Raw genomic sequence first — 288,358 nt, 5'->3', positions numbered from 1 at the left:
TTACTTAAGGACTGATATACTCAGTAGTGTGAAGCTCTTAGCCTGTTTCCCATTAAATGTCTGTCTCAGATTTCTTCATATGCACAGATGCATTAGTTTTGATATTGCTTCCTTCCTTTGTAGCTCCCCTTAGTACTAGAGACAAAGGAGTATGGTAATGGAAGAACATGTTGACAGACTGAACCTCTGGATGTAAACCTGCATAAAAATCTTACGGCAATATTCAGCTGGAAACATAGAGCTTGCATAACTAAGTGAAACCTCACTTGAAGCTGGAGAAAGAGAAATGTCACAGTGTTGTGGTTTCACCCCAGCCAGCCACATGCTCATCCCCCACTAGTGGAGAGAGAATCAGAAAGGCAAAGGTGGGAAAACTTTTGAGTTGAGATAAAAATGGTTAAATAGGGAAAACAAAATCCATGTACACAAACACAGCAAAAAAAAAAAAAAAGTTATTTCACTGCTTCCCATGGCAGGCAGGTGTTCAGCCATCATTGGGAGAGCAGGGCCCCATCATGTGTAACACTTGTTTGGGAGGACATATGTTCCCCCCTTTTTGTTTCTTCCCTCCAGCCTTATGTGCTGAGCATGAAGGCCTGGAGATCCCTTTGGTCCCTTTAGACAGGGATCACCTGTCCCAGCTGTCTCCTTCCAACCTCCCATGCACCCCCAACTTCCTTGTCAGTGGAAGTACAAACAGTAGAAAGGGCCTTGGCTTTTTGTGTAATCCCTGCTCAGCAATAACAAAAATATTTCTGTGTTATTAACCCTGTTTTCAGACCAAATTCAAAACACAGCCTCACACCAGTCACTGTGAAGGAAAGGAAATTAACTCAGCTGAAACCAGTGCACACATTCATAGAAGTCAGCATAGACTGACACAGAAGTACATACAGTGCTGGTTGGTATTAGCAAGAAGTGTTACTCATTGGGTACTTGAAATTGTAAAAATTCTGAAAATTACTTGCAAGAATTAATTAATTTATTCTTCATTGGAATTCTTTATGGAAGGGAAAAATGTTTGTTTGATTTTCTTTTGCAATTTCAAAAGAACTCCTCACCCCTTGGCTAAAAAGAACCCCAAACTCACTTTTAGATTCTTTAGGACCAAAAGTATCTGAAAAAATTTTATGAATTACACTTTCTTGAAGGAGATGGATAGAAGAGGTAGAAGAGATAGAAATATCAATTTTTTCCCTGAAATGTTCTACTTTACCTTCTTTTCACCTACATCTGTTTCTGAACTCATGACTTTTGAAGGCTTCTGCGGTGCTTGACTTTATTTTCTAATCTGAAGACTGAATTTTTCTGCCCAATTTCTCTACACAGTGAGTAGTTGTGCCTCTTCCCTTCAGACAGTCACAAAGTCCACATTCAGGGTTCTAGATAGCTAGAACAGCCTACTGGCTGTATTGACATCATATTTAAACTAGACATTTTGTGTTTTTGCTTGTATGAACAAACTTTGTTGTCATGAGAAAGAAATTAAAACAAAGACTGACTGTGCTTAAGCTCTGTTTCTTCACCTGCTAAATTTCATTGTTTAGTTACATAAATACAGGACTATCTTTTTAGTGGACATTATGTGTCCTGTCACGGCTCCTTTGACCTTCACGCTGCTAGAAGAAAAAAAACTTTGCTTCAGATTTTCCAAATCTGACTATTAGTGTATTCTTTTCCTCTGTTAAATTGCATCTTGCAAGTTTTCTTCTTCAAGCAGCTTTTCAGCTTGTGAGAGGTTGCATTTCTTTTGCCACTGAAGAAGAGAATATCTAGTATCCTCTTGATTTTTTCGTGTGGAAAGTAGTTCTTCAGATATTTCAGTGTAAAAAGTAAAGTCTCACCCACTTTATCTTTCATTGTTGTTGTTATGGTAACAACTGGATGAGCTAGTGTGTGCTAAGAAGGACTTGAAGGTGTTTTGATTTCCTATTATGTTTGATTTTGTTGTATGAAGCCTTTGTGTGCAGGAAGGCAGAAGGGTGTCAGTACACTTCTTTCAGCAAGAGTACCATTGGCAAGATGGAACTATTAATTTTGGTAATGCTACCAATGTTACTTATTGAATGTACTTCATTGTAGTAAATACAAAACTCTTCCCTCATCTGCCAGTGAATCAAAATGCAGGCAATTGTATGCTGTTGGCAAATTGGCCTTTCAGCTCATCCCAAACCATGGAAATTAAATCCAAAGTGTGCAGATGGTAATGTGTAATCTCCAAGGCCTGTTATAAAGCTAGATAAAACTGCTAGCTGAACATGCCTATGTTCACTTATCCTCAGAGGAGCTTCAGCTGGTATGTGAAATTCATGATGCCTTGCTGTTATTCCAGGATTCAGAACACCTAGTCTTTAAAAGGTTAAAGAGTATGTTGGTGAAATATGCAAGGAGTGTAATGAAGAAAGCAAAGCTGTCCTGGTCTGTGCTGCTTATATTGAAAGTACACAGCAAAGGCTGCACTGAGTCCTGTGTTGCTTTTTGGGCTATGCAGTATCAAAAATGCATGCCTACCCTCTGAGACTTCAGCTTTTATTTTTGATATCCCATTCCTTCTCTGTATAGTTGTTTTGGTTCTTTGATCTTGCTGTACTTAACAGAGCAATAGTCTGTTCAATTTCACATATAGAGTTAGAAATGCCATTCTAAACTGAACTAATGACTGGCTAAACCTGTAAAATGTCTCTGTATCTGAAAATACAGCTAATACTGACAAAGAAAAGTTAAAGAATTTAAAAGAAGGTTTTTCAACAGTCTACAAAAAATGTATGGATTGTGTAATTGAAATACATTTATTTTCCCAATCAAGTAGTTCGATACCTTGGATGATCGGGAATGGGATTTCATTTTATTAGAAATTAGGGGGCAAACAGCGGAGGCTAGCAAAGTACTGTTCTCATTCTTCAATTTTCATATTTCTAGGATACTATTTCAACAAAATAAAAGAAGACAGAAGGAGAACACATATAGCTACACACCTGTAGCATTGTGTGTTTTAAGATATTTATACAAGTTTTGTTCTAAAGTTGGTTTTTATAAGTTGAAATTCCATCAAGGTGATCGATCCCCGATCCCCTGGTACTTCCCTTTATGTCCTTATAAGTTTATCTCCTCCCTCCTGGTGTCCAGTTTCCCTGTCCATCATTGTAACCACCGCCCCCCCCCCCCCCCCCCCCCCTTTATTTCGAGAATCTTCTATGTCAGTTATCCCTTACTTATGATTTTCCTCCTGAGCCTTTTCCCTCCCTTATGCAGTACTTATTGGTTCAGTTGTGTCCCTTGCTCCTCCCCTGGGCTTCGCTCATTGGTTCCCTCGTGTCTCCTTCTGTCACGCTCATCCCCTTTATCAGTGCCTCCCCGAAAGATCGTTTTCTGACACCTTCACTAGTCCTGCTGGGGAAATAAAGTGCCTTGGCATTCCACACGAGTGTCCGCTCTCTCCTTCCTTTGCCTCAGAGCTTTGTAGCCACGCTCTTGACTGTGTCACCCACGCCACAGAAGGCGCCACTACCCGGGGTTCTTGCGAAGAACCTGGGATTGGCAGAACCGGTGGTCTTCTCCGGCCACACTCCGGGAGCGGCTAGCCGGCATTCATCCAGCTCCTGTGGTTGCAGGGCAGGCTACACACACCCTAAACCACAGGAACAATCTGAAAATTCCTAGGTTGCCCGAATCAGATGCCTAAGTGCTGTAACTTGGAGCATGTTGCCTTAGGTAAGGTTACAGGGTGGGGGGCTGTGCTTGTAAACATGCAGAGGAAACCACTGTTGCAAGAAGATGCAGAGATCCTGAAAGTCTGTTTGGCCCCATGCCTTGGTGCACTGTTGGGAAAGTACGGGGGCAAGAGGTTGGGCCACCTTGTGCACCAGTTACAGGGCTGCGCTTGTGCCGCATCTGAACTTCAACTTCCAGATGCTTCACCTTGTACCTCAAGTGATACAGGATTGAAAGAAGGCTGACATCCATGAAGGGATACTGGCAGGAGATTAGCTCATTTGGTCAGAACATGGTATTAATAACATCAAGGTTTGTGGATGCAATCCTTGTATATTTGATTACAAGCTGAACTTGAGGATCTTTGCAGGGTCCCTTTCAACTGAGAATATTTTGAGTCTGTATGTGAGATAAGAGGGTCCATGCTAGTTCCTGGGGAACCCACAAATGTGTATATGCACATAAATCTAGGAAGGGGGGGGGGTCTGTGTGTATGTATGTCTTTGTTTGGAAAGGTAAAATCTTCAGCTTCTCCAGAACACTTCTCTTTAATAAAGGGTATATATTCTGTTAGTACTTTGGTTATCAGTGCATGTTTGGAAATGCTTTTCTTCCTTCAAGGATGCTAGAGCAGCTTTGCAAGGGGCTTTCTTGTCTCATTCTGGAGGGACAGGAGAAGCTGAGTCTTTCAGCTGAAGGGACTCGTCCTGGGCAGAAGCAGCTCATGTTTTTCCTGGAGATGGCTCTCCTCTCAAACTCTCTTGTCAGGGTTAGAGGAGAGTGATTCCTAGCCATAGGCATTTCCCTGGGCAGCTGGGCTTGGTCCTGCCAGACAGCAAATGCCAAGGAACTGGCACTGGCTGGCTGCAGGTTCCATGGGGGAGTTCTCAAATGTCACCATGCTGCTCCATGGTGGTGACATTGCAGCCTGGAGCTTGTGTCCTGGCATGCTGCAGCAGCAAGAGGGGAAGATGACAAATAGTAGTTATCACTTTTCATTTCCTGAGCTGCAGGTGTTTGGACTCAGGAGCCGAGCAGTAAATCCAACTGCTGTGAAATGCTGTAGGCTGTATTAGGGCAGTGCAGAGTCCTGTTGTCTGTTAGAGATGTTGGCCAGGGATGAAGAGGGAAGGCTGCCGCATTAGGTCTCAAGTGCTCCACTGTGAAAGTCAACCGGTTGGGCACTTTTTACCCCTGCAGAAGTGTCCTTGTAATTTTTGCTGAAGTGGTGGCTTTGAAGGTCCTGCTTGAGAGCCTCCTGAGCCAGAGTTGTGATGGACAGGGCTTCAGGCAGCGCCCAGCCTGCTGGAGTGGTGGGGTGACTCTTGGCCTGGACTTCGGAGTATGCTGTATGGGGAAGTCAGGCTAGGAGGAGCATCTGGGATTTGGGCATACAGTGGCCCTGGCAGGGCCAGAGCAGAGGCTGCTGCCAGAATGGACGACCATGGGAAGCAGTGTGTGCCTGAAGGAGATCCCCAGAGCCTTGCAGAGCTGCTGTGCAGGTGTAGGAAGGTGTGAAGACTCAGCTATGATGTGCAATGTCTCCAATTCCTTCTCCTTTGAGCCTCACAAGAGTTCTATGATTGCAGTAGCATTCCTTTAGTCCTGTAATGCTCCAAGATTTCAGCCTCCCCATATCAGCTCTGTAGGAGCAACTGGAATTAAACCATAAGTGCATTTTGCAAACAATCCAGATGGGAGGAATGCAATGTTTGCCTCCAGTTTCTTTGCATGGGATTGATCCTATGTTTTGATTTTATATTTAAATTCAGAAAGCAAGTTGACAAAATCTGTTATGTCTTAGAAACATTCTAAATTAAGCACTCCCTACAGGAGAGCTCAGTTTGTTGAAATCATTTTGGACCATTCGCACATGCAGAAACACACCTGTACGCTCTTTGCCACAATCTTGAACTTTTTTTTCCTGACAGCTGCTACTTCATGAACAAGTCCTAATGCTGTATTGAAACTTATTACTTCATAATGAGAATATAATTTCAATAACCATATTAAGCCTCAGTAGCTCTGAACTGATCTGCCAATGATATTGCATCTGTATTATATTATTTAATAATTCTGTGCAGTGTCTGTTTGGCTGCAGAGAATTTTCAAATACTTTTCCCAAATTAGTGTTGTAACAACAGACTCTTCAATAAAGTGATTTTAAAATTTATTTTTTATGCTAGATTTTGGAATGAAGCTAAAGATACCACAAGAAAGTGAAGATGAAAAGTTGGGTTCCAAAACGGGAGAGCTGCAGTTTGTTGCAAAAATAGGAAGTAATCATTCCCTTGCCTTGATGAAGCACCAGTTGAATTAATCTTGATCATGATATTCAAGTGCTTTCAAAACTGCAGTTGCCACAAAACCTGAGATGGGGAAAAAAGCCTGTCATCTTCACAGCATGTGTTATATCTCTTTATCGAGTAGCACAATACTCAATTAGCAGATACTGAGAAATGAAAGACCTGAATAGTAGTAGCTTCACTGTCTTGCCTTCTGGGGAGGCAGTCTCTCCAGGAGTGGTATGTATTCCTTCTTCAGTGTTTGCAGGCTGATTCCTTGACTGCTGCTTCACTAGAGCAAATCATAGGCAACTGAGGTGTGAAAGCTTTCTTTTTGTACCTTAGAAGTGTCTGAAATCAGAACTGCATAAACCATTTTATTTCTGAATAATTACTGCAAAGTAATAACAATACTACTACTACTACTACTACTACTAATATCTTGACCCTGAAAATATAAGTAGTAAGTGGTATTGCAGGTTTTTAGGAATCATTTACTGTGGTGACATGGTATATCTTCCTATTCTGCAATGGCTTTCAGTTACATGAAAGGATCTGTTCTGTGGAGTCAGCTTTATATGTAGACATAGGAACTTGAAGAATTTGGTGATCTTTTCAAAAATTAAACTTGGAGGATATAATTTTACTGATCGGATGGAGCTGCAGTGAGACTTAAGTTGATTTCATTTGCAACACATATTCAAGAAAAGAAAAGATACTGAATGAAAACTCTGAAAAGGCATGTACGCTTCACAAAAGAGCTACAACTTGGCAGATAGTGGGTTTGATCCATTTCTGAAGGTAGATAGTGCCTGAAACTGTAGAGATGATTTGAGGATGTGGAATACTACAGTCCATGAAACTCTAGTGTATAAACACATGGAGATCTAAGCTGTTGTCCAGAAAAAAATTGTACTGGGCCTTACAATTATCCAAAGAGACACACCTTTACTTAAAGAGTGGATAAAGCTCACATCAGTACTTACATTTGCAAACCTTAGCAGAGTGTACCTAGTATGGGAGAAGATCAGGGACTCCAATACAACTGTCATAAGATTACTCTTAAATGTAACGAGACTTCCTCAGGCTTAAGGTAGTGTGCAATATACTGAATTTTTAACATTTTTGTTTGTTTGTTTTGGGTTTCAGTTGGTTGGTTTTTGTTTTAATATCAGGTGTGCATTGTCCAGCGTCCTGACAGAACAGTAGTTTTAGTAATACTATGGGAATCCACTGACTCAAAAGAAAAGTTTATTTGCTTTCAGAGAACAATTTTATAACCTGTGAGGCAAGCAGGACTTAACTCTTATGATCAGGTAGGGAATTGAGACAGATGTTACATGAAAAAGCCCTAGGCAAGATAACACCTGTTACTAGATAAATATGTAAATGTGCCTGACAACTTTGAGAGAACACTTGTAAGACACAGCCTGAGAACATCTGCCTCTGGTAAAGAACTACTCAGCCAGGGCAGTAACAGAAGCCAAAGTACAAAAGCTAAAATCTAGGTGCCTTCAGTTCTTTAAAAAAAGCCCAAACACAAACCAAACCTAACTCCCAAAATAAACCAGCAGAAAATCTCAGTAACTAGAATGGATTCTCCAAGAAATAAATACTGCAAGAGTATGGGAGAAGGCCATAGAATCCTCATTATGCGTGGAATAAAACTTGTCCAATTTCCATTTCTTGCAAAGGAGAAATAATTGTGAGAAGAGAGCTTAATTATATTTTTTTGGTTTAGGAAACTTCTTTCAACTTCCAGGACAAAATGGGGGTAGAGGACAAAGGACAGAAACACACAACCATTTCTGTTGTGAAACATTTTTTCCAAAGCAGGTTGTTTTGTTTAAAAAACTGTTGGATGCTTGAAAGGTGCCACTTGATTTGACTTGAGCATAAGCATAGAATCTGCAGGGTCTGGGGTTCCTTGCAATCATGCTGCACTGAAATATTTTCCTCTGGCAGCAGTAGTGCTGTTCACTGTGATCTTGCCCTCAGTTGTTCAAGTATAATTAATGAATTTAGTCTGTTTGGATATATTCATTTGAAATAGTTTGAGGTTGGGATAAAAATGCAGGTTCATTGCATAGTTTCTAACATGCAACAGAGGCTTATGCCATAAAGTAGCATTAGGGGGTAGGTGAATTATAACGAAGCACTCTTAAAAGATGAATACTGCAGTTTGGGAATACTGCAGTTTCCAGCAAGATATAGCACAAGCACATCTTCATGTGTAAGCGGACAGTGTCTCAGAGGGTGCTTTTCCTACTGTATTTTGAACAGTCAGTATGCTTGAACAGTATACTGAATAGCAGTGAAGTTAACAAGAAAATTGTAATAAACGTTTGGAGTATGAGATCAAAGCTTTCAAAGGCTTGTGGAGACTGAATGATTTGTAGACAGGAGTATTTGGTGACTGATGTAGAGAAGAGAGGTCTTAAAACTAAGACAGATGAAACTTGTCCTTGAGAACTTAATTTTCATTGCACAAAATCTTACGAAAATTTTTATAGGTCACTCAAGCCAAACTCCTGCAAACAAACCAAAGAGAACGACCCAAAAACCAGAGCTCCAAGCCAAAGCCCTAATTAATTATTTGCCTGTTACTTCTAACCTGAGTATCCAGTTCACATACATGCTGAGATTTCACAATTAAACTATAATGAAGGAAATTCTGTCCCAAGGACTTGAAAAATCACATTGTACTGACTTGAAAAAGCTTGTAATCATGTTAACTTTGACTTCCATGCTTTCATTTATCATCAGTAAAAGCAAGGGAATCATAATGCTCCTTTACCTTGTGGAGTGTTTGGAGGAGACCACTAAGACAATGTGATGGGTGACAAACAGTCACCCACCTCGAGTTTCACACAGAAATTAGGAGGCCACAGCATCACAGAATACTGTATTGGAAGGGACCTATGAGGATCATCAAGTCCCACTTCTGGCCCATTCAGGGATTCACAGCTCCTTGGTGTTTTTAGCACTAGGGTTTAACAAGCTGAGCTGATCTCAGGACCATTATTCAGAATAAAATGTGAGGAATATACTAAAATTTAAGTCTATGCTGAGTAATAAGAGCAACATTATACTGCTAAGTACTTTCTATTCAATGAGCATCAGCATCCCAAGCTTAGATGATTGTCTTGTAGAAAGAAACCTGATTGTGTAATCAAGGCTACTGCTGCTCACAAGCTGGAGAAAACTTGTCCACCTGGGCCTCTTTGGTTCTATCACAACTGATATAAACAAAGACCTGAACAAGTATGGGGAGCTGGAAGAATATTTTCTTTCGCCAAGTCTTAAATCCTCCTTAGTAAAGACTAAGATAAGGGGATCCAACTGTTGTGGGTATTTTTGCCTAAAGGTGCTTTAAAAGGCTCTTCTAGAAGACAGAGGAACCCCTGGGAGACTGCAGCAGTCTCTCTGGGATGGAAAAGTGTGTGCACCCAGTATGCCAAAAGGAAGAGAACTCAAATTCTGAGTGCAGTTATTCTTCCCTGCAAGAGAGAAGAGAGATAATGAAATAGCGAGGAGGTGCTGATATTTCTGTCTGCCTAACCTGACTGTAAGAATGTCATATTAGCCCACAGTCTTCCAAACTTACATATGAATTATAGGAAAGTCTCTAGACAATATGTCTTTCTGTGTTATTTCTCTGAATGAGGAAAGGCAGCAGTAAAGATACCTGAAGAAAAAGGATGCATGGTGATCCCAAGGAGGGATTCTGGGTGTCTAACACAGATTGATGTGGTCGCTGGAGCCCTCCAGGTGCTATGTCATATATTAGGACCATTACCTACACTGATGCTACAGCTTTTTGAGGGTATTTTCTTTATATGATTTATTCCTTCTGAGATTGCAGTTCAGTGAATGAGAACCATATATGAGCAAGATTATGCTGATATCTACTTGGCAGTTTATTCTGCACTATAGAAAAATCAAAGGGTTTTGCAAGACAGCAAGCGCCTTGAAACATTTGTAAGGATGAAGGAAACAGGCATCATGCAATTCAGTTGTCTTTAGGGTGCTGCTAACCCCTACTGGTAGCAGAAATTTAGTTTTACTGTTGCCTGTGGCTCAGAAGCTGTTATATTAGGTTGTTTATGTTGTCATTTTTCACATGCTTTAATATCTACTTATAACTTTGAAATTATAGCCTGAAATGCAGTGAGGGATTTTACTGTAACTTAATACAGTTTCACATGAAATTTTTGAAAATCTATGATAGCTCTGAAGTCCAAGGGAAAAATTCTGTTATATAGTTAATTCAAAATGGATTTATGATTTCTTAAAAACCACCAAAGCCGTAACATCCAGCCAACCTTCCCTTAAAATGTGGAAGAAAATAGTCTTAAAGCAAGAGTAAGTAATGGCAACCATATTATCTACATAACTACGTAAGAACTCAATGGACTTCTTTTCTGAAACTTTTAATTGCTTTCAGTTTAAAGAAAGGAATGTAAACACTGAATTCCAGCTTGATTCTGACCACTATTACAGGAAATTTGGCCTAGAGCTCAACTTTCTTACAAGAAAACACAGTTTCTGCTCTTAGAGTTGATCAGCCACCTTCATTATTCCTCCATTTTGTTTTGGAGAACAAAATATTTTGGGTATAGGGAATTTTAATTTTTTTTAATATTTGGTCCGCTTACTTAGCCAAAGAAATGAGGGAACCTGAAATTTCCCCCAGATCACTGTATAATCTACTGCTGCATTTCTGGTATCACATTTGAATATTCTGCCTAAGTGAAAAATACCACCTTGGGCAATACATAGTATTCTAGCAAAGATAATGGCCTGGCATGAGACAGCATTGTTGTGCTTCATGTGATGTGTAGATTTAAGACACTGAAGACTGATCAGGTGTCTTCTGTTCTGTAATCTTGTCCTCCAGTGCCAAAGTTCACAAATGTTAACATGGAACTGGGTCATGTCCTTCCTTTTTATGATTCAGCTCCAGAAAACAGAGGTAATATCCAATTTGCAAAGAATATGTGCCATAGATTGGCAGTCTACTGAGATTTAAAAGTTAGCAAAACACAGTTTGAATGGAGAAGTCACTGGGAATCAGAAAGGAAAAGAGGACTCCCTGCAGTATGAGACATTTTATTTGTTGTGGTGCTTTTGACCCTGACTAGATACCAGGTTCCCACATGCAGCTCTATCACTCCTCTCCTCAGTTGAACAAGGCAGAGAAAAAGTAATAAAAGGCTTGTGGGTTCAGATTAAGAACAAGGAGATACCACTCAGCATGCTGTCACAGGCAAAAGCAACTTACTTGAGGAAATTAATATAAGTTCTTGCCAAGCAAGTCAGTAGAGTAATGAGAAATAAAAACTAAATTGTAAAACACCTCCTCCACAATACTCCCTTCTTCCTGGGCTTAATTTTAATCTCAATTATCTCTACCTTTTCCCCTGCGGTGGTGCAGAGGTATAGGAAATGGAAACTGCAATTCATCACAGTTGTCTCTGCTGCTCCTTCCTCTGCAGGGGAGTGAGTGTACTCCTCACATGTTTCCCCTCCTCTGCTCTGGGGTCCCTCCCACAGCAGGACCTATGAACCTCCATGAACTTTTCCAATGTGGGTCCTTCCTACAGGCTGCAGTTCTACATTAACTGCTCCAGTGTGGGTCCCTTTCCACATGGTGAAGTCCTTCAGGAACAGATTGATCCACTGTCTGACAGGCCCTGCCAGCACACCTGCTCCAGCATGAACTCCTCTCCGCATGGGACCACCGGTGCTGCCAGGACCCTGTTCTGGTGCAGGTTTCCCATGGGCTCGCAACCTCTTTAGACATGTAACTGCTCTGACTTGGGCTTCTCCAGGGGCTGCAGATGGATCTCTGCTCCACCATGAACTTCCCTGGGCTGCTGGGGCACAGCCTGACTCGCCACAGTCTTGGGGAGTCTCTGCTCTGTCCCGTGAAGCATCTCCTCCCACTCCTGCACTGACCTTGGTGGCTGCAAGATTGTTTCTCTCACATATTCTCAGCTGTCTTTCCCAGCTGCTACTGAGGGACATTTTTCACCTATTTTTTACTACATTATTGCAGGGATGTTACCATTGCAGCTGTAGGACTTGGCCTTGGCCAGTGGTGCAGTGACAATAGTTGTCTTGTAGCAAGCTGGAACCAGTTTTGTTGGGTATGTGTGGAGCTCCTGACAGCCTCTCACAGAAACCACCCCTGTACAGTCCTGCTACCAAAACCTTGCCATGGCAACCAAACAAAATGTAATTAAAATAATTCACATAACACTTTCTATAGGACAGATACTCACCTCTACTCCCAATTCCAACTCTTTTTACTTGGTTATTTAATTTTGGATTTAATTAGAGGATAAATGTGATCCTCTTAGTACCTGTCTGCCATAGAGAAGTGCCCAGCCTGCTGTCAAATTGGAATGGTTCTCAGTGCTGTCTTGCATTTCTAAAAGTCTGGCATGTTAAGCCTTTTTTGTTGGCATTTAAGCAGAGCTTTAAATGTCTAGGACCACTATTTTCTGTTGACAGCGGCATCCGTTTATTCTGATGTACATTTGGGTTTTTTTAGCTCCTTCTTCATCCTTCTAGACTGAGTATTCCAAGCCTTTGATTATTCTTACTGCTTTTTCCAGCCGGTTCACATCTATCTTGAGTGAGTGTTCAGAACTGGGCATGACTCTAGCTGAAGGCAACTCTCAGTCACTTAAATGAATGAAGAAGTTCACATGGTTGACAAAACCTATTCCAATTATGCATTTCCTCTTGGATCTCAAAATACACTGGTTAACTCCTAGATCTCTTTCTGCAGCTCCAGTATGCATAGAGCTATGCATATGCTCCAGCTATGTTTTCCTGTTGCTGTGAATGGATTACCTCTAAATGTAGAACTTTGCATTTGCTGTTTTTGAGCAGTGCCTAATTTCTGTTGCAGCCAGTAAGAATTCAGTAGACTATGATTTGGAATTCTAGCTCTGATCCTTATTGACATTACCTGTAATAAATTTGGTTACCATACCTATTGTTTCTTTCATCTGAGTTGGTAAAGAAATACGGAATAGTTTTGGGCTTGGGATAGACTCTTGTAAAACCTCACTCTGTACCCTGATCTGGCTTGTTGATAACCTGCTGATACTTCTGCTATTTAGCTTGTCCTAAAAGCAAGTTAAGTTCTCTTAACTTGCTTTTTGAATTTTTACAAGAAAATAATCTGGAAGGTTTTGTAATTAAAGATTAAAGTCAAGGTGTTAGCACTTGCTTTACTCCCCTTTAAGGAGGATCTGTGCCCTGAAAGGAAGAGAAGTGCAAATATTTGGTGCTATTTGTACCTCTGTGGTGTTTGAGCTTTGTTTTTTTTGTTTTTTTTTTTAGGAATCAGAGGTAAGCTCTTAGGGCTCAGATTCCTAAATCCTACCCTTTCTTTTCCCCTGTTTAAAAGTTGTCACCAAGTGATTTTTCTGCTCTCTTGTCAGTTTTCAGAGCTTGTCCAGGTTTTTAATGAAATCTGAAGCATAACTTCTGACTTGTTCTTGAGTTGCTTCCTGTTGCCTTTTGCAAACACTTGTTTTAGGACTGAAAGGTGGGCCAATGAGCTGCCCATTGCTGGCAAGGAGGCAGGTTCTCAGATTGAGTGCTGTTAGGTTGGCTCCACCATTCACGGAGGCACTGGCCTCAGTCTGTGCAATAGTGTATTTCAGCTGCACTGCCAGCTTCAAAACATCCAACATGCTCTTTGCCCTGCTGGAGTTTTTACCTTTCTGTCACTTGGATTGGTCATGTTAAACGTTTCCCCAAGTGAGGAAGGAGGCAAACTGGTATTGAATATGTCAGTCACTGAGAACTGCGAAGTGGTGCTTCCTCTTCACTGTGTGTAAAGCCAGCTCTTTTGGTGCTTGTCTTTGTGTTGAAATACTTACCCAATAAGTTTAATTTATCCTTAAATCTTCGAAGGATGCCCTTTCTATATTTTATTCTCTTTTTGTCTTTTTTAAATTACTAGTAGTAATAAAGAATAATATAAGCTAATTTCTACTCAGGGTTCTCTTTTTGAAACCACTGAAAAACTGGAGCAACCAGTCAGTGTTTGCCAAGCCTTACTCGTCTTTCCACTGAACTGTGATGACTTGCACCCATGCCCTTTAAAGGTCACCAGCTCTACTCATTCCCTTTTCTTATCTAGACATCCGTCCCACTAGAGCTCAGCAACCCTGCTGTAAAGTTATAGAAGTGTGCTTACCTGAAGGCTATTGATTTTTTCCCATGCTTTCCTTCCTAAGAATCAGAAATGTTATTTTTATTTTTATCTTCATCTGAGTTGCTTTCCACCTTTATTCTCTGTCACTCCCAAACAGAGTTTCTGTATCATATTTGTATTTAAATGCCCCCCCTTTTTTTGAGAAGACCTAGTATATGTCCTGCTCTGTTCTACAGTTAAACATGGAAATTGCACACTATCATCATATTTGTGCCTGGGTGACACTGCTAGTGGTCACAGAAAGCACTGTGAACTCTGACCTTGCCAGCCAAATTAATATTAATTTTTTTTCTGTGTCATTTTTTTGGTTTTGGCTTCTGTTATTTAGCACTTTGCAGGTTACTTGGCCTGAGCAGAGGTTACTTGGCCTGTTCCATAATTAGGATGAAAGCAAGTATGCATATTTGAGATATTATAAAGCTAAAATTTTTATTGATTTTTTTTTCTAAAAAGAGGAGGTATATTATTCTAGATTTCACATCCAGCAGGTATCAAGTCGTAATCTATATAGCAGCATTCTATACCACTGTGTTTATTCTCCACATAATATGAATACAATTGTCCTTTCATTCTTTCAGGGCCCAATGTCAAATCTGTTTGTAACAGAGTATTAAAGAATATTGCACTGGAAAAAGAAAATATATGACTGAATTATTTCCTTGTTTTTGTAAAAAGTGTTTAAAAGTGTCTTGTTATTACTGTGGAATAAGAAGGGCAGAAAAACAGATATTCATGTTTCCTGCAAATTCCACACAAGCAATGAAAAAGAAAAAAAGGAGTATTCAGCTATTCACTTCTTCATGATTTTCAATTTAGCAGCTGGTATCAAGTGCAAGACTATAATTTGCAGAGTTTGGAAGGCCTGGTGCTCTGCCAGACCCAGATGTGGTTAGCCTGTCAATATGGCTATGGAAGTCAGAATGTCTGGGAAAAAAAATATTAAAACGTGAGTAACAGAAGCTCCTCTGACCTTGCTGTCTTCTACATAGCAAACCTATTGATATAAATTAAAGACAGCACTGTCTTTTAATATAAACAGGATATATAGAGATATAAATATATTTATATATATATAAAAATATACATATTTATCTGACTACATGAAAAAATGGTGCTGCATTTGATTTGTATCAGCGATTTTACTCTTTTTACATAGGGTCTGGATACAAAGCTATCTTAAAAAACGCTACAGGTGTTAGAATTCAGAGAGAATGCTTATTTTATAGAAACACGTCCTTCTAATAGCTTTCCTTTTTTGGATTTTTAAATTTCTTGTGAAACCCTAGGAATATCTTTACATGAAAATGCTGTAAGCAAAAACGTATTGAAATCTGTAATGTTATTCATTTGTGCAGCAATGGAGGCAAGGTGGGAAGGGAGGAATCAAGGAATGGACATTGGAGTATTTTGTGTATTATGCATGAATATGTTTGTGCATTACGTTCATGTTTGTGTCAAGGAGTGCTTCTGTGGCTTCTGGCAACCATAATCTCAAACCCCTGTAAAATACAGGAAGAAATCTGGAAATTGCTAGAGTAGCAAAGTGTGTACATATGTTAATATGTTAAATTCATATTAATTTGAGCAATGGCTTTTGTAAGGCATAACTAGAAAATGTCAGGACACACAGTGAGGAAGAAGCAAAAGCACAGAAAATAGGCTGACTGAAGTGCTGATGTGTGTTTTTCTTTAGCAGTGTATTGGCTTTTCCCCTGCCTTCTCTAATACTGTGTTTTGTCATGTCTGCTGACTGCCAAGATATATATTAAGCAAAGCAGGGAAAATATGGAAGTGGCTCAGTTGAACCTATCAATAAGCTGTTAGTGGCTTTAGCAGATGTAGGGATTATTTTTTTCCCCCATTCATCTAGATCAAATAAAACTCTAATATATTTTCTAGTCATCATGAAGCGTGCCTGGAAACTCACTGCATTTCGAGACATAAGCAGATTTTTTCTAACTTGCTAGAAACTTTTTTTTAGTTAAAAGATCTTTGAGTTGCTGTTACCAAGGGTTACCTATGAGAGTTTATTTCAGTTCTTGTTTGTTTCTCTAGTTGTTCATTTTGCTTCATTTTAGCAAGCAAGTAGTAGTTGAAAGTGTTACGGTGGTGCAGTTGGGATAACATGAGCTTGCTTTCTTTTAACACTTAGCCTACATGACAGTTGTCTCTCAATCTGTTCACTCTTAATCACCTGCTTCACACAGAGAAACAGCAGAAAGTTACATACTGCTTTGTACATGAGCATGCATGGGTGTGAAACCCACATTCTCACTTCTAACATGCAGCCACTTTTTGTCTTTGAGCAAAAGCAACCTGTTGAACATCTATGATTCTTTCTTCCACTTCATTGTTTTGCCAATTGCTCTCCATAACTGAATGAGGATATGAACACGCACATCGAGTTTTTTGGCTGTTCAGACTCTTCATTTCAAAATAGCTAGGTACATACAAATTTCCTTCCCTCATATTTTTAAAATAGACATTGAGGGTGTTTGCATGGGGATATGTTTGTCTGTATCTGTCAATGAGAACTGAATTACAGAGTGGGTTGCTCACTTCAAAAGATAATAGATACACTAAGGTGATAAGTTTACGGACCTTTTGCCTAGGCAGTGGTTTCTTACACCATTTGTGCTAGAAGGCTAGGAAATGACAAATGTTTTGGTTGATCTTTTAATAAAAATGCTGTCCAGTTTAGTGGAAATGAATACAATTGTTCTGTGAGCTGAAAAAATTTGTAAGTCCACAAGCTGATGATACTGTGAGTCAAATCTTAAACCACTTAAGGAGAAGATTGTTGCTTTTTCTTTTGAGCTTCATGTAGTCAGCCTTTCACCTCCATCTTGTCACTTAAATAGCTTGTCATTTAAATGCTGCCCTAAAATTCAAAGTTTTGGTGTTTCTGTATTGATACAATAGAGGTCACAGCAGTGTGAGCAGCCCTGTCTTAACAGAACCTTTTAGAACGGGTGATCAGTAAGTCACTCTGGGCTCTGGTTCCTAAGAGGAATTTGCTTTGAAGGAAAAGGGACATCCATTTCCAAAGCAATCAGATTAAACTGTTCCAGTTTATACTGTGCTTGAAATTTGAAAAGCAAGATAGCCAATCTTCCTAAATTTATAGGCCACATGTCAAAACTGGCCATTTGCCATGGACTAGTGACACAGGCGTAACAGGTTGCTCAAAGCTGTTTTTAGCTTCAACTCTGGGGCCACCTCACAAAAGGGAGACAGCAATTGTTGCTTCCTTTCCTGGTGGGCCTTTCTCTTGCATATACTGCCCAGGTGTCAGAGCTGGGTGTGCTGGTGCCAGTCCTGGGAGCCTGGTTTTCTTGCTTCTAAGACTGAGTTTGCCCAGCTCGGATAGCCCTTTGGCTCTGTTAAGTAGCCCTTGCCCTTCTTGACATCTTTTCTGGTGTTTTGGAAGAGGAACAGTAAAATGGGGAAATTAGTGATGATACAGACTGAAGTTACCTATTGTTTAAGTGTTGATGTTAGTAGAACCTGATGTGGAAAATATAAGTAAATCTTACTCTAGAGGTCTAGGTTTTTTTTTTTTTTCTTTATTTTGTTGTTTATTATAATGGTTGTATTTAGATTCTTTTTTTGACCTGCTTTTGCAAGCATTCTGCTTGGTAACTTAGTTTACTACTTACTTATCAAAAAAGATAGAATACCTGCTACTGTGTAGGAGAGCATCAGCGTGAAGTTCAAGGAGAAGGTGAGAAGTTGCAGCTGTGCAATTGCACACTTTTGGGCTGTGCTGATGATCTAGTGTGCGTCCTGTGTGACAATGTGAAGTTACAATGTTTGTGCTGAAGGAGAGAGTACAAGTTGTTCAGAACATCAGGATACCCTTATGGCATCTTCCTTCTGAAAGCTGCCACTAAAAAGCGTGGACAGCTTGGGACAGCAGTGCTTGTAGGTGGTCCATAGACACTGAAAGTGGCCCTGTGTGACTTCTCAGCTCACAAGCAGGAGGCTTTGATTTATGAAAAAGACTGAAATACAAATGGAAACAAATTCATGTAGTGAAATGGTCTGAACTTTGGCCCTCTTCATTCTTCATGCAGTGCATTAGTTTCTCATGTAAAAGATACTGTGCTGGTGTCCAGGTTAATAGAGGAGATGACCAAATTCATTGAGTGATTATCCCATCATGAGCTAACTTTAAGTTAGTTATTTATGATAATCAAGATTTCTTGCTCACTTTGATGAAGTTATTGCTAAGCTTTTTTGTTGTTTTTTGTGCCTGCCATGGGAAAAGTGGAAATAGGAAACATAGTTTAGATTTTCCTTGTTTTCTGGATGGATGCTAATTATTTCTTTCTCTGGTGTTGGTTGTTTTAAGTATTTGAATCTGTCTGATGCTGACAGTCAACTAGTGACAGGATTAAATCCTGAGAAGTCAAACAAATATTCTGTAAAATCTGGTAGCCCTTAGACCTTTAAACAGAGGGTGCCTGGTGTCCCCTTACTAGATTTTCATTTGTCTGTTCTGCCTTTGGTGTTATTAAAAAGCAGGAGCTTACCTGAACCACCTTCGTATCAGGCAGTCATTCAGAGAGTACCTCGTCTGATCATACCGAGAGACAAAGCCACCCTGCCTCTTGCTGGCATGGTAGAGGTGAAGAGAGTAGTCTGTAGTAAATGCTTCGTAAGGGCTAATGGACATTGTCTGATCTTGGAAGAAAGTATTCTTTTTTTTAAGATAAATCTAATAATTGGATTTTTAGACAGTCAGGTTAATAAAATTGCTCTTTTGTCCTGTGAATGAGGAAAAAAAAAAAAAAAAAGGAGTAAACAGCCTAACAGCCTTTGTATCTTCTTTCCTCGAAGAATAGAGATGGTTTCTATAATGAGAGAAGCAAAGTGAAATTCAAGCCAAAGGAAAGTGACATGCTGCAATATATGCTCAGTCTTTTCAGTGTTGTTCTCTCTTGTGATAAAAGGGTCCAGATCATACAAAAATTTGAATAAGCAGTAAGGGAGAAGGCTTGGTCATGCAAATTAGCTGCTATATTATTCTAAAATTATTTCAGCTGTGTGGACTGTAGAAAATTTGTTCTTCACCTAAAGCAGCCTCATGACCTGCAATGACTAGGATTTGAATATTATAATCTGGATTTACTTAACAAGATAATTAAATATTTAAAGTCAGTTAAATAGAGGGTAGGATGGATTATCTCTCAACATTTGCAGATTTCTGCCCTTCTATTTGTATGCATGGCTGAACGTTCTTAAATTTTTTGCTACAGCTCTTTCAGATTTCATACCTGAGCTTCTGCTATAACAATTAGGACTGTGAAGAGCTTTATCTTGTCCTAGAACTGAGGGAAAAGAAATTATGAAATGCTGAATAAGATGAAATGGGTTTAGTATTCATTGCACTGTAGAAAAGCACTCATAAAAGTTAATTAAGCTCAGGAAAAAGACAGCAAGATAATTAAGATTAGGCCTAATTTTACATGGCAGGAATTCTGTGGTGTTTTCCAAGGGACATCATGTAGAGAAACTCTAGGCTTTTAGTCAGATTCTCAAAAGATTGTTACAGATGATGTTAAACAGCAAGACAGAGTAATGTGATGAGGCATATGTTTTCTTTTATGTTGCTTTAAAAGTAAAATTCTGCCATAAACCTAAACAAGGACTAAATACACAGTTTGTTATTACTGGTAGTGAGGTGTCTGAGGGAATCTGTTGCTGGAAACCAATAATTATTAACACAAAAATCCTGGATTCATTTGTTGCTTCCTCCGCCAGACTAAAGTCTGCCATGCTGTACTACGTCTATTATGTTCTAGAAAATGATGAGAAGGATCTTTTGTTTAAATCAGGCATGAAGCAAGTAAATGTGATCACTTTTCACAGTGATCACTTTCTTCCCATTGTGCACGTTAGATATAATCTGTAGTATTCCATCTGCTGGCAGCGTAGCTTCCTAATACTGTTAGATGAAGAAAATCCATACAAAACCTAATTACCATCTTATCCACTTCAAATTTTTATTACTAGGTGCACTAGAAAACTTAGAAATGAAAATGAGGAATAAATTACATGGAACTGTGGATTCTGTTATTTTTCTTTTATTTTAGTGCTTCTACTAATTGAGTGTGGAGCAAATTAGTCTAATTTCTTATTAAGCTCAAATCAATTGTTTAGACACCAGTGCTGTATTCTGTATACCTAGTCTCATGCACCAGAACTGTCAAAACTTTCTGTATTCTAGGTAATTGATTCCCAGAAATGTTTTACAGTTTCTTAAATATTTTTCATCCAGTAAAATTTGATTATATTGATTCTGTGTTTTCTTATGTAATTTAATGCCTTGGTTTTTGTGGTTCTTTTTTCTTTTTTGTTGTATTTATGTTCCCTCCCTAGGGAAACTAAGTAAGCTGATGGAAACTGTGGGGATTTTTTTGTTGATTTTTAAAAATTCCAAGATTATCTATAGCTGTATGTACTAGAAAATATTTTCCCTCGTATCTGTTCAGAGAGTAGCAACAAAAGTTCAAATAAACATATAAAAATTCATTTTTTAAAATCAACTGGAACACATAAGAAATTAAAAATGTAATGACGTGATGAGGAATAATGAGTAGGTTTAATACATGGTGCATGCACGTCAAACAGATAGGAAAAACTTAATAACCCTCAGACAGATTAAATCCTCTCTGTGATGCCAGTATTGTGTCATGGATGTAGATTACAATCAAATAATGTAACACATCTGCATGTCTTTCTCACATCTCTAATATGAAAGTTTCATCGTACAGCTTTGAATGGCAGCCTATGTTCCTGGATTCATGGTTGCATGTAACTTTTACCTGTCATCCTAAAAATATTTTTAGTTGCCAGTCTTTAGGGAGAACCTTGAAAACATCACTGAAAAGATTTCTTGAAAGAAGGAAGTGGGTTTTGGGCCAAAGGCATCCATCTGCCCTTTCTGTAAAGGGGATTTATAATAAAGATGGGGATAGACTTTTTAATAGGGCCTGTGGCATTAAGACCAGGGGTAATGGCTTTAAACTGAAATAGTTTAAAGTTCAGACTCTATGTAAGGAAAACATTTTTCAATGAGACAAAGCACTTCTTAAAGAACCCAAGCCTCAATTAATTTTAACTTGTAAAATAAAAAGTTCTACCAGCAAAATCTCTGAAATTAATTTGGTGTTTCACAAGTCAGGGCCATAATTTTTACAGAATTAACTACATACTTCAGATAAAACAAGTGGACTTAAGTATTAAAAAAGGAACAAACTGCTGTGCTGGATAAGCTTCTCCACAAAACAGTCTTCATATGCTGACATCAGTGGATAGAACAACACAAGCCTCTGTGCTTACTCAGTGCTTTGAAATCCTGCTAAAAGCGTCGGATCCTTTGTTTCAGTAAATTCCACCGTTTTTAAAGTTCACTTTTTTTAACCTCCCTCCTTGCTTTGGACTGGTTGTAAGTAGACTAGTTTGAAGGTGTAGTGTGATTTTTTTGTAGCAGCTATGTTGAAAGGCAAAACGTGTTTGCCTTCAAGGAGGAGTTGGATCTGATGATCCTTAGGAGTCCCTTCACCTCGGGTTATTCTATGATTCTCTGATTCAGGAGTAGTGCTCCTAAGGCAAATGTGCTCACTTCTGAAGTGCAAAATGAGTGTAAACCTAGCTGAGCACTTCTGGTTTTTATATATGTCCTTCAAGTGCTTATTTTAAGGTCATTTGTACGTGCACACTGCATGCCCTTTTTGTTTGGTTGCTGATTATTGTAATATCTTTTTTATTCTCTTAACGGAACACAGCTAGATGAAGCTACGGTGCCTTGCGTACATTTATTATATTAAAATTTTTGTATTGTATTATAGTAAAATTTGTGTTGCCATCACCATGCTCATTCTTTTAAACTCAGCAATAAACCTCACCCCAATATTTGGCAACAAAACTTTTCTATGAACCTGAAAACATTTTCCTTTTATTGTAACATTGAATGAAGTTTGTGAGTTATTTGAAGTTAGACTTTTTTTTAATAGCATTTTTCCTTACATTTTTTAAAATTTGTTTTGTTGAGTTTTGTTTGTTTGTTTGTTTGGGTTTTTTGGTGTATATATAGTGTTTTTGAGGATGTCTAAATTGATGCTAGCTACTTAGTAGTGCAGATGTTTTTTCTGGGTTGCTGATTCTTGTTGTATTTAATGGCTGCATATGTTCATAATGAGTGGTTATATTTATAGTTTTGAAATAACATGTACCCATTCACTTAACCTGAAACCTAAACAAATCATACTCCATAAAGTTTTCTGTTTCATATATGCAGCCCATTTCCAGAACATAATTTATCTTCGGAATTTTTTCTTTTCCTCATGGGATCCTGGAAGGTTTTTATTACCATTTTGATCCACACTCTATTACAGAAGCACAGAATGGGTCAGGGTGTGAGAGACCACAGTGAATCATGTGGTCCAACCTCCTCCTCAGGCAGGACCACCCACAGAACATGCGCCGGACTGTGTCCAGAGAGTTCTTGTATTTCTCTGGTGAGAGTCCACAATCTCTCTGGACAGTATGTCTGACTCGGATTTTGTGTCCTTCTGCATATATCCATGCTTGTGTCTTGGGAGTGAATGTTTTACTGTGACTTTGTAACTCAAACTTCATTGTAGTTATTTTTTTTAAGGCTGGCTTGTCACATTTATTTGCTTCATGCAGCTGTTAAAAGGTTAAAATTCTAGCTGCTGATTCAAAAGCTTTGGCTTTTGGCTGGCTGTGGTGCTGTGATAGAGTGATGTGACTGAATTCCTGGATATGGGGTGTAAACATGCTGCTAGCAAACAGCCATCTGTTGTCAAAACCACTCAGTTTCTAAAGTGTTGCAAACACTTGTCTTGGGTTTATGCTGAACATCTACAGGTCACCATCTTTCTTGAAATCTGAATGAAGCCTCTGTTGTAGTGTTTGGAGTACTTTTGCTGTGGTGGTGATAAGGATTGTCATGATCAGCCTTGCTCTCAGGCAGAGTGTGTGTGTTGCAGTCACAGCAGAAATAACACAGGGAACATACATGTTCATACATGTTCATCCCAGTTCAGTCTTTGCTGCTAAGGTAGTGGCTTGTGGTTAATATAATTTCTTTATGTCCAAGGCTGGGCCACATCGCTTGGTGTTGCCTTGCTCCTGCCCCAAGAGTGAGTAACATGAATTGGTTTCTGAGTGCTCTGCGTGCCTACACTCTTTCAAATCACATTGAAATCCGATCAGCAATGTTTTATCATAGCATGCTGGGCAGATCCCTACTGATTTCATATTTGGACTTAGTAGGTTGCAAGTTAAGAAGGAGTTATGTGTTTAATGAAAGCAGATTTGTATTTCTGTTTCACTCATTTGCTGTGCTATTCTGGCATGCAGAGCCTTGACAAGTCTGTCAGTCAATGAAGTACTCCATTTCCTTCTCCCTGAAACTGGGAATGCTCTCAATTTCCAAGAAACATTTGGCTTTTGCTGTTTTTGCTGTGTTTCCTGGAATGTGTCACAATTTTATGTTGCATATCTTTGGTCATGTTTGGCAAATATCTGTAGTAGACTTGACTTAAAATCAAATCCAGCCAGAGCTGGTTGGCTATTGCTAATCAGCTTAAAATAATTTCACAAAGGATGCTGTATCTCAAGGACTTCAATGCTTTAATATACAGAGACACATTTTGCACTTGATGATCTTAGATACTTCAGAACATTCAGTAGCTCACCCCTCTTAGAATATTTGATGTGAATAGTCACAGAGTATTAGTTTGTGTTTAATAATCTTTATTTTTGTTTTGCTTTCTTTTTTGTTCTCTCTGAAGAGATGGAACTACTTCAGTTCATTTGCTTTATCTCTGTTTTCTGTTTTCCCAGGTGGTGCAGATCCTCTTGGCCTGCTGTAAAACCATTTTAGATCTAAAATGATAGTTTTAGGTAAAAAGTGTAATGTTCATCTCTGGCACTGTTTACTGTGCAAACCTTGGGAAGTGAGAACATTACATGTACAGACCATTACCAGAAGATTCCTTTGGAGCACTCTTTTGTGACTGGAGCACTCTTTTATGATTGGAATCTATCTTAAAAATGTGTGTTCTTAACCTTTCAAACACTGACTAATGTGTCCATGACTGTCATTCCCCTTTTTCTGAATATTTATTTGACACAAATGACTTAACAGAAATTACCCATAGTTCCTCTTCTTTTTCTGTTTGTTTTTTCCATTACCCTCATATCACAAAAAGAATCAGTGGTCTGGATGCTGTATTGCTCAGTGTTTTTATCTGGTTTAGTGTGCTTATTGGCAGGATGCTCTGGTCCTGTAAATCTGTCATAACAATCTCTACCACCTTTGCAGAGATCCCCATGGATACTCTGGGTCCTGGCAGAATGTGCTGAGTGCTGGTGGCTTTGCCTGAATATCTGTTCATGTATCATATGGTTTATGTCCTTGTCCTACCTAAAATTTTAGCATCCTCACCAGAATTTTGCAAAGGATCTGCATTATCCTAATGCTGCACATGTAAGACTGAATAATTTTATCTTTCCTCCCCTCTTTTGTAGCTCTTTTTTAAGCTTCATAGTTTTACTCATGCCCCACTGACTGCTTGGCATTCAGCTAACTCTGCCTACAAATGCCTTTTCTTTGCATCTGATACCAGTCTGAATTCTAGAAACCATTTCTTTGTACTATTTTGCATTGCATTGCAGTCATAAAGTGCAGAAACTTTTCTCTCAGATGCTGTTTTGCTTTCAGAGCATGTGATTTTTTTCCTTTGCTGCAAGCTTTAGCACACTGATGCAGCTGTCATGTGGCCCAGTAGGCAGGGCATTTTTCATGTTCTTTACACCAGCTCAAGACATTATTTTTGTTCATCTCTCTAATTTTGCATTTATGCATTTCTGTTTTACATAGCTTCTACTTTATTTTTGCTTTTGCTCTATGATTAATGCATGTCCTCTCCTGACGTGTTTCATGCTATAAAAAAATAGCTTTCAGCTTGTTTTGGAATAAAAAGTGTTCTTGGTACTCTAATAGTCTATGTACTTATCCCATGTCTGAGGCAGACCTTGTACTTATAAATATCTTTTAGTTTGCTTTCATTTTTCCCCCCAATTCAATGAAATACATTAATTTAATCTTCAGTATTTCAAACTGTTTAATCCACAGGACCTTTAAATTGTTTTCTTGGTGAAAACACTGCAACCCAGCTGTGTTCTCTTCTTGCTTCTTGTCTCAATACTCTCCTACTTGTAAAAATATGCAGGGTTATCTCTAATTTGTAAAATGTTGCTCAGCCTTCAAACATAAATGAAAAACCATCAAAGGTATTGTAACAATTGAGACCTTATTACTTTTCCCTTTTTCTTGTTTCTTTTTTTTTTCCTGGTAAAATCTTAACTTCATGCTTCCTATTGCAAAACTCCAAATTTTAACACATGAAACTTATGCTACCAGAAAATTGCAGTACTGGGTGTTTTTTCCTTTCCTATCTCAGGCACTAAAATTATTCTTAGGATTGTTTTTGTGGGTCAAGGTAGAGACCTCAGATGTCACGAACTTCCTCCAAATTGAAAACATTTCTGGTTTACTTGCATGTCTAACAAAGAAACAATATAGCTTAATGATGTGCTTGGGGGCTATTTTTAGGTAGAAAAACAAGTCTTATGGAGAAAGAGGCTGATACAGGCTTCAATTCCTGTATTAAATTCCTGAAATGAGAGGACTGTTCCAGTAAGAGTGTGCACTTTCCTGAGAATTAATTTGCGTGTGTTCATGTTTAAAAGCAGTTTGCTTGATAACTCTCTAATGTGTAATTAAAATAAAGATGAGGAAGTATATAAAGATCAGGAAGAAGTGTAAATTCAAACAGTGTCAACATATTTTTGTCTGGAGCTCAATAAACCTTTTATAGTATGTTACATTATATCATCAACTAATTGCTTGATTTCCAGCCTGAAGTTAAAAGTTGGAAGGAGCACTGCTGCCATTAAGGTTATTTTCTTCTCTGTGGCTGTATTTTCAAATTTTGAAGCAAAAATATAGAAATGTAAGTAATTCTTTTTATAAGAGTGAAGATGTACAAAACCCTGTCTTTTCTCTATGTCATTGACAAAATGTGGCTCGTTCATGTGGCCCACTTATTATGCATGATTATAACTCTGGTTAATTAAACTTGTAATTTTTCTATTATTTTTATTCTGAATGTCTAGCATTAGTGTTAGTAAAATGATGGCTTCAATGTGTGTGGCAATTTTTTAAGAAAAAAGAGTGCTATGGCAATATATATCACAGAAGACATTTAAGATGAGTTTCAGTAAGAAGGTATTCTCCTTCTAAGCTATATAAGATCACACTATTATAATGAAGCTTCCATATTTAAATATTGACAGTATGAATTTTCTTTTAAATAAATCTGTCCCTGCAGCATCTCTTTAGCTTTTGCAGTCATTTCCACTATGTGAAAATGTAACCAGGAGTGTGTTTTCTCTGAGATGTTGTCTTTTATGCAAATGACACCAGAAATTTCAGGCTGAAGCATGAATGTCTGCTGATTTATCTCCCACTGTGATGATTTATTAAATTGCAAAATGAAATGCATAATTGGTAATGAAAGTGACTCCATTTGAATAATAATTAAAACCTAAAACCTATATTTTCATCAGAGCTGGACAATTTATTCTCCCCAAGTCTAATATAACAAATCCATCTTTACTTCCTTGCTGGCTGGCACTTTGTTTGCATATGAAGCAAGAGTAATATTTGCTCTGCATATATATATATATATATGTGTGTATTTTACCACCTCACATTAAGGTGGTTATATGTGTTAGTAATTTAGATATGACAGATCCTGGAAACAGTTGCACTTATACTCAGACATACCTGAACCAAACAGGGTTATATGTGTTTATACGTGGAGAATTTGGGCCTAAATGTTTCGTGTAACTCGGTTTTAGTTCAGCAGAACTCAGCTGTGTGTAAAAGAAAGCACAGTTGAACACAGTTTGAGCTCAAAGTGATGTGTTTGACATGCTTGGAAAGTATAATGAGTTTCTGGGAAAAAATATTCCATAGAAATAAAACTTTTTTTCTCTGGAGATACCTGTTTAAATGTGTTTTTTGGTTGGTTTGTTTGATTTTTTTTAAATTAATAAGTACCTTTCTGATATTTGCCTTCTGGTTGGACTTGGTAGGTGGATCAGGAACTTAGTGATACGGGTTTTTGTGCTGAGTGATACTTGACTGCAGGATCCCAGGTGTGCAGGCAACCCAAGTATATCCATAGGCTGATGCTGCCAAGATTTCAGTGACCAACAATGCTTTGATGTTTACAAATCACAGAATCACAGAATTAACAAGGTTGGAAAAGACCTTTAAGATAATCTAGTCCAGCACTAGACCTTACAGTTCCTTATCAACTAAACCACCACACTGAGTGCTACATCCTGTCTTTTTTTAAATAGGTCCAGGGAAAGTCTCTCTACCACCTCCCTGGGCAGATGATTTCAGGGTGCAATTACTCTTTCACTGAAGAATTTTTTTCTATCTAACCTAAACTTCCTTTGGTGCATCTTGAGACTGTGTCCTCTGGTTCTGTCTGTTGCTTGGGTGAAGATATTGACCCCCACCTGGCTACAGCCACCTTTCAGAAGTTGTAGAGAGTGATAAGGTCACCCCTGAGTCTCCTTTTCTCCAGGCTTGACAATCCCAGCTCCCTCAGCCATTCCTCACAGGGCTTGTGTTCCCAGCCCCTCACCAGCCTTGTTGCTCTCCTCTGGACACGCTCAAGTGACTCAACGTCCTTCCCAAACAGAGGGCCCAGACCTGGACACAGCACTCAGGGTGTGCCCTCACCAGTGCTGAGTGCAGGGGAAGGATGACCTCCCTGCTCCTGCTGGCCACGCTGTTCCTGACACAGGCCAGGAGGCCCTTGGCCTTCTTGGCCCCCAGGGCACACTGCTGGCTCATGTCCAGCCGGCTGTCGAGCAGAAGCCCCAGGTCCCTTTCTGCCTGGGCACTGTCCAGCCACACCATCCTCAGTCTGTAGTGCTACAGGGGGTTATTGTGGCCAAAATGCAGGACTGGGCACTTGGACTTCATGTTGATGGACTCAGCCCATCTACCCTACCTGTCCAGCTCCCTCTGCAGAGCCCTCCTACCCTCCAGCAGATCCACACACGCTCCCAGCTTGGTGCCATCAGCAAATTTGCTGCTGGCGGACTCCATCCCCTCACCCAGATCACCAATGAAGGTGTTAAACAGGACCAGCCCCAGCACAGGCCCCTGAGGGACACCCCTCAGGGTGAGCAGCCACCAGCTGGATGCAGCACCGTTCACCACCACCCTCTGGGCCCGGCCATGCAGCCAATTCCTAACCCAGCAAAGAGTGCTCCTGTCCAAGCATGGGCTGCCAGCTTTTCCAGGAGTGTGCTGTGGGAGATGATGTCAAAGGCCTTGCTGATGTCCAGGCAGACACATTCACAGCCTTCCCTGCATCCACCAGGTTGGTCACCTGAGTAGTGAAGGGGGCTTTACACTAGATTTGTAAGGGAAGGGCACTGTCCATCCCAATCCTGCCTGTCAGGTGCTGACACCTGTAATGTATGCCCAGAGAATTGCAGGGGCATTCCAGATACTCCTGCTAGAGAGCTGGCTTTAACCAGAGCCTGGGGCCTGGCTGAAACACCTCTACATGAACACATGTATTATGGGGAACACACAAGAGGAGCTAGAGACATGTGGGTTGATCACTGGCGTCATGGAGACATGCTGGGAAGGCTCCTAAGACTAGAGCATTGGAATAGAAGGTTTTAGGCTTTTCAGGAAAGACGTGCTAGGGAGATGAGGAGGGGGTGTAGCGCGCATGTCAATGGAGAATATGGAACTCTGTCTGGGGAAGGATGAGGAGCCAGCTGTGATCCTGTGGGTCAAGATCAAGGAGAAGGCAGGGACAGAAGATATTGTGATGTGGATCTGCTGCAGACCACCTGATGGGGGGTTGTGTGGATGAAATGCTCTACAGGCAGACAGCACTGCTTCTGCCTGTAGAGCAGCTTCACGTTTGCAAACCCTGATCCTCATGGAGGTTTTCAATCACCTGGATTGTCTGTTGGAGGGACAAATGGCAGGGCACAACCAATCCCAAATTATATGGTCTTTAAGGTCCATTCCAACCACTTGACATTCTATGATTCTATAGTTTTGATCATAATTTGCCAAGATCCTGTGCACCTCAGAAGTTATTACAACTTCCAGTGAGGAGTCCTTTAGAAATAGAATATCAGTTTCAGACATTTATTGCAGGTTGAAGAACAAATTCTACAGAAAGATGGGATGTTAGGAGACGTCTGGAGACCTACAAGTATTATAGGTATCATTTCATTCATATTTCTAAACTGAAGTATAATAATAAGTCCAATAATAAGAAGTTTTCCATTAATAAGAAGGCTAAGGAAGATCTTAGAAGAAATACAGGCAGAAAGATAATCTTTGCGTGCTGTTGAAGCAATGCTGATTTAGCATGGATACATGAGCAGATACTAAATATAACTAGATTTTATGCAAATCAATAGTGCAGCAAATCAATGGTGCAGCACTCCAATGACAATTGAGAAGAGCTCATTCCCCTCCAAATAACACTTAATTCCAAATGCTGTTCTCTTATCAATGTAAACCAGCTGAGGTTTACATTGTACCCAGAAAAGCTGTCAAAAAACCCCACTGCATTACACTTCTAGCTACCATGTTACTTTTTTCTACCATTACATTTAGTTAAAAAGAAGTCACTGTGATTTATACAACTTCATTTGAATTGATAAAACATTTGTGTTGCAAAATAATAGGCACGAAAAGACAAATACAGGTCAGTTGTGAGTATATTGAGCATGGTATGCAGCTAAGGAATCATAAAACTGACAGGAAGTATTAATTATTGCTTGCTAATAAGAATCTTTAAATAACATCGCCTTAAGCTCATTCTTTGCTATGACATCAGTATTGCTGTACTACTTATGTTAAATGAAAGTCAGAATGTGTTATGTGTGGGACCTTTTGGGAATGCATCAGGTTGATTTGAAATTTTTTGGCAATATAAATAGGAATTTGCCTTCAATGACAGCATGAAAAATGGTCTGTGTCCTTTTGGAAAAGAGTAGCCTATTTTCCTAATGTTATTTAAACATATTCATTGACTAGAGTATGTTATTTTGGCAGTGAAATTTATTAATTGAGGAAATGAAAGGAAAATAAATATTTGGTGTCTGAAAGCCAGTTATCAGAAGAGAAGTAACACCTGAAAAAATTCACCTAAGTAATACATACACCAAGTCTAAATCTCCTAGGTGTTTTACAGTAAATAATAATTCAGCTGTAGTCACTATGGATATGCCTGCACCACCCCAGATTTAGTAATGACAAAATGTCATCTGTTTTTAACAGAAAGGTGCATTAAAGGAAAAGCACTATTAGAAAATATATCCTGGATGACATTCATGGCACCGGTAAACTGCATTAAGGCAGTGCAGTAATTAAAAATTCACTTCAGAGGAGCTTATTATTCCTTAATTCACAGTTACTCCATCTATCAAGGGTCTCCTGGACCCAGGCATTATGAAAACATGATGCCTCCATTACTTGCTAAATTTTTGACTTAAATCTTCAAAGGAGATGTAAAACTTGCCCAAACCATACAGATAAAAATAATGAATAAGAAAGACTGAAGAAGCATGTAGAATTCAAATAATTAGGCCACAGTGGATACTTTCAAAATATTAGCAGTTACGCCAATATAAAAGAAAATATCCTCATTAAGTTTTGTGCCAGGTTTTACAAAAATATTTAGTCAACCAGTCATTTCTAAAATTTTATTAGTAGTAGTGTGACTTAAGTGAACTGTTTCAAGAAAATCTGCATTCAATAACACTTATAATTCTGGAATTATGTGAACTAGAAAAAATGTGTATGTAAACTTAAATATTTCCTGGTGGGTGGATATTACAGGCTTAAAAAAAAAAAAAATATATATATTTATATTTCCCCCCTTGTGTTTATTTGGGTTAGTTTTGGTTTTCTTTCATTTGAACTGTAGACTTCCAGCATGGAAAGTATCCTCTGGGTTACTTTCACCTGGAGTGAAATCCACCTAGTTCACCACAGGGAACTGGGTTTTGGGCTGATATTTTCATAAATCCATCTAATTTAATCACATAATCTTTTACAACTAGAAACAGTCTGCTTAGGACTATCACTTTATATGTGTTTTTTAAGTGTATCACCTTTTGTTTGCATTGCATTGAACATGGTATGGAGGAAGGCTGCTTGTAAAAGATTGCACAGGAACCTTGTGGGACTGAGTCACTAGGCAGTAAAAAGGCATGGCCTTTCGTAGCTCTTCCAGAAGGCCTGATCTCCTCCTCTCCCCAGTCAAAAAAGAAATGGAAACAGTAAAGAAGATTGTCTTTAATAAGTGTAGTGGATAACATCACATGGAGTGTTACAAAGCTGCTCAGGCTTCAGTCTGCGGGAAGAAATTTTTCTCCCAAAGCTTTACTCAGAGATCCCAGAATAATGAAGGCTTTTAAGCCTAACGAGCTTTTTAGTCTCCCTTTGAAAAGGCTAAATTGTATTTATGCCTGTGAAATATCTGGTTTCTGTTTTAGTGCTATTAACATTCTGTTAGATAAGCAGAATTGAGTATAAATCAAGACAACTGATGTACTTTGCTAGGAGTGAAAGATGCCTATGAAAAAGGAAGGATTTAAACCTAGATCTCTAGTGATCTTAGGGATCTAAGTTATTAAGCAGTGGAAAGGATTTGCTTTACTAATGATTTAAAATTGCATAGATTTTACGTCTAATGAATTTGATGAATTAATCAGTAATCCAATGCTATTAATCTGTTAATGATGCCATTTCTTGGAATCATCTGTTATATACTATGATCTGGTATCCTGGTCGCATAGGGGTTGCCTTAAGAATCTCACTTGACAAGTCAGCAGCAGTGTAAATAGGTCCTGGGAGTCTGTGATCAGGAGATTCAAGTGCAGTGACCTAAATCTGTTTTTTTTTCATTTTGCTACTCTGTGTTTTTGTAGTGCTAACTTGACAAAAAATTATTATTACGACTTTTTTTTTTTCTCACCAAAATCATCCCACAGAAGGAACCCCTGAGGCTCAGATCAGGATGCAGCTCACTTATCTAAGAGAAAAAGGCCCTGTATGTTAACACAAGCTGGCCAGTGCACTTCCTTAATATTGTTACTCTTTGCTTTTATTCTTCTTCTCAAGGCCCACAAATACATCAGAAATGACGTGGCAGTGAAATATTAGGATTTTTCTCAGTGGTTATCTGAGTGACCATTTAAAGTGCAACACAACATCGTGACTGGAGCGTTTTACTTGCAATAAGAAACAAAGCAGCTAAAAGGAATATCTGCACTTACGTGGACATGTCTACATTTTACAGGCCCTTAAAACACATATTTCACACTAATTCAGATTACTATTTTGCCTATGACTCTTGCAGTTCTAGTTCACTATTGTTTTATTAAAGGTGCGTTGAAGGTCAACTGCCACTAACTATACTGTTACATATTGATTTAACAATTTGAATTAATGTAATTTTCTGTTGTTCTCCCTACTAAATGTACAGCAGCACTTCAGTGCCCCAGTCAATAAGATCAATAGCACTCACGTGAAGTTCAGGCTACGACTGTCGCTGGTTTGTTCTCCCTTTCTCCTTGCTCTCTTCTCACAGGGTCAGACAAGTTTTAGTAAATGTAAAATCTATGTTCCTGCTAATAGGCTGTGGGACTTCTCTTGATGGATGCATTCTGTGCACACCAGTTTCTCTGAAGCAGAATATTTCATGCCTCATACTGATTTTTTTTTAACCATGCTACTATTTCTCCTTTCATGAGAGAAAGAAAATCAAATGCTAAAGGCATTTTTTGTGCTTTCTCATCAGGCTTTCTGCAAGCCCTTGTTAACAATTATTTATACAAGTAGAATTTCATACTTGGTAATTTTTAAATAGCAAATCATTACTCAATAGCCCTTGCTAATCCTGATGTCAGAGCTAAAAGACCAATATATTAAGAGATAAATCTGACTAAGTTAAGCATGTGTTTAAACATTTGGTTAAATGGTTCAGAATTGATCTACTAGCAATCTGGAAAGCTATGCCTTAGTGGGAGTGAAAATATCTGGGCAGTTAAGCGCTAAGCACTTGGACAAAATAGCATTTAAAACACAATGTGCTTTGATGTTGCATGGAAAAGTGTGTGTGATTGTTCCTATTCCATGGACGGAACAAATGTGTCACAAGTGGAAGTCATAACTGGTATTCAGATAGCAAAATGATGGTAAGTTAGAATTGAGCATGTAAGCCCTGAGTCAGTGTCTCTATCAATAGTTTTCATGAAATGTCAGTGGTCTTATTTTCTTGCTGTCTCTTTTAAGCTAGTAGTATACAAATGTGCACAAATGGATGGATGGAAAGCATCTGTGAAAAAGAAAGAAACATGACAGCTAATGTCTTTTGACTAATTTTGAGAATAGAAGAGGATATCTATTAAATATGAAATTGATATTTGTGCTTCCATTCAACAGAAGAATGGCAGTAGCTGCAATAACCAAAAAAAAGGAAAAAAATATCTTGGCAAAAGAACCTCGCCTCTGCTTTCCTTCCTGAATTCACAGTGAGATGTAGACTGACATTGTGATGATCTTGTGCTGCCAGACTTTTCCTTGCATTCTCCTCCACATGCAGCATTGCTCTTCACACGTGTTCACTCACATGTAAAGAATGAACATGTGTGAAGGAGTGAACATGTGTTACAGGATGCCCTGCTTCTCCTTGAAGCATCAGTGGCTGGGTGTGATAAAGATAAGGTCACAGAGAGTCAGAAGGATTGATGCAGCTGCTGAAGCCATGTGCTTTACATGCACAACAAGAAAAGCAATACACTTCCTCACCCTTGCACTGTAAAGCTTAGAGAATGTAATTAGAGAACAATAGTTTAACCTGGGAAGGTACTAAATTAACCCAGATAAGCATGATAAACAGAATCAATTTTTTTTGTTCTGGCTCCAGATAATAGAATGAAGAGCATGGATCAAAGGTGAAAGCTGCACATCTTTCTGCACTGGCTGACCATCATGAAGGATATATTTTGAGAATTTGACTGTTCATGGCTTTCCTTATATATTTCCATGTGGTTCTGCATTCTGAAAACAGATGACAAGAAATAAGATAGAGAGGAAAAATAGTAGATGAGTGCCAACAGTTAAGGTATGTCTATGAACTTGAGAAAGCTAAAGGATGATAACTTTATATTAGAATTTATGATATCAGCAATTTACAAGTGTCTTCTGTAAATATCAAACTTGGAAGATACTTTTCTCTCAGAATGAAGACTAGTGTCTTTGTTAACAAAATGCTGTTGTCTTTGTGCTATCTGCCCATTCTCTCTGTCCATTTTGTTCCCTTTCAAAACCCTTTTAGCTGTATGGAATGTAACAGATTTAAAATGCCTCAGAGGATCTTTGTGCTGAATTGTTTCTTTTCTTATTTATTTTTTATAAATTATTCTTATTAAAAAACATCTTGTTCTTACAGTTAAATTTTCTTCTCTCTTATGTCTCTCCCCTGCTATTCCACCCTCTGTAAAATGACTGAGAAACACAATGATTAAAAATTCGCATCATGCCCATCTGCCTCTGTGCCCTGCACTTTGTCATCTGGCAGTTGGGTATCAAAGTAGCCTCATCAATGCTCTTTGAAAACTAAGCAGATTGGACATGCAATTTATATGTAAAACAATTACACTGTGTTAGCTTGCTTTTGGCAAGAATATCAGAGCTCATCTTGGAGATAGGAAACAAAAGCAGCACTTCATCTTCATAAATTTTAAATGAGGGGAGGTGTATGTATGTGAGAGAGCTGTCTGGCAGGAGATTTTCCCTACAATCTTTCTCTAACTAGTTCTTTTCTGTCTAAAATATGTCCTAGTGTGTTCTACCAGCATTGGCTGGAATAATATGTATTTTCATATAATGCAGGTAGTGCTAATGTTGTCACATTAGAGTTTCTTTCTAACAATTTCTTTGATATTCGTTTAAAACAGGCAGCTGTGCCTTGGTGACAAGCTTCAGAACTAAAACTAAAGAGGGTTAAAAGAGTTAATTTATGTTGTATAGACTCATTTTCAGCCAGACAAGTTTATTTTGTCATATTATCTGTGCAGAGCCTACTGTGCCGTGCTTTTAAACACTTCTAAGTGCTCATTCTCAGATCTTTATAAGCAGCATTCATGAAAGTCTGTCTGATAAGAACACCAAACTGAATGCCGTATTTTTTTCAAAACATCTATGCAAAACCCATCATATGTTGCTGTTTTCTAAAGTCCTTCAGGGTGTTTGAGAACAAGTGTGTGATGGAATGTACTGACTTTAGAGAAATTGCTTTTTAGGGAGTATCTAAGAGCAAGTTCAATTGTAATTATGCATTTTAGCATGGTGCGTTTTTTTTGTCTGAATGAGAGCCATAATCTGTCCTGCAGCACTTGTAATAAGTTCTGAACAATGTCAACAAGAAACTAACAATGTAAGTGTTTGCCCTCCCTAAGAAAGGTCTTTACTCTGAACTTTAATGCTTACCATAAACATCAAAAAATTCTGAGTGATATTAACCATGTGACTGAAACACAGTCTGAGTTGCAGCTTGCCAGCATTGTGCAGCTTTGTACTTGAAGTTTGGCAAATTTTTTTTGTTTAATGAGGGCAATATGTCTGCCTTAAAACTAAATATACAGCATTCCTCTACTTCATTAATTTTTTTTCTTCAATAAATAAAGTGCTTAATTTAATGTCACAATTATGGGATTTTTTTGTGTTTGTTTTTGTGCTTGTTTTTTCTACAATCAAAGGAATCTGAGTGTAGAAAAATCTTTAAAATAATATTTTTATGAATTCTAGCTTTAATCTAGTCAGTTTTATTGTAGTTTCCATCAGCAATTAAAAAGAATTTTTTCAAATTTGAACCAAGTATCTTGTCTATAAAAAATTCTACTCCTTGACCAGGACATTCCTGGAAATAGCTTTTATTTTAATGAGTGGAACAGAGCTGTTGAGTCAGCTCTGGATTCTTACTCATGTTTTTTACAGGAAAGATACAAAAGAATTAAGGTGGTGTGGGATGGAAAAGTTTTTTACTGTTTGTTGTTTCTTTGTTTTTTCCCCAAGTCTGCCAATTTGAAATAATATTGCAGTATCAGATATGGAAAGTGATGTGAAGTTTATACTTTACATTGAGATCTGAATTCTGGCAGTAAGCTTTTAGGGGCCAGTAAAGCAGCCCCTAAAATGAAAAGTAAACAGTAAAACTTCATTGTATATAAGTATAAAAAGTTTGCATCATTTCCACAATGGGCCTCCCTTGAGGAAGGCAGCAACCTCCAGCCAGAGGTGTAGTTTTTATGGTGCTCAGAACCTTTGGGTAACTTTGGGGATAGATTCATTACAATGATTTTTCTATGTTCTTTGAGGGAGACAGTCATAAAAATCAGCAGTGTTCTGACCAAGGATGTGAAATTTGATCCTCTCTGCCAGAAAGAATGGTGAGGGTTACCTAACTTACCACCTGTAATAGGCTGCTGATGTTGCCTGGGATTTCTCACTTCAAGCTGTTGATCCTCTCACAGCTTGCTTAACAGTATCAAGATAGCTCCAGTGTAACTCATGTAGTTTTTGCCATCCAGAAAATCTACTTTGGTGAATTTTGGGGTAAAGGAACAGTGAAGGTTTTTTGTTGTGTATAAAATTTTTAACAGCCATTGAAAAGCTTGTGATACTTCACTGGGTGGGGTGAGAACTTTAATCTGGATGATCAGATTGTCCCTTTCTCTGTAGTGAGTAATTACATGATTAATTGTGAAGCAGAAAAGAAGCAGCCAGAGAAATTTTCAGAGTGTCATTTAGAGTGCTCTAGGATGTTGTCCTCAGGAATTACAGCCCTGACTTCGCTGTAGAAGAATTAATCACTTTGCTATTTCTTTTAGCTATTGGTTTTTAGTAATTTGTAGGTGAAGTCTTCTCTTTTTTTCTCTTTGTTGTAGCTGCTCACAGTAGAACAATATAAAAGTCAAATGAAAAAATGTCATTTCTGTGGAAAAGAACCCAAAATTTTGTAAAGATGACAAAGTACTATGAAAATGGGCTAGAAGTAAGAAAATTATTTTTTGACTTATTAATTGTCACCAAGAAAGACACTGTACTGTTTGTTCATGAGAGATTTGTAAGGGCCAGCACTGGAGATGGAGGACCACATTCAGGCCCACCTCCACTCCTGTCCGCACAGAATCCTGCGCCTGAAATTAATCACCATGGTCAGTACTGTAACTATAACAGCATTCCTGGGTATTCCTGTGGATTGAGTGCAGTGTGAGGACTTAGGGAACATATTCAGAGACCAGATTCCCTAGGCAATGGCAGCTGTATGGTTTTGTCTGTACCCACAGGGTCTGTTAAGTGTGGGATGTTTTTCAGTGCTCCCTGACAGGTTAACAGTAAAGGCACCTGACTAAAATCCAAGTAAGAGCAGATTCCAGCTGATGCTGTAGCACAGTCTCTGCAAGCAGAAGCAATCCTGGCCCTGATCTGACAGAAGGCTGTGCTGTGGCTGTGTCAGCCTGCCAGCGACAAATGCATTTTATCACTTGGTAGTGAAGGAGGATTGCTGTCTGGCAGACCCTCACCTATCTGTTTCCAAAGCCATGCTAGGAAAGCTTTAGCTCTTGAACCATATAATATTGCTACCAGCAAGATTCAGTCCTCACTATTGGTGGCCGCATGTGCTTGGCAAGGTTGGTGGGCATGTGCAATCCAGCCTTGGTTTGCTTCAGAACTCCCCATATGGGGAAGGATGTAGCACTCCTGGCTCTTGTTCATTTCCAACAAACGAGCTGCAAATCCCTCTATTAGATGACACGAGAGAAGAGAAATAGTGCAAATGCAGTTCAAGTTAAATAGTTAAGTAATTCAAAGAAATCCCTTTTGAGATACTTATGGCTACTATCATCCACCTTTCTATTTTGATGCTGGCATATTCGAAGCTCCATAGCAAATTTTTGCATTTGTAAGTCGGGAAGGTCATAATTTTTAAACTGTTTTCATATGTGTCTGAACATCTAATTGAGCTGAAAAACAAAAATGTAGGAAGCAAAAAAAATGTATGCAACATAGATAATGAGTAGAGTTGTAAATATCTTACCCGAAGGGGAATGATCCAATAACTTAAGTAAATTATTTTGAGCTCATAGGAAAGCTCAGTTCACTACTAAATACCAAGCTGCTGATCTTAAATTTTCAAAAGGACATAGCTGTCACAGACATGTTGAAAGAGATCTCTTCTTTCTTTTAGAATTATGTAAAATTTAGTTGTAGTATTATAGTATGTATTGAATATTCTTGAATTTTGAAGTGAGAACCAAGGAATTTTAATTAGCAGAAAATCAAGAAAATTATATATGTTGGGCCCTAGGCATTAATTAAACACAATGTTAAAAGCTTTTTAAAAGAACAGGAATAGCACCGATGCCCAGTACAGGGACAGCATCTGCCTGGAATGGCTGCCAACCCTGAATGTTCAGGTGGTAATACACAGTTCTTGTGTGACAGCATTGCTCCTGGCAAGTGAATTATGAAAGCTGGTTCTAGTGATAGAAGCTGCTGGAAGTGGTAGCTTTGGCCTCCTGAACGGTCAGAATTTGGTGAACAGAAAGGGGTGACATAGAGGTGTCATTGCCTTTGCACTCCTTTGTCTCTTTTGGGCCTTTCAGGCTTGTTTTGATCAGAACTAAAATGTGTAGGTTTTGACCACCCCAGAACATAGTGTATTTTTCAGTTTTTTAAGTGAGCTTTTACCATCTTAATGAGTGAAACCAAACCTTCAAATTTGTATGCTTCTGTTATTCAGCTGTCTAAATTTAAATTTATTATATCAAGCTCATTTCTAATAGAAACTGTCAGGGATGTGATCAAAAGTCTTTTTAAGTTCAGCTTTTGTCCACTGTCACTGATCTGCAAATTTTTCTGTCAGAAGATGTTTGAAATGCTTTTCACATTGTCTGATTCCTGCCTGCCCCTTTGTGAAAGTCTATTTGATTAAAAAGCATTGCGCAATTCATCAAGGCTTCTGATCTTTTGGACTAGGTGCTGGTTGGTGTTTCTGCCACACATCCCTAAATGGGAGACTGAGTGGTAAGATATCTGTTTGAAGAAGGAGACTTGTCTATTTGTCAGAGGTCAAAAGGAAAAGTAATTTTTACTGTAACTAATAGCAAAGTGGTGTGCTTGAGATTCAAGAGAATAAAAAGGCTTCAAAGCATCTCTTCTTCTGCCACCCCCTTCCTATGCTAAAATTAAGAGTGCAGATTATACTGACCTTGCTTGGTGTATGTGTGTGGGTGAGTTCTGAAATCAATGTGAGATCATGGTGGACCAAATTTTTTGGACCAAGGATTTGTGTTCTGCAGTATGATGAACAGCTTTTGTCACCTTGTTAAAGGAAGGGTGTCTCAAATGGTGTGATTGTCACACACAGTGTGATGAGAACAAACCCCCTTTCCACATGCATGCCTCTGCTGAAGCTGGCAGTGTCTGAGCCGTGGCCAGAACTAGGTGTAGTGTTTATTCACCGCCATGGGCAGTTTAACAGGGTGTGTGACTGTAGCTGCATTTCTTTTGTGCCTGAGGTCACTCATATTTGCCAAAATGTACTGTGCCATTGGCCAGTGCAGTGCTGCTCACTGGCACTTGTCTGTGCCACAGGACACTGTGGGGGGAACTCTTCAGACCACCACGTGACTTGGATTGACAAACCAGTCCTTGAGAGGTAAAATTAGTGCAATCTGGATAGCCAAAGGAAACAAAAGCACAAAAACCAGCTGGCAATAAAGTTGTATCCAAAAATGAAGAAGACATGTTTAGGTGCCTTTTAGCTAAGACTAAGCACTGTAACTATTTCCTTAAGGCTATGTTAAGTTCTTACTCCCACAGTTCAGAGACTGAGTGCCATCTTCAAACAAAGATGACCCACAAGAATACTTGTGGATGATAATGCAGATTGAAATTCAATGGCTTGGGTGTTTTTGAGGTCTCAGTAGCTAGTAAGTTCAATTGGTGACTATAAAGAACACTTGATTTTTATTTTTTTTTTTCTTGTTTTCTGTTAACTGGTGGTAGAAGCTTTTAGGAAAGGATCTGTTCACTGCATTTTTATAGTGCTGGTACAATAAAGTTCTCACTTGGATCTTTAAGCATGTTATACATGAGAGCATGAGTTAATTTTTTTTAAAATATGACTCTTTAGGAAAGAGGTTGACATGGACATGATTTGTATTTAAATTTCATATTTGTATGCCCTCCTACAAAGCTGTAACAACTGCAGCTGTAGTCTGTGGGACAAAAGAGTTGTTGACTTCTCTGCTGTGCTTTTCACCATCTGCTTGTAGCAATGAAAATACACAAAATGATGGAATTTCATGTTTTTCAGATTAAAAAAAACTAACGAAATACTCATGAATCTTTTTTCCCAGTTTTAGTTAAGTTGCTGCATGAACTTTTCTTCTATATCTCCAATGAACATTGTCATGTAGGCTTTGTAAAAGTTTTCATTGATATTAGTATCAGGGGCCCTACTTATGGTTATACCAGCTTGGTGTATGATTAGGTTAGAAATAATAAATCTCTATGCATGTGAGTGGCACCTCATTCAGAGTTTTTGAGAAGCTATGATGTTCTGTACCACTGAGCCTTGCTTACAGTCATGTGAAAATGACATTCCTGTCCAGACACTGTGAAGCTTTCTAAAGCTGTATTCTAAATAGATGGTGGAAGACACTATAGAAGAAACATGTAGTAGGTGTCTTTCTCTGGTGTTTCTTTGGCATGAGTTAGATTTTAAGTGATTTAAAATTCTTTCTTAAAAAAACCCTGTTTTTCCTCATCCTGTGCATTTATTTCTTTTAAATGTCTTTGTTGCCACTCCATCTCCTATGATATGACTGTCTTGCAGATTATTTGATAAGAACCCAGTCATCTTTCTTTTTATGTTTCTTTTGCATTTTTTCTATATGCACATATGTGACTATGCCTTTTTACTTCATCTTCGGCAGATAATCTCTTGGATTTTCAAATGGACACAGATAGAGAATGGAGAGGAACTAAGACATCTCCATAATACTGTACACATGAATGCCTCTGCTGGTTGAAAATGAATCTTGGAGAAATAAAATTCACTCTTCCCTTACAGTTTTCCCATGAAAAATCCTGTGCTTTGGAGAAGAATATATTTCATTTTGCACAATGCAAAAAGCAACAGCTTGCTTCTCTTTTTCAGGTGAAGTACAGGGCAAACTGCTGCATGTAGGGTCTGCTAAAGTCAACTGCTCTGTGGAGTCAAAGTCCTGTATTTGACTGTTTCTCTGATTTAATGCTGCCCTCTCTGAAAGCATAATATAGATTTTAGTTTGGACCTAGTCACCAGTTTGAAGTTTGCCCTTTATTTTATACACCTGTCAAGTCTTCAGTGCTAGATTGATTTCTCCCTACACCAAAAGAACAGCAATGAGACCAAGTGCCAGTCAGTTTTCTTAATTAGGTTCCTTTTAAATGCTTGCTTGCACTCCTTACGGTGTCATTTCAAGCTGGATCTTGCACCCCTTGAGGTGGATCTGCCATTTTTAAAGGCTCATTTTTGCATTATTGTCTGTTTGAGCATTTGTTTTTTCATAGATTCCTCTTTTTCTAAAATGCCAAAATGCTTAAACAGCATATCAGTAAGCCGTAAAGTCATGAACAGAATTAAGAAATAGAGAGCCTGTTCTAGGATCATTTAAATGCTTGTGTTGCTGCTCTTCTGACATTACCCTGTCTGAGAGTGGCAGGACAGTGCATAGCACCTTCCATTATGTTTCATGGATCTAGGAATTACGGAAATTACAACTATGATTAAGAATTAAAGGGTAACAATGACATAATAGACATGTCTTCACTCCTTCCAGGAAGGCCTCTACTAGCACAAGGAGCATTGGCATTTATAGAGCCCTGCTGGTGCCCCTGTGCAATGCCTTTGTGTCACTTTGAGAGAAAAAAAAAGGAAACATGTTCAGGCAACTAAGACTTATGGTTAATGTTTCTCTACACTTTGCTATTTGATGTGATTGGTCTCTCTCCCATTCATAATTTATTTACAGAGGATTTTTGTGACCTTGAACATGAGATAAAATGTTGCTTCCTCTGGGATCTGTACCTGAGATTTTTTGACTTTTAAAGAAAATCTTTAATCAGAGAATTCCCTGAGAAACTTGTTGTCATAATTAAAAAAAAAAAAAAAACACAACAACAACAACAAAAAAAAACCCACAAAAAACAAACAACAAAAAACCCCCCAAAATACCCGCTTTTTTTCTTTTCATGCAGCATACTTCAGATTTTTTTCATTGTATTCCTCCTCTTGGGTTTAAGCTGGGAGAATAAAGCTGAGAAGAAAAATCAGGCTGAGAAGAAAAATCAGAAGTATTGCGCTTGGCATGTGTCAGTCCCTCTATAACACTACTTCCAAACATCACAAACAAAAACGTTCCCTCTTACCATAACTGGCTTTTTGATTAGGTCCACAAATTGCTGATTCAGAATATGCCTGAACTTATGGAATAATCGTATATACAGATGAATTGAGAATTATACCCATGGTGACTTAGTATTTAGACCTGCTCATCAGAAAGCAGAAGTGTGTCCATCTGAAGTTAATTTATTAACATAACTGGCAAAAAGTGAAGTGGTTCTGTTTCAGGAGAAAAGGCAGTGCCTGGACATACACAAAAGCTATGGTAGATAGAAGGTCAAAATGTGGCTGGATTAGCAAAGATCTACATTTGCAGTGGAAAGACCAAACATCAATCTCCTCACTTTTTCCTGGGCCCTAAAATGAGGTGTAAAGGATCTAAGTATTGCCATAGATGTCATAGGCAAAGAAGTAGCAAACGGATATTTCCCTTTTGGTTTGGTGGGATCCAAAATTTCCCTACAGCTCACAAGGAAGCTGCTGTGTTACCTTAATGTGGCCCGTATTGCATCCTGCAGAGTGGAGGCTAGAAATCTTTTGAGGAGCTTCCCTCTGACAGTATTTTTTCCCCCTAGTTGTGCTGCTTTTGTAGTGTTCCATGGTCCAGGCAAATCTGGCACGTAGCAGCAGTGTGCTTGTTCTCAGTGCCAGTTCTGTGGCCTCTGGACCCTAATTAATTATTTTGAGTTGCCTTTGTAACCTGCTGTTAAAATTCTAAAACAAATAAAATGGCAATGCAACTGAGCACCTTGTGTTCCTGCAGTGGCTTGACTTAAATTCCCTATGGATCTGACATAAGATATCAAGCTTCTAAGAACTGCTTGTGATATCTTTAAATCACGAGAGTGCATGGAAGGCTCTCCACTTGCTTTTCAGTATATTTATTTTCATATGATTTTAAATATATAGAAGGAATAAGAGTACTCTTCACAAGAACACCAGGGAAGCTTTTTTTACATGGGGTGGTATAAATAGATTTTGTTGTACCAGACCATAAAAGAAGCTCTCCATTTCCATCTTTAGAAGGTTCTGTAGCTTCAACTGATTCATTTCTCCAGGCATGACTCTTGTTCCTTAGCAAGAATTTGGTAAAAAAATTATTTCTTTACTATATTCTGCAGCTGTGATCAGCTGGAAGTAACCTGGGAATTTCTCTCCTAAGCTCATCCTGACTGCAATTGTTCCTTTCTCCTTCACTGCATTCACCCCTGCTCTTTTCAGTGTGTAGGGTGAAGACAATTGGTCCCTGCTGGTGTCCTAGCTAGTTGTCTGTCCAGAAAAATATCATATAATTGGTAGAAAAGCCATGTCTTTCCTTCAGAAGATTTCATTTGCATGAGTTTGATTATTTCTGAATTCTGGCATGCCGTCAAAATTAGCCGGAATTGCTCCAGTCTTACTGGGACACTTGTGGACATGAACCTAAAGCTTAATTTTACCTTAGAAATTACATCTCAAATGCTTTTTTGCATGACTTTACACATTTTTGTCACTTATTTTGAAAAGGGGGTTTTGTACTGTGTGCATGCATCTTCACAGTTGTTATCACTTTTGTGTACTGTTCTGTGGTTATAACAAATGATGCTGCAGGCTTGACAAGCTGTTGATATGGATTATTGACACTCATTTCTAGTGACTTATGTAGAGGCAAAACAATTAATGTCATGCTGGTTTTTTTTCTGTACAATGGCCTAATAATGTCAAGTTATGAGGTATACCAACATTGATTCTTTTAGGATTAGGGGAATAAAGCCCCAAAAGTGATTTCTTACTTTTCAAGTCACTTGCAATTGTTTTAGTGAAAAAACAACAATTACTTCCTTTCTCTTTTAACTGCAATTCTGATTCTAGAGATAGTGCTTTCTCTTTTCCATTCTCCTCTATGTAACTAAAACGCCAATGCAAAATATGTTTATTAGTTTAAAACTAGCAGAACTTTTTTCCACTTGTATGCACAACGCAACAGATGCGGCTGGAGCTTCTGACAGAGTGAGAGCGTAGAGCAGTTTCTTATAGTGGATGATAAGAACTATACACAAGAAAACACTTTTTAAAGGGATAGTGCCCATTTTTCTGTAATCCCTTATCTTCCCTATTGAGTATTCCAAGGTGGTCAGTCATGGCTGAGTGAAGTAGCCATCTTGTCTAGTTTTCCTTTTGTAAAGCACTAACACGCTCACAGAGTAATGGAAGCACTTCATCACCAGATGGCAATGTTGCATGAGCCTAACCCCTCCACCTCCTCACAGGGGTGTTGCAGGAGCAGTGGAAGGAAGTGGTACAATTTGTTTGGGAGAATGAGCAGCCATATTGCCAAAACTCTTTTATCTCCTTTAAAAGTACCTACAATGAAGGTCAAAAAGGATAATTTTCCACTTTTTCAAGTGCAGAGAAAATCTGGAAGGAAATTTGTATGAAATTCAGCCTTGAGTAAAAACATCAAGGACACCTTTCTTAAAGAAATATGTGCTTACACTTCTTTGTCCTATTTTTTTGCAATTGTTCTTTATAATAATTAACACCCAGAGACATTTCCAAGGTTACATTAACTTTACACAAGAATACTGCCAATCACAGTTCCCAGAAAGTAACAGAGAGATTTTGTTTTTTGTATTAATGGTTACTAAGGGTGTGAAATTACATTTTTTCCTAATTTTAAGGTGTCAGGTGACTGTATCTGTTGCAGCATTGCATAGTTTTTGTAAGCTTTGTTTTTATTTATCCTGAAATTAATTTATAATGTAATTCTGCTTACACAGGATTTCCCCCCAAAAAATTATTTGAACAGAAATCATAGTGTCAGGACATATTTTGTATCGTATGTTCCATTGAGTTCACAGCTGTTCTGTTTATTTGTATTACACATAACAAACACGTATTGCTTAATGTATGAATCGTAATGAATCTACTGTTAAGATTACGGTCAAGTAGCTTACTTCTAAAATTGCAATAATGAAAGTGGAAATCTAATTTATTGAAAGAGAACAGATATTAGATGAAGTCTAATTGGAAACACAAAGACAAAATTTAAGGTTTTCATAGCAGAGAAACATAATTTGATAGAGGCACACTTAATTGAACTCTACCTGCAAGTGCACAAAACATTCCTTTGTCTTTCCAGTAACTTTAATCTATGTCCAGATATAGTTGAAATACTCATAGTATTAGTAAATAGTTTCCTAGTTTTTTAAGCCATTTCTAAGTTGAAGAAAGCCTGCAGAATATGCTTAAATTGAAGACTGTGTAGATCACTAAACAATAAACTGAATAGAGCATATTATGTTCTGGAAGTAGTGAGGGTTTTGGCCCAATCAGTTTGTGCTTCCCCAAGACACTGACAATAGGTGTCTAGTTGCCCTTGGGTACACTTTTAATATAGCAGGTTATTCTGCCCATTGTTTTCCTGTATTGACTCCAGAGGAGAACTGGGATGATTTAGTGGCTTCATTAAGCCCTTAGACAGCGAGAATGAATCTGGGCCTAAAGCCGAACTACAGAATTAAGCCTCTTTGTTCTACACTGTTTTCCTCCTTCTTCATCTGTGGAAGGGAGAAAGAGAGCAAAGGCTGGTTATCAGCCATATTTCCAGTGGTCCCTCACTGGTAGTTTTGGGTGCCACCAGTGATGGATGTGTCTGTACCTTGAACTTCACATTTATCACCCAGGGTGAAAACCATAGGGCAAGGTTGGTAAGCAAATTGTCAGACACACTGCAGTGGTGATAAAGTCCTCTCTCAGTGGTTCTCTTGCTTTGCTCTTTCCAAGCAGGACTTTTCCTACAGGGAGTGGTAGTGGGAGGGATTTTCTTGGTTTTGCATACCCTATGAGGTGCTAGTGAGCTTATCTCTGCTGGTTTCTGTTTGCCTGGAACCACAGCATCCTTTGCAAGGTTTCTTTCTTTCAGAAAGGGAATCTTCTCACTGCCATGTCTCTCAAGGGTACATTTCAAGGGTCCGTTGGCAGCACATGACATCATTCAGCCTAGACAAGGAGGACTGAGATACTGGGAAACCTGATGTCAGAGGAGATGCTTGGGAGAACACAACTGTGCCTGGAGTGAGGGCTCAAGTGTGTATGGGCTGCTTTGATTACACATCACCGGGAGAGTCATGCCTTGAATGTTATTCCCTCTCTATTATGCTCTTGGTGAGGAAGTTCTTTAGAAAGCAAAATGTCATTGCAACTGTAAATTGACATGTTGTTGTAGAGTGGTTTGTTTATATGTTGGAGCTGGATAGGCAGTGCATATGTGCAAACATGGCAAGACGTTCCATTAGGATTGTGTTGCTCACTCAGGCTGACTCAGACCACCATGTCCAGACAACTGTACAATAAGGTGTCAAACTATTGTCACTGTGACAACACTGTTCCCTTCTAATTTCAAACTGGTAATTTTGACAGAACAAGAAGGACTGCATGTGAAAATAGCACCTTTAAAGACACATTTGGAATGACAAGATAAATTATAGCATTATTGCCTAATGAGTGGAAACAAAAATCCTCACAATTTCAGGTTCCAGCAAAATTGCTACTTTTTGAGGTATGGATATCAGACTTCAAGTGGATTTCACAAAATCTCCTCTAGATATCTAAATTAAAGCCTATTTCAAAGAAAATTCTTAATCCGCAATTTTCAGTAGGATTACTATCACAATGCACTCTTTAATTTTTTTTTTCTTTCCTTTTCTTTCTTTTTTTCTTTTTTTTTCTCTAAGGAAGTTACAAGCCTTGTGTTTTTTTTTTTTTTTTTTCCTGGAAGCAAAATATAAAGTGAGATAGTAAGACCAAAGAAATAATTTCCCTTTTCTGAAGAGTCAATGATATAGATTTAAATTCTCAAGTGGGGAAAACATTCTTCTCCCTAATCCCCCAGGCTCTACCATATTATATATTTTTTTCCCCACTGATAAATTAATTTCAACTGACATTTTATCAAGATTTACCTTGCTCAGTTTGAATTTCATGGAGGTCAATCATCTATATTTGGGTTCGGGTTTTTTTAAAGCTGAACAAGTTTTGAAGTGTGTTTGGTGATAATTAATAAAAGAGTTCTCATAAAAATAGATCCCAGCTTCTCTGGGACATAAAATGATTGAAAGATAGAATAATTTTTATTTTTAAAAAGAGTTAATAATTTCACAAGGCAGCATTTTAAGCTCTGAACAATGATGTGACCTAATTTAGTTTACCATCACAAAGCTGATGGAAAAGTAATGATTGCCATTTGTTGTGTGATGCCAATGAAACCCATTCTCAATTGGGAAGCCTCCTGTGTTGTCACAATAAAAACCCAGAAAAGGCTGATGCAGTGATCTAGAAGATAGCAGAATTTGCCTGTTTCTTTCAGAGCAAATGACTCTGTATTGACAGTCCAGCTGGAACTGGAAAACTCTCCTGTGTGGTTCTCTTGTGTGGTATTATGTGGTATCTTGTGCGGTAGCTGGTGGTATTTCTTAGCCTGGTGGCCAGAGTGGGATGCCTGGCTAACTTCACTGAGCTCTTACCTGTCTGTAGGAGCTGTTACTAACAGAGAACAAACATGATGATGGCAGTCCACACAGGGATCATGAAAACCTCACAGACCTGCTCCACAATTCTTCTTCCTCAATGTCACTAGTAGGAGTCCAGTGAGCGTTTGGCCTCAGTTTATTCTTCCTCCTATGGCTCAGGTGTGACTCCAGTCAAGCTGCACCTACAGAAATAAGCACCTAAAGAAAATCCTAAATCCTACATTTTTTATTATTGTTCTGCCCCATTTTTATAATCAGCACAAGCTAGGAATTTCCTACAGGTCACAAAGAGGTCAGTGGACATTCTCCAGTTTGGGTTGCAACACAGGGCTTACCTGTTGGTCTCTCTTTTTCATTCTGTGATTTTGCATTGAACTCTCATGCAATTAAGAAACTAAAGTACAATTTTGGTTTAAGAAAAGTAGAACAAAATTTGGCTCTTGACAATAACTGGCAGCAAAAGAGAAACTTGAAGGCCTGATTTGTTTCTCATCAACATGAGAAGATATGTCATGCAAATTATGGGCTGTGGTAGGAGTGTCTGCATACTCTAAAACCTAATTTTAGAATAAAAAAGAGGTTTTTTTACTAGAGACATTTTATGAAATGTGCTGCAGCTACTGAGATAATTCCTTTGAGATAAAAAGTTTAAGAACCCCAGGTTTTGAGAATTCATGTTTACAGCCCATTTGAAAATTTTGAGTTGCATTTCTAGAAGGTTGCAACTGTCCCATTCAAAGAACATAGAATTTCCTCAGAGGTTAGACAATGTCTCTTGCTCAATTTCAGTGTCTGAGAAACACCAATCCCTAATCTTTTCTCTCCCTAGAATTCTCTAGGGTATGTGCCACTGCCCGTTACATCTTTTAATTAATGTGATAATTCCTGTACATGAAGTTTTATACCTATTCAGTCAGCTTATGCTGGGAAGCCTGATGTTCTGTATTTGTTGAAAACATAGATAAGACAATTTTGCTTGCTATGTTAATTGTGTTAGGTCTGGATGAAGCTTACTGTCCATTCTTCAGCACAGGCAGTTAGACCTGATATTTACTGCCACCAGGTCCTTTGCAGGAGATGTCTCCTCCCCCCGTTTACACTTTGTAAACTCCACCACATTTTTTTCCATGCAAGCTGACCATTGTTACTGCTTTAAGTTAGAACTATTCTGTTTCTTTTAACAGACAAACCAGTTAGCAGTACAAATAATTGCACATAAATATAGATAAGGTATTCAGTGTTTTTTTAAAAAACAAAATAGGTTTCTTTTCTTTCTCTACACAGGCATTCTAGGGGTAAAATCTTGGTCTGGGTAGAAGGAATAAAGCATGAAGAGCAACACATAAAACAGCTCATAAGACTTCTGAAAACACTCTCTTAAAACTTAATTGCCTAGTTTTGATGGTACACATATGAGCTGGATTTTGTCATAGAACTATTCCTGTGCTTCCTTGGACAAAGACTTCCTTTCCTGTCATCTGTAACGTCTGTTACTGCTTGTTCTTGAAAGTGTACTGGCTTTAAGAATTTTATGAGAAAAAGCAAACCTTTTGGTTTTAAAATTTTTCAGCTACTGACCGTCTATTGTCCAGGTGCTGTTTTGCCCAACACAATGTGTCAATCAGGTTAAAAGAGGAATTCAGAACAAATAGACTTCATGCATGAGTCATAGGCGCCAATCCAGAACTGTAGTTTTATTAAGATAAGGTAGAAAGGGATATGCTAAGAGGCTACTTATGTTCAGTGGTTTCAGGAAGCATTTCTATGTTTGGGTTTTAATTTAATGTGCAGAATAATAAAATTTGTGGTAAACAGTTATTGTATGCTCCCCTAGAACTGTCAGAGAAGGGGAGATTTCATAATTTCAGTTAGGATGTGGAGATTTACAGCACCCAGTGTTCTGTGAAGTAGTTTCCTTCTTGTTCTTATTCTTTATTGTCATCCCTGCCATCTTAACCAAATACTTTGATCACTTCAGAAGTGCAGGTGTTGACATTTTTCCTGTGCTTTAGGGACTCTGAAATGCCTTGAGATATTGGTTCATTTGGTATGAGACTTTCACATGATTAATGGTTATCATATCCAGTACTTGATGTTTTCATCCATGTCTTCTGCAGTCTCAGCTGCTTTTCATGTGAGTGTGTTGGTTTCTTTTCCACTGCTGGTTTGTGGTGTGCCTGTACTTACCCCCCCTTACCCCTGGTGCCAGGGGAGCTATCAGGTGCGGGCCAGGGGAGCTGTCAAGTGCTATCAGCTCTGCTGGGGCATGGCTGCCAGTCTCTGATGCTGCAGTTTCCTTGTAGTCTGCACATCACAAGAACGGTACCTAGGTACTCATCTGCTCACTATTGGAGTCCTTCAGCATCCTGTCTAAAAAATTATGAAAGTATAATAGTTAATTGCTTGGTATCTAGCCTTAAGAGCAACAGCTGGGCCCCTAGTGAAAAAAAAATGGATACAAAAGGCTAAAGAAGATCAGAAAAGAATTGTTCAAGTTACTGCATCAGGGTACTGGCTGCTCAGGTACACTGTATCCAAGGATCTCAGAAACCAAAGAAGGCTTAGCAAGTTCTGAAATAGGCAACTATGAATCAATCAAATGAAAGAGGAGAATTCTCGGGTTTTACTGAATTTAGTAAAAAAGAAAAGAACTTCTAAAGCACCTTCTTATAACTGAATACAGAAATAAGCTTCAATGTTTCCTTATGCTTACTTGAAATGTAAACAGAGATATTCCTCTAAATTCTCTGGTCTTATTTTAAAAATTAAGTACAACCTCTTGCTCCCTTACACCCAACATAATTTGAACTCAAATGTTTGAGTAACATTGATAATGCTGGAATTTTTCAAAATAAGTATAAAACCTCTTGCAGTGATCCTTATAGGCTACTGGACAAGAATGAATTTATGTAAACACAGGGAGAAGCCATGTCTGCACTTTGACCTACTAATTAAGTAAAGATCAAGAAGCAAGATGTAAGAAGAAAAAGTAGATGATCATAAATTTTCTTCAGATAAGACAGCAAAATCAAGTATATTTATTCAAGACAGCTAATGAAAAAAAATCTTGCATGTGAGCTCATAAGTGAAACAATGTGGGTACTAACAGGAGAAGCTGAAAACCTTAATACACAGTCACAAATGTATTTTCTATAGTATTATGTGTTTTGTGGCATTACTTATTACTGGAATGCTAGTATTCCTGTGTATACTTTGCTCAGGCAGAAAAAAGTGTGATTTTGAACATGAGGAAGACAATATGCTTGCCCTGAGGTTTTGCGTATACGTGGAGTTAAACTTGTTCAAAGTCTATGATACAAAATGCAGACTTATATGGTAGAAGTATGGGTGATAATTTATGTCAAAAAGATGTAGAACACACCAGGTGAAAAACAGTGCTCATGGAAGATTGTAACAAATCCAAGTGAAGACCCAGACTGTCCAATAGAATACAGGAACTGACTGGTGAAAACTCTCTTTTGCTAAAGAACAAATAGAGAGGGGAAATCAAGGATGACACTGTCTGAGGTTTTGAACTGAAAATGATTGAAACTGAAATAAGATTTTTTGATCTTTGGGAAGAGAAGAAGAAACAAAAAAACCCCAAACATTATGGACTTCCAGAAAACAGACTTCAGTTAGCTCTCAGAATTGTTACTTAAGGTTACACTGGAAGAAAACTGCATAGAATAGCACAGCTAGGTAGAGTAAATAAGCTGAAGTCATGGCAGCGAGTGACTAAACATGCAAAATAGCCAAGTTTGCAAAAAAAATGCAAATTTGGTTATTTAGTTGACTGAGAAGTATAATATGAATATGTAGTAACAAAGTTGAAAGTCAAGGTATGAAATGAGGTTAAGTAGCAGAAAATGTCAGGGGTAAAAGGATAGCATTTTAAAATGAGTTAATTATAAGTTCCACAGGCAGAAGGAAATTGAAAGAAAAAGAAAACCCTTTCCAATCATCACATGATATATATAAGCCTTGTTACATTTAGTCTTCACAAAAAGATCACTCAGGAGCAGATGGTAACACAATACTGATGACAAAGGTTTCAGGCTGAACATTGGAAAAGACAGATAAGAGATCACTTAGATAAATTAGATGTTTTAAAATTGGTTAAATAAACTTCATAGTAGTATGCTTAGTGATGTTGCCTAAGCAATTTCAGAAGGGTTGGAATTTGCCTTTGGGAAATGGTGGAGGACTGCTGTGCAACAGGAGCACTAGAAAACTGGCAAGCATAGTGCCTGGTACTAACTTTTATGTGGAAAAGGGAGATACAGGAAACATGGACTAATGAGCTAGTTCAATTCCAAGACTTTGAGGCTTTGAGAAATAATAAGGAAGAGTGTAATAACTAGGCTGGATTTACTGAGAACAACGTCAAAACAAGTTATAAAGTTAACAAATTATATGTGAAAAGACGTTTGGATAGGGAAGATACAATAAATGCTACCAGCTTTTGACGTTGGTTAATATAGTAGCCTAAAAGGGTGAAAAAAATGAAACACTGTTTCAATTAAAGATATTGTTGAGGCGAATAGCAAGACTTAGAGAATATGTTGAAATGGGTATGTGTACCTTTCATGATTCCTTAAAGGGTCTAAGGCTCTTCAGATTTTAAGGCAAATTAAAAACTCTTATTTACATTTAGAGATGACCAACTGCAGGGGGAAAAATACTATAACATGATCTGGGGAAAAATTAGGATGAAACTCGAGAAGACAAGCTAACATGTTGACAGAGTAACTCCACAGGTACAAAGTGTGTGCTGTTAAGGAAAATTTGGTTATTATCTCATGTAAGAGAAACATGAATGGGTGACAATATTGCTTCCTGAGTAACATGTGTGATCTTGTACCAAAGGAACATCTGGGTCTGGGCATGTAATCACAAATAAATTGAGGTGAATCCAGAAAAGGACAGTGTGTGAGCAAGTGTGATCTGTGAGAAAGAGCTGAGAGTTCTGTAAATGTTTATCTCCAAGAAAAGGTTAGTAAAGCACTGGGAGCCAATTACTGATATAATTAGAAGGGTGCTTGCGAAAAGGAAAAGAATGGCTTGTTCTGCCTTCTGTGGAGAGTTCTAATGAGCTCAGATTGCAAGATGGAAAAAGGTCAAGGCAGAAATCAGCAAAAAATGTTTCCAGTGGCAATGCCACTGAAACATTGGAGTACACGGCATGGGTGAAATTGTGGATTTTGCATTTCTGGTGATCCTTCTGTTCATTTTGATAGATGCATTGTCTGGTATATTTTATCCACAGAAGAATGAGTAAAACCTTCTTCATTCTGTTATTTTAAAATTTTCTGCGGAACAACTTGTCTGTATACCTACCATGCAGCGCAAGTGACTACTAATTTCAGCTGGATTTTGGGTTGAAGCAACCACTTCTGAGCATTTAAATAATTCTTCTTGAAATTTTATCCTAAAAAAAAAAAAAAAATCTGTGGAACTAAAATTATCTTATGTGACTTTGTCTTATTTGAAAAAGTTTCACAGATGTTTAAAGATTTTTTTGAAATCCACAAAGCAAGTAACCTAATAGAGGTTGCTTAGAGAAACACGCAAAACTTCAAATGCATGGAAAAATCAAGAAATAGGTAGTTCCACAGAGCTCAATTTTAGGGCCAGTGCTCATTAGTATATTTTATAAATGATCTGACTGCTGGAATTAAATGTACATTAAGTTAGCTTGATTATGATTTTGAATTAGGTAAATTCAGAATCATAATCAAACTAACTTAATGTACATTTGAAGGAGCTGTGGACTTCCTTGATGATAGAGGGGATCTTGTAGAGAGAAGAGTTCTGAACCCAAAGAATGGTCAGTCACTAGAACAGTCTATCCAGGGAGGTGATCAGAGGTCTCACTGAGTTGAAGGAGCAGCTGGATGATCCTTTTATGGTTTAATTTTAAGTAGCCCTGTGAAGAGGAGGGAGTTGGACTTGCTGGCCCTTATGAGTCTCTTCCAATTTGAGATATTTTGTGGTTCTACAATCCGGTATAAATGACCATCTGGACAGTGTTAAGTATGTTGTATGAACCTTTCTGAGAGTGGGAAACAAAAAGCACTAACAACTATTGCCAATAACAATAGTAATGTTTTTCTGTACATATACAATAGAGACTATATTGGGCCTTTGTTTTCTTCCAGCTGAATTTAGTCCTAATTAAAATTCTCTGTTTAATATGAAAGTCAATAAGTATGACATGTAGGGATTACCCAAGGAAATCAAAACAAAACTTGAAAAAAACTGCCTTCATATTGAATTAACATGAAGTTTAGCAGCAATTTTTTCCTAAATTATATTGATTTTTGCTATATTTGAATTTTTTAAAAAACGTATATCCCGTGCTGCTAACTGTTAATTCATGCTAATTAGAAAGACTGTAAAATCATGCTTTCTGTGATCTGCTGACTAACATTGGTGTAGATTCTGGAAACATTGTAGATCAGTCCTGGAGTTTATAAGCAGTCCCACTAAATATAATGAATTTTCATGCTGGCTAAGGATCACAGTTTCTGGCGTATTTAACTTGTATTTAGTTAATTTTATTACATTTTATAACCTAAAGATTTTAATCTATACCTAGTAATTTTATTACTGCAATTATCTGAACATATGTTCTTAGCATAAATTTACAAAACTTTTGGAATGCTGTGTATGTCTGGAAAATTGAGAAAATCAAAGTTGCAGCAGACAACAAATTGTGGAATTCCAGTCAATTTCTATCTCAGAGATAAATAGGAACCCTGCATGCAATCCTGACATTATTGAGAGCTTGGAGTTATAAGAGAAAATAAAGGGGGGGGCTTTTCTCTGCTAATTATTAGCATGGAAATAAAACATTTGTACTGCAGATTCTCCCTCCTTAAGGTAGGCAGGGTCCGTAAAACACCTGCAGACAACAGGCTGAAAATTGCTGGGTGATGGACCACTACCTGTTACTGCTCTTCCATGGTGGAGATGAAGTGGCAGCATGTAGTGCGAGGGTGACCACAAATGCCTTCAAGGGTCTTGGGGCAGTGGGTAAGGGAATCTGGGGCACAAATCATATTCTCCTCTATTCTTCCAGTAGAAGACAGCAACGTTGGAAGAAACAGACAGATTGAGCATATGGCCCCAGTGCAAAGAGCTTGGGTTCTTTGACAGCAGAAAGGCTTATGCAGTGCCAGCATGCTGACATCAGATGTTTCTCAATGAAGGAGGAGCCATTTTGCTTGGTGAAACTAGTATCTCACTTGCAGAGCTAGTTGGGATACAGGAGCAATGGACACCTTTGTGCTAGCAAGGTGTCTCTGCTGCTGATTCTGAAGTCACAGAGTGCTGACCACACTGAGACAAGTGTGCTGAGACACAGTTGCAGTCTTACAGAAATGAGCCAGGGAGGTAAGGAGAGCCAACAGGGAAACACCAGAGAAGGATCTGACAGGAAGTACATGGTGTACCTGTAGGAAGAAAACATGGCCAGTTGCCCAGCTGAAGTGCATCTACAGCAGTGCATGCAGTGTTGGCAACAAACAGGAGGATCTGGAAGCCACCATGCTGCTGGAAAGCTGTGTCCTAGCTGCAATTGCTGAAGCCTGGTTGGGATGAATCCCCTGACTGGAGTGCAGCTTTCAAAGGCTGGAGGCTGTTCAGGAGGCACAGGGGGAAAAGGAGGGATGGAGGGCCCTCTGTATCAAGAGGTTCATTGAGTGTGATGAGCCATCTCTGAAGAACAACCTGTGAATGGAAGAACAACAGTGACCAGGTAAAAGCCTGTGGGTAAGAAACAGAGACTGAGGCAACAAAGGGAATCATGTGGTTGGTGTCACTACAGGTCTCTGACCAAGAGTAGCCTATTGATGAGACCGTCTTGCTCCAGCTACAAGGATGATAACACTCATAGGCTCTTGTCCTACTGGGAGAGTTCAGACATCCTAGTGTCTGCTGGAGAAATAGCAGAGCAAACTGTAGGCAGTCCAGGAAACTCCTGGAATGCATGGAAAATAACTTTTTGACTCACAGGAAGGGCTAATACAGAGCCCCGTGGAGGGGTTGTGTTACTCAGTCTGTTGGTTACCAACACAGGTGAGTTAATCAGGGTTATCAAAATGGGAGGCATCCTGGGCGGTAGTGATCCTGCCCTGGTGGAGTTCACAGTCCTGAGGGATATGGGTGGTAAGGAGCAGCACAGGGAGGGCATTGACCTGTTGAAACAAGTCCAGAGGAAAGCTGCCAAGTTCATAAGAGGCATGGAGCAAGTCTCCAATAGGAAAGGATGAGCTGAGATTGGTGGGAAAAGAGAAAGCTTTGAGGTACCTAATTGCAGCCTCCCAGTACCTGAAAGGAACCTACAGGAGAGCTGGAGAGGGGCTTTTTGCAAGGGCATGTAGTGACAGAACTAGGGGGTAACTAAAAGACAGTAGAATTAGATTAGATATTGTATCATCGATGTTAAGGAAAATTCCCAGTCTGACCATTCGTGTGCCTCTCTTGGCAGTCACACTCTCAAGGCCAGCAACTGTCATTGATGGGACCAAAGCCCCTTCACAGTGAGTGGCTTCAGATGTGTTCCTCAGCTGGGAGGGTGGTGAGGCACTGCAACAGGCTCAGAAAAGCTGTGGATATCCCATCCCTGTAAGTGTTTAAGGCCAGATTGGATAGGCCTTTGAGAAACTTGGTCTAGTGGAATGTGTTCTTGTACACTGCAGGGAGGTTGAAACAGGATGATGTTTAAAGTCCATTGCAACCCAAACCATTCCGGGATTTAATGATTTTATGATAGTTCAAGACATATTTACAGGCAGAAAACAGGTTGGAGAGGCTGGAGAGGCTTTCTTTGTGGTGCTGCGTTTATCAGAGTATTCCATCTCTGTAAATTATGATGCTCAGCTGATATTCAATGTCTTTTTCTAACCCAAACATAAGCTGCTTGACTGACAAAGAAAAAGATATGAAGAGCTGTATCTACAGATATGCTTTGACAAGTACTATATCAAAATGCTTTTCTTGAGGTTCTGACAATTTTAGTCAAGATCAGGTTACAAGAGAAACAAATATCACAAATTAATTTATCTTAAGCTCCTATATTTAGCAGAAATGTCCTGCATCATTAGAAATGCTAGCATGAAGAAAAAAGTACCATGTCCCCAGATTAACTAGGACACCTGAAATGGTAAAATGGTATGGAAATTAGGTTTTTGTGAAAAGGTCTTCAGCTTTTTCTGAATATTGGAGAATTTTCAGTTAAGTAGGAATCTTGTACCTTAAGAAACATATTGTGCAAACAGTAAGAATCAAATTTTGATAACCTTTGACAAAATGGAAGATAGAAAGCCTGGAATTTGTAGTGCTTTCCTATTATCTCAGCCACTCAATAAAAAGTGTGCTTTCATCAAGTTTCATACAGTTCAATATTTTCATTTCAGGTTGGTATCACACTTGTGACCTGAAATACTTGGAAAGCCCTGTAATGTCTAGAGAATGCCTTTTAAAATGGACAGGTGTCAGCACTTTGAGAAACAGTTCCATCCATTACCTGGATATGGTTCTTCTCCTTCGATCTAGATGAGAAGGCTGTGGAAGGCCATTTGAGATGGTATGGCAGCCCTGAAGGAAGCTGTAACCCTCTACAAAGGACAATTTATCAGCAGCACCAGGATTAGGCACTTTGGGTACCCAGGCTTAGGAGCTTGCAGTGCATGGCAGCTGTGGAAATTCAATTTCTGTTAAATAGGGCCATTATTGAGTAACAAAAGAACCACGTGCTTCAGTTAATATTAACAGCAGAACTCCAACACGGTGCTTAGAGATGCAAAAGTCATGGTAGATTAAAGCTCATCTAATTCAAAGTAAAATTTATTGCAACCTGATTGTAACATTGGTAGTAAATCCTGCACAATTTCTTCTCTGAGTGGTGGGAAGTATAAATTCTGGCAGGCAATGTATATCTGGGACTCTGTCCATTTCCTGTAAAAAATGCAAACTGTTTCTCTGATTGTGACATGACAGATTATTGAAATTGCTTAGCAGAAGATCTCTTGAATATTCATAGCCTGCAAGGTACTGTGTAAGACAGACACTCACAGTTAACAAAATTAAAACATTATAATAAGTTTACCAAGAGATATGATCTTACCTCTTTAAATAAAAAAGCAAATACAGGCTTGTGCTTGATTATGGAAAGAAAGATTTTTTAAAAGTATGAAAATTTAATATTACATACTATCAAAGCAGTCATTAAAGTAATATGGAGCTCAGATCTCCAGTGCAAAATTTGGAAATGGGTTGTCAGTGGATAAAATCATCTACCATACCTTCTTTGAATATTTATATACCAATTTTTAATGTATGTAAATGTGGATCAGACTTAACTCTTGCATTATTGTGGAATCACAGAATCTTTAGGGTGTCATGGTTCGACAGTGGCCCAACGCCAGGCACCCACGGGAGTTGCTTGCTCACCCTCCCCTGCCACAGCTGGGCAGAGGACAGAAAAGGAAAAAAAGTTAACAAAGGATTTCTGAGTTGAGAGAAGGACCAGCAAAAAACATTTTAAGGGTAAAAGTGGCTCAACTTGAAGTTGCAAAGTGAAATTTATGACTATAACAGAATCAGAGGAGGATAATCAGAAGTAAAATAAGCCCGTAAACACCTTTTTCCCCCTAGCCCCTCCCTCTTCCCCACCGACAGCACAGGGAGACAGGGCATGGGGGTTTTGGTCAGTTCATCACCGAGATTTTCTTCAACTTCTCTGGGAGAGGAGTCCTACCCCTGTCAGCCGTGGGGTCCCTCCTATGGGGGACAGTTCTCCATGAACTTCTCCAGCATGGGTCTGCTCTCACAGACAGCAGCCACACTGCGCCTGCTGCAGCATGAACTCCCCCCTTGGGCAGACGTCCTCCCAAAACTGCTGCAGCATGGCTCACTTTCCATGGGGTGAAGTCCTCCAAGGACAGGCTGCTCCAGCCCGGAACAAGGGCCCTCTCCACCAGTTCTCCTGCTGGATCACAGCCTCTCCAGACATCCACCTGCTCTGGCATGGGCACCTCCCCCACGGGCTGTGGGGGGATCTCTGCATCCCCCATGGATCCCCACAGGCTGTGGGTGGATCTCTGCATCCCCCATGGATCCCCATGGGCTGTGGGTGGATCTCTGCATCCCCCATGGATCCCCACAGGCTGTGGGTGGATCTCTGCATCCCCCATGGATCCCCATGGGCTGTGGGTGGATCTCTGCATCCCCCATGGATCCCCACAGGCTGTGGGTGGATCTCTGCATCCCCCATGGATCCCCACAGGCTGTGGGTGGATCTCTGCATCCCCCATGGATCCCCACAGGCTGTGGGTGGATCTCTGCATCCCCCATGGATCCCCACAGGCTGTGGGTGGATCTCTGCATCTCCCGTGGATCCCCATGGCTGTGGGTGGATCTCTGCATCCCCCGTGGATCCCCACAGGCTGTGGGTGGATCTCTGCATCTGCATCCCCTGCGGATCCCCATGGGCTGCAGGTGGATCTCTGCATCCCCCATGGATCCCCATGGGCTGCAGGTGGATCTCTGCATCCCCCATGGATCCCCATGGGCTGCAGGTGGATCTCTGCATCTCCCGTGGATCCCCATGGGCTGTGGGTGGATCTCTGCATCCCCCATGGATCCCCATGGGCTGTGGGTGGATCTCTGCATCTCCTGTGGATCCCCATGGGCTGTGGGTGGATCTCTGCATCCCCTGTGGATCCCCACGGGCTGGGAGTGGATCTCTGCATCCCCTGTGGATCCCCACGGGCTGTGGGTGGATCTCTGCATCCCCTGTGGATCCCCACGGGCTGCAGGGGAACAGCTGCTTCACCATGGTCTGACCACAGCCTGCAGAGGAATCTCAGCTCTGGTGCCTGGAGCACTTCATGCCCCTCCTTCTGACCTTGGTGTCTCACTGTTGTTTCCTTCACATGTTCTCACCTGTCATGATCTGTCCTTATGAATGCGTTTTGTGATGGTTTGTGGATTGATCTCAGGGTGCAGAAAACTGACACAGCACAGGAGATTTGCAGTAATAATCAAAACAAGTGCACCTTTGTTGAATGACCATAGCAAAATGCGATAGAGGGATTAAGGCAGAGAAAAAGATAGAGAAAGAGAGAGAGAAGGGAGAAAGAAAGAGGGGGGTATAGCTACCAAATGTAGAGACGAAGTCCTTTGGTCCAGTCCAGTCGAGGATCCTTCTGTTACATCAGGGAGATCTCAGAGGCGCAGTTCATCTGGACCCCAATTATACTCTTTTTCTATGGGGGAAGTGGGATGGATTTTGCAACTGAAACAAAGGTAGTTTATTTTATCTTCAGGGGGGAAGAATAAGGGTACACACAGTCCAAGCTTGGCAGCAGGCAAGAACCATTGTTTTTGTGGTCCAGTGGTCACACGTGCAGGCAAACATCTCGCTTTGGTCAGCTTGCCTCCCCACACTGAAACCGGGTTGGGGTTTTCAGTCCCAGTCCTTGGAGGGAGGAGAGGGGCCTTTTCACATAGGGATTTAATGTCTCGGTCTCTTGATGACGAGGCTTCTTACATCTCTACTTGTCTGTCATGGTGGTTGTAAAACAGGTGAGGGTCTTCTGTGGGAGACCACCTGAACTTAGGAGAAGTTCAGCCAGGCTGAGAGGTGGGACAGCTTCTATTACCGCGCCTCAGTGGGTCGCAGCTGGTGATAGAGAGTCGGTGAATCTTGTTTCTTGAATCAGAAGGCTTGATTTATTAAGATATTATATATAATACATTATGACTATACTAATAGAATATAGAGAGAGGTTTGCAGAGCTGCTAGGCTAGGCTAAGAATAGATAGAAAGAATCTACAACAAAGTTGTGTTCAAGGACTCAGTCCCCTGGCTTGCACTGGTGATTGGCCCTTAATTATAAACATAGGAAATGAGCCAATCAAGGTGTCCCTGTTGCATTCCCCAGCAGCTGATAAAAATTGTTTACCTTGTCTTCTGAGGCCTCTGGCCTCCAGAAGATGCAGAAATCCGAAAGAAAGGATTTCTGTGGAGAAATGTCTGCGACAAGCTTCCAAGACTATTGTTGTAAAAAAGGCACGGTGCCCCCTTCTCACTGGGCTCAGTGTAGCATACAGCAAACAACACCTGTGGAAACAGTAAGCTAGCACTGTGCTCTCAAGTCTCAGGCATATGACTTTCCCCTACAAGATCAGCAGACAGGAGGGGTCTTGTTTCTTCAGTGGTCCCCAAATGACATCCCCCATGGATCCCCACAGGCTGCAAATGACAATTGTGAGGCAGATGAGGGATATTTCGGACAGACTTTCACACCTCCTCCTCCTCTTCTCTGACTAGAAGCAAAACCATGTGACTTTGTTTTGATTTTCTTCTTAAATATGTCATCACAGAGGCATACCAGCCTCTCTCATTGGCCCAGTTTTGGCCAGCAGCATGTCCATCATCAGAGCCATCAGAGATTGGCTCTGCAGGACACTGTGGAAGCTTCCAGCAGCTTCTTACAAGAGCCATCTTTGTGGCCCCCTGCTACCAAAAACTGCTACCAAAAACTAGACTGTGCTGAAACAATAAATAGGGTTAGAAGCAAGCTCTGGAGATCATCCAGTCCAATTCCCCCTGACAAGGCAGGGTCACCTACAGCAGCTTACACAAGAATGAATCCAGCTGAGTTTTGAACGTCTCCAGTGAGGGAAGCTCCATAACCACCCTGGGCAGCCTGTTCCAGTGCTCTGCCACCCTCAATGTGCAGGCACTTATCTCACTGTGAAATTGCAGTCAGGCCTTGTAAGTGGGGAAAATCAGAGTGGTGTTTGTTTTTTGTTTCATTAGGAAAATCTGCACTGACCTTAAGGGACTCAGTTCTGACAAAAATAGCCATTTTCTTTATGTTGAGGAAAAGTTATCCAGCTCACCTCTCATTCAGGAGATTTCAGTTAGCACTTTGGTGCCTTCTGTAGTCTCTTCAGATATTATTTAGTACACCAGGAAGGTTTTGCATCTGAAAACAATGGATCCTCCTTCTGAGAAAGATAATCCAGAAAGAGCTGGAGTTTTGGGATTTTTCCTGGATGTGGCTTTTATAATGGGGTCTAGAATTGTTACAAACTAATGTCTACATCCAGGTGTCACATTTTGCTAACTGGATTAGGACCACTGAGATGAGAGAACTTCCAGTGGAAACCATATGCCATGGTTTCACCCCAGGAAGGCCCTTGCTCACTCTTCTGCCAGTGTACCTGGGGAAAGAATGGATAGGGCAAAAGCTGGAAAACTCCTGAGTTGTGATATAGACAGTTTAATAAGGAAGACAGTATCCGTGTGCATAACCAAAGCAAAACAAGAAGTTATTTCACCACTTCCCATGGGTAGGCAGATGTTCAGCCATCTCCAGGAGAGCAGGGCCCCATCTTTTGTAGCTCCTATTTGAGAAGACAAAAGCCATCACTCCAAATGCTGCACCTTTTCTCCACCTTCGCCCTCAGCCTTATGTCCTGAGCATGGTGTCACAGGGTCTGCAAATCCCTTTGGTCAGTTTGGGTCACCTGTCCCAGCTGTGTCTCCTCCCAGCCTCTCATGAACCCCCAACTTCTCACCAGTGGCAGCACAAACAGCAGAAAAGGCCTTGGCTCTGTGTAAGCCCTGCTGAGCAACAACAAAAACATCTCTGTGTTGTCAACCCTGTGTTCAGCACAAATCTAAAACACAGCCATAAAGAAAATTATCTATACCGCAGACAAATCCAGCACATTATACTTCTGGTGTGGAAATAAAAGTTGAATTTAGTTTTGAATGCTGTGCCTTGGGTACAAAATAGACTAGGAGAACTGATTGAGTCACTTTTACTACAGAACTGCAGGTTTCTGTTGGAAAAATGCTTTTTTGACACTCTGCTGTCTTTTATTAAGAATTTTAGTGTTTCGTGTAATAGAAGTAATGAATTTATGTAATAAAGTTATAACAAATCCTTTTTTTTTAAAGGAATTTCCTGACTTATGTTTAAGTAACTAGGTGCTATTCATCAATCTAGGAATTATAATGCCACTTATTTTAACAAATGTTAAGGAAGAATTTTATAATATTTGTTAGAAACAGGTACAGTGTCTGAAGCCTCACTAATTTTTAGAAAATTTACATAATTCAACATAACGACAGATAGCAACAAAAGACAATTTAATAATCAGCCTGTGGGAAGACAGTATGATGGCTGTGATGTTACAAAGAGCTGAGTTCCTATTGCTTTTACCTCAGGTCAGTAATTTATAGGGGTGAGAAGTATTAACTTCATAAAACTGTGTTTCTTAAGAAAAAAGATGGTGACCAAAACCAGGGAAGAGTGATATGCCTCAGTGTAAATCCATGGGACAGAAATGTTTTGATGCTGTCTGTAATTCTGGACCTGTGTGCAAAAAGACTAAGCTAGAAGGAAAAAAACAGATGATCATGGGTAGACAGTATCTGCCTAAGGGGTTACTAGAAAAACAAGATCTCTTTAGTCTGGGGAAAAATAGAGAAGGGTATACTAGGAGGGACCTGCAAGGTCCTTCATGCCTCTTGGAGAAATGGAAGAAGACTTTGCCTAACCTTTGAGATCCCAAGGACTGGTAAAGCAAACAACGCAACCGAGGTGGTCTCCTGCTTACCCTCTCCAACAGGCATTCATCACATAAATTAAGATTTGGAAATCCTTGCCATGGGCACTGTGACTTACAGGCATCCATGAAGCAGCTGCACTGCTTGATAGGAGAGTAAAAAAACACCAGGCTATTAAATAAAAAGACAGGCATCCCCAAGATACAGATTGCTGAAAACTGAAACCTGTTGTTTTTACTAAGAATGCAGTAGAATTTGGATATACAATGTAGTTGTGTCTACTTGCTCAAAACAAAAAAGTTGATGAGGTTTTCACTTTAATAATTTGAAAACTGAATTCAGTAAAGATATTTCTCTTTTTGCTTTCATTCAATATCCATTATTTTCTTATTTTTTCCTTATTCTCACTATTTCTTCAATTCTTTGACAGCTCTAGAGATAGGTCCAAAACTGGAAGTGCCTTTGGAACTCTGTTGGCCATTCTGGTTTTCAGTCAATCCACATGATCAGTTAAGGTGCCTTTGATGTCTCTTTCAGACATTTTAAGAGGTGATACTATCATTCTCTCCCTGTTTTGTTCATTAGTCTTTAAGATCTACCTCCATGGCTAACTGCTTTGTACTCAGATTTTTTTTGTAACCTTTTTTTTTACTAAACAAAGGAAATGACTTTTGCTATAAGTTGAGTGTGTGGAGCAGTCATGTCTTAGGAGCATAGAACAATAAGGGACCCTGATAATTAGATAAAATTATTTTCTAAACACTGCAGTGAAATGTGTTTATCAAAGATATCCCAAATTTACAGCTGAAAAATGATGAAGACATACAGCTTTCAGTGTTTCCAAGGTATATAGTCTTCTGGAGGTGCAGATATGTATGTGTTGAAGTTTTAAAAAATGCTAGCTTTCATCCTTGTACAATATTGAAAGTAAGCGATATGCAAGGACCTTTTGAAAGATCTGCAAACATGACTGGATGTTTTAACAAGTGCCTACCACCTCATGGCTCCAAAAGGCACAGCTCCAGATCAAGCAAGAAATCTTTCAGAGTACCAGGAATTGAAGCCTTCAGCATATAGCTGTGGCATTAGCTGGAAACCCATATTTCCTTCTCTTTGATAATCACAGTTTGAATCCAGTTTTAATGAAGGTGCAGGATTACAGTTATTTTATCTTAGCTGGTTAGTTAATTCCTGGTTGACAACACATTTTCTAATACCAGAGTAATAACTTCAGCACATATAGGAACTGTAATCGTGCCAAGACATCCTGTCAGACTTCATAGAAACCACACAGGAGTTAAATAGGACTGTGTGCAAGGCCAGACTAGCAAGTAGAAGCCAGATAAAACATTTGAGCATTCAGATTTGATTAAAGGGCATGGAATTGGCAGCATCCTTGATCTCTCAGCAGAGAATTACATTGTGAAGAGGTGAAGCAGCACCATAATATAATATAATTTAATGTGGATGAGCTGATATTTCATTAGCAGCCAATGATTTGGAAGAATGTTTTCAACACATTTTGAATATGTTATATATTAAATCCATATAACTAACAGTGCTTAACTAGGTCTGAATGATGGTTACAGCATCTGTCATTGACAGATTTCAAAATGACTGTCTTGGAAAAAGAAAGAAAGAAAAATGAGATGTCTCGGCAATTTGACTAAAATTGGCTAAGAAAGTTGTTTTGACTGGTGACTTCAACATGTGAAATTCTGTAATACTGGGGCTGGTTTTGGAAAGCAGGAAAACAGTTATTTGCTGATTTTTTCAGGGTTCGAACACTTTATTTCTAGTTAATAAGTTATGAATAATAGAGAGTTTCTTTTTTAAATGTGAGGCTGTTTTAGTTATTTTCGTTCTTGTAGACTAAGTCTTTGCATTCAGGGGAGTATGGCCTTCAGAATTTTGATAAATTGTAGTGTTCAACCCATCAAATATCAAGAAAACAAGAGTTTGGGTAGGGCTCCAAAATTTGGCGGGTTTGAACAGGAGATCTTGTAGGTGGTTTATGTATTTCATAAAATGTTCTGGATTTTTGCTTGGTTTTCAGTTAACCTAGGAGATTCTATAACTATCCTTCTCTTTCTTCACACCCCCTCCGCCTTCCTCTTTCCTTCCTCATTTTCTCCCTTTCTCTCTTTTTCTCCTTTCTGATGAATGTTGACATTGTGGTGGCCTTAAACTGGGCTGTTTCATGCAGTACATTTTAAACATTTTGAAGGAACTCCTTAAAATTACTCACTTCTTTTTATAACCAGGACACTTAGATACTAAAATCGGTGGGTCCACATTCTCCTTGATGTCCAAGATTTAGTGCTTTTTGTTTTGTTTTGTTTCTTAAAATTAAGCAAATACATTGTCTATCATCAGGCCTGTTTTAAGTTTGTGTGATCTTCCAGAATACATTTTGTGGGCAGTCAGGAGTGCTGCTGTGTCTCCTGCAGACACCATCCTAATGTAAAGCTAACTGCCTCCAGGGAGCTTAGCTGTAACATTACAAGGCAAAGCACAGGCTTGCTCTTGTTCCCTCTGCCAGGAGAACATGTCTTCAGCTCACTTTTTTGGCCAGCTGTTAATATTTTCCTGGTACAACTGTCAATGAACTGGTTTGAGGTTAGCAATGACATGCTAGCCTGAGTGATGACACCCTACCACTGGTATGAACATCCTAAAATAAAGTGTACACCAAATTTTTCCTGGAGAACCCAGTATGTTTCTGTTGAGTGCTTTCTGGGTGAACTGATGCAGTGTACCTCCTAGCAAACAAGACACATGATGATGATAACACATAACACTAGATAGTGTTAAAGTAATTAGTGGCAGTGGGTTGTCTTCGATAATAGTGACTCTTGTAGAACATTTTTACTGCATTATGAAAAGCTTTCAATATAATTTTTTATGCCTTTGGAGATTCAAGAAAAAGAAATTACAAGCTGGTAGTATTCATGGTTTAGCTCTTTTGTGCCTTAGAGGTAACTCATCAAACGAAAGTCAACAAATGGTTTACAAAGTATGGTTAGAAACAGATTCTGTTCTTGTTCTATGCTCAGCTCTGGGCCAGTCTCTTTACATTAATCTGATAACACTGATTCAATCCATACAGAGAACAAAGCCAGCTGGTTGGATTTCTCTTGTGAACATGATTCAGCATTTGTGAGCTGATACAGACCAAATGATCAATTGAAATGCTTGTAGCAAAAGTGCTGTCCTCTTTTATATAACTTCGATATATCTGAGTTTGAATGTAAGCTTTACAGTTTTCATAAATATGTTTTCAAGAAAATATGTTGTTTTGACAATGCAAACTCCAGATGTGTTTTCATCGTCCAGATCTCCTGCCACTCCTTAAATAAAATATGCAGAGGTTCTAAACAGGAGAACACTATTTAAAATACAATTGCAGTTTATGAAAATGTTAATGTTGGGGGGTTTTTTGTGTTCTCTTACCCCCATTATTTCTTTATAAGAAAAATGGCAAAATTGTGATGAAACTATTACTTTTCTTCATAATTCTCTTAGAAGTTAGTAGTAGCTCTTCATTTCTAGTTACCAGGGTGGTTTTATTTGCTAATGTCACTTTTACTTGTAGCATCCAAAGTACTTATGAACCTGCTTTGGTACTTCAGAACATTTAACCTGTTTAGTTGAAGAGGAATCAGGTAACATTTTTAACCATTTTGAGTCAGAAACATCTCTCTTGGATGTCTTTCCTGTAACGAGCTGTGCACACTGACTGCCATTTCATTTCTCCCACTCAACAAAACTAGCTTTAACAGATTTTGGGCTTGAATACCATTGTGCTTTCCTAAAAATGAAATTTTTCTTGTATTGAGTGTGACGCACTTGAAGGAAAGTCTTTCTTGAATATACACTAGGAGATTATATGAATAGTGAATATAACCAATATGATTTTTGGAATTCTTTTATAGATGGCTCTTTAAAGAAAAAAGTAATTTAGAAAAACTTCTTAGATCTCAAATTCCTTGTGAAGTCATGTTAGAGCTCTGTCTATTGATTTGCTATAACTAAAGGTGTGCATTTTTATTTAAAGCCTTTTATTTACTAATTTTAAAGAACTATTTTATTCTTCAATATATTTTCTTTCAACCAGAATCTCTCAGTGGAGTTGAAAGTAACTTCACAGCATGACTGTGACAGAAACTAACTAGCCCAAAGGCCAGAGTCCCAGATGAGTGGGAGGGAAATTGAGGTCATCCCCTTAATCTTCACGGCAAGAGTTAAACTGCCACATTGCTGTATATTATTTAAATTCTCTTTGTACGTAAATCTGAAAGAAAATATGCTGTCTCAGCTGCAACTGCTTAACATGTGTTAGCGTTTGATCATTTTTTTAGTCATAGCACTTTTAACAAATGCAGAGTTTGATGCCCACTTTGAGGTGAAAAAGGTACAGAGGTCATTCCCTACGGAAGAGTCCTGAGGAGTGAAGAATATCTGAGTAGACCTTTCCACACTCCCTTCTGTTGCCAAATTCCTGCTGCTCTGTGACTCCTGTGCCATGCATGCAGGAAAACTGCTGTACTCACGGGGAACCTGTCCTCCTTCTGTGGTAGAGAACTGAGCCGGATTTGTTTTCAGTCTTTGGTGTTTTTACTTCAGAGGAAGCAGTAGAGGCGGACATGGAGCTGTAGATCCTTCATCTAAATTGGTGTCTATTTTAATCAACTTGTTGAATTCCTCATTGAATTTGCTTTTCTTATATGTATTCTTTCATGTTATTAGACTTCTGTATTCCTTCCACTGTCCACTTTTACTCTCATTGCAGAAGTTTTACGTGTCTTTTTCCCAGTAAAAAGTGGCTGTTCAGAAGCCTTTGAGCTTGTCATCACAGATTTAAAAGGAAAAATTTACTGGCTTGTTTTTGCTTTACTCTTTGGCATTGTCCTTATGCAGCTGGTTTCTGCAGATGTTTTCTGAACAGAGCTAGAAACCTTGCAAATATCATCAGAGTTACAAGTTTCTACTTTGCTTAGAGCTGCAGCACACAAGATGCATGTGTCCTTTGCAAGATCTGGCTGCACTCCTTGCCTTAAATATAACCTTCACCTCACTGTAAGTATATGTTTTCTCACAGCAGTAGAGTGTATCTGTATCAGTAGTAAATGTGTATCTGTTATTGATGCTGGAATCGCCTTTCTAATGTAAAAACCATGGTTTCAAATAAGCTGTATGTTCCATTCACAGACTAAACACGCTCTTCTAATTACCTTTGTATAATTTTATACTGCATTGATTTGCACCCGAACTTCTCATTAACTTTTTTTTTTCATTTTAATTCTTCTTTACCCTCTGCATCCTTTTGTTGTTATTCCTTGTTGTCTATCTCCTTCCTCAGCTTTCTCTATTTAATTCCCTTTAAATGAAGAACACTTCTGCACATGCAAATCTTCCATGTGTCCTTTCTTTGTCTGACTCCAAGAGTTTCCATCTTCTGTAAAGCATTTTTTGTACACCGCATCTGCCAAGGGCTTTACCTTTTGAGCTTTTGAAGGAAAATATGTTAGAAAAACAGAAATGCTCCTGACAATCACCCTTTATTCTGTTACTCCTGTTCCTTTGTTAGTGGCTGATTAGGATATAGGGAACAGAGGTCATTTATTCAGTAGCTGGTATCTATGTAGGCAACCTTGTACATATTTCTAAGCATTGTAAAGCAAATAGTGGAAAGTGGAGTTTGGTTCTTGTCTGTGAAGGACTCTACTGGCTGGAGTATGCATCCTAAGGGGAAGGGGGTTGGAGGGGAGTCTCTGTATCACCAAATCCTGTATGGTGTAAAATCCCCAAAAGTTAGAGCATTTGTTTTTCATTATTTGGGTTTTGTTTTAAAATAGTGAGACTCTTGCTAGTGATGACAGGCCATATCTCCTAGCTTTAGAACAGAACTATTTTACCACTGGTGGTCCATTAAAAAAAATGTAGTGGGAAACCAGCCTAGAGCCCATTGCTTCCCTTACCTTTCAAAGATTCTTACCTTTGGGGTAGAGTGTTTGACCTAAATTTTAGAGGAAAGGAAAGGCATTTAAAATACTGACTTGAAAATGTCCCAGGAAAGAACAAAGACGCCACTGGTGGAAGTGGAACATTCTGGCAGCTTCAGTCTTTGATCCCGCATGTAGAGAAGCCAATGCTACCTTCAGAAATCAATTCGTTCTTCAATCTGACTGCTCTTATAAATTAACAAGAGAGAGAGAATGACATTAGATTTGTTACTAATTATGTCTGGATTGTTTTCTACTTTTATAATACAGCAGGTACCTTGAAAAATTCTTTTATAATACAGCAGGTACCTTGAAAAATTATTAAGAAATATCTAGTGTTTTTTTTATTGGTTAAATATTTTCTTACGTAAAAATACATTATTTTCATAGAGGAGAGTATGGAAGGGGGATAACATGAAACAAGCAAGGAAAAGGATGACACAAGTCTGCTTTATATTCCTTTATTTTGTGAAACTGCTCCTAAGTGAGATGCTGCAAGGATGCTGTATCTCAATGGCACCAGTTGTATCAGAGATTGTGATGTTCCCAGTGTGCAGAGAACTCTGCTCAGAATAGCTATGTTAGATTTCTTGAGCTATTCCATATGGGGTTTGCCTGATTGGGATTTTGTAATTTGTAAAAATGGTATTTTAAATTGCTTTCTTTACTTCTAGTAACATGGATTTTAAGAGGGTGCTTACAACTAGTCTAGGATTTGATATGACAGATATTTATATTTAATGCAGAGCAAAACACAAAATACACGTAACCTTTATTCAGTTGCATTGTAAATGTATTCTACTTTCTTTCAACTGAAGTGAATTACATTAATAACTTGTTATTGTTAAAATGTCAAGAGTATTTTCTTTCTCTTTGAATTATCATTTCTATACTCAGGGTATTGAGTTTTGCTTATTGCTCCTGACATGGAAAGGAAGAAATGTAATCTTACGTGAAACGTTCAGACTTCTCCTGAATAGGTAGGTTATTTCTTTTAGATTAGCTCAAGTAATAGTTACAGAGCTGACATACGGAATGTGGAAGGAGACAGGAACCAGACAATGCACTGAAACTGAAACGTTTCCTCGTTTAAAGACAGGCTCCCTGGGACTAATAGAGTGATGAGCACAACATGTCAGGCATTGCTCTATGTGGCACTTCTTTTTATTTTCACCAAGCTGATTTTGAGTATGTAGCTTTTATTTTACTGTGGCATTATCAAAATAATTTACATTCACCTTGCAGAGTTGAAGTATACCTGTTTGGGGATGAAATCAGAGAAGTTCAGGAAGAAAAAATGAACCACAAGGAGTTTTGAATTTCACTCCATCTCTGCAGCTGAAGAAGAATATTTTCTGTAAAGTATCTGGTTAATCAGATAGACCTTGAATAGTTCTCCCCTCTCACCACTTCAAAAACAGGTCATTCTGCCTCTTAAAGGAAAACTACATTATGGGAAATATGTTCATCCACTGTCAGTCTAGAAGGGTTGAGGACTGTGTGTGGATTTTCTCACCTAACTTAAAAAGTAAACAGAAATGTGAAGTTAAATCTTTGAATAATGATATTGTTCTTAATCAAAAATATATGAGATACTCCTTCTAATGTCTTTAGTCCTGCAAGCCAAAACAAACTCAAATGGCTGTCTTTATCACAAACTCTTTTTGTTTCAAAGATGGATGTAAGGTTTCACTTTAAATTATTGTCCTTCCTTCTTTCCAGCTTCATAGAAAAAAATACAGCTTTATATTTCATCAACAAGGACATCCTGGATACAATGCTGGCAATTTTCATTCCAGTAGAGTTGGTTTAAGCTGATGTGTATATTTTTACATTCTCCTTTTCTAATTAATTTAAGTTTCACACCAGCTGCTGCTGATTAGTTTATAAAACTATTGGTGAAAGAGCAAGGTTTAGGATAACTTTTTACCGTGCATTTTTCTTTAAAGTAAACATTTGGCCCAAGCGTATTAGTAATATTATTGTTTTCCAGATGGAGTGTTTTGTTTAAATATTTATTACCTGTTTTTATAAATGTATTAAATTAAAGCACAATGTACTACACCTGGGTCATGGCAATCCCAACACACCCTCTGGCTGGATGTGGACGGGACTGAGAGCAGCCCTGTGGGGAAAGACTTGGAGATGATGGCTGATGGAAAACTCAACATGACCCAGCCATGGGCACTCACAGCCCAGAAAGCCAAATGTGTCCTGGGCTGCATCCAAAGCAGCGTCCTGGGCAGCAGGAGAGGCAGGGGGACTCTGCCCCTCCACTCTGCTCTGCTGAGAGCCCCCCCGGAACCCTGCACCCAGCTCTGAGGGCCCAGCACGGGAAGGACATGGACCTGTTGGAACAGGGCCAGAGGAGGCCCCAAAGCTGCTCAGAGGGTTGGAGCACATCCCCCACAGAGCCAGGCTGGGAAAGCTGGGGCTGTTCAGCCTGGAGAGGAGAAGGCTGTGTGGTGACCTCACAGCAACCTCCCAGTAGCAGGAAGGGGTGCCCAGGGCAGGTGGAGAAGGACTCTTCACCAGGATCTGTAATCATAGGACAAAGAATAATGGGTACTAATTGAAAGAGGCTAGATATTAGGAAGAAATTCTTCACTGTGAGGGTGGTGAGGCACTGGAACAGGTTGTCCAGAATGTTGTGGATGTGCCAGCCCTGGCAGTGCTCAAAGGAGGTTGGATAAGGCTTTAAAATCAGCCTGTTCTAGTGGGAGATATCCCTGCCCTTCACAGTGCAGGTTGGGGTTACATGACCTTTATGGTCCCTTCCAACTCTTAACATTCCATAGTTTTGGCAATGAAAGGAATGTAAAAGAAAATCTTAGTTTTAGTATCTAGATCCTGCAGTGATGCCAGAAATTTTCATGTGCTGTCTTATTTATGAGAAGTTTGCATATACTTTAACACTACTGTGTGATACCTTTTGTGACTTTGAATTCTGAAGAAATATCTTGTTTTTGTCCTGTCTAATGTCAATCTCAGCTTTATCATTTATATGACCTTATAGCTTCAAAATTAAAACTATAAATGGGAATACCAGTGAGAGCAGGGGAAAGCACCACTCAAACCTCATGCTAACCCACCCACAGAGCAAAACAAGCAAACAAACAAAAAAGGAAATGAAAAAGATATATTTTATTTTAAAATCACTGTCATGTATTGTTCTATCCCAGAAAAGGAGGTTAGAATAAAACCTGGGTTTTCATATTGCAGAGTCTGGGTGAAGTTGTGAGGGTTATCTCATTTGTGAACTTCCAGGCATGCTTTCTATTTCTTCAACAGAAATGCTAAAATATGAAATCAATTTACTTTGCAGAAAATTTATCCTGGCTGTCTGACATTTGCAAATTTTACTGGATTCAAGTGTGATGGAAAACATATTACAGAGAGTCACTGTTTTAAAATATTGTCCCTTGTCAATGAGAGATATTTTTTTAAAGTGTGCTCACAGTTTATCTCCCCTACCCAGCCCATGGACAGGAGTGAACTGAATATGTTTTGGAGACTGTTGTTCTTAGTGTGACTGAAAGGGATAATAAGAAGCATTTTACTAGTTCTTAAACCATATTCCAGAGAACAATTACTTGTCATTGTGTGTCTGGAAGAACAGCAACTGCTTCCATCATCTTGTCTTGTAATCCTGAAGCTACGTACAGTTCCACTTCTTAGTGCTGAGCCAGTTTCAACAACAAATTAGTCCTGAGCTTTGTGTTTCCCCAAGAGCCTCCCAAATGAATGGGCCAAGATGTTATTAACGGCATATTTATACTGTGTTTAAATCCTCTTTATAATGACATAATTTGAAGTTAAGGATTGTTAATGAGTTGGATTTTTTCCTAAGATCAAGTGCTTGCATGAATACAAACACAGAAAAATTCATCTTTCCACCCAATAAAAAACATTTTTTGAACTGAAGAATAAAAAGAAAACAAATAGGTATATTCCTAAAATGGTTTGTAAATAAAAACAAGCTTCCATCTATTATCTACTTAGAAGAACAATCCTCTTTTTTTATTGTGTTTATTCTTATTTAATGTCTTAGAAAAAATAATTTGCTTGTGGGATAGATAGAACTGCTGGAGGAAAATTCTTATTTAACCTGCCAGGAAATGTCTTAGTGAGTAGTTAGGCAGCCCAAAACAGTGCAATTTTGCTTTGTAAAAATGTATGTGTTTTGTAGAAATCAGTTTTGGAATGAACAGCTGTCTAGACATTTCACATATTAAATAGTAAAGAACTGAAGCCCTGGATTTATTTAATACAAATGCTTGAGTGGAAACTCTTGTGTTTTATATATGGGGCCAAGAACCGTAAAACCCTGGACTCTGGTCCCCTTTTTGATGCTGAGTGACCTTAATGATTCTTTGCACTTACATAGCACTTGGCAAACATTATTAATTTAAACTTCACAGAGTCCCCGTGAGGTACAGAGGTGTAATTACCTGACTTTTTCAAGTGTGAGAATTGAGACTTGTATAGGTTATGCTCTGCAATAAAACAAGTTGAGAAAGAGGATGGAAGCCCAGGTCGCTTGGCACTTACTCCTGCCCCTAATCTGCTGGAGTACTGCTGAAAGCCTCAGCTCCTTAGCCTAGCACATGGGGTTAATGCTGCTCTCCAGGCTGTAGATGCTCATGCTGAACTGTGTGCAGGGAGATAAGGAAGATACACATCTGTGGCATCTGTCTTCCAGAAGGTACCACTGACCAGCTTTGAATTCACAGGAAATTCCTTGTAGGCAAGGATGGGCAATTCTAGCCTAGAAGAAAGCAATGAAAAGATCTTTTATTTTTACAGATATTGAAAATCCAAGAGAGGCTGCCACAAATGTACTTGAAGTGGATACAGAGCAGGGCAGTAGATTGATTGCACAAGCAGGACCTGAGGCTGTCTTGGTTACTCACTTCAGGAGTCTGAGCCAGGCACTTGTCCTTTTTGAGCCTCAGATTTCTCTTTGCATGTTCTTAATTTTATTTTAAGCCATGCTGTGCTGCCAAAACATAAGCTTAGGAAATGTTGGATTTTAATGTGGTGTTTTATGGCTTTCAGATTACTCTGACTGAATTTCTAGTGCAGAAGTTTTTCCTAACTAAGGCTTTCACTTATTTGTTTGCTGTTCTAAGACAGGCGAAATTGCTGAAATAAGAGGACAAGATGACATGATGTGAATGTGTAACCTATTTTTATTGCTAGCATTTACATCTGGTGGAGGTGCCCATGGGTGGTCAGATTGCAGGAGGGGCAGCATAGGAACCCTATCTGAGCCTTCCAGCTCCTACATTGTGAGGTTTTCCATTCCTGAACTTCAATCAAAGGCACTGCGGAGCAGGAAGTAAGAGGAAATTTAAATTTACCTTTCTGACAGATACTGAGTGCCAGCCACAGAACAACAGGTGCAATGGTGCTTTTAATTTATCATAATCTATACCAACCTGCCAAAGTGGCCTTAGTGCACCATTCTAAAGTTTTGTGTCTTTTCCTTGTAATGTATGTGGGCTGCCTCTGGATCATGGTGTTTCCCCTACTCAAACAACATTTTGCTTTTTGTGGATAAATTTTACAATAAAAAAATATGCTACCCCTTTGCAGAATTCAATAAACCACTTCTGTTTATTTCTGTGATTTTTTGTTGTGGGTTTTTTTTCACCTTATATTTTTGGTTTTTTCTGTTGTTATGTTTTGTTTTGTTTTTCTCCCAATTAACAGTATTTCCTTTTGTAAAGGTGGTTTTATTTGCTATGCATCCCAACACTTCTTATATGTCACTTATTCATAATAATTTTGATATAGTGAATTATTTTTTATACAAGTGTGCATTTCTTTGTATTTTTCAGAGTCTTCTGTTCTCTTGGTTTTCCAGTAAATTATTATTTTCTCTGTATTACTTTACATGCTGTAATTGCTTTGTTATCTATAAAATAAAGGTAGGCTTAGTTTATTCCTTTCATCACTGCCAGAACCTCAGTGAATGAACTGCAGTTCCTCTCATTACCATAGCTTTGTTCTGCTTTGTTCTAGTGATAATTGCCCTTGTCATCCTCTTGTAACATTTGCTGTGAAAACTTGTGTTTAAAAACAGAGAGAAAGTAATAGGTGGTGTTGGAGAGAAATTAATTAGGCAGAATATTTTGCAAAATGAGTTGATAAAGAAATGTTTGTATTTCACATCATTAAATAACTGAGTCAGAATTGATTATGTAAACAGCAGCAGACATGGAGGAAAGGCTAAGCTGCTTTACTGCGGCAGATACAGGAAGATTATGGCTGAGACAAATTGCATTGTTGATTCACAGCGTACTTTTGGTCAAGTGAAGACAAATGAAAGTTTTCCAATGTCTGTCTTTAAACTTGGTTTTTTTTTTCTCTCTCTGGTGTCCTTTGCCTTTCTTTCTTACAGGCTAATCTCCCTGTTTTTACACTTAAGAGTTACTTTTGTAAGATGGTTATACTGCTTTTTAAACCATGTCTTTAAGACTCCCTTTCCCAAAGGCAAAGAAAGAAATGTAGTTTGCTCACAGTGACCAAATTAGTGAACAAGTATGAAGTTAAGGTCTGTTTTGTGCTGCTGGGGGGCTCACTAACACTGTCAAAAACAGTTTCTGGGATCTTGCAGCCACAAAATTTAGGTGAAGCCACTAAGACTTGAAATGGAATACCTTTTTTATGAGAAATGGGTGTGAAGTGACCAATAGAAAATACAAATAATAAAAATATAAATAAAATAAGAGATTCAGCTTCATTGATATGTATACATTGTTTCCCTACTTCTGGAATGTTTAGTCAAACTATAATTTTTTATAACATCCTTCAGTAAACACAGACTTCACTGCTCCTCATTCAGCATTATTTGTGTCCTGGGAGTCTTCCAAAGGAAACGAAAGATTTGGCAAGGCCTGGAAGCTTATACAGAAGACTGTTTATTGTAGGGGAGTTTGGAAGATAAACTTGTCATCAAGGAAACTAAGGTTACCAGGCGAAAATGAAAGATAATGTTACTATATAACACGATCCATGACGGAGATGTTCCAAAACATTGGAACCAGTCTGAGAAAATACCTGAGACAGAAGCCAGAGAGATAGTTGCAATGGGCATGTATTGCTGTGGTTCTGTGTCTCTAATGACATTGTGATGGAGCTACCCTGTGTCTGAGATGTAACTCTGCTCTTTAACACTTGGGTGTATTTTCTCTCAGCACTTTTAAATAAAACACAGATTAATGTATTTTTTAGGAGACCTGGTTGTGAAATCCAGTCCTTGCTTCAACACTTGTAAGTACAGTGGAATGGATACAGGTCCTCATTGTGAGCACAGCCACGGTGCAAATGTAGAGGTGATCTGTTCTTGGAGGACAACACAACAGTTTTTCAAAAGACTCACATCAGGCCATTGGTAGAGCAAGGGAATGTGCATTTGAAGATGTAAAAATTCTAGAGCCCACAGATGTAGTCCTGTCTCCAGCAGTGTTTCTAAGCCTATATCCATTACAGCAGAGAGCAGCAGCTGTTGTCACCACAGGGTGCTTGCTCAGTTCATATGGAGAGGCGTGGAAATCCACAGCACATTTTTTCATCTGGCTCCCTCCAATGGAAGGTATGCTCAAATGGAGAGAGATATTTAGTGATTGCATTAATCTGCTGAATACTGGGAGTTACATATTAATGGTGTACCATTGAACTGCACAAAAATCAAGCTGAAAAGTCAACCCTGTTGATTTTGAAGGCTGTTAATGTGTGTGGTATGTGATGCAGGAGAGGAAGGAAAGCACTCTCTGCTGTGAAACAGCTGCCAACTGCGCTCTGGTGCTCTGGAGCTGTGGTGTCTAGCCTGTGACCTAATTGCCATGAATAAAATGAATACATCTCAGTATTTTCATAATTTTAAAAGAGCCTTTGGTTAGATACACAAAGTCTCATTAAGTAAATGAGAATTAAGTAAATGACAGTGAACATCTACCTTTAAATTTTAAGGAATGGGTAAACTAATTGCAATTTACTGTTACAAAAGTACTCATTTTTTGCCAGATACATAATAAAAATACTCTGAATTAAATCAGAACATTTGACATTGATAAAGAAAAAAATGCAGAAAAACCTTGGAAAGACAGGGCAAAATATTGAATAAGTGAAATGGTTTCTCTGTATATAGTTCTGATTTAAGGTCTAAATAACTTACATATCAACTGAAGAAGGAAATGTTTTCTTCAGTTGATTATAAAAGCAATTGATTTTTTCCTAATAGGTTATATACCCTGGTATTTGTCACAGCAATGAGAACGCTCAACTGAGAAGCTTCTAAAGCCTGTTAATTAGGAATGGACTGGATACAGCCCTATGCATCTGCCCACAGTCTGTGAGAACCAGGCTAACAATATTCTCTCTGTAGATGGAGTTCGAGTCAAGTTAATGGTGTTTGTCTTTCTCTTTATTTTTATTTGCTCAGTCTGCTTCAGTTCTTTGGCACTTGTTAAAGAGCTATTGAAAATGTTGACCCAATACTCATATCAAAGTTTATTTTCTTTTCCCCCCCCTGTGTTTAAGCCTTACATCTCAATTCAGTGATGGTTTTTTTGTCAGAGGGGTAAATGCTTTTCATGTAAGAATCATTATATCCAGTAGGAATTCCTCATGCACATAAACATTTGATGAACCATTACCAGAGTGTGTTTGTGCAGGGAGACTACAGGATGTTTATGAGATCACAGATTTTACCTTCATATGCTTTAGCTTTCCATGTGTATCCTCTCTTGCTCTTTTATCTTCATGGGATACATTTTTTTCTCCTTCTCACTACTTTGCATTTTGTTTAACAGGAAGGAAAAAAAAGCAAGTTTGTTTATAATGAAGAAAGGTTTATGATGGAGATAGATGATGCAGATGAATAATACAGAAGTGAAAAATGGTCTGATCTCTCTGTTTTGATTTGTAGTCTTTGTGAATTACATACCTGTCCCCTATTAATGCTGATCTTCAAGAAGAAACTGCTACCAGTAGGAGTAATTTTTAATATGAAATGCAGTCTTCTTCAATTTTACTCCAAAAAGAAATGAACAAATTTTTTGACTCCCTCTAGAAGCTCCATTTTTATTTAAGAGAGACTGAATCTAATTATCACAGAATGTCTCTTGAACCACTTAAGGATATCAGTACAAGGGTATAGCAAGTAGTCCCTTGACCTGTAGGTAATAATTTCTAGCTGTGCTACTGTAATAGAATTGAGACTCTTCTGAAAACAAGGTGAGTATAAGTTCTATCAACTTGTTCAGCTTGCCAATGCAACAATTAGTACGAAAGAATTAAAATCACAGTTTGAACCAGGAATATTTCTGTCTTACCATCAAGTAAGTAGTCTGTTACCATAATTTAAAAGCATAATCGCATAAGTTATTCCTTCTCTAATGAGGTGAAAATACTGAAAAAAAATTCTGCAGTCTTGCCTTTAATGATATTGTTAATATCTAAAATGTTAGAAGATGAAGAATTAGGAAAAACCCTTTATTAAGCGTATAAGTCTGTGGAAAGCAAAAACATGTACATTTGTTAAAGGCATCAGAAGGAACAAATGTACTGCTGAGAAAAGCTGTTGTAGTCTTGTTGGCACCAGTCAACAATGTATTTCTGCTAAAGCTCTTTTCTGGACTTATAAAGATTCCCATATTTATCTTCATGGGACAATTGTATATCTTTCATGGTTTTATCACTTTTTTTGGTCTTGATGATAGGAAACATTTCTAAACTGACTTTGGATAGTGATTTATTTTTATTCATTATTTGCAATGTCTTTTTGAACGTACTTCTATTTTTCGTTTTTAGCTGTGGCATATTTGTTCCTTCAAGTCATCAAAGGTATTTGAATATGTGATCTGGGATAAATATGTCGTGGTATGGTCTCTTTCTATATCAGTTTTACTTTATTGTTATTAATTTTGCAATAAGTCTACTTTTGTGGTATTACTAGTATTATATAGTTATGCTATTTTGTAGCTTTAATTTTGATTAAAGCTGGACCCATGTCACCAAAATTTAATTTAAATTATTTTTTTAATATTGTTTGAAAATATTTTCCCCCTCTAACTATTCTTTTGCAGCCTTGAGAAATAGAGTGATTCTGTCTTCAGCTTTATAGAGGCGCATTTGAAGTTGCTATGGCTTAAATGTTAATTCCCCACCCCCACCAAGGATTTAGTATTTTAAAGAAGCAATTCAGCTTTTAAACTGAGCTATATTCCTCCCTGTGTTTCTGTGAAGGATTTCTCAATCCTTTTGCTTTATAATCTGAAGAAATAGCTAATGTATTCTCTTGCATCTCTTTCACCGATTCACCGATTATAAAAGTAATGCTGTGAGGCAAGAGTGTTTAGTTTTTGATTTATGCAAATAACTCAGTACATAAGTTAGAAGTTCCTTCCCTGATGGCTACATATTACCTTTAAATACGCTCCAGAGGACTGGGTTCATTGCAGCTGTATTTTTAAAGTCTAAAACTACTAAAGAACAATAGTTTTACTGGCACATAAAGCCATGAATGGCAAATGCTCAGAAAGTGAAAACTAGGAGCAGTAGTAGTAGCAGATCAGCTGAGAGAGAAAAGAAAGAAAGAAAAGAAAAACCTGTTCAGATGAGCAGGCTGTAATTTTATATCTAAGTATATCTATTGAAAAAATGGGGGTGTAACCAAAGGTGGAACAGAGGAATTACTGTAATATTTAGGTGGTTGCTAGTGAGTATGCTCTGTCTTTTCTGTAGCATTATCCAAAAAATATTCCTGAAATCACTGGGAAAAATATACCAAAGATTGTAGGTTATTTGCTAAAGCCAGCATCAATATCCAAGAAATTATCCATTCTTAAGCTGTTGTGAGAGATATTTTCTGAACCAAGGCAATAGAAAGAGCCATTTATAAGAATTCCTTCACTTTTAATTCTATGTTTGTAAGAAAAAAGTAGGAATCTTCACTAGTAGTAAAAGGTAATATTTAATTTGTCTGAGAGAAACAGTAAAGTCAATAAAGTTCTGGCTGAAAATTTGAGTAAAATAACTGAAATCTTTATTAACAATTACTAATAATTTTAAATATCTAGAGACTTCAGTGTCTGGAATTACTGAAGAATGTGGCAAGTCTCTTCTCAGCTCTCCTTTTTGTCCAGCACATAAAATCTGTCACAGACCAGAAGAATTGAAGTGATTTCCAAGTGCTTGGAAAGGTTAAACCAAAGGCTATGTAAATGGTTTCATTCTGATATGTCTACCTCCACAATTGATTCTCCTGAGAAATTATTTGTCCCCTGAAGTCCTTTAGCTTTGTTGACCTTCAGGGAGTAAAATACTTTCTTCAATGGCTTCTTGTGGTTGTGGTTTGAATATTAATATTATGCATAAGTCAGGCTTGCTCCCGTAAGGAAAGGCTACACTCTCCAGCTGTTTCTCAGCTGGGTAATGATGCTATACTCCAAGGTCCTGTTGCTTCACAGTGGTAGTAAAGGTGACATAAAATCACTGACAAAGGACTTGGCTGAGAGGCTTGGATGCTTTTGAGCAGAGTAATGATTCTCTGACTTGTATAATTTAGGCTTGGGATGATTTGAGTACTTTTACTCTGACTCTTGGAATCATTTTCTTTTTACAGAGTGCAATACAGTCACCCATTTTTTAAGGAAAAGATTTTTTCATATAGCATGAAGTGATGATATTGGTCATACATCATATATGGATGTCACTAGATACACTGAGTGAAATAGAGCTTGTATTTCTGTATGTGACCTGAAAAATTTATGTCAGAAGTAATGGGACTTGCTGAGAAATTTCGGAGAGATTGAGGAGGGTTTTCCCTGCTTGGTTTCCATTGGAAATTCACAGATATCAATGCTTTCCCATGTATTTCAGCAAACTAATGCAATGATGCAATCATATTAATTTGAACAATGTCTATTGAACTTGATTGATCTGTAAGTTGTTAGCTTCATCTGCAACATTTTTCTATTGATTTTTATGCTCCTTTTCACTGCCTCTCAAGGTGTTTTCAGTGTCTCTGCAGTATTTTCCCTTCTGCTGTTATGTATACAGCTCCCACCTGGTTAGCTAAACTGACAACAAGGTGTGGCTAAATATTTGCAGGGATGGCTGTTTTGTTACTCTGATCTTCCCAGCACCTGGGCTCTTTGTTCATGTATGTTTTACCTCAGGCTAACCTTGCTTTTGACATCTGTGGTTTTACAGGTCTGAATTTACTTACATTTGTTGGTACAAACTGGGCTATTGGCCCGACTTGAGGAATATTACTTTTGAGTATTTTGAGTGAATACAGAAAAACAACATGTTTCCAAAGAAGGAAAAAATATCTTTCAGAAAAATATTTCTCAGAAAAATATTCTGAAAAATGAGCAGTAAGTTTCTTGAAGAACACAGAATTTTACATTAAAAAAATAGGATTGTCTCCTGTTGGAATTTTTTTCTTTTTTTCTTTAAATATGACTATTTGTGCTAGCAAATGACATAAAGGGGTGATGAGGACCAGAGAGACAGATGGATTTGAACAGCAATGATGCTGAAAGGGTGAATATACAAATATCACAGTAAGGGAGAATTAATTAGCTATACAAAGCTGATGGGTACAGCTCTCCTTTTTGCCCAGCAGACCTCTCTAGGGCTGGAAATTAAGGACAAAATTCTAAATAACTAATTTGTGAAAGGAAGTTTAAATTTTTGTCTTTCTCCACAAAAACATTGCAGAGAATTGCAAAGCACAATGATTACTTTTCCAAGGACCCCTGACTGAGTATAAACAACCATATATCAGAGGCAAATTGTGAGGAGTGTAGGACTTCAAAGGTACTCCCTATCTGATTCCAAGCAGGGGAAGAAGTCCCTGTGTCTTGGTTTATTGGGAAATAAGAAAGAAATATGTTCATTCTTCCTCATTTCCAGGCTTCAGTTTTGAATTTATTTTGCTGAGGCAAAATGGGAGAAGCAAAAATGAGGAAAAGATTACACTCTTTGAGGTGATGATTCAAAGCAGGTGCTCCGTAATAGGAGCAGGAATGAATGGAAGGTTTGTAGGAAAGCTTTACTACAAGAACTTACCATTTATAGCCATTCAGCCCCAGGCCTAGCTCTTACTATGTTTTTCCAGGAGTTGAGATAATGTGACTCTGTGAAATGCTGCAAGGGAATCAGATTCAGTTTCAATAAATGTATTTAAAACACTTTTTGGCATATATCATTTTTATATCCCCTAGTAGAAACATGTAGAAAAATGGGGACAGATGTACTCTGCTCAGGTTTGTTCTAGACTTCAGTGGGTCATCCAGAGTGCAGGGAAAAAGTATTTAAGAAACTTGCATTCAGAAGGATGAACATCTACTGAAAATCATTGCTCTTATTTACAAATGAGATCGTTGTAATGTTAAATGATGTTTCTTTTTCCCTCTTTTTCTTTTCTTAGACCTGAAAGCCTCTGTGCTTACACTTTTACTTGTATGCAAAATTCTGAACCTAGAAGGATTTTCTTGAAAAAAGGCTGCTTGAGTAGAGGGAAATCAGATAACTAGCAGACAATTTCAAACAGTGATGGGAGGGATGGTAAGGTATTGCTTTGTAATTCCTTTATAAATGGCAATGTGGTTTACTGCACAACAGAAATACAGAGGAATACCTGGACTTGCAAGCATGCATAAGATTACAAAAAGGAGATAGTTTATAGTTTTTGCCACTGATCTACTGCATTTGGTCTGAATGTAGCTTTATATTTTAAATAGAGTGTAAAACTCTTGCTAATGACAAATCTGTTGGAGAATAACCTTTTGTATATATATATTGAAATAGAGATTTTGACTAAAGTGATTACCCCAATTTCTTTTTCATTTCTTTTCCTAGGTCAAAGCAAAAATGCTGTTTCCTACAGTAAGTGTTCTGCTTCCAATTTTCATGCTAAAGGCTGTACTAACTCTAGCCATCATCAGTAAAAAAAAATGGATCTGAGCATGCCTGTATTATTTCTGGGTAAAGTTCTCCTTCTTCAGTTAGATGTGAAGGCTACAAACACTGGATGAAAGATAAAATATTGAAGTTTCATTGACATATAGGGGGCAAAATTATGCCTTATCAATGTGGTAATTGTGTACTCTATTTGTCCATAAATTGCAGGAATTTCATGGGTTTCCACGAAAATACTAGAAGAGCTAGATCCAAGTGATTTTGGCTTTTGGCTTAGAGCTAGCTGGTTTTGGTTGTGGGTTGTTTTTGTTTTTGTTTTGTTTTGGTTTTTTTTTGTGGAGTATTTTGTGGATTTTTTTTTTTGTATGTTTTGGTTGGTTTTTTTGTAGAGTTAGAAGAAATACAAATACTGATATCACCTTTTACTTCTTCTACTCTTAACTGTTTGATCCATACACTTTTGAATGCAATATATATATATGTACGTGTTAGCTTTTCTTCATTCATCATCTTTCTGAATTTATTTGATAGTTTTTTTTTCACCTGAACTTTGGAGGTACTTATATTATAAACTTGTCACTGGCTAAAAGCCAGAATTTGTTTCAGATATTTTCAGTGTTCCTTTTTCTGATGGTGAATGGCAACAAATTGGAAATAATTAATATTGATGTTAAAGGAAAAAGCTGTTCTAATTTAATGAATTTTTTTACATAGAGAATAATTTCTCTTAAGAATAGCAATATAATTTTATGTTGCATACACATCTGTGGCAGTTTTGGAGGATTTTTGAATTTTATTTACCTAAAAAATTATGACCTATTTGAATGACTGATCTAACTAACAGAAGTGGTTGTCAATGTTAGAGAAATTGCTCCAGATTTTGAAGACGTGGTGTATTTTGTTTTGGAAGGTTAAAGTCATTAACTGTAAGTCTTTTTCAAATGATCCCACTTGAAGGACTGCCAAAATATAAAGAAGCATATGTTCATATGAATGAGGAAAGTAGAAGATAAAAGTGCATTATGTACATGCTCTGCAGGATTTAAAATAAGGTATGAAGGAATATTAGAGTATGCAGCTTAATGTGAAATATGCTCTAAGGCAGGTACAGAGATTAACAGAAATCCCAGGATTCTTTTCACCTGCACAAATCCTTCTAGAGGCATTGACATTGGTCTTCATTAATCTTTTTCTGTCATACTTAATAATGAGAAAAATAGTGTGTGAAATGACACCCCTTCCTCTCTAGACTTTCAGTGGAGGGCATGAAAGCAACTTCACTCTGCTTTTTGGAACTATTTTGCTTTTACGGAAGATGCCAAAGCAGGGAGTGTAGCTAGATGTGTATTTGTGGGTTGGAATTGTTTGTGATAGAGCTTAAATATTAAGGCTCACTCATTAGAAAGAATCTACAAACATTTTGATGTGTTAGAATCTAAAAACAAATGTTTCATGAAGATACCATGGTACTCAGGTGTAAGAATAAACTTTAATCAGGGCTTTTTATATCCTCTTCCATTCTGGTTTAATTCTCCTGCCCACAGCTCCAAACTTGCTTTCTCACAAACAGCCATCCAAATCACCTTTCTTCTTGAGTTTTTTTTCCACTTCTATTATGATTACATCCCAGACTGTGGTGCAGTACACTGATCCCAGCTGGGCAACTTAATACAAACTCAAAATCTAACCGCAGTCACGTGGAGGTCTGTCAGCAAATTCATCCAATGGATACACTTTGGGCTACAATGTGCAGATTTGAAACACATACTATTCATATTTTTATCTCAAACATCTTTCTGGAGAAGCAGGATAAACTGGTTATCTGTCAGGCCAAAAACCAGCTTTAGCATATCCTTTATTACCCCAAGTACCAATAAAAATTAAAGTGTCTGTTGATAACGTACACCTGGTTGGAAGCATTGAGCTTCATCTCTCTGCCAATTCACTTATGATTTGTAGAAGGAAGAGGGAATTCTTTTGCACTGTGTGTAAGGCTGTTGACGAAAACAGGCAATGAATGAATTGAAAACCAAACTCAGAATACCATATCCTCATGCAGCTCTTAAAATAGGAGTAAGAGACAAAGCAAGAATCAGTGGATAGAATCAGCATGCATTCTTCTTAGAATATTTTCATCTTGCTAATTTAGGTTAGTATTTAGATTCTCCAGTTGCTTGCATTTTCATTATACGAAGTCTTAAACTAATCTTCCTTAAAATTGCCTTGTCCAGAGATCATGTTGGAGGATGGCATGCCAAAACAACATGATAACTTTAATGATAAAGTGACTTAGATACTCATGTACAGACCTAAAATAATACATTTATAGCAAATCAAACTGGACTTAACTGTTTGGGTGCTTTGTTTTTGTTTGGTTGCTTGTTTTTTGTTTGGTTTTTTTAAAATTTTTAATTTTTTTTTTATTCTTTCCCCTATATATTTGAGCCCTAGTCTACATATGGGCAATAATTTTATGGGATTGGAGTTTTCAGCACATGGAAAGAAATTATCTACATGGTACAATGCCTCAGACAACCCACATCTCTGTGTCTGTTGAGACTCAGAGTATTTATGCAAAGTGCTGGAAATCTGTATCCATCAATATAAGATGTATCAATGATCAGTTTGATGAAAAGATGAGTAATTTTCTATACAGCTGGTCCATGCAAACCAAAATCAGTGACATTTCATTTCTAATGCAAATTAAGAATAAAATTCAGCTGCAAATTTTTACACCTGTTAAGCATGCCACAAATAGTAAGATTCAAAAATACCAATTTATAATAAATAAATGTAGGAGGGGATGATATAATGTACATATTTTCTGGGTTTTTTAAGGCCAATGAATGAGTTCTTAACTCATTATTTTATCATTGGGCATCAACACAATTTAGACACATTTGTTGTCTTGCTGCCACATACTGATTTTGTCTCAATAGAATAGCAGCCCAACAATAAATAGGTAATTTCAGTTTAGCTTTTCCTGCCGTATGTTATATATCTGCTTGTCTTAACATAATAATGACAAGTGACTTGGATATAATTCTAAAAACCCTTCCCTGTGCAGGTTGCTCAGAGTCCAGCTTTAGCTCAGCCTAAACAAGAATGTTTTCAGGAAAGGAGCCTGAATATATCTCTCTAGGCAACCTGTGCCAGTGTTTCACCACTCACAGTATTAATTATTTTTTCCTTTATTTCTAGACTCAATCTACCCTATTTTTGTTTAAAACTATTACTCGTGGTCCTTACTATAGGCCCTGCTAAATGTTTGTCCCCATCTTTCTTATAAACCCTCTTTGGGTACTGGAATGTGATATAAGCTCTCCCTAAAACTGCCTTCTCTCCAATCTTGACAGCCCCAACTCTTTCAGTCTTTTCTCATAGATGTGGTGTTCCGTCCCTTTAATCATCTTCAATGCATTTCACCTAAATATCTTAAGTCATTTGAACTTGTCCTTTCACTTTTCTATATGTATTTGATTTCTATTGTTTTTTTCTTGGTTGATTTGATAATCAGAATTTTCAATGGGCTAAATATGCCTCGTGCATTAAGCTTTTGTAGTATGGAGCAAATGTGGGGTTTCACCTTCCTGGAAATGAGATCTTGACAGTTGCAAATGAGAGTGTCTTGGAGCATGAAGTTTTCTTGTCTTCTGTATTCTGTGTTGAGACAAAGGCCTCCAGCTACCGATATCTGTCACACAGATGAGCTGACTTATGCAGTGAACAGTCAGGGGAATAAAATAATTGAATTCAGCTGCTAAGTTTTTCTAAATACTCCAGGTATTAGAAAAATCCAGGAATTCTTCCAAAGCTGCCTTGCCCATGTAGAAAACTGCAGTTTAGGTTTTTCTTTTCAAGTTTCAAGCTCATCCAGACCTGGCAGCTTGGCCTTTCTCTTGTTACAGAGAGAGAGAGTGAAAACCCTATGGAAGTGTGAGTTTTTCATCACTCTGCTTTTTGATCCTACAAGTACAGTCAATTAAATATTTTTTACCTGGTCTTTTCATAGCAGCACTGAAAAAAAAAGGGAATATACGTATATGTGAAAAAATAGGCAGTATCTTCTGTTTAGAATTCCACTCAGACTGATGTAAATACATCAATTCTGCCTGCCCAGTCTTCTCAATTTTCTTGTCTGTTTGATATAGTCTCACAGCAGAGTCTTTTTCACTCTTCAAACATCAAAATTTGGACCATAATATCTAGCATATGTCATTATTCTTTGGAATGTCCCTCTATTCCCACCCTCCTTCTTAATGGCTACTAAATGATAGATTTGGCATTTTTATGTACATAGGAAGCTTACAATAGGATCTCAGTTCTTTACTATTGGAAATTTAATTTACGTTACTTATAGATTTTCTATTACTAGTATTTATCTCTTGTAATGTTGACAAAATTTGAATTTATAAGAGTGAATAGAAAAGAAATCCAGCCAATTGTCAAGGAATCACTCTGGAGGCAGGTAAATATGAGACAGTTATGACTGGCTTGTACTGATTGATGGATTTCAAAACACTTTGCTTGTGCTGATGCAGTGATTCATTATTGTCTTCTGTTTGGACTTTACCTATAAAATTTTTACTCCTCCTATTAGTACTGGTGCTGGTTTTCAAGATGCAAATATCTGTCCTCTGGGAATGGGCTTAGACTTAGAGCTATCAAACAGCTGTCAGTTGAGAATCATTTCAGTCAGAAAATCTGTTCTACAGAAAGACCTTTAAAAAATATTGAAGTCTGGTTCTTTGAATTCAATTTCCAATACTGTAAGACTGGCCCATAAATACCAATCATGTATAATCTTGTTTTAGTTACAGATATTTCCACATTTGAGAAGCATTTATAGCAAAAAAAATGCCTTTTAACCAAACTAATTGGATTGAGGCAATGTGGTATTTTGAATTGCTGAAAAACAGAGAAAACCCGTCAATGTATGACTAGCAAAATGTTTCAGGAACTTTATTGTCTGATCTTTTTCTAATTTAAAAAATATTAACTCACATCATTCCATCAGAATAGTGTTCAAGGAAAGATATCTAAACCAAAGATGGGTTTGTAGACTATCCATTGAATTTGATTCTTAAAAAAATTATTAATGTTGTAGCCCTAATTTATATGACTCTCATAAATGAAGCTGAGGGAATACTTTCACTTATCTTTTGTTAGTGGAACTTCTTACAGATGCAGGCCTTCCACCTCCCCGCCCCCAAAAATAAAACAACCCAAACCAACCCAAACAACAAAAAACCAACCAAACAAACAAAAACTCCAAACCAAATAAATCCCAAATCAAACAAAAAACCCCTCAGGACTGAAGAAAAATTCAGGACTTTAAGTCACCTTTTGGCATGACATACTATGGTACTATTCTGCCCACCACCTCCTGTAAATTACTGAGCTGTCAGTCTTCCATGTTTCTGCCTGCGTAAAAATAATTATAATTGAATGAAATATGGGACAAGTGAAATGGCAGATTCCGTTCTCAGATTTACTGCAGTTTTGTACTAGGAAAACTGAATATTTTATTATCTGAATAGCATAAATGTGAGTTTTCTAGGTAGATTTTTAATGCACATGAAACCTCCTTAAAATGTCTAGGAAACACTGCATTTCCTCTTCACCAACACCCCACTCCTGGGCTACATCAGCAAAGCAGAACATTGCAGAGTATTCAGGAGAAGCGCTTGTCATGTGTGATCATTAGCCTCGTCTTGAGCAGCAAAAAGCAGAGTCCTCAAAACTTGTGAGAGTCTGATTAGATGTGTGGTAAAACTAATTTCACAGAGAAAGTAAATTCCCTGTGTCCAGCAGAGTGATGCTGAACAGACATAGTCGTGTCTTACTTCCATCAGTACTGAATTGTCCTTCAATATAAATATTAAACCAAAATGTTAGCAATAGAAGTTCCTTTGCTTTAATGTATAAAAATCATTGAATACATTTCCAAGCACTGGGATTGAATAAATTGATTATAAGGAATTTGCATTCTGAATTTTTCTTCCTTCATTATCAGTGACTGCTATCAACTATTAGTTTGTCTATTTCTTGCTGTTTTCAAGGGCAGTTGTCAGTGGAAACCATTTTTCCATGCAAAATGAGCAGGAATTGTGCTATATATCCTCAGCATCAGCTGCAATCTTCTTGTCTGTTAGCAACCATAAACAAGCAGGCTCTGAAATGTTTCTGTACAGTTTTCATAACTTAGGTCACGTGTTGATTAACTTCTGCAAATACATACCACTTATTTTTAGCATCTCATTTTTCAGTCTACAAAATTCAATGTGTGAGCATTGATGAGTTCTGATTTTTCATATATATTGCATTATTCTCCAAATAATGTGTAACAGGAATAACAGAGTTGATACACTGGAGAATCCGCTCTGTCATGGTTTGACCCCTGCCAGCAGGCAGCCAGGCAGCCAGTTGTTCATCCCTCACCAACAGAACTGGGGGAAGGCTAGAAGCTGGAACACCCCTGAGCTAAGAGATAGACAGTTTAACAGGGGAAACCAAATCCATGTACACAAGCAAAGCAAAGTAAAACAAGGAATTCATTCACTGCTCCCCACAGGCAGGCAGGTGTTCAGCCATCTCCAGGAGAGCAGGGCCCCATCATGTGCAGTGCTTATTTCAATAGACAAATGCCATGACTCCAAACATTCCCCCCTTTCTCTTTCTTCCCCCCAGCTTTATGTCCTGAGCATGATGTCACAGGGTCTGCAAATCCCTTTGGTCACTTTGGGTCACCTGTCCCCGCTGTGTCTCCTCCCAGCCTCTCATGAACCCCCAGCTTCTCACCAGTGGCAGCACAAACAGCAGAAAAGGCCTTGGCTCTGTGTAAGCCCTGCTGAGCAACAACAAAAACATCTCTGTGTTATCAACCCTGTGCTCAGCACAAATCCAAAATACAACTCCATTCTAGTGCCTGGGAAGAAAATTAACTCCACTTCAGCCAAATCCAGCACAACTGGGCATTGAAAAGTAGGTTTTAATCTAAAAGTACATATGTCAGTCTGCAGAACAAAGAGAATGATTCTGTAACTTTGCACTTGTAGAAAATAACTAAGTCCATAAATGTGATTGTAATAATTATTTGAAAATTGCTTGATTTTAACTAATAGCAAATTATGGGTTTTAGTTTACAGTGAAGTAACATTACAAAGTGTGGTCTGTGCCTCAAATGAAAATATTGAATGAAATTGTCAGTTTTTTGCATGGTTATAAAGGAAATAATTAATATTTGCAAACTTTATTTATCTGTTTTCTCCAAAGATTAGGATTTTTACTGATTCTACATATAAAACATTGTCTTTGAGTTTCAGAAGAAAGCCATAATAAAAAATGTTTAAGTAGGTGTTTTTTTTTTTGAAGATTGTTTAGAGAAAATTATTTACTTCAACTTTATTTTTGTTTTTGGAGACCCTTTGTTTTGGCTATACTGGGCTTGGATATACTGTCCATATTCTATGTAATTTCAGTTTCAGATGTTTTGATATTGGACAATTTTAGTGAAGAAATGTATACATTTAGTCTATGTTATATATTAAATGACACAAAACATGATGTAATCTTCTAGTTATTTTGAATTATGGTAACTTTTGGTACATGGTTTAGAGAGCAGAAGAGGAGACTGCAGCTTTTAAATACAAACAGAGGTTGCCTGTGTTCATGCTGCCTGGGAGGTTTGTGGAAATCTATATTTGGAATGTAAATTTTTGGGGGTAAGTCAAAGTCTGCCAAGAGCATTCCCCATTCAGGTGGGAGTTGATTCATAGTCTGGAATGTGGAGCCATAACACACAGTTGTTTGGATAGGCTGAATATTATTTTGCAACTGGTGCTTACAGCAAACTTTTAAAGGCCTAAAAGAGCACAAAGTGGCTAACCAGGGGAAAGCTGTTGAAAGCATGTGGGTTTTCCAGGGGCAAATTGCTGAAAACTCCTTAGTACCAACAATTCCACAAATGCTTATCTTAAAACCCTTTGTTGTCTGTATTGTCCCACCATGTTTTTGGGATAAAAAAGACTGCTGAAGTCCAGGACATACAGACCACAGTGAGACAGAGTCATAGAAATGGTTGCACAGTTGCATTAATACCACACAGAATTCCAAGAAAGCACTTGGAATTTCTCTGTCACAACGACTTGTACTGGAACTAGACATACTTTCTGGACCATATGGAAAGACAATTATTTTTTCTAGTCTGCCAGCCAATCTTTCTGGTAATGGAACATATTTCATGTTTTTTTAAATGCATTTCTATACTGCTGTGAAGGTAAGCCTGACTCTAGCAACAAATAAGAAATTACCACATTATGCTAATTTAGAAAAGAAGATGCAGAAAAAGATAGTTTCCAGTACGTATATATCCACTAGTCCACAAACATGATACTCTGAACAATGAGAAAAAAACAATATTATTTTATATCCCTAGCTATTTGAATCTAGATATCCTGATTCAGTAGGCTGACTTACTGTGTCAGCAAGTACAGGGCACCCACTAATAAAGGAGGAGAGAATGTCAGCTATGTTGGCAGGAAATGGCCAGTCATACAGCTGACAGCCAGTCTTGGCAAGGAATATATGTAATGGCTTGGTACTGCAAGCTGTTTGTAGTTAGCATTACCAAAGCTGCCAGCCAATTGCCTCATAAGGTCTGCTGACAGGCAGTAATCTAATCTGGCCTCCCATTTGTTCCTTGTTTTTATCTGCTAAACACAACTTCATCTTTCCCATGGTTGAATTGTATGCTATTTGAAATCTGATCTTTGTGTTCAATCTTGTGGACACGAGAATAGCAGAGGTGTTATAATCAAAATCATATAGAACTGGGCCTCTGGAAACAATTTTTCATGAAGATGTGCTCAGATTTCAAAATAAGCTTACTATAAAACAGGAAAGAAGTGTGGTTGCATTATTTTCCTCATATTTGTCCTGTTTCAAGTTGAAGCTTGAACATAGGGATTTTTCTCATCACAAGGAATTCTAAATAGGTATCAGGGATAGACTGGAAGGAGGATTGCAGGTACAGTGGGAAACAGATTCAAGGTTGTTGGCTTGATCAAAGCACAGAAATAAGCAGCATGTATTGTGCTCAAACAGGGTAACTTACCTGTAAAATAAGTGAGGTTGAATAAGATATGTTCAGATTTGCTGGCTTTATTTTATGTTATTAATTGAAAAGCTGTTGGCTTAAGATTCATCACTGAGGAGTTAATGAGCTCTTGCCTTGATTAATGGAATGTTATGTTCCTTGAGTTAATGTGCCTTGATTGACATGAAAACTATTATTTCAGATAGAAAAGTACTAATCTACTGTGTCTGTTCATATAAAGTCAGGGTGGCCTAGTGGGAAGGGTGCTAAATTGGTGACATTTCTTTGCTCCTCCAGAAGCTCCCTGTGTTATTGATGGCATATTTGACTAGGACTGGCTCAAGAAAAGTATTGAGTATCAAAAAGTGTTTCTAACAAATATTAACTGCCTCTGCCTAGCAATTAATTTCTCAAAGCAGCCAGTTTAGTAGAGCTGAGCCTAGAAACTGCCAGTATTTTCAGATGTGAATTTCCACTGACTAAGTGCTGCTGGCCCTGTGCTTGTACCCAGATGTGACTCGCTCTGGTCAGCACATAGCAGCTTGGCACTCATGGCAACATCCCGCTGGTATTCCAGACCAGGTGTTGCATTGTGTTGCATGCAAAGTGAAATGAGCCTGTCTGGTTAATTGTGCTTTCCTCTGGCCAAATGATGTTGGAGAGGAAGATGTCACCCCAGGATATGCAGGGTCATTTCTGTCCCATGGTGAAGCCAGCTGGCTCTGGGTTTTCTCTGTTGGCTTCCCTTTCCTCCAGTGTGGTGTTATGAGACCCACCCTGAAGTGCTCTTTGGAAACCTTGCTTGGGGCTATGCCTTCCTTCCACCCTGGTCTTCCTGCCTTTCTTTCCTAACAACATAAAATCAAGGGAAAGGAATGTTCTGTCTTACATGAGATTTTGTGAAAACAAATTGTGAAAAATTCATGTCTTTAGATGCCTGTTTGCCAAAATATGCCTTTCATTGTCTACATTCCTCTTTCATTGTCTACATTCCTCAAGGCTGGCAGCACGCTTCTTACTCTTGAAAGAACAGAGATGATAAAGGTGTTCAAGCTTGGGAATTGTTTTTTCTGTAGTGTCAGGGGGTTACTAAAAAATCTGAGACTGTTACCCAGAATCAGCAATTTTTAAAGCATTGCTGGTAGCACAGCTTATGACAAGGTTCTGTTTCCTGACCTGGAAATATTAAGAATCAATTGGGTGAAGCCTCTGGGCATCAAAGAAAAAGTCTTTTACTGACTGCACAAATCTTCAGAGATCAAAAATACATTTGCCAAAACCCCATTAATATGTGCCAAATTTAATCTCTAAAATAAATATTAAGAACAATTTATATATAAGAATATCGTTTACATATATCATATGTTATACACTTATATAACATTTTTATATTATCTATGTATCAAAACATAAATTATAAAATAACCTAATTTTAACAAGTAAAACAGAATGAAAATTTACCAGTATGAGTCATTGTCTGTTGCCAATCTATTACTATTTACTACTTAGTAAGAAAATATGCAACAATTTATTGCAAATAATAAACCAATACCCACTTTTATCCCCCTCTAATTATTTAGTGCCAGGTGTCACATGGACATTTAAGGATGTTCAGAATGAAATGCTGAGGAAGAAGGTGCAGTCAGCTCTAGATAAAATAAAGCTTTTCCACTCACTGATGGGAAAAGAAGTGGAACTGATGCTTGAGAGAGGGGAGAAAAAACGAGGCCAATGACGTGTGTTTTCATGGATTTACTAACTGTACTGTAAAATGTATAAGGACAGTCTCATCCAGAATAAAGAGGATTTTTTTATGCAAACTCCATTAGAAGTCTCCTGTTTTGCAACTTTCTTACACTAGCGGGAGAATAATTAGATGGGCAATTGACACAATACCATTTGATTTATTTTCTTGATTCATTTTTATTTCCTACAGCTTTTCTGTTTTTCTTCCTAATACAGGTGTTGTTTGATCTTTCTTGAAAGGACAAGATGTATCTCCCCGCTTCAATGAAATGCCTGAAATTTCTGTTGCACCTGCTGAAGTCTTTCCTTGCTGTCTCCCTATTCTAACAGAATCTCGAGAGAATCAGGCATTGATAAGGAGATTTGCCTGCAATAGACAGGGTTCCACTTTCTAGGAGTGTCTAGATAAATAGATAGAAATAAACAGAAACTTCTTTTGTATAATCTGAAACATATGTTCCCCTATAAGAATTATTTCTTTTCAGAATTCATCCCTCTTTTCTTAGCTCAAAGGGAAAAGCAGATGTCACCAGGCGCAAAAATCACTGAAGCCCAAATGAATTTGTCCAGATCACAGGTCTATTTTTCAAAGTACATCAGAAATTTGCAACAGTAAAATACCAGAAGAGGCAGCTAAGATGAAATATGGATATCAGTGTGTCCTTGTCCCTTTGTGCCTGTAGGGTTTTTTTTTCCAATCAATAAAAATATCAATGATAAAAAGTATGTGTTAGACTGGAGATATGTGGGGGTTTTTAATGGTTAAAGAAGCATTACAGGAACATATTGAGATTCTGTCAGTTTTCCTGGCTAATAAGGAATTCCAAATCAACACAGTTGTTTTGGCTTCATATTTGTAAACTCAAACCTTTTTGAAAAAGACGCCAGTATTCTCTCTTGAATGTACCATGTCTATGTATGACAACCAGGCAAATTGCACATAGAAAACGAGAGAAGGGGCAGAAAGGAAAGAAAGAAAGGTCTAAAATACAAAAAAAAATTGCATTGTTACTGAGTAGTGGTCTGTTTTGCATCTACTTAAATTTTTCTCAACTCATTTGAGGCTACAACAGCGATGAATTGTCATGATGTAAAACCCCAGTGGGGAAGACACTTTTGAGATGAAGTTTTTCAACAAACAGACTTGAAAAGGCACAGTCACATTGTTCTTCCCATACTTTGTGCTCATAGGAAAAAATTGGACCCTACATCATTCAAAGTGTAATTAATAATGAAAATTAAATATAAATTTCAAGGGAATAAGTTTCTCTTTGCCACTACATGAAAACCAGAATGGGTTGGATCTAAAGAGCATTGAATATTTCTTCCAAGTAGAGCAGGACAATGCTTATATTTGGGGCTTGATTGAAGTAAAATTTTATATGTGATCTTGTCCAGATTGTTAAATTTTTTGTTTTGATGATCATGATGATGATGATGATCGTAGAGTCATTCTCCAAAATGCCACTTCAAATACAGGCTCCAGTAGAAGGCAATAGGTCAAGGGTAATTACTTTAATTAGGAATATGCTGAAGGCGATTAATCTCTATTGATTACCCCAGGGATAGTGGAATTAATACTAGGGGCCACAAGCCATAATATATAATCTCATTGTTCTGAATTATTCTTTGCATAGCACTAATAACAGTCTTTTTTCTTAATTTCCATACAGGGAAGTGACTGCAAACTTTTATATACTTGTATTAAAATTTGTTTGGTTTTTTGTACAGGGATAGATTTGAATTTGATTTTTTGAGTGATCAAAGCACTCATTTGTCTCACCTTGAAAGTGAAAAACTGAATACTTGCAGGTTTTAGGCTTCTCAAATTCTAAAATGGCTAATCATTTTAAACAAGAACAGGGTGGGGAGAGAAGTTTTTGAAATAATTCAAATTGCAAAGCACATTGTGACAGACTATGATGATGAGCTTCAGAAAGCGATTCAAATAATTCCCCCGCCTCACAGTGTGATTTTTACCATTTGGCTATCTCTTTGTCCAGTCTTTGTTGCTAGCTTCCACACTGAGAGAGACGTTAGAGATTGAAGTCCTACTTTAAATCATGATCTCCTTCAACCTTATTGAAGCATATTATTTATAAATAAAGAATGAGTTGAGATGCCTGGAAGGAGGTTTAGGTTTTTCAAGATGAATCTAGTATGAGACAGAAGATTTTTTCATAGTTCCAGCAGAACATGAAATAAGAATTCAGAGCTGACTCAAAATTCTCTTTTAATGATGATATGAGATTGTTGAATTAAAACTTATTTATGTGCTATATTTAAACCTAACCTCCCTTCCCTTCCCTTCCCTTCCCTTCCCTTCCCTTCCCTTCCCTTCCCTTCCCTTCCCTTCCCTTCCCTTCCCTTCCCTTCCCTTCCCTTCCCTTCCCTTCCTTCCCTTCCCTTCCCTTCCCTTCCCTTCCTTCCCTTCCCTTCCCTTCCCTTCCTTCCCTTCCCTTCCCTTCCCACCCTTCCCTTCCCTTCCCTCCCTTCCCTTCCCTTCCCTCCTTCCCTTCCCTTCCCTTCCAGAACCTTACCTTCCCTTCCCTTCCCTTCCCTTCCCTTCCCTTCCCTTCCCTTCCCTTCCTCTTCCCTTCCCTTCCCTTCCCTTCCCTTCCCTTCCCTTCCCTTCCCTTCCTTCCCTTCCCTTCCCTTCCCTTCCCTTCCCTTCCCTTCCCTTCCCTTCCCTTCCCTTCCCTTCCCTTCCCTTCCCTTCCCTTCCCTTCCCTTCCCTTCCCTTCCCTTCCCTTCCCTTCCCTTCCCTTCCCTTCCCTTCCCTTCCCTTCCCTTCCCTTTCCAGAACCTTACCTTCCCTTCCCTTCCCTTCCCTTCCCTTCCCTTCCCTTCCCTTCCCTTCCCTTCCCTTCCCTTCCCTTCCCTTCCCTTCCCTTCCCTTCCCTTCCCTTCCCTTCCCTTCCCTTCCCTTCCCTTCCCTTCCCTTCCCTTCCCTTCCCTTCCCTTCCCTTCCCTTCCCTTCCCTTCCCTTCCCTTCCCTTCCCTTCCCTTCCCTTCCCTTCCCTTCCCTTCCCTTCCCTTCCCTTCCCTTCCCTTCCCTTCCCTTCCCTTCCCTTCCCTTCCCTTCCCTTCCCTTCCCTTCCCTTCCCTTCCCTTCCCTTCCCTTCCCTTCCCTTCCCTTCCCTTCCCTTCCCTTCCCTTCCCTTCCCTTCCCTTCCCTTCCCTTCCCTTCCCTTCCCTTCCCTTCCCTTCCCTTCCCTTCCCTTCCCTTCCCTTCCCTTCCCTTCCCTTCCCTTCCCTTCCCTTCCCTTCCCTTCCCTTCCCTTCCCTTCCCTCCCCTCCCCTCCCCTCCCCTCCCCTCCCCTCCCCTCCCCTCCCCTCCCCTCCCCTCCCCTCCCCTCCCCTCCCCTCCCCTCCCCTCCCCTCCCCTCCCGTTACCCTTACCCTTACCCTTACCCTTACCATTTGAATAGTGTAAAGAAGGAAATTTTGGAGAGCACAAATTGATCCCAAGTGTGAATAGGAAGCAAGATTAAGATATTTAAGATTTTACATGTGTATTTTATATATTATAAATCAGTTCAAATTGAAGAAAAAACCTGATTTGTATGCATTATTCCTTTCATGTTTGGAGTATTTTTTTTCTGACTTAGGCATTATAGTTCAACCATCTCCAGGACATTCTCACTTGTAACAGAATTTACATTTATTAGGTTCATCTTGACTTAACATCAAACTAGTACAGATGAATATACTGGAGACAGTGATAAAAACATAGTGCTCAGAACAAAGGACTGGTAAAATATTTATGGTGGATTGTATGTCATTGGAACTGAAGGTATTCCAAGGATACTTTTGATATCTTCCACTTGGAGTGTGTTTACTTTACACAGCAATAGCTTTATTTATTATACTCATTACTTATGATGATTAGATATGGGATTAGATTAGGATCCTATACAGCTGCCATGGGATAAATGAACACTTACATATGAATTTTTAAACTTTACTGGGAGGGAAAACCAGAGAATGTTTATTGTTGGTAAAGTAATTTAGAGTGGAACTGCATTGTACAGTATTGGTATCAATTTACCGATATTTTAAGTGTTTCTAATAAGACATTAACCTTGGAATTATTTCCTCAGAATATCACATAAGGTAAGCAGGCAGTAACAAGCAGTAACTGTTGCATCTGTTTCCATCACTAGCTATGAGTTTTGCTCTTTTAAAAGTTGATGTTTTGCATGGGAGTAAGTAAAGAGCTGCAAAATAAAAGTATTTTTCTTTAGTTTGCAAATGTCTGAAGGCAGTTCTCATTAGTTCTGGATTCTTTTGAATCTCCATCATTAGGAACATCTCAGAACTTTAACTCAGTCATTTGTGATAGAACATCAAACAATCAAATGGAAATACATGAAAAACACATGTTTATGAAAGCACCCACACGTGCAAAAAACTCCTTTAATGGTGCTCATCATCTCTCATGTCAATCCAAATTAAACTTACATTTTTAATGTATTTCCACTGTACTATCATATTCAAATCTGGTGGCAATAAATTGATCAAGAATAAAAATTTTAGTAAAGCAGTGTATTGAACATGACATACTCTATTAATTAGAAATTCAGTTTTTATTGACTTCAGTTTTCTGCTTTCTCTTTTTCCCCCAGCTGAAATTTGAGAAGGGCACTTTTGACCTTTCTTTTGTGCCCATTCAACACTTCTCTGTAAATTAGTTGCACATGTATATTTCTGTGTGCTTTTTGCATGTAGATGAAGGAATGTAAATGTGGGAGAGTTCTCTCATGTTTTCATGAGAATGGCGTTTTAGAAATGCAGCCTTGGTACAGGAAATATATTTGACTGCAAGCTGTTTGATTTATTTATATACAACTTGGAGAAAATGCTTTTAAAATCAGGGGTTGATTCTGTATTGAAAAACTGTGCAGAAAATACTGATAACTTTTTTTGTCCAATTTATTTTGGAAAGACTTGCTTATTTAGTTTATTCAGTCTTCTGTAAAGTATATCTTTTATTGTGCAGATAGGTGAGCAGGTAAGGGGCAATCTTTGCGTCATTTGCAAAATTTGAACCTGCATCCTGAAAATTCTTTGTCTTGCTCTTTTTCTTTCCCCTCTACAGTTTATTGAAAATATCCTTGGTTTTATCATCTAACTGAAGTTTACAACTGTAAGCTTGGAATCTGTGATTTGGACTCCTTTTGTGGGGATGTGGAAGTGCTGCAGGATCTGTGTTGTGCTGTTTTTCTCTCCCTTTGCTCTTCTCCTCCCAAATGTTTGGAAAGCAAGAATGCAGAGAGCTTTAAGACTTACTGTGATTTTGAACATCTCAAGCTCTATTGAAGCTTCCATGAAAATACAGCATGCCATTATTAGATTTTAGTTATTATAAAATGGTCTTCCCCCTTAGTTCACTTAAAGGCATTAAAAAAGTAATGTTTTAACCACAAAGTCAGGTAGTCAGATATTAGAAAAGACTAGTCTGAGTGTCACGTACACATACATTCTTATGTTTATTCAAATTTTTTGTGTTTTATAACAAGACCTTTTTCATATTTATGTGAAAAATTGTTGGTTTTTTGCATTAGAAACATTTTAAGAGTAGATGTTGCAGTTTGAGTACACAAAAACTTAATTAAAAATGCAGAATAGAAGAGCTAGCTGAAGTTTGAAATTCATTTTTAGACATAAAAGGTGCCATGTATATCCAGTACAGTTCTTTGTGGGATTAAATCAACACAAGATAGCGTGCTGTGTGTTCACTGATGGTAATAGAATGCTATTGCTTTCTGGATGTGTCTGTTTTATGTGAATCTGACTGCCAGACAGGAAGAAAATCCTGATGTATTCTCTGGATGTCTGTTTTATGTTAAGAAGAATTTAAAATATTAACTTAAACACAAAAATTAAAAACACAGAAATAAAACAGTTGAAAAAATAACTTTAATATGTTATAGAAATTTATTACTTTGTTTGATCATGCAAAATTTTAGGATTGATTTGCTTGCCAGGTCCAAAATATATTTAGCAATAAGGGAGAAACTAATTTGATTTGCACTAAGCTTTTTTGTGTTGTGTGAAACGGGAGATTTAGAATAGGATTCAAAGTGAATTTACTACCCTTTTTTTCTTTTTTTCCCCTCTTTTTATAAAATTCATTCTTTCAGAGGAAATAGATGAAATTTTCCCACAGGAAAAAAAAAGGTAGGGTTTTTTTTTTTTTTAAACATCAAAAGAGCCTCATTATATATTTTAAAAAGATTAAACAAAGACATTTTGCTTCTTTTGCAGCTGCTAATTCATCACACCTTATCTTTACACACAAGCTTTTACCATAAAAATAGTCATTTCCTTTATCCATCATGTCATATTTTAAGACATGCTAAAAATAAGACAATGAAAGGCAGGATATTGCCACAGTTGAAAACATCTTGTGTTTTCAACATTTGGATTATATTAACCTTGTGGTCTCCTTTCATTGCAAAAGTGTAATGCTGGTTTCCCTAACCTCAGAGCTGTGTTAGAAGAACTGCATCCAAGCTGGGTTACCAGAATAATGTAAATACTACTTCATGTCCTTGGAATTTCGTATTGCAATTGCTCTTACTTCATATGTCTACTTGCTTGGGCCCTTTTTTGCAATAGTGAGCACTGATTGGTTTGCACTAGAAAAGCCCCTGTGATTCACTCTGAACCACTTGTTGCTGTGCTATATACAAAAAGACAGCTTCAATTTTTTTTTTAAAAATATGGGTGCATGGTAGCAGAAACTTTTCAACTGCCTTATGTAAAATTCCTGAGACTAGCTGGATTGTTGTGAAACAAACTCCGAGTAGAAACATTTTGAATGCAGAAAGAAAACTTGCAGAAAAACAAGACTTTTTCCTTCTCCTTCTGCATACTGAAAATCATACTGAGTTGTGCTGGCTGTGGTTCTGTACCAGTAGAGGCGGCAAACACGTTGTGCATTTGGTTGCAGCCTGTATCAGCTTTGGATTTGCTGACAGTCATATCACAGAAATAATTTACTGCTTGCTGTCTGCTAGAGCTGCCTGTTGCACATCTCTGAAAGGCAACCAGAGCTTTCTTAGGCTTCATTAGACACAATGGAGGTTTGCACTTTAGTCTCTGACTCTCAAAGAATACTAAGGCTTCTCTGTGCATCCACTTATAAAAGAATTTTTGTTTGTGCTAATTTAACACAATGCTGTAGGTGACAGATACCTAAGTACACCTAAGAATTTGAATATTTTTTCCCAGTGCATCACTAGTATGGAGAGAATTTATGTCATCTCTGTGCAATTGTCCGTGGTGTTAGTAATGCCAAGGTCATGGGTTTGACCCCCATCATATGGGACATTCACTTAATAGTCAGACTCAATTATCCTTGTGGGTCCCTTCCAGCTCAGAGTATTCTATGATTCTGTGAATCTCTTTCAGGAAGGTTAGCTATGATTGCCTATGTCATGCGTCAAGAAGGAGTCCAAAATGTCCAAAATATCGTCCAGACCTCTGAACAAAAATATATTGATTGAGAAATATAGAAATAAATCATAGTGGTGAAGAATTGTAGAGCAAACAGAGCCTGTCTGACAGGTAAGTGCTGCAATAATTTGTTCAGCAGCAATCTTTAACAGAAAGAAAGAGACAGTGGATTAAAAATATTCTCTATGATACCACTCTAGAAAACTACATTAAAATTAAGCAATTAATTAATTGTGAAGCAATTTTCCCCCTTTTGCTTGATAATCTGACTTGTCATAAAAGTGGCAAGACTTTTATCAGACATTTATGAAACATTATGATCCACTGTCCTGCTTGAAGGAAAAGAGGTGAGACTAAAACTTGACTATGATCTGGAAGATGAATTAAGCACTCATTGCCTGATTTTTGTGGGAAACTAGAAAAGGAGAGAAAAATATCCCATCCTTTAAAGCTCTATAAAGTTTAGAGTATCTGAAATTATTTTGTATCATGCTTCACATATCACAAACATCAAAGAACTTGCTATATTGTAAAGCACTGCAGGTTACTCTGTAGCTCCTCATTTCAAGAGAAGCTATTCTTTAACAAGTTATTTACACTGTATTTAATGGCACACAATGCCTCATACAGGAGTAGACGCAAACAGCCAGAAAATTGTAAAAACACACTGAAGAGATACAGAATACTATAGAGATACTAAACAGAATTTGTTTTTTCTGTAATTAGGACTATGACACCTCTGGATGATGTTTGATTCCAACATATTATGGTGTGATAGATACATATTACTGTGATTTCTCTGGTGATGATCACTGTTGCTTTCTTGTCAGCTTTAATAGCAAAATAAGAGGACAGGCTAGATTGAAATGATTTATTCTCTCAGAACTTCATAGTCAAAACAGATTATCACAGTAACAGGTTAGACTTTCTCCTGTATGCACAACAGATTTTTCTCTTGGAACCATGTCATGCTTCATGGTGTTACTGATACTATGCTTTACAGAATGACTTTCTTGAGGTCACTTCCTCTGCCCTGCACTCTGTCTTCTGCCTCCTCCTCCTTTCTTCTATTAAACAAGAACAAATGTTATCCTGTATGTTCTCATCCCATTCTTGCTTAAAGAATCTTTTTTAATAGTTGAGCTAATACTCTAAGTGACCAGATGTTATCCTTCTTAATCTGTGAAATAGTTTATCTGGAAAATATAAGAATGTTCCCTGTGTTCACTGAAGGGGAAGAAAAGTATTGTTGGAAGATTGAGAGGAAAGTGCAGAATCTGGGAACAAACTATTTCACCTCACTCTTTTAGTTTTGAATTCTATTCATGTTATAGACCTTCTTTTCTGAAGTTTGTGGAATTTAGTTTCTTAAATTAATGCATATACTTACTGCATACATTACATAGAAGTAACTTTCTGTGATGATTTCTAGCTGCATCAGTGAAATAAAAATTGAGCCATGTTAAAGCAGTTTGTAAAGGAGGACTGTCTCTCATGGGAGGGATCCTGTCCTGGAGCAGGCGAAGAGTCTGATAAGTCGTATCACTTGAAAGAGGAAGAGCAGCAGCCCAAGGAGTCAGGGCAGGAACCCCCCTTCAGCCCATGGTGAAGTCCATGGTGAGACAGGCTGTCCTGGAGCTCACACATGTTGATGGGGGAGATTCTAATGGAAGTATCTTTTAACTGTTGTGTTTTGAGTTGGATATTATGAAAATGACTACAGCAGGAAACCCTTGCTGCAACCAGACTAAGAGAAAAGTTCTTTGCAATGTTGAATCCTCTATCCTGGTCCAAAGGGATCAGGGGTGATGCAATGAAGAATGTAATGGAAGCACATCTTGGTTGAAAGCCATGATTTGAGTTGCATGTTACAGGATTGTAACAGGAACAACCTGAGCCAGCGGAAGAGGTGCCTTACAAAAAGCGATGCAAATCACAGCAGAGACTTGTGGTGGCCTCAGTGCCAAGGAACTCCAACAAACACACCACGTCTCCCATCTTGAGAGACCCCTTTAACAGGTGGAGCCCAAAGTCATGGACTAAATGAGATCAAAAGACGTTTTGTGAACATTTGTGGATGTTTTACAGACATTTGCAGGGGTGTTCCATAGGTCCAAGGTAATGATATCTGTGTAAAATATTCAAGAACAGGAAGAGGGAGCACGGTTAATGATGGTGTATTGAATAGTGTCATCATAACATAAATTATATGGAATTGGGGTGAGATGAAATGATGGTTTTGTCTATGCAGAGTTATTTTTCTTCACAGTAGCTAGTACAGGGCTCTGTGTTGGACTTTTGCTGAAAGCAGCGTTGATTAAACAGGAATGTTTTCATTACTGCAGAGCAGGGCTTACACAGAGCCAAGGCTTTTTAGCTCCTCACCCAATCCACCAGTGACCAGGCTGGGAGTGCACGAGTTGCTGGGACAGGACACAGCCAGGACAGCTGATCACAGCTGACCAAAGGAATATTCCAGGCCATATGGTTCTTATGTAGCACAACAAACTGTGGGCACAAGCAAGAAGGAGAGGAGGGAGACATTTATAGTGATGGTGTTTGTCTATCCAAGTAAGTGCTGCACATGATGGGGCCCTGCTCTCCTGGAGATGGCTGAACACCTGCCTGCCTGTGGGAAGCAGTGAATTAATTCCTTGTTTTCCTTCACTTGTGTGTATAGTTTTTGCTTTTGCTTTTAAACTGACTTTATCTCAACTTTGGGCTTTCTCAGTTTTACTCTTCTGATCCTCTCTCCACGGAGGCAGATGGAATGAGCACCTGTGTGGTACTTGGTTGTTGGCTTGGGATAAATCAGGACGTGGGAAAAATATTTATTGCTGTGAATCTAAGACAGATGAAGGTGATTCCTGAATGCCTGGTAAAAGTACTGATGAGTTGCAAGAGGTACACTTCAGATACAGTCAAGCCTTACTTTAATGTTTCACTGTGGTTGTCTCGGTCCAGACTGTGACAGGGATGTTGCTTTTCAGGGGTCCCAACTTCAGTGGCTGCCAAGCCTCTTGACGATGATGAATAGGAGAGATGGGATTTGCCTAATACCTAAGATTAGGGTATTTAGAAGTTAGGCATCCCAACATTCAGCACTGTGGGCTCCTACTTCTGGAGGTTTCTGGAACATTAGTGAATTTATGTGCAACTCTGTAGACTGTGTATGACAGCAATTACTGTTCAAGATCAGATGGTTAAGTGGTAAAAAGAAATAGTTTGATCATGATAAACATTATATTGCAGCACAAACCACCTCTGAATCTGATCCCATTTAAACCACTCAAGATACATCTGTGCTTTAAAGTTCTTGAAAGATTATGATCTTGATTAATTTAATTACTTACCATTCAGCAGCTTACTTCTGCTTGTGGACAGAAGATATTTTGGTCTTTATTTATGCTATCATTTTTAATAGCAGCCATTTACCAATTTCAAACATGTTTACCTACAATTATACCCAGAGGGAAATATACCCAGTTAATTGCTATTAGTGTTTGCAATGCCTGATTAACTTCAATAATATGTTAGTAAGGCCATCATTTAATATTAGGATTGACATAAAGAAAGAAGAGTGGATGATATAATTTTAATAAAATCCTAATTATTTTCAAATGGAATGAAAGGACAGTGCGAGTAGTATTTATTAATTGTGTGCCTTCTGCGAGGAGAGACTAAATTCTACTTGATTTTCTACTTTTTGGTTTCATTTATCTCTGGACTAAAGGAGTACACAAAGTAAAGGTAGTAAACTAGTACACATAGTGCGTGTATGAATGGCTTGTAAATTTGGTTTGGTATGTGAAATGGGATGAAAAAGTATGTCATAGTGCCTAAGTAATTTTTTTGTGGGTTTATTTTCATAAAACATAATTATTCAGCTATTAATAGTTAGCAGGATTACTATGTTTATGTACTGGCATAAGGGAATTGTTAAATATTTTAACTGAACTTAAACTTTCCATGTAGAAATTAGTAAGAAGTAAGAACTAAGTGTAACTAAATGTAATGCATAGCAATATATTTTAATGTTATGCTACAATACTGGATTTGTTTCTGTGGTGGCTTGCCACAAAGGTAAAAAACACCTTTTCACTAAAAATTGGAAAATTTTGTGAACCATGAAGTAATTTAATTGAGTTGCAGGAAAGAAAAATACATTAGCTTTTCAATAATAAATTCAAAATTTTGTTCTATTTGGGAATAAAGGCTCCTCTAAAAAAAATCTATCACCCTCTGAGTATTGTATGTACTATATTGGTAATGTGGTCATTAAATGATTTTATTTTCTTGATTTTAGTGAAAAGTTTATACTGGAAAGCTAGTCTGGTAAATGCGCATGATCTGTAGGCCAGTATAAATCACTAAGCAGAGTCTGATAAATAATATTTTGTATGAACTTATCAGGTGAGATTCTGCAAACTTATAGGTCATATTTTTTCTTAAATTATATAAAGCCTCACACTGTGCCAAGTCAAAGTAACTTTCCTAGAAATAATGACTTTCTGTATGAAAATAAATCAGGACTTCATTTTCAGTCAGCACAATTTTGCACCCAGAAAAAGAAATTAAGCACAAATAAACAGTCACTTTTCCCCCTCCCCTTGATTAATGGGGTATCCTGACTGAACACACCACAAGACTTTTTTTTCAGTGAAATTTTGAAAGATTCAGTATTGTAAACCAGGACTGGGAATATGCATTCCTTTATGATATAAATCAGAGTGGCTTATTTGAAGGCACAGCTTCATTCATGTTGTAATGTCAAACCTGTTGATTCTGCAATTATACCGTAGTTTTAACTTCACTTGCAAGAATTAAAGCCCAGAAATTAGGTAATTGCTCTTTGCAGTGTTTCCTTACTTTAGGTGATGTGCTACCTCTGTGGCAGGAAGTGCTCTTCTGAGAATCAGTAAAATTGGTGTAGTTTTATGACTAGAATGGAAACATCTGATAATTAGTTCTCTATGTCTTAGAATTGATTCTGCTTTCTGATAGGGCCACAGCTGACAAACTGGCTGGCGATTTTGGATGGGAAGCCCAGTAACAATAAGCAGTCAGGGCAAAGACTTCTTAGAGCAGATGATTCCTTCACATCTGGCAGGCAACATATTGGCGGGGAGGAGAGCTAAGGTTGGTAGTACATCTTTTAGTACAGCAGAGAAAAGTTAATGCTACTTCAGACTGTTACCTTTCTTGGGTTAAATCTGCAGTGACATCTTTGCAGATAGGGCCATGTGAAAAAGTGTGGTGGTAATGAGCTCACCACCAAATACCTCATCAGACAATTCATGCAATTGGTATTTACAAAAATCAACAAGCATGATGATCAGTTCATAATGAACTTCTATTAAGGAGTCCACAGTCGCTTATCTTATGCTTGTCTCACAGTTCATGAAGAAACAGCATCTCAAAACCAGATGATCTCAGGATGCAAGAATCCTTCAGATGTTTCTAGAGTCCTCTTAAAACATGCTTGCATTAGAAAAAAATAGGAAATTAATTTCCAGTCCTTTTATATGAACAGGAATTCCCTGCAAAGGGAATTCTGTTACCCAAGTAAATGCACACTTGAGTGACTCAGACCAAATTAGCACCTATGAGGTTTCCTTTAAGTATATTTACTATAGTAACATCTCAAAAATCAGCTGTTTGAGTTTTTGTGTGAGATAAATCCACTTCTTTACATTTCCAAGTTATTTCTGATTCCAGCTCACTCACATACGTCTTATGTGAAATTTAGAAAGCATGTATCTATTACTTACCCTTTCTTCAGACTCCTTTGTTCTTTCCTCTCCTTCTGCCCCAGCATATAATACTCAAATATGTGCCTTTGGCTCATCCTACTTTTTTTTTCCAGTGCTAAAGAACTATTTTGATGAAACAGGAAAGCTGAATACCTGTACAATTTGCAATAACTCTATTTGCTAGAAGTATTTAAAGGAATTCAACTACAGCTTCTCACAGATTTTCTTTATTTCTGCTAGCTGATGTTTTCCAGGCTGCTTGCTGTATTAAAAACATGTGTTTGCAATGCTAGTAGTCTGCACTTTGTTCCAAGAAAACTGAAAACACATGTAAGAAAGATGACTTAGCATTCTGTAGCTTCTATGTGGAACAAAATGGTGAATGTTTGTGTGTGAGAATAGTATAAAAGTTAGTTCATGTGTTTATTTCATAGCAAGGAAATAGTTATTGAATATTTTCCATACCAACATAACGGCGTAACAAGTGTGTTGTGTTTAATTGACTGGAAGTCATTAAAAGTGCTTTGTGGCTGGTAGGAAGTTTTATTCTTAATTCAGCTGTTCCCCCATGCAGTCTCTTGTTAAGAGCACAATAATGCCCTCCAACTTTGTAGTCTGGAGCCACATGCCTAACTCCACTACCCTCAGAAGTAAAGCAAACAACTTTGGGGATCAGTGGGAGAGCAAATAATGTCTTACACTTTTCTCAGAATTTCTGTCGCAAATATGAAAAGATGAAAGCTGGTTTTGATGATTGCAAGCTGGTGGAATATCTTCACGTACAGAATAAACCATGTATTTTTAGTTACAAATCAGGGCCAGATTTTCCAGGGAATGCATGCAGACTGTATTCACCGAAAAAATGCATAGGTTCTTCTACTTCTTTAATGCTTTTTCTTTCTCTAAGCCACAGTCATATTTACAATGACTTGTAATATTTTGGAAAAAAAAGAGATGTGCACATGTGGGGAACAGAGAAAAGAAAATAAATTATTTCCATAGAAGTTATCAGAAATGAGAATACTCACAGTCAAACCAATACAAAAGCTTTCTACTAAAAAAGGTATATTTTATAATATAAGAAGGCAATATTTTTAAACTATGGTTTTTTTAGGCCTGCATTACTCCCTGCATGGACTTTTAGTCTTCCCTAAATCACTTTGAATATTTAAAAGATAATTCTAAATATAATTGCACAAACTGAATAGTCAGGCCTTTTGATAGCAGTCTATAAACACCAGTTCTTCCTTCCATAGGATTTGCATTATTCTCTTTCCCATAGGTTTGGGGTTTATTGATGTTAGTGTATCTATCCTACAGGTATATATTGTTTTACATATATTTTAGGAAATAACAAATTCTATTAGCTGCAAGGAAAAATTTCTTTAAAATTACCCTGCTAATTCAGGGTAATTTAAGTTTCATTTAGAAAACCCCAACTATCAAACAGTGAACTCCTGCTTTCTCCTCAGAATAATCCAAACTGCATCAACTCTCTGTCTGTCTCCTTTTTCCAGGTTGATTTAGTGTAGGCCCAGTTAAGCTACACTTCCATTGCAACACTGACATGTTCCTCAGTGAGTTCAGTTCTTCCTCTAATAGACACTGTCAATATCCCTTCACCCAGACTGACTGACAGCAGAGTATTTCCTTGGCAGTAAGGGGTGTAGGATCTTATTCCTCCAGCTGTGCTTCTCAACTGTAGGTTTACCAGTATGGGAGAGAGTGTACATAATTATAATTACAACCAAGCCATAAACTAAACCTTTCTGCTTTCATTAGCTAGGCCTTGGTTAAAGATGGAAATTTGAGTTCTGAATTGCCCCTCAAATTTGGATTTTTCTTTTACTCTCTGCCTTGTATAGATGGAGAAGTCCTCTGACCTCGAGTCATAAAAGGCCTATCGGAGGTGCACTCTAAGTTTTCTTTCATTACTTTCTTCTTCTCAGGGTGTCAGATACCTTGAACAAATCCTTGACTTCTCCTGACAACTGACAAGTGAATACTTAGGCAGGTTTCCTGTGACAGATGTGCTGTAGGCTTTAAAACACACAGGAGCTCCAAGCCCCACGTTTCATGATGCTGGAGTACAGCCTAGAATGGGTTCAGCTCCACACGACAAGGAGTATTCATCTGAACAGCATTTTTATTTTGGGAAAAACTTGGATAATTTTGTTTGACCAGCCTGACAAAAGCCTGTGTTAGGGGCTCTAACTCTGAGAAGTGAACATCAAAATTGGTCAGGGAAAAATGCCCACATGAGCAGCACAGTTCATATTTGGCAGCTGACATGCAGTACTAAAAGATATATGTATTAAGAAATTGTGGCCATCAAGAATTTTACACTTTATAATAAAATTAAAACCAATATAAACTAATTAAAACTATATAAACTAATTAAAACAAAAAAGTATAGGTTTTTAGTTTTAATTAGTTTATATAGTTTAAATAGCAATGGTGCAATTTCCATTTAATGTGCAATACGTATTTCATTGTTGAATGAAGCATTCTGATAGACTTTCATTGATGTTGCAGTGAACATCGCTGTAAATTATATACATTCCTGAAAAGTATTTTGTGAGAACAAAATTTGTTGTCTACTGGTTTTGAAGAAGTTGCATTAGTGAGCTGACTCACTGCAAGATCTGCGACATTGATGAAGCACTTACCTTGGGTGCAGTTCAGCAGCTGTGCAAAATTTTTTTGGTGAGTTCTGCCACTGAGAGGCCTGGTTGTAGAAGTCACTGTATAATCAAATTTTGGTTCAGGGGGTCAGAATAAATCCAGTCTGAGCTAAAATCTCAAAGAGAATATAGGGTAGATGCTGTGTGCTCATGTGAATCAGAAATTTTGTGGTAGATATTATAAAAGCAAAGGAAAAATAATTTGGATTACTTTTAGTAAAATAGTCCAAAGTATGTTTAACTTGAACCTGATTTTTCTGGAATTCACAGAGCCTTATAAGAACAGAGAGGCTGCCCAAGAATCATATGAATACAGAATGTAGCTATAATCAGACCACATATACGAAGGCAGGAGAATTAGTTCAAAGAGGAATGGGATGAAGTCACACAGGATGGAAGGATAGCCTGCTTGGGCTGTTCATATCTGAAATTCAAAACAGACTTGAGAGAAAAATGAATAAAGCAGAGATCACTGAACTTAAAGTGAACCTAAACAAATGAGATTCATATGTCTCTAAGAGCCAGCTGATGAAATCTTTAAATACATGAATATTCTTTTAAATGTAAGTGCAGCTGTGACTGCTTAGGAGCATGTGGTTTTGCTAGCTAGCAAGTACTTTGTGCAATGATTGATCTCTACAAATTAATTTGCTAAGAGAAACAAATAATGGAGTAAGTGTTCCCATTTCTCAGGACACAGTCAGTTTCTCCCTGTTGGCTGCTGTCTGAGTCCCTTTCTAATGAATCAGCACAAGGCTAAGGTTAGTGTTATAATTAGGTGATTAAAATCTTTGGCTGTTTAATTAAATATGACTTTGTGCAAATATTTTGTCACCAGGCTGTTGAAACTTGCTAGGTACACATTTTTGGAAAGAGCATGTAAACGTGGGAAATGATAGTCTTTGATCCTTGAGATTTTCTGTTCTTTGAAGTTTTTTTCTAAAGTCAATGCAATACAAGTGTTAATTTAATACAGCAGAGTGGAAAAATAATCTTACGTCGGGGAGTATTAACATACAAAACACCCTAGCTTTTCATGTGTCTCTTAAATTTAGTAAATCTCCCTATTCTAAAAAAAGCTCTCCTAGGAGATTTTTTTTTCTTAACTATTAGGAGCTCCACAGTAACCTTTTTTTTTTAATCTGTGTGCTTTAGCTTATTCTTCTTTCATTCTCCATTTTTTAACCTTTTAGTTCACTTTGAGTGGTATGTTTTATTCTATACTTAGAAAGATTATTGAAAGTATAAATACCTATTTGTTAAAAATTCCTTATATTTCTGATGACCACTCCTCTTTTCCTGAAGTTGCCTCTCTGAGACCTCTATTGCCATGATTCCAGAGCTTCTCATGCTGTTTTCAATGATCATTTTCAGAAATACTGTTATAAGTCTAGCAAATATTATTTCCAATGTGTGAAACATGGAAGCAAGACCTCTGAATGCAGGGTTCCAAAGTCCAAAGTCAGGAACCTCAGAGTTATTTCACAGTTGTTTTTTTTAAACTCTCCATGTTTGTGATATTAAATGCACTATGTAAATACTTGATTTTCCTAGAAATATTTCTCAACATCTCTTAATTATATATATGATAATACTCAAGTAGTTTTTTAACACTAGAAGTTTCTGGGGTATCTCTTGAGCATGGAGAGCTTTTTTTCAAGGGATATGTTTATTTAATCAGGATTTTGAAAATGCCTGTAGACTTTGCCTGTGGACTTGGGAGGAGGATGCAACGTAATCTTTTTCCTATTCTTTACTACTGTGTAAAGGGAATACCGAGTGCGCTCCATAATAAAGTGGTGTTAGGGAAAGAGATATTTCTATAGTTGTTTGCTCCAATTCAAATGTTAGAGGTTAATAGTTTGTGATGTGGGTAGAGCAGAGTTCAGCAAATGCATTGTTTAGATCTCAGGGGATCATTGTTTAGCTTTCAAGGGGATATGAAAAGTATGTTTTTCTGCCTAAAATTCCTCCATAATTCTAAATGAGTCTTTCAATCTTAACCTATGTCTTGCTGGAACAAAAATTAACTTACTCATAGCTTAGAACAAATAATTGACTGCTGTCTAATGTGATTCAGTGGGCTGCAGTACCAAAACAGATCTCCTTGCAGTTCTCTGTTCTGTCTTTCCAGCGCTCAAGTCTCTGTCTTCATGGCACAAGGCATCACACTTCTGTTTCAGGGAAAAATCTGCACTGCTGGGGGTAAAAGGATGTGATTTCCTAGATGTGTTTATCAAACCATGTCCAAGCAGCTGCATTTTAAGAAATGTGGCTCTCTAGAGCTAGTGGATGCACCTGTTTAATAGTCAGTCTTCAAAATAGGGTGTGATACATCCTTTTTTGCTTCAGAATAGTAGAATCTAAGTTTCAGTGTAAATATAATTGAGCTATTGTGAACAAGAGAGAACCTGCCTCTTTTATAGGAAGTTCCTTGTATTCATTCACTGAGTTTTTACTTCAGAAGGATTTTTTTTCCTGATGTAGCCAGATATACTTGAGTTTGCCCAATTTTACTATATGCTTATGACATTTTTTAAAAATTTCCTTCTGCTGAATGATGGTAAACAGTGTTATCACTATGTCCTGTAAACTGCATTTTCTATTCTTGCATCAAAATCGTGTCTGGATTTGAAACGGAACTCTTTACTCGTCAACAAATACCTGTTTCTTTTCTCTTAAAGAAAACAGATTAGTAAATTGACAGACAGAACATTTTGGCAGACACATTCTTCTAAATCTGATTAAATTGCTGTGTTTTGCCATGCGAGCATTACTAAAAGTGTTGTGTTTTCCGAGTGAGTGCATCAGTGTAATAAACTATCTTTATGCACTTTCCACATATTTTCATATGAAATGGTGATAAAAGGTGTGCAACTGAAGAAAAGGAGGGTTTGGAAACAAAAAAGGATGAAATAAGAAAGAGAGAGGGAGAAAAATCTTTAATTCACCAATTACTTGTACAGTCAGGAACATAGTGGTTAGGAATGCATGAAACATCTTTCAAAAAAGGTGTCCTTATAGCAAGGTTATTCCTTTCCTGAGATGTCTGACTTTCTGCTATACTGAAATGCTATGTTGCATCTGAATTAAGCTTTCCAAATGGAAACTCACTCACAGCTGGACATTTTCAAAAAAACATTTTATTTTAGACAAAGTATTATGTTTCTGAAGTAGAAAATTGCACAACCACTACCTGAATAGTTTTATTAACCTGGATTTAAAAATTGCTGACCTGGAGCATAGGCTTTTTTCAACCATATTGGTATCTGAACATTTACAAGAGAAGATTATGTTCACATTTAATGCTCCATCAAAAGATGTTTCAGTCTACTGACATTTACTATATATTTTAAGATAAAATTTTATTGATTACTGCTTGCATAATTAGGAGGCAGTGGGATCCTGATAATGTGGTGTTTCTGGTATACACAGGGACTGCATTAGCTTGGTTGGCATCTAGGAATTGGCTAGCAGGACGTGGCTGACTAAAATGCAATTATTTGAGGTAGGCTTTTTTTCCCCCTTGATTTCCAATTTTTTTTTTAACTTGGTGTATAAAAAGTTAGATGACATTAAGAGTGGGGTCATAAAAATTCATGCATCTAATTTTTGTGTTATTTTTAATGTCTCTTTATTTTTTGTTTCATCTATTGCACTTTTCACTTTTTTCTGGTGCTAGTGTGAGAATTTCCCCAAGATTCCCTTTCAGCTTCTTTAAGTTACCTACTCGGCATTAAATGCTTTAGACAGCTTTAATTTTAGCTCATATACTGTTTTTTAACAGTTTAATTGACTGAAATACTGAATGTTTTAAGAATTGAATGGATTTGATATAAAAGTCCTTCAACCATGACAGGGAAAGGGTGATTGGTTGGGTAAGAATGGATAATTGAAATTTGTTTCATTACTCTTCAAGCCTTTTGCAATGATAGTTTAGTGAAGTTCAAAAGGCAAAGCGCACAATTTTGTTTGTAAACTCAGGATTTTCCCTTTTCAGTAATCACCTTTCCCCCCCTAATATATCTGTTGTGTAAAGAAAAACACATAGTTTATTTGGGAGAAATAGAATAGAGATGGCCTCAAGAAGGTGTTTTCCAGATTTTAGGGGAGGAAGATAAAATTTCCTTCTCTGTGAAAGTAATGCCCTTAAATTACAGATTGTGAACCTGAAAAATAGTCAGATAATCTGACATGCAGAATTCTGATTTTTTATCCACTTGTAGTTGCGTACTACCATTTCAGATGCCCACAGTTTTCTGACACAACAGCACAGGGATAACATATAAGACACTGGAACTGTGAAGAAGAGTACTTTTCTCAAAGGCATTTGAAGGCTGATAAAATTATACTGGTATATCTGAAATGGCACCAAACATATATGATTGGTTTTAAAGGGATCTTCATATCTAACTTTTTATTAACCTACTGTCTTGGTCTTTTATTTTAATATTTTGATTGACAGGAAAGTTAATAGCTAGATGGCAGTAAAATTTTTGATGTTTATCCAGAAGCAGCTCTGTACTTTGGACCTCACTGTGGGAAAAAAAATGCCTGAGCCATGAGGGTTGACCACAAGCTTCCTTTGTGATCTTACCCACATCTAATCCTCTTTTCAAGAGGGACCTGCAGAAATTGTCTATATGGGGGTAGGTGGGGGTCTGGAAAGTTCTTTCAAAGGAAAGTTCTTTCTTTCCATTGACCTTAATCTCTTTTCATAACTCTTCCTTTGAATGCTATCTTATTAGGAACTCATTTGTATGTAGCAGAGGAAAATTATTGGAATATGTTTTATCCTTTCTTTAGAATTTTATATATATACATATATATATATGTGTGTGTGTGTGTGTGTGTGTGTATATATGTGTGTGTATATATTTGTATATATATGTATATATGTATATATATATAGAGTGGAAGTGTGTGATGATGGAGGCCCACAGCATCACCTGACTTTAACTGAACAGCGATTTGCTGCTCAGCAGAGATTGATAATCTCCTGGGATCCATACCAGCCAAAAGTGCTAAGGGTAGGAATAGGTAAGGAAGTGCTAATGCAGTACTAAATTAGATCCACTAAAATCTCATACATATCAGCAGGATATTTTAATGATTACTTTGGACTTGCAATTATATGAATGCAGACATTTAGGTTTTTCTTTTCTTCAGGTTGCACCTCAACAGATCAAGATTTTTCCTGCCCAGCATTTGAGCAAGAACAAGATTGCATTGGTTTGAAATAGATACTGCAAATGTAACCTTTGCTGGCAATGACAAGGCTTCTTTCCTGGAGATATTCTTGTTAGCTGTGCTTATCTGAATGTGTTAGCAGTTGACTCATGGAAAAATACTTATTGTTGGCTGCAAAGTAGTTTTAAAATTGAACATATAACTCCTAAGGATTTTCTGCCTAAAGGCAAAGGTCATAAATAGGTCTGTGAGCCCCGAAATCTCTTTTTACTGCCTCAGAATAGGAAGTCACAGAAATATTGATCTTGCATTTGCAGTCAGATTTCACTCTTTACAGAAATGAACTTAATTCCAGTTCAGAATCTCCCTATGATGTTACAGCATAACCAAACAAGTAATTAAAATAATGAATTGGGAGTGTTGCTGACTCTTCAGGCAGGATTAGATCATCTAACCGTGTAGCAGGTTGGAGAAAATAATGAAAGTGCTTTGGAATGGAAATCTGCATAAACATCCCGATTTACTAGGGACAAAGAAAACTCCTCTGGCAATTTAATTTAAGATACATCAATAGTCCTTGGTGTGTGGACAGGTATCATGTACTGATATCTCCAAGGATCTGCTTCATATCTCCAAAAAGGGGCTCTCAGCATAGGTTATAATTTCCTTGCACTTTCATTCTCTTCTGGATGAGTCTTGCATTCTCTGCTGCAATTACTCCAAAATACTTTATTTTTTCTGTAGTGAGCTGAATTTATAATAGACCCTGTGTCTAGTTGCATATGTGAAATAGTTTATGTTTCAATTTTTCAAGACTTCACTGTTTCTCACTTTAAAGAATCCTTATGGAAATCACTGTAAATAAGGTGGATTACTTTAGCTGGCAAATATTGAGTTTCACTTCTTGAAATATAGTTCTGCATAGTAACTGAAAATCAATTCACTTGGTTTCCTCAGTTTTAGTTATAAATCTAATCAGTAACATAAATAATATGTTGCTTTTGATCACTTCTATGTATTGAATCTTATGGGAACGTCCCTTTTGTCAAAACACAGGATACTTGACACAAGTACCAGATGTTTATCATCTGGTGTGCTTATAAATAAAATTGGCTGAAGGTACATGGTCAAACAACTCAGCTGAACATAGGCTGGTTTTCAGTCTGCGTTCTACTTCTGTGAGGAAACTTATAAATAACAAGTCTGCATCAACATTACAGCATGTATAAAACATATCCACAGTTGCTATGTTTCAAGTCCTGACACATTTTTTGGTAGTTCTTACTATGTGTGCCTGCTTCCATGCTATACTCCTTGGATTGCATCAGTGAAGGGCGCATCTGTTGTTGCCTTACCTCATTAGCATGCAGTTATTATTTGTTTTCTGTGTAATTACTATCCTGGAACAGTACAAAATTACATTAGAAGTTAGAATTCTAGGTGTCAACATAAAAACTACAGCTTATTTATTCTTCCACAGTATCTGACGTTTTCTTGCCTGTCACCTGGTTCTGCTGGATAAACTGGATTATAAGGCTCCTTATGGCAAGGACAAATGATTTTTCAAGATCTTAAAAGAAAAGGGATCTTGCCCCATTCTATTTATTTCTCAGATTTGTTTTCCTGGCGCATATAAGTTCTGACTATGTGTGGTTTTGAAGAAATTGATTTCACCTTGGACATTCTTAAGTTTTTGTTCAATTTTGTGTTAAAGTGTGGTTTGAATTGGTGCTTGAATGTCTACTTTTGGACCAAAGGTAGAAGTTTGAATTTGAATCTTACAAATGTATGGGTAAGTATAATGTCACAAACATTTGGATATTTTTTATATTATTGGAAAAAGACTACAAATTTTGATCAGATCTTTGGGACAGGGGGTTGGGGTGCAGTCATGTCCTGATATAACTGCTTTATAGTGTCATAGCTGTAAAAGCAGAGTAAAATGATTATAAAAAGTGAGAGGTCTATTTTATGTCAGAAAATTGAAAATTTTGCCCATAGACAATGGAAGGAACATAAATTATGGTAAGTTATATTTGAAATAACATCTAATCAGGCAGGTAGTGAAGATTTTGGAATACTTAGTTGCTTTAAGCATAAAAATATGTAATAAAACTATTTTCAAACATATCAAAAACTGGAAGCCTGCACTTTACTCCATAAGGCTGATAGATGTCTGGCATATGAAAATGAGAATTGACGTTAATACTGATAAAATCAAATGTGTTCTTTATATTTGTGCTCATTAGTCTTAAATAGGCACATCATTGGAAAAAATTTTGAGCAAAATATGAGAGTAATGAATTTTCAGAGCAAAAGGTTTCACCCAAGGGGTCTAGGGATAATCATTACCAACTTTATGATATAAAACTTGTTGCTTGAATCCTGAAGAGAGTAAGGAAGCAAATGAGAACAAGTCTTCAAGAAGGGCTTCAAAAAGCTATCTGGGGTTCTACAGACCATTACATCTTACTTCTATATCTATATCAGTCACACTGGCAGAAACTATAGGAAAGGATAGACTTTGTTAGTCAGCTGGGAAATAAATGTGGCAAGTCACATCTTGCATTTTTGCTGCTGAGCTTTAAGTCACACCAGCAAACAAAGATGAGGGCAGCTGACTAACAGAACATTGGATTTGCAGAAAAATCATGATTAATTGCTGAGTTTAAAGAAGGAAAATAAGTGATAAGTTTCCACTTTGAATGTATGCTGTCAGTGGTATTTCTTGATTATGTCTACAGACAACAGTACTATTTGATGCATGTCTTCAGGAAGCTTCCAGAAATGGGGTGATCAATGACATAGCAAAGCTTCAACATTACAACTCTACTCAAGGTAGGGAAGAATTGCAAAAGATTGTCAATAAACAAATGAATAATGAAGTGCTAGCTAATATCTAAAGTCAATAAATATGAAGCAACACAGATGCCAAGACAATCTTGACTGTACACACAATTAATTACCTTGAAATTAGTAGTCCCCCATTCCTGAATCAATATTTGAAATAACTGTGAACAGCACTCTGAAAAACTTATTTCATGTCTTCACAGTAGTGAGAAAGATACATGAGGTGTTTACAGCAGAGTGGAAATGGAGAACAAAACAATGTGGCATCACACAACTAGTGCATAGTCTACAGACATTTTAAAATGAGCATAAACCAAGAAATTCAGTCTTAGAAACATTTTAATGGAAGTAGGGACACTAGAGAATGAAATGGGAATGATAAAAAGTAATCAGATACTTACTTTACAGAGAAAGGAAAGGAGTCCAAGTTTTCTCCCTACAGAAAAGAGATTATGGCAGGTGATTTGTACAGATGTTCATGTAATCACAAATTGTATGGTCAGAATGAACAGGGAGTTATTGTTCACTGTTTTTCATTACAACATATATGCAACATCCAGCCTAGCTACTTTAATGAAATAAAAAATAATCTGAAGTAATGCTACTGAAGTGTGGAATTAATTGCTAAATAAGAGCCTATAAACAGATTTAAAAAGTCATAAGGAAAATTTGTGAAAGAAAATATCAGTCCAAAGGACTGTAAGCTCTAGCTGATGTTTCAAACAGATGATTGAAATAGAGAGGATGATGTCAATATAAGATAAACACCACCTATCTTTCCCCTAATTTTTTATGCACTGCAATTATTATAAGATAATAATGAAATTACTGTTCTTAATTGTTTAATAGTATTAAAACCTTGTTTTAATATTATTATTGTTGCTGTTGTTGTTGTCGTTAATTATTATTACAAGAAGACAGAAAGTGCCTTGCCACTAAATGAAGTGTCAGAATATTGTTAGCTCAAGCCTTATATAATAATTATACTCTTTATCTCTCTGTTGAATAGTCAAAACCACAACTCAAGAGTTGCTGGTGTACCTGTGTGTTGCAGACTTATTACTCTTTACACATTCACCAAGGTTGGAAAGTGTCTGAAACATTTCCACAGAATTTGTTAAATACTGCTCAATATTGTATCATAGTAAGGATCCTTTGAGTATGAAGAAGTTGCATTCCTCTTCTTCGATATTACTGCCAGGAAGCAGCCAAATTCTACATTTGAAGAGAGTTTTTGTGTTATATGAGATTTGTAGATTTTTGGTTGGGACGAACACTATATGATGAAATTTAACATATCCTCTAGCACTCCATCTTGCTGTGTATGACTGGATTTTTGAACATTACATAATATATATTCCAAAATACCCTTGGGATATTATATATTCTCAATTAAAATATTTCCAGGTATTTAAATTAAAATTTTCAACACTACCAAACTTCATTAAAGTTATTGTAGTGCCACAGTGAAATTTAAAAATAATTTTGATAATGAAAAATTCTCCCATAGTTTAAGCATCACTGTGGACAATATGTTATAATAAATGCATTCTTAAAGCAGGTGAAAATATGGGTTTGAAGTGACCATTTTTTTTGTTGAATGGAAAAAATTGTGCCTTCTCTTATGCCAGCCTTATGGAAGAATCTTCTGCCTAAGTGGGTGTAAACCACCTTGAACTCTACCCTGCTTGCAAAAGTTACCGTCTGGAGAAGTTACCAGATGGAGAAGGGTGGGTCATACTGCTTTTTGTGTTGGAGACTATTGAGACCAGCCTGATTCTTCAATCCCAAATTTATACATTCTGAGGAAGTGAATAACAAAGTTTCCTGACAGAATGTGGCACATGTGGCAGATGAAGTACTTCCTAAAGGAACCATCTCTTGATAGTAACTGATGCCTTACCTGAAGTGGCTGACTGAAAGGCTGCTGAGCTGACAGAGCTGGCTTAGAAACCTATGACTCACCATCAATCCCAGCGCTACTTTTTAAGAGCAAGATCTTCTAATACACTCTCTTCTAGGGAGATTTCTCCTTGGAGGAGGATCTTAAAGTTACTCCTTGAGTAAGAGCTATTTTCCCATGGCCATTGGTATGGTGAGTAACACCTATCTCTACTCAACAATTACTTCGTTTTAATATTACTTTAAAAAATGTGCATTCAATTACACCTATACATAAACTTTTAGACATAAATCATTGATGAAGTCTGGGGCTAGGATTAGATCCAGCTGCACCTAGACTCCTCTCTGAGAAGAAGTGTAGAAAACGCAGTGGTCCTTTCTACACCTCATGACTCAAAGGGAGAATCTCCCTTATAAAATTTGTCCAAAATTTCCATTTTTGTCTGCAACAAGGCTCTTATAGAAAACAATAGATGGTAAATGTAGGTCAAGGATACTCTTTTAAATTTATGTTGAAAATATGCTAGCAATGAAATTTTCCCAGGAAAGCCCACTGGCTTATAAACATGGATTTCTGTGTCTGTTCTGATGGTCCTGCTGTGTGTTCATTTTCTCATATGCCACGGATTTATGTCATAGAGGCAAGAGGCGCCTGTACCACCACTCTATGTATGAGTCCATCTAGTGGATTGAATGTAGTCGTGGTCTGGAGGGTGATTGAGGCTCCCAGCCCCAAACAAGCAATATTTGGTACAGGCTCCAAAGAAGGTAAAGACCTGCACAGTTACAGGAAGAAAAGGAAAGAAACTAAATTTTGAGGAACAGATGGACATTATGTTCATGGAAGCCCTGTATCTGCCTAAGCTCATGCAAATTAGGAAATTTATAGTGTCTCCAGAGCACTGGGATATTTGGGGTGGCCTTAATGACCATGATGAAGGAAAAGAAATCTCTTGTTTTCCCTCAGGTTCCTCTGAATATGGGTATAGACCCATCATTAAAGCAAATACACTTAGATTTCTGTTGGTCACCAATGACAATTGATAAAATTTCCAATACATACAGGTGCACAATATTCAAACCCAGCACATGGTACTGAAAAGATGGTGGTGAGACCCAAACAGAAGGGAATTAAAGTCACTGAAGTAAATGGAGCACGTGTTATTCACCAAACCACAGAAGTTAATTTATGGCTCTGGAGACAGAAGCACAAACTCTCTATTTGCTTTGTAGTTAAAGAGCATAACAAAAATATTTGGGGGCTTGATGTTTGACTTGGTGCTTTCCAGCTGGCACCACGTGGTTCTTCAGTACAAGTGCCAGCCACAGCCCTGGAAGAAACTGTGAGGCTACAGTGCAGACACTCCAACCACCTTCTGCACTGTCGATTAAAAAATTATCTATGTTCCATAGTATATGATTCCTGCCATCTGTGCTGTGGAACAAAATGGATTTTCTGATGTAATAGTAACCTTAGAAAAATAGCACAATATTTCTATAACCCACTCCCCATACATTTCATGGCCAGTCCAAAATTCTTAGGGTGACAGCACCTAACAAGTGATTACCAGTGCCTTAATGCTGTACAGTTTCAGTGATGGCTGCAGTACCCAACATTGCAACTTACAGCCACTCTACAGAAATTGCCCTTTCATCCGCTAGAAACAGCCTGCGCAAATCAGAGGACCAGTCAATTTCATAGAAGCATTCCTAGGGAGGATTGCTGCTCCAGAAGGAGTTGCACAAATACCTTTGGTCAGAAAATGAACTGCTTACCTGACAATTAACCAGAGAACATACAAGAGCTTCCAAATCACAGATGACTTTGAATTCAAATTTATTGGCACTACAACAACTTCATAAATTGTAACCAGTTTTAAATGCATCTCTCCTCACCAAAGAAAAACCACAGTAAGATATTTGATTCACTGATGCCTCAGGAAAAGGGCAACATAAGGCTAGTGCATGAATCAGTGCAGCTGGCAAACAAAAAATAGGATGTGGAGGATGTAGCACATAAGTAGGAGTATAAGGATCATTGTTTGGCAGCACCAAATGGAGGAAAAATTAAATATGGGAAGTTCTGCGATGGATGGGTTCGTGCCACACAATGAAAATGGGAGTCACTGAACTGAGAAAGAAAGTGATGTCCAGTTTGGAGAAATAAAGCTTCGCAATTGTTACCAAATGTACCTAGGAAAGCACCAATCAAGATGAGATATGTGAAAATTCATGGGAAAGACAATAAAACAGGCTAAAAATGGAACAAAATATAGGTGAATTTCCTAAAATCGCAAAATAAAATAGGAACTCCTTAAACCCCAAGTGGAATCAGCTGGGATAATGGCTACACCAAAATTTGTGTCACACAGTTAAAAAAACTATATTATTTTGTTGCACAGAGCAATGTTTGGCCAAGACACAGTTACTGCATAGTGGATTTTTCCTTCTTCCTAATAGGGTGACTGGCTAGGACTCTCCCCTACAAACAAGCCTTATTTTCCCTTGTAACATTCTAGAGGATGTTCAATATTCCTGAATTCATGTTATACAGGATGGTTAGCTGGATACATGGACAAACCCTGTCCTGTCCAAAATTATCCAGGAGAGATGTTTCAACAGTACATAGTGCTTCAGTATACACCATATACCCTATAATTGGGCTGAGATAAAATCATTATGAAAATGTCCTCTATCCATTAGTACATAGATTATGAGCCAAACTAAATGGGACAAATTAAATGGGACAAACTCTTGCTGTTGATGCCTGGGTTGAGCGTGAACAACAGGGATTCATTTGTGAAAATAGTACCACTAAGTCCCAAGACATTTGTCTTGACACTGAACAATGTATTTGTCACTTTAAAATACATCCTTATGAAACCCCTGAGACTGTAGTTGTATATACTGGAAATGGATGTGTTTGTCTGAGAACCTTTAGTGAATCTATATTTGCAGACAGCACCACTGTAGAAATGTGTAATCACTGTACCCATAATTGTAATCTTACTGAAACTGTGGGATGTGACTTTAACTATTGAGCTCCTGTCACAATCTACCAATAGCTACAATCTAACTGTAGATTGGTTAAAATGTTCCTGCCTTCCTCCATTGGAATGAAACTCACTTTTGTAAGAATACAATTGCAATATGATCACTTGAGGACATTGCTGAAGAGAATCCAGAGCAGCAAAGTATCCTGATTAACATCTATCTTCACAAAGTAAAGATACACCATGTCCTAGCAAGACTGGAATGGGTTGGAGAGCATAATTGGTGCAACAGGAACTTTGAATCTAAAGCTTCATCCAATTGTGGTTTTGCTAGCTCTAACATTATGCTTATTGCCTAAAATAATTTTACATGCAAAAGTCTGGTAAATCATGAAGCAAATGCTCCTTATTATGACAAATTCCCCTATAATATAATAATTTGTAATATTTTATACTAAGAGCTATTCACTTTGGGTCTGCAAGTGTGCAAACATAGTATGTAATTAACATTAATTTTGGCACTTATGTGAAACAGTTTATCAAATAATTGGACTCTCACCACTGATCTGCCATGTACCTATGGTATAGAGGTAAGATGTAACTGTACAATGCCTTTGTTAATCAATTAAGTAGATTGACTGTATTTGTGGGGTGGTCTGTGACTTATGGGCCCCACTCCTTAATCAAACTCAAAATAGTTTGTAATGGCTTCAACAGAGATACAGTCCTGAGCTGCAGCTGGTCCAATAAAGCCTCAAAGAAACCTAAAGAGGAACACAGTGACTTTATGAACATCAATGCACATGAGAATGGAACACCAATCATAAAGTTAACGGGTGGTTTTTCCAAGATTCCTTTATAAAGAAACAAAAAAATAATTGCAGGAGTTTTATTTATACCCTTCCCATTGTAAGCAATTTCACCATGAGCCAGACATTTTATCCCATAAAAAAAATTACTTCAGTGAACCTTCTTTGAGCTCCACTTGCTTGTCACTGTGGCTGGATAGTGGTGGTCTCCCCGGGAGGTGGGACAACTCTCAAGGTTGCTCCTCAAGGTGGAGACAGCTTTTGCCAATGACAGATCTTTGGGTGAGCCCAGTCTGAGTTCTCCCCAAGCTGCAACTGGACTGCACTTCAGGTGACTCTGCTTGAGCCTCAGAACAAGAGATAAAGAAAGGGAAATATATTTCAGGCTACATCTCACCTGTTGTCACTGGGTGACTAAATAGCACTAGCTTCAGAGAACTGACTTCTTCAGTAGTTTTGTGGGGGTTTTTTCTGCTTGAAACCCATCCTAGGATTTTACAGCATGGGCAGGTAATAAAATACTCAATGAAACCAGGTTCTGAAATCACAGACTTCAGCAACTGGCAAATCAGGTAACAAACAAATGAAATATCATGGAAATAGCTCAGAACCGAACAGAAGATTTATAATTTAACTTTAACATGAATGAGTAAACAGTTAATTTAGATCAATAGCATGTCAATGAATTTAAGGGCAATACTGCAAAGAGTAGTCTGTAGGAGTCAAGTGTCATGTTTTTCAACAAGCTACCTCATTAAGTTTATTGAATACACATATTGGGAACATACATTAAAAACTCCTGCAAGTCAGATATTTGTTTCACACCTAGATTGAGATTACTTTCATGGTTTTAGTTATATTTTCTCATCATCTGTCACTGTGCTGCATGCAGTATATTAAAATTCATATTACAAGCTCCATAGGATTTTTGTGTTCTAGGCCTATATACTTGTTATATTCACTAAAACCTGAATACTTGCTTTTCTTTTTGCAGCTGTATGAAATACAGCCTCAGATTTATCTCTGTCATGATCTTCAAGTATCAAGGCCATGTTCTCTTTGCATGAACAAGTGGTTCAACACCCTGAACATAAAACGACACCAACTTATTTTTTTTGTGCTTGATTATGATAACAAAAAGTTGGTAGTGTTAAGAGCATGGGTTTTCTGAGCAGAGAGAAGAAATGGTTTGAGCCTCTCCTGAGTTTCTGGGAAACATTTCAATGATAAAATTTATTGCATTTTCTTTCCAAAAGGATGTATGCTGATGCGTTTTTCTTCTCTTAAGGGCTTGTGAATAGCTGTAGAGGTCTATGACAAATGAAAGTCAATTTATCTAGCTGCTGTGTTACTTGTCAAAGTAACTTAAAGAAATGAAAAGTAGGTTGAAGACAAATAGAATAAGACTAAGATGCTTAAATTGGTGTGATTTTTGAAAAGTGCTGCACTTGTACAGCTTTTATGGAAGCCTTCAGACATGCATATCATTATTTCTGTTTCTTGGATAAATGTACACTTTCCTACACTTTTTATTGCTTTCATATTTCTAGTACATAAAGTATATTGGAAGAAAAGTAATATTAATTTTTCTGAGATTTTTTTCCAGATACACAGTATTTTTTTTCTATATTAGAGTTTCTTTTTACTTTCTTATGAATTGGTCAGAGGAAGTTAGAAGTCTTTCACATACATCTACAATGAGAGGAAGACTCTCTGGAAGCACAGACACAGCCATGATGCAGCAGATTGTTTTGCTGCCCAGCCAGTGCAGAGTGGTAGTATCTTCAGGTAAGTGCTGATGACACCCAGTTTGAAAATAACCGCCTAACTCATTGGGGTGGTTTAATGTAGGTTTGGCTTCCAGCTGGGGGGGAGGGGTCCACAACCTGTGGAAGTGGTGCCCTGTGGAGACCTGGTGCAATCAATCAACTGGTTAAAGACTGACACCTGTCAGTGACACCTAAAAGAGCAGGTTACACTGCGCTAGGGCGTACGCGGCCCTATGTCCGGCGAGCTGAAGGGGTGAGAATGGCCGACGCCCCTACGCATCGGAGGCCAGCCCCCTTTGGCGTCCTGGCCTCGGGCTGGGCTGGATCTCGGAATCGGACTACTTGCACTTGTGAGGACGAATGAGGAGGCGACCACTTGCTAGGGGAAACACGTCGGTTTATTGGAAAATCCCACTGCAGAGGGCAACCAACAGATGGTAGAAACCCCAGCAAATGGCGACAAACAGGGGGAGCAACAAGGTTTTAAAGGGAGGGGGTGGAGAAGGGAGGGAAACCCGGCAAACCAATCCATGAATAGGTAGGGAGGCACACAACATAACTTACATGAGGATATAGCCAATAAACGTAAAGCAGAGGAGGGGCCCCGGGACACCAGCCAACCACAACCCCCAGAGAGAAGAAGTTTCTCGAAGCTTGGGAGGAGTGGGGGGTGATTGACTGGGCCCAGGGAGGAGAGAAGACTTACTTATTAGGCAAGGCCTGGGAGGGGAAATTACATAACATAAGAGATTGACAGTGGAGGGGGAAGGGGTATCCATGGTAACTTAACTGTCGGGTGCACAGTGGCGGGAAAACTGTGTAGGGAGGAACCATTTAACACAGAACAAAGGGGGAGCATACATAAATAAGGGAAAAAACTGGGGAATTTAAAAACACATCACAACATTATACCTCAGTGAAAACACATTAAAGGATGGGCAGGCCTGTGGAAAGCTCTCTTGCCTCTGGCCTTTGAGTGGGTAACGGGGCGGTGGCTGGGCCGGCCCCACATGGCCTGTGAGTCCTGGCGGGGCCGGGCCTGGAAGGCTCTCCTGGGAGAGATGGCTCCTTCCCAGGAAGCCCACTGTGTCCCGTCTTGGCAGGGTGGCCGGGACCCCTTCCCAGTGCGGTTGGGCTCCTTCCTGATGGACCCTGCCTGTCCTTGGGAGCAACCATGCGGCTGGGACCAGTGCCAGGAGTGGCCCCACGGCCAGCATTGGAGGTGGCCCCAAGGCTGGCATGGGCCGGGACTGCTTAGCCAAATTTACCATTGCCGGGGAAGCGTTGCACAGCAGTGGCTAGCTTGGCATGTCTCACAATGGATTTTGTTTGCTTAGCCAGCTGTGGAAACCCAGGGCACATGGAATATTTCTCTGTCTGCTCTGGGGTTCCCTGACCAGGAGAGCAATGACTTTGGTCCTCATTCATGGAGAAAGTTTTCTAGACTTCAAGATAGACTAGAATCCACAAAAGCATGAAATAGATTACAGAAAGTAGTGTAGGTGTATCACTTAGGTGAGAAATTTAGGTTTTGGGATTTTTAGTATGTTGCGGATGGAAGCAGGATGGAGGGCACAGGGTGTCATCCTGAGTTTCTTCTTCGTGCTTCTTCTTCTTTCTTCATGGATTTGGGTGGCATTTTGTAATTGGACAGAAAAGTCTGCATTGTGTGCTTCCAGGGACCAGTTATTTGGTTTAAAGGGAAAGTAATCTAGGTGTCCTTTCTTAATTGGATAGTTTCGTCTTAAAAGATCTTGTAACAAGAGATTGTTAGCCATTTTGTGCCTTGCTGCCGAACTCATGGTTGTGAGACTGTTTTACTGATAAGAAATAATAAACACCTGAGTCTGAGCATGAACCACTGTCTCATATGCCTTCAATCCAGACCCAGAGAAACAGATAGCCAGCCATGCTGTGGACAGAAAACAAAAGCATTGGCAGCTTTTCTTTCTTTTTAGTGCCCTGCATGAAGAGAAGGCAGGGTGGTACCGACAGCCAGTGCAACTTCACAGTATTGGTGGAGACCACATAATGAACAGAGAGGCGCAGTGAGTGATTTCCCTGGTTCAGAGCGTAGATGAGATCAACCTTTCAGTGCTGTAGACCTCTCTAAAAACTTTCAATTGATAAAGCTTGAGAATAAATGAACCTACCAATTGTCTCATGAATCAGGAAAAAGAAAAGGGTGAAGACATGTAAAGAAAAAAACAACATGAGACAATTGAGGTCAGTAAAGAAAGAGTCAAATTCTAGATGGAGGAGATTGAAGAGATGCCTTAGTCTTGGGCTGAAATTCTCTTGTAAGGCTATAGTGAAGATATAATTGATATATCAGACCTTTTTCCCTGTAATTAATGGAATGCATTGGGGGGATGTAGCATTCTGGCTACAGCTGTGAGCAGAAGTACCAGTGTTGAAATAATCAGATGTTGCAGTAGCTGTGTTCATAAGAAGCTTGAACAGACAGTGATGAGAAAGATGAGAAACTTTGCCCCAGAGATAGAAGAAGAAAACTTTTGCTCCCAGAGATAAAAGGGAACTTGCGATTCTATAATAGAACAGCTCATCCTTAAAATTGTACCCCAGTAAGCTAAAATGGCCCATGGTGCTAGTTATGAGAAAAACTACCAAAATGTATGAGGGACTTCACAATTGCAGATTTCTTGGTGGCTGCTGATTTGCTGTGACATTAAAGCCATGAGAGAACTGTTTCTTGTGAAGATGTCTCCCTGGCATGGGCAAGAGAGACTCCTCTCCCTAAGAGAACTGAAGAAAGACTATTTTAGAAGTGGTAAACTGACTGAAAGTCCCAGCTTTTACCTCTTTATATTGTCAGTGGGAAAGAAAAGAGGGTGTGAGGGGAGAAGTGTTCTGATGATTTAATCTGTTTTTCTTATTATTCTTCTTTTAATTCTGTTAATAAAGTTTTCTTTATACCCTTTAAAGTTTGAGCCTGCTTTGCTCCTCCTCCTAATCCTTATCTCTCAGCAGAAAATAAGTAAATAATTCTAGTAGGTGCATTAGAATTTGGCCAGTGCTAGACCCGCTACATTAATTAGTGTGTTGGCCAGGAAACTCAGATCAGTGAACCAAAACCACTACACTTAATTAGTGTTTCTGCCTGGTTCTGAAACCGCTACACTCAGGTGTGAAAGTTGGTATTGGTGGTGTTGTTTTTCCCATGAACAGTTGAAGGATCTATGCTTCTTAATCAGGTCCATGAAGTTAATTACAAGTTTACATATGTGGTGAGCATTTAATAATGAGAGTTACAAAATGGATTTGGTCCGTGTGAGGAATTACAGCTGCTCCTGAATTTCAGCCATGGTACAGCTTAATACAATGTGAGTGGTAAGATAGAAATTCATGAAAAGGCTGAGGAAAATACAGCTACCTAATGTGACAGCTTTCAAAAGGGCTAATAAAAGGAAGTGGCATTACTGCTGAGTTTAAAATTCAATGCTCCTTTAATCTAATTATCTTCAGGTAGTGAAGACTGTAGGACAAATCAAAATTTAAATTAACATTATCTAACAGTTTGTGGAGTTGTCTACAAGCCTCACTTGTACTTCATTTAAAATATTGAGGCAGTATAAATGTTTTTCCTGCAAGCTGGTGCTAAATCAAAATTCATTTTGATGTGTGCTTGGTGCTTCACTGAAAATGGCTGGCCATGTCCCAGCAAGTTTACAGGGAAATCAATGAGATGAAGGTGTTGGGAGGAATATTGTTTTTCACAAGCGTGAAACTATGCCACAAAAGGATAAGACTATTCTCTTAAGTTTTGGAAATCTCTGTCCCAGAGGGAATTCACACATTCCCAGGTATGAATTTATAGGTCTGAACTGTATTCTAATGCTTGGAACTCTTTCTTCTTGGCACACCGTATTAAAATTTTGTTGAAGAAATGAACAAATTCCTTAAAACAAGACAAATTTCCCCTTGGGGCCATTTTACTGTGTGTAATCTATCAGATTTCCTGTCCTTCAGAGAAACCATCTAAATAAAGAAGACTGGACTTTGCAAAGGTCAAGTATTTAGTGGTCCCATGAAAACCTACAGAAATCAGAGTTCAAGAAATCAGAGTTCAAAAATGGTCCTAAAAACACTCAGAAAATTAGTGCAGAACCTGAAATCAGTTGAAGAATAGAGGGAAGAGAAAGGAGGATGATAATGATGATGAACCAAGAAAAACTTGTGATGTTTCTGTTGGTACATACGTTAATGGTGCAAGGTCTGTTAATTTTAAGATAGTAGTGGGTTTCTCCCCTAGGATTTCTGAATCCAAAGAAAAATTTTTCTCTTGGAGTTGTTGGGCCATAACTTTCCTGCAGGCATGGAATGCATAACCATGTTTTAGCAGGACAGGTTCCTTGTAGGTTGTTTGAAAACAAGTTTTAATTTGACTTGTATCCAGCGTTTTTGCATGAAAAGCAGTGTTGTGATCACCGCTGCCTTTCAGAAAAAGCTCCTTCAGAAGCCAAAGGAAATGTTTTGAAAAAAGACTGTTATCATGCCATTGTTGGAAAATATGTTAAATTTCAAAATCTACTAGGGATTTATTTTGTGTGCACATGTGTGTGTATTTGTTTTGGTTTGGGTTTCTTTTGTTTGGTTTGATTTGGGTTATTTTTTTGGCTTGGCTTTGTTGGTTTTAATTTTTGTTGGTTTTTTTTTTTTTTTTCCTAAATAACCTTTAAGTTTTTTAAAAAATAAGAATATTTAAACAATTCTAACATTTTGGTTTGTTTGGTTTTTGGGTTTTTTTCTAATTATTGTTTCTTTGTGAAGAAAATGGCCTGATTCTTTCCAAAAGGTGATTTATTATATGGAATAGAACCTCAATATTTGTGCAAGTACATAACTGATTGTTTTCTTCTCCAACTCATGCGCTGTAACAACAAGTTTAATGATACCATTTAATTTAGAGTTATTGTGCTACACAAGTTTAACAAGCCCATTTGCTCGTGACAGGGAGAGCATTGCTTTCATCAGATCTCTAAAATATACATTGTGTCAAAGAACTGTAATTAATCTCTGCCATTGGCTCTGTATCATCAAAACCATACTTTAGGTCTCTGTGATCCAAAAGAAATCCAGTTTCAATTTACTGGGATCAGTTAAAATTAAGGCTATCACAATGTTTTGTCTGCCCCAGGAAATCTCAGTTTATTCCATGATGAAAAGTTAAATTTATCTGTGTTTTTAGGAAAACCTTATGCATCTTATCCATCCCGTTTGTTTGGTTTTTTTGGTTTGCTTTTTCTCTTTTTTTTTTTTTTTCCTTGTGGCTATTTTATATACTGCTTTTTACAGCAGCCATGCAAGGGCAGTGTGTGCCATGGAGATTGGGTGCTGGAAGTTGTTGGTTCAACCCTTGCTTTATTCTGGTCGCGTGAACATAAGTGGTTGTCCAGAATTAACACCACTCTCATTTTGTTCTCAAGACTTAAATGAGGGCATATGTCATTCAAGAGTGGCTAACATGAAGCAGATTTGTATACCGATTGCTGCAGCACTTAAATGTAAATATTCATTTATTTAAATATAATGAATATTTAAATTTATATTTAAATATAAATAAAAATATTTATATTTAAACATAAATAAAATATAAAGATGCATTTATAAAATATTCAATTAGAAGATGTGCAAAATACATGGACTACATGAATTCTACAATTAGTCATATTTCATATGTTAAAAATGCAATCCTGTACATCAGAATACGTTTCAGTATGAAGTAAGTATCAAATGTGCACATTTTTGTATATTTAACTAACAGAACATAATATCTCTAACACCAGACCTGTGCAAATTACTTTGACAGTATATTTCTATAGCTGCAATGTTGCTTTTGCGTACTTTGTGTTATTCACTATAAACATCCTAACTGCTAACTAAAAAGCTTTTGTGACAACATCCTTTATTCTTAAAAGATAAATCTGGGTTCTGATATTTAAAGTAGAATAAATATAAAACAGGCATTTGCACAACGTACAGCTTCCTGAGAAACACCTTTTAGCTGCTTCACATGCAACTGATTCCTGTGCAAATGCACCTGTAGAACATCTGTGCAATATGTATTTTTCCAGGTAGAAGGAAATCCCATGTTTTCCAGACTTTTTGAAGTGTCTATAAATGTGTCATGCGTACTTCAAATTCTGAAATTCTCATGGGTAAGAGGATTGTGAGGGGTGACCACTTGGGCATTTGTTATTAATAATACTGCTATAGAACTAATAGTACTATAAACAGAGAAGTGAAGAAAAGATGTAGTGAGGCCTCTGCTATGCAATTGTTTTTCATACAAATTTACATCATTTACATCAACAAGGATTTCATCTTTAGGATCTTAGTGGCACAATAGAGCTGAGAATTTATTTTCTTCCCAGCTGCCTACAGGAGCTGACCAAATGCAAACCTTCAGTAACATTTTAGAGGTGATTGTGTCACCTAAGAATATTTCTTAAAATTACACTTTCAGATGCTTTACTTGTAAATAATATTACATTTGTTGACTGTGGACAACATCAATATGGTATTTATTTATGCTTCCCACCCAATAAGTCTACTACATCATAAAACTTTATTGCCAAAGCACAAATACATCAATAATTGAATGCCAGAGAAGGAAAAAAGGACTATAGTTCCTGCCATAAATATCAGAGTTTAGGGTGTTGTGTAAAGAAGCACCAATTATATATATTTCTCTTATATGTGGCTTGTGACAATCACAGTTCTAAAACTGGAAATTAACAACTTTTATCAGTACTGGAAATTAATAACTGAGCATAAAATTGAGTCACTGGTAACTGAAACCATGAAACCTGTAATGTTTTATGTTCTAGCTGTTTTTCCCTCTGGAATATATCTTGCCTGGTTGTGTTTCCTTTAACATGTGATGCTCTCTTCCCAAAATCTGTTTTTTAGGAGTATTTAATAACTTAACTCCTTTTTCCTTTTACATGTGTTTTGATACTTCTGTGGTTAAAAATTTTATATTTGTTTCAGTAAGAGCCCTTTTCATTAATCTTTTGAAGCCATTGAGCTTCAGTTCCTAAAGTGTTCTTCAAAATTGCAAACCATACAAGTTTCAAGCATCTGCTAGCCTGAAGATAGACAATTAAGATATATGTGAATTCTTTCCTGCTCTGTCCCCTCTCCACTTAAAGAATATTATCTTGCATTTCGTCTTGTGCACCTCAGTGTAAGAGAGGTAATTGCACACCTGGCAACCCTTAGTGCATTAATGGTATTGATGCCAAGATAATTTTTGGTCATTTCTTTTATATACCTTTTATATAACTTTTATGTATCTTCAGTATCCTTAGCATACCTACTTGTAATTCCTAAGTCTGATAACTTTGCATAGCACTGGTATTCTGTTAGACCAGGGGACCAAACATCCTAGAGGCCTCGTAGTAGGAGGCCAGAAAACCCTATGCTATCTTGAGAAGCCAAGGCCCCCTCTAGAACATATCCTGTATATCAGAGATTTGGCCCATCCAGGGGGGAATTCCTCAGATGAGGGAATATCAACATTCACCCAGGCCTCCCAGTGGACATCCTTGTTAGCTATGCTAATTTGTAAGGTCTATAAATTGTATATGTGATCTATCGTGTGTGTGCATTGCAGCGCATCCCACCTTGGTGAAACGGCACACCATAAGGATCGGATCCTTATTAAAATACCAAGGTAAAAACCCCTTATCCCTGAAATGTGTCTGGCTCTCAACTTTTTAAGACCAGGAAAGGCATGAGCATCAAACATTTTAAATATTTTGTTTCTTCTGCTATGACATGCAGTTTGCCCAAGTTTTAAGGATTTCTCCAGGTGGACTGCTGCCTCACTCGGTCACTTAGAAAAGTTGGCATGAGCTGCCTTTACCTGCCTGACATATTTCTATTTGTAGCAAAGCTGCACTTTTTTGGAAATGCACCATCTAAGAAGGAACATGAATAAGTCTGGATTTACCTCATCAGTGCTGGTAGACAATAAAATTAGCATGACCCTATTTATGTTTATCCATGTCCCTACGGCACTGCTGAAATAAAGTAGCAACATTCAGATATATACAAGCAGAACATAGTGAGAAACAGGCAAACAGCAAAATGACAGGGTTGTGTTTTATCAAGACTCAGTGGTGTACTCGGATGCTACATTCTTTTTTATTGTTTACTTAGCTCATTATTTTACTGCCCCCATCCCCTTCAATTTAAACCCCCGATTCCTTTAGAGAAGAAGTAGCATATTTTTTTTATTATTAATGGTCTGTGGTTCGAGCTTTTCTTTGTCTCTATTATATAAAGGGCCACCGTAGCCAGCAAATGCATGCTCACCCATCATTTTAGTTTCATCTTTGAGATCTTGATCTGTTGTTCTCTTTGTTTGTCACATACACCTGTCCTCATTACAGCTGATTGGAGTCAGTAGTGCCGAAATCTGAATTTTTTATCTCTACCAGCTATCTTATATGCCAAGCTAACATTACAGCATTTGAGATCCCACAGTGCAAGCTCATGGGGTCAAAGAAAAATCTGCATTATCCTGGTTTAAGATTTCTATAAGGACCTATAAAGAGATTTTCTTGTATTCGAGCATACAGTTATTCTGAGGTAACAGACAAAAAACCCACCTCAAATATAATTAAATGCTTATTCACCAGTAAATTACACATGAAGCATAGACATTTGGGGACAGAATGATCATCTGTGTAAAACTAATAGAAAAAATAGCCTATGTGTTCACCTTGAGGTGTTAATTCCATTTGGGTTTGGTTTTTTAATTTTTTTTTCAATTCCTTATGAAGATTTATTAACAGTCAGTCATGCTTGGTGCCAGACTCTGATAAGCTCTTGTCCACACTGTAGTGAATTCAGATGATCACTGGAATAAATTATAGCTTGATTTTCATTCTCTGAGCAGCTCAGTATTTTGTGAGCAGATTTACAGTGAAATGATTATATTAGAAAATTTAGCAGTCTCATGAATGCAAAGCTAAGTTCCACAGGGTGATACCAAATACGTGCTGTAGATGAGCTGCCAGGGAAACACTGCTTTCGGGCAAAGAAGGATTATTTTGAATAATGGCATTGAGAAATTTCTTTTAATGGTCAGGAATAGTGATAGAAAAGGTGTAGCTGTGTTTCTTAAAATGCCTTTGGAGATCAGCTGAAAATAGTCTCTAAAAATTGTCCATATCTCTTTTCCTATTAGTCTGTTTCAGGTTCTCTTTGTACATTGACTCTATTCTACAACTAAAGGTATCAGCAAAATTTTAGGTCCTCTGTGATGAAGCAGGGATTAAGATTGAGTATACTTGTTACATTCAAAATTACAGATAAAAACCAATTTCCAAACACAAATAAGCATGTCTCTTATGCTTGTGCCTTGTCAAGGATCTTTATAGTACCTATTAAATCATCTTTCTCTTTCAACTGTGTTGTAATTATAAATAAGTTCACAGTGAATTCTCAATTCTGATCATGTAAATCATGCCACATATCATTATCTGATAGAGTTGAGTAAGGCATGCATGGCTGCTGAGGTGCTAAAATATCAGACCAGGCAGTCAGCTGTATCTCTTAGCAATAACTGCTGTGTGTTACAGACTAAAAGAGAGGCAATGAATAAAAAATTCAAAGTTTCTCTGAAATCTGGAGCAATTACCAAAGATGAGTAATGATTTGCTTGAAGTCTACTTAAATGCAGATGAGAGTGAAAAAGGAAAAAAGAAATCTCAACAAAGGGGTAAAGCACCCAATTAATTGTAGACAAAGTCTATTTGTGACTGACTAGTATGTTTACTCCTTCTTTAGATGATTAACTTTGATACTACTTTTCTCCATTACTCTTCTATTACTTATTTTAAGAAGATGCAGCTTTAAAGAATGAATTCAGTAGGTTTTATCACTAGAGGAGTAGTACCTCATGAGATTTATTCTATTAGTGATATAAGCTCCTTGTGGATGGAAGCATGCTGGGAGAGGAGAAACCTCCTTGTGTGTCTGGTAACCAATGCTCCTTAACAATATGGACTGTTTTATATTAGCTTTCTTTTTTTTAAATTGAAATTAATTTACTGCCTAACAGTAAAGCTGTGGAGAGTGCACTTTTTGGTGCAGTCCTTTTAATTCCTTATGGGCTGCAAAACAACGAGCCTCTTTTATACTTTCTGTGGGAATTATTTTCTTCCTTAGCACTCCAAAAATATATGTGTGTAGCAGCTGAATTAATGTTCCTTTAATGAGAAGGAAAAGCTAACTGACTGGAGTTTATAGAAAAATAATTTTTGTTTCATTTGAGTGCTGCTTTTTGTGCCCAGATTGTGTTTTAATTAACTATGACACAGAGACTTAGCTGGTAAAATTTATTCAGATGAACCGCAGCATACAATGAAAATGGCAGGATTGAGAGTTACACCACACTTTTCTGTTTTTCCCCTCCCCCAAATTTCCTCTAACTATTGTGTTCCTCCATGAAACCAATAGTAGGAAAAAAATACGAAGACAGAAGATGTGAGCTTTTCCATGCTGAGAAAAATATTGTTGATTCTGCTGGCAGAGTAATTCACCAGCTCATTTCCATCAGCTTTTATTTCACGGCAATTGTAAAATAAACCACTCGTAGCACATGCTGTTAATCTCTAGTCCCTGGGGTGTAACTGCTGTTACACAGTGTGGGTCATGTGCTAGCTAAAGTGTGCATTAAAAAGGTAGAAATTAATAGTAGTAGATCTGATTCCAAGCTAAATGGTATTCAATGGACAAGGTAATTCCGTTAATGGCTGCCACCAATAGATTGTCGTGTATGTTGCTTTTTTTTTATTCCTGATTTCCTCCATTTACAGAGGAAAAAGCAAAAAAATCTGCTATCACAGCAAAGTCTGAAGAAAATTCACTCCAGACAAAGCCTGTGTGTTCCTGTGATGTTCATCTGTCCTCAGTTTCTTCCCTGGCTCATCTTGTGCAACTGCAAAAATTTACCACTAGCGTGAATATGTCAGTATTCTATTTCCTGTGTGGTTGGTTACATCACCTGGCTTCTTCTACCAGTCTCAAAACTTTGGCATTGGATTATATGTCTATTCAGTGGCTCTCTCATAAAGTATATTGTAAGGAAGAATATCATGTTTTTTTTCTTTCTATAAAATTGTTCTCCTATAAAATAAGCATTGACCCAGTTTCAAAACATACAGAAACTTTTGTACTACTGAATTCTTATTCAATTTTTTTTATGAGAGTACTTTAATTTTAAGGAACAATGAGGCCCTTGAGAAAAACTGCAAAGTAGGAAATAGAGACAAAAAAATATATCTGCAAAGCTGCATTTCTCATTGCACATGTATAAATAAATTAAAACTCAAATCTGGGATTGGAGCACATTCAGAGTCTTGGTAGCACTTTGCATATCTTTGAGAATATTGTGGTCTCAGGGATTTGTGTTTTGTTACGAGAATATCTTCAAACTTCCTTTCCCAGAGCATGAAACATCCAATCTGGTTCTTAGTGAAGCGAGTAGAAAAACAGGCATTGATTTCCATGTGGGAGAGGAAAGATTGGTCCCCAAATAAATTTACCACTTAATGCTAGCTTTATGCATTGTAATACAGGATAAAATGTTCTGAATAAAATAACTCTCTCCTTCTTGCCTACTGCACATCTCATGGTACTGCTGAGCTGGCATGTAAGGAAGAAGCGATAAAGAGGAATAATCAACTACTAGCCTACATTTACATTGACAAAAGCCGACTATTTCCCTCCCGAGGCAAAGGAAGCAGCAAAGAAAAATGTGTAGTTCTTAACTAGACTGTTTCAGCAGCTGCTCTGTCTCTCTGCAAGGAAGATTAAGTCATCATGAACCCTTAACTTCTATAAGGAGTGACTGTTAAGGAGCAATAGAGAACTTCAGATGGAAAACCCTCCTAAAATAACCATTAAACCCTAAATTTATAATCAGCAATCACCTTTTTTTTTTTTTTCCCTGCCTGGTCTGTGATAGAGTCTCATTGCCACGTCTTTCTGCCAATTATTAGTTTATTCTTGGTGCCTCCTTGATAAATAGATACTTTATATGTGGCAATGTGTGTTTGTGGTTTATTTTGTAGCTTTCTTGTTCTGCATCGAAAATAAGGTACCTGGAAGGAAATAATGCTGTACTAGGTGTTCTTTAATATTAGAAATACATGGTACTCTCTCTTTTTTGAATTATAACTGTTACAGAGCTGCCTTTAAAAAAATTTAAATAATGGAAATTTATCATCCTAAATTTTAACACCGTAACAGTATTTTTCTTATTTCTTAAACCATATAGGAAAAATATCTGGAATACTATTATTACATTCATCTACTGCTATTAAACTCTTATATAAAGACTAAATAGATAGGTTAAGAGAAAAGGGATACTTTATATTCAACAGAAGAATGTATTAGTTAAAATTTTTTGAAGTGTTGAGTGTTTTCAGACAGTTGAAGGTCTATAATTTTACTGTGTATTTGTTTGAAATATTGCTGTTATCTTTTAGTTGACCTGCTTTACTTAAACAGGACTCAAGCAACTCAAGTGCTATGTTTTATAAATACAAAGATGTTTGATTTCTCACAAGAAAACACTTTTGCCCTCTACCTCTATTTTGAGTTGGTTTTTTTCTTTAATATGCAGGCTCTGTTTCTGTGTGACTGGAGAAATGTCAATGTTTCTTGACCTGAGAGAAGCCTTCTAAAATGATTTTTCCTTTTAAGGCAATAGTGTAACTAAGAATTCACACAGCTGTTTTTGCAGGACTATGTCAGACTAAGGTTATAGAAACCTGCTTGTGTTTGGATATTACATAAATAAGTCTTTAAAAACCTTGATTACCATGAGTTTGCAGGTCAAACTGTGGTACTTCATTCCATTGTGCTGGTCTTTTCAAGTCAGCATACAAGTAAAATACGAGGGGAACTTGTTGAATGAGCTATGTAATTGAAATATATCTGCTTTCCCACCACTAGTCTTTGTCTTGGCTTAAATGCTGAGTTGTATGAGCAGCTGTAACCTCTTGCTAGTTGGATTGAATTTATTAGGAGTTCCAGGTGTTTGGCTTTTCATAGGAGTTAGAACTTTAAAAAAAAATATTTTTCTAATCAAGTTGAGTATGGGGAGGGCAAAAGAAAGCAAGGGTACTAAAATGTCACATGGAGAAGTTTCCTAATGAAATCAAATACTTGAAATCTGTTTCTTCAGCACTCTAGATATGCTTTATCTAAAGAGACCCTTGTTCCTCGGGCTCAGTATCAAATTACTCACACCACGAGTCTGAGGTGTCAACTGGCACCAATCCACAGGAAAAACATTCACCAGAGGGAAGAGTTCAAAAGGCCAGTCCTGCCTTCTTCTGGGGGTATGATGCTTTCTAATGTATCTCTCTACTTTAAGACAGAGTGGTTGCAGGATCAAACTGCTAGTGGTAGAGATTAAAAGATTCTTTCTGTTCTAAATGTATTCTGTATTTCTAGCAACAGCATACTTGAAATATTCACATATCTCATTTCAGTATTACTTGTTTAAAGGAACTCAGCTGCCAGACCAGTGGGCATGGTCCCACAGTCCATGCTGGGAGTGAAGGAGAATAGAGAAGGTGGAGAAAAATATCACTATTATGTATTTGACACCCAGAAATTAATAGTATACTTCTTGTACTGTGCATGCTCTGTTACACCTGGAGATTACATGTAGCTCAATAGAGTTTTGAATAAGAACTGATTTCTCTATAGGTACTTTTTTCAAAAAATAAAAAAATGTGACTACCATATGTATTCAATATTTGACAATTAAAATCCTCAATGTTATACATTCCAGTTACAATATTTTTAAGTGAATGCTTTATTTTGTGCGAGGACTACTTAAACATTTGACAGATAAGTCGTAGCTATTTATGTCAAGCATATTCCAGTGTAAATTTTCCCATATTCTTTATATTTATGTCTATTTTTTTCAAAAGGAGCCCTTTCATTTCTGTTTTTAACACCTTGATTGATTTTTATGGTTTCTTATCTATGTTTCAAAATACAGTAGTAACATTTCTGTGTCTTTTTATTTCCTTGGCAAATATTTGGTTTCTGCATGGAAAATGGAAAGATACTCTCAGGATCTTTCTGGCAGATTTAAAAGAAAAGTGGAAGTTATACCATAAACAATCTGCTCTGTGAAATGAAGAACACAGTGAAGATATGGTAAAGAATGGCAACGCAGAATGCTGATGGAGAGTAAAGAGCCAGACAAATCTTCTAAACTTTTTATTCTCACTGTAGTCTCGGATGTTCCTAAATCCTTCCCACCATTAATATACCATAGTTTCACCCAATTTCTTTATTAGGCTTGTAATTACTTTTCTAATAAAAAGAAGTAATTTATGGTTAGCAAGTAATGAGTGACAGTTATGTTGGTAAAGACTAATTCAGAATCTGCTTCAGACTCTTACAGATTCATACTCTATGTACCTGAATGTAGTTTCCAACTGTTTATCATTATATTTTCTAGAAAAAAGAAGTGCTCCTCAAAAAAACCCAAAACAATCCCCCTCATTTTCTCGCTTGTCTACAACATTTGTCCATCAATTTGGTGTTAACTTTTTAGTACTGAAAGCAGTCCATCATCAAATGAGCTCAACTGATTACAACATTTAGACAGTAGAATTATTTCTGCTAAACCCTGTTATACTCAATAATATTAATAATGAAAAAGCTCAGATATATGTATATAAATAATGCATATTGTACAAGCTTCAGAGGCAGCATCACTCTGAGCTGACATCCAACACAAGTTTTTTTAAAATGTTGTTAGAGAATGTGACTTGTGTTATTAATCCTTTATATTTTTCTGCTAACTCCCTTAATAAAAAACGATTGTTTCCAAGTATGTTTGAAATTGCTAGCACCACATGCTAACACAAGTGGTGCCTAAGAACATCAGATGGTAAATCCAAGCATATTAATTACATCATTAAACTAACATTTGGTATACCACTGAGATACATTACAATAACAATAACCTTCATGTGTAATAAGATGCACAGGCAGCGTATAATGTGGGAGCTATGTACAACTGAGAGAGTCTATTCTATACTTGCATGGGTAATTGAAGTGATACAAAAATAAGAAAGAACATACTGCATTAAAACTGGCACTGTCCTGCTTTTCATATTAGTCTCTATATTTTTAAGGGGTTATGTGCATTTGTGTCTGAGTATTGTCACACTGTGAAAGCCGGATAAACTATTTCAGAGAAGTCAGAGTTGCTTGGTTGCATCTGTTGAAAACAGTCTGTTCTGTGTATGAGAGCTCATTTCAGTACAGTAATTACCATAGCTGAGACAAAACCTGTGCTAAATGCCATTTTCAGCTGACAAACACCTGAAACTAAGCACCACTAAATGTTATGGTTGTTCTGAGAGTGCTTAGCTGTGTGTCTGGGATAAAATCATTTTTCCTGACTGCAAAATAAATAAACAAAGGCAAAAACAGAACAGAAAGAAACAGCTTAGACCAGAGGGTGGAAAAAAGTCCGTTAATGTATGTTCCTAATGAAGTGGAGAGAGAAGTTTGAAAGATATCTAGTAGCAACCCTTAACAATTTTTTAAACACTTTCTCTTTTGCTACAAATTGCTTAAAGATCATCAGGATGCAAATTTCCACCATGTTAGTAAGTAACCAGAAGAATGTTCTTCCTTAATTTGATAGCAGTCTAAATGTGTTAAAAGCATCATTTTTAACAGATTGCCAAAAGACGAGACATGCACGTATTACAAAGAGTGGGGTGTTGAGAAGTTATACATCATTGCTAAAATATTCCTAAGTATAGAAAATAAAAGAAGGAAGTAGTTTTCCATAGCCTTTTGCATTAAAAATAACCGTTTTTTTTAAATGTAAGAAAAAAAAGGGGTGGGGGATGGTGGGGGAAGTCAGATGTCTTTCCTCAAAAAAAGGAACTGTTAACTCCAAGCAACATTTTTTCACACTGGAATAATGTTGGACAATTCCCATTGAGCTAGAAAAAGGTTTATTGACTTCAAAAGGTTACTGATGCCACATGACATTTGCTAAATATTTTATGTTGGAGGAGAGGAATGTGGTGTAGCTGCCTCTGAAATACAGTCACAAGCTAAGAAGTTACTCTAGCTCATGACACAGTGTGATACAATACAGTCAAATGAGCTTGGCTTCCAAAACCTGAGTATAAGGACTAATATGATATCATGTTAAAGGTAAAATGTCGTTCCTCCACACTGTTTGTGCTCTGTTCTTCATCTGGACGTGATCCACAGTGAGTGAAACTGGCAAAGGGTGTGTGTGCATCATCTGTAGGATTGCCTGCATTGTACTTCCAGACCCAGCTGCAGAGCTCTTGCTGGCCAAATGCTTGGCAGAAACCTAAACTCAGCATCCATTTAATTTTATTTCATGTCTTTGAAATCCAGGCTTTATTTTTTGTTTCAGCTTTATTGTAGAAAGGAAAAAAAAGTTCTGCTTCTCATTCACCTTTTTGTGTAATAGTCAGGATAGGAGGTGTTTTCCCTCTCTGAGGACTTTACAGAGTATTTCTTTCAAACACCTGGCCATTTACAGTCCCTTAGTGCTGACTGTCATGTAAACAATATGTAATACCATGCTGTTACATGAGGAAGGATACTAGAGCTGAATGGTGTGCTGTTAGTAGCAGGAGAACTTCAGTAAGGACGCAATGTGTGGAAAAAGTCATTCAATAAAGGTAAGGACAAGAGCTATTAGCATCTAAGATAGAAACTAGTCAAAACCTCTTTTTAAATGTATTTTCTTGTCCTTCTAAACATTTTATCTGTTTATGAATGAAGAATGAATGCATTGCAACTTGTGTCACTCATATTTTCTGTCAGTGAGAGAGATGTATAAATAATTTATAGTAAATATATGATAAGATGATTAACTGAATTAAAAATTGACCTCAAATTTTGCCTGCAGGCAAATTAGACTTGGAAAGGAGCAGATCAAGAACATGAAACACAAAATACACAAAAGATTACAGGATGATGTTTTAAAGCAGTAACAAATACTGTTTTCACACAAGATTACATTATTATTTTCCAGACATTGCTTTTGTCAAACATGTGATATATGAACTATCAAAAAGTAGTAAATATGCTAAGTTTTCTTTGCATTGTAGAAAACCTCTCATTGTTCAAGTAAAATATATTGCTCTTATAGTTCAAATTTAAAAAATTATATTTTTGAAGAAAGGGAGAACTCCCACGTGATAATGAGTTAGGATATTGAGAGAAATGTTGATTTTTTTCTTTATCAAATGTTTTAATAAAATTTTGTGTATATAGGGCTCTTATTTTTCAGTAGTCTGTAGCAAACTGTTTCAGATGAGAGTAATGTGCAGTGGAGTTGGTATCTGAGAGGTCTGTCCCCATGGCAAGAATATCTAATACCACTCTATCCTGTTTTCAGGCAGCAGCCTGTGCAAGTTGCACCGGTAAATTTGTCTCACTGCTGGGTATGCCCATGATAGGATTTTTCTTTAACATATCATGGAGGTTTTTTGGGAAGTCATTCTAAAGCAGGCTGCCGTTCTGGTATCTGAACTGTGCAAGTTCTGGGTGAAGTGTGCAAGCTCTCCATAGAATCATATGCCTTGTTTAGGGACACACCTCTCAGGTTGCCTGGTTTCAACCCTCACGCCACAGGGACACCACCTACTAGAGCAGGCTGCTCAGGGCACCATTCAGCCTTACCTTGAACAGTTTGAGAGTGCCCACTGCCTCTCTGGGCAACCTATTCCAGTGCCTCAACAACACCCTCACTGTAAAGAATTTCTTCACAGTATCTGATCTAAACCTGTTGTCTTTCAGTTTGAATCCGCCCCCTTTGTCCTGCCACTTCAGGCTCTTGTAAATAACCTATCTTAAAATTTCTTGTAAAGTCTTATCAGGTACTGGAAGGCCTCAATTAGGTTCAAAGCCTTCTCTTTTCCAGGCTGAGCATTGCAATTCTCTCATCCTTTCCTCACAGGAGAGGTTCTCTCTCCCTCTGATCATCTTCATGTCCCACCTGTGGACTTGCTCCAACAGGTTGATGCCCCTCCTGTCTGGGGACTGCAGAGCAGTACTCCAGGTGGGTCTCAGGAGAGTGGATTTCTTCACCTGATACTCTATGGATGGTTTTCTCTAGGCATGAAAGCAGAATTTCAGATTCTGCTGCTAGATAGGATGATGATGATGTAGCACTGTCAAGAGAAGCAGAGGCTTGTAAATGTGCCATTGTCCTATGACAGCTTTGAAGGTCATCAGGTGCACTGCTGGCAAGCTCTTGCTGAAATTTGAAGAGGAGCACAAGCATCTGCCCTGCCAGTAGCATCAGGAGTGGGAGTAAAAAGAGGAAAATGTGAATTGACATTTCCTTGGATCAGATTTGTACTCTGATAAGTCATTTCTGGGCTTCTGCAGTACATGCTGACTAATGAGAAGAGATTGAGCTAGAGGGTTTTGCTGACCAGTACTGGCTGCTAAATACTGTGATGGCAAGTGACACTTTTCTGGGATGTGTGCAGAGCTTGGCTTCTTCGACGACATTTTGACAGCAGAAGGGATTTTTTGCTCAGTTTGTTTACCCAGATGATTGATTTTAGGTAGGCTCTGCTGTTAAAATAATGTTTCTCAGCCCAGCAGTGGGGAGTGTTAGCCGTAGATATGCATGTGGAATGAGACTTATGGAAACATTTTCAGTCCTTCTGCGGTGGGCCTTACACTGACTGGGTGGAAAGAAATATTTCAGTACAATGTTTCAGCATTGACAGGTCTATCATTTTCAAGATACCAAGATATGAAAAGATGTATTATACTTGGGAAAGCTGAGAATTTTAAATCTATTTAAATACTGGACAGTTTAAGAGACACTAGCTTTCATTAGCTATAAACATGAGTTCCAGGACTGAAATGTCTTCTCTTTATATGGGTCCTTGGTTATCATATCTGGCTGTATTTGGACTCAGAATGATGATTTTGCCTTATGATAAAGTTAGGGACTCCTTTATTTTACAGATGCATGGTGTTCGCACATTACCTAATCTGTCTGAGATTAGCATTTTCTGATTATATGAAGGCAGCTGGTAAAAAAACACATGCAAAAAATGTGTTCTGCTGATATGTGACCAGGTTAAATCTTTATTTTGATTTCAAGATTAAAAGCTTCTATGCTAAAACTAAAATCAAGTTAATTTCATAAAGATTTTATTTGGTGTTATGTACAGGCATTCAGAAGCACAAAAATATTTTGTGAAATTACCTGAAATATAAATGGAATTTAATAATTCATTGGCGCTCATATAATTCTCCAGCAATATTTCATGCAAAATTGAGAAAACTCATGAAATCATACTGCCCCTTATAAAATATTTATGAAATTGCAGTATTTTCAGAAACTCTCCTTCCTCATTTAAGAAACATTGTTTTAATAAAGCTACACTTTTCTTTAATTTTGTTTTACATAATTAAATAATATATTTTAAAAAATTAGTTTTAATTTTTAAATAGGAGGGGAAATTTTATAAAGTTCTGCCAAATCGCCATATTTGAATTAGCAACAGGAAAAGTGCAGAAACAGAGCTCAATACACTGAAGTAGTGTTGTAAGGCAAATCAACAAATAATCATGACTGCCCAACTCTTTTCTAACAGAGCAGTGTGCAACTTTTTTTGAATTTCAGTTTAAAACTGTGTATAAATTCAGTCTCTCGGACTTGCCTATTGCCTGACTGCAAACTGTAGATTTTCATGCTCAAGCTCTTTAGGGACAAGAACAACTCTTCTCCAGCATGTTTTTGAGTAAAAAAGTCTGGCTGTCCATGAGCTTTGCATTTCCTGGTTCTTTATTTAACTTTCAGTGAAGTCCTGTCCTTCGTCTTGTTAATACAGGAAATCTCTTAAATCTCTTTTTTTTTTTTTTTTTTTTTTTTGTGAAGACTACTCAGAGTTTTCTGAAGGTATCTACTGCTTTTTTTTTTTTCCTTTCCCTTCTTCTGTTGCATTTGCCAGGCACCAGGAAATAGATAAAGCTCCAATCCTTAAAAGCAAGTCAGCCCAGTTGCATTGAATCTGGGAGGTGAGGAGAGGAGCAGGCAATTACTGGGTTTTGTTCAGTTGCCATGGTACCAAATGGAAAATATTTTCCATTTCAGTTTTGAGTTCCTGTCATTTGAGACTCTTCCCAGTGTTGGCAAGTGATAGGCTATGCCTTGGAGACCCTTCTCTTTTATTTTCTGTAGCTCTGGGAGGATTTGCTTATTATCAGTGTACAGTGGTATGTGATTGCTTTGCAAGTCTGAGGATCAGGATGTTGTATGTGGCTTTAAGAGAACACAGGAGTCAGTGGCGGGTGGAGGGAGAGGGATAAAGAGGACCAGGAGAACTACTCAGGGAGAACAGCAGCAGGTTAGCACTGCTGGTACTTGTTACACTAGAGGATGTATCACTCCTTTACTTGTATGGAAAATAAATGTGTCCATTTGTGAAAGCAGAGGCCAGCCTGGAGAGCCTGGAAACCCATTAATAACATTATTTCAGAGGAAACAATAACCATAACAGTCCCCTGTGACATGTGGCAGAACTGAAGGAAAATAGCTCCCTGTGCAGAAAGGAGATAGAGCAGTAGATGGCCCTTCAAATATTAGAGCACAAATAGAACATTTTTTGTCATAAAGTTTTCTTTATATCCATTGTAAGTGTGTAAAAAGCTCACTGTGAATATTTTGCAAAGATTGTTTGGAATTTTCAGCAACATTCTGAGTTTATCATCTCACTGGTGGCATATTATCCCCATGAAGCTTCATGTGATGCACCTGTTTATCCTAAGAAAATATTTACTCAGAAGAATTGTATTCTCTTCTGCTGTACTTCTGTCTATTGCTATGTCAATAAAATAATAAAAGTAATAAAATCTCTTCCAGCATTTTAAGACATAGCTTAACTCTCCCTTGTCCCAAAGCACAGCTAAAGAAATTCAAACATACTGTTTTAAAATTTTGGGTTTTTACAGTAATATTGCTCAGACCTTGAGATTTGGTAACATAGATAGTGTACAGCTTACACAGTATTCAATAAACCTATAAAAACAATAGATCTTGTTACTTGATACTGCTCTGACAAACAGCAGTATGGGATAAATACTTTAAGTGTGTGTCATGACACTTTTTCAAATTTCACTTGTACATTTATACTCTAATGATCAAAAAACCACGAGTGTAGGCGGTAGCCTGGCTGGCAAAAGAATTCATACAGAGTTCTGAAGAAGCCAGAATATAATTTTTCACCTTGCTTTCTAATTCTCAATTATAATGAGGGTGTGAAAGAAAGAGTTAGGGAATGATATCTCAGTCTGGTAAATTATTGACAGCAAAATAAATGCCCCATATTGATTACTGAACACTAATCATTAAATTATTTAGTCACAGTGAAAGTAGTTTAGGCTATGGTTTTTCTTCAGGGTTTTCAGATGATCAGATGTTGCATGCATTTCAAACATGTGGACCATTTACAGCTTTTATCATTGCAAGAGAACTTGTTTCCAGAACAGACCTTTTCACATGAGTTCTTTTCACAGTTTTGCTCCTGGTTTTCTGTGGTGAATATCAGAGGTCTGAAACAAGATTCTTCTGTCGTACTTTGAGTCTGCATGGCCAAAAAATGGCACAGCTAAGAAATATCTTCTTTTACCTTCCTTCAAGGCTCATTTCAGTGTCTTCCTGGGTATTCAGTCCATCCAAGTGTGATCTATTTTTACCCTTTATTTGGAGTTTGTTTCACCCCATGGTTTATTCTGGTTGTTCATCATGGTTACTTCTTGCACATTCACTTAGTGGGGCACAAACTTTTATCAGATAACAGTTCTTAAGTCAGTTTGTAACTACAGAGTAGCAGGATGGATGCAACAAGGAGGGCAGGATACAGAATTATACAGATTCATAGTGAACAAGTGCAATGTAAAGCAGAAGACCTTCTGCATAAACTTTTCTCCTCAGAATTTATTGCACATTATACTTTGCTGGTTATCAGGCAATGTATGTCAGAGAACTGTCAATCCAATGTGTTTATCCAATGACTAGGTTATTGTGATTCACTTCAGGATACAAAATAAGCTTTAAGAGTTACTGAAAGAGGACAAATCTTAGGTGAAAAGATTTTCTAGACTGCAGTTTTCATTGCTTAGTCTTCAAAACTGAGCCTTTATCACTTACACCAAATGCTGTGGCGCTGAATGCAGAAAACAGGCACATTGAACTGTTGTGTTTTCAGATCGTATGCTAGCAGGCACCTAAACCAAGATATCACGCACAACAGTTTAAAAATGCAGCAAGCTCAGCTGTTGTCTGTTATGAGACAATGCTCTAGGAATGATTACAAAATAAGTTGTTTGCCAATTTACTGAAACAGTTTGGAATTTCATGCCAGATTTCTGATCTCTGTTTCATGGTGGATGTTTGATGACAGTTAAAGGATTTCATTTTGGGAAAGTAAGCAGGGGGAAAAAAAGCTGATATGAAGGCCAAGGCACAAACAGACAATGATACAATTGCAGAACTGGTGGTTGGTAATACACAGCATATTTATTCTCCAAACCCAGAGATTTCTTAGTAAAACTCATTTTCACAAGGCTCCTTTTTACCTGCCGTACGATTTCCCATGGCATATAGGATTAATGGCAACTGCTAACATTTCACATTTGTTTTGCCAATAGTAGTCCATAATTCATCTCTTTTCTAAAATGATGTAATTACAAATTAAATAACAAATTTATTTTCTTAAAATAGAATGAAATAAAATGCTGCAATGAGTGTAACCAAAATGCTAATGCCAAAAATGCAGGAAAGAGGTAGAAATCAAACTAAACCTAACAATAGCTTGGTGTTATGGACCTAGAGCTGTAAAAATACAGTTTTGGGAAAGAAGATAGGTGAGACTGGAAATATGATATACTACTTTTCTGAATTTAAATACAGTGCATAAAGAAAGGAGTCTACAGGTAATTCCATTCTCTCTGCCTTCCAGACAGCTGTAAAAAAGACAACAGAGCTCACAGCAGATCATTAGTTGGTCCTTTTTTCAACCTAGTTGATTCTGTGGTTTTGTGATCAGAGATGTTGGTGGAAAGAAGAGTGAGAGGCTGTGCCCCTGGTCCCCTTCACCAGTGTAGTCCCCGTCACTTAGGCACGCCAACAGCAGCTGCTGCTGTGGATATCATCATTATTTTGCCATCTGATGTCTCCTGCTGGTGAGGATATGAAGCAGGCAGCCTGCACAGCAGAGGGAACCCTCTGGAGACACATGAAATGCCTCCATCTCCCACCTTCCTCTCCTTCCTTCTCTTCCCGCCTTCCTTTCACAGACCCCTGAGACGGAGCTGCCAAAGACCACAGCATCTAATGGGACGGAGAACAGCAAATTGCCTAATCTGCAAAAACACCAGCGCACCTGGTCTGGTCAACCAGCCAGATCATCCTTCTCTTTACCATAATGCCTTGGTTTCAGACCCCATTTATCAAAGTCAGAGTCAGTTCAGTCTGTGCTGGTTTGACCAGGAAGTAGGAATTCTGGGATGCTGTGGTCAAACCAATGGGTGCTCAGATTTTAATATTGGCATCTGATGTAGCCACTGAGGTTCGGACACCCCTCTGAGAACACACAGGGGTTAAAAACCCGAGCTGCTGCTCTGGGAAGCTCTCTTGGGACTTGGAGGGAAAGAGGTCGGATCTCCCTCCCCCGTCCAGCTGCTGCTGCTGGGCAGGGGAGGGGCAGCCCTGCGGTAGGCCTGGGCCTGGACAGAGATGGGGGGTGAGGAGGCCCTTGAGGATGGAAGGGTGGAGGAGCACCAAGAGACATCGGGCAGCCACTCCCCCCCTCCCAGGGAAGAGAGAGGGAGAGCCGGCGTCTGAATTTGATAGCGGCCGGCCCAGGAGGAGAAGGGGAGTGTGGCAAGAAGGTGCCTGGCAGGGCAGCGTGGGAGTTCTGGAGCTCCGGACAGGCAAAGACTGAAATTTTTAACCCTTTTCTTGCATGATAGAAACCTTGCAAATGCTGATCCTCCTGGAGCTGAATAAGAAGAGAGAAAAGAGATGAGATAACAAGGACTCCACTAGGAAGTGGAGAAGACTGGCTGAGTGGGGGACAGATGATGGAGTGGCCTTTTGGCTGGACTTTTCTTGTGTGGCCATAGACAGAACCATTTTTTTTCCTGTGACACAGAGACTGCATTTAGGGGGAGGCAGTGCCTCAGAACCAGGAGGGTTCAGTGTGGGTACCCCTCGGCCCCAGGGGGTGCAAAAAATGGGGGTGACAGATGTCCCGAAGGAGAGACTGTGCCCTTTTTAGGAGAGAGACAAGGCAGCCTTGAAAGACAACCCTAGAAGCAGCTCTGGTCCATGCGCAGGGGTGAGAGCACTGGGCATGGAAGGAAGGTGTCACGATGGCAAAGGATTCTTCCGGGCGGTGCTGAGTGACATGGAAGCACTCGAGGTTTCAACTGTGTTTCCAGGGGAAGCCTATGGTGCAAGAAGGACTCCTCTCCTCTTCATGAACTGAAGACTGAGTATTCTAAATTGTGGTGCCAGACTGAGAGTTGGTGATTTGGGGGAATGTATTGCATTGGGAAATTTGGTGGGGGGGAGGAGGGAAATGCTTTTGTAAGGTTTTCATTTTTTTTCCCTTATAGTTTTTTCTTCTTTTCTTGTAGTTAGTTAATGAAGTTTTCTTTATTTCTAAGCAGGAGCCTGCTTTGCTTATTCCTGGTCACATCTCACAACAGACACCAGGGAGAGGGTATTCTCACGGGGGCACTGGCTTTGTGCCAGGGCTAAACCATGACACAGTCATACATATGAATTAGTCAACAGAGCCAGCTCTTTCTGCCTCAGTAAAACAACTACTTGACAGGATAAAACACTTTGAGATCTCCATTAAAAAGGGACATTGATAAGTTTTTTTAAAGTTTGTGTTGCTTAATATTAAAATCCTTTGTCATGTTGTGATTCTCATTCTTTGTCTAAGTCATGCAAAGTAAGTAATGCAAAAGCTAGGCCATCCAAACTTTGGCATGAATCTCTTGGCATGTTTCTTACAAAAACCCCAAGTGTGCTGAGGTCTTGGTAGTGAAAATCAAACCTTGGGAGTGAAACACCTCTAACTGAATGTCCTAATTACTCTGTCAAAAATCAACACTGAACTGACCCTGCCAATGTTGGCGCCTTGTTGTTTTGTTTTATTTTTAATTTCTGATGAAACCTGGTATTCTGGTTTTTTTTTTTTCTCTTTTTAAATGTAGCATATTCCACTTTCCAAAAAAAAAAAAAAAAAAAATCACACAGGTGTAAACTGTTCCCATCTTTATCAGTTCTAAACATTATTTGTATGTGAAAACAGGTACACATCCTGTGGCTGTAGTGTAGCATAAAGGTTCCTCAAGTATAACATACTCAGAGACACAGATCCCAGCCTTGTCAGAGGATTGGCAGAAATTCAATAAAGAGACAATTTAGGGAGAGTCCTGATGTCCTTGGGATAGCAGGTAGTGGTTATAAATTGAAGGTGATATGCTTGGCCAACAAGAAAGAGAACAGATAACTTCTTGGAGGAGAGCCCAGACAGAACCTCCCCATCTGGTTTATACACAGGATAACAGCAGGGACAGAGCAGTAGGACTTAGTGGGCAATTTCATTATTATGTGAAAATATTATTGATAGCAAAATATTTTTTAGTAAGCAGTAACACAAAAAAGAATGTCAGAGGAATTTGATCACAACATATTTATGTAAGGAATAGAAAGTAAACTCTATTTTTTATGGAGTAAAAACAATCACAAGCTGGGTGTACTTAAAATAACAAAAAAATGCTGAAGATATCTGACTGAGGAGGAAACAACATAAAGAATGCAAAATAGCTATTTCTTGATGTATTTTTCACATTTCAACACCAGGAAGGTATATCTTGATATTTTATGTTGCATTGTTTTCACCTTTTTTACGTTATTAAGCAAGTTTTTAATAGAAAAGTTAAAAAATACTAGAGCAGACATGATTCTCTGTCCCACTGTCTGTGAGGCTTCAGGTCAACATTGGGTGCATTTGTGAGAAATTGCTACAGTTGAACCCAGGTTACTGAGTTTACACAGGAGAAATTTTTTAAATCTGGAGATGGTGATATCAGATAACCTATTATCACAACTCTGTTGGTTGCCTAGCAAATTTTGTTGGCCTCTTTGTCACACTTTTGTTGACTGATAAAAAACTGTGTTAGGTGACCCTGCCTTGGCCAGGGGGTTGGCCTAGATGATCTCCAGAGGTCCCTTCAAACCCAACAATTCTCTGATTTCTTCTGTAACGCTTTTCACTAAAGAACAGTTGTCAGGAATTCAGATTCCTGGATCTTGATGTTTAAATGCCAAATTATGGTTTAATACACTTGCTATCCAAAAGCTGTAATTTTAAAAAGTGAGAAAATACGCACTTAGGGATCTTAAGGATATACTTCCCAGCTACCCTAACGGCATAGACTCCTTTCATGTGTTTTTTAAAACAAAATAATAATTTTCATTATTGTAAGTGCCCTGAAAAATGCTTAGGTTTGCCTCCAGGGCCTACATACTAGCAGGGCTGAGTAGTGAATAACTTGCCTGATCAGACATCCCATCACAACCTGATTATGGCTGAGCCTTTCACTGGGCTTGATCTGATAAGATTTCTTGGAGTGCCACTGTGCAGATGACACCATCAATAAATCATAAATGTGTTACCAGAGACAATGAGTCTCCTTCTGCAGTGTCTAGTGATAAACCAAGTGCATTCCCCAAAAAAGGAAAGACATAAGCCTCTCCCAGGCATTTTCAGGGAGCAGAATTCTTCTCCTCATCTGGGTATGGTTTACAGGTGTCGGGCCTCTAAGTGCCACCTGTAAATAATTTTTCTGATTTGCTCTTTGAGTCCATCTTTTTCACAAGGTGCATTAAGAGCAAGGTGAAGAGGGCAATTGCCCTGCTCACCCATAGCACTCTGTCACTGTCCAGTCTTTACAGGGACAAGCTGCCACCTTGACACCACCTCTACAGGAGCACAGGGTAATACAGCAGCAGCTCACAAAGACAGTCCTAGCTTTGCAACAGGAGCTCTGGCTCCCACCTGGAGCCCCTCTGACAGGCAAAAATTGAATGCAGAGCATCTGCTTCACTGGTACATGTCTAACCCTATGTCTGAGGAACTGATTCCTAAAAGATGAGAATTTCCTCTCCTCTTGCCTCCTGGGAAAGTGGAACAGCAGTTCTTGCCTAATTCTTTGAAAGTGAGGTGATGGCAGTCACAGTTATGGAGGGGTTTTGGCAATTGAACACAAGGGATCTTCATCTGTAAGGGGGGCCCTTGAAGTGCAGGGGTTCAAGACTTAGTTCTAGGCTTCTCTTTTTAAGCTTTACTAAGCTGGAGGCAACATCACTTTAGGAACCAGGTGTTCTGGGACCATTTTTGAGGGAATAAGATCGTATTGAACAGTATTGAACTGTATTGAACAGTGCACCTTTTTTAGGCAACTAGAAACCATTCATAAGCATGCATTAAAAGTCTATTTTGGCAACCTAGGGCTGGACTCATTGAGAAGTTAACAGTGGTGAAAAGGGTCCTAGAAGATGTATGATCTGCCCTAATATACTAAGAGGAATACTCTTTCTAGGCAATCATCCTCAGCTGGAAAATACTCAGTAATGTTTTTCCTCCTATTTAATTTTTTCATGTTCTTCAGTTTAGAGAGAGAAATATGAAGACGGGAAAAATAAAGATTATTAGATGGAGGAAAAGACCTTGCTATTAAGAAACCTGAGCACTCTGCTTCTCTGCCCAGGAAGCATGTAGAAGACTAGTCCTCCTGCAAAATGGCCAGCTCTGAGCCCTTCAGATGGGTAGCAGGTGCTGTAATGAGCAACAAGATATGTAAAAGTAACAGGAATTGTTTGACAAACTACTTCTGAGAAGGGAATAAATGAGCTAAAATAAAAAACCAGAAGAAAATTGGAAGGAAACAAAAAGGAAAAATTGCAATATGATTCTCTCATTCTTTCATTAGCTTACAGAGATCTTTCCTGGTCATGGAGATGGGGAAAACACAGAATGTGGTCCCTGGTGTGAGTGCTGAGATGTGTAAACATGGGCTTTTTGACATATCAGGAGAAAAGTAACACAGAATATCTTTCAAGAGTTAGAAATCAAGTTTTTGAAAGAGTTGATTCCAGACTTTTTTCCTACATTGTGGCATGTTTCACTTCTCATGTTGTCTTTGATTTCTGGAAAATTTCTGAGGACCACTACAGCTTTAAGGAAACAACCTTAAATTGAGATTAAATTTGACGTCTGTTGGTGGAATTTCTCTTAGACTGCTGCAGTATAGTAATACTGTTTTGTTTTCTTGTCTATGGATTGGTGCAATTTTACATCTTTCTGTAATAAAGTCAAAAACGCCAAGCCTTCTGCACCTGTCATATATATTCTTATTTGTTTGATTTATTTATATATTACCTTTAGAAATATTGCAAGTGGTAACTGGTTTGGATATAGGTGTCAGAGCTGCTGCAGATTATCTATTCCCAGTTAAAATCCAATGCCTTATGGCATTTGCCAATACAATAAATACACAAGTATCTTAGCAGACTACAGTTTTGACTATATCTAGCAATTTCAAACTTCTGTGCTTTACTCACTTAAATTTTAGATGAAAATAATGATTTTTTTTTACTATTTCTGTTTTACTTAAATGATGAAGTAGTTTCTAGGTAACTGGTACTTTCATCATACAGCTTGCTTCACATTTTGAAATAAGTTCTGTTGTATGCGTAGTGTCTGTGGGTTAACATTGTCCTTCTTTCTATCTTGTGACCATTTATGCATTTCATTTTTATAAGACTGGGTAATAGCAAAATAATATTTTCAACTTAAAAAATGTAGCTGTAAAAAATGAGAATCCATCTCTCCTAAAAGTGGTAGTTAGCATTGTGTATCAAATGATGGACATGTCCACTACAATAAGAATTTAGAAAATAGAGGTTTTGCTAGCCAGCTCAAAGTACAGAGAAATAGTTTAAAATAGCCTGAGATTACAATAAAGTGGCTGGTACTACAATGCACAGTGATTTACTATAGTATAGAAGGAGAGATCTGTTTTTATTCCAGATACATAGATTTTTTTGTTGAGATGTCTTGTGAAAACAGGAGATTTATGTTTATTTCCTGATTCAATTTTCTGGATGGCACTAAGTATGTCCATCATATATTCATTCATTTCATTCATTCATTCGTTCATTCATTCACTCAGAGACACTGCCAACATATTTCAGGGGCAACAGGTAATATAGTAGTGAATGCCAAACCACATTTCTATCTACATATTCAGTTCTTCTCATCTATGTGTACATCACAATGCTTGAGAATTTATTGTAAACAAAGACGTGCTTGTGATCAAGTGAGTGCAGATCCTTGCATAGGTCACAGGTACAACAGTGAGTATTCTTCAATATCCTTAATGCTTCTGACAAAGAGACTGGTCTCACAAGAAAACAAATATCTTCTCAGAACCTGAACTTCAGAGTTAACTGTTGATTGATTAAGTAATTCTCAAAGGTTTTGATGTCTCTGCTGTATATGAAGAATTTCAGCATAAGTTGATGTTTGAAGGTAGGAGGATGAATGTAAAAGGAATTTTTAGGGACACTGAAAGTGTTTCATAAGGAGAATCCATTGCATACAATTGAAAATATCCAAATCTAGAAACTTTATGACACTGCACATCACTGATTACTGCACACACTTTGTCACATTTCCAATGGTGGTGAGGCTTTTGTTTTCTATAATACATGCGTTAATTGTCATTGCACACACACAGAGCTACACTGCACACAAAATTCAAGGCATGGTAATATATATATATATATTACCAGAAAATATATGTTTAGTAAGGCAATGAAGTTGGTCAAGTTTCAGGTCACCCTCCTGCTGGTTTTGTGTCAAAGATTTTTATATTTACAGTGGTTTTCTTTCAACAAACAAAATCCTGTATATCAGCAAAAAGGTTCTCTACGGTTGCAATTCTCATGAAAATGTGAGTTTTAGAGCTGAGGTGAACAACGATTACAAGTGTATGTCAGCCCGAGCAATGGCATCGCACCCTGTTAGCAAGTTTGTGGCTGAGTTATTGGGGATTCCAGAAACACTTATAGGAGACTTTGAGGATTTCAGATGTGACAGGTCTATGCTAGACTTCAGATCGTCAAGGAGGAACAAATAATTTGAAATGACTCAACAGTTCACTAAGATCTTGCTGCCAACCAAACGTGTTTTCTGTTATCTGCTCCCATCCAAAAGACAGGCTTATCCTTTGTCATGGTTTGCAAAGGAAAACTTTGCATTTAAGGCTGTTTGGTACCCAGCTGTTTGTGTTGCTTAGTGATGGCAGGACTCGCTTCATTGCCAAATTGCCTTTCATAATTATATGAGTTCAATGAATATTTTCTAATATTAGTTTATTTCTTTGTGCTGATTATATGGAAACTCATATCCTAGATTCTGATCTTCTGCAGAGGAGAAAGAATAATGTATATGTCTTAAGCAAGAGTGGTGAAAATGGTAGAAATTGATTTCTTACTGTTGTGAAATCAGGCTAAGGAACAAGCCTGGACTTGTATTTTGTCCTCATATTTTCTTGAGGAAATTATCCACTCTGAAAGGGGTAGAGAGGGAGAGGACCTTTTGTCTAACTCATCTTTAATCTCTCATCCCCATGTTCTTGGGTTTTTTCTCAGTGACTCATAGAAGGGAAAGTGATTCACCAAGTCTTTCACCAAAAGTAGAATTTAAGCCACAATGTCTGAGCAACTTTGAGATATTCAGACAGCTGTGCAGCAGCCAACAACTATTTAATCAGGAAATAATATTTTTTGTATGAATTACAGAAAACTAAAAAATTCTCATATGACCCTTTTGAATTGTTGTGTAACTGTAATTTCAGTGCTAATAATTAAAAAATCTGATTCTAGTTGCCTTCAAATGGCTTACTACTGTTTCTCTATTCCAACATTTTGTGAAACTACATTTATAAGCAAAATATGTTTTCATCTAGCCTCATTATGTCCATAACTTGAAATAACAAAAAAGTACCGAGCTAAAATTTCAATGTGGCTATTTTGGTATGGTGCATTTTTCTTTACAAACCAGACTTGCAGTGCAGTCATTGGTCAGAAAATATGCAACAGCTCAACATTTCACACAATTAAGCTCTGTCTCAACATAATTAAATTACCCAGTATTGCAGGTCTTTAGAAAGAGTAAAGAAGAATATTTCTTATCCTAGAACAGGCTCATCAGCTTAAGCAGTTCTGGAAACAAGACAAAATTCTTTATATACACAGTTTTCCTGCTGTTTGCTCTGAAATTGCCTACTATTTGCACTGAAATTAGATTGGGGAGGAGGGTGTTGCATTATCATCCCACTTCTGAGATTCCTATATGTCACTGAACAGCTTTAAAGTAAAATGACAGAAGGCCATCACCTTAAGCTGTTTAATTAAATCTGGAAAATTAATGAAAAAATTGTGTGGAATTATGTTGGGAAGTATATTATATGAATATTGTATTGTAATACCTTTTTTCTGTAGAAAGATCCTATGACAGATTTTTTGCATCAGAAAACATCTGAGAAAATGAATACATTGTCAACAAATGACTTCTTCACATTCTCTTGGGAAAGGTGTTTCTTGTGTAAAATTTAGTAAGTATTACTTAAGGTATTTGCAAAATAAAATGCTTCAATAGAACAACAGAGCTCTGTAAAGTTATGGCACATTCAGTATCAGCAGCACAAAAATGAGAGCAAGCCTAATTCCAGCAGTCCAAGTCACAGGCTTTCCCAGACAGAGTGATCTCAACAATATATTTGCAGTATCTGGCTCTAAATAATCATGTAGCTGGAAGTAAATGCCAGAAAAATGGAATTTACTTGCATCTAATGTTATCACTATACAAGTTAACTTATTGTGATATACATCAAACAGGTCAGTTTACCTACCTTATTTTTTTTATTTACAGCTACACAATTGGCTCTAACCTAGTATGATTAATCACATGGGAGTATACCTGCCACTGAAATAATAGCATTAGCACCTGCTGGTGGCTTCTTTTGCGGTGACATGCATTACATTCTGAAATTTACCTACCGGTCCTTTGCCATAATCCTTCAGAATTTCTGGTAGATTTGCTGCAAGTCTACTCCTTCTTTTTTTTTTGACTCTCGGTTTTTTGACTCTGGAATTTGTCCTAAATTTCCAGAAATAAACATACTTAGTCAAAAGAGTTTAGACTAATAATTTAGTCTAAACTAGGAGTTTAATTAACAATTTTTAAATTATACATAGTTCCTAATTTTACAGCACCTTGAAATACTGTGCACAACATCTGAATCACTCAAACAGAACAATGCATGTCTTGGTTTATTTTGTAATTTATTCTAATGCATTAAATGGTAGACTTATACTGTAACTATTTACTCTAGTGGTGATAAGATAAATAATTAACTGAACTTGCTTGAAGTCCAAACAGTTATTTATTCTTATAAGTTTGCTATGAAAAGTCACCTGTAAAACTTAAAGAAACTAATTTTTTAATGATGTGTACAGCAAAACATTTGACTCTAAAACTTTCAACCTTATGCAGGATTTGCAGTCAATTTTTGGAGGAACTACGCCACGTCAGTGTCCAAAAAGCCAAGTTTATTTTTCAGAAGGGCCATTCCCAATGAATGTAGCAGGTTTTAGTCACCAGTGGGAACGAGCATCTTCCTGAAGACAGATGAAGCAGAAAGCTGAGCAGAAGATAGAATGTAAGTTTATTTCCTGTTACTGTGTCTGGTAATACTTCCTGATGCTGTAGATGAATGAGCTATGCTCCACACGTAGTTAAGCACAACACATAGCTCAGTGGGTAATATCCATGGCAGTCTAGAAAGCAGGATATATCAGAAACAGAAGCTAAAAATAATTTGAAGAAAGGATAGGGTTCATAATGCCGCATGCCTGGGACACTGCCAAGACACCAGGTCTCAGTATAGCAACATAAAATGGAATAGAATAGCTGTGGTGGAAGGAAGTTGTTCCCCTCCTTCAAAGGTAAAGTACTTTAAATCATATGAATTACACCAAATATGCCATCTTATATTCAAAAGGTCCTTTGGCGATGAGGCCCAGACTTAGTGGAGACGTTCTAATGAATTAAACACATTTTCAACTTCCTTTCGAGAAATAAGGGATATTGGAACAAGACCACAGAAATGCATGGAGGTTCTTTTGCCAAGCTCCTTACCTGACTGCAAGGGAGAGGGAGTGGTGAGATTGCACAATCAGTTCTGCCCAAAGTGGTGGCTGAAGCCATAGGAAACCATTCCTACTGAGCAGTTGGCACCTATCTATCAAGAAAAGGGACTGAGCAGTATTAGTTGTTTCATCATGCCAATTCCTATATTAAAATCTGAGTTCTTCCTCAAATGGCAGACAATGGGGAACTCCGAAGGCAAAGGGTGAATACAGTAATAAATGCAATGAAGTAAATTTGACATCTCTAGTGAGAAGTGATTATGACTACACTGTCCAGATTAAAAAAGGGATTATTCCACTTGCCTATACAATACCACCGCAGGAGGGATATATCTCTCTTCAATATCCAAATGTGACTGGAAGTCATTGCACTTAGATTATCCTGGATTAACATTGTTGACATAATAATTTGGGAAGAGATGAAGCTTTGCAGAAAAACTAATATGAGTGAGATGAAATCAATAAAATTCTCTGAAATAAACAAAGACTTCTGAGGAACTAAGCACTTTGAAGGAGGATTGAGAATGATAGTACTTGCAACAATTACACCCTTTAAATCCAGCTGCTGATTTTAAACAGAATCATCAGCTATTCCAAAGACTCTCAGTTTCTTGACAAAGCCATGTAAAAGATATTAAAGAGGGTAGCACAAGAAAATATTGGATGATGGAATTTAAAATAACCAGATGCAGCTCACACAATAGAAGGAGGGGAATCCATCCAGAGGGGAATGGGCCTATAGGAATCTCATGAAATTCCACGAATCATGGTGCAAGGTGCTGCACCTGGATTAGGGCATCTCAAAAGTACAGACTGTGAGAAGTCACTGAGAATAGCCCTGAGGATAAAATCCCAGAGGTTCTGGAGGATGACAGAACCTGATAGGTCCTGAGCCACCTCTGTGCACTCACAGCCCAGAAAGCCAAATGTATCCTGGGCTGCATCAAAGTAACACGGCCAGGAGGCTGAAGGAGGGGATCCTGTCCCTCTGCTCTGCTCTGCTCTCCTCTGCTCTGGTGAGATCCCACTGGAGTGCTGCATCCAGCTCTGGAATCCCTGACATAATAAAGACGTAAAACTGTTAGAACGTTGTAGGGTGTAAAACTGTTAGAGGGTCACGAAGATGACCAGAGGGCTGGGCAACCTCTCCTGTGAAGACAGACTGAGACAGATGGGGTTGTTGAGGCTGGAGAAGAAAGGACCCAAGGAGAGCTTACAGAATTTTGCACAGGTATATAGTGATAGGACAAGTGGGAGAGCTTTTAAACTCAGAAATGGGAGGATTAGATATTAGGGAGAAATTCTTCACAGTGAGAATGGTGAGACACTGGTTGCCCAGACAAGTTTTGAGTACCCTGTCCCTGGAACTGTTTGGGGCCATGTTAGTGGGCCCTTGAGCAACCAGATCTGGTGGGTGGCATCCATGCCCATGGAGGGGGGACTGGAGCTAGATGATTTCCAAGGTCCCTTCCAACCCAAACTGTTCTACATTTCAATGTCCAGTTGATGCTCCTTGCTTTCAACAAAGATGTACAGAATTGGCTTGAATGTGCTCCTTTGAAAGACTTTTAAAGGGACGGTTTATTTATTCATTGGGTGAACCTTAGGTACAAAATACCTTCTAGATCTGAACTGTGCTAGTGACAGTAACTTCAGGAATTCATAAACTTTATGATTTTTTTAATACTTTTCTGAACTATTACAATCTCAGGAGGGTGATCAATGAGACTGTATACAAAGTACCAAGACGTTAATCACTTTTTGATTTCTTTCTTTACAGAGCATATCTGCTTATGAGTGCCAATGAGTAAATGCTCAACAGCTATGCCTCATTAACATTTAATCCCCAAATAAGTGTGATATCAGAGCTAAAGAAGCCTGTACTACTATTCTAATCTGTTTTAAAATACAGCCTGAACAAGAGTGAGTGTGGTATTTTAGGATTATATCCCTTGTGCTCTGAGGAATAAAATGCATCTGGGAGTTGTTTCTCCCATTTGATGGAAAGAAAATATTAATGAGTAGGTCAGAGTCTCTGACAAATTGATTCCATTTAGCTGGCCTAACGCAGATAGCACTTTAGCAAAGTGTTACATTAATAATCTATCCTTTTAGCCTTCCTGCTTTCTTGTGGAGGCAGGTGCCACTGTTTCCCTATTACTTTAAACAAATGTAATTAAGCAATGGTTGAGTGATTCGACTTCATGAGCCATACTTTGATTTTCTTTCTGTGCTGAATCTGCTAAGTTGCTAAGCTTTTTTTGTTTCTTAAAACAAGATCAGGATCTAGCTTCATGTGTCTCAACCTTGATGAAACTTCTCAATGATGAAAGCAGAGAATTGCTATTTGTTTTCAGATGCCTCTTCAGTAAAAAACTACCTAATAGCTCGACAGTTCTCATTATCTAGGCATCTATATGAGTAAATTAACATCTCTTGCAAATCACAGGTTTTACTTGATGGGAAATACATGAAGACTTACATCTGGACTGTAGTTGAGAAGGTTATTCATGGATCCACAGTTTTATTGCAAATTATTTACTGCCTTATCTACATTTTACTGCCTTTTTCTGGACCGTGTATTTCAAGAGATACCTAGAAAAGCACAGCTATTGTGGTAGAAGAAAGTCCACTGAACACCAGCCCAGCTACAGGAAGAGTGATGTTAGGCCTGAGCTGCATGGTCATCCCAGCAGTCATTCCTGTGCAGGCACCTTGGCTCTGCCTGTGTCCTGAGAGGAAAGCCTCAGGGAGATGTTTGCCTCTGCATCCACCTCACAGTATAAGCAAAACCCCAAAGTTTCAGAACTGGATAGGGATCCTTGCAAATTTTTCCTTACCCAGAAAGCAACACTTTAATTGGTCTGTGGGGAGCACTGGAATTGGCCTAAGGGGCAGGTTGTCAGAAGGAAGTATAAGGAAGTAATACAAAACTTCATAGGAGCCAGGACAGGCAAAAGAATGTGCTAAAGCTATGGAGGGATGCAGGGTAGGGGGGCTGCAACCCAGGAAAAAGTGTTCCATCAGCTGAAAGGAGTGACTAGATGTTCTTATGCTCTTGACTATAGATCTAGAGGTTTTACCTAGTTTGGTGATAGAAGAAGCTACAAAACTCAGTGACAGTCCCTTCTGTCCCTCCTTTGCTAATTGATTTAACAGTGAAAGAGTCTCCCACTGAGGCAGCTGTGTCATTAGTTCAGACACTGTCTGCTCATCTGCTGGAATTGCCAGTTTAAACATCCTGAAGCTCTGTGTGGGTTCCTGCATTGAAAATTTATTTTTAAATGTAGGAGAAAGAGAAGAAATTATAAGGGCTATTAAGGGTGAAAAGGCTAACACTTCAAAACTAGGAATTACCAGTATTTGAGGCAATAGCAAGTAATAATGTAGTAGGTAATCATGAAGATTGTATCAAAATACATATGCATGAGGGAGCCAATTAGGTTTGCTTAAGCAGCTTTGCACATTGTGTTTTTTTTCCTGAGTAGAGCACTGAGTTTTGAAACCTGAAGGATTTTTAAATGTAGGCAATCATAACCAATATTATAGTAATGCCTAATCTTGGCATCCTGCTAAGATACCTGCTAAGATACTAATTCCTAGTGATATGTTCCATCAACGATTTCTGCATTTCTGGAGTTTTGTTAAAATATTGTTTCCTTTTATCAATTTAAAATTTTCTGCCTTTCACTGTCTTCTTTACGTCTTTATTCTTATGAAGAATGCCAGGCAGGAGCTGCTTGATGTATGTTTTTCTGTTACAGATATGCTTTTATATACATCTATCTTATTTTGAATCTATACAACTCCAGCTTTCTCAGTTTCTCATGTGTTTTTATGAGCTGACATCCCTAGGAGGTAAATAGAGCTTTTTTGCAGTCTTTATGCCTTTCCAGAAAACTTAAAATTATGTTCAACATTGAAAATTGATGACCTGGTGAGGATGTCACAGAAGAAAACCAAATAGATGTAGGAAAAAGAAAAAGACAGATACAAGAATTGCCAGATACAAGGGCAATTTTCTCTGTTTCTGAAAAAGAGTTGGGAAAGGCATGGTTTGCAATGTCAAAATATAATGGGCAGTGACTGGAAATGTGAAATATTTAGCCACATAAATGTCTGAGAGTTCTCACAGCATGTTCATATGTTTCTGTTCTTCCACCTGCCTTTCCATGGAGATAATTTATAACTGGATGACAGTCACTTTCATCGGTCCATGCTGGCGCAGTGTTGAATGACATTCAATCTCACAGCTACAGCTGCTGTGGGTTTTGGTGTACAGAAGCATTAACAGAATTGCAGCCAGGGGGTTCAGCGAGACAATTCCTGCTGTGTGTTCACTGCTCATGGAACCGCACCTGGAGTGCTGTGGGAGGGTCCAGTGGGTGTCCTCCAGAAAAGGGGCAGACTGGAGCATGGGGCACATGGAAAAAGACTGAGGAATCTGGTTTTGTTCAGGCTCAGAAATGGGGTTGAAGTGAGACCGTTTTGCAACTAAAATCTTATTAAATAGGAGGAAATAGGGAAAATGTGGTCAGACCTGGAGGTGCAGAGTGGTAGGAAAGAGACTCAGAAGCTGGAAAACAGGAAATTCTGACTATATCAGAGGAAAATATTCACCATGGGGACAGTTAAATACTGGAACAGATTAACTGGTAAGGTTGTGGGATCTATGTCTTGGGAGAGTTTAAAATCCTAACTTGATGAAGCCCTGAGCAGCCTGACTTAGTTGACTTTAAGCAAGGTTTGAACTACCCATTTCCTCTTCAAATTCAACTATTTCACAGATTTGTGTGGGATCAAATAGACTCCAGTGGTCAAGAAAAAAAAATATTTATTAAGATTTACATTTAAAAATCTTAAAAGTTCATATACTAAGTTATTTTTATTCACTTAAAATAGGACTGAATGGAAAATGTACAATCAAATGAAATATATTAATTTTTTGTTTTCATATCAAAATCTTTTGCAGGAACAACCAACATTTGCTTGTAACATATTTTAAGATTATTTTGTCAGCATGCCTTCTTGTTATGAAATCTTTTTATCATCTAAAGATGCAATTCTTGATATTTAGAGCTTTTTTTTTCTGGTCCATGTTGAGGGCATATTAATCCCTCCTAATACCAAATGTAGAAAATAAATATTTTTGATAATATCCTGACTCAGAGATTTTGTCTGTTAAATACTTTTTATGTGTGTGGTCTTGTATGTCTGGTGATTTGTTTCTTTGGAATCATACAGTATGTTCCCAAAGTACACCATAAAAATAACATAATCATGATGTTATCTGTTATGTTGCAAAGTATATGACAATATTGTGTTTATTGTTAAACACAGCCTCAAGGACCTCATGACAGTGCCAAACAAGTAAGTTGTTTTCAATTAAGGACATTGTCTCAGTGCTCAGTAAACACAGAAGATTATGTATGTATGAGCTTGATGTTGTTAGAAAATGTGTAGCAGAATCATGCAGTTCAGCTTCTATTTGGATGGAACTAAAAGCAACAAAGACTAAGCACAACTATAGAAAAAATCATGTCTACAATGAACCTAGATCATAGATGGTTAGTTCATTTTGTATTGCTTATAATGTATGGGTACCCCTAATGATTCCACTAGAGTTCAAATAACAGAATTCAGCACAAATGCATTTCTACTGAGCAGTGGAAACACAATTTCTCTGGAACTGCAGCTGCTGTAGTTGAAGATTAGTCTCTTACTATCCCTTAGGGAGATGACTGTCTCTGCCAGCTGACTTAGTTTTTATACTGCCAGCGATTTATTAGATTGCTTTGCTCTTAAGTGTGATAATAGGCCTTATGCTTAGCAAGGTTTAGAGACTTCCAGTGCATTAATATTTTATGGCAATGACAGTCAAGACACATTTTGTTTACCTAACAAGACAAGCCAAGCTACAGATGATGTGTACTGGAGATTAGATTTAACTGGTAGGAACTCTGCCAATTATGTCTTTAATGCTTTGAAATTATTTTTTGTAATTGTAATATAATCATTTACATATTTGATGCATCAACATTTTGTTGCACTACTGTTTTGTGTGACTCAAGTGCTACAGAAACATTCATCTGTAGCCATTTTACTCTGTTCTTTGGTATCTATATATTTTCTTTAGATAGTTTATTCAATTAGATAAACAATATTTGGAAGCCGGGAAAACTCCCAGCTAGGATCCCATATAAACCTTCTTGGGGGATTCCTCAGTTTACAATGAAATTGATTGAATTTTTCAATCTTGTAGACACACACCCTGGTTGCTGTGCTTGTTCTGTATAATGGCCAAAATAGTACACTCAGTACTCAGTTTCAGTGACAGTGATAGCTTCTGCTGCCCAAATAAATGTTGCACATGAACGAGCCCTGTCCTGATTTCTTTTTTGCTTCTTCTCAACAAAGCAGATTTATCAGCTGTTAGTGGTAGAAGACAGAGAGTGAAGAACAGTGGGTCAGGTGTCTGGCATTGATTCACTGTTATCTGTAAAAAAGCTCCAGGGACAGGATGAGCATATTTACCAAGTAATTGCATATGGAAGGATTTGATGCCTCAATTACTTAGGCACAAGTATATCAGAAGATGTTAGATGTAGGTTCAGCAAGTACTGATATTAGCAGTTGTATGGTTTCGGCTGCAAATGTGTGGCTCTTGAGGCAAGAGGTAGAAAAAAGGGAAGGAAAATTCAGCTTTTGTTATGAAATATGCTGGTCCATGGTTTTAAACACTTCTCTTTGCATTAGGCTTTAAACAGACCTTGTAGGATTTGAGTTCATACTATTCTTCAAAATCATCTAAAAGAAAAATTTCCTGTAGAAGTTGAAGGTAACCCATAGGTTAACAACACATTTGTTTTTCTCCATGTCCATAAACACGATGAAATAGAGTAAGAAGTGGCAACAGATCTATATTGTTTCTGAGGATAATTTTTAATTGACTGATGGCGTGAGTTGGCTTGGTTTGTTTCTTTTTTAATACCTCTATTGAATATAATGATTTTTTATTTTAATGATCCAGAAACTGAGACCTGATCTTTGAGTTTACATATTCATAATAATGTAGAGGGCAAATGAGACTTCCACTCTGCAGCCCAGTAATGGCTGGTGAGCTGAGCACTGCAGTTTCTCAACTGTAATGATTTGCAGAATGTGCAATGTGCCTTTTCCCGGACACCCTCGTAGGTGAAGCTGTGGTAAGCTGTGATCTGATCTCAACCCTAGAGAGTCCCAGTGGAGCTCCCTGTGTGCTGGTCAAGAGAAAATTGATCACATACAAACAGGCACACATCTTACAGAGTAATAGTAAGGGTGGGTATGTCCACACGGAGGCATAAGACAAATTTCAGATAAAGTGAAAATAATAGTAACAATAATTTTCTCTGCTAAAGTAATTCTTTTGTCTCAGTGAAATTTGGCTTGAACATTAAATGTTCTTTTGGCAAACCTCTTGGGATGCACAGGCAGAGTAACAGATATGATCAGTCACAGGAATAATTATGAAGTCTGCCTGTCATTCAGCAAACCTAACAACACAATCAAGAACCATCTCATTTGTGAATAGCAGGGAACTAGGCAGGATTTTCATTTTCATAGCAAGTTTAAAAAAGGAGTAGACCCAAGAAGCTGCAGTAGGCTGCCAAAGTTATGGTTGCAGGATCAAATTTTTATCAAAACTCTGTTTTGACAAACAGAGTCGGTGGGGTTGAAAACTCCAGGTTTTCTACCTCATTTGTCACCTATTTGTGTGCACAATTTGCTAAGGATGGTTAGATGTCTGCTCCCCTGTGTTTCTGGCACTGTGGAGGTTTGTGGCCTGCAGGATGCTCAAATACAGGCTGTGGGAGTGCAGTGTAGCAGTGGGGGTAGAAGCAAACCATGGGTTTTCAGAGAATTTAAACAGTCAGGATTATCTTGTCAGTGGTACTAGCCTAAGCAATTGTCATGGTTGTGTGTATGCTTATATTTTCCAGGGATGAAAATGTATGTAGATGTGAATGTCAATTAGGCATGGCCCTCAGGCTCTTGGCAAGAGGCCAGTGTGGCCACTGATGGCAAAATATATAAGTGTTTCTCCTGCAGGGAATATTAAAGTGATTTTGGCTTGAGTGGCTTCAGGGACATCACTGTGTGTAGCCTTTACCCAGATTAAACAAAAGAATAGTGAAAAGAGAAGGCATCAAACAATAGCTAAAAAGCTCTTAGATAGATGCTCCAGTTTCTGGTTTTTGTCTTTATGGAGTGTCTGTATCACACCATTTGATCTTCTCTGTACTGGTGGTCTCCCCATGTGCTCTTCAGGAATTTTCTAATGAGTCATCCTACATTAAGTTTATTTTAACAGGAAAGTATACCTTGTGCATATTTTAAGAAAGTATGTGCTAACATTTATTCGACAAACAGTACAGATTTATGCCCCGCAGCCTACATTTATGCACCCACTTCAAACATTCAGATGAGCAAGTTTTTGTTTACTCAATGCGTGTGGAAAGAATGTGTCATAAGGACAGAGGAGCCTAGCTCATGTGAATTGCTCATTCTGAAAACGCTCTGTAAAAGTATCCTGAAAGTTTTTCTGTGTGTTCTGCCAAATTGGTATAGGGAAGAATACCATATTATTTAGCTAATCATCTATTTAGACAAATATCATAATCACAGCAAATCATAGGTTAGCAGTAACCTTTGAAAACATAGAAAACCTCTGAACAGCATAGTCTACAGGCACCATTCTGAAAAGCAATTACACTTTGAAAATTAACATCTCTTTTTATACAATTTGAACAGAGATTAGCAAATAAAAAATTTGCCTTCAGTAGTTCCTGAAATCTAATTTGGCATGAATATTGTGAAAACTAGCAATTGAATTTATTTACTGTTAAAGTGGATTGAATATCCTTTCACTTAGACTGAAATATAGTCTAAAGCAACAGTTTCCTTCCATTCTAATTAATTTCTTTTCCTGATTACCTCTAAGAATGAAATGAAAGCAGTCAAAGATTGGAATAATTCCTATATTTTATTTTGTTATTTAGACTTATCTTGCTTGATACTTAACCACTGTTTTGCATCTAATTGTCAAAACATGAGGGATAATTAGTCCAAATATATGTGCCCTTTACTTGAAGATATTTGCAAACTGCATCATCTAAATGTATATATGATATGAATTGAAAACTGAGGAAAATAAAATCAATTACTCTGTTTTACAGAAAAGAAAATTCCCCTAGAGATCTGAAAAATAATACCATTCATTATAGAAGGGAACTTTTAAAAAATGTATAACTTTATATGAAGTGTACCTTTAAAATCTATTACATGACTAGAAAAACAAAAAGTCATGTCAGAAAAACTTTAAAAAGTTGTAGCACCTATTTATTTTTCAGGAAAATTTCCAAAGTATACAGGAAATAGAAATCTTTCTCAGAGTATTTTAGTTTATTGAGTTCTCTCTGCCTTGAAAATCATAGCAGAAATCTCCAAGGACTCCTATAAAGATGTATTACATCATAAAACAAACTAAGGATAGCAACCCATGTTATTAAACTGTCAACATACATTATACTGCAATCTATCCTCAATCCAACTCAACTTAAAGCCCCACTTTTGGCAGAAAGTTTAAAACATAAGACTACTCTCTAATCATCTAAAGCCCATGGTACTTTGGAAAAAATGTTGTAATAATAGCTCCACTACTCCATTACAGTATGTGTGAATTTCATTGGTTTAGTACTGCAAATGCTCAACCATTACAAGGAAGGGTTCTGAAGGATTACCACTTAAAAGGTTTTATTAGTGATGCTGTAGATTTCTTATTTCACAGAATGTTATTAAAGGTTTGGTATCACAGACAAAATGAAAAATAAATCTTAAAGCCCAGTGCTTAAACCTTGCTTAATTTCCCCATTAATATTTAATAGCAATCCAGATTAAATTACGTTGATATAAAGTCTGCCTTCTCAACTAAAGAAAATAGGGCTATTGCTTTGAATGATGAAATACTGAAGATCAGTGTTACTTGGCAGGAATTATGATAACTGAAAATTTCAGGTCTGCTGATAACATATATTGAGAGAAGGGAGTCCAGCTCTAAATATTAATCTACATCATCATTGTTAGTTTCCATTTTAGCATTGCCAAGGAATCTTGAGGTTTGTTACAGGTATTCTTAACCCATAATTTATCATAGGAGGTGTAACATATAAAGGGTTATGGACACAGAACAGAAAGATAATTTAGTCAAGTAACTGCCAAGGAAAGGTCAGTTTTGAAGTCTTTGTGAAGTTTTAGTGTGAAATATTTTGTCCTCTTCTGCAGAATGGAAGTGATTGGTACTTTCTTTTTTCCTTCTTCTTTATTTTCTTCCCCCCATCCCTCAGGTGCCTTAGAAAAGGAGAAGAGGAAAAAGAAATGGATGGAATGGGAAAGGAAAGAGGAAAACAAGAGACAGTAGCTGACTAGCAGGGGTAGTTGGGATGGGTGGGGATTGTAAGGGGCATCTGCTTGGATGGCTAGATCTTGAGGTGATGGTCATAGATGTGAAGATATCAGAACAGCTATGCTAATATATTAATAATGAATATTTTTATCTGTTCATAGCTAATAAATTGTGAAGCCACTTGCCCTAAAATGCCAAACAATGCAATTATGTTATCAAGAAAAATATGTTAACCTGTTGAAATAACTCCTCTGAGTTATTTTATTTAGTTTAAATATGTGTTTCTAAGTTGAAACATCAGAATCTAAAATAATTTAGCCTCTAGGTTGTTAGAGATTAGAAGTGGTCAGAAACACGAGTTAAGACAGGAATATTGGAAATGGTAGGAACTTAAACTCTATGTTGTACCAATCTGCCCACAATCCACATGCAATTAAACATTCCTGTTAGAAATTCAAGAATTAAATAAATAGGTAAGAGACTTGATAGGAATTCTTAACCAACATCATGTCAGCAATAGTGCAGTAGAAATGGAATATTTGTAAAACTCCTTTTAAATCTAAAGTTTCACCTCATTGAACTGTCAAAAAATATATTTACCTGTCTCACTCACAGTGGCAAACTATCATTCAAACTACATGGTATGATATTATTTTGAAACCATCATTTCTCATTATAGCTGCAATTAGATATAGCCAATATTTTTGTATGGGAAATAAGTTAAGGAGGTATTCTGCTTTCTTGGACATATTTCTGTCCAACAGTTCCCACAGCAGGGAGCCATATTAGGAACATGTGAAAATAATAGAGGAGCAAAATGTCTAATGTAAAATTTATTTACAGTTTTCCTGAGCTAGGCTGAGGGTTTTGTTGCTAATGAGAAATTACAGTATGCAACACAATGCTGCCAAAGAAAGCATCCGTGCAGACCCTGTAGTGCGCATCTGGAGACCAACATTTCCTGAATATATGAGTAATTATGTCTTACCTCACAGAGGTTAGTGGTTGTCCCTGGCTGAAGTGACAACCCCAACATGCATGTTTGTGGGCTTGCCTGCTTTTCTACTTTCTGATTGGAAAGTGGATTTTCAGGCAAGGTACTCCACAGAGATGAAGCCCTTGTAGCATGCAGAAACCCTTGTTACTGTGAGTGTCATCTAGGATGGGGTTAAGAAAAATACATCTAATTATCCACAGATGTGCAGAATTCACTAAAGAGGGGTTTTAATTCATGGTGATGCTCCCATTCTACAGGCATTTGGCCAAAGCTGAAAGCTTGCTAATGACCTGGGGAAAAAACAAATCCTTCAAAAAGCTAAAACTGCTGAATTTGAAATAATGAAATGGAAAAAAATATTAAATTGAGTATTAAAATAGTCAAGACATTGACTTCTCTTTGTTACTCTTGTATTTAGAGTTGATGCTCTGTAGCTACTGAGACAGAAAGAGTTTCCATGGTGTTCTTTCCCTGTGTCTAGATTGTTATTGCATCACAGACAAAGAAATACCAAGCCATGTCAGATATTCTGTGTCCATGCTTGAGTAAAAACAAGTACAGTAAATAGCTAAGTGTTTTTTAAAAGCTAAAGAAAAGGTGTATTTAATTTTTATTACAACTTTAATTTCCCTATTTCAATGTGACAGCAGAATTTTACTTTTTGCAAAAATGTGAAGGGGTATTCCTAATACCTTGATTTAATTTCCTCTGCACTGTGGGGATGGTTTATATCAGAGGCATTTCTTGAGATGTTGTTGTAACTAGGTGCTTCTCAACAATGCCAAGAGCGTTGCTGTGTGTGGAATTGTCTCCAAATACTGGGATAGAAATACACGTCTGCTGAAATAAGCAGCGGTCAAAAGACCACAGTATACTCTTTTTAAACTCTATTCCAAGATGTTTGTGACTTACTCATTTCAAAATCATCAGTCATGGTGAATCTAGCAATATCTAGAGGGTGAGCTGCTAAATGTTGTGTGCTTAATTAACACACACTCTAACAAGAGAGACTCTCTGCTCACCTCACCCATTTCTATGCTCCATGCACAAAGGGAAGAGAGGTCGTTCCAATACATTTGTTGAAAACTTAGAAAAAGGAATCAAATCTTACCTATAGTACTTTAATGTGAATATTAAATAACAATGTCAATAGCTTTAGTGAAAACCATAGTGAACCAGTAATAGATATGTAAGCAGTGAGTACTTACACGCCCTGCAGGAGCAAGGGCTATATAACAAGCAAATGGCTAAGATTTTAATTTCCTTTTTAAGCAAATGTAGTATGCAAAATGTGCTTTTGATCTTGCAAAATTCAGTCAGTTGTCAAAAATCAATTTGAGCAAAATGTTTTGCCCATCATAAACATATAATCCCACAGAATTTGTACTGTTCTTTGCCAGCTAATTAAACCAAAAGGCATCTGGGGTACATAACTTGGTATTGTTCAGTACTGTGGCAGACTAGGATTCAGACATAAAATTAGTGTGGGAGGTGTTTCCCACAATCATCTGCTCAGCTCATGTAGGCCAAAAAGAACCTTGCAGCTGTGAATGCACAATTTTATATTTCTGAGTTAATTTTTCCAAGATGTGAGTTTACTGTAGCATGTTTCTTTACCCACAGAAATCAGATGGGAATGAATAGTTACTTGGAAATTTCTATTTGGACTTCCTCTTCTCCATTCTCTTCCGCATACAGTTTCTCAGTTGCTCAGCCATATCCTTTGGTGATATAGTATTATGGCTGTTCACAAGTTGGTCATAACCTTCAATTAGGGCATGGACACCAACTGAACAAGAATTTAAATGTCTATCCTTAGGCATGACAAAAGGGCTGATTTTCTTGCAGAAAGATATTGCTACAATCATAACTTTGTTCTAATTGGTCATCCCTGCTCTATACACATACCTTTATCTCATTTGTTCCCCTTCCGTCCTTGCCTTGTTAATTTCAATGCAAGTATACAGGCATCTGGGTCTGCTATTAAAATTGGCTGCATGCCAGTTGTGGGAGAACCTCAAGCTCTGCTTTTTATTTTTTTACTCCAGGCATTTTGGAAAAGGCAGTGCTCAGTGATGTCTCATTTACTGGACAATAGTTCCCTGCGCTACACAGCAAGGCCTGGGAGAATTTCAGGAGTGGTTTTCAGAAATGCCAAGCAGGGAGGAAGAAGCAATGCTGGCAGCATCCACATCAGAGATATTCCTTGATGTCTCCATATGGCCTAAGCCTCACATTTTTGGCAGGTTCTTTCCTCCCTTCACTTCTGCTTCTCATGACTGTGTGGATTCATTACAATTATAACCGAGTATGAAGTTCAAAACCAATGCTTACTTAAAACAATAAGCCGAAGATATCTTTTGCAATAAAAAGTTTTGAAAATTAACTGAAAAATAGCTAACAAAATCAGCAGCTGGTCACAGCTTGTGACTGGAACAAAGAGCAAGAACAAATAGTTAATTCCTTGAGACTGGGTACAGATATGCTCAGCTCAAAATAGACTTTGTTTAAGATTAAAACTTTCAAACATTTTTCCACCATCATGTAATATTGGTACACGTGATGCTGGTACCCCTTGCAGAGACCAAACAATTCTTTTGCTCCATCAGTTCAAGTGGAAATTGATTCTTTCCACTGGTATGAATAGATCAATTCCTGCCAGTGCTTACTGTGGGCTTTGCTACAGAGCTGTGTAACAATTTGGGAGACTTCTGCAATCCTGGCTTTGCTTTTAAGCCCTGCAAAGTCTCTGTTCTGAAGTTGAAGTCTTTGATTCAAAGATGGGTGAAATGTAGGTTAATAATGAAAATATTGGAATGTGGAGTAGTCTGATCTTGCACAGGTTTTTCAAGATCTGGCTCAGCAGAGCATTGCTGAATGAAAAAAACTTCTGCTACTTAAAGCGTACCATATTTTTTCTCTAGGTTCTAACTCTGACAGATGGAAAAAGTTCAATGCCCTGACATGGCAGCAAACAACCAGCAGCAGAAGTGAGGAGGGACTGGTTTCTCTACAATGGAAAAGATTTGGCTTTGTGAATATTTCCAGTGATATCAGAAGAGGATTTGTTTCTGAAGCATTGTATAGTCTGTGTTTTGCTTGCTTGCTTTTGGTACTACACATCCTATGCGCAAGAATTCCTTTAAATACAGATCTTTGGGAAACACTGTTTGTTGCTAGTAGTCATAATCAATTTGTCCAATCTTTACCCTGCTTTATTGCATGTATGTTCCTGTGCTCTGTATATTTTTCATTCTGAACATTTAAAAACTGACTTCTTCTGCTTCAACTTGTTTTCTGTTTGGCATTACTTTCAAAATGAGTTTCAGACTTTCTATCAGGACATATGCTCAAAAGTCTTCATGTCTTTCTGCTTCTGCAGGTATCAATATTAAAGTTCTCATATGTTTCAGTGGTGCTGGATCAAGCCTAATGCTACAAACATCAAAGGTAATGTATTATAATGAGCATTTGTATTTGGGGAAGTGTAGCACATGTTGTGTACAGTATGGACATTTCTGTAGCAATCAATTTACATTTAAGAGGCATCTTTAAATCTGTGGCTAGATGCTTATTAGCAAAAATATAAGTTTATAACTAATTAATAGATCTGAAAAGCTATACAGAATCTTATAATAATTAACTTTTCCTTTTTGTTCTGCCCTCATTTTAAATGTGTGTGCCAAATATTTTACAAGCAAAACCCCTCAAATTTTAGGACCTAAATCAACATTAGAACTGATTGCAACTTCTCAGGGACTACTTCAGGGATTTGATGCACCTCTTTCATTAATGAACTGCCATTTACATGTTGAGGATGAAAAACAAGGGGAAAAAAGGGTCTCCTTATAATGACAAGATCTGTTTAAAAGCAAGTATGCTTTTCAATTTCCAGGTTGTTCATCAGTACTTAACTATTAAACACACCTCATGAATCTGTTCATACTGTAGCTGAAATAATCAAGGATGTTGATGGACAGTATTAGTTTTTACAGCATTTAAAACAAAAGATAAACTCATTGCCAAATGGGCAGGGACACAAATGTTAAGAAGAGATATTTTGCATTAGACTGAAGCATGATATGAAAAGCAATAAAGTAGCAATTGTACTGAAATGACTGGATGACCTCCTCAAAAATTTGAAACTATTTTCAAAATAGAATAATAGAAAATAGAATAAAACATGAGAGATAACAGTTTTAAGGACACCATTCCTTTATTTAAGGAAATCTCCAGTAATCACTGCAGTAAATTTCAATATATAGAATATTAACATTTCCCCCTTTATCTTTGTTTACTGGATGATCTGAGTGTTAGTTATTAAGTTATTCAAAGGCCATACAAAAGTTCATCTCAAAGCTGTGTATTTCAACACTGGCATCTGACAGTAGTTTAAACAAAGATTTATACCTGGTTTCTCCTGTTTTGTGTATTTAGGTATTAATCACTAGCGCAGTTAAAAAAAATGTGAGTAAGTTTCTATGTATTTTTGGTTTGAGATTTTTTAGGAGAATATTTCTGACTAACTGAAAAAAATGTTTAGAAAGAGAACTTTTAAAGATTTTTTTAAACTTGAAATTACTTTTCAAATATTTCTACTAATATAGGCATGCCAAGCTGTGACATATATAGCACAGCCATATATATTATATATAATGTAACTTTTGCATTATGAAGCAGCGCAGATGTGGCATAGGAAAAAAAAAGGATATTAATTTCATCCTAGATAATTGTCACTGATGTGCATACAGCTCTTGGAAAATCTGGTACTTAACAGCTGTGCCACTGCTCAGAGTTAGGGCAGCTGTCAGGTCTAAGGCTTCCCTAGTGTAACACACTGTGCAGAGGTGGGAGGTGCAGCAGAGTGCAAAAGTTCTCTCATGTTGATCTCTGTATGCAGCTTTAAGATGTCCAGACTGTTTCCACAATGTTACAGAAAGTTGTTACCAAAATGATCTGTGCAATTTTCCAAGATACTGCTGTTAGAAAAATAAGAAAAAACCTTGGTACTGATGACAGCCATCGGGTAAAAGACAAATGGTGCGCTCTCTGTGTGTGGAAAAAACAGGAGGGCTTCCATGGGGGAAGGAGGAATAGTATGGTTCTTTTCCATAAATCACTGCCTAAATATTTTCATATTAAGAAAAAACATAGAAAGTAGTTTATAATTCTGTACTGTACAGTTATAATAAAATATATGTTAATGAAACACTTTTGTGGAAAATAGGGTGTCCTAAGTCTGTGGGTGGTTGCTTTTCTGCTATGATGGGTTTTATTTCCTCTCCTTCCTCCACCATGCCAGACCACAATTTGCCAAGAGCTACCACACTGGTGATCTCATTTGAAGTGGGTTTTCTCTAAGCAAACTGTGAGACAATTTTATCACAGGCAGAAACTGCACCTTTTCCTGGCAGCCAGGGTTTTCTTGAACTACACTACTCATCTTCGCATGTGAGCCTGGACTTAAACAGCACAGATTCCTCCTGTCAGGAGCAGTTTCACACCCAGGTGAGCAGCTGTGTCTGCCAGCAGCCAGAAAGCCAATATAAACGAGAGGGGGTGGGGAGGGCAGGCGGTGTTTGCTTATTGCGAGGGAGGGAGGAAGGGTAAGAGAACTGTTGCTAGGCAATATGTTTCTGGATGACAGATCCTCTGCTTTGCTAAGTGACCAGAGTAATTATTTTTGGCAAATCTATGCAGTGCTCTGCAGGCTGTCATTGGCCTGTAAAGAAAGAAATGGGAGTGTATAAATATACAAAATGTATTTGATCCTTTCATAAAATTGGAGGTTTGCAAGAATTAGTCATCTGGCACACATGCTCTTTCCTTTGCCTATCTGTTTTTTCTTCCCTCTTTCTGAATTGGTTACCTTGGTGTGAATCAAGGTTGTTCTGATCCTCCTCTAAGATCTCCAGCTGCTGTTGAAGCATTTGATCCATGCCAGTCAGAACGATGGAAACCCAATGAGCCAGCACTGCTCTTGGATAAGCTGCAGCAGCAGCAGGTGCTAACAGGGTGAATTGATAACAGCCACTTAAAAACCCAGTGCCCTTGCCAGTTTTATCCGAAACAGAATTGTGCTGTGCTTGCTGCTGGCTGCAAGGAGTTCTTCCAATCAACACTGAAATGAGAGATGGAGATAAATAGCTCTGACCTTTACTGATAGTGTGTGAGTTAAATGAAGAAGCCTAAAAATGCACTTTGAAATTTTTTGGTAGAATTTCCAACAGCCATTGAAAGCTGATTTGGACCCTGAAGATGAAGACTTTGCTTGCTTGGTAATCCTGCTGAAGGTTCTGCAGGGCATGCCCTTTAAACCCTATGCCAGATATTTAAACTCTTGTTCTCAGACTCCAGAGACTCAGTGACATTTTCTGAGTTGAAAAGAATTCTGAAGTAAAAATTCTATAATCTTTCTCATACTGATGATGTTTTTCATCAGAAGGGTGACAAGACATATTGTAAGTTAATCTGCTTACTTATTATCTTGGGGTTGAATATAAACCTGTGACTACCACTTATACTGAAGCCTTAAAAATACCTTAAACATAGCTTGTTTTTGCATTCAGCCACAGAGTTGAAACTTAGATTGGGTTCAGGGAAGGGGTGGTGTGGTAAATTTTTTTTCCCTTGAACCAATTTTTTTCCCCCCATAAGGCTTTTTGAGAAACCTGGAAGTGATTTTGAGGTTTAACATTCAAAACCCAGAGAAACTCAGCCATTCTACTTTCCTTTGTGGGAATATTTTTTAATGCTTCATTTGAGCTTGAAAGTGAACCCAAACCTCAGGAAAAAATTTTCCCAAACATTAGAAGTGGAGAAGGTTTATGTAAACATCTGACAAGCAAAACAGCTAATTTTACTCAGCCTGTGTATTTGCATATCTGTGTGAGATGCTATTCTCTCCTTCTGAGTTCCATCCCCATCTTGCCCGTTTAAGCAGGATATCGGCACTGCCAATCCCAAATCTTTCTGGAAAAAAATCCCAATCCAACTTGTGGCAACTTGCAAGTGACATGGTTAGGGAAATGAAGTGAGAAAACGATGCCAGGAAGGGCCAAGTCACCACTAGAGTGTCTGGGAGTGGTGCTGCCACAGGACATCAGCCTTGTGTAATTTGTCACAGAGTGTGATCCTTGCAGAAACAATGGCAGAGAGTGGAGGAGAGAGGCCTCTTTTCCTTGACTGAAATTCATGCTTGGCCATTTAGGTCGATGTTGTGGTGCAGTTCCCCTTGCTAAGGGACGGAAATCAATCCCAAGTATCTTAAATAAAGATAGGAGGATGCAGCACACTGTAATTACCTTTGAAGCATGTATTTTTTCCTGCTGCATGTTGCTGCTGGTACAGCTCTGACTAAAAGAGCTTGCCTGGAGCATCAGCACTTCTTTTTCATCTGCTGCTTTGTTCTCAGGGGGCTTTCTGTAGTTGCCAGCCTTAGTGGTAGAAGATCAAATAGCTCTGGCAGCTTTCATAGCAAGGTAGGATGTCATTTAAATAAAATGATGCGCATGTATGGTGTAAGCCAGCCTCCCTGCTGAGAGGGCATAACAAACAATTAAAGAGCAGTTTCCTCTGGGGATGAATGGCTTTTGGGGAACTATTTCAGTTATATGTGAATTATATATGTATTACTAGGGACAAGTGATCTTGTAAAGTGAAACAGCTGAGAAAATCTTCTGACAACACTGTGTGTAGTCACAAGGGAGCTTCCCTGTGTTTGCTGAAGATGGGGAGAACTTTGTGATGATTGCAGTCAATAAAATATGTTTAAAACACCAGAATAATCATAACTCCTAGTTAAACAGCAGAATATGAACTGATAAGTTAAAGTAAAATAAACAGTTTAATTCTAGCTTGAAGATCAGAGCAGATTGCACCCAGTTTATTGATTGACATGCTGCTGTCTGAATGGAATGTGCATCAAAGCCAAAATCCAATATTAGATGGAATTACATGGAAACATCACAGAGTAAAGGAGTGTGTCTCTTATTTACTGGATAAAGGACTAAAATGAGGGAAAAGGAAACAAAATAGAAGAGATAAGAAAACTACTGTAATTGGCACTCATCTTCTTGTAAAGAAGGAAATTTTCCATAGGTGACTTGAGGAGCTGCTACATAGTGTTGGGTCATGGCCTTATATATACTGCAGAGGAAAGGCAATTGAGGTTTTATGCTTACAACAGCTGATGGCTGCTAACGTGGTGACTGTGAGAACTGCTCAGTAGTATAGCTACTGAATTAACAAACAGCAGGAGTCCTCTAAAGAGGTTTTAGCGTCTTTTGGTAAAGAGCTCTGGTATTGGTTGCTATCAGAGATGTGCAGAAAAATTGAAAGGGAGGTCCCTCCAAAAAAACTTTTAGAAAAATACAAACCCTGCAAAACCTTTTCTGAAGTACTCTTTGAAGTTGCATCTGCGGGAACAACAGAAGAAAGGGGACATTTACTCCAGACTCGAACTGTAGATGAAAGGAAATTGAAAAGTAGTTTGACATTTTTAAGAGATGAGTAATATTAAGAAGCTTGACCCTGTAAAACAGGAAAGCTGCTGTTTCTATGATTGTGGAATTGAAGACTCAAATTTGAAACAGATAAATGGAACCACTTTTTATACAGAGCTTAGCTCAGTACAGTGCATTAACTTGTGTAATTCTTTATTATGTGAAGGGCTCTACAGGACTCTGAGAGGAACACATTATGTGAACAAATATATATCCAGTGGCATAAGTATTTTCATAGAAAGGGATATAATTTCCTGTAATTTGTGGCTCAAGGCTATTATTTTGAGAAAATAGCAGAATTGTGCTGTGTGTTATAGAATTCTCTAGGTCTTTACAGCATACTTTACTGGATCTTTACTGAATGCTTTTGTTCACTGCCAGCTCTGGGTTAGGTTACACTGTCAAGTACCTTCTAGAAGGTAAGAAAAAAGGTTTCTAGAAGCTAAGAAAAAAAAGACAGTTCAACTGTCTAAGCCGAATGGCCTTCTCTGAGAAACACAACGTGACTGAACAATTAGTTTATCTGTCTGTCCTTTCTCTTTTTTTTTTTGATTGCTTAAAAGGATTCTTCAGAAGTTTCCACATGACCTTCATGTTTGCAGTCTGATATGCAAACATTGCATGTTAAATCATTGCTTCACTTTTTATAAAGATTGAATCACGAAGGATTGCCTAGATACAGCATTTATTGCTGATACATGATAATTAATTATGATGCTATTTTGGCATTAGTTTTTAATCCCATCTGCCTGCCTGAAATTTAGTTGCTTATGGGAGCAATCAACCAGCATTTCATTCTTACAATTTTTATATAGAAAGGAATACAAGTCACAATATATAAACACAAATAGGTGCACTCTCAGATCTGACTTCAAAGTCTAAAGCTTTCATCTACCAGAGAGCACTGTAGTCTTGCTACTGTTGCCCTTTCACTGAACTCTTAGAGATGTTTTATTTTATGGAAAGCTACTTGGCACAACTTGCTTCAATGTGCTCTTATTTGCTTTCTTCTGATCAGCACACTCTATGACTCGCAGCACTTTGAAGTAAGAGCATTTCAGCTCTTTCACTGTTAATGTTAACTTATCATTGTTTCCAGGTTTTTTTAGCAAGCACAGTCTTATGTTGTTTTTTCTGCTGTACCTCATGTTTGAAGATTTCCATTGGCAAAAACCCAATCTGAACAGACTCCTGCAAAACACCTGAAAGACCCTTTTTCTGTAAAGTTTATTTTATACCTTTATGTTGTACATATGCAGCAATGTCTACACTGTGACCATCTCTTATACCTATACTGAATCTTTATGAGTATTTTGTTTTGAGACAATTTTCCAGATAAGATCCTTCTGTTATTGATAGAAGAGACTGAGAAATTATATCCTAAAGATGCGCAAAGGTACATAGAAGTTCTAAAAATCTCTAATGGGAATACATTTAATCACAACTGTGAACAACCCAGAAAAACACAGGCTTATTCTTGTATTATTCTCACAATTTTTTATATGAAGCTTGAGCTGAATTTATTTTATTCATGGAATCAATGTGTACCTAGTGTTCACTAAAAAATTAAGGTGTACATGAGGAAGGCTAATTTTGAACATGATTAAAGATTCATAATATGGGCTCATAAAAATATTCTTACATAATCTCTGTATTTTTATGTAGATATTTTGATTTGTTTTTATTCCTGGGATAATATAAATCAGCCTTCTTTAAAAATTTAAATTACTATTCTGTCACTTAAAAGTCTTTTTTACAGACTTGGAGTGAAAAATATTTTTAATATAAGAAATAAAGTTAGATTTTTGAGCATGTCCATGCATAGTAATTTACAATTATTGAAGCAGTTTGATTTAATAGGCTGGATCTCTCTAAGAATAAGAAGCACTTACATTACAATGCACAAGCTCAGAAGTCAGAACTCGATTACTTTTAAACGGAAAAGCTTATAAAAAATGTGAAGTACTCTAATAATTTTAAATTACTCTATATTGCACATTTTCAGGTCTCTGATCACCTCCAAATTCAAGTGCTTATAAAACTGCTCCAATAATTTTAAATTGCTGTGTGCTGAGTGATTTAAAATTGTTAAAGTGCTTCAAAGTTTTTTAATAATTGCTTTAATTTAGAAGTGAGTTGAGCAATACTCCAGTATAACTTCAAGAGATTATTAAACTGATGTAAAAATTTACCATCTGGAAGGAAAATTAAAGTATTTCTTTTAAAAAGTGTGAAAGAAGAAGGGGGAGGAAGAGAGACGGCAGAGGTGCAGGTGTAAGAGGTTGTAACATGTGAGTGGTGAAGAATACAAGGATGAGAAGAAAAAAAAAAATAAACCCAAACCTCACAGAGTAACAGGTTTGTTTGTTGTGTGAGAGACTCTGAAACTTGGAGCAGCTGCCTAAACACAGCCATAAAGCTCTCCCTAAAGTTATTGCAGCAGCACCCAGAGGGTTAGATGGGGTTAACAGTGACACAGGAAAAAGGTCTTTGCGCTTTAGGAAGAGCACACCTGGCAGACGCTGCTGCACCTCTCAGGCTTTCAGCAGCTACGCTGCTGACTGGGCTGGAATGCAGATGCACGTTTTTCCTTACCATTCCTTATGCTTGTGAAGCTGGGTGGGACACTTAAGTGGCAATTATTTGTGTGAAATAAACAACTGGTTTATTAACTGATATCTGAAGCAGCGGTTCTAAGAAGAGCATTTCTGCTTAATAAAGCACCCTTCCCATAAGGACATTTCCTGCTTTTGTTGTGTCCCAACCCATCATGTTACTTGATTTTTCTGCTAGAAATTTTTAACAAAGATACAAACTTATTAAACACAGCAAATATCTAATTGCCATAGAAGTAATGGAATTTGCACTTCAGATGTTTCTTCAGCTGATGTAACACTTTTTTATTTTTAATCATTTGACTTGAAAGTTGACATATTAATGATATGCTTAGCAGGGAGAGACATCTCTATAAAAAACAAGAGAGCTGAATTATCAGACCATCTACTTGTAAACAACCAAACAAACATACAGCTATCAGTTTCATATGAAATTCTCGTCCAAGCAGGAGTGTTGATATGATAGCCTTAGCTGAATCACCTTGTATGAATATGTATGTTTCCTGGATGTATCCTTGCTACCGATCCTCAGAGCCTGGTCCAGGCAGTTTTGACAAATACAGCCTGTGTTCACATTTCTGAAATACAAGAAAAAATATCCAGATTTTTCTTCTTGGGAGATATCCAAGCAGGTACTGGGGTCAGTTGGCTGCACTGATCCAGGAGGAGCTGGCAGGGGCACAGAAAGGACAAGGACCATGTTGGGAGCTGGGGCTTAGAAGGCAGAAAGGATGAGACAAGCTGCTATTTCCCCCTCTGTTCTCATTTTACTTCTGCTATGGAAAGGACAGTGCTTTGTTTAGTGGGAGTGTACACAGTTCTTTCAGTACTTGCTTTGACCTTTAATCAATATTGATTGATTTTGCAAAGACCTGAAGTCTCTGACCTCTGTCTGGCTTTGCAGAAGTAAAGTTAAAAGGTGCTAATATCTTTTAGTTACTGAAAATGCCATAAATACATCAGGGATAAAACCAAGCACTCCTTTCAAGCCCATAGGATAACTCTAGCATTATTTAAGGTGGGTGCCTAAATGAAAGTTTTTAATTTTCAAACTCAAGGTACGGAAGTGTGACATTGAATGTAGGTTGAAGAGGGACCTGACATCACCTTAGAAAACTATGAACTCTTTAATAAACAGTAAACAATTACACAGTTCACAAGGGTCAGAGATCATCAACATGCCTTCATAGGCTCATTTTAAATTGGTCTAAAGAAAAAATTGAAATCAGACCATATCTCCTTTATTATAGTGTGGACCTATCTTTATTTCTTATGAACTCTTGAGAGAACTAATTCAAGAATCATGTTGGCTGTCCCTTTTTCTACAGGAAACAATTATTTAGAATTAAAAAACTCTTTCCTTATGGCCATGAAATAAAGAGCACTGCAAAAACTACTTGAACGGTTAGTCATACATTTGGCCTTTAAAGAACTGAACAAAAAGATCAATAACCTGATTTCCTTTTCATCTGCCTGGACTGTGAAGCATAGACCTCTTGCTTTGTTTATTGTGTAATGAAGGAGGTAAGGCAGTGTTAGCAGAAAGAAAAGATTATCTCCCTCTGGTAAATATATTGATGTTACAGAAAGAGGCACAGTACAGCACAGAGAGTAATGAGAAATTTGACTGCTTTTATTCCTTTCCTTCCTTTCCAGCTTAGCACTGCTGCATCCCAATGAATTAGCTGCTACAAAGAGAAGGAACTCTTTAAAGACTGGCAACTGAGAGCATTTACAATTAGTTGAATTGATTAACCTTTACAAATGCTGTTACTCTACAAGGTGTTTTTTCTTCCACACTAGTGTAACAATATGCCTTATTGATTAAACATACTTCTTTATGGGAGCACTGATTTGTCTATGGCTTCTCCAGCCATAAAGCTGCCTCTGTAATAGCTGCTGCCCATTCCTGTGCAGGTCTGAACACTGGAGACTGACTGGCGTTTGACTGGAAAAGGGAGAATGATGCACACACTGGAACAGCCTTCCCAGGGAAGTGGTTGCATCACCATTCCTGGAGATATTTAAAAGATGGGTTTCATGGGCAGCTAAAGGATATGGTATACTATAGTGGCCTTGGCAGTGCAGGCTTAACAGTGATCATAAATGATCATAAGATCATTTAAGTTGGTAAAAACCTTCTAGACTGAGTCTAGAAGGTTTTTACCAACTTAAATGATCTTATGATTCTGTGACTCTATGATTATGTAAATAGCTCTCCATGTCTTTAGTATCAGGAATCACACTGCAAAAGCAAAAGAGGGAAATTTGCATTCCAGCTGCTCCTCTAAAGTCAGGGCTTGCTGAAACAAAGGGAGTTATCCTTTCTATTATATGTCACCTACCCTGCACAAAACACATTTTTTGTCTAGCTGGGAAAACTGACAGGTAAACATAAATAAGTAAGGAACATTATTTGTAGCAACATTTATTGCTTAGATTATGGTATTTCTTTGTGTGTACATCACAAGGGAATTAGGCGATGACAATATTCTGCTTTTTGGTGATATGTGTTTTTAAATCTCTTTGAGAGCTTTTTTTGTTGGGGGTGTGATTGGTAGTGGATTGGCCTCCCTAAAAGAAAGAGCTCTGAGAGACCAAGATCTCTTAGAAGGTGTATGTGGTGCCAAGTGAGTATCTTCTAACCTTGCAACCTGTGAAGTTTCACGAGGATGTGTACAAAATACCACTTGAAGTTTCATTCTCATTTTTGGAGAAGGGGTGTGTGTGGGGGACTCTCATGATTATGAAGGCTGATGATAGCAAAGGCTGTTTCTCTAGGAGTTCATCATGCTCTGCCCAGTGTTAGTGCTCACTGTACCTGGGAGGACTCTGCTTTAAGAAGGGAAGAGTAGAAATTTAATTTCCCTGCCAGTTCAAGCTGAGGCTTCTTCTGTAGAGTCTTTGATGTATTATGAATCATGCTGAATTACACATGTTGTTCCACAATTTGCTTTTCAGCTCAGCAGGGACTGAACAGAGAACGCCAAACTCATTTCACTGAGGACTGTATGTGGGTTCAATGAAATATCCTTCAATGTGTAAAAAAGACATCAGGCTCTATTTATGTATATGAATCACAAAGACTCAGGATTTTAGCAGCACTCTCTCAGATTTTCAACAGAAAAATGGCTTGCCAGTAAAAATTGAGGACACACAGAACATGAAGGGGTTTAAATTAGACATTCTTTCAAATGTAGATAAACTGGTTTGAAGAGATGTATATTCTAATTAATTTTCATAGGGAAGGTGCAAATATCACACATACATACAGTTTTTATATTAAGATATATACATGGTAGCATGTACATGTAATATATTAAACATATACCATCAAGTATTTAATGGTTAATACGAGGAAACTGATGTCATTCCATGGATCAGAGGAACAATGGTGGCACTCAGCCATTTCTTTCCTGAATAGCTGCTGTGTTTTTAAAAATAAAAAATCAGGGAGCTGCTGTAGCATAGTCTGTAGCATTCACAGCATGACAAACAAATTAGAAAACAGCAGATGCAGCACAAATTAAGATGTATTTAGCACAGCAGCCCATCAGATGTGTGAAAGTCTTTTGTATATCAGCTTTGCAAGGTTGATGTATTGCACTTTAGACAGCTGATAATGAACCCTTCTAGCAATTAGAGGTGGAAATACTGAGGATTTGAAATTGTGCTGTTCCCAGTGGGGGCAGGGGGGAAGGGGGAAAACCCTTAGTGAGAAATTTACTGCTTTGTGTGTGTGCACTGAGCAAGACAAAGCAAATGTTTCAGTTTATGCACATGTAGATTTTGAATTTCTCGTTTATATTTTTTACATTTAATAGTAATGTAATAATTATTTCATTATTTTGTAATTTAAAAAATGTGTATTTCTTTGTTGAAATTACGAGTTTTATTGCTGGTACAATGTCTCTTGGTTTATGTGGGGCTTTATTTAGTCATCTGATGGCAGGACAATAATCTCACTAATCTAGTCTTCAAACTGCCATAACCCTTTTAACGTTTAAGTAATTTACATATTTGCAGTTCTATTGAATTTTGCTTTATATTTTTTTTTCTCCAGTGTTTCTGTTTCCTCCAGTGTTCCTCTTTCTACCTCATTTTCTATAGCCAAAATCACAGTTTAAAAACCATGATGGAAGCTTTGCATAAGTAAAGGTTGTGAGATTGAAGCCCAGAATCAGTTCCGTGCTTGATCCTCCTAGGTGCTGAGTGCTCTCAGCTGCAAGGACTTGCAATGGAAATGGAGAGTACTTAGCAGCTCACATGCCTGAGCCCCCTGAGGAGAACAGCATATTACAGCAGAGCTGGGATCTATCTGCTATATAGATAATAATAGTTTCCACTTATATAGGGTCTTTCATCTGAGAATCTCAAAATGCACTACAGATTATGGATGTGCTACAGCAGTGACTTTGTTATGGCTGCGCAGAGATTTGAAACTGAGGCAGGCGTTAATGCTTTGTTACATGTGAACAAAAGAATGCGTCTTAGTGCCCCCTCACCAGGCTTATTTTGACTAGGCTTTATAAAAAATAACAAATGCTTTTTCTGTGAACTAACATATCTATTTAAATTGAATTATGGTTGCTTAAAAATGTATTTGTGCTGGTGTGTGTGGCTATTATTTTATTATTATTAGACATAGTATTTGTAACTCCCCACTCTCAGCTGCCATGCTGCTTGAAGGTGTGTGCCTTTTGAGAAAACACATCACCAGAATCAAATGGGGCAGCAGGGAAGCTCAGGCTGAAAGTACAGCCTCGTCACAACCCTCTGCATAGCAGTGTTGATGGCAATCACTGTTTCCCACAGAAAGAGCAGCAGCTCACCACTGATACGTGCAGAACAGTGGTATTGTGAAAATGTTTCAAGGGTCTCAGTCTCTGTATTACTGTTATGCAATCAGAAGACTGAGCCTCAATTACATGAACTATGCAGACCTCTGCAGAATGAGGGATTTCATGAAAACTCTTCTTTTACACTGTAGAGAGTGTAAAAGAGATACTGCCAGGATACTGCACTTGGAGACTGTGGGGAAACCATGGGGGATCTCAGGCAGGAATGATAGGAGCCCTTTCTTGCCATTCAGCATTGCCCCTGCATCCATAATTAAAACTTGCAGCTGATGACAAAATGAACAAAAACTGTGTTTTGACTTCTGCTTATGTTTATTGATTGTAGGAGAAACTTTCTGTCTTTGCTTTGTGTCATGAAAGACAAAAGGATGAGAACAGGTGGTGCGAAACCTGCCTGTATAATGTGATACTAGGCTGGTCCACTGCCTTAGAAAACTAGGTCTGATTGGTTGAACTAGGGGTGGTATCTCCTCTACTTTTCTTTTACTTAGTGTTCCTTTTTGCTCCTGGGTGCTAGTTGCATTTGCATTTTCAGCGGAAATGCACTTTAACAATACTTTTCCCTTGCCCATAATAGGACAGTTGGGTATACACACAATTTTGATGTACTCTTTCACAAATTCTGATAGGAATGAGTCATTTTATGTAGCTACAGTAGGAAATTCTGTTAAATTCCATAAGTAGTGTAATCTGAGATTCTGCAAGTAGAAAGGCTGAGAAGCCATATTATTCCACTGCACTTTTGCTAGTGGTTTTTTTTGAGGGGTGAATAAAATATCTGCTATGCACATTTGTCATAAGGACCATTTAGATTGTATATCAGGGCTCTGAGCAAAGAGTAAAGAGCTCTTTCTATCAGCAACAGTAATCCTGTCTTGGCTTTCAAACCATAGCTTTTGACCTTCATTTCAAAGCTGTATAATACTAGTAGTTATTAACAGTGATCACTTGGTATGATAGTTTTTAAATTAGACCAGATTGCCAGAAAAAGCACTCTGATTGCATTTAATCAGGAAATGAAGATGATTCTCTCTGGGCAAATGAGTTACCTTTACATCACTAAAAAAAAATTAAACAGCAATCAGGCAAGATTCTGTCATTTCCAGTTCTTTATTGAGATCCAGAATAACAGTAATGTCCAATACATAAAACATTGCCTAACTCTTTTGATTTTATGAAGCCACGGTACAGAATTATATCCCAATGAGGGCTAAATATCACTGTGACAGAGACCAAAAAGGTTATTTTCTGGGTCATACATAGTCCAATTTTTATACTTAGGGTTTTTTTTTTCTACTGACTATGCCCTGAGTGATGGTCTTAATTTTCAGCTTTTATTGCACAGATGTAAATAAGCCATGGCAGTTGATTGTATACTAGTGAATTAAATGTTAGAAGTTTTAATAATGGTATAATTCCTAAAGTACTTATAACTATTATTGAGTTTTAACAAGCATGTACATATGTAAAAATGGTTCATGCTTGTCATGAGTAAGTTTTCTGCATGCATAAAAGGGAAATTTATTATTTTGGAGGGTTTTTTCCCCCATCATTCTGTTTTACTGTATCTTGAGATTATTTGCAAGAATGCAAGACTTTGCTGGTAAACCACCCCCACCCCCCTCCCCCCAGGATTTTCAGTAAATGGCTGTAGAAAACATGAAACATGGAGTTAGGCATATGATGGACCAGGTTATCAGAGCAAGCAGTAAGTATTTTGCTTTTGCTATTTTGTTCTTGTTCTAAGATGAGGCTGGAGAATAACTCAGGGTCACATGAAATTGCTAAGATTCTTGAGGAAGTATCAAGTACATGTAGATTTATAAGTCAAGCTTTTTTCAGCTCTTTACCTTCTTCTCTGAACCTGAGAAACAAAATGACAATTTTTGCAACTCTCTCTTTTTCACATCCATTGCATCAACGTAGGAACATTTTCCTTTTTATCATTACCAGTATTAGCTCCCAAAATGTGCAAATAATTTTAATTAAAATATGGCAAGTTTTAATCTGAGAGGTTCACATATTTATATTGTAACAGGGAAGGTAGAGAAGGTTTGTGTTTTGTGAAGTGTGCTCAACAGCATGCTTTCTGGTACAAGATGTCAAAAGAAGGCCCATCCTGTAACATTTCCAATGCACAGCCTCTTTCCTACTTAGTCAATGATAAGCCTTTGAAAGGGCCATTGCCTCCTGTGAAGAAAACTCAACAGCTCATCCTCTCATCCTGATGAAAATGCAGACTCTTAACATACTTTATCCTCCACAATTGCAAATAGCTAATCATAATTAGGAATCCTGCTGTTGGGAAAACTGCTCACCCTGGCACTAAAAAAACAACCCACCGAAGCTGTAATTTTCCTTTCTTGTATTCTTCAATTCTTTCTAAAGCTAAGTGTATACACAGTTTGCCTGAAAGTAATATATGGACTCCTGCAGAAAAGACTCTTCCATTGACCTGTCTGTGCTCCCAACTCAATACATTTTCTGCTTGCTCACTGTAAATGAAGGACTAATTGCATATAATTCATTCTCCATTCATTGCTTAGTAGGATGTGCCTTGGCATGAGACTAAAGCATGAATTTATTTCACTTTTTTTTTTTTATTTCCATATAAAATGCCCTGATTTGTTCTGCTTACCTGAAAATTATATCTCTGCAAGCAGAATCTTCTAGTTAAAAGTACATCAGTATTGAAGAAATAATGATTGAGGTGTTTAGAAAGGATTCATGATCTCTGGAAATATAATAAGAGTTTTTAGCATAGTCAAGGACAATTCATTCCTGCTGGGCAATAAGTCTTACAAAATTCCCTGTGTGCCAGTTCTAATGTACTTACAATGTAAGCAAATTTAAAACATTCCTTTCAATATTTGCCTCATTTCCCATGTTTTCAGTTACAAGTCATGGAAATCTGTCTTGGTATCTTACCTATGTTGCATACTGGAGACCTGTGCCCCACACATTGGCCTGTCAAATTATATACCTCCAATCAGTCTGCAAGTGTGTGAACTCTGAGGCAGACATGCGCCCTAAGTCTTAAGGAGACTGTTTGCTGCACTTTGAACCTGTTCATCAAAATTTATAGCAAACCCCTCTTTTGAATTTAGACCGTTTTGGGGATGTAAGCTGGATGCAAGTGCCAGCTTGCCTTGTTTTCATGTTCCTGGTGAAAGATGTTTCTTTACTGGGGGAGGGGACACAATAAACTGAATGATGCAATTTTTTTCCTGCTATCTGCATTCCTGTGACATTCTGTTGAATTTGATTGGCATGCCATTAGCTTTACATTATTTAAAAGAAATTCCTGCAGTATTTCCAGCGCAACCAAATAATTGAAAGACATGTCATGCAACATCTTGGTTTAATGACATACATCACCACTCAGTACCATTGTAATGACATCTCTGCCACTTAAGATGTCTAAACCAATATCTGTGGTTTTCCAGTCACCCTATATATCAGTATACAGAACCAAAGTTTTTTAAATTTTGTGGGTTTTGGTTTTTTTTGGTTTTTTCTTTTTTTTTTTTTTTTTTTTTTTTTTTTGTGGGAGGAGGAGATAAGGAAGTTAAATATAACCCTTCAAAACTGAACCAGGTCATAGAAAATGGCAGTGCCATCACCAAGGTGATCAAAACAGGAGGACAGTTTAGCTCTATTAATTTACTACATGAGATCCGAATTCTGAGATTTCATATGAGCTGGAAAACATGGTAGTTGCCTCCTCAGACTGAATCACAGAATCTGCTAGGTTGGAAAAGACCTCTGAGATCATCGAGTCCAACTTATGACCTAACAGCACCTTGCCAATTAGACCATGGCACTGAGCGTCACATCCAGTCTTAAGCATCTCTGCAGACGGTGGCTGCAGCACCTCCCTGGGCAGTCCATGCCAAAGTCCAATCACTCTTTCTGTGAAGAACTTGTTCCCGATGTCCAGCCTAAACCTTGTCTGGCACAGCTTAAGAGATTCTGTCCTCTCATCCTGTCACTGGTGGCCTGGGAGAAGAGGCTGATCCCCACCTGGCTAAACCTTCCTTTCAGGGAGCTGCAGAGAGTGACAGGGTCTGGCCTGAGTGAGACAGGATCAACACCCCCAGCTCCCTCAGCTGCTCCTCCCAGAGCCCCTCACCTGCCTTGCTGCCCTTCTCTGGACACACTCCAGCATCTCAATATCCCTCCTGAACTGGGGGGCTCAGCACAGCACACAGCACTCAGGGTGTGGCCTCACCAGTGCTGAGTACAGGGGAAGGATGACCTCCCTGGTTTTGCTTTCAAAACATTTTTTTCCATAATTTTTTCCAAATTGTTGCTTTCCAAATTTTTACTTCTGACTTCAAGTGTCCATTTTTGGCTCACAATGTTTAGATGGGGAAAACAACATAGACATGTACACACTGTATGATACGTATACCTTCACAAAGTCTCACCTCTGTAACAGATAAACAGATGATATTTTTGACAAAAACAGAAAGACTAGAAGAGAGAAAATGCAAATTCACAGAAGAGGTCATTGTGTATAAATATTCCTGATACTTTATGAATAAAACTTATCTTAAAAACCTAAAGCAACAAAAATTCTTGCTTCAAGAACAGAATTTTATGAGCTGACACTTGTCTCACAGATTTATTAGTGTTCTGTGCTAGAACTTCTATCGTAAGGAAAAAAAGAAATGCACCACTATTTAAATTTAATTTTTAAAGAAATTTTGTTGGTTTTAGATCCTGTTAGGCTTCGATATTTTGTTAAAAAGATTTTGCAAAACATATCATGTTCTTATGAAGAAAAAGCACCATGGAATTTAGGGAGTTGAATAAATGTGTTCTTCAAAGTGTGTACTTGAAAAATTTAAAATATTTGTATTTTGGGTGGTTTTAGATTTGGGTTTATTGTTGTTTTTATTTTCATGTGCAATTAGCTAAATGGAGAATTCCTTTCAAAATACTGTTTACTAAGAAATTTTAACCTGGGCAAAGTGTGATCAGAAGTAAAGCAAATTGGAAGGAATACCAGTAAAATCCTTAACTGTTGTTTGTAATGTGTGTCTTGTTCAATGCTGTGCTTTTCAGGGCATAGTAAAGGAATTAGTAAAATACTCTGTTAAAACACTGTGATGTGACAGGACGGTGTTTGCATTACCATGATGTTTTCTTACACCCATTTCTTATTGAAATTGTCATCAAATTATATTTTCCATTAAAGCATAAGAAATTGAAAATCCAATTTCTGATAACATTGTCATATACAGTTCTGCCTCCTGTACAGAGCAGTGGAACTTGGCTGTTATGGGAATTCACTCTAGTGAATGACACAGGCATGTATCTTTTAGTATGAGCTTCTGGGTTTACATCTCAGATTTAACTAAAACAAGCATAATGTACCTGGATAGTTCCCTATTGGTTGTGCTTATGAGGACACAAAAGTATGTACATTATTTCTTTTACTCTTTAGGCCTTCCTTATATGCTTTTTATTTATCGAAGCAGTTTTTAGCAAAATTATTATTTGGAGAGTCTTGTTAGGTTTCAAGATACTCACAATATGATGGAATGAGATTTTTAGGAGACTGAATACTGGTATACTCAGCAAAAAAATGAAAGCTAGCATGTATTCTGTGAGTATTACCTTTATTTATGAATTAATTTTCAGTGGTCTGTGCTCTGCAGGCCAGAGTTGCATTGTTTCATTGTAAACGCATAAACACATATTTGTCACTTTTTCCTCATATTTTTAAGGAAACTGGTCAAAGTCTAAGGTCTAAGGACTGAAATAAAGTATCTAATGTTAACAGCTGTAACTTATATTCTCAACAATGCCAACCTGATAGAAATTATTCTGAAATTCTATTTTTCAAGGGATTTAGGTATATTTAAGTTCCAGCAAACTGTCTTCAACCATGCACTATGGAGTGAAGCATCCACCTTTATTCCCTCCCTCTCTAATTTCACAAATATTGCATAAACTGCATAAACCAGCATATTCCCATTATTAGGACAGCCAGCCGGGCATATGAGTGCTATGCATTTAAATTCTTCATGCTGAAGTGACAAATTTTGGTCTCCTGTTTCTTGGGTGAGATTTTGAGTGTTAAAATAATAGCAGTAACGTGAATGTGGAAGGAAACATTGCTTTTAATTTTAAGAACTCTGGCAGTGACATCAGTGTTTGGGTTGAACCTGGCTGTCATTGAAGAGAAAGAGATGAACAGCAGAATGTATAAAAATGGGGCACCTAATTTCTGAGTCCAAAATGACATTGAAAGAGGAAAAAAAGTGCTCAAAATATCTGCTTTGTAATAGATGGAATAGTCTTTTCTGGAGTGGGTGAAGGGAAGGATCCCAACTAAAAATCTTTCTCCAAATCAGAGATGGGGTAACCTGTAAATTGGAGAGAGATGGATTTGATGAGTAGACTGTTAGATGAATAGGAAGATGGTGGGATATTCACATCCAAAGGGCAGTGATCAATGACTCAGAATCCCAATGGAAAAGTGCATTGACAAATGACAAGTGTTGACCTCAGGGGTCAATTTTGAGACCACTGTTACCAAATGTCCCCTTTAATTGAATGGATTAAGGTATTGAGTGCACTCTCAGCAAATTTGCAGAAGACATCAAGCTGAATGGTGCAGCTGACACATTTAAAGGGCAGGATGCCATCCAGAGAGACCTGGAGGCTCCAGAAGTGGAGACAGAGGAACATAATGTCATTTAGCAACACCAAGTGCAAGGTGCTTCGCCTGTGTTAGGGCAACCCCCGGATCGACACAGTCTGAGGGATGAACAGATGGAGAGCAGCCCTGCTGGAAGGACTTAGGGTGGTGGAGAATGAGAGTCATGACATGACACAGCCGTGGGCACTCACAGCCCAGAAAGCCAAACGTTTCCTGGCCTGTACCCAAAGCAGCCTGGCCAGCGAGGTGGGGAGGGCATGGGGGTTTGGTCAGTTTGTCACTTGTGATTTTCTTCCATGGCACAGGGAGAGAAGTAGTTTGGGTCCCTTCGCGTGGGAGAGAGTTCTCTGCAAACCTCTCTGATGTGGGCCCGATATCACAAGCAACAGTGCTCCCAAAACTGCTGCAGCATGGGTTACTTTATCCATGCGGTGTAGTCTTCCAAGGACAGGCTGCTTCTGTCTGGAATGAGGGCCCTCTCTCTCCACAAGGTCTCCCACTGGATCACAGCCTCCTCCAGGTATCCACCCACTCCAGTCTGGGCACCTTCCCCACAGGCTGTGGGTGGATCTCTGCGTTCCACATGGATCCCCATGGGCTGCAGGGGCACAGCTGCCTCACCATGGCCTGTAGAGGGATTTCAGCTCTGGTGCCTGGAGCACCTCCTCCCCTCATTCTGTACTGGCCTGGATGTCTCCATCTTGCTTCCCTCATGTGTTCTCGCCTCCTCTTCTTCTCTGGCTGGAATTAAAACTGCACCACCACCTTTGCTTTGATTTTCTTCTTAAATATGTTATCACAGAGGTGTTGACAAAGCCACTAATTGGCCCACCTTTGGCCAGCAGTATGTCCATCTTCAGAGCCATCAGAGATAGACTGTGCCGGACAGGGTGGAAGCTTCCAGCAGCTTCTCACAGGAGCCACCTCTGTGGATCCCCCTACTCCCTGGCCACCAAAAGGAGGTCGCGCAAAACCAGCGCAGGAGCACTCGCCGAGGACACACCAAACACTGTCAAATGACTACAGGAGGCCACACACTGGTGAGAATCTGCCTGGTCAGGACATGCAATAAAAGTGTGCCTGGAATCTGGAAGTATAATTTCAGAAAAGCTCATGCTCTGGCTACTTCTGCTTCCCTAACCTTATGGTTGGTAAAAATTAGTAGAAGCAGAGGCAATTATAATTGCTCTCACCTAAGTTGGTCTTTAAGTAAGATATATATTAAGAACTTTTATATGTATGAAGTTGTGAAGCTGTCTGCTAGCTTTCCAATCGGCTTTTGAAGCAGAATTTACATCATAATACAGTTGTTAGAAGTGGTACTATAAATGAGCTTTAGGGCTATCAGTAGCTCCTATTACCCTCTTTCTCTTTCTTTCTTGCTTGCTTGCTTCTTGCTTGTACAGTATACTTTTTGCACATAATATAAAGAAAGTATTTAGAAGTTTATAAACTTTTAAATATTTAAAAACTTAAAATGTTTATAAACTTCACGATATTTGTAGGCAGGTGAGCATAATGTGAAAGGACTTAGAGAAATCAAATTTGAAGAAGAAGTGTCAGATAGAAAAATATTCAGCATTGGGAAGACATGGATTAAGGAGTGTCACAAGGCTGCTTGTGAGAAAGAGGAGAGGAACTCTTAAAAACAATGCCACAATGTGAAGATCTGCACTAGAAAATTGTACTGTCCATCAGACAAGGAGTGACAGGGACAGCTAAAATATTTTCTACTATTCTGTGGTCAATGTGTAGCACTATAGTCGCTGATACTGAAAGAAAATAGGCTTGTCAGAGGAAAGTATTTGAGGAAATTCCATAGGGGCAATCCAAACTCAGCTAAACTACAAGTCTGCTTCACAAGTCTGCATTTTGAGACTGGAGAATGGAAATAGGTGAAAAGTGTGTGCGCTGCTCCCTAATTTACTTTCATTTCTGAATTACAGAAGAAAAAGATGCCTCCAACACAGCTTTTCTAAAATTCAGACTCAGGAAAGTATGTTATTACTACAGAAAACTAGGCAATGACTTTCAATTCTGAAGGAAACTCTTGCAGTTTCAAAAGTTCAACAATTAATCCATAAGCATATTTCCCTACCCAGAAGTTTTTTAGCCTCAAACCCAATAATTTCCATAATATTCAACTTTATTATCATAAACTCCTGTTTGTTTGGGGTTTTGTTTACTTTTATAATGCTGATTTGTTTTCATGTTTAATTTCTATTTTGTCTTATGTGTCTTGGCAGCATTAGGACATGAAAGGCTTGATCTTGGAATGATTGTTCATATTATTATGCAGATGAAGAAAGCCAAGTGAAGAAAAGGTCACTTTAAACTTTTCCTGGTCAGGTTTACAAATATTCCAAGTAACATATTTGTAACTTCAAGTGTAAGTATTTGCATCTTTGCATTTTTAGTAACTATATAAACACTAAAACCTGAATACAAGTGTAATGTGAATATGAGATATCTATGTCTGAAGTTTTTCAGACCATCTAGCTTTAGAACTCTCTCTAGTCCCTGTCAGGCAGCTGTTTGGAGCAGGCACCAAGGCACTGTCATTATCCTGCCAAAGGGTTTCATTGCCACCATTCACTGGAGCTGACACTTCTGCTTGCTTCGGTCTGGTCCACACAACTTAAGGATGTGAAATCCTATTGAGAGATGTTGGCTATAATGAGAAGGGAAAGGGCTTCAAAATAAAGATTTTATGTCCCAAATATTTTATACCCCAAAATACCCTTTATAACAATAAAGATCAGCAGTTATAGAGGGAATAAATTTAAGAGAGTATAGTTCAGTTGTGATAATAATTTTTGCAAGAATCTGTAATATGTAAGAAGTTTGTAAGAAGCATTGATTTGCTTCTTTGCAAGAGGAAAGAAACCTGTCAAAGCAATACAAGTTGAATTCTTCTGGTTATTGCATTCAAACGTTAATTATAATCCTAAATTTACCTCAACCCAAACCATCTGATTAAATTGTATTCTAATTCACAGTATGCAGCTATGAATGAGAAAAGTGATGAAATCTCAGCATTAAATTTCCTAACTGGCAGGTCTGTCTGTAAAATGTAAAGCCAGTTTGGACATACTGGTTGTTGTAAGGATTGGTCCTCAGTAGATTTAGTCAGAATTTATTCTCCGAAGTGAAATGGTGAGGGGGTTTTATTAATACTCCTTTCAGGTGGTGATAGCAGACATGTGATGGTCTAGTTTGCTTGCAATCCTGATTTCCTAGAACAGTGTGGTTGATGAAAGTGAACGAGGAAGTCTGAGCACTTGTGGCACAACTGTTAATTGCTTTCTGGTTGTTACTGTCATATTGTAATATTTTCATCACGCTTAGCTGTTGAATAGAACAGCAGATTTTTTTTTTCTTAAATAATTGTATTTTGTGGTTTTGTATGTTGAGATAGAGCATTCAAGGCTGGCCATTTAATAAGCCAGGGTTAATATTTTCCACTGAATTATACTTTTTGTGCTTCTCTATTTCCTAGTAAAATATATACATTGTTGTGAAATCTCTTTTCTTGAGATACTGAATATTGATTTATCCCTAATGGTTCTTTTCTGTATCAGAAAAAACCTTTGTGATAAACTGCTTCAAGCCAGACAATGTAGAGTTAGTAAGAGGTATCAAAATTATGACCCTACTTTATTGTTTGCCGCATTTTATTTCATTGTTCACAAATGGGGAATCTAAAATATCTTTATTGAGCAGAGAAGAGCAGTAATTAATCTTTCAGCCCTCAGATATTATTCATTCATTTTTCACAGCATTTTATCAAGGTCATCATAACTCCATATTGTAGGTGTTAATACTTGTGGGTTTTGTGAATTTTAAAGGTATGTAAAAAAGATGAGTATTTTAATTGCTTGTCAGTCAGCAAAATTGCAGATGAAATTACAGGCTAGCAGAAGACGATGGTGGTGATAAGTCCTGAGTGAATAAAAGTTCTTGCAGATAGTCTCATAACATTATTTCCTTAAACCTCAGTGGAAAAAAAAAAGAGCATGAAAAAACAAATCTTCTGCAATGAAATAATTTTCTTTGGTCCATTGCTAAAATATGGGAAGCAGTCTTGTGTTCAGTGATCTATAGAATCAGGAAGAGCTGAATTTTGTAGATTATCATAGGTATCATGAAACTCATACTGCTAAAAATAGTCTTGTGTTGAGAATGAATCTAAGACCCTTTTTATATTTTGAGTTGGATAGAGTCCATCAGTGAAAGGAAACTTATGACAGCCAGGAATTTTTCCATACCTAAGGTGGTTTCTTTTTGGTATTTGTCTACTAATACCATTTCCATATTGCTTGTGTTTGTCTTCATCCACATGTTAATCAATAAATTTGTCTTCTACTGCTGATGAAAATAGGCTGACTAATAGACAGTACTGTGGCAAACATGAACCTGAATATTGGACTCATGCTTAAGTTTGTCTGATTGCTATCTATAGGTCTTGATCAGGACCAGATGAAACTAAACATTTTGCATCTGTGCATCAGGAGATTCTGTTACTGATCTGTCATCAACCTCTAGTCACCCTGCATGAACTGTTAAGATAAATAGTGTCTCAGAAAATAATATCTAAATCTTTGCATGCCATCACTCCCAAGCACACTTTCTAACAGAGGCTGGGTGTCTTAAAAGGCTTTATTTTCACACAGTTTGGAGACATTGCATATACTACAGACCTTGGAGGTTGTCACTTAGTGACTAAAGGTCACTTCACTCACTCTTATTTCTATCATAAGAATTTTTCCCATATCCTCACTGACTTCTTGTTTGTTGTGGTTTATTCCCAGCCAGTAACTAAGCCCTACCCACCACTTCCCCACTTCCCCAGTAGGATGGAAGAGAGAATAAGAAGAGGGAGAGTGAAAAAACTTGAGGCTTAAGATAAAGACAGTTCAATATGTAATAAAAGAAGCAGTGCAAAAGGATGAAGCAAAACAAAGAATTCATTCTCCTCTTCCCATGGGCAGGCAGGTGCTCACCCACCTCCAGGAAATCTAGGCTCCATCATGTGTAATGCTTGTCAGGAAGACAAACACCATCACAGAGTGTCCCCTCCTTTCCTCTTCTCTCCACAGCTTTATATGCTGAGCATGGCTTATCTGGTCTGTAACGTCCCCTTGGCTAAGTAGGAGACAGCTGTCCCCTCCCAGGTGAGTCCCTTCTCAACTCCGCGCGCATCCTCAGCGTGGCTGCTTGTGGGGTGGGCTTTTCTGAGGAGCAGGAAAGGCCTTGGCTCTCTGAAGCCCTGCTCAGCAGCCATAAAAACATCCCTGTCTTAGCAGCACTATTTCCAGCAGAAATACAAACCATAGCCCCACACAAGCTACTGTGATGAAAACAACTCTATGCCAGCTAAAACCAACACATCATTTCATGATATATATAATGATGTTTATGGCTATCAGTTCTTGGATAAAGGAGATCTTGGTTCCAAGGAGGATTAAGTTCAAATCTTGCCTGATTGCAAAGGAAAATCTGTATTGCTGAGAGGAGAGTAGCAAGATCATAGATTCATCAAATCAAAACTGGTTCAGGTAGAAGGGACCTTAAACACCACCACACATGTGGTTCCAAGCCCCACGCCATGGGCACAGAGACCTCCCACAACACCTAGTTGATTGTAATCTCATCCAGCCTGGTCTTGAATACCTCCAGGGATGGAGCACCAACAATTTCTGTGGGCAACTGGTTCCAGTGCCTCACTACTCTCTGGGCTGGATCACCACATACATTTGCCTTTTTAAAAATGAAATGGAAAACGATCAGCTATTTTTATTATATGCTTTTAGCATGTCTTTCTACATGCACAAAACCATTCAGTAAGGAGAACAGAAATGCACCAGTAGATGAACTAGCTCTGAGATAATTTTGCATTTGTTACCTTTAAAAGAGAAGAAAAATTCCTTTGTCATTTTTGCTATGGAAATTGTTTGATAAACAACAGTTTATATTGAGCTAGCTGGAAAACTTGAACTAATACTGTTCAAATACGAGCTTAACAACTTTAGTTTTGAAATGGGAAATGACATATATACATCAAAGCTAGTCCCAACAGTAAATTAAATTGCCATGCCTTACAACTCTAAATTACTCACATAATGCAAGAAACACTAATCCTAAATAAATTCAAGAAATAGAATTGAAAAAGAAGTATTTCTGCATGAAGAAATATGGAATTCCTTAAGATGAAGGGATGCTTACATTGCATCAGCTCTGGGACAAAAAAATGCATCAGAATGTTTTTATCTGATATGTAGTCTCTGATACTTGAGATGATAAGTGGCATTGTTCAATAACTCAGTTCAAATTGTCAATTAAGGTTCTTACTAATAGAATTTTAAAATCACTTTGACTGTGATTTAATGCAAAATCCACCTGGATTATGTAGTTAATACTGTATGCAAGCATTTATTTTACATTGCTAGTTCATGTCAGACAACCAGGGTTACCAACCCAAATAAAGCTGAAGCAGTTTATAGAATCACAGAATAGTTTGGATTGGAAGGGACCTTTAAAGGTCATCCAGTCCTACCCCATTCTGGGCAGAGTCATCTTTCACTAGATCAAGTTTCTCAAAGCCCTGTACAGCCTGGCCTTTAATGTTCCCAATGATGGGGCATCCACAGCTTCTCTTGGAAACCTGTTCAAGTGCCTCACCAAACTCTTTGTCAAAACTCCCTTCCTCATTTCCAATCTAAACCTATCCTTTTTCAATTTAAGACTTGACCTTTATCTTGTCGCCATAGGTCTTTGTGAATAGTCACCCTCCACCTTCCTTACAGACCCTGTTTATAATGGAAAGATTGCAGTAACACTCCCTGGAGTCTTCTCCAGTTCTTTCAGACTTTTATTAAAGGAGAGACACTTTTTTTGCGGGCGTCCTGTGGATTCATTCCAAGAGATCCACATCTTTCTTGTGCTGAGGGCCCCAGAGCTGAGCACAGCACTCCACGTGGGGTCTCACCAGAGACCAAAGGGCAGAATCCCCTCCCTTGCCCTGCTGGCCACACTGCTTTGGTTGCAGCCCAGATTTGGGCTGGCTTTCTGGGCTGCCAGTGTCATGTCCAGTTGTTCATGCGCCAGTGTATTGGGTCTGTGTGAGATGGAGTTAATCAGGAAGAACAGTGTGGGTGAGCATTGTGAAAGGCCTTACAGAAGCACAGATAGGTGACATCTCTAGTTCTTCCCTGGGATTCTGATGCAGTCACTCCATGACAGAAAGTCGCCAGAGCGTGTTATGTATTTATGTGCAATGTAGCCTATTACATTTATTGCATAAATACACGTGTATTTATGGAGAAGTGGGATGTGATTTATTACTGAGGAAATCCATACATACCAATATCTTTTTGCACACCATTTTAACGATAAGCTTTGTGGTATCTATAGGGCCAGACTGTGCATGAACTGGATGTGTTCATTCCTGATGGGATGGGCAGCATCCTCGGCATATTCTTCCATGTTCTCTCTCTATGCTTGGGGAAAGGCTGAAAAGCAGTATCACATCTCCAGAATCAACTCTGATTCACTGTGGTTATGCGTGCTGTTTGGGGTTGAATTAGAAGGAAATATAAGCACAAAACTGGTAAATCAAAAGGACAGAAAAATGGCAAGGAAGTATAATTTAAGTTTAACAATTACCTCTAGTGTTTCAAGATTTTGAGACTTCCCCCCTCCCCCCTCCACCCCCCTAAAAAAAAAAAAAAAAAGGGAGGGAATTTCACAATGTGTTTTGGTCAGAAAACACCTTATTTTTTCAATCTGTAGACATTTAATAAATTTGTAACCCAATTTCTACTCTATGGACAACAGGTTGTGGGAGTGGTTTGTGGAGTGTTTTCAGAGTGTGGTGTTCTATTTCTCACAAAAATCTTCTCCATTTATACTTGCTTCCATCAGAATCTCTCAATATCCACATAATTCCAGACTTATTGAATGTATTTCGTGCTTCATATTGCTTACTTAGAAGTGAGGAACATTAGCTTAATTGCAGATATTCATTGGTGTCTGAAAATACTGTCCATTTTAACACAATCTCTTGTCTTTTAACGTGTTCACTTTTCCATTAAGTTGAAATACTGTAAATGGATTTTTACATGTTTTTCTTAAATGAGAAAGAAAATAATTCATAGACAGATAATTTTTTATAAAAAATACAGACCCTGGATTGAGATTTGATGCTGTAGTCATGAATCATATACAATAACATTGTAAATGAGATAAATGCAGTATTATATTCTCTAGGCAGACTTAACAGATTCAGTAGAACTCAAGGAAGATTTTGTAGCTGACATTTCCTTATTTCTTTCAGAAAAGCCTTTATAAATCCTCAGTTTGCATATTGGACCTGATTAAGTCCCAGTAGAGAAAATCCTAGATTTAGTGGTTTTAATTTCCTAAATTATGGAGTAGGAACCAAACTTTATAACTATTGTCAAATTTTACTAAGACACTCTATCAACTTTCTTTCTTATTCACTGACAAAACATTTCCTAATAAAAGAAACCTACCAATATTCCTAACAAATGTTAACTTACAATGTCTCCAAAACATTATGCAAAGGTGACCTGATTATTTTATTTTACTTTTTCTATTTATTATTATGTGATACTTGACAATGCCTTAATATGGAATTATCTTTATTTCTCAACTAATTTTATAGAAAATAATCATTTATGTATCAGAATATATGTTTTTGACAGTTTCCCCAGCCTCTTGCCTATCAGTGCAAATGTCTCAAACTGTACTAATGTCCTTGAAGGTCTCCTGTTGACTCAGTCTGTTATTAAACACTGGTACACAGTGCTCTCTATAGAATTTTGGATGTCTGCTAAAGGAAAGACAGTGCCTAGAGATGAAATATCCAGGCAGATTTAAACAGTGACCTCATAGGATACTGCATGAATGTCAACTTGCAGAAGTCTACCATCTTTATTTAAGAAAGCCCTTTTTCCTTCACAGAAAACAGAAGTGCGCCAGTGGTGCAACCTCAAGTTCAGAGATGTTTTCCTCTTCCGTGCACATAATTGTGGTATCTTCTATAAGATTGCATAGCAATGTGTTTTTCTTGGGTGATTCTTGCACCCCATTGCTTTGTCTAGGTTTATGTTACTTAAGAGAGTGGAACAGAAATATTTCTAGGAAAAACATCCCCATAAAGTCAGGAAATTTAACCATTTAAAATATTATATAGAATTTAATAAATTTCCTCCGTTAATTTATTTTTAGCTTCGGATTGGCATTCAGTTCTGGGGCACCTACTAGACATTTCAGGAGACCTAATTTTTTCTGACTACATTTGCTGTTTTAGAAGCAGTCTACTTCATCACAGGGAAATATTTAAAGCTAACTGCATTTTTGACACAAAGGTAATCTGTCCTTTTGAAATATTTCACATACAAAGATTAATAAATTACACATGTTGCTATAGCAACCATGAATCAAAGTATAGTAAGTCTAGACAGTGCTATTCATGTCCTTTAATAAGAAAATCAAATACAAATAGGAAGTTTTTGATTCATGCTGCCTAGAATAATTTAGTAAAAATTAAAACAATATTGATTTGTTTTACCCTGGTCTGTCTACTTGTAGAATTAATTTTAAAGGCTCATGTTTAAACACCTATGTTTTTTCCTGTGTATGTTAACGTGTTATGCTCTCAGATTTTTTATCATAGGTGTCCCTTATGGGCCTTTTTAAAATAAAAAAAATTCTAATTCAACAGTGACATGAAAAAAATCATTAGTATATAGATCAGCTATTTCTTAATCAATAATGGACACAAGTGACTTTCATTTACCTACGGGACAGGTGAATGCAAAGTGTCCTTGAAAATAAATTGGCTCCCTTTATTACGTTAATAATGGCATAGAAAGTCCAGGATTAAAATCTGTGCCTTAAAGTCAGCTCTCTAGCCTCAAATGATGGTGATGACTCAGTCTAAGAGAAGCATTGACCAGGTAAAAATATGATGGGCCATGTACCACTTCTCTTTTACAGCTCACTAAGCGTGCTTTTCTGCATTTGAAAAATAAAAAGGCAAATGTTTTTAAAACTGTTTACAATTAATTTATACTATTTGTGAAGAGTGTGGCAAGTGGGATAAGTTCTAGTGAAATAGACCAAAATATGAGGAAGCGTCTGTCATGGATTTTGAGTGGTACTTAGTAAATATTTGTTGCATCCACAACGGGCATGAAATTTTTTCCCGATGAGAATTATAACTCCTAAGTTTAAAAATAATCTCTGCCCAGGGAATGAGTCACAGTGAAGAGATTTCAACATAATATTCGCTCATGAGTGGCATGGAAAAAGTGAATGAGGAATTACTATTTCTTCTCACAGTGTGAAAACAAGGGAGCAACACATGAAATAGCAAGACAGTATTTTCAAAATAAAAATGAAATTGTTTTTCAGTAAATGTGTAAAGTTCTTTCCACACAGCACATGTATGCCTGGAAATTACAAAGATTACAAAGATTGCCTGAAGATGTTCAGAGCAATTGAAAAATGAATTGGGAAAAATTGAGAGTGCTTGGTTAAACACAGAGAAGAGACATTTGGGTCAGGAGGTCCTGCAGTTAAAATCATGGAAAGTGAAAGGGATTTTGGAGAAATTTTGTTTTGTAATAATTCTGTTTCTTATACTTCTCTTAGGTGGTCCCTGTTAACCATTCTTAGAGAAAGCTTACTGTGCATTATAGATAATATGTGTGCCCCTGTAAGGCATTTTTTAATCTGTTTATTATGTGAAGCAGTGATAACAAAGTTGAGAGAAGAGAATAAAAGAGAAGAGGGATTTAAAAGTATTTTTAAAAAAAGATTGGGTGTTCTAGCAGCACCTTATCCACTCAAATTAGTATGCTTTTTAATGTACTTTTCTCCAGGAGCTTGTGTTTTGTGGTTTTGATTTCCATAAAGCCAAGAATAGAATCTATACGCCTCTAAAATTAGAAGGGGGCTTAAGACTTTTTCCCTCAGAAATATCGGATCCAATTTTCTATGTCCAGCAGACCTTGTCACTGGATTGTTTAGGAAAATGACATTTTTGCAAAATGTATTCAGCGTTATGTTCTTAATCTGTTCCTTCTATAAAGGAGAGATGTAGTGAAAATTCAGTTGAAAATTTGGAATATATGGTCAAAATATAGGGCACTTTCTAGCATCTGATACACAGCTAGTCTGTGAGTAATTGAATGCTAGACCCACATATCTCTTATATGATGAATTTTGTTAGCTGGAAACTAACAAAATGATGAGACTTCAAAGGAGCACAGAATCTATAAGCTAAGACCTATAGTTTAGTACTTTGCCTTGCCTTACATTAGCCATTTGTTCTGTTCTGCCTTGACAAAAATGAGATTGAAAAAACGATGATGAAAAATGAGATTTCAATAAAAAATCTTCCAGGGTTTGGTTTCTTTTAAGACCAAGTTACTTGAATACAGAATGAGAACTTACATAGTAATATTTGCCTCCCTGCTCATATTTTTTGTCCAATTTGTAACATGTAAATATAGTAATATAAGTACACTATTCACATGGAATTTAGCAAGAATTAATTTGTCCTCATAAATGTTTGACTAATCCTATTGACAGAAATACATTATGGAATAAGAGAATTCTCTCTACATGTATATGCGTGTTCATATGAATAAACAAATAAAAAAATTATATGGGATAGAAAAAAAGAGGCAATAAATTAAAAGCCCTGGGCTGCCCATATAGATGAAAGTATCAAAGATGTTTTCTTCAGATGACATATCATTTTCTAGGAGTAACTAAGAACTCTTTTGCATTTTCCAAATCTGTGTGGGCTGGCACATTGTCCTTGAAAAGGCCCATCCATGAATTCCCCGAGTAAATGTATCCCAGATGAGTAAGAGATCTGCCTAGGCAGAAAGGGGACGGTGGGGATGGTGTTTCCCTGCTCAGAGCCTATGGCTGGAGCTAACACCAATCTCAGAATCAACAGTCCCAGCCACCAGGCACTGTGCAACTTCCAGCTCTCAATTAAGTGAATGAGTATCAGATTTTTTCTGGGAATAGAGCTCTTCTATGATTTACGTGTTTGTCCTGGGGAATGTGGTGTCCACTGAACCATTTTGTTTCATAGATAGAAAGAAACAAGACTGTGGCACCAGCGACAGTTCTGTGATCTTTATGTTCTATCAGGACTTGTCACAACACACTGCGATGCAGCATGTATCAACAGAACAAAATGTCCTGGTTTGTAGATGTTTCAAGGTCATTTTAAGATTTCTTAAGTATGTTGGATGACAGGAACGCAAGAAAAATCTTTATATCAAGTTTCTACCTGTGAATCAAACCCAAACTCTCTTTTCTTCCTGATCAGGGAACTCAGGTGTATCTGGCCTCTGCAAGGACTCTGCTGTCAAGAAAGCTAGACTCATTTTTACCAGATCCTTGCTGAATCTGTACAGCAACTGTTTGAGGCTTGAAACAAAAATTTCTTGAGGTGAGCGCTGCACCTCTCATTGTGGCAATTCTGTTTGGATTCTTGAAGCAATTTATCATCTAAACATTTTTTAGCACATGGATAACATAATTTGAGGAAGGGGAGTATTTTTCATTCACATTGCTCAAATATGCATTGTAGATTTACCAGATACTTTTGCTTTGTTTAACATTGTATTTCTAGTGGAGGAAGGCACACAGATATCCTGTATCACTGCGACAAGCCTCACTAATGTCATATACTTTATGGAAAAGGTTGCTATGTCCACAAAGAAGGAAAGCAGTCTCTTCAGGACAAGAGACAATGTTATTGTGTACCAATCAAATGTTGAAATTACCTCCAAAAATCATCTGACATACATTAGATTTTTTTCCTTGTAGTACTTGTTTTTGAATTTAAGCAACGTCGTGAAACCCTTCTGGCCGTTTTGAATTACCTCCCTGCCACCCTCCATGTGTCATCCATAGGAGGACCTGTTCCACGATCTTCCCAGCCACCAGAGGTGAGGTTGACAGGTCAGTAATTCCGAGGTCCTCTTTTCTACCATTTTTAACAATGGGTGAAATATTTCCCTTTTTCCAGCCAGCTTTGCCTGACTGCCATGAGTTTTTGAATATCAGGGAGAGTGGCTTGGCGCTCTCCAATCAGCCAATTCCCTTAGGACTTTGAGGTCCATGGATTTACGTGTGTAGACCCGAGTGTCTAAAAGTGGCCTATCTTAGAGAGAAAAGGATGGATCCTCTGCTGTGTGTTTGTGTCAAGAGTCATCACAGCTATGTCAGAAAGGATCCCAAGAAAATACCTTTTAAGCGAGGGTGCCTGTAGAAATAACAGCAAAAAAATGAAATGGAGGTTTTTTAATGGGAATTTTGGTCAATATTCAGTGGGGTTTTTTGATATGTAAAAGGAATAGATGGTGGATTTAGGATTTTTATTCTTATTAATGTAGTTCTGTACATTCCTGTATCGGACTGCACAAAAAGAGTTTCCTCCCTCAAAATTCTGATTCCGCTTTTCTAGTGAGACAATACAACAATAGATTGCAAAAAAGGGATATGGATCACATTCCAGGGAAAAAAAGTTAACCACAAAACCTATGGAAGTCTGTAGCTGGAATGGTTGTGTAATCTATGGATGAATATGAATAAACATGAATAAACATGAATATGGGGACATGTTTCCCCCCTTTTACATCTAGGGATCAATCTGACAAATATCTAAACTGAAAACTTATGGCAGGTCCTAGACATTGGTAGGAAAAGGGTAAAGATGACTTTTGAGGTCCCTTCTGATGCCTCTATACTTACATAATGGTCATAGAAGATCTTGGATCTGGAAAAAGTATAACTATTAGACTATTACAGGATAATTTAAATTTAAAAATTGTCTCTAGGGGTCTACTGATCCAAAATTCCTCTTCAAGGGTAGACCAGATTGATCAGGGCTACGTCCAGATGAGTTTGTACGTCTGTAAGCTTTCTCCAAACCGCCTGTCTAGGTGTTTTCCACTTATTGTGGAAATTATTCCACAATAAGTGTTCTCCAGTTATTGTCATGGGAGAAAAACCCACTTTTTTAATTTTGTTGGTTTGATACTAACTCCTGCTGCTGCAGATTGACACCGCCTTCTCTGATTATTTTTCTGTGCATGACAGAGCAGGCCCTGGCTTTGTAAATTCCACTGTAGGTAGATGAAGACTGTGGTTAGATATACTTCTCCAGTGTCAGAATATCCAGCTCTCTCTAACTTTCCTTCTATGAAACTCACTGGAGTGACAAGTGTGTGTTTGGTACCAAGAGCACTCTAGCTATAAATTAAATCTCCAACTTTCAGTCTGGGCAAGAGATAGCTGGGTGTCTTTGATAGCTGTCTTCTGTGACCTTTCCTTTTAACACCTTTCTTTGAATGCATAAACTAGGAAAAGGAAACATAGCATCAGTAATGAAAAGTAATTTTAAAAAATACCCCAGGCAGTAGAGTAGAACAATTAAAAGCTCTGTCAGAGCTGATACTCCTTGGAAATGCAAAAGGCAATTGAAAGAATTTTCCCAAAGGGAATTTCATGTAGTTCCTGTCCTATATCTACTAGCAACATGAGTCAGTAAATGGAAGATAATCTGAAGGCTGCCACCTTTGGCATTTGCCTTATTTTACTCTGTGCAGAATGTGATATATTCACCAGTTTTGAATTAAATAGATGAAGCTGAATGCAGCACCGTAATCCAGGAGACTGGGAGCATTACTACAAGAATTATATAATGTTAGCACATATTTTCAGGGACTTCAAGACACTACTGACGAGAGGCAGGGAAGCCAAATCTTGCAGAGAGTGAAGAGCCAAGTTGCTGATAAAAGGAAAAAAATATTGGTGACTCAGTGTGGGACAGGAAAAATAGAGATTCACAGGACTATAATAAGCAAAACAAGCTGGATTTGCTCTGCAAAGAATATCTTAGTCTGGAGTGTTTGGACTAAACTTTGGTGGTAACTAATAATCCAAAAGAGCACAAACAACAGAAAACAGAACTGTAAACAGAACTTCATTACTGCACAAGCAATCTAAAAAGTGAGGTTATTTCTCACAACTTTAAATAAGTGGTTTAACCCCTGATTTTGTCATAATACCTCCTTTTTTATGAACAATTAGAGAAGAGGGAATCTTTTAGAGAGAAGCTTGAGGATGCTTTCCAAGGGTAAGAAAGTTCTCAGAAAAGTAGATACTAGAGCAATAAAGGCTCAGTTATTTGCTTATGAGTTCAACAAATATCTTTCCACAAGATCACACATCCATCTGATGGCTGTTATTAAAGCAGCCTGGTCCCATTTATGACTCAGCTTTTGAAAGTGCTGTGTTACTAAGTGTATGCTTGCACCTTATTACTTTATTTTAATGCTTTAACTTGCTTTGGTGTGTCTAGATAGGAGTTGCATACCAGAGATATATTTCTTACACCTCCTTCTCCTATTTTTTCTCCTGTTCACAACACTCCGTACATTGTTGCTGGTACTTTCCAGTGTATATTGGGTTTTGGTTTTAGAGGTTTTTCCTTGTTAGGGAGGTTGGGGTTTTTTAGTTGCTTGGTTTGGTTTGATTTGGGTTGTTTGTTTGTTTGTTTTTGTTTGCCTGTTTGGGTTTTGTGGATTTTGTTTGTTTGATTGTTTGGGCGTTTTGTGCATTTGTTTCCTTTTGTGTATGTAGGTTTTTTTGTTAGCTGCTTTGATTTTTTATTTTGTGTGTATACTCTGTAATGGGTCCTCCTCTCAAATGTGTCTTCTGAAGCTTCTCCCAGTGGCAGTGATTTGTTGTTGCATCCAAGACCATAATTTAGACCACTGTGTGCACAGAGACCTAAGAGAGGTCTCTCTGTCCTTTAGGAAACATTTCATTGGAGCAAAATATTAACCACAGGAGGTATCTTGTTGTCTTCTCACTGAAGCAGGCTGTGATTAGATTCAGTAGATGGAGATAGCCCTGGAAGCACACATTAGCATTAGTTCTGTCCTTTTGTGAGTGTGCAGAGAGGTCAATAAGTACATGAATATAAATCAGCTTGGTGGACTAGTGTGGCCATTAGCTGGGTCGAGTGTTCCTTTTCCATATAATTGTTCGGTGCACCTGAATTAATTTGAGTGTCTAAATCCTGCATATTAATTCTGTGCTACAGTATGTAAAGCTTTAGACTAATCCCTTTAATACTTTTCAGCATAAACACCTTAATCAAGCAACAACTTTATAATTAGTTCTACTTTTAAACTGGATATTATTTACTTTTTTATTGCTCATAACTTATTCCAACTTTTAATTGCAATGATTAGACAGACTTCAGAATGTAAGCTTAATTGGTCTCTTGCAGAAAGCAGGATAGATGCAAAATACAGAATTGCAACAATCCAAATGTTAGAGAAAAAAATTCTCCTCCATTTTTGTTTTCTGAGATGTTACTAAAAATATACCTTAATTTCACCATTGAGTTATAAGATTAAAATCATATTGTCAAAATCATAGGAGTGGATTTAGGAGCTGAATTGATTGATTGATTGATTGATTAGGAGCATGATTCAACTAAGATTATATTTATTTATTCTGTTGTGTCTAAAAAAAGTGCTAACATGAGTACAATAATCCCCATATGCAATGAGGCTCCTGGTATGTAAACAGTGATTTAGCTTCTCAAGGACTGATCTATTTTCCTTAATATCTGTTTTACCAATGAATGTTTGGAAGAAGAAATAATCTTCACAATAAGAACATTTTAGTGGTCAGGATGTATTGTTTTGGAGGCAGCATTTTAAAATGAGACTAAATTTGACATCTAAATTAAATGTGTTAAGACAGTTGTTGTGTTAAATGCATACGGATTTGTGGATTATTTGTTCAGCTTGGGAGAGGTGAAAAAATTTGTTCAGCTTGTGTAGGAAACATAACATTTTAAAATATTAATGAATACACTTTTACTAATAAATTGAACCATCAATTGAATCAATTGAACAATGTACACATTTTTGATGTCGTGAGTGTTTTACTAAATTGAAGTATAATGACTTTTGAAACATTGGATCCAGAGAAGATGTTTTGAATTAGTCCAGTGATTAGAAAATGGTTATAAAAATAGTTGTTATTGGCTTGTTTTCTGGTATTCTTTCCCCCTAAGCTTATTAATAAGTCAGTTTTTGCTCCATATTTTTTTCCTTACATGTCACAAACCTATTCTCTACTCAGCCATTGTGGCTGAAACCACATTACATAGTCTAGGCATGTAGTTTCTCCCACCTGATACACTGATAACTGTGGAAAAGCTAAAAGGTTAAACAACTTTTAACCACTTCAAAAAAACTACTCTTGTTTGCACATATAAATTTCATTTAAGTGATAATAAAAGAATTTTGTTATTTAAGGAAAGCACTCACTGAAAAATTATTAATAAAATGAATGTATGTAATGGGCCTTCATTGTAAGGAAACTATGTTCCACTTTAGTTGCTGGCCCAGCAGTTTTTTCAGTTTGTCCATATGTCCATCTTCCAAGTGTTCATGTCCATATGGATGCTGATTCAGTTTGCCCAAAGACATTCATTCCTTTGGAGACAATGGAAGGGCTCGTGGGCTGCAGAGGGCCCTCTTGGCCAGCACGGGGTTTTGTTGTGTGAGGGGTGCCCTGGGGAGCGCTGGTGTCTGAGAAGGAGAGCAGCCAGCCAGGCAGGATGGTGGGGCGCGTGTGAATCCCTTTCGCACCGACAGCAGGCTCAGCCCCAGAAGTTCTGCAGCTGGCATGGTGTTTGCTCTGCCTCAAAGTTCTGAAAACACCCATATCTAGAGATTTGTGATGTGTCTCTGATAAAATATTGAAACTAGGATAAAGCCAGATCTATCTTGTATGTAGTTACAACTCTATTCCCACAAATATGATTTCTGTAATTTTTTGCCATTAATGTCACTAATGGGTTGAAACTTCCTCTCAGGAAAATGGTTTAGCAATTCCCTACACATAAGGAACGATTCTTCCTCTGAGTAATATAAGTTTCTAAAGAGAGGGAGGTGTAGGAGCTTTATAAGTGACTGAGAAGAAGAAGTAGATGGTGCCAGAGATGGTGAGGTAATAAGAACAGTTCCCTTGCCCACTTGGAGATGTTCTTAGTTCTACATTCCCATGTGCTTTTTCTTGCGAAAGTCCAGGGGTGCAACCCTTGGAGGGTGTGATCTATTCTGCTCCTCCTGATTAGCCAGGGTGTATGTCTGTGCACGATGCCTGGCAGCCCTCACACATTCGCACTGTGAGCTGGGCACCTCTGCCTGCCGGCCAAGGCCAGCAGGTACCAGCGAGAGCAGCCTGCTGTTGCCTGTGTCTGTGTCAGTGAATGAGGTGCTTGAACCACAGCTCCTCCTGTGCCACGGGAACCTGAGCTTGCACCCTGCCTTTGAATCTCTGTCTTCTCTTTATGGCCCCTCAGCAGCCGTAAGGCATTGGAATAAAACAGAATCGCCACTGATCCAGAGTGAGAGGATCAGGATCACCTTTAAATGCTATTGTCTCTGAAAGCAGTGGGAACTGAAGTAAGAGAGGCTGAGGGGCAGAATATTTAATGAGGAGTATCCAACATTTCCCATTCACCAACTTATTAGTTTCATAAAAATCTTAATTTTTCTAATTACTGGCAAAATGTAATATAGTTATTTCTTTCTATTTTATCTTTTCCATACATGACTGAATATAGGATGAGGGTAAAAGGGGAACATTCCCTGAAATTCTGCTTTTACCTAGTTTGATTTTCTAATTGGTGCAGTGTTACCCAGCTAAAGAGACTTCCTCCAGCGGCCTTTTGGGAAGTGTTCTTTGTTAAAGAAAGGCTTTTATTTCATTCTGCTGAGGAAATGAACCAATTTGATAGGATCCTTTTATCCCAGAGAAAGGGCACCACTTCTTTATTTTCAAGGTTGTGCATTTTTGCAACTGTAAAACATACTCCACTACTGAAGCCACAGTTATATGCACTTGTCAATCAATCCCAACCTACTACTGTATAGTTATAGCATTTTCTATAAAAAGTGGGGGATTAAAGGCTCTGACAAAATGAAAGGTACACATAGAAGACAAAGTACAATACATGTTATTAGACTGTGAGAGAAGTAGACGTAGGAGAAAAGGATATACCAATATTTGATTTTTCACAGACATTAAAATATTATTTAAGGATTTCTGCAAAACATTTAGGAAGTGACATTTTGCTTCCATTTTTCTTCTTATCACAAACACTTGCAGAGTACTGTTTATAAGGTGGTTTTATAGTGTATCTACTATATGATATTAGGAAACTATATCTAAAATTTTTTAACTGAACGAAGTAGGGAAAATAATGCCATGACAGATATCCTAAGGTAGAAATACCCTAGGTATTATAAGGTAGAAATCTTTCACAATGTAGAAGGACTACATGTTCACAGTTTTGACTATCAGTTTCAAAATTTTAGAATTTGAAATCTAGAAGCAAAACAACTTCATCAATTGTTATATCATCAACTAGAAAATAAAATATAAAAAAAAAAAATCAGTTCCTTTTCTTAGTTGGCTTTTTCCAAGGACATTGGAGAGTTGTGCTAGAACAGACATAGCAGAAAGAGAAAATCCACTTAAATCAGATAATAGGAGCATATTTGTAAAATATCATTTCTACGTTTGGTAAAGGAGTTCTGTAAGAATTTGTGCAGCCTTCATAGGGGCCCACAAGACCCTGAAGTGCCAGAGTGTGTGTTTGACCATCCTGTAGCCTGGTTAGCTGAGGAAAAGTTAAGCTTGCTGGAGGTCTGTGCACTGCCCAGCTGGTTGGTGTGCTGTCTCTGTGCTTTTCATGTGGGAGATGAGCCAGAAAGGGGTGAAATTCTTGCTCATCCCTAATTTTCAGCACCGTGGAATGCAGTGTCGCTGAAGTGGCTGAGGAGCAGAAGTCCATAGCCTTTTCCACAGGGCTGACAGAAAGTGTGTGGACCGGAGCAGTAGGATCTGAGGACACAATGGAGGCAGTGGCTTTGGGAACCTGCCCTGAGGTTACTGTTGAAACCCAGAAAATTCTAGTATTTATGTCCAAATTTCTATTGCAAATAAACACATAGGATTTTACTGTCTTCAATGAGGACAATTGTATATTTCTCCTGTACTCTAAGTGAAGAAGGAAAAGCATTACTCACAGATTCTAATTTTCAGCAGCAGTAATTCTTGTTTGGAAGCTTGGCCTGCAATCATTTGGAAAACTTGAGGAAATAGGATGTTTAACTGCTAGACCTTCCTATTTTTTCTGCTGCCTCAGCCTTTTTGTGTGTTTCAAGAATTATCCCCTACCTTCCTCTTCTGCCATCCTCTCACTGTCGAAGTGCAAAGAATTGTTCCTAAAAGAAGGAAGCTTTTCAGTATTTCTAAACTTCCCCATTTCAAAAAATTCCCAATTTCACATCAAAACATTTGTTTTCTGCATCCTCCTGACCATCCTACATGCTTTCTGCATCAGGATAAGTGACCTGAATAAACAGGCACATTCAGAGGGAAGAATTAAACTGCTTTGCTTCCAAAAGTTTGTAATGTTTTCCTTAGCAGCTCATGGTATTTGAAAATTTTCTTTTCTCTGTGTGTCTCATAATTTATTTTTTTTTAGTAAAATGAACTTTTACTTATATAATAAAAGAGATACAATTAAGGTACTGCTTTTCTACGGCTTATGTCAACACCTCAACACATTCTTGCTTAGAGCATTAGTGAGGGTTCATTGGTTATTCTTTACCCTGTGTATCCCTCACTCCAAAATGGGGAAATGGTGTTCTAATTTAAAATTTAAAATAGGATTTAAAAGCTTAGAGGATAGGTCTTATATACTTAATATTTTGAATCTACAAATATCAAACATGACTGTTTGATAAAAAAAATAAAACCATGAAATTTTAAGTGCATTCAAATAATAGATAACTTGTGGAAAGGGAAAAATAATCGTAATAGCAGATGTGATTTTAAGATCAAATTTTGAGTGAGGAATCTGAGGAACTATATAAAATTTTAATGAACAGGTCAAGTGTATCTTTGTTTTCCTTTCTTTTTACATTTTGTTAGAATTCAGCATCAAAATTTATGGACACAATTTGTTCTAAGCAGTGGCATAAAATCAGTCTTTGTTAAAGTACTCTCAAAGGCAAATTCATAACGCTCTTTTGCTTTTATATTTTAAAGATCCCCAAAATCTCACATACCTTGTTCTTTCTCTTAGGAAAACCAACAGTCTTTATAATATATATACTGTCACCCTAAAGAATCATACAGTTATATTTGGGTCTATTGAAGTTATAATTTTAGAGCACAAACAGAGTAACTTTTATGAAGTGATTAAGTCCTGGTATGGCTGGAAAGAATGGTAGAATGCCCTCTGTCTCTTTGGGAAACAGTATTCCCTACATTAAGAAAAAAAAGCTTAACTAAGCTAAAAGTGACCAAAAAAACCCCAAAGAAACCTATTTTTTTTCTTTTTTTTACCCCTTTTTTTACCCCCTGATCTTCTAAATGAAATGTGTGAGAGACTTGAAGTCTCACAATCACGTAAGAGGTTTTGTTGGAGTGTCATCGGGTATCTCTGGCTGGTGGGACTGTTGAAGCAGAGAGTGAGGGAGAGGAAAGAGGAGAATGCTTTTGTTAACCTGCTCTGAATACTTACTCACTCCTGAGGCTTGATCCTAGAATGAGCCCTGGCTCTGAATGCCTTCATGCCTTCTGCAGAGTGCAAGAGCATGACTTTTCCTTACGGAACTCTCTGGTGAAGGAGGCACAGCAGAAACTTAAACTAGAGTTTCTTATGTTCCGTGCAAACTTTTAAAGATATTTTCATACCTCCTTGGTTTGAAAGTCTTGGGGCAGTTCAAGTCTTTCAGTGAAAAATTTTCAAAGAGCTTTGGTTTGTTTCAAACAACAGCTGAAACAAGATGAAAACCCAAAAAATGCAATAGAATGAAGTCAGGAGAATCTCAGCATTACCTGCTATTATATTTTTGGTATTTTCAGAGATCTAACTTAAGAAATCAGAAAATTTCAAATTAGGAAATTAATTAAATATGGTCAATTCAGTTGCCAAATATGTCTAGAGTCTAGTTACACTTGACTTTGCTGGGTAGGGCAGGGCTAATCTTTAATTTTGTCCTAGTTCAGCTGCTCTACTTCAAGACTACCAGCAATCAGGCTGGCATTCAGCCTGGAAAACCAAACTTTCCAGCTCTCTTAAACTGTGATGACATCCTCTTACAATGAAAGGGAAAAATTTGGCTTGTATTTAAACCTCTCTTTCTCATAGAACATCCTAAAAAGATGTATGTCCATTGAAGCAGTATTTCAAGAATATTTACAGCACCCTGCTGGTGTTCACAGGATTCAGCATAATAGGATTGCTTTTCCATCTCCTTTACTTTATGGAAAGCCTTGGTTGATCCTTTAGTACAGCATGGTTTGCTGCTTTTCATCTCCCAGGCAACAATAACCTCTCATCATGATTACAGAGCTTCCTGCAGACAGATGGGCCTAATCCCAGTGCTCCAACAATTTAGTAATCTATTCCAATCAGGACTTGATGGATTTGATAGGCCATCTGTAGCCAAGTGAGACAGATTCAAGACAGGTCAAAAACTGGGAGGCTTTCAGAAAAGCTTTCTGCTGTTTCACACAGACAATCACGCTAAGAAGAAGAAAAGAGAAAAATGGGGAAAAAAACCACCAAGGAAACTCATTCCCTGCCTTTAGTTCTTTAGAATATAATTCTATTGTAATTACCACTACTGAATATGACTCGGAAGACTGAATGAAACCCTTCATATGAGACTTTATGAATTGAAAGGAACCAAAGAAGCTAAAAGCAAATATTATTAAATTAAGGTGAATACAGTTAGTTGAATAATTGCAGAAGGGAGGAAAAAAACCTGAAATATTTTTGAGGAGATGGTTAATTTTAAAATACAAATTATAATAACACTCAACAGAACTTCTTGCCATTTAGATGAAACAGAACATTTTTAATGCACAGGATTAAAATTTTATTATATTATTTTATTGAGGTAGAGTTGGAAAAACCATGTTTTGAGTTGACAGGAAGATGACTCTTGGATTATACCCATTTTGATTTTGAGGAAAATAATCCATAATAGCTTGCTGCACAAACATCAGTATTAGCAACAGCCAATTGAATGCATACACTTTCAAGAACACTTAGTTTCTAGAGTCTGCCTCTTAACTCTGGTCTTGACTTTGCAAACAATTTATGTTTTAATACATTATCTTGTCCATGCAGTTTTGTTGTCTTTGTTGAGAGTTTGAGGTTGACAGGTGTGTTGGCAAGATCACCCTAGCTTCATTACAATCACCATCAGCCAAGAGTGCAAGAGTGATTGTAGTAACCTTTATGTGCAATGAATATTGAATTAAAGAGGTTTTCAAAAGCATAGACCATAATTATTCCTTTGGTGTTTATCAGAAAGAGCAAAAGCAAGAAACAACAGTAAAGATTTTCTTGCTGTCTTTCTTTTTTCTTTTTTCTTTTTCTTTTTTTTTTTTTTTTTTTTTTTTTTTTTTTTAATTTAGCTGGAGCAGATATCTGGAACAAAAAGAAAGCTGACATCTTTTTTTTATTTTTTTCTCTTTCTGTAGGACATATAAGTTTATTCAATATTTGAGCATCACAGTTCTCTTTACACATTTTACTGCTTTTTATAGTTCATATTTCTTAATCTGATTTCACTGCATGCAAAAATGTTAGAAATACCTTAAATAGTTACAGTTAAATCAGTCAATATGACATTATATCTGTTTCTTAAGCAAGGGGAGTTATGTGACAGAATATGATGCTGTGATGCCAATCTAAAGCTGTTGCAGTTAAGCTCTTAGGATATTATTTATCTTTCAACAGCTCTCTTCATCTACAGGAATGAAATTAAATTTCCCTAATCTTTCTAGCTCCTCTTGCCATAGGGCTAAACTGGTAGGTTTTTTTTCCTAGGATTTCAAGCAGGCTGATGAAGAATTTTGTAATAACATTTAAGAATGGGCGTAGCAACCTGGAATTTCCTATTTGCTCTTGTGCTGTAAATCACTATTCATAGAGCAGCTTGGGTTGGGAGGGACCTCAAGGATCACCTGGTTCCCACTGCCTTGCTATGGGCACCTCCCGCTGGACCAGGCTGCCCACAGCCCCATCCAACCTGGACTGGGTTTGGTTTTTTTTTTGTAATGGACAAGAGAATGAACCATTGCTTCTGCTAAACTTTCAGGAATGTTATAAACATAGTCTGGGAAGCTTTTAGTGAATACAAGTACTTACAGCAAACAAAGGTAGCAATTTTGAAATTTGATTTGCATTAGCATGGTACTTCTGAGCTTTTCCTCGCCAGTTGCTTGTGACATAACCACATCAAACTACAGTCTAATGTCTTTCTTGGGTGACTGCTTAGCCTGAATTTTTTGAGTGCGTTTTTTGGCTTATCATAGGTTTTGCAATCTAATCTCTGCTGTGTGTCGCTGAATTCTCCATTGGGAATTAATACCTTGTTAAAACAGGGTGTGAAAAAAGCCAAAGGAAAAGACAGCCTTTAATAAATATAAAAGATGCCTCTCCAACTCTAATTTTAAATTCAAGGATGCCTCTACATGAATAGATTCAAAGACAGAGAAACACACAATAACAGGTCTTGTTATACGGTTTGTTAAACACAAAATAGAGCTTTACAGCACAGCCTGTGTTTCTGTCATGACTGAAAAGGTAATAACATGTTCAGAAAAGAACACTGTTTAATGAAGATGCATCTGATGCAGGGAAAGAAAGGAAAGAAATTCTTCTATCTAGGATGCCATAACAGACTCTATGAAAACATCCATACTTTTTATGTAGACTGCAGAGGAAAAAAATAGTCAAGACCTAATTAATTTTATAAGCTTACTGCAAGTGGAAATTTCTCCTCTGTTAGACTCTGACCATTATGTTCACTGACTTTCACTTCACAAGAATCTCCTCCCTGGTAAAATATTCTGTGGGAAATCTGGTTTGTGTTTCTTTGTTCAGGGTGAGATTTGAGATAACTTAAATTCAAATTGTATCCAGTTTACTGGGGAACAGGAGAAGTTTTATTGGAATGAGAGAGGAAGGGATAAAAGCAGAATCTAGGTAAAAATCACAGATATATGCAACAGACCAACCATTTCTTATTGTAGTGGCGATGAAAGTAACTATTGTATGCACTGTCCAATTTTCCCTTGTATTTTGGTAGAACCTAGGGTAGCAAAATACTAACATATATTTTAAATGAGTATTGTTTACATAAATGTAAAATATATAAAATAAGCATCACTATCTACAAATCAATTTGCGCTCAGTACACTCCTTATGACTTTTAAAACTGTTTTAGACTATTTGGATAGCAGAGACATTGGAGTCTGGAATGTGCCAAGAGCAAGAAAGTTCTTTTATAAGAGGAGTGTGATAAGAAAGGACAACTGAAAGCAACGATGTATCAGAAACTTCAAAAGTTTATGCCTTAGCAAAGGCATTTCCTACTGTGTTTTCTTACTTGCCAACACTTCCTTCTGAACCCCCAGGCAGAGTAACTCATCTAAGCTTAAATATGTTGGTGAGTCAGGCAAATACTTTGAAGAGTACTTTGAAATCAAAAGAATAAAGGTGGTTTAAATGAGAGGATTTATTCTGTCTTGCTGCCTGTTGTAAAGGACCAGTATAAGAGGGGGAATGTTTGAGTTGTTAAATGTAAGTGGAGTGCAAGGGAAGAAGTGTATTTACTGCCTTGTCAGCTGTGTGTTAAGTTTTCCATTGACAATGATGAAACATTTTTTACTGCCTGGGTGCTGCTACTGCCGGTTGTTTGAAAACATGTATAAGAATATAAACATATTTTGAACTTCTATTTATTGGACAGTTATTTTAAACTCTACATTAAATACCTTCAGTTTGACTTAGGATAACTTTCAAAATATTCACATGAAACCTTTCTAAACTTCGTAAAAAATGGAAAACACCCAGAAATATATTTTTACAAGTGTGAAACATGCCATTTGAGTAAAAACTATATATAGCATGTGTCACAGGTATCAAATTGTCTTCTGTCCTCCTATTAGCATCTCTTTTGACTGTCCGGTCTAACAAAAAACCCCAATTCTTTCTTTTTCTTTTGATGCTGTGGTGAATTGTCAGCTTGTATGTAATGCTTGGGGAAAAGGAATGAAATGAAGGTGAGTAAAAGTCATCATGCACACTTGATTTATGAGGGTGGGAGAAAACTAGGAGAAGCTGGGTTAAGAAAAGTCTTTTCCTGCTCCTTGTGAGGTAATGTTGGGCCATAAGTGGTGGCTTGTGGACTTGGAGCCTGAGAGAAAGTCCTAGGAAGCTGGTTGTTTTTATGAATCAGGTTTAGCACCCCTTCAGCCTGAAAAGCAGTGCCCTCAACAAGGATGTGTATCATGTGCAAAGCTATGGAGGTGTTCTTAAAGCCAAAATGCAGCAGACGTTGGGGTGGGGGCAGGAAAAAGGAAACATAGCATCGTTTGAAAAATCAAAGACATTCCCTCTTTTATAAATTTTCCTTTCCCAAAATAAAGCTGAAAATTTCTCTTTCCTCCTCTCCACTTTGCATGCAGCTGCTAGATCCTAATATCTTCTCCCATGAACTCCTCTCATAGTAAAAATACTTCTAAATGCAGTCACAAGATATTAGAGTAAAAATGGCGCTTATCTACTAGGAGACATTTCTTATTTATTTAGAAAGTTTAATTGCAAAAATGCTTTCTGAGAAATAGGCAGTCTGCTCTTTAAAGAAAATCTTTATTAAAGAAACTGTCAGTGATTTGAAATTAGGTATTCAACCAAGGTTTCCAAAGATAACATGAACAATTTATGTAATGTCATATTGGAAGGCTTGCCTAAAAAATTTTTGTGGAAAGTCTGAACAGTTACCTTTAATTGAATAAAAGTAGACTATTAATCTTGAAATTAAATGTTTTTTAAGAGACTTGTGGTATTAAGGGCAGCCAAAAGCAGGCAATACCAACCTTTTCTTCTTTGGCGATGAAACTGAATACCACCTTTCAGTGAGGATGAGAGAAGCTACTGCGTTTTTGAAGGAAAAAGTGTACAAAGGCCTTAGAGGTACTGTATTACTTCCTTAAGTCACAGTCTGTGACAGAATGAGACACTGAAAAAGATGTCAATCTATAAAATAAATTAAATGTAATTAAAATGTGTAATGGGGCATATATAATGTGCACTTTTAAAAATATTGATGATTCATATTTAAAATTGTCCTTCTACAAAGTACTTTAGTCATGGGATCACAAATGAATGATTCTTCATTCCATTTCTAACTGGCATTCATTTCAGCTGTCCCCATCGGGAAAGCAGGCATGAATAGTGGATGATCTCTGAACATTTCAGAACATTTCTCACATTAGAATAATATATTTTGATTTTTAGATTGGACTATATTTTTGTAAGGCATTTTGGGTTTCTTAACACATGGCTGAATAGGGCAATTGTGAGAACTATAATTCCACCTCTACATGAACAGAGAATCATTGTAATCTTGTGATAGTGACAAGAAATTGTGATGCTAGAGTTTAAAATGATGTGTAACTCCAAAATAATTTAGGGAATAACCTGAATTGTTTCACAGGTTTTTTTCTAAAATAAGCTAGTTGAAACAATTACATTTTTATCCAAATTGTGTGTCTTTTTAGAATAAAGTTCTAATTTTCTCTACAAAGTTTAATGGAGGATTTAGGCATGCAGTAATGTCAGAATTAGGTATGAGTGATCAATGAGACAACCTTGGCAAACAGATAGGAATCACTAGTTCCAGGCATTAAAGTTAAAATAAAATTTTGAGATGCACCTACATGGATGTAAAAAATACATTCTGAAAATAATAATTATAATTTTGACACATCACTGACGCATGGGAGACCTTTGAGTATGTTTGTCTGGAATCAGATTGAGATATGCCACTAAAGCTGACGGTAGGCAGCAAGAATGTCTTTGTGGAAACAGTTTTCTAAGCAATTATTTAGGCTGAGGATCCTCCCCTAAAGAGCATTCAGTTTGCTTTATGTGACATTCATTACAGACAATTTTTCCGTAATGAAGAATAAATTACTGTAACAGTCAAATTCTGCCTTTTTGCAAAAAATATGTACAAAACGTGTTTTTGGCTCAGTCTACACTGTGTAAGGTTGTTTAAACCTAATTTTATGCTGCCCTTGTGCTTTATTGCTGTGGGTTTCAGTTACTTAGTTTCTGTATGTATAAAAATATAACTAAAAATATGACTAAAAGTATAAAATATGTCTTAATTATATTGCAAAATTTCCAATCAATTTTCCTGCTTGATTCTTATGTAGGCTTTTTTTTTTTTGTTGTTTTTTTTTTTTTTTTGGTTGTTTTTTTTTTTTTTTTTTTTTAATGGGCTGTTTATGTCCTTGTCTGCATAGAGGAAGAATTTTGGTTTTGTCATACCTGTGAATAATTCCCATCTAATTACCTTCGTCTGGAGAAAAACAAAAAGCTGTGAAGCCTATTTTATACAATGGCATAGTGGCTGGAAAAACGTGAGGTTCTTTGAAAGCTGTCAGACACAAGCACAAATGTGTATAAATATCTTACTGGACAAAAGATAGAGTGGGCTTTGTAAACACACTTATCCGGTTTTCACTCAGGCATTATTTACATGAAGGTCCCATATTTTCTTAAGCTGTGTGCCTGGGTAGCCTGTGGCCACTGAATGATTCAACTTTTCTGCAGCTACTGCATGCAGGTCATCTCCAGTATGAACTATGGATCCCAGTCTGTGCTCAAGATGTGAGATGACGCCAAAATGCTGCATGGATACTCTGGCACAGCTGAGGCTTAGGGCATGGCGCCTTCAAAAGAGCGCTGATGAGTGATGCTGCATGCTAAGACATTCACCAAATTCTAGCCTTCACAATATCACAAATTAGGCGATGATTCCTGTTTGAGTAACTTTATTAAAATTCTAAGTAGGATTTCACAGAGTCACAGAATGGTTATTTTTGAAGGAAGCACAGTGTGTCATCTGGCCCAAGCTCCCTGCTCAAGCAGGGCCATCCTAGAGCACGTTGCACAGGACTATGTCCAGGTAGTTCTAAGCATATATATATTTGTTTGTTTGACAGCATACTTAGAATGTTTTCTGAAAAATCTTGAACTAGTCTTATTTTTCAATTTAAGTTTTGCTCATTAAAGAAGCCTATTTTAATTATTTTAATAATAATTTTGAATAATTTAAGTGACAGACTGCTATTCAAGCCCCTCCTACTTTCAGTGTAAAACAAGGAAGGAACTCTATCAAATATGATCTCTCTGGTGTTGGGGGGAGGGGAGAGAGATTTACAGATGAGCAATTCCCTGCACTTGTTTGTATCTTAACTTTTCATAAGATTTGCTTTACTGACAAACATTAGCAGTGAGCAAGCACTCTAATCACATATAACATCTGTTGTACATTTAGTTGCTTATAGAATTTAGCAGCACTAGAGGAGCAGAGGATGTTAGATTTTTTTCCTTATACACTCATTATTGACATTTGGCTTGAGCTGCATTATAAAATCAGTGTTGAGTATGGGTCTTTTGGTCTTAGCTCAGTCTCTCATGAATTGCAAGCATGACTTGAATAATAAGAGGGGAGTGAAGTGTGAGCTGTGTGTTTAGAAATGAATTGCATAACAGCCATCTGAAATGGCAACATTTCCATGCAGGCAGCACAGGCAGAGCAAAGTACCTTGTAGGCTACTACACTTATTGTTATTGCTAAATGGCTGTAATTAATTTAGAAGAATGTTGACCCTACCAGATGATTCAGTATAACATGGCAGTGGCTGTTACACATGAATGAACTTGTGTATTCAATGCATTACTGTATAATTGTCCTTTTTGCTTATTGCAAAGTCAGTAGATGTGGCATTATTTATGACAATGTTTCAAAAAGGCACTACTGAAAAATGTTTTCTGTGTAAAAAATGTTATTGACCTTAAAAAATGTAATTTTTCTATGTAAAATATAAATTATATCTGAGATACTACAACTATGCAAAAAAAGAAAAAAAATTGTGTCAGCATTTAATTACAAGTCTCCATTCTGGCTATCTCGGCATCTGATTTCCAGGTTACCCATATATCAGCAATAACTGAATCATTGAAGGTTCTCTGAGGTTTGCAGCATTAAGAGAAAAGACAAACAAACTAGTTTTCAGAAGCAAACATTTAATTTCTGACATGATATAGTAAATTTCAACAAATGCATTGATACATACTTACGCCATGTTGGTATATGTAGCAAACCACATTTTGCTTTCTAGCTCAGTGTCTCAGTTACATGTGCCTTGTTTAATTAAGTATGGCTAATGATTATCGGTCCTAGCTTATGCCTTGAATTTAAATTGGGCAACAAGACCGGTCATTTTATAATGATTCAATTAATTTTATTTTAAGTTCAAAAGAATATTTTATTCAGGTGTAAAAAATGCTTGAAGAAGTACTATGTTTTATATCTACCACTGTCCTGTAAAAAAAAAAAAAAAGAGAAGCTGAAAAAGTAAGCATATGTATTAAAAGTGACAAAGATAGATGAGATTAGCTTAGCTTTTTGCTTGACAGGATTTTCCCACGACATATGTTCAGTGCTACCAGGGTTATTACAGAGAGCACTGACTAATCAGGGAGACAGATTCACAAACAGTGACTGCAACACATGGTGGCCTCTCAGTGTTAAAAAAGACCACTGCAGTCATTTGTAAACATGGTCAGATAATGTGCGTATTTATAATTTTGATTGCTTCAGCCACAGTCATCAAACCCAGAGGTCTTTTGCTTAACACTTCAATGGTTTGAAAGAGAAAGATCTTCTAAGTTAGCAGTGTCTGCTGCTGAACCAAAGTGGTGCGGGAAAATTCTGATAGCTTTTAATGGGCCTTATCTTGATTAAGTGTATTAAAAGCACTACTTTTAAGAGTAATCAGCAACTGTGTTTTTAATGACACGCTGACATTAATTATGGCTGCCTATTTTAAGCCGTGTTAACACCAAACCTCTTATTTATCAAATGCTGCTTCTACATGAAGAAGCTGAGTAAATCAGATTTGTGGCAAGAGGCAGCTGAAGTTCTGCGTGACTGATGTAGCTTGTCGTGAGTGCTCGGCTGACCTAATTTTACAGCTGCTCAGAGACGACATTTGTAAATGGGCTTCTGATTGAATCTACAGCAGCCACATGCAGCGAATACAATATCTTTTATTACAAGAGATTTCTGCTGCATGTGCTCAAGCTATTAGAACCAGTCAAAAGACTATTTAGTGGAGGAGTCTGAATCTTATACTTGTATGGGTAGAGGGCAATACTTTAGGTTACAGACATCAGTATTTTTTTAGGAGTCTTGTAGATAAATATTGTTAGATTTCTGGAAAGTCAAGCTAGTGGTTGCAAACTCTATCAGATTTGAAGGACAAAATTATGAAGTTATTTTACATTTTTGGTATAAATGGATTCCACGAAAAATATCTGTCCCTTTTTTTTGTCTGCCTTATTTTCCATGAACTTTCTTTAAAAGAGTCTGTTTACCTCCCAAACACATGTTACCATAGGATTTATTTTTCTAGTTTCAAATTCCCTAATGTGTGAGGTACAGACACAAAATTAAAAACTTCTGGTATGGGGTTTAAAATCTTAAGCGGAAGGATCCCAGCCGTGTCCTGTCCAGAGAAATGAATCTGCCTTCACTGGATTCAGAAGCAATTTTCTAGTGATGTCAGTGGAGATATACTCTGTCTTTGTCCAGCCCAAATGATCTTTCTTCCATAGAGTTTTTCTTGATATTCATCTTAAAATTCATCCCAAATTTAAACTGCTAATTGTTCTTTATCAAAGATACATTCAGACAATGTCCTTAATACCATGATGTAATGTTCTCAGCCTTGAACTGATCAGACAGTTGAACTACATGATTACTGTAGGTCTGTTCCAATGAAAAGTATTCTATTCTATTAAATTTTTCCATATTATTTTTGTTATATTTTAGTTTTATGTTCTAATATTTTCAGTTAGCTAAAAAGTAGGGATTCTGTCATTGTATATATCCCCTAGGCTGCCACGTAGAGAAGCTTGGCTTTCTCTGTGATGAAATCTACAAGTGTATATTTTAAAACACTACATACACTTTTAGTGTCTAATGATCAGTAATCTTTCATAAATCAGAATCTAGAGGACTATATTAATTATTTTCACGGTTCTTAGAAGTCACAAAAATATTTATGAAGTAAAATTAGTTCAAACCAGTACTTCAAAAATTTTTATTCTTAACATAGTCTAAGGAAAATATTTATTACAGCAAACCCCTGCTTCTAATGTCCCCATCGTCCCTTTGTGCCTTCTGGTTTATTGACATTTTTATTGACATTTATTGACAATAACTCTGGTTTATTGACATTTTTTCGGTGCAGAAGAGTCAAAAACTGAACACAACGTCTGTGTGATTGTATTGGAGGTTTTAGAACAAGTTCCAGAACTTATCAAGTTTTTTCAAGTAATTCAAAAGGCTCTCACCCTCACCAAGGGACTTTGAAGGTAAGCACTAAGGGAGGCTGTGTTACTCAGCAGTGAGTTCTTGTCTGTATTCTTGTGTCAAAGTGGAGCCTGGGTCAAAGTAGAGAATTTTCTCACAGCTATGAAATTCAATGCTGGAACCCCTGCAAGATGGATTTGTGACAACCAGTAGATTAGTTGGGAACTTGCTCTGAAGGAAAGACTGCATGTACTCTTCCAGACAACTAAAATTGTGAAGAAATCGTAATCTGAGCTCATGTGCCTTAAGAAGTGACTTTTCTAAATAATTCAAGTAGGTGGGAAGATTGAGCAGAGAAAAGGAAGCTGTCTACCTTTTACAACTCAGATGAATTTTTCAGCTGCACTAGTGAAATATGAAATTAATTGTAAATGTGTGTTCTGACACTAAAGTTGTTAAGTTCATTTTGAATATGAAATACAAGCATATACTCAAGACACCAGGTGTGCCTGGTAAATTAATTCAGGTAATGGCATTGGAAAGTGAAAATATTGTATTTATTAGCTAGGGTATTTTTATTTCTTAAATACTTAAAAGATTTCTTATAACTTTAAAATATTGTGGAAATATTTCTGTACATTTTAATTAAATCTTCGCAAGCAAAGAATAAAAACATGGCAAAGGTTCCAACATATCCTGTGTTTTCCCAGCTGTACATGATCTGCTTATGTTTTACTGGTTTACAAGGTTCTGTGTGTAAGTATTTAATAAGAAGCTACATTTTATATCATTACTAATCATCATGCTGATTTTTGCCAAACAGGTCTTTTTTGCTCTTTTCAACTTGAGTGATTTTTGTGTCTGCTGTGTATGTATCTGTGTGTGTGCATGCACAGAGAGGACACATAACAGCTGCTGTTATAATTGAATACAATTTTTATTTTTTTAAATATGCATTTCTAGCCAGTCATGTAAAGCATGTTGTACCAAAAGTAATTTCGCATGTAGTTTTAAAGGTGGAATTAATTGTGCTGGCTGCACTGGGAAATGAATTATTAAGGTACAAAAAATTGGGAAAAATATTTTTGTCTGAGCACCAAAGGAACCCTTTCCTGTGAACACAGAGAGAGTTTTCACTTTCTTTTAGTTACAGATAAAATTCCATTTAGGACTAAAATATAAATTTCTCCCTAATTATGATATTTGGACCAGTTATATAGACATCCCTGCAGTCTAATACAATTATTTTATATCAGAATAAAACTTTCATTCATTGACTTCAATCAGGCTCACACATTCAACTTGCTTTTTCTTCCATATGTTTGTTTTCTTTGTCCCTGTTTCAAGTTTTATTACTCTGGTGTGCTTCATTAGATTGCTGCTTTTCTGTTACTTAACATAATGGTGAAAATGGCAAAGATTTTAGAAAACATTTTTTATTTTGTGGAAAAATGGGTGTACTCGTGAGAACTAATTCATGATCAAAATCTGGAAAAAGAATTGTAACTTAAGCATGTCCACTGTGTGTTTAGCCATACTGTGTTTTTAAAACAATGACAGTGACTGAAATTCTGTGCATATGCAAGGGTATAAAATTAGTTTTCTTCTGTAAAAAGAGATACCTCCTTTTTAAGGTTTAGAAGAGTCCCCTTAAAGCCTTCACTTTAGTATGATTTCAGTAGTATTTTAATAGATTTTATATACTATATAAATGTGGGAGCAATCGCATAATTACATAATTTTCAAGACCATTAATAATATTGTTATTGAAATTTTCTAAGTAAACATTTTCCTGTGTACAAACAGCTGGAAGAAGACCAATAACATCAATCAATTTAGGTTTACTTGCAGTGCACCTGAAAGGCCCTGTAGGGCTCATTGATATCATTCAGCTTTGGGTCTTTCCTGGTGTCAGCATCTGCACACTTAGTGGTGTTATTCTGCTGTCAACACTGCAAAGACTGCTTCTAGAAAATATACGGTTTTATTATAAAGTTACATAGAACTGGTTAGAATTTGAATTTTCTGTTGCATCATTCTTGAAAAAAGTAGAAAGTTTTTAAAGTTTCATGTAACACTCCTGACTATAAAGATTCCCATTTTCTCTTCCAGTGCTACTGCACTCTAGTAACAGATAAAATATGTGGATTTAGTTCTGGGCTTGTTCTGGCACTTGGCTCCTTCCCACTGCTCTTAGAAGGAGTGAGCTTTTGTGGCTTCACTGGGAGTTGGTTACATAGGGAATATGGAATAGCCCTGTCCCATCACTAGAAATATTAATACACCAATAGGGATGTAAACTCCAGAGTTACATTAATTTGAAGCACTAGTTGAAACCATTAGGTGAGGAATGTTGCCAAATCCTGTTTAGGTTTAATTATACCATATCAAAATGAGTGGAAACTAGTTCTTTGTTTAGTGAATGTGATAAATGTGTCACTGTGTAAAAAGACCTTTAGTCTTATTTATGGACTCCTATGTTATAAGAAATAACTTGAAAATAAAAAGAAATAACTTGAGATACAATGTGAAATTTCTTAATAGCAGAAATAATGCACACATCTTTTCAACAAGACTAGTTCGTACCTACTTACAGCTTCTTAGTGTTCTTTTTTTCTTTTTTTTTTTTTTTTTTTTTTTTCTGAACAATGTATTTTTATACAGTCCCCATTTTGCAGATTCACAGGGCTGTTATGGGGGCATTGTAGCAGTGGGGGAGTATGTTACCAATTTTGTGTTAGTCTTGAGGGACATGAAGTAACCCAGTGATTTTGACCAGTGCCTTCAAAAGATTTTCCGTTTACTCTCACCTTTTCCTTCATTTCAGAAAACAAAATAGATTTTTCACGGCTGAGAGGACTGAGCTTTGGCCAACAGTGTTGTGAATGCCAGCCCTGTTCAGCTCCTCCATGGAGAGATTGTGACCACCACTTGGTGAGTCCATGCTTAGGGAGGTGTCCCCACAGAAAGCCCCATAGAGATGTCTCAAACAGGTAATTCTTTTTCAGTCAATATTCAAGATTTTCAGTGCTTATCCCTTGAAAATTTTCTGTACTATCATAATCAATAAATTGATTTTAACCAACTTTTTGTTTAACATATGGAATTTAGTAGAATTTTAGAGAATTTTCCTCCCTTCTTGAGCAAAACTTACTCTGTATCTTCTTTCCAGCTTCTGTCTAGGACTTAAGTGAGGCTAATTTTTCCCAGGCCTTTACTTTCATGTGCTACTTTATGAATTGTAAATAAAAATTCATTAAAATGGAAATGACTTCTGATTTCATTTTTTTAAAATGTTTTTTTGTTACATAACAGCAGAATGGAAGTTACAACAGGATTATCCATCAAATTAAATGTAAATGTATATTTAAATTTCAAGATTTTCTTAGTTTTATGTTCAGGTGAACTATTGAAGCAAAAATGAAAATGCAAGCAACATTTGTAAGTGACATCACTCTGGCAATGTTGTGTATTTAGTTAATTATACTGCAGTACTCACAGCACTGTCTCTGAAACTGTAAAAATACCTATTAATGTTGACTTAGTTTGTGTTACTATTCAAAGAGAACTTTATCCTAAATGTATATTAAAACAGGGATTTGAAACCCTAAGTTTAATTGATGATTCCACTACTATGTTATCTCTTGAGAAAGGAATGTCTTGCATTTTGGACAATTATTCTTGTAAGAATTTCTGGACAATTATTCTTGCAAGAATAAAGGTGAATCTGCAGATTCATTACCTTTTGGCTGTGGCCAGATTGTTATTGAGCAATTACCAATTTTATCAAGGATTTATTTTACCTTTGGTAACAATGCAAAGCAAATTCTTATTCCATACACCCTTGATTGCAATTGAGAAGGGATTTATTATGTTAATCATAAATCTATTTTTTTACTTGCCCTGCTGTGAAGATATCATGTAGTGTAAAGCATCATGTGTAATATATATCATGTATATGAATTTAAAAAGTCTAATGCAGTGTTTCATTTTCTATTCAGTAAGTTAAAAATTATGAACTGATAATTTAGCTACTATTGACTGTGAGTTTTTTAATCTGTCTGGACATATGAATGGTGCATTTGTTTTTCTGTTTACAACAGGGAAAGAGGAAACTCCCATGAGAATCTAAAAGATATATGCTTACACAAAAATGACTGTACCTCACCCTGTGAGTCAGTCTGCAATGAACTGAAGATGCCGTAAGTAATTTCCTCAAAATCAAAGAATCAACAAGCAATAATGACCAACAGTCATCACTTTGGGCAGATAAAGAAGCTTTTATTCATTGCTCTATACTGGAGCTCTATATTTTTATCAATCTTTGCTGTTTTTTACCTACACAATTTTCTGTCTGACATGTAAGTCCTTCAGGGCACAAAGCATGTGTCTGTATGCTTTGGTGTAAGATAACAGTAATGATTTCACTTGACATTTATTACAATAAAGTATATAGCAATGCATTTAGAACAAAACCATGTGTTGATGTTTCACAGCAATGCCAGATAAAACTGATTAAGATTCTAATCACACTATTAACTGTGATTCTTTTTCACATGGGTTTCAATTTTAGTAATGAAGAATCAGTATTAGATGATTTTATTTAAGTTAGTGGGTATGTTAATGGTCTGAATGAGAAAGATAAACAGAATTTTGCTATTGAGAAGGAATAATTGAACCTCTGTTTCATTACAAGTTGGATGCACTGCTACAAATCTTCACACAGCTTAAGATCAAGTGGTTCACCTATTCTAACTTCTTGGCTAAGGTCAGATAATCCATTAGATTTCTTCCAGGACCCAAGGAACATGTGTATTCTTAATGCATATTTTACAAATAAACTGCTACTAGTGGTTTTAGACCTTCATTTTTTCTGCTTGAGTAGTCAATCAATCCCTAATCAGAAGCTACAAGCCAAGACAGATCAAGGTTCAGAAAAAAGGTTTCAGCAAAAATAAAGCGCTCCAAAATCAGGATTTTAAAACTGCTTTACGGAATGGTTAGGTATGGCATATGGTTAACAGAAGAAATAAGAGATAAATATAAGTTTAATATATTTTTAAAATTTAGCAGGAATTAAAAAAAAAATTATTGAAATTCTTCCAAAATTTGGGATGTTAAGGAACACAAATAGTGATCAAAGCACTAGGAGTAAAGAGTTATCCTAGATGTCAGACACTAGGCTATAAGAAATGAGTGTTTCATCGTATTTGCAAGAGAGAGCTTGTACATAAGCATAAAGTGGAAGTAATTGAATTTATTCTCTGGTTTGTAGGCATTTCTCATTTTTTCTCAGTTTTAAGCTTCAAGCCGTTTTTATGTCTTGTGGCTGTTTCGTCCTGAGGGCAAAACTGTCCACAATTTTGTCCTAAGATAGGTCTCAATGTGTTAGCGACAGAATCACAGAATCTGACAAGTTGGAAGGGATTCACATAAAGTCCAGCTCCTGGCCCTGCACAGCCCCAGCTGTAAGAGCCACACCATGTGCCTGAGAGCATGGTTCAGGTCTCTCTTGAGCTCCGTCAGGCTGGTGCTGTGCCCACTTCCCTCGGGAGCTGTTCCAGTGCCCAGCCACCCTCTGGGTGAGGAACTTTTCCTGACATCCAACCTAAACCTCCCCTGACACAACTTCAGACCAATCCCTTGTGTTCTGTCACTGTCACCACAGAGCAGAGATCAGTGCCTGCCCCTCCTCTTCCCCTCACAAGGAAGCTGCACCTGCAGTGAGGCCTCCCCTCAGTGTCCATCAGGCTGAACAGACCAAGGGACCTCAGCCACTCCTCCCACGGCTTCACCCCAAGGCCCCTCACCATCCTTGTGGCCTTCTTTGGACACTCTCTAACAGCTTAATCTTATTGCAGACAAATGAAGTCACCATTTCCTTTAATTCTTGCTTCATTTTCCCTAATTTTTGGTTGTTTTAAGTAGTATTCTTTTAAAGTTTCTTGGAAAATTAAAAATATATAAAATCTTTTAGAATAGATAAAACTTTCTTTAAAATGTCCTGAAATAGCATATTAGCATCCTTGGTAATACTTTTCATCCTGTCTATACTGTATGTGTTTAGATACAAATGGACATATCCATCCATTTATATATGTGTGTATTTTTATATATATATACACACTCTTATATATGCTTACATATGTGAAGTGTGTGTTTGTGTGTGTGTGTGTGTGTGTGTGTGTGTGTGTATCTAATGTATGTATTATACGTATGTCCTCTTTTATTCCCAGGAAATTCTCTTTCTCTAGTCCATCATTAGAGATTCATCAACAGTGATGTGAAGTAACAGATACTATTTTTTTCACTAAACATTCTTCTTCTTCACTCTCCATTATAACTGTGATATTTTTTTGTTGTTGATCAAGTCTTCTTTCCAAAGATCTTTACAGCTTCTGATCACTATCTTCAATTATCTTCCCCCTGCAACATCATGTCTTTGAGCCTTAGTGCCATTTAATATCAGCCAGTTTCTAGGAATACGGTATTTCCTATTGTCTGGAAGGTGTCCTTAAAATTTTCTGTACTTGTTTTGGTCCCCTGCCCCTGACCAGATTGCATCTAAATTCTGACATTGATTCCTACATTCCTGGCCACAGAAAACTGACATAGTTTAGTGTTGGTTTTGGCCAGAAGGCTTTTCTCATGTCTTCCCAGGCTCTCTGTACTCATTTAGTTGCTTTCTGAATCTCTTGTATTTTTGTGCTTTAATTCTCTGATGGTGGCAAATAGTTAAGTGGAAATGTGGCTTTGTGCTAACTTGTTTAGGTAGTTCTACTTTGCTTATGGAACTTGCAGTTTGTTGTGTTTCTTCTTCTCATCAGAAATACCAAGTTATTTTTCAAGATTAGAATGGCAAGGCCTACATATTTGAATCTCATATTAGTTTATGGCTCTGTCAAATAACTAATTAATGCAAAATTATTTTGTTGACTTTAAGTTCTTCATTAAATTCCATTATTTTTGATATACTCATGCAGAACCATTAGTATGCAAATCGTAATATGGAGTATAATGCATTAATGGATCCAGCAATGTTTTCATTGTGCAAAGTATGCCTTCCTCATTCATGCAAATGGTTAATCTGATTATTTTAACCATTTGTATATTTATTAGACAACTTAAGTACAGTCTAGATAATTCTGTTGTAAATTCAAATTAATTTCATTGTATATATATGAAATACCTAGTTGTGATAGAAGTAAAGAATTAGTTTCTGAATTAATTAAGTGCTTTCTAGAAGCCCAGGGGCTTTTGAGGGTATGAAGACACAGTCAGAAAGTGGAGATATGTAAGCTATGGCTTATCCCGTTCTTTTATATACATCAGAACAGGAAACCAGGCCTATATCTGTTTGAGATAAAGTGGTTAAAAATCATTCTGCCAAATAAGGTGGTTGCTGTAAAAACTTTGTATATGAAAATCAAAGTCACGTTCCAGCTAGCCATGATCTTGGAGATAACTGGAAAAGAAATGGTTGAAAAATTTCCTTCTAAGCCTCCAAAAAGCGTTGTGGGATTGATAACCAAGATGGAAATTTGAGTTGAACCTTGCAAAATGCTGAACACTTGGGAGGTGTTGAATGAAGCAAGAGACATTGTCCCATATATAATAACTGCAGGGCAATATGGTGCAGACAATTTTTTTCTGCAGTACCTCTCAGAACTTCTTGATGCTGCATGACTTACCCAAAGGCTCATACCTGTGGGAACTCAGCACATCACTCTGGATGTCCAGAGATACCGAGACAACCCTTGGGGGGCTCGGAAATCCTGGAATGTTGCCAGAAGCGCCTGGTGGTTGGATTTTGACCCTGCAAGGGATGTGCCACCTGTTTGAGGACAAGAGAGTCACTTGGGGATGAATGGTGTAAGAATTAATTATTTACAGGGTGGAAATATAGATTTTAGGATTTTGTTACAGGGGGTTTGTGGAGACAAGATGGAGGGATCAGGACATGTCTTGTCCTTCTTCTTTCTTCTTCTTGTCATCCATTTTCATCCATTTGTCACCCAAATGCTGGCACTTTGGGATTGGTTCTTGGTGAAGGTGCACTTGCTAATATGGGTGAAAGGTATTGGGAAATAAAGGTAAATATGATGTACGTCCCAGCTAAAACAGCTCCATTTCTTTCTTGTACCTTCTCCCTGACAGAGCACGAGGCACACACACACACACACACACGCACAAAAGTCCTTGACTTAGAGCAAGCATGACTTAGATAAACCCAAGATACCACCCAATGATGCGTTTTCAACTTTGTTCTCATTCTGAATTCAAAATACAGCGCTATAACAGCTGCTGGAGAAGCCAAAACCAGGACAGGCTGTAAGCTGTAGCCAGCAAATCATCTCTGTTTTCAATGAAACTCTACCCTTTTAGTAAGTCAAATACTTTTCCGCAATGTGTTTTTTGGTGCTAATGGGAGCACAAAATTGAACTGTGCTGTGGGTTTTTTTGTCAAGGGTGCCAATTAGATAAGCATAAGTGAATAACAAATTTTGCAGAAAACAAGTATGACAGTTTTTAAAAACTTCTTTTAAAATATGACCTTTTCTTTATCTTTTCTGCAGTTACAGTGACTTGTGAAGCATGGAAATACATGATATATAATCCCAGAATGTAATCTGATGATGTTTGAAAATGGAGAGAATATTTGGAGATAGATTTAGAAAATTTCATATTGGAAGATGTTTTTGTTCCCATGTACATCAGTATATACTGTATTCCTATTTAATAATGTCAATGAGTGACTTCTTTATGGCTGAAACAAGTGACTAACCTAGAGAAATTGTCTTATTTATTGCCACATGTTTCTAGAAGTTATAATAACAGTATTATTGAAAGAATATGTTTTTAGGATGTTTTAGGATGTTTCTGTAAAACACATTTTTCCCTGATACATTCCAAGAAGCTAGGATTTTTTAAGACAGAACATATTTGCAATATGATTTGTCTGGTTCAGTGGTAAAGTTTGAATACATTGTTATCACCTTAATATTTTTTAATTAGACTTAAGACTACTGCAACAAACACTCCTGTTTCTGATGGGTTTTTGAATATTGTTGGAGTTAGAATTCAACAGTAAAGTACTGTTGATATTGTTGATATTGTGGTTTATAAAGATATGTGAGAGTCTGTTTGATTAGTTTATCAATACATTCACAGTGCTAATTGAGAATTTTCCACAATCAGTGTCTATTTATTGTGGACCATATCCATCAATGGCATATGAATAACTGTTTTCAACTTAAATATTCAGCTGGGTTATTTATAAGTAAAGAGATTTATTTCCTCACAGCTTGATTTAAAAAGCAAAGCCTTTTCATTGGAGTTTTAAGGGTGTGATATGTATTTCAGAAATGGACCAGGAAAAAAGATTCCTAGGAAATGTTTGTTTGCCTATGCTATACATGAATTAATATGCTGAAGGGAATTTTGGTACCTCTTATTAGTTTCCCTAATCAGCTTTCCTTTTTTGTTTTTAGCATGAAGAAAGGGACAAGCAGTTTTTAGGCTTGAATAAAATCTTTGAGTCAGTATCACAAGAATTTTAGGTGCTTGTGTTTCTGATGTAAATTCTATGTCCTACAATAGCTGTTTATCTTCTAATAATTTTTAGAGGTTTCTTCTTTGCATTAATATTTCCGAGTTCTATTTGTTTCCATTTGATAGTACCAGTTAAAAGTGGTACATGACTTTCCTTTTCCCTTAATTTTACAACTTTGTCCTTGATGTCAGAAATTTGGCCGTGCCCAAAAGATTGTAAGAAATTGCTCTAATCTAATCTAATCTAATCTAATCTAATCTAATCTAGTCTAATCTAGTCTATTATAAGAAATACAACCTTTGTCATGACCTTACGCAATGTGCATGGTAGGGTTGTCTTGCTCATATACCACATTTCGTGTGAAGCTGCCTATGCTGTGGGGACAGTAACTTTCACTACTTTCTAAAAGTATTTCTAGGATGAGGCAGCATCCTTAAGAGAATCTGCTTCCAGGCAGGTTAGTTTAGAAATCTTCCTCATCCTCTTTTGACAAAGAAAATATTTTTTCTAAGTCTGATTAGAAGTATGATTTGCTACAAGGACACGGAGGTAATCTAATCCTTAAAAATTTACTTGTATTGGATTAATTGTTTTTCCCATTTGCTTCTACTTTCTGAAATAGAACATTCGAATTTTTTTTTCCTAATTTTTTTCTAATAGTGTCTCTGTAATTTCCTGGTTTGACCAAGGGTTTCTCTTCAGAGAGTTAATCCACAATGGAAAGAATTTGCTTAATGCCATTGGGTTTGGCTTCTCGTGCCTCAGTAAGCAGTCCTCTTTCCACTAAAACTACTGCCTGCAGAGAACAACCTCCTTTGCCATAATTTCAGCTTCATTGCCTAGAAAGCATTGAGAGAGCTCACTATAAACTGAAACTGACCCCAGGGTAACAGAGTGATTTTTTTCACACATGATTTAGTCCATGACAAGATTTCATACAGATTTCCAACAAGGCAAAACCATTATTTGTCTTGAATTGCATGTCACAGAGGCAGAATAATACTCTTTTTTTTTTTTGTTTGTTTGTTTTTTTAATGTTGCAATGAAAAAGACTTAATTTTAAAATGTTTGGATTTTTTGATTGCTTATAGTTTCTAAAGCTTTCAAATGGGGCCTGTCTCTACAAAAGCCTCAAAAGTCAAAACAGACCATAGCTTTCTGACACACCATCATGTCCTCATCTTCCTTTTCAATAAATGGTGGTCCTGCCCCTTACCTCAAAGAACCTGAGAAGAAGCACAGCATTTTCAAAGACACTATGTTTAATTAAACTAGCTGTTTAATTAAAACAGCTGCGTGTGGCAAATGATAATCTTTAAAAGTTTGTACATCTGATGAGATAGGCACCAAGACAATAGCACGAATATCACTAGATGTGTTAAAAAAAGCATTAAAAGGAAAAAACCTCCGTTATCACCTGAACTGTGATTATCTATACCACCTGCAGATGTTCTGTTGTTTTATTGTGTTATTATGGATTTTTAAAGACATCTTATGACCAGGAACTTCAGTACAGAGAAAATAAGCTTCTCTGCAAAATGATGAAGTATTGAGCTGTTTTTCTTTTCCCAATTTTCCATTACCCTGAGGTAGGCCAAGTCGCTACAACCTTTCTTAGGGTAAATTACCATTCCTGTTAGCTGACCTCTGAGCTCATTGCTCTCAGAGCCCTTGTTACTGACAACGCTATTCAGACCACGTGCAGTGTCCGGATGTGCCTTGAAAGTACTCTTTCACTTGAATAACTATCCAGAATGTCAAGTAAAACAGTACTTTTTGGGGGGGAGGAAGGAGTAATGAGAGAGAAAAAAATTCTGAATATGCAAAGTTGATTTGAAAAAGGAAAAAATATTAAGCATAAAAAGAATTAAATTCCATTTCTTGAAGAAATAAGGAATCAGTAACATAAAGTGTTTTTCTTAGCACTTCAGACCAGATTGTTTTGTCTCCAAAATCATCCTCAAAATAGTGTTCCAACACTTTGCTCAGTCTTTTATCATATAACTGCATAATTCAGTCCCTTTATCGTGAGGTATCACTTTCTATCTTGGAATAAATAGCACTTTCTTGAGCATTGTATCACTCTGTGTTTTGGATTGATATTTTTTCACATTCCAGATATTTCTGTGGTATCTTAATACAGAAACTGAGAATAAAAGCATTATAATCTCACCTTCATCTTTCATATTCAATTAACTGTATTCCAACACGTAATAGTAATGAAAATATGTTGACAAATGTTACTTATTTCTATGACAATGCTATTAACTCTTGGTTTGAAGTTTTTAGTTTAACTAAAATGAAATTCTTCCCATGTTTTAAAATGGTATGAGAAAATATATTCAATTAATTTTACTTTAAGGATGAAAGCAGTATTTTTTTTTTAAAGGGAAAACACAATGTTCAAACTTTTCATCCACTTTAGCATCATCTTTTTATGTCAGAGGAGATGGGAAGAAAAGCTGCTCATACTTTCAATTGCCAACACTTCAGTTTCAGAAATCTATTAATCTGCAGTTTTACGTCACAATCATAATTGTATACCAGAGGACTAAATAATTAACTTATGGACGAGAGTTCTGGTGTTGGTGTTGCCTGTCTTACAAGCCGTCCATTTTTTACATAAATCAAGTCCAACTAGAATCACTGATACAAAAAAGAAGATACATTTTTGGATGTATCTTTATCAGGGAATGACATGGAAATTTGTCAAGGACTACTTGTCCTATGGCCATTCTTTTGTCATGGTGTCTGTCTGTGGGGGGATCAAGCTGTTTTTTATTGGAATTTTATTATGTGTATTTTGAGAAGGAAGTGGTGTCCCTGAATTACTTCTGAGCCATAGGAGAACAGCATCACTAAAGATGTTTTTCCAAACATCGATCATCTTTGGTATCTCTTGGTTGCATCTGCACAAAAACAATATTCCCGCTCTTAATGAATACAGATCTGTTTCTCCACTGGTGGAAACATTCTCATCCAAACTGAACGCAAACAAAACTCACTTGGCAAGTCTGAACCTGCTCGTGCCTTGGACATAAACACAAAAGAAGGTATAAGAACAAAAAGGAGGTATAAAATAATTGAGAACTACTTGAAAAGAGTGGTAAAAAAATTGTGAATATTATTATCAGGCTAGCATAAATTCAAGAAGTGGTAACCTAAGCCACATTAATACAAATGTATTAATACAAATACTAGGTACTTTGAGTGTAAGCTTCATTGCAGAGAAAGAAACCAAAAAAACTGTCAAAAGCAATCACTTTATTATGATTTTACTGCATGACCCTGAATTGTAAATTTGATACTGTGCTGTGCAGTACACTTGTAATGTTTCTAATAAAGCTCAAGCAAGACTTACAAGGATGTTGTGAAAGCAAATGAGAGTTTGCACTGTGCTTCCAACCCAACAGCATACCATAGAATTCCCAGGATGCTTTCAGGCCAAAAGAGCAAAGATGTACCAGAGCAAAGATGTACCAAAGATGTACTGAATACTTTCAGCCGAATGAATACCATAGAGTTCTACTTAACTTCCTAAATGATAATGATCTGTCAGAGGCATACACTGCATGCAGAGAAAGAAATTTTTCAATACATAGAATTAGAAAGTAACCTTGCCTTTGAGTTTAATCAGGATTTTAATATGTTTGCCAAAATGCGTAAGAAACTAAAATAGTGTTATCCTTGACTGGAAAGTTCCTGACTGTTCATTAATATTTTACTTTTCTAAAATGAGCTTCTCTTCCTACATTTAAAAAGTGTTATTGGTAACCAATATGACTCCACAGCAGATAAATAAAATAACCTAGTCTCTGTCATAAGGATACTGTATTGTAAACAGAAAAAAGGCATGGACATTAAAAAAAATTATAAAGAAAATTAATAGGAAATGTCACAGACTATCCAGAATGATATTGTGTAGTAGTGACCATTTTGTGTGGTCATTTTTTTCTACTCTTTTTTTTAAGGATTTTGTGTGGACTTCATTTTTAGGATCATTTTGAAGAGAAAAAGTTTAGCACTCTTGAAATTATGGAGACTCTAATAAAATAGGTGGAGTGAATTGGCTGTATGGCCTCTAAAACTATAAGAACGTTGACAGGCTGCTTAAACTGGTTATTCCCAGTGAAGGTGTTGGTTTTGATGGTATTTCTTACAGATATGGAACTAATGGTTGTTCTTTCTGATCCTTCAGTGTATGCCAGGATATTTCTGATGATTTTTAGCTTTCAGATTTTATATATCCCATGTAGTGGAATGAAACCTAGATTTTCTGATGTTGCCCTAAGGTATCCTGTTATTCTTCCTCTTTTTTTAGACCGCTGTAAGATGTTAAATGAAATTTTTTCTCATAAAATTCAATATTTTTCAGAACTTAATTTTCTTCTGGCAGATTATTAGGAAAATTCCAGTTATTAAGAAAATTCCACTTTGATTGTATCATCATCAACAGATCTAAGGTCCTAGTAAAGCCACAAAGTCATAGGGTGTTAAAAAAGAAATTTATTTTGGAAAGTTTTTATTTTGGATAGCAATTGTGTTAGTGCTAGATAACCTTGCAACCTATCTCACAACCTACATTCTTTCCCATTTTTCAATCTGTTTGACACGTGTGGGAAAAGCAGGATTGTTCCACAGGGAAAAAAAAATTAGGCACACCTGTCCAAGTTTTTGCTTTCGACTTGTGTTTTGGTGATATAAATTTGAATTTTGGTGATATAAATTTGAAATCTGTATTTCTTCTGGTGCTTTATGGTTAAATCTAGGAGTCAAATGGTGAATCTGAAGTAAATTGAAAATGAGATAGTTTTAAAGGAGTTAAAACTATCATTTTTATTGATCTTAATAGCCTCCATATTGTACCCATTAGAAAGATTTAACATGTCTCAGAGACCTTAGATTTCAAAATATATGTCTGTTAGGGAAAAAAGCTGAGGGTAAATAGAGGAGTGTATCTTTTTATTCAAAAGGTTTCTCATTTAAACTTCCATGTCACAGACACATTATGAACAATATTGATTTTCTTGACCTCAGCTGAGCAACATGAAGACTTACCCTACATTCATTCTTATCTTAAATTTATCATAAATCTCATATGTGCCAATATTCTATATTTCAACGTTTTGTGCACATTAGCTATATTGTAAAAATCATATTGTATTAAGTGACAGCACTAAATTTACTACAAAACAGGTTAATCTTAGCACTTCATGCATTGTGAATAATAAAACAGTTATTGATCCTAATGAAATATTATTGTAACTTTTTTTTTTTCATTGTGGAGGGTATTTGTCCAATTGATATTGTACAGATATTTGCTAAAACAGCACAGCCACAGGAAGCTTTCCTTATTGTATAACAAGGTTGTTCATCATAATTATGTTCTGTCAGCACACCCATATAGGTCAACTCGAGTTCAGAAAGATAGGATTATATTTTGTTCTGAGTGCAAGCATGTGTTTAAATACTTCCCTCCATTTAAAAATAATCATAGTTGTACAACACTGTAAATAATGGCTAATCTATGCGTTATTTCATCCCATAATCTAGAAAACAAGAACTGTCACAGAAAGCAATGAGTATAATTTTAAGCAAACCACATTGTTTCAGTGACAGTATTTAGTCTTAAAAATGAATAGGAAATATATTTTACTATAATACTTTGGTATCTATTTACACGTATTTCCTGTTATGAGTCATTAGCATCAGTAAGCTTTTGTTGAAGTGGTACAAATTTGTTGTAAAGAACTGAAGTATTTTCAAAAGACTCAGGAAAAAGTGTCTTTTTCTGCATATCATCTTCACTCTTTCTCGTAATTAATTTGGATATATTCAATTTCTTTTGGCTAAAAGCTAAGAGGAGCTATTTTCAATTCAGCAGACATTGTATTTTTGCATATTATTGTCATTACCACTGAATGTAGTCTTCTTTCCTTGCTAGGGAAAAAAACGTTTCCAGGAAGCGTTTAGTCAGAAATTTCTTTGTGTTGAATTATCCAGTGTTCATGTATGCTAGGACTTGTGTGGTTGTATGTAGTAATCTATTTAATTTGTGTAAATTCTCCTCATCCCTTTCCTTTTTAGCAGTAGTTAAATTTCACAATAAGTTTAAAAAAGAGATATGGAAAATGAGCCTAAAAAGTGATTGTGATTTAAAGCATATGTTTTAGTACAGAGTACCTTCTGTATTGTTACTCATTGGAAGAGGTCATGGAAACAATATAAGGAAAATTTAAGTTTGCTGCAGTAATTATGAAAATGAAGTCTTTTTGAGCCATGAAAATCTCTGTGCGCTACTTTAAAACAGCCAATTAACTTACATTGCATACTGGCTTAAACAAGCTGATCAAACACAGTATCACTCCATCAGTCTTCATCTTGAACTTCAGTTCTCTAAAGGTTAATGTATCATCCTCTTTCATTGATTTCAATCCTTTCAGTTGTTGATATGTTAATATATGTATTGGCAGTAGATTTTAATTTCTTTCTCATTTCTGTATGATCCAAAAGGCATAATACTCTTCATGAAAAAGAATCAGGGAATAATTACAGAATGATTACTCCTTCTTCCCTGCATTTTTTTCTTTCTCCCTACAGTAAATAAAAAAATAAAATTGAAGAAATAAATAAAAAGGAACAAAAAAAGACTAATCTAGGACAAAAATCACAGGCAAGCCCACATTGTTCCACTTCTCTTTTAGCTCATCAAAATTGATAAAAAAAATTATTAACACATACTGCATTTGAAAAGATGAGTGTTATTTCAAGCTATAGAAATACACTGAATGGAAATTTCATTTTAATTAGTCTATATTTCCCACTAGCAGAGCTTGCAATTCTCATCAGTCCCCAGTCTTTTTCGGCTAGGACAGCTTTCACATTCCAAACTTACTCTGATGAAATGCTCTATTTATCCTAATGGTAGCAAGTATTGGGGTTACTGTGCATATAGGTCTCATATAGTTGTCTATACTGATGAATGTCATTTTGAATGACATGTTGCAGCTCTCAGGTTGATTGGATGTGAGCCCAAGGGCATAGGTAGCCGGCAAAGATGATTTTACAAGGACAGTTTGCATAACAAGCAACTGTCATCTCATTAGCAAGCATAGGCATTTTTGCCACATGCTGTTTAACACATCATCACACCTGTTCACACTTCATTGTCCCAAGAATTCAGTTAGGCAGCTTGTTGTTGGCTTTATTTTTTCATTTCTTACTGAGAGTTGGTTATTTGGTGCCAGAATCAGAGGTGGTAGATAGGTGCAGTTTAGAGTTTAAAATATGATGTCCTGTGAATACTGCTCTGAAGGGTGGTAAAGGCCAGGATTACAATTTGAATAACAACTACCGTCAGTGAGTGTTTTATAGTTTTATAGTTCTTCTTGCTACCTGCTGTTCTTTTGGAAACTGAATTAGCTATCCTCATAGCCTATAAAACTGACCGTTTAACCAATGTTTGGTTTGATATATAATCTGTCTTCTTTTCCTCTTCTTCCTATAAAATACACATTGAAGCCCCAGAGCAAGATTTTTCTACAATAGGGAAGTGGAGGTACCGTCACTTTTTGGATGAGCCATTCCTGTGTCCTGGCAGATCCTGGTCTACTTTTACAATGGCAGCTCTGACCCTGCACCAGCTTCAGCCCCAGGCTACACGCTGGTGGAAGTCTATCACCAGGAGACTGGGGGTTTGGAGCACTGGCGGCTAAAATACTTCTGAGGTGTCTGGATAGCCAAAGAGGGCACCCAAGGCTTGCCTGATCCCCTACCTTTGCTGCTGGGTGGAGAAGCATTCTCCTTTTTAAGTCTTGAAACCAAGAAAGAAAATGAGGCAGTACAGATTAGATGAGCTGGAACCCACAGAACTGGGTGGCTGGTAAGAAGGAAAATATGAGAAAGGGATTGTTGCAGCTGCAGATTTGGGGAAGGTGGAAAGGAGGGAGATGAGGACATCTGGGGGAAGGTTGACTTCACTAATAAAATAGATGGAGGAGTGCATTGAAGAAAAGAAGTGGGAGCAGATGAAGCCAGCTTTGATGAATTGGAATTGCTCATAGCCCACCTACTCAGTCAAGTTGTCCAACTCACCCTTTTCATTTGCTGATGACTGAAATTGTGGAGGAAGCTGCATACACCTTCATTTGCTCAGAATAAGCATGTTAGCCAGAGAAGGAGGGAGGAAAAATGGTCTGCAATTCCACTGCTACATCAGTGGAAGTACTTCTCTCAGGTTTTTTATGGTGTATGAGAAAAAGCTAAATATCATCCATATATGTCTTGCAGCGTTATGCCAATGTAAAAATATTGCTTTATTCAGTTCAATTGACCCTTTCCTGTATCCTGTTGAATGCACAGTACTCTGCAAGTGCTACAATTTCTCTGAACTTTGTCATAGCTTATTGATAAATCAATCATAAACAAAAAGCTTTAACATTGGAGTTCAGTGAATGAAACCTAATCTTCCATTGCTCTTCTATAGAGAGTGTGCTGTGTGCTGGTGCCTACCAAATCTACTTTGGCCCCCTCTCAGTATGTCTGTATTATCAAATAGAAAACATAAGTATATAACTGCAAGCAACTTATATTTGAGCTACATAAAAATCTGGCATTCTTTACCCTCTTGGCAAGCATCTGGCCCCTGATTTTTTTATATAGATCTCAAAAACAATGAATCATTTGCTGTCACTGTGGCAATACATTTATAATTTCCCAAACAGTGCCAGAGACAGAGACGTGCACATTTATTTCATTATGAGCCATACTTTGTATTGTTTCACTGCCATCTTGATGAATATTTGCAAATTTTTTCCTTGAAATTATTTCTGGATGAATGGGGTTTAATTGTAAATGAAATACCCATGAGGTATCCTATGCCCTCAACCAGGAATGATTTGGAGAACTCAGCTCCTCTGTCTCTTTCAGTTTCTTTTCATATGTTTTTCTTTACAGAGAACTCAGAGATAACCTATCAACGCAGATCAAGGGACCCACTTATTGATCATATTGTTGTGCAAGACAGACTCTTCCAGCACATTTTCAGATGGAAGATTTGTGGCTTTTCTCTTGCAGTTATGACTAGCATTTCTGAAATTCTCCGAAAGCACGTGACATTTTTTGTTCAGTTGTCTTCATATTGGATCAGCAGGAGGCTGGTACTTGTAGGATGAGGATATAAGACTGAGATTCAATAACTGACTGTGGTCCCCATTTAGGAGGAACTGAGCTGCTGCCAGAACTTCAAAACAAATAAAAGATAAATAGAGGATCCAGAGTGTTTTCTGCTTGCTGCAGGGTTCACACAGTGCTGCTGCCTGCAGCTTCGCAATGCTCTGCAAAGCCTTCTGTTCTCCCTAAGGAGGATGTAGCTCACTGTGTTACAAAAAAAAAAAAAAAAAATTCCTCAAGTACAAAATATGATTCTGCATGCAGCAAGATGCTATGCTTAGAATAGGGTAAAATAACTCAAACAATGCCTTTTTGCAATGCTACCGGTGGTGAATGTAGAAGGAGACATCATGCTGCTTTTGGAGTTGAATAATGCTGAAACCAATCTGACTCATCAATCCCAAAGTTAAACTCCTGAGTGAGGTGAAGATGTGGTAGTTATGGTAAAGTACATGGACCAAGGAAGAAATAAGAGATACATTAATAACTTTATCTAAAGCTTCTGAGCTGGCGCAGCGGGCCTGGAGAAATCTGACTGACTGATACTCAATCATTTTATACTATAAAAGCTCAATCCCACCTTTTAAAGGCAGGATTTTCTAATTTACCTCTTGGAATGTGTCTGCAGATTCCTTCCTTGAGTGGGGATAACCTTCAAGATTATTTCTTGTGACTTACCCACAGTCATTAGTATATGCATAACATCAATCTCTACTTCAAAATATAATTTTTTTTCTAGCTTTAATAAACTTGCTTTAATATAATTGTTTCAATATTGCTTCAAAACGGTACATGATATGATACTGGTAGATACAGCTCTTACACTCTGTAGTAAATAATTCTGATTAAGATATTTTTGTCAAATCACTATCACAATAAATATTTATGTAAATATATCTAGTTTGCCATCTTTAATCTTGTGGGAGAAAGCTGTAGAAAGGTTCAAACACATCTCTGCAATTCCTTAGACTTAAGGCATAGAGAGTTTGGGGCTAAGATCAGATCCCGGGGCACCAACATTGCTCTCTGAGGAGGATTATAGAAAGTAAGGGAATTCTTTCTGCACCTTTCTTTCTGTGTTTCAGCAGAAAGGTTTTCCTGATAAAGTTTGTCTGAAACTCCCATTCTGCTCATGACACTGCATAAAGTGGATGAGCATTGTCCTTCCTACCCCTAGTGTGCTGGCTATATAGCCTTTAGGACTTGATCTCAGAGAAGAAAATTCATCAGTCCATTTTTTATTAGGAAAACATGAATATTTCAGGAAACATTCACCCAACTCATTTTTCTTCCCAATATCCTACTATTTAAGACAACAAAGACAGTTAAACTATTGCATCCAAACTCATACATCCCCTAATGTGTCACAGTGTTATGCCTTTGGGACTGACCATGAGACTTTTCCATTTTCTGTTTCTTTTACCCTAGGTTGTTCCCCTCATTTATTTAGCCCTTTGCTCTTACCTGCTGGCAAATCCTTATGAATTTCAGCTTCTCTTTCATCCCATGTGCATAGCATTAGCTTTGATTCTCTGTTTCATAATTCATATATAAACCAGGAACAATGGAAATTCTGCTAACTGTGAAGACAGTGTAGAATTTTTTGTGAAAAGGCAAAGTCCACAGCACATTATAAATTATATGTATGGTCATTGTGTGATTATTGTAGCCTCTCCAGAAAGGAGCTACACCGTATGAACCCTTATTGATGTCACTGCTTTGGAAATACCCCTCAAAATTGCACTTGGTGCCTATTTATGTGCATCTGGGTTGACTCCACTGAGCCATCTTCAAGGATTAAGCCATGTGGATGGGAGTTGATTATATTGCACATTGCAAAAATACAGAAGAAAAATATGTCTAAATATGATATCTGCTTATGTGGAAAATTCAGGGGAGGTTTTAAGGAATATACATTGTTCCCTTCCCTTCTTCTAGAGTGTCACTTTCAAAGCACTATATTAAAAATTAACTGCCATTAATTTTTTCTACTACTTCCAGAAATATTGTCAGATCATAACTGTCCTCTGCAGAAGCTGTCACATTCTCTGTTTCACACTTCTTCTGGGGAGTCAGTGTGGTTCAGAAGTTTATTGACAGCTACGGAGAAGGAAAATTGCATCTCATGGAGATCAGATTCTCTTATGGGATCAAATGCTTAGAAAACAGCCAACTGAGAAGTCACACATGCAGAAGCAAAGACTGTGGGATATTTTTATAAAGACCAATAGTTCTTAGTAAGTATTTCTGATAGGGGTCTCAATGCTACACTACTGCCAAAAGCATTTCTTTTTCTTGGGAGCTAGTGAGAGGGGAAATGTGTTTTTATCTGCAAGGAACACTGCACGTGAAACTGCTCTTAAAACACAGTGCCCAATTTGAGCATGTATGTTTTAGAAGAATTCTTTAAATATTGAAAAAATGTGAAAAGAGGCAGTAAAAATGTTTTTGGGGAATATAGATTCATGTGATAATTCACCACAAGGAGATTGAGAGGTGATTTGATGATGCAGCTTAAGTATTCTAACTGAGGGGGAAAACTAGAGTTTTAAGTTTTGTTTCATCTATTAGAGAAGACAACAAGGATCAGTGGCTGAAAGTCAAAGACAGGTTAGTTAAATTTTTTAATAAGTGAGATCTAGTTTTCTGTTTTTAAAAGTGAGTCTATTAAACTTTTTGGAACATTCATGAACTGTCAACATTATTATATGCACAGTGAAAACTTACTAGGAAACACAGTTAGAACAAACATAAATTATGCTCTAACAAAATGTAAGTTAATGGGCTCAATTCAAAACTAAGTAGATGAAATTTAAGAAGTTCAAATGATCCCTCGGGCCTCAATCTCTGTAAATTCTGAGTGCTAATTAAGTAACCATTTTTCCTGAGTAAAGACTTCAGCATCTAACCACAAAGTAAGAACACACAATTTCTTACTGTTCTCAAAAAAGATATTTGTCTGATATGGGTAACTGTATGCTAGAATGCTAGAGAATTTGCATAGCTGTTCAACACACAAAGTCCTTGTGAGAACATCTCTCTTCTAAGAAATAAAATGAAAAGCACTTGCCAATTGAAAATTGTAAGAATCTGATTTGAATGCCATTGGGGGATTTTCTCTCACATTTTATATTACAGGAGTCTAATGTGTAGCCCAGGAACTGTGCTTGTGTTATGGTTGGTTTAGGAAACTGAACATAGATCCCTCAGGCACTGTTTTTTCAGGTGATCCCATGTGAGACAGAGCAGAGGTGGAAAAACAATGCGAAAGGTCTCTCTGACAGATCCTCTCCAGACAAGTTTTTTCAACTGATAGGAAAAAAGGAGAGTCTATGTTTAGCTTCCAACCCCAAATCCGACTGCTCTGTAGTTTTCAGGCTGTTTGGCTAGGCCACTTTCTTTCCCACTGAGAAACACTCATAAAACTCATGTGGTTTATTTGAAGAGTAGTGTGGAAAACATTGAACATCTGTCTCCTATCTTCTGACAGGCTGTGTAAAGATGTATTTCAACAAAGTGGATTGCAAAACTCATGATCTCAACTTGAGTTATTTTATGCTGGCTGTATCTTTGCAGAGAGGAATAAGCATGAGAGATGAGTAATTTTCTTTTTAAATTATGTTACTTTCAATTAGGCTTTGGGAGACCTCCCCTGTATACTGACATCAGTGTTTTTACCTAACATGTCAAAATTATTCACTGCATTGAAAAGAAAACAGGAATACAAGCAGAGGGGAGACATAGTCTTGAAAAGATCCACAATAAAGGGAGCTTAGGGAGGACACCTCCATGGGAAAATGAGGATAATTTTGCTGGAAAATGAGGACAATTCCTCATTTTGAGTGAAAATCCTCAGTCTGAAATACCATGAAAAGAGATTTTTTTGTAGGTCATTAATATTTTCCTCTATTTTTTTTTTTTTTTTTGCTTTCTCTTATTAGGTTACTCTGTACCTTTATAAGGATGAGTTCAGATTTATTAGCTTCAAATCATGGAAGAAAGAAAAAATCCAGATGTGGAAATGCCGCTTCTATTTTTCTATTTGACTTTATGCTTTCTCCCCACTTTCATATTTTCCCCTTCTTCTTTTTATCCCCTGCCTCCCATGCCTGGAATTTCAGAATATTTTGATCGTTAGGTACTTCTTATTTTGCGCATGATGTTAGAATCTTTCTGGGAGAACCATGTGTAGTCTCAGAACCAACACAGCACCCTTTGTCTTAACACATTTTATTGCTCCGGATGTATCCAGAAGCTCTCCCTCAAATTCTTATCCTTGTGTACTCCCCGTCTCTGTCAAGGCTTTGAAGATATCCTAGTAAGAATCACTATTTAACCTTTAGGGTTACACCTTCCATTTCCATTTACTGAACTTGAACTCTCCTTGAATGCCTTAATCCTATGACTGAAACAAAAAATATGTCAAGCTTGGGATGTCACAAGCTAGTGCAGAAGAAGACATAAGTGTGAGGGATTTCCCTCTTCACGATATTCACTTTTTTTTTAGAAAAGATTCCTAAGGCAATTTTTAAAATTTGATATTCCTGGCACTTCACTCACAGTTTTCATTTTTTTCATTCATGTATTCCTTTTTTCTTGGGATGTCTTAGAGAAAGGGATGTGAAAAGGTATTTCTGAATAGAGTGCTTTGGAGCTATTCATTTGTTATTCCAGTGTTAAATAGGACTAGTTCCCACCTTGCTAATGTTCATTTACCCTGTGACAGTACCCTTTCAGTGATGCAACTGTGTGACTGAAGGGCCAGGGGAGGGTTGGAACTTAAGTCAATGTGGTTGTTAAGTCACTCCACATACAGACTGTATACAAAGACAAGATTATGACCACTTATCAGCTATTGGGTCACTGGTGTGCCTTGTATTACAGTTCAGTGGTGCATTTTAAGACCTAAATTGGGATTTTTTGGATGAGCTTCCCAATTTAGACTCTTTATTCAAGACAACAGAGAATGAAATTTTAAGGCAGCATGAAGTTCAAGTTACTGCAGTAACAGATAATCTGAAAATGTGTAAATCAAATTCCTTTTTATTTTTGGAAATCTTAATATCACTGTCATTGTAAAAGCAAAGACTGAATCTACCTCTGCAGAAATATGTTGTACTTTCTTCTGCTAATAAGATTCCTTCTGCCACTAAATTCTCAAAGTGGGAATTTTTTCTACTGGCGTGATGACAGCTGAGAGATGGTGGCTTCAGTTCAATATTGAAAATAATAGAAAATATATCCCTGATTCTATGACACATGTTGGAAGATCCAATTCCACAGGAACATCCAATCATTTGGTGTATTTGTTGATCTGCTAAATGATGAGAGGAAGTTGTGATTTTTTATGACTTGCATTATTTCTTCTTCTTTTGTCCACTGGGTGCTAGAGGCAAGTCAATCATTAGCCCCTACGGTTTTTTGTAAACACATATGGTTTTCATAGTGATATTTTAGAATGAGATCATCTTAATGGCAAAAGCATTGCACAAAATCTTCCTTGTCACTAAACATCCTATAAAATGTAGATGATTTCAGAGTAGGCAAGCAATTAAAGGAAAAAATGGCGAGCTATTTTTAAATGTCTGGATTTTAATTTTCTTGTCTGCTATTTTAGCAGCCAAGCCTGGAAGATAGCAATTGCAATGCTCGTTTAAATGATGTGCTTTAAAACAGCTGGCAATTGACTTTAACTGTAATTACTGGCTTCTTACCAGTATTTGCAGCTGTATAGTTAAGATTGGTGCTTTGAACCTCATTTTTGGCATTTATCTATATTGTTATATTGCTTTCCTAATTACCTTTTCATCAGTTTTATTTAAATCTTGCACTGGGATATAATTACTTGAACCCAAAAATTTTCTATTGATTGATTTCCATAAATTACAAACATGTCATATGTTATTTTACCAGACAAAAGATCAGCAAGACAATTTTGGCAATTTTTTTCTACTACTAGAGAATTTGCTAGAGATTGTACAATGACCCTCTGCAAAAATCTGGCTTTGCTGTTGTAAATCTTGTCTTCTATTCTAGGTAGAATAATGCTTTGGCTGATTGTGGAACACAACCAAAAATCCTGTCAAAAAAGCATTCAAAGTTTTCCAGCAGTTCCTAGTGGACATGCTGTGAATGACTAACCTTTGCAATAACTGCTGAAATAGAAGCACAAACACAATTGTTTTGAGAGATCAGTGGCACAGATTGATAATCCTATTTTAAAACATTTTAAATCTGCTCTGTTATTACTCTGTTGTTATCTGCTGAAAGCTTGTATGCACTGGAAGGAAATCAGTCATATGAGTGAAGAATTCAGGATCAGACCCTGTAGAGACAGAAAATTATTTTGCTCTCACCTGATTAAAATATCTTTGTGTACAAGGACTAGGTTGAGAGGATATGAGTTTAGAAAGAATAAATTTGTTGCTCAGGCACTGGAATGGGATTCAATTTCCCATTCTGCCACTCAGCACCTCGGTTCCTTGGCTCTCCTACTGTTGAATAGATAATAGCACACATTCATCCCTACATTTAGTACGTGCATGTACCTTGCCATGCACAGTGTGCTGCTGATCTTGTCAGCTGAATGCGTTGATATAATACAAGTGACAGCACTGATAGCAATAATAGTGGGGAATAGGGCTGACAGACCTCGTGAGGAGCAGAGCCCCAGAGGCAGGGGTCCCCTCTAGCAGGTTGCCCTTTGCTCTGTACCAGCAAGAGATGGGCAGCAATGTCAGGGGTGGATGAGGATAGGGTGGAGGAAGCCTGTGAAGGCTCTCAAGGTGAATATCTGTGTCTCCCCTGGGCCTAGGTGTGATGCAGCCACATGCAAATTCAGTGTTCAGCTCCTCCACCTTTAAGAGGCTTGTGCTCCTTGTCCATGTTACCTCCTGTGCTGAGCTGCAGCATCAGAGTCACAATGTCAAGGTAAAATGCCCATGCAGATCACAGACAGATGAAGAATGAGTCATGGTGTTTGTGCCATTAATTTTTTTTTTTTTTTTTTTTTTTTTTAATTCAGCTTAAAATATACTGCACTGTTCACAGAAGGATTTATGCTATTTCTCTCATCAGCCCTTTGGCACTTAAAAGCTTCCTTTGTTTTATAAAAAACCCAGATACTGAATCAAAATGACAATATTAATTGGTGTAATAGCTGGATGGTAAAATTCTGTGTAACTGACAATCCTGTCTCTGTGGCTTGAGTTCTGAGCTTAGAGTCCTGCAGTGCAGATCAAAGTGCCAAAATGAGCCCAGTGGTGGAGCAGCTCCTAGTTGGAGTGCTTTAAAAACCTTGTCTTGCTCTGAGTGACAACTGATAAAAATGTTTTCTCATGCCCCAGAAGCCTGACATTGTCAGAGGTCTAAAGGATGGTGCTGTGTTAGTGTTACAGACCTGAGTTTGGCCCTGCAATTGCTGCTGTAACAAGCAAGCTGTGAGGCTGCCCCTGACGCCTCTTTGTCTTCCCTGCTCTGGTGAATCTTTCATGTGCTTTTCTCCCTGATTTTCCTCCCTCCTTACTGCTTTACTAATTAAAATTCTAATCACTCTGACAGCCAGAGCTAGGGGGAAAAAAAATCATTCTTCCGTGCTGCAGAAGGTAATTTCAAGGTGTTTTAGCTGCCAAAGAAATGAATGGAAATTAGACAAAGAAACTGGTTGTCAGAAGGGGGTGAGTTAGCTGCTGTGCGCCCTTCTACTGTAATAAAATATTAAACTTCTAAAGAAAAAAAGTAAAACAGGATCCATCCTATACATTACTGCCATATATTTAGAGACAATATAACCTAATTTACCTTTCTGAATAGGGAAAGCTTTTGGTGTGTTTATTAACATTGGAATGATTTACTTACCCTGTAGTGAATGCAATGTCAAACATTTAACTTGGTTTGATGTGTGATTGGTGATGATATGTGCTACTTGTTTTTGCAAGCTGTGGTTAAGAATATTCATTTAAAATGTATAGCTGCCTGCAGACACTTATTTAAAATGATAAATAGTTCTTTTTGCAGTGCTGCGTGGTTCATGCTGTAGATATTGTGATATTAGAATTTACAAAATGTAGAATATTATCACGGTCAAATCTCACCATCTGCTTTTTCAGGCATTTTTCTGGCTTCATAGAGGTAATTTTTAGACCTACATATTTCCTCAGAGTGTATGCTTTTGTAATGCAGTATAATAACACACTGTTTTTCTGAGATGCAAAAACACTCCCCGGTGGTCTCTATTGTACAAATATATGGGCTGAATATAACATATCAAGAGTTTACAGCAATTCAGTTTAAATAAACACTGCATCAGCTTTTAGCTACTGCTCAAACTAAATCCAATCTAACTAATCAGATATCAACAAATACATGGCTCATTTCTGTTGCTACTGTTTTGCTTCAGCCCTGATAGTGTAGAGTTAGAGGGTTTGACAGATAGTCAAATCTCGTGGTTTTTAAAGCCAGATTATTTTAACATATTTGAACCTTTTAATTCAGCTTCAGGATAAAATGGGACAAGGAGATGATCATACTTTGAGTATTAGGATTGTTTTGTGCTCTGCTCTTTGTGTCAGAGCCAGTTTTGGACAATGTGGAAATGCTTCTGCAGCCTCAGCCTTGTAACCAGAAGAGCCACAGAGTTTTGCCTTTCTGCCTTGCATCTGTAAATGCTTGCAAGGGTGGATGTTTCAGGAAATGCATATCCTCTTTCTCAGCATCTTCCCAACCTTTTCATAAACATACCATGACATAATTGTAACACTTCTGCTATTTTGACAAGCCTTCACCAGCTTTGCTAGAGTCTATCATTTGTCTTTTATTGATGGATGAAGACGATCCTCTGCTCAAAGCTATTTCCTTTTTCTTGTCACTCCCACAATACTTTTTTCATTTGCAAGAACAACTGTGGCTCCCAGTTTTATCTTGGAAATGGCAACCGACTCTGGACCTTTCTCTTCTGGCACAGACACTGTGTGATTGATGTAATAGATGCTTGCTATAATCACTTTTAGAAAGCCTTCATGAGACTTTTGTCCAAATCCAGATAGTAGGGTCAGATGAAATTTTACCACAGCTACATGGTTGAACACGTTTTTAACAGCAGCAGTCACTGAATTTACAACATACAGTGGTACAGAAAAAGCAATTGCCCTTCATTCTGCACAATAAAAATTATTTATTTCTGAAGTTCTTTCATTTTCACTGAAAAGAAAAAGGAGGAAAGTAAGAAAAAAAGTTGTACTCCCCCCACAGGTGAAGTGAAGTCATACCTGGGAAAATGAAAGACACAGGTAGGTTTGAGGGTTTTTTACACCTATTTATAAACAAGTTTATACTTTTTCTTCATATTACTTAATTTTCCCCAACACAAAATATCCAAAAATGGGCATAAATATGTGTACAGAAGAGGAACTGGGAAACTGAAACAACTTAGTTATGTGAACCACTTATTTTTAAATAAAAGCACTAACATTGACATAGGACTTTTTTTACTTGGAGAGTTGCTGATCCTGCCCTTACATTAAGGTTTTACAGAATGAATGTGTGCAGTTATCTTTGAAAATGTCACTTAATAGTCAGTGTTCAAACTGTGTGGGAAGTGTTTAGATCATATCTTTATCAAGGACTCGGCACTAAAAGTTAATCAAAAATCTCTGGGTGGGAGGAGGTGATGTGTCTTAAGCTGAAAATTACTGAAGTTAAAAAAAAAAAAAGAACACTAGAAACTAATCATGATTCAGGAAGGTGTTTATTTTGACTGATCTGATTCATGTATAATGACTAAAATTTTTTATTACATTAAAATAAGAAGCAAGACCAACAGCCATTGTGTTGTGGCCACCTGGATATTACAGGTCCTCCTTCTAACTATAAACTCTTTCATGTTTGCCTGTGAAATCAAATAATGAATCCTACTCAAACAGTGTTGGTGTTTATTGTGCAAAAAAAAAATTTAAGAGAATAATTATTTACCAGAATCATCTTCTTGAAACTCTCATCAAAATGAAATCGATGACATGGACAGCTGATATCAACTATAAAATTTTTTACATTACATCAGGTTCATAGATCTGACATCCATGTATCAAATATTAGATGGGGATATATTATTTGTCTTTTGGAGATCAAAAACATATTTTGCTAAACCTTTAAACAATAGCTATGTGTTAAATGTTTATTGAGTAGAAGTCATGGCAATGCTATGTGTTGGAAAAGGAGGGCTCAGATTCACTGAATTCTTAACTCAGAGAGAAATTGGGTGGAAAAATAGCCCAGGGAAGTTCTAGAGAAAGCATTTAAGATGAAATTTTGAGGTACCAGCAGAGAAATATTTCAAAAATGTCAGTCAGCTTGGCATTTCCAGGTAGATGCAGGCACACAGAAGGCCTAGGGATCCTGGGGACCTCAGGTGGTCATCTTTCCCAGCCTGATACAAACAGCTGGGAAAGGTGAGACAAGATTCAGCAAGTCAGCCATGGCCTTATCTAGTGAAGCCTTGGAAGATTTAAGAGTGGAGCTTTCACCTCCTCTGTGCCTCAAAACTCTATCTGAGCTTGCCGTTCCTTGTAGGTGTGCCTGAGCTGCATTGTTATGGGATGCTCTGGCTAGTGCTCCCTTTGTCCCTTTGGCTGGAGACCTGCCACCCTCGCATAAAATAGGGAAATACTCACTGAATTAGAAGGAGGAAATTAATCTCTGTGGTGGTGGCTGGGTCCTCAGTCTAATGAGTATTTAATTTTTTTATACACAAGGAGAGAACACTGACACCATGACTTGAAAGGCTTCTCCCCTTTGAATACCCTTGTGGTCTCTTAGAACAGAGGGAAATAAATGCCTTCAGGCAGGGTAGAGATTGAATCCATCCAGGACAGAAGTCCTAATCACTGAACTATTAAGTAAAACAGAGCTACTACATTTCCCTCCCATTCTTGGAAATTATGTCATTTAATTGCCCTTTCTTTTCTTACAAACTGGCCAGAAATTTTAAGTTTCCCTGAGGGTAAAATGTATTGTGAGCATGGAGATGTATGGGAGGAGTGGGAGCAGAGGAGCAGATTTGCAGGATAGAAAACAAAGTAAAAATAGTACATAATTTTATGTGAATGTATCAAATCCTTTGGTTTTTTTGTGTTTTTTTTTCCCGTTCATTGTTTGGCCACCCATCTGAAAAATCAATTTTTGCACAGTCATAATCAGGGTTACTACTATATCCATATCCTCATAAAAAGAGACAGTTGCATAATGAGTATTCAAAATCTGCCTTTTTAAATGTCATCTGTAAGTATGCCACAGTATCTGAAGGGATGGCGAAAGAAATCTGCAGATTTGTGTCAAGCGGCAGTTGCAAGAAAGGATTTTGGCAGCATTTCATGCAGCAGTTTCTGAATTCTCCTTCCCCTCATTTCCTCTCTCAGCAGCCAACAAAATGAGTTGACACAAGGCAAATGCCTGCCAAAGAACTTTAACAGGAGGCAGTTTTTAATTAACAGGGGCCAAAGAAGGTGATAACCCCAAGGGTAGTGAGGAGAAATTAACATGGAAAAGCAGTTCCACGCTTCCGTGGGTCCCAAAAGGCCATTCGTATTAGTGGTGTCTGTTCTGATTGAACCTTTTCCATGTCTTTTTATTGATTCCCTTGTCAGAGTCTAACAAAAACACTGCTGGCCGTCAGTTGTTTGCTCGTGGTGGCAGCTTATGGCTCCAAACAGCTTCCTTGTAAAACATTCAGCATGGCAAGGTCTGTCACTGCGGTTAGCATTTCCCAGAAATGATTAATTTTCTTAAACCTAGAACAAAACCCAACAAAATTAAAGCTAAAGCCCACTGAAATGAAAGAAATTCAGTTCACAGTTTCTGTCCAAGTAACTATTTCATCCTATTAACTGTTACCTGGCTTAGAGTAAAATGTTTTAATTATTAACCTTTTTAAAGTGAGATTTCGGAGCAGATAATCATGCTGGCTGTTTCAGAAAGGATTTAGCCATTTAGCATATCTGGCACTCATGGAAAGTATTTTTAAAAAATAATATCCTGTGGATAAATATTTCAAGTTTCTCTTTCTGGGATGAAAATGAATAATAAATAAAGCTTGTAAGAGCTTGAGGAAAAACCTGCCTAGCAAGCAAATATAAAGAAGTAAAAAAAGAAATGCAATAAATAAATGAAAAGCTGGCACCTTTAGGTGTATCAGTGCCTGATCCAAATTCAACTAATGTCAAAAGGAGGACCATTCTTTACAACATCTCAGGAATATCCATGCTTATTTTTATATATTTCTGCTGCATAGTCAACTCCAGATAATAAAGACCATAATTCAATAATGTTTGAAAAACTTTATAGAGGAGTGTCAATGTCTACCTTCCTGCTTCTTAGAGACATAGAAAAAGGGTGTCATTATATGAAATGGAAGTACTGTTCCTATTTTCTTCTTCAGAGTTGGTGCCTAAATGTTGATGTCCATTTGGTTAGCGGACTTACTCATGGTTATCCCATTTCACTTGAAAGAGTGTCAGCCCTCCAGACGCATTAGGTATTTGCGTGCACAGGCTCTGTCCTTGGAAAAGCATGCACAGCTCCCACTGACTTCAGTGGCAATGACACCTTCTTCAGGGCACAAAGCTGGACCACATATCACATCCTACTTTGCTTTCAGCCCTCTTTACAAGACGATTGGAGACTGATTGTTGTTTATGTACACCAAGTGTTTCCAAAGTTTTCAGAGTGAACTTTACCAGGCGTGTACATTAGTGCCAAAAAATAGGGGAAAAAATCTAGTCTGAATTCAAACACTCCATCACACTGTGCATGAATATATTTGAGACAAGCGAGAGTGGGAAAAATGCCAGTAAACTTGCTGGGGAGAAATCCAGTGCACACAGGAGACAATATGACAACCTCTATTTAATGAGACATGTACTCATATACATATATATATATATATATATATATATATATAACATGTCTAAGCGTTTCATGTAATGATGCCAAAATGATAACGTTTTTTGCAATGGGCTAGAAATGTAAGACATTGAAGTATTTTATCTTCCATCTCTCTTTAAAACATTATGGGAGTCACAAATAATTTAATCTATGTTCCTTTGGCTGACTGCAGACATGCACAGGATAGTAAGATCTCTGTGAATGTATGTGATCTGCTCTGTAAGACTACTTGCTAGATACAGTTCCTTTTGGTTGCTCATGTTATATTAGCTGATAACGCTCTTCTCTCTGACTGTTTGACTAAAAAGTCAAAGTGGAAGGAACACAATAGATAGTAAACCATAAATAATTAATCTTTCAGATTGATTTTCATTGTATAATCATTACCAGGGTGATATATTCTATTTTCAGGAGCTACAAAGAATGGCAACTTTGTGCTCATTCTTTCATTATTTACCAGATTTACATATGTAAACATTTTAACAGGAGAAGATTTCATGTTGTGCAAGAACATAATTTTGTATAAAAACATATTCAAAAGCAGCTTTGGCTTTTGAGTATGGAAATGTTATGCATTAGTGAAAAGGGCAGCTGGAGGAGCTGGGCTATCCTCAGACATCTGCAAGTAACCTTTTTGACCAGCCTGAAGTCTTTTAGTGACCAGGTGAAACACCCGGTGGATGAGGAAATCCACCAGGCACTAATCTTTCTGGACTTCAGTTAGGCCTTCAATGCTGCCACCCACAACCGTCTCCTGGGAAAGCTGTAAACCCACAACTTGGACAGGCACACACCTCACTGGGTTAAGGATGGGCTGGATGGCCATGGCCAGGGTCCAGTGGTGTCAAATGGAGTTGCAGCCAGGTGGTGCCCAGTCATGAGGGATGTTCTTCAAGGCTGTCTCCCCAGTACTGTGGACAGCCCTGTCTTAATCAACAACTGATGAGGGGATCAGATGCACCATTAGTGAGTTCACAGATGACTCTAAGTTGAGAGGAAGTGTTGGTCTGCTGGACAGAGGGAAAATTTGACAGAGGCATCTGGAAGGCTTAATTGTTTGGCTGAGGTCAATTGAATAAGGCTCAATAAGGCAAAGGGGCTGAGTCCTGCCTTAAGGTCTCAAAAACCTCATGCAGAGCTACAGGCTTGAAGGCAGAGCGGCTGGAAAACTGCCTGGTGGAAAAGGACTTGAGGGTGTTGGTTGACAGTGGCTGAACATGAGCTAGCTGTGCCCAGGTGGCCAAGAATGCCAGTGGCATCCTGGCCTGTGTTAGCAATGTTGTGGCCAGCAGGAGCAGGCAGTGACCATCCCCCTGTACTGGGCATTGGTAAAGCCAGATCTTGAATTCTGTCTTGAGTTTTGGGCCCCTCACTACAAGAAAGACATTGAGGGAGCAGCTCCAAAGAAGGGCAGTAGAGGATGGGTCTCGCGCACAAGTCTGATGAGGGGCAGCAGAGAGAGTAGGGGGAGTTTAAGCTGGAGAAAAGAATGCTCAGGGGACACTTTATAACTCTCTACAACTGCCTCAAAGGAGGCTGCAGCCAAGTGGGAATTAGCGTCTTTCCTCAGGCATCTAGTGACAGAGTAAGACAACAGAGCCTCAGGCTGTGCCAGGAAAGGTTCAGTTTGGAAGAATTTCTCCACAGAAAGGGTGTGTAAGCATTGGAATGGACTGCCCAGGGAAATGGTAGAGTCACCGTCCCTGGTAGTGTTCAAGAAACAAATGTTTTATGGTTATGGCACTATGTCTTATGGTTTGGTTGATATGGTGGTATTTGATCCAAGGTTGGGCTCAATTGCCTTGGAGGTCTTTTTCAACCTTAACAATTCTATGATTCTGTGAACTTCAACCCATTCCCAGGACTGCTATAGTTTAAGTAGCTGTTATTTACTCTTATAATTTGTAATTCAGCCTCAGTACTTTTACAGAAGAACATCCTGAAAAACATCTTGAACAGTGTCACTAACAGTTTACTTCCATTAAATTGCGTGTTACTGACATTACTATTGATATTACTATTATTTGTACTCTGATCCAAAAAGCTTAATTCAGAAATAGACTAAGATCTGTTGTTTATCTCACATAGCTGATTAAGTGTGATTTTAAATGCAGTGTCCTTTTCTTGCTCTTTTTGGAGATATTTTCACCCCCTCAGAGCAGATCATCCAAGCTAAATGTTGTCACTGATGCTTGGCTTGCCATGACTAGAATGGCAGCTGTGTAACAGCTATGTAAAAGGTGTTGTTTGTTTATCTATTTTTTTATTTTTAGAAGGAATGGTAATTGACATTAAACAATAGGAGCTATGGTATCAAGATAATTGCAGATAGAGAGACTGTAGATATCAGGATTCATTGTAGAGTGGAACCCCATGAGACTTCAGAGCTACTCTTTGTTATTTGGAAATACATATTCTCAGAGATTTCTCAGCCCAAAGAAAAGAGATGCGGTGCTAGATTTTTATTTTAAGTATTTTATATTTTCCAAATAGAAACCCTACAAAGTTTCCAGCTGAAAAACCCCATAATGCATCTAGACTGGCAATGTTTTTTATTATCCCCATGTGTCACCATTCAAATAAAGACAATGAACACTGAGAAAATAGTAATCTCCTCTTCCAACCTGTCTTGAAAACAAAACAAATCTCAGAGAAAATACTGACAAATGGTATTTTAATTTGTTTGACCTCTAAAATGATTAAACAATTATGAAACCTCTTCTCTTTAACAACTGGTTGAAGTATTTTATATTCTTTCCTCAAAGAGATGCATTTCCAGCTAGTAGCAGTGTGATTGATTTTTCCATATCAGATACATTGTTATGGTCTATTGCTTCCATAGCAAACCTATAACATCTGTCTTCAAACTCAGGCTGCAGTCCTGCACTACTCAGTGATACTTTATGCAGCCACATCCTTCCATTACAAGTATGAGTGGATTAATATTGATTTTTTCCTCTTGTCCAAGACAGAAGGTCCATCTTAACAGCAATAAATTACACATCTGAGATATGAGGACATGCTTGGTCCTCCTTGGTCTTCATGACACAGATTATTACTTTGCCTTGAAACCAATTTCTGGCGGTTTTAACTCATTACCACAGCTGAAATTGAAAGTTGTCTCCAGGTTTAAATACTTGTTTGGATTATGTTGAAAATAAAAATTCACAGTGACAAGTTCTGGAAACAGCTTTTAATTCTAATCATGAGTGGTGAGAATGATCTTCCAAAGCTTGTGCCCAGGCAGGCTTAGAAATAAAACTGCAAAGAAGACTACTAGAGCAGGAATGACAAGAAGTGAGAACTGACCATTTTCTCAGAAAGTCAGTCTAATGTGGGCATGTCATTAACAAAGAGAGTAACAAAATAGTACTGAGTAGCAGAGGCAGCACTGTTGGAGTGTGAAGATGCCCTGACTGAATGATACACCTTTATGAATTTATGCATTACACTGCTGTCACATCCCCCCAGACTGGTGAGACTTTTCACAGTTTCCTTTTCCAGCCTTACTTGACTGATGTAAGGACACTTAAAATGCATTTTCAGATCTAGGGCTTACAATAGGCAACAATCTGCAGGAAATTTATCGTTAAGTATAAACACTTTTATGACTCCTGCTTGATTTCACTTGAAACACCAGATTCCTCATGGTGTTCTGCATACTTTGTGGTGTGCTGCTGTGGTGCTGGCAGGTCACTCTGGTGCTTTTAGGCAATGTTTCATTAACATGAGTTTTATTTTGCTGTGCTTTTCTGGTTCATTTGAAGTTTTTTTTAAAGTCCTTTTGCAATATTTTTGCACATTTTTAATACGATGTTAGCAGATACAGGGTTTTTAGTCTGACAGAGACACGTATGTAAAAATTGAAATATTAATATATGGGGCTAAATTCTGGTGTGGAGGACAGAAAATCTGCCCAGGAAATGATGCAGCTGCAGGGATGCCATGTAATCCAGGTACAAACACAAGATCCCTGACAGCAGAGGAGCTGCTGAGCCAGTGGCTCCCTATGGCCCTGGGCCACCACAGGGATAGCACAGTGGGTGCTCAGTGACAATGGGGGCATCATCTTCTCCCTCACAGGCAACTCACCTTGGGCAACCCACCTATTCTCCTCTCTTTCCTGTTCAAGCAGCAGTTTTATCAGTCTGTTGTAATCCATCCACGTCTTCATGTACAATGATGTTTTTTCTAGCGCAGGAGCCTATTTATAACTGCATTGAGAAGCAGTGTGGTTGCATTTCTAGAGGAGTTGGAGGTCAGAGGAGTTGAAGGCTATTGAGTTTGACAGTTTATAGAAAGTATAAAAAATAGATAAAAAAGGTTAAAATCTAGGAAAAAATCCAAGTCCAATTATTTTCAATAATTGTACTTTTTGCTTTGTCTATTGGGGCCCCTTTTTTTTTTTAACACATATGAACTTCTCTATTAATTTCATGTGTTCAGAACAAAAATTGACCATAGCTCGATGATAGCTTTTTTCAAGCTTCAATTGTGTTGATGCTTCAGCACTTCTGCATCCATTTATGCTAAAATTACTGTGATAGTATTTAGTATTTGCAAGCATTAATTACAGAAGAAGTTGGCCAAGTATTTCTTTATAAATCGAAATTCTTCCAGATAAAATAATGGTAGAAACAGCAGAAAAAACCACCATCTTGCCATCTATGTCTTTTACAGAACATACCTGCATACAACAGTTCTTTTAGTGAACGACATCTGTAACTTGGAAAGGTGTTCTCATCAGGAATCTTAGTCTAGGGCTGAAAAATAGCTAAAAATTTCTCTAGTAGAATATGAACAAGAGGTACAGCAAAATTTATGCATTTCTTATGCTGTTGTAGTGAACATGGAAGTTGAAACATTTTGTAAACAAAATCACTGTATATAAAGCTGCCATGGTTTGAATACTACTAAAGTGAAAAAGATTTAGATTACAATCCTAAACAGGCAAAGATCACAACAGTGTTTTGGTGTGTTTATAATCTGATTTTATTCATAAATTATTTGCAGATGATTTTTTTCATCATTTGCTGTTTGGAATTTCTTGACAGTATTTAATGTGAAGAAACTTGTTCATTGTATCATGCAGATTTTTGACTGGGAGCAACTATTTGCATATTCATATTTGTCCTGTGATGTGCATATTGCACAGGTGGCTACCCTTATGTCCTAGTGTGGCCTTCTGAGCTACCTAGGGACATAAGTGCCTTCCCTTTTCTCAGGAAAAGGCTAGAGATATTTTCTTCTTTGTAAGTTTTCTTTTTTTTTTTTTTTAATAAGCTGATAATCATGGTGCCCAAGTGTTTTGTCATCATGGCAAAAACCTGTTGTTTGTGGCAGAGTGGTTCAAATGGAACCCTTAAAATGTTATAGTTTTCTCATTTACAGTAGAAAAAAAGAAGATTTTTGTATACTGATGTACTCGTGATTTAAAAACTTCTTGCTGGTCAACAGGAGTAAATATTTGTCAAGAAACAAAGATTGGGTTACCAAGTTTTTAAATAAATATAATTTTTACAAGAGCAGGTTTTGGGTGATGACTCCTTTTTGATTAGGCCTATTGGTGTACTTAGAAAAATAGATGAGACTTGCAGCACACAAAAAATCTTTCTTATGCCATAGAGGTTTATATAATGATTTTAATATGCAACTTGATGACTTCCTTATGAAGGAATTGTTGGAACTAATAATTTCTTAGATAGGTGAAAAATGCCTCTAGTCTTTTTCCTTCAGGAGTATTTAATTGTTTTCACTAGATATGCAGTGATTATTTCCTTCACAATAATACCATAGCGTGATTTTGTATTTGATTAGCATGAAAAATTATTTCAGCTGAGTCCTATTTGAAAATTGTGATATTTTAAGATGTCATTAAACAGTCCTTAAGAAGACATTGTATATTATTCTATTAGATTACATTCTCCTTCAGCATTTCTAAATGCTTTACTTACTACTTTATCATGTTGCATAATCTGTCAACATTCATAACTAAAATCTAAAATGGGAAAGAGTGATACATAATAGAAACTGATTTCTTGCTGCAGTCATAGTTTCAAAATATATCCTACTTTTAGTGTCATAATTGGTTTTAAAATATTTAAAACATTAGTACATGAGATACAATATTACAATTTTATGATTCTCATTAGAGCCTTCAATCAGTGAAAACAACAAGGCTAGGGTGCATGAGGTGATGCTGCTGTTTGAAGGCAGCGAGGAAACTCAGAGCTCTGAGGCAGGTGTAATCTATCAAGTTTTGAAGAGGAGCAACATTTTTACTCCTAGCCAGGGGAAGAGTGAAGGTTCTACGACTCCAACTTATTTTGACTTTTTGTCCTTGTACATCAGCTAAAGTCAGCTGAAAACCTTTCGTGCAAGCCTGGTCCGGCACGGGAGCCTGGGTGCCTTGCATTTGTGAGGAGTGATGTGCTCGCACTGGATACCAAAGGCTGATCTCCTCCAGAGGCTCCTCCAGGGTCCTGTGCATGCTCCATCCTCAATGTGCTGCCACTCAAAACCAGGATTAGCCTGGACATTTTTATTGCCTCAAATTATTTCCAAGTTCTGTAAACAGAGGTGATACTGAGAGATTTTCGTATTCATAAACTCAAAGCCATTTTCCTCCTAGCCATGGAAAAATAGTTAAGAGGTTATTATAAAATCAGGCCTGCATTCTGCATGGAAGTTCTGAAACATAGCTTTTTATTCCTTGAATAAATTAATTGTTTTAGAGAAGTATATTTCATATATGTTTGTACAGAAAACAAAGGCAAATTGGAATATAGTTCATCTATCCTTATTTATATAGCTTCAAGTGTGTTCTTTCACAATACCATTAAGATTACAAGCAACATGCTGGAATGTTACAGAAAAACCACTGTAAATATGGATTCCTTGTTTATATGTTTTACATTACTGTACTTAAGTATAAAAATCAAATACTACTTTTATAAGATTTGAGTACGTATGCTGTGATCCAAGGACATCTCAGCACAGTGCAGAAAAGACCTGAAAGAGTCTAACCATCTCCAACCTTGCTTCTTGTAATAACTTGATTTTGCCCTAAGGCAGAAGCTTCAGAAAGAACTGAATAGATCCATTACTTATGAAAACTTTTGAGAGAGTGCAATAACCTGGAGTGGTATTTCATGGAAGGAAAAACTGGCCGACTTCATACCATGTATAGGCTCCCAAAAGACAAACACCATTTCCTAAAAGGGAATATATATACAAAGACAGACGTTATAAATACATGACTCATATAAATTCAGCAGTGTTCCCTAAAATGACCTAACAAATCAGAAAAGACAGGTTCAGTATTCCTTTGAGGAAACATTGAATGTGCCTACATGAGCTTTTAGTTTTCATCAGGAGTGTGCTTTTGAAGCAGATCCCCAGGTTGTCTCTACTTACTGCACTTTGGTTCATAGCACACAGACATCAGCTTGCTCAATATGGTTTTCTTTCAGATGAAACTAAAATGAAATACGCCTGGAAAAGCCACTTCATGAATCCCAGCCACAGCCCAGGAGAAATAGTCTCCAAAAGAAAAAGTAAGAAAGAGAAAAACACAAAACTGCCTGAAATATGTGTGTTGTGTGTTTCAGATTCTTGCCAACAGCTACAGCTCCACAGAGCAGTTTTGTTGCTCTGAGAGCTCATGGAGACCCAGCCAAAGCTGCTGCAGATTGCTGCTGGGGGTGTACACTGCAGCAAGACTGTATCACTCAAAAGAACAGATCTTCTGGAATATTACATTTCAGAGTGAAGAAGTTTTGATAGGAGGGGGAAAAACACAGCAGAAAAATATTTTCTGAAGACTATTAATGTTATAGGTAGCAGCCAATGTACCTTGCAGTGGGATTACTGTGCATTATTAATAGCACTTTTTGTTTACAGAGGTAAAATTTTTTCTACTATCTCAAAAACCTGTATAATTTTGAGTTGGCATATTAATGGCTTCAGAATCTATGTGTGCACATTTTTCTTATATTTTTTGAGTTTTTATTAGTGAAAGGATGGGTTAATATTGTCTTTAATTAAGACAAATGAGAATAAGTTGTTGGCTAAGATATTTTCTGTGGCTGCTAAAATTAATATTAAACTGGAAGTATCTGTATGACACAGAAATGTGTATGAATTTGTATGGGTAGAAAGACATGGGTAGAAAGACATGTGCCTTATCCCCACATGCCTTTCTTGAGGGAGTTTCTAGAGAAAGCCAAGTATCTTAAAGGACTTTTCTGAAAATATAGCAGCAAATGTGAACAAATCTGTGACATTTGCCAGATTGTTTATTGTGCTCCATGGGCACGAAATGAAATGGTAAAAACCAGAATAGATAGAATTATAAGGGAAAATCTGGTGGGTTTTTCTTGGAAGATTACATGTATGCTGTAGAATATGTGGTGACACTTTTGGACTGTGTCCAGTTCTCATGCTGCTGTTAAGGGGAAAAGGCTGTTTGTTCTGATCCTCTGAGCTCCATGATGAGGTGGCCTTCCCATGTATGGTCAGAGAATCATTGAATCATAGCATGATTTGGGTTGAAATGGAATTTTGAAATCATGGTTCCAACTTATCCTTTTGGCAGGGACACCTTCCACTAGACTAGGCCCCATCCCACCGGCCTTGAACACTTCCAGGGTTGGGGCACCCACAACTCCTATGGGCAAGCTGTTCCAGCGCCTTACCACCTCCATAGGAAAGAGCTTCTTCATCATATCTAATTTAAATCTACCCTATTTCCCTTTAGAGACATTTTCCCTTGTGCCCTTGGAAGAATTCAGTCTCCAGCTTTTTTCCAGACCTTTCAGGAAGTCTGCAATAGGGTCTCCTTGGGTCTTCTCCAGATTAAACCAGCCTGCCTTTAACAGAGGACATGATGCCAAAGTGTTTTCATTTGCTACACACTAGTGCAAATCCAAACGCTTTTTTATGGCTTTAAACCTCTCTTTCTGCCACCTGGCAAAACTACCTTATTGCCTAATCTTATTGGGAATAGGCATAGGTACAACAAGATTATCATATCATTTCTACTGGAGTGGGATGTTTAAGTGATCCCCTGTCATTAAAGTCAACAAGGTTAATTATAATCGTCATAGGATGCAATAGCTCTGGGTTGAAACTGGAGTTGTCTTGTCCTCTAGGAATGGCTGGTAACTACAAAAAAGAGAAATTAAACAAAAAGTGGCAGGAGTTGGTGTATTATATCATATGCCCTTATATATTGTCACTCATAAAAGGGGGGAAATTACTAAAGAAGAAGAGGGATCCAGGGTGAATATAAGTAAAGCGTAGTGGCTTAAATACTGGGAAATTTTATCAAATCATCAAGACTTATCAGGAGCACTATCCACTATCAGGCAATTGTCATCATTGTTAGGAATCATTTGGCCTAACAGGATCCTTTGGGAATCACTATTTTATAAAAAGTCCTTTACTGGTCTAGCTCTGCCAGAATGAGGTGGTACATTTTGCATTTTCTGAATCTGGCCAAACTCACCATGGCTTCTTCTGAAGCATTTTAAAAGCTGTGGTACATTGAGGTGCAGTGTAAAACAACAGAGTACAACAAACCCCCAAACAATTCCACAAACACAACTACAACAAATCAAGATGTTATTTTTAATAAGGTGCTTGACTAAAGTGATGTTGTTGACACTGGAATGACATCTCTTAATTATATAGTACAAATGATTTGCATTTAGATTTTATTAAATCTGTCTGCTTCTACTTTCAGTGACACATCCTTACTAAACAAGCATCATAGATAGGAGACTGTTTTGATTTTTGTTTTTCTTTAACTCTTTGAACTTCAATGGTGTTTTTGTTGAATAGAAAGAATTCTGCTAGTTTTCTATTTGTTTGCTTTTTCCATACTGTAGTCATTAGGGCAAATATCTTGGCTCAAGTTAAATAAAACATTTAGTTGTTATCTTTGGCAGATGGATATTCTTGATGGTAGACTGAATTTGAGGCCCTGTGCTCAGAGTTCAGAGGTCATGTGTGAATTTGTTATGCTTTCTGGTTAACTCAACAAAATAAATGTATCTGGTGAAATTCTCATGAAGTGTTTATTTTTTAATGTTTCTATAATATACAGTAAATTATAATTTATGAGGTGTAATTGAAAAAAGTTTAGAGGAAGTTGTATATAAGATTAGGGGATTGTTAAATCAATTTTTTTGTGGCTTCAGACTTAAAATATTTTACAGTTACAATACATTGTTTGAGACTGCTATCAACCCACAAATTTTAATAATTTAATAAATACACGGCTGTAAAGTGGGACATATAGCCAAATCCCAGAATGGTTTGCGCACAGAGTATTACAATACTAATATAATATTTTTTCTTTACTTAGATAGTGGAGGAGTGATCTGTTTTTATCCATAATACATGGTGACTGGTCATTAGTTCTAATGAACTGCATCTAAGAACTTGCAGGAGTTAGGAAGATAGTTGTCATCCCCCTACTTTCTCTCCATCTGTTGCAGGCTGTTAGGTACTGCTGTTGAATACAAGGAGAGAGCATCACTTATTACCTCTCTTGAAGCGTGTTGACCTTTTAGGCTCTTGGCAAAGTGACTGCAAGGTCAATATTCATCTTATGGGAGACTGAAGGCAAGTATTCATCTCCCAGTGCTTGCCTGGAAGGAAACAAATAGGAAAAGTGTGAATTTATTTCTCTTGAAGGAGGATGAGAATGAACAGAATGAGAAAGGAGCTGCTGCAATTAGTGTGTATGTGTCTATGTGTCTGTGTGTGTTTGTTTCTTACTTTTTAAAACATTATAATTACTGTGTTTTGATCATAACTATGATTTTGAATTGGTACCATGAAAATTATCTGCGGGAATTTTTTTGCACATAGCCTTGGCAAATTGTTCTGAAAGTAGAATGGAATATAATGAAAGATCTGAGATCTTCTCCAACAGTAACTGCTCAGCACAGGATGGTGGGAGCAGCGGCTCAAAGAGATTTGGCGCAGAACTCTGTCCAGATCTTAATAAGGAAGGTCCAACAACAAATGCTATAATAAGTGTTTTAAGAGGAAGAGGAATATAGATACCCAGCAAATCTTAAGTCCCTTCAGTTGCTGGACACCCTGCACCAGGTCCAGCATCAGCTGGAGCCCAGGGAGCCGTTCACACATCCCCCAGTTCAGAGCTGATCCTGTCCACAAGGAAAAGCTCTCCCTTTTGGTAGTGTAATTTCTTCACAAGCAAGCAACTCTGTTCTAATGAGAACTTCTTGCTGCCCTTTTAGGTAGAGGCAAGGCCATGAAGGTGGTTCAATAAACAACATCCAGCGGAATCTGCCTGCAAAACTCTCTTGCAATGTGTAGGCTTAGTTTATGCTGCGGCCAAGGAACTTTTGCTGCCCAGTACAGCCCCAAAGGCCTCACATTATGTGCAGCTCAGCACAGCACAGTTCAGCACAGTCCTGTGCTTCCTGAAGTTCTGTCTATCACTGGTTCCAAAATGCGCAATACTCCCCCCATCTGTATCAACAGAGTAGGTACCCAACAGTGACATAACTGAGTTCAGAGTGTAGTGTAGAGTGACATCGGTGTTTGTTGACAATACAGCATCTAGAAATAATAATTTATTTTAATATCATTTATGATAAATATTTCTATAACACACTGGGTTTTTTCAGGAGATTTAAGTAACTAACTCTAAAATAAAAATAAATTTCTCGGCTGCTTCTACTTCTCCCATGTTAGAAAGACCCTACAGATGAGATGGATGGGATTTCATCCAATTTGCAGTGACTTAATAGAGGGAATAGTTGCATGAAAGCTGGTAATCTATACAGACTATTTGCATCATATACAAATACAATTTCAAAATCTATTGAAAGGATATGCACGTGTGCATTAATTCATCCATTTATTGCAAAGGGAGAATCCATTTTCTTTCAGATTATGCTTATCTCATGTGAAAGGAATCCTCATTTATTAGTGGATAAGACCATGTATCAAGTGACTGTTCCTACCTTTGAAGCAATTTCATTTTGTGACTGTATATATATATATATATGTGTGTGCACATTTCAGATACATTTTGACTTAATGAAGAGGTTAATAAAAATCAGCATTCATAGCTTTGTGTAGTCAGATAAATTAGTTAATGCACAAACTGAGCTCTTATGTATTATGCAAAAGATTAGTTCTAAGATTTGCATAATGTGCTACAAATGACCTACTGTTTCAAACAGTAGCAGCTTGGGTAAAAGTGGGTTGAAAGCTGAAGTGACGTCAATAAAGTAATTACTCCTGGCTCGGCACATCTCATTCACTGTCAAAAGTTCAAGTCCCTGTAGGGCTGAGAGAACAGCTGAAAGACATTGAAGGCAGGTTAAAGCAAAAATACTACTACAATAGTCAGCAGGAAGGGCAGAGAATGGTCAGTGTCATTGGGATAGCAGGGATTCTTAGCTCTTCAGCATCTGATCCAAAATCCCATTAAAATGAAAAGCAGTCCTTGTGCCTCCTTAAACAGTATTATTATTCTGAACCACAAGCTGCAGATCTGAGTTATGAGATTGTACTAATTCAGACCTGACTATGCTGTTAACTAAACCTTAAATCAGTTCAGGTTCTGAGAAAGGGGAGAAATACTCTTTCCTTAAAAATCTTAAAGTAATTATGTAGTGGATTCGCTACATGAGAAACAGTAAGTGCCTGAATTTACATAACGAGTTTGATCATATCAGGGGGCAACATACAGAGTGGATTGGAAACACACGGACTCCAGTCAGCCCTTCATTTGGTTTCTTACATGGTCGAAGCCCTTACTTTCTCTTTCCTCAGGTGTCCCTTAGAAGAAATTTTTTGTGAAAATGTGTCACAAAATTTTGTCTTGCTATGGCAAACAGCTTACAAGCACAAGTCCATGGCACTAACACTACTCAACATGGATTTTCTGAATCAATATTAGTCTAAAAATATTAATCTCTAGCTGTCTCCTGTATAGGCAGCCTATACTGAAGGCAGTTCAGTCCCTCTGCAATCCTGGGGGCCAAAAAAGCTCTTGAATTGGTGCTATTAAAGGCCTTCTTAATTTGCTCTCAAACAAAGGATTAAATGTATGTTAGAATTGTTAGCTCCAGATTGACTCACAGAGCTCACACAGGCATGTGAACAGAGCAATTAGAAGAGATATAATACCACCACTGACTGAGTGATGGGTTTCCCTCTGTCAGATGCTGGAAGAAGGACAAAGAAGCACAAAATTTTTTCTTGCGTGTTGGCCAGGCATGCAGGTGCTTAAATTCACTTACTGTAATTTAAATCTAATTCTTAAGGGGATTATTAATACATTTTTAAAGAAATAATCAATACACAAAGTATTACCATTTTACTTATTTTGTTCTTATTGAAGGAGAAAAAAAGCCATAAATATTTTTTTGCATCAAGGGCAAGAAGAGTTTGCAATCCAAATAATTTTTGGCTGAGACCATCTTAAATAATGGTTTTCTCAAGGTAGAATAAGGTCTAATCCACTCTTTCAGTATAAAAATATGAGCTGCAGCAGTTGAATTTCTGTGTTGCCAATTTGTGCAGTTTGTTAGTACGGCTCTTGTAATTTCTGACTGTTCCAGAGAAGCCTCAGCCACCAATACTATGTGAAAACTTAGGTAAAATAAATTAATAGGTCTTCAGGTTAGAGAGAAGAAGCATGGAGAACCAGACATATTTGCAGAATTGAAAAAAGGAGTAATTTTTGTGGCAAGGGGCAGAGAGAATGGTTGGCCAGCAGTGCATCAGAGGTGTGGGCTGGGGGAACTGCGGCTCCCAGAGGAAACAGCTGCCCTGGGCAATGATGTCTGTGGTCGCTGCCACCTGGGACAATGTGTCCTGTGCTTTGCTCCTACCAGCACCCTCAAAGTGTTTCTACTGTCAACAGAGCTTTTTTTGGGAAGCCTTGGATGGCCAGGAGTCTGTGCATCCTCCAAAATGGGAGCTGCAGCCCAGCACGACCACCCAGGGCTGGTGAATGTGTTGACCTGCAAGCTCTGTTCAACATCAGCCCTTGTTCCTACCCTGACTTCCCCTATTCTGATTTCACACACAGTGCTGCTCAAATAATTGACTTTTAAATAAAACACTGTGTTGCTCAAGAAGAAATGGGAGAGTGGGAACTCCTTCCTTTCATTAACACACAGAGGCATAGCAGATGGAATAAATGGACCAGCTGCTTTCTGTACTGAGTTACCTGGATTTTACTCCAGCCAATATATCAGGAGGAAAATTACATGCTTGACTGTCTGGTTGAAACCTCTTTTGGGAAAAAGAAGCAAGAAATTGAAAACTGTATACTTAATTCAAACATTTTATAATTTAAATCTTTGATCATCATGGGGAGTAGTAAAAAACCAAGTAGGGTATCTAATAATGGTAACTGTTTTCAGAGGCTTGCTAACAGCCACAGGCACAGTGGATTGAAGTCAGGTAATTTTTAACAATAAGATAAAGTCTCATTGTTTCACTAGGAAGCAGTGTTTGTAGCTATCTTTATGACAGGCAGTGTTCTGTCTTAATTAGTATTATTATTTCTACTTCACCTAAAATAGCTGAAGGGTTCTCCTGGGATCTATTCTTGTATACAATTTTGTTTAATCTTATTATTAATGGTAATAATTTTTTTCTTGCTTGGATTATCATCTGTATGCCAATGATTCTATTATTTAAACAAATAATTATTACACATTACAGTTCCATTTACTGCATGACAATAACAAATCATAGTTACAGCTCATTCAAAGTAAATTAGTTCTAAAACACTAATAAAATTAATTGCAAGATGCTTGATTGAAAAATAGAAACAGTTAAAATAGGAGCTCTTTATCATGGTGTTTGATAGTATATTCCATACTGGAATAAAGTTACTAGCCTTAAATATTTTGGTAATTGTTAGCAAACAAAGAGTAATTGAAACTTGGTTGCTAAGAAACATTATTTCTCATTGTTGACAATAAGGATTTTCTTTGATTGCTGCTTCTATTGTTGTTCATTGCACAAGCTAAATGTTTTCTCATAACATTGTGAAAACATTCTTTGGATTCCAGTTGTTTTATGTGGTACCACTGGTCTGTTTTAAAAGCTTACAGCAGCATTTTATGCTCCTGGAAGAGTGGTGTTGTGGGATTTTCTGTGATAGATGTAAATTTTTGGAATGCCAAAGATACATGAGTGAAAGCTGGAATTGCAGTCCGAGGTCAGCAATGCTAGTGTTCTCTCATATACTGCAGGTGGAAAAATTTGTAGGAATACTTTTCTTGATGTCTAAAAGCCTTAGCAGCACTAGATACATTTTTCGGATGCTAACGCTTGCTTTTGGGGAAGCAATTTTAGTAATCTGAAAAGAGGCTTTATTTTAAATTTTTTTTAAGTACCAAAAAAGTGGCTATAGTTCCTCCAAATCATTAATAAAAATCCATAAAAATGTAGCTGGAAAAGTATTCTTTGGCAAAAGTCAGAGCTCTTTGATTGCTGATAGAGGTAACCATCTACAATGTTTTTCCCCAAGCATTTCTGTTTGACCAGATCATACAGTTGGCAGATTCTATTCCAACCAAATTTCTTTGTGTTTAATACAAGGGATGAAAAATTAACAGCAAAAAACCTCACCCATACTAGTTTCTTATTTTGGCCCATTAAATATACAAGTTCTGTTTTAAGTCAAAACTCTGCTTTGTGAAAATAAATATTCAAATGGTAAAAGTTTTAAAACACAATTTAAAGATTTTAATTTTTTTAAGTTTTGGAGTGTTTTTTAAATTTATACATTGTCTTTGAAATGAAATAAAACTTAATACATGCATATCCTAATTCTAAGAGGAAATACTAGGAAAAGAGGAAATACTTGGAATAAAGTCTTGCATCATGAACTACGAGTGCCAGTGAGGATTTTTCATTCTCCAACAGATGCATGATTTGCCTTGTAGAGATCTATGCTATATCCCTTTTCTCTTCTCTGCCGAGGTGTCTTTTACTTATTAGCTTCTTCAGGATGGCTGATTATTGATTATATCTCTAAAAGCAGAGTCCACAAGTACATGAACTGTACACTGCAACAATTTAAATGACTTGGTTTACAGAGAAATTTACAGCATAAATTTTCAGACTGGGAATGTATACTTTGGAGAGATGCCAGCTGCAGTTTGAGGAGGAAGGAGGTATTACCTATTTTGTTTTGACTACAGTTTTTTTTCAGATCAGGAGTTATAACCTTGTGTCTGTGAAGCACTCTGAAAAATTAAGTCAGGACCCAGCCGGTGCTACAGAGCACAACTGTTACATACATCAGTCCTTGTGCTGTAAAGAAAACATACATCATAAGAGAGATGTTTCTTCCAGAAAGAGAAATTAAATTTGAGTCTGTATGTGTGTACATATGCACCTGATTATTGGTTTCACATGGAAACTCATTGTGGCAAAGAATGTTGTCAATTTTAGTCCTCTAAAGACTGAATTTCCATGCTGAAAAGTTTGAAGTTGAACTCTTTCAAATAATTTCTGTGTTTGCAGATAGTTTTTTTGCTTTTTGATCTCATTCTTTTCACCTATTTAGAGAGGGATAGCTTCTACTTCTTGAAAATGCTAGGAAGTGAGGTTTATATTTACTGTGTAAAAAGAGGAATATGTGGAAAAACATCAGACTTGATTTCCTTCTGAAAGTAAAATGATTTTTGCAATACGTCTCATCATCTCCTTTGTGTGTTTCCATGTGTAGTAAATATAGGCTGATGTTGATAAAATCTGTTTTCCTAATGAGTGTTTTAGAATTTTTTTTTGTTCCATTGTAATAAGTTCCTATTAACTGGCTTGCTGTTTAGGTACTGTGACTAATTCTTGGTTTCTACTTTCTAACTTGATTACTTAATTAATGGTTTCCAGAGTTCCAGAATGATGGTACTTTTATAAATGAAATGCAGCTACCACTGTTTCTGAGTATGGCAAAAAGGGACTAAATGTCAGTCATGTTCCAATGAGGGAAGGGGAAGGGAAGGGAAGGGAAGGGAAGGGAAGGGAAGGGAAGGGAAGGGAAGGGAAGGGAAGGGAAGGGAAGGGAAGGGAAGGGAAGGGAAGGGAAGGGAAGGGAAGGGAAGGGAAGGGAAGGGAAGGGAAGGGAAGGGAAGGGAAGGGAAGGGAAGGGAAGGGAAGGGAAGGGAAGGGAAGGGAAGGGAAGGGAAGGGAAGGGATCTTAAGTCTGGGGCATGGTTTAGAGTAGCCTGAAAATATTGCAATATTTATGCTAATTTTTTTCTGTGTATGCAGAAGCACTTGTCATTCTGAGTCAAGAGAATGAGATGTTTGAGTGCTATGAAAAATGAGACAGTGTTCTGCTACCAATGTTTGCACCTTTGTGTTCTGAGTGCAAAGTGGATTTGGCATGCTACCAGCCCAGATGGGTAACATTTCATTCCTGCATTATAATAATATAAGCACCTATGTACAGCAGAAGGCAAAAAAGTTGTAGTGTTGCCAATTCTTGAGACGTAACTGAACTTCATGCTTTTTTTTTTCTTATGGTGCGAGTGAGAAACTTGACCTTTATTTAAGAAAATTTTTAAACTTTATTTTTATAAAAGGTTCTTGAAAACAGATGAGAAACATACATGAATTATATAGTCAGATGTCTTTCAAGCTGCATACAATGAAATATCATATAACTATATGATAAATTTAGGATTAATAGTTTGTTCAATGGATAAAATTCTTCTTTGGATTTATTTTTTATCATGGGTGTTTTCAGTGCATGAAATATGAGTTTGAGGAAATTAATAATTTTAAACAATTTTATTTTAATATGTCTGTGTTTCTATCACATTTCTGTACCCGGTATAGTTCCATACTCAATGTTTGTTTCAGAACACTTAGTTGGACTTCAGTCTGTCCTGAAAATCCTTCTGCATATGCTTAAATTTGAGGCATAAGAGCATGTATTCTGTTAGCATGTGTGGAAATAGTCTTTGGTGTGAGTAAGGAGAACAGGAGCTGTATACTGCCTACCACTTATCTAACAAAACAGCTTATTCTTCCAACATAAATTAGTCATCCAAACTGTGGGAGTCAGAACCTCACAATCCCTCAAAGTCAAATTTTGATGGAGTCAGTATCTCCCTCTGGGATATACAATACTCTATTTGTAATGCTTTGTGCTTCCACTATTTCTACTTTCACATAAATCTTTTTTGGATACTGTTTATGTTTTTGGTTTCAGATATTTTAGTGTGGCTGTAACTTTTCATTTGCACCACATGCTTTTTCAGGGGAATATAATTGATCTATTCCCCTTTGCAATATTCTGTATTTTATATTCACTTTAGCTGCCTGCCTTTCTTCCTCCACCTCAATAAATTTTTTATTGCAGATTTTTTTTTTTCTCAAAAGCTTCCAGATTTATTGTTTCTGTTTTAAAGAAATGCATAAAAAAATAATTGGTGACGGTATTACTGCTTTCAGATTACAATGTTACTAACTAGAATGACACTCATTTTGCTGATAAATGTGAAGTAAACTAGAAATTTAGAATAAAGAAGTCATTACTTTTTTTTTTTTTTTTTTTTTTTGTTTCAGAAAACGACTTTTAATTGCCCTACACCATAACTCGTCAGTGAAGAATTTTTAGCAGCCAGGGCTTTTACCTGTAGTGAGTACATGGTTCAGGGTGAGAGGTCAAAGACAAAGATCTCCCTCAGCTGTCAATATTCAGGCAATTGATCTCCTTTTATTTAATCTCACCAGCCACTTCCCTTCCTTTCCTCTCCTTTCCCTCTGTCTTTTTTCCCTTCCCCCATTCTACTCAGGGAAACTAAATGTTCCTGCTGCCAGCAGAGCTTAGTGTAAGTGTAATATTACATGAATCAAAGGCCCTTTAGGCCATGATATAGACTGGTAATTTATTACTGAAGAACAGAGGCTTTTTTGAAATTTCCTTTAGTTCAGGCAGATCACTATGAATTAACTAGGCAAGAGGGCAGCAGGTGCTCTCATTAAATTTACAGTCACTGCCAGCAGACAGGGAAGCATTTAAAAAAAGAATATGCAGCTGTGCTGACACATGTAATTGCAACCATCCACAGACTCACAAGATATGTGGGGGTAGCCACAGACTTTGGTCACTGTGCTTGAGCTGTGCTGGCACACAAGGACCAATGCACATTATGCTTATGATTAGGTCCCTAAAACGGCAAATTGCTTTTACTAGACCTCCAAATGTTGTGTGAGAAACAAATGAACTACTGGCAGGGCTGGGTTTAGTCAAACCTCCCAGCTGAAGTGACCTTGAACTTCAGAGAAGTTCATAGCCTGATTGCAGCTTTGTGGTTTTGGCATTTCTCCACTTGCCCTTTGTAAAATAACAGCTTCAACAGATCTCCCCTTGATCTATGTTCTTGGCTCAGTTTCTTCAGCCATCAGATAGTGTTTTGTGTATAACTGGTATTTGAAACTAATGAAATGACATTTTTTGCAGAATGAAACCTATATTTTCCTTAAAAGAAAGGAAATTCCATGCAAAGCTGCCCACTAATTATACCTTCTTAGTTTTCCTTTGTAATTGCTTATTACAATAAAACAGTACAGAAATGCTTATTTTACACCCCAAACATTCCTTGGGGAAACACTAACAAAGTAAACTCTTGGCATTGATCCAGAGTTCCATTGAGTCAGGACTTCCATTGACTTCAGTGAGGTTTTACATCTGGCCTTTAAAACCTAGTTTTAACTTTAGACATATGTGTTTTGTTTTCATTACTTTTCATGGAAGTTTCACACACATGTCTAAGGTTCTACACTAACCAGAGTCTTATGCCTTGCTATCTAAGTTCAAAACAATCCTCAAGTGCAAATATACTGGAGTCAGTGCTCTGTATTCAGAGTATGTTGTACTTTGTCTCTTGCTGTGCATCACATGGTGTTTGTATACTGCACACTGTTACAAAAATGTGACTATTATTTTCCTTAAGTTTCTTTCCAAAATATTTTAACTAACATAAACTGAAAAAGTTAGTTTGATTGATTAGATAATTACATCTAAATTATGTAATTCATCATATATAACTAAAAAGAGATTTGATTTTTTGTGTTTATAGAAGACTTTCTTTCTTTCTTTCTTTCTTTCTTTCTTTCTTTCTTTCTTTCTTTCTTTCTTTCTTTCTTTCTTTCTTTCTTTCTTTCTTTCTTTCTTTCTTTCTTTCTTTCTTTCTTTCTTTCTTTTTCTTTCTTTTCTTTCTTTCTTTTTCTTTTCTTTCTTTTCTTTCTTTTTTCTTTTCTTTCTTTTTTCTTTTCTTTCCTTTCTTTCTTTCCTTTTCTTTCTTTTCTTTCTCTCCTTCCGCCACTTCCTTTTCTTCCTTCCTTTTCTTCCTTCCTTTTCTTCCTTCCTTTTCTTCCTTCCTTTTCTTCCTTCCTTTTCTTCCTTCCTTCCTTCCTTCCTTCCTTCCTTCCTTCCTTCCTTCCTTCCTTCCTTCCTTCCTTCCTTCCTTCCTTCCTTCCTTCCTTCCTTCCTTCCTTCCTTCCTTCCTTCCTTCCTTCCTTCCTTCCTTCCTTCCTTCCTTCCTTCCTTCCTTCCTTCCTTCCTTCCTTCCTTCCTTCCTTCCTTCCTTCCTTCCTTCCTTCCGACACTTCCTTCCTTCCTTCCGACACTTCCTTCCGACACTTCCTTCCGACACTTCCTTCCTTCCTTCCTTCCTTCCTTCCTTCCTTCCTTCCTTCCTTCCTTCCTTCCGACACTTCCTTCCTTCCTTCCTTCCTTCCTTCCTTCCTTCCTTCCTTCCTTCCTTCCTTCCTTCCTTCCTTCCTTCCTTCCTTCCTTCCTTCCTTCCGACACTTCCTTCCTTCCTTCCGACACTTCCTTCCGACACTTCCTTCCGACACTTCCTTCCGACACTTCCTTCCTTCCGACACTTCCTTCCGACACTTCCTTCCGACACTTCCTTCCGACACTTCCTTCCGACACTTCCTTCCTTCCGACACTTCCTTCCTTCCTTCCTTCCTTCCGACACTTCCTTCCTTCCTTCCTTCCTTCCGACACTTCCTTCCGACACTTCCTTCCGACACTTCCTTCCTTCCTTCCTTCCTTCCTTCCTTCCTTCCTTCCTTCCTTCCTTCCTTCCTTCCTTCCTTCCTTCCTTCCTTCCTTCCTTCCTTCCTTCCTTCCTTCCTTCCTTCCTTCCTTCCTTCCTTCCTTCCTTCCTTCCTTCCTTCCTTCCTTCCGACACTTCCTTCCGACACTTCCTTCCGACACTTCCTTCCGACACTTCCTTCCGACACTTCCTTCCGACACTTCCTTCCGACACTTCCTTCCGACACTTCCTTCCGACACTTCCTTCCTTCCGACACTTCCTTCCTTCCTTCCGACACTTCCTTCCGACACTTCCTTCCTTCCTTCCTTCCTTCCTTCCTTCCTTCCTTCCTTCCTTCCTTCCTTCCTTCCTTCCTTCCTTCCTTCCTTCCTTCCTTCCTTCCTTCCTTCCTTCCTTCCTTCCTTCCTTCCTTCCTTCCTTCCTTCCTTCCTTCCGACACTTCCTTCCGACACTTCCTTCCGACACTTCCTTCCGACACTTCCTTCCGACACTTCCTTCCGACACTTCCTTCCGACACTTCCTTCCTTCCGACACTTCCTTCCTTCCGACACTTCCTTCCTTCCTTCCTTCCTTCCTTCCTTCCTTCCTTCCTTCCTTCCTTCCTTCCTTCCTTCCTTCCTTCCTTCCTTCCTTCCTTCCTTCCTTCCTTCCTTCCTTCCTTCCTTCCTTCCTTCCTTCCTTCCTTCCTTCCTTCCTTCCTTCCTTCCTTCCTTCCTTCCTTCCTTCCTTCCTTCCGACCCTTCCTTCCTTCCGACCCTTCCTTCCTTCCGACCCTTCCTTCCTTCCTTCCGACCCTTCCTTCCTTCCGACCCTTCCTTCCTTCCTTCCTTCCTTCCGACCCTTCCTTCCGACCCTTCCTTCCTTCCGACCCTTCCTTCCGACCCTTCCTTCCTGCCTTCCTTGCCTTCCTTTTCCTTCTTCCTTTCTATTTTCAGAGTGCATAAGCCAAAGAATAAGGTATAGTTTCAAGTTTTTGTTTCCTTTTAATCTTGAAAAATAAAGATGCTTCATATTACATTTTTAGCCAGTTTGAACCTTTAGGCAAATAAAGGGAAATACTGGCACAATTCTTCAATATTTTTCTATATGTTCCTATAAACTTCTTTTCAGGATTATAAATCACCAAATACTTCTATATACACTCATTTATAGAAGGTTTGAAGAAGAAGTTTCTTCTCTCTTGTCTTGTATTTGCAGTTTCCCTGTGTTCATAAAATAGTTTGATGCTACAGAGCTATGAACAAATTACACTACTTTTAATAGAGCCATTTATCTGCTTTAGAGAAGATTAGCATGCAATCCCTTGAGACATTTCTCAGCTAATAAGAATAAAATGAATGCTACTTGAGCACCTGTAATCAAATTACTTTTTATTCCCTAAACCCCTGACAGACTCTGCAAGTCTTGTAGTTTCCTAGGTGGCTGTTTTACAGACCCTGGTAGCATACTGCTGGGGTTTTTCCTTTCTGTCCTCTCACGTTTTGCCCACTCACCAGACACCCTTTCTTGAGAGAAAAGTGCACCAACCACTCAACCACAAGACTCCTCTCAGGATAAAAATCCCAGCGTTTTGGAGGGATGAAGCACCCCACCAGTCATTCCTCATAGGTGTCACAGCCCAGTCTCAAGTGCTGGTGCAACAAGGGCCAAATCATTTTGTGTCTTGTTGAGGAATGCTGCTACTGCAGACTTGATTGTTCCCAGACAGCTGTCGCAGCAAGACTTGGTTTTTAAGAATAATATTGGACTCAAATTTAGTTTGATGTTTTCAGACAGAATTCAGTAGTTTTAAGTCAAAATACTTCAGAAAGGTAATCTGAGTTTGTTACATGTATATTTTAAAATTAAATGGAGCTTCCTTCTATAGCTCTGATGAACATATCTATTATCTCCACATGAGGAAGTTTGGTTTTGTCTCATGACATCAAAATGACCTAGCTATGATAGATAGTTCAATTTTTCAGATTGGGAAACAGAAGTTATGTTTCTGCACAAAATTCTTGGGTTTTTCAAACTGGAGGCCCATTTGGATTTATTCTTGTCCCTCTGAAAATGAATTAATTTAATTAATTTTATATATTTTAATTAACATTATTACCAATAATTTTGCTAGATAGAAAGCCAACAGAACAGACACAGAATACTGCTAAATTTTAAAAGAGGCAAGTACTAACTGTTGGTGGAAAAGTTGCTATATAAGCAGGTGTTCACGTCAGGATGTCGTTTCATGGATTTCAGATCAGACATGACACCAGCTTGATATCAAATCTTTTATTCTCATCTCACTCTCTGTAATCTCTCAGCATGGGACTCCCTAGCACTTGTGCTGACACTGTCTTCACAATGTCAATCACACTTGCATCTCAAGTGATACTGATAAGAAAGATTTCAGGGAAAAGGACTTCTCCAGGCATCTCTGCATTTTGTAAGGATAACTCTCAAGGGCTGCTTAGAAGAAAGAGAAAAGGTTGCTTGGTAGGTGTGAGTCTTATAAATTAGCTTTGAATTTAGTCCTCATGAAATGTGAAAATGTACTCCTACAGTAGAAGCTACATGCCTCACCTGTCTGGAGAATGATAGTGTAAAGCAGGAATTAGCAAATCTCAAACAAGATACCTGCAAATCATCACAATACCAAAAACTTTGAGCAGTCTGTCCTATTTCCACATCTTAGGCCTGCTATATATCACCATTTCTACCTGAACTAATTGGACAAAATATCTAAAGAAACAGCGCCTCACTAGCCATCTAGGTTTTTTCCTTCTTATAGTTAATTATTTTCTAACTTTTAAATCTTTTTTTCAAATTTAAAATGTAACATATATAGTGAGCAGGAGTCAGAGAATATTACCGGCAATGAGCTTATTTACATAATAATGCATCAATATCTTACTAGCTGTTGAAAACAGATGAGACCATACTCACAACAAAAGCAAAAGGGGTCCTACAATGAGGACTCTTTTGATGGGAAGCTGCAGGAAATCTTTGCTTGGAGTGGGGTTTTTTTAGTGTTGTTTGTTTGTTTGTTTGTTTTTGTTTTTTTTTTTTTTGGTGGAAAAATATTTTCCTTTTTTATTTTCCCACTATTTTTAACTATCTTACATTCATTTTATTATACTCTGGGTACTGCAAGGTCATACAAAACAAAGGAAAAAAAAAAAACTTTGAATGGTCTTCAAATAATATTAATAGTTCTTGAAAGCACATGCTCAGTCCTAGAAAGTCATTTAACGATTTCATGATGTAATAGTGGTCTATGAACATCAAAATATATGAATCACTTAATGACTCTTGAAAGTTTATTTTACATAATTTAATTAAAGCCTAAATGTCCTTGATGAGTCACCTGTGGTATTGAAAACCTAGAGCAAACATTACTATAAATTTAGAGAGGAATAGAAGCATTATCAAAATCTGACAATTTTTTAATTGCTCTTAGGTGAAGTTCTGCAGTGGAAAACCCCAATGTGTTGCCAGCCACCTCTTTCAGCATGCAGAAATTTCATTTTAATGATACTAAGATTTCCTTTACAACAGAAACAAAAGCTATTGGGCATAAATCTTAACTAACTATTGTCAAATGCAAGAATCTGCACCTAAACCCATATTTTTGCATGCCTGCTTAAGCAGAACATTTATCTTTGCAAATTTTATGCAAGATGTGTGGCACTTAAGGCACCTTTACTGAAGAAGATGTTTACACCTTGGCATGTGTGTATCCAAAGTAATATCTGATTACTATAAATTCTTTTAATTCAACAGACACCACTGTGACATTTGATTTCAGTGATTAGCTGTCCAGATGCTTAATGTTGAAGTGACAAGTGTTTTATTTATCAAAAGCACACATTATTTCCTGGAAGATATAACCTTCCCATTATATTTATCATACAGGTGGCTTAATTAAAATTATTTTTAAAAGTATCTGTGTGCATGTTCTGCGTCTTCCCCCCCTGTGCAAATGAGTATCATGCTGTCGTGTGTCTCTTTCAGGGTTTTGCTGAGGACACTAAAATGAGATAGATCACATTAGCGAGGTGCAATGTAAGTTAATCAAAGTAATGAACCTCCAGACATCTTCGCATTGTTCCACACCTGGAGTAACTACACTGGCATGCCCTCTTGTTCCTTTGATCAAGAACTCCTGAATGCAGGGCTGCCTAATTCACCTCTAACCAAGCTCTGCTCCGCAACTAGAAATCACAGTGAAGCTTCATCATTTTTAACTATTTTTACTTATACATACCACTTCTGTCTATTTCTCACTCTCTATGGCTTTTCACTTTTCACCTCACACTGGCCATTTGTTTACCCTATTTTGATTTTCATAGTATTTTACTTAGACCATTCTTTTTTTCTCCAGCTCCCCCATCAAGCATGTTAATATTAGGGGATAAAGTAAAAATCATTGTGGTTTAATGAGTTTTTAAAGTCAAATAAATAAACTCATACTGTAATATAATTCTAACAAGTTATACAAAAAAATAAGTTTATCTTTACATTTAAATTATAAGCATAGTTTAAAGTTCTAAGAGGATTAAGTGTGCTAATTACATATTCTTTATCCTTTCTTATGTATCAATTTAAATGCAGAAGAGATTAAAAACTTTTTTTTCTATTTGTGCCAGGTTCCTTCATCATCATCACCTTTATAATCTATGAAATGCAACCAGACAAGAAAAAGAAGCTTACTTTTTTAGTTGAAACTCAAGGAAAGATTCTAGACTCTCATCTAGGAGCTTACTAACAGCTGTATTTCAGATCTAGGTGAAAAAAGGTTATTGAAAATTAATTGTGCGAGAATTGTAGGATTCTGTGGATTGCAATAATCACATTTACCAGATGTAGAATGGGGAGAGCACCAGTGAAAGACAGTGATGGTTTCCTTCCTTGAGGTATACACCAACACTTTAAAAACATTCTGTATCATTGTGTGACCAATGTGAGACAAAATGATGGTCAGTCAGCAACTAAGATAATTTGCTTTTCCCCAGAACTTGAGGGAATACAATTTTTTTTTTTAAAGCACAAATTAAGCACTGATGGACACAATATTTATGCTGTGGAATATGGAATAGCTTAACCTGGGATGTGCCAAATTCTGATGTGGTTTTTTTAGAACACATTTTAAATAGATGATTTATGTCACTTTCTAATGCAAATAACCCATGTCAAATGCAAATTTTCAGGTTTTTAAGTTAGTGTAGGGGGCCAAGAAGTATCCATCTAAAATCAAAATCAGTAAATCATCTCTATTTTAGCAATATTAATGTTGTATTCTTCTGCTCTTTTTGTGAAAGAAGCAGAAATTTTAAAAATCTTGTTGTAATGCCTTGTCTCAAGGGACTCTGACGACAGAAAAAGCAATTTCTTGTTTTTCAGTGGAACTTCAGTTGAAACTGCCTAACAAATGAAAACAACAGTCAAATTTATATTTGCTAAAGCTTGATCCATGTTGCGAAAAATTTGAATGACAGCTTATTGCTGTGCTATATCTCTGATTCAGAAAATTATTGAAAACATTCTGAGCCCTGCCTAGTGGGTGTTCTGGTTGGCAAACTTTGAAAACTTCACTTCTACACAGTGCTTGAACAGGGCTCAGATTTGGTGTGAACAGGGAGTTGAGTCCCCTCAGTGATGACCAGCAGGCCGGGGACATTTCTGAGGGCTCACAGTTTGAGTGAATGCCATGTGGGAGTCAGTTGGAGACGTTGAATCTCATCCAGCATATGCAAAAATGTGTGATGAAAGCTATCCAAGCATATTTTAGCCCGCATTTGATAAAAATGTGTTGCTAAGTAATTATTTCTGAGAAAGCAGATATTTCCCTTGGGAATTTGGAAGCCTGTTGTAATGTACATTGTTATATTGCATAAAGCACTCAATGGACATTTCAGGTGGGGCTAGGATAATTCCTCTCATGGCAGGAGATTGCTTTTCCTCTAGTTCTGATAAAGAGATGATGTTTCAAGGGACTTATACATTTTTTTCTTTCTTTAGGTTGTGAATAATTCTATGCAAATTGAGAAATCTCCACCACAACACCAGTTCCTGCTATGTGTTTGTACTGGATAAATGCAGGTTTAGGTTTGCTCAAATACATATGTTTTAACAGGAGTGATATGCTCATCACAAGACATTTTCTTCTAAGCCCATAGATGTGGCCAGAAATAAATAGTATTTTGAGGTCCTTCAGATATATGGATTGCAGTTCTAATCATCTCTCTCTCTTGCCAACTCTCTTCCACTCCCTCTCCCCTTACCTTTATTTTTGATTTTGTTAGTCCTTCCAGCTCAGCCGTTTGCATTCTTTCTGTAGATAGATGAAAGTCTCACACATCTGCCACATGGGCAAGTGATGTACTAGCCTATCAAAGCCTTCTTTAACTTTAATAGAAACTTAGCAAGTACAATTCCTACGTTGGCAGAATTGGCTGGTGTGGTACCATGGCCAGGTGATGTGTCTAAATATCTGCTTTTTTTAACATCCTCACACATGAATTTTAATTGCTCCCTAGTTGGCTAGTGTCTTTGATCATACTTGGCCCCTCTACAGAGCCTGTGTCATTCCAGCTGCAGACTTCTCCTCCAGAATGGATTTGGCATCTCTTGGGAGTGTGTCTCTGTTGCCATTGCAGTGCCTCTATCTCTCTGTTTTGCACACACACACACACACATATATGGTACTCTTTTGTACAGACACCTCATCTTAATACCATCAATGCTTTGAGGAAGCAGATGGAGCTCCTCTTATGGTACCTACTTATTCTGACAGAAAGATAGAAGTGAGACCTTCATCATAAATGTCCTGTATTTTTTATAAAGCTAGAAAGTAAACCTTGATGGTTTATTTCCCCTCAAATTATTTCTAGTCCCTGCCTTGAAAGCAACACACATTTGCTTTGATTAATGCACTTTATCAGACTAAATTCCTTTATTCTTGTTCAGCTGCCATATTTCTGGTCTGCAAAACTGTTCTTCAGTCAGCCGTGTACATAAAAGCACAGAAGATAGGACTTGAATACTAGGTTGTTCTGTCATGACAAGAAAAATCATACAAATCTCTTTCAAAAACTCCAGTGATGAATATTTGAGTATCTCTACACACAATTGGTTCAGGTACTTCACCTTCCTTATCCCTAGGAAATTTTTCCTAATCTAATTCTTTTCTCCCTCATGCAATTTAAGTGCATTGCCTCTTGTTCTAGCTGCCATTGATGTGGAGAACAAGGTATTCTCCTCTTTGTCTACCTTTTTCTAACATATTTGAGCACTGTTACCACATTCCCCTGTCAATTTTATCTTTGAGACATGCAATGCCATGTTCTTTTAATCCTTCCCCATGGAACAGGTTTTCTAGACAACTGATTATTTCCAGTTTCTCTCCTCTGACCTTTTCAACCTTTTTTCCTTTAAGAACTTTTTTTGGATTTCCTTTCTTCCACATCTCATCACCTCATTCCAGACTCTAACATGCACACATATGTATGTATATGTGCCTCCTATGCCTATATATGCCTCCTTCTATGAGGAATCTGAGGAAGTTGGATATGCTTAACCAAGATAAGAAAAGACTGGAAGGAAATAGTTCACAGAATCACAGAAGGGGTCAGATTGGAAGGGACCACAGTGAGCCATCTGGTCCAATCTCCCTGCTCAAGCAACGCCTAAAATACCTTGCACAAGATTGTGTCCAGACTTTTATTGAATACCTCCAGACAGGGAGAATCCACAACCTCTGGGAAACCTGTTCCAGGGCTCAGTCACCTGCACAGTAAAGTTCTTCCTCATGTTCAAGTGGGACTTCTGCCCATCAGTTTCTGCCTGTTGCCTCCTGTCCTACTCCTTGGCACCACCAAGCAGAGTGTGACTCATCCCCTTGACACCCTTCCTTCAGATACTCGTGGACATCGATGCGGACCCGTCTCAGTCACCTCCTATCAAGGTGGAATGGACCGTGCCCCCTCAGTCTTCCCTCAAAAGGGAGATACTTCCATCCCTTAATCACTTTCACACTCTTCTGCTGGACCCACTCCAGGAGCTCCATGTCTCCTGCACTGAGCCCTTCAGAAGTGGTTTCTGTCTTCAACTATGTAGAGAAGAAAAATTCTTCTAAGGTGCATTGTGAACAGATGAAAGACAAAGGTCACAAATTGAACCAATGGAAATTTTAATTGAGTATCTAGAGTGAGAATGGTGAAGCATTGAAACAGAAACTCTGAGAGGCAGTGAATTTTCTGTCCTTGAGAATTTCAAAGCTCATCTCATCAGGAATTTTAACAGCCTTTGAATGGAAGGCTTGACTAGATGACCTTGAGTAGTCCTTTCCAGCTTAAATGATTCCATGAATCTTTGTTGCCTAAGACTGATCAAATTACACTGTGCTTCAGTAATGCCCACAGTGGTAGAATCACAGAATAATAGAATAGTTAGTGTTGGAAGGGAATTCTGTAGATCATTTAGTGGATCTTGGCAGGGTCACCAGGACAGCAAGCTACACAGGAATCCGTCTGGATGGGTTTTAAATGTCACCAGAGAGGGAGACTCTCTGGGCAATCTGTTCCAGTGCTCTGCCACCCTGAACAAAACGTTCTTCCTCATGTTGACGTAGAAGTTATTGTGCTTTATTTTAAGACCTTTATACATTCTCCTGTCTCTGGGCACCAATGAAAAGAGTCTGGCGCCATTTTTTGGTTTACTTCCACATTTTCTTCATGATCCCAGATCACAATGTTTCCCTGTAAACAAAGAATGGTAAGACACATCAGAGCTGTAGAGTAACAATCTTTAATTTTTCTGATAATTTAATGTGTTTTCTTTCATAACTGCCTTGATTTTTCTCCTTTATTTTTTAAATCCTGCAGTTTATTCATATGAATGTGTTGATTGTTGGGCTACCATATTCTGCCTTGATCTCTACCAGAACCATTGGAAGGTTTGTTTTTTTCTACAGCTGAGACTTGCTCGCTCATTGAGACACATATCAATATCTTCTAAATCAATCCTTCTAATCATATCACTCTTCCTAACAAATGTCTGTTAGGTCAGTTAAATCACACCTTTTATCTTAAACTACTTCTTATACATCATCTTGATTGTTTCCTGATCTGTTTCCACTGGCGCACAGAAATCACAAACATGTAACAGTGAGTCCATTCACTGAACTTACTACCTTTATATGATGCTGCTATGAATAACGTTATCCTTCTTGCTTTTAAGGGCCTTTACCCAGAATGTTGCAGCTTCTCCTTGCCAGTCAGTCACAGCTGAAGAGATCCTCCTCTAAAGCTAATGAATGTCACGCAATGTGTGTAAACCCCTTTCATGTCATAGAAACCACTCTCCA

The sequence above is a fragment of the Melospiza georgiana genome, chromosome Z (assembly GCF_028018845.1).
Source record: "Melospiza georgiana isolate bMelGeo1 chromosome Z, bMelGeo1.pri, whole genome shotgun sequence".
Classification (NCBI taxonomy): Eukaryota; Metazoa; Chordata; class Aves; order Passeriformes; family Passerellidae; genus Melospiza; species Melospiza georgiana.
This window is presented reverse-complemented; position numbering follows the sequence as displayed.